A 288358-nucleotide genomic window follows, 5' to 3' on the forward strand; every position below is an offset into this window, starting at 1 on the left:
AGCCTTCCCCCCGCCCCCCACTCAATCGAGTGGGGACGCCCCCTCATAAGGAGGCTTTAGTATTTTGCTTCACAGGTTTCCTGTCCCAAGTCCTCTTTTGGCCCTGGGACTGCCCTCGAGGTCTTCCTCTTGAACCTGATAGTGGAGGCTGTTGTGACTGCCTGGAGGCAGATGTTCCTGGCACTGGAGAAGATGCATCTTTAAAAAGGAAAAACGTTTAAAATTCCTTCTTTACTGGTAAAAGAGAACTTTTCCCATTAAATGAAATTTTTATCATTTTTTTTCCACAAATAGAGCTTTCTTTTGGTGGTATTTAATTCCAGCTGGGAGTTTTATTTTTTGCTAAACAAAAAAAAGATGCAAAAAAAAAAAAAAAAAAAATCATGTTTAATAGTTTGTTATAAAATTTAGCAAATAGGTAATTTTTCCCCTTCATTGAAATGCACTGAGGCGGCGCTGGTGGGCACTGATAGGCACAGTTAAGGTGCCACTAATAGGCACAGATAAGGTGGCACCGATGGGCACAGATAAGGCAGTACTGATGGGCAGATTGGCAAAGATGGGCATGGATGGGTACCACTGATAGATGGGACTGATGGGCGGCACTGCTGGGCACGGATATGTGGCACTGAGGTGCAGCACTGTTTTTGCGGCAGGTTGTAGGCACTGATAGGTGGCACTGTGGGCACTGATGTGTGGCACTGTGTTTCACTGTTTCCCCTACTTAGGTGGCACTGGCAGGGGGCAGGTGGGCACTGATGATCAGGCCGTGATCGGGACTAATGTCCCGATCGTGGCCGCCGGTGATCGGCTTTTTTTTTCAGCGCGAGGAGGAAAAATTGTTGATTACCGGCTCTGTTACGATTACTTGATCAGCTGTCATTGGCTCACAGCTGATCACGTGGTAAGGGGGTCGAGATCGACCCCTTGCTCTGATCTGTGATCAGGCAAGTCTCATAGACTCGCTGATTACAGAGCACGCCGCGCACACCCCTCAGAGGGCGCGCAGGCCGCTCGTGCACGGGACGACGTCAATAGACGTAGTCCTGGCAAAGCAGGTCCGCGCTGTAGCCGTCATTCGGCTATAGCGCGGATCTCTAGAGGTTAAAAAACACTGTACTTTGTTGGGACTCATTAGTGAGTGTTTAACGCACCACAACAGTGCATAGATTTGAATGAGCCCTTAAAGTATATGTAAACGCAATTACTATAATCTCATATTAGCGTTAACATGTTAATGTAATTATACTAAACAAGAAAAATGTATAATACCACTCATGGACATCAAACATGCCAATGTATTTGAAGCCTAAAAAGGAGAAATGTACTGCCTATAATTCATTGTTAATATTAGGATTTGCCATGAAGTTCTATAAATGAATTCATTTGTTTGCACTTACACAGTTCGAGAACTCTACAGTGTAAAGTATTCAAATTTACAGGAAGCACATTATGCTTTAAATAAAATGAGATTCTTAAACAGTCCTTCAGGCGTTTTGTTTTAGAAGTATACGAGAGAAAATAAAATCAAAACAAAGAAAAAACTCTCACGCATTACTCAGTTTTAATTTTCTGTTTTATTATATTTCAGCTGCTAAAGGGCACACTACATCACATGTGCAACAACGTGTATCTCTAAATATTTTTTTTTTGTTTTCATTTCTTAAAAACGGATTGGTCCTAAAAATATAGAAAGAAATAAATTTAAATTCACAGAAAAAACTGTACATATATCAAAAGTCACTATAACACAGTTTGGTTACATATATATATATATAAAAATAACATAGGAGACGGTGAGAGGCATTGGAGATAATTCTAGTGCACACTGAAGCATCTATGAGCTGCGGTACTGGCACAAGACAAGTAGCCATGATACAGGTCACAGATTCTTAGTGCTACCACAGAACTATCCCTAGCTACTCTCATTCAGTGTAGTAAAGACTAAACCTGTGTTTTTCATGTCCTGTCATATGCAGTTTAGGATAATTCTGCAATACATCTACTACTGGTTTAGGATTGATATCTTTCATGGAAGCAACGTATGTCTAGAATTGGAAAGAAAAAGCACATTATAAACAATGCTCATTAGGGTAAGAGACTTTAAACTCACTGCACTGAAACACCCAGGCCTCTGTCTAAAAATGGGATGTCTTTACAGTCCATTTACTATTAAGGAATAACAAATTAGAAACTTGTGTGTCATGGTAAATAATTACATGTAAAAATTGTAATATATACACACACACACACACACACACGTTACAATATTTTTAAAGGAAAAGTTTACTTTCTAACTTAAATCCACTCGCCCACCCCTTCAACCTACGCTAACCAAAAACTTGCCCCATTCAGATGCCTACCTACTTACTGTGACTGTAGCAGCCTACCCTTATTGCCACATCCGACCCAAAATCTTTATTCTGGCAGCACTTTTGCAGTTAGTCCCCGTGGACATGAATTGGGCCATATTGCTATACTAAAGATGCTAGAAGACTAGCTCCATGTAAGTTTATGGGGACTCCTGGTAGAGGCACAGCCAGCCCTGCAGATGAAGAGTAAATATTGGAGAAGGCAACTACTGTCAGATATAGTCAAGTGAGCACCTGAATGGGAGTAACTAGATTAGATTACACTATGGGGCTAGGGTGGGTGGGTTAACCGGTTTTAGTTAAGGGCCAAATACCAGGCGGTATCGGCCGGTTCAATAGAAACCGGTCGGCATTCAGTCCGTGTGTTCGACAGCCGGCCCAACAGAAGCGGACCGAAAAAAAAAAAAGTTTTCTGATCGGCACCCAATCAGTGCCATCAGCCAATGGCTGACAGCGCTGACAGGTAGGTTCTGGTGGGAGGCCACCTCCCTGTCAGAACACAATAGCTCAGTGGGGGGAGATCATTATACCAACATCGGATAGTTCGTACAGCAGCTCCTCCTGAGCTCTTCCGTTTTTTTTTTTTTTTTTTCCATTCAGCTCACTGGGTTGAAAAAATAAATAAATAATAGTTATAATTCACCGCTAGTGGCTACTGGGCTTTAGAAAGTGAACTAGTCCTTTAGAAGCAGTATTAAACCCAAAAAACAAACATTTCATATATTGCAGCTTACCAATTCTTTGATGCAATGGCTGCATTTGTCTTTTTTCCTGCCTATTTTCCTTTATTTTCACCTGGTGAGCTCCCCAGTAAGTTTGTTGTTTTTCAACAGAACAAGCTCTCTTACAGTATGAGGTACAGGGTTGAGACAAACCATTGAACACTGACATGGGTGCTTACAATGATCAGCTTTTATGTAAAGCTTTCATCCCAAAAGGAAAAAAGACACTTCCTGTAACTGCCTATAAAGCTGGAGTTTGGCTTCAATCTGTAAAATGTATGCAAATCTGCTAATACATCCCTCCCCTCAAAGGGACAATGCTGCTGTTCAAAGGTGCCCCTCTGTGCTCCTTTATCTAGACTGGGGGCACTCTAATACAGGAGGTGTTATTGGCCAGATCACCAGGTGAAAACAGCGGGGAATAAAAACCTAAAAAAGAAAAAAAAAAAACAAATGCAGCCACCACATCTAATGACTGGTAAGCTGCAACATATTACATTTTTGGTTTTGGGTTTAATACCACTTTAAAAAAATAAAAAGATAAGCCATTTTAAAACCAGCTACTCAAAACTATAAAAAAATAAAACATAAATAAAAATAATTGACCTTCAGTGAAAACAGCACATCAAAGATGTAGGCAGATTAAGTTATATGCAAATCCTGATTTTCCTGTAGTGAGTTGAGCTTACCCAGCCTCACTCCACTTACCCATTGGTCAATGAAGCTGGCCATGACATTAAAGGATCAGAGAAGCAAAGCTTGTCCCTTATGGTACAGGTCAAGATTTACATAGTATATCCAGAGTTAAACAGCTGAATTTATGATAGTTTTGACATCCGATTTTCACTGAAGGCAGCCTCTGCTTATGCATTTTACCATTTTATGATCAGTTTGAAATGCCCAAGTATGTGACAGGTTTAGCTTAAAGCATCTGTTTAACCGATTTTACACAGGGAAAAATAGCCAGTCAAGGAACATGTAGTATGATCACTTAAGGAATAATTATGTTATACAGAGATAAAAGCATATGGTTAAGTTTCAAAAGGGGCTGCTTATTAAAGACGTCTCCTGCACCACGACCTAATTGCTAAGTTACAAATACCTGTAGGCCTACAAAGTTTTATATATTCCTTAGCTTGATCATACTCCTTGCACCCGAACCAGCTTCTATTCCAAAGTTTGATGCTGGTATTGAAACCAAAATAAAAAAAGCAAACTTTTTTTTTTGGTTTTAGTTTGGATAGCCTAGAGAAGGATTAGAACACCTGGCAGGTTTTAATGCTGTCTGGACCCCCTGTAAGGAAGATTCACCCTCTTTGTCCCGTTTACCATATAAGCAGCGAAATTCCCAAATTTTGGATTGCCCTCAGTACAACAATAGTGGGGATATTTTCAAAAGGGGATGGTAGTTCTGGTGAGAACCAGAAATTCCCTCACTTTGGAGGGATTTTCTCTTACTTCCTGTTATGATTATGAGGCAGGAAGTGAAGGAAAATGTGTCCAATGGAAAACCAATGGCAAAATAAACCTTACAGGAGTGGCAACCTTCCCTTACTCTATCCAAAAAAAAAAAAAAAAATGTATATGTATGTGTATATAAATGTATATGTATATATATATATATACATACACACACACACATACATACACACACACAGATACACACAATTAAAAAGGTTTTACCTTTAGTTCTACTTTAAGGTATAGCAGGAGGCAGGTTAAGCCAAATTCATTGCGTCTCACAAAATACATAATTTAGAAGGGAACTTACAGACATATACTATAGAGGACACTTGATCTACAACATTAAAATCCCAACGCTAAAACTTTCTGTATAGAGATAAATGTGTGTTACCCTCAGATAACCAGATTTATGAATAAAAAAAACATTACCTAATACAACTTGGGTTGTAAAAAGCTTATTTGCTTTAAAACAATGGGCAAGGGTTTTCATTTCATTGTGCCAAACATTAAGAAAATACCCAGAGAAACTAGGCAGATGGTGACCTCAAATATTGCAACAAAAATATAAACAATATAGTGTAACAAAAGTTAACAATAGTAAACAAAAATGATACAGCACTGTCACTTAGATAAAATAAATATTTCTGCATCTTATAAAGTCAATTAAAGAGTCTGATTATCTACTGTTCAATAGTAAAATAAAAAAAGAATAATCAGCTTCCCAAATATAAAAATATTTTTTTTTGTTTTTACTTGCTATGGTGCCAGGTTACTTTAGCGCTTACCTAGTTCTGCCTTGGACTGAAATGTTAATGCGCGTGTTCTGAAATTCCTATGATCTTTTGAGTCCATTATGTCTCTTAAAATGATAAAAATCCAGTGGGTTACTTTGCTATGTATTTACAAAACCGGGGGACATCAGGTCACTGTGTTGTGTGCTAGAACACAGTGCTTATTGCTTTACAATGCAACAGGTTTGCTGCACATCTAATATTGCTTTAAGTAACTGCTCTGCCCCAGTGGAACAAGGACTGGGCTTAGGAAGGCATGCTGTAGCTCTAGTCTACACAGTACAGGGGGAAAACTGACTTCTCTTAACTTTATCCATCAGCAAGGGATGTTCTGTCACAAGGCTTAATACATTGATTTTGGGAACAGTTCTGTCTGTAAAGACAGGCTGACCTCTAAAGTGCAAGAACAGGTACACCAGACTAGTGTGGGCAGTAAAATGAAACTACAGTAGCATCTTTTGAAAGAACTATAGACAGAAGTTTGCCTTTGGCAGAACTAGGACCAAAGCAGAGTAATGGAATGTGCTGGCACCAGTGGTTCCATGATAAGATAAATGGTACTCTAGAATGCACTTCATAGTAAATGACAATGGAGAAATAAAAGGCTTCCAAAATAAAAACACATTTAGGGACTACTAACTCAAAGCACAATGTGCTTCTTTCACATGAGCTCCTTGTATACATTTTGCTGCAATATATATATTATACACAGTGCATGAAAAATGACAGACGTCAATTCCATTAAGAAGGAACATACTAGAAGTAAAGGGAGGACAAATCCCTCCAGTGTACACAAGAACTCTGAGCAGCAGACACAGGGGGAAGTTATGAAAAACAGTCACAAGAAATGGAAACTCTGGCATGATGGTAACCTTTGAATGCTGGAAGCTGCCAGCCAAACTGGAGAATAAGTAGCATTCAACTTGGTCCTGATCACATTCTAAATATATACTTCTTAGGACAAACATCGAGGGCAGGATATTAAATACCAGAAGCAAATGGCCTGTACATCAAGGGCTGTGATAAATACATTTACAATATACATAAAAACAAAAGATGCTGCATCAATTCTCCACCACTTCATCAATAATCAAGTTAAAAATGGTAGAGAGTGTCCTCTGGGAACCCTGTAGTGCTTAAGGCCTATAAAAGTAAGAGGCACAATGCATTACATGGTACCTCTTAGCCTAAAAACAAGGAAAGGGAAGCAAAAGGATAAGGAAGCCAATGGCATGGAGGAGGTAGTGCCAAAGAATGAGGACAAAATAATGGTTTGCACAACAAACAGCGATAACTGAGGAGGCAGCACACTGAACAAGGGGTGACAGCTGACAAGTCCTGCCCAGGACTTAATGGGATGCTGTTTGTCAGGGCTAGTCCCCAGATTACTGGCCATATAACAATACACACCTGTAGAGAAACTGTAGAGCAGATATCTCATCTACGGTCCTACAAATAATGCACAAATTCACTATTGCTATTAAATACATCCTGTTGAATTTGAACAATCATAGCAGGAAGAGTGTGGGCTTAGGTGTGCAAGTGGGAAATGTGACAATTATGTACAAGTGACTAGAATGTAGTTCTTTAAAAACTGAAAATGTGCCCATCTGTATTGTTAAATTATGTATAAATATATGCATTAAAGCACATTATGTTCATGACATATAAAGAATGGAAAACATGCACTTTTCAATTGCATTATGCAAGTTCAGTAGGCATGAAACATGTCTTTATACATGCCAATTGGGACACACTAGGCACATTATCAGAAATGGGTTATGTTTGGTCTGATGCAGAGAAGGTACTGTACAAAGGAATGGCGGTGAAAACGCTGATCTGATTGGCCAGCCATTCTAAGATACAGAGGAGTCTAGTCTGACCTTGCAAAGGTCAAAGGACATAGCTATTAAAGAACAAAAGGGATTCAGACCCGCTGGATAAACTGGATTACACAGAAAGGGGTGCTGGATAATGAGAAGAAACCCCTGTGCTGACAATATTTCCATTCAAAGTGGGGTGCAGGACCTTGAAAGATAACAGACAACAGAAGAGCTGAACCCGTTTTCATTGTTGCAGAGATGCAGGAATAATGTCAACTTAGGAAGCGGGGGAGTGGCCTCAAAGGGAATTGTTTTCACGTTCTTGACTAAACTCCTCCCAGCGGCTTTCGTAGAACTTCTTCAGGACTAAACCAGCCTTCCCTACATCAGACTCATCTTCATTAAACAGTTGGCAGTTGCTGAATACAAGTTCCGCATCTTCTGCAAATTCCGCACAACTGGAATACCTGTCAGACAGAGAAAAGTACAGCTAAGTGCCAATCCAATCGCAGCTAATATTTTAGCAAGGGCAGATAGATCTACAAATGCATAACTCGACAATAGAGAAATTATTTATAAAATGGTATGATGCTATATTAGCTCATTAATCCTCATGGCTGTCACTAACCCTTTATAACTTTTAGAATTCACTGTTGGATTAATCTTACACTTGGGACAGTACAGTAGAAAAGGAGACCCATATTTTAAAAGTCCCAGAAAATAATAAGCATATAAAAAACGTAACCACTAACCATATCTTAAATGTCAACTTTGAATGGACTGGCCAACGTGTATCAAAACAATAAAATGTAATATATAGCCGCTTACCAGCCTTTAGAAGCGGTTTACTTTATTTTTCACCTGGTGATTCTGCCAGTAAAACACTTGTCCTAGGGCAGTGATGGCGAACCTTGGCACCCCAGATGTTTTTGAACTACATTTCCCATGATGCTCAACTACACTGCAGAGTGCATGAGCATTATGGGAAATGTAGTTCAAAAACATCTGGGGTGCCAAGGTTCGCCAGCACTCCCTGACACACTTGATTTATTGGCAGGATTAACAGGTATTGTGCTATACTTGCTGAAAATGTTTTACTCTGTGCAAAAACATTGTCTTTTACTAGAGATACACAAGTCATTTCACACATTAGATACAATCAGTGAATTACAGAATTTCTTTAAATATGCCTAAATATATTAATACAGACTTCCCTATTCTGCAGAGAATTGTACACATAAATTACAATTTTCTAATTAGCTGAATTTCCCAATTCTCCGTAGATTTAGATCGGACTAATCTGTGTTGAATCAGCAGAATGACAAAGATCTGCCCGATACACAGAGATTTGTATGGTCCAGGCACTTATGTGGAGACTATAGGATTCTTTTTATATGGGACAAATCTGCATAAACATATATTAAAAGAAGAGAAAATATATTGCGCTTACAATTACAAAAGCTCCTCAATTCACCCATTCCTGGGAAATTCCCAAAACTGAATTTTATGGCCAGTCCCACAAACTTACCTTCCGTTCAACAACTTGTTCCTCATGGTAGAGAAGTCCATAGGGTTTTTGATGATTTTTCTGTAGCCAGGTACAAGCCGTGGGTTCACAGGCTCCAGAAAGGGCCATGCATCATCATGTGACTCCATCTCCATTAAAATGATTCTGAAACAAAAAAGACATTCAGCATTATTCACCTGTCCACACTCTATTTACCTCAAGGGTTTTCATATACCTATTTGTTTGTGCTGGATAATCCTGTCAGAAATCTAGTGCTGTCCTGAACAATGTTATTTTGAACAAACAATGTCATCAGAAAGTGTGCTAGGACTACAGAGCCCCCTTTCCCCTGGTTTTATAAATATGAGGAGATGGAGAAGTGTTTTGTAGTACTAATATGACTCCTGCCCTAGAGTAACAATGCTGCCTCTAAATAGATGTAGTACAGTCAAGTACTGTCAGCCTAGGACAGGAATCGTGTTACTGGTAGGATCTTTGATGAAAAAAAAAAAAAAAAAAAGCAGCCAAAACATTTAAGGACTGGTAAGCTGCAATCGAATACATTTTTTTTCCTGGGTTTAGATCAAAAGTTTTTTTTTTTTTTTTAATTAAAATGTTCCAATTACTTTGTAAGCGTAAGGAACAAATTAGCACTGTGCATACAGTGAGGGGAAGTATTTGATCTCCTGCTGATTTTGTACGTTTGCCCACTTACAAAGAAATGATCAGTCTATAATTTTAATGGTAGGCTTATGTTAACAGTGAGACAGCAGAACAAAAAAAAAAAAAAAAAAAAAATTCATAAAAAAAACATTCCAAAAAAGTTATAAATTTATTTGCATTTTAATAAGTGAAATAAGTATTTGACCCCTTCACAAAACATAACTTAGTGGCAAAACCCTTCTTGGCAATCACAGAGGTCATATGTTTCTTGTAGTTGGCCACCAGGTTTGCGCACATCTCAGGAGGGATTTTGTCCCACTCCCCTTGGAAGATTCTCTCCATAAGGTGTTGGGGCCGATGTTTGGCAACTCAAACTTTAAGCTCCCTCCACATATATTTTCTATGGGATTAGGGTCTGGAGACTGGCCACTCCAGAACCTTAATGTGCTGCTTCTTGAGTCACTCCACTGTTGCATTGGCTATGTGTTTTGGGTAATTGTCATGCTGAAATACCAATCCATGAACCATTTTCAATGCCCTTGCCGAGGGAAGGAGGTTCTCACCCAAGATTTGATGGCACATGGCCCCGTCCATCGTCCCTTTGATGGAGGGATGTTGTCCTGTCCCCTTAGCAGAAAAACACCCCCAAAGCATAATGTTTCCACCTCCACGATTGGAAGAGGAATGCTGCCTACGATTCCAAGAACACCATCCCCACCATCAAACGCAGCAAGTTGAGAGAGCTCGATTTTGGTCTCATCTGACCACAACACTTTCATCCAGTTCTCCTCTGAATCATTCAGATGTTCATTAGCAAACTTCAGACAGGTCTGTACATGTGCTTTCTTGAGCAGGGGGACCTTGTGGGGTGGGCACTGCAGGATTTCAGCCATTCACAGCATAGTGCGTTTCCAATGGTTTTCTTGTTGACTATGGTCCCAGCTGTCTTGAGATCATTGGACAAGTTTTCCCCATGTAGTTCTGGGCCGATTCCTACCCTTCTCATGATCATTGAAACTGCACGAGGCGAGATCTGCATGGAGCCTCAGAGTGAGATTGACAGTTATTTTGTGTTTTTTTTTCCCCCCATTTGCAAACAATTATTAAATCGCACCAACTGTCCTCACCCTCTCACCAAGCTGCTTGGCGATGGACTTGTAGCCCATTCCAGCCTTGTGAAGGTTTACAATCTTATTCCAGACATCCTTGGACAGCTCTTTGGTCTTGGCCACGGTGGAGAGATTGGAGTTGCTTCTGTGGACAGGTGTCTTTTATACAGGTAAAAAGATGAGATTAGGAGCACCCCCTTTAATTGAGTGCTCCTAATCTCAGCTCGTTACCTGTATAGAAGACACATGGGAGCCAGAACTCTAATTGATAGGGGATTAAATACTTATTTCACTCATTAAAGCAGAGCTCCGCTTAAAAAAATAAAATAAAAAAAAAGTCAGCAGCTACAAATACTGCAGCTGCAGGCTTAATAATCGGACACTTACCTGTCCCAGAGTCCAGTGATGCAGGGGATCGAAGCCCTGCTCATCTCCCCCCTCCACTCGGCGGCACTGGCATTGTAACTGGGCACCCAGCTGTGGCTTCACACCTGGGCACCCACTAAGTATGCGTGTGCAGCGCAATCATCTGGGACCTGTGATGTGTCCCAGATGATTTTCTATGGGGGGGGGGGGGGGGGGGGGGGGAGGGAGGTGATCTCTTCCAGTGCCGAGGGAAGTGGCGTAAGGAGCCGAGGTGAGTAAGGAGGCAGATCACGATGGACCACCTTGCAACAGGTATTGAAGCGAGTTAAAAAAAAATAAAAAAAATAAAAAATTTCCCAAATGTTAATTATCGTTTTTAATGCAGCTGAAAAATTATAAAATAATTTTAGGAGTGGAACGCCACTTTAAAAGGCATATCAATTTATAACTTTTTTGAAATAGGTTTTTTTCAATTTTTCTTTTTTTTTTGCTATTGTGTCTCTCACTGTTAAGATAAACCTACCATTGAAATTATAGTGATCATTTATTTGTAAATGGGATATGTACAAAATCAGCAGGGGATCAAATACTTCTCCCCCCCCCCCCCCCGCTCCTCCTCACTGTAGGAATTTTATGCTTTTAAACCTCTTGTCACAATAATGGCATGTGTACTCAAAACATTTGCTCGGGTCAGAAACTCTTTTACATAGTTAGTAGAAGACACCAGTCCATCCAGTTCAACCTGAGTGAGTGTCTACAATTGTCCCTATCCCTGTACATTGCACACTCACATCGGTCCCTACCCTCAAGGAGCCCACGATCCCCATTCATAAACTAGGGCCAATTTTGGACAGAAGCCAATTAACCTACCTGCACGTCTTTGGAGTGTAGGAGGAAACCCACACAGGCACAGGGAGAACATGCAAACTCCGACCCTTCTTACTGCAAGGAGAGAGTGCTAACCACTACACCACTGTGCCGGCCCTTTTCTCAATATATAAATCACAGAGAAAGAATGGGCAGCTGAAAAGCAGATGGAAGCACCTTGCCATCAGGTTAGAAGGTAGTCAACAGCACCTGTGATAAAATTCTGCACCAAATCAACTGATCTCAATGAAAGCTGCACGCAAGAACAAATGCTGCCTTTGCCTACACAAGTGTTAGGCCACTCATATGCATATTTAAAATGGAGCTATCTAGACTGTTGAACTTGCCAGAAATTTTCATTACGTTCAGTGCGGTTTTACCCAAACATTTTAAAATGTCAAAATGCACATTTGTTTCTTCGCCCAATACAAATGCATTGAAAACATGATGAGCAAATATTATAACAGATAAGCTGCAAAGAAAATAACAGGTCACTTACTCGCAGAAGGTTAAATCAGGACTCTGGCTTCTTGTCCCAATTTTCCGTTTCTTCACAAGGGAGCTCTCAGCTGGGGACTGCGGTGTGGCAGGTGTTTCTCTTCTACGCGATTGCTTTATAGGACTGTCATCTTGATAACGCTGCACACTCTTTTTGATCCGACGTGAAGAACCACTGGGTTTCAGATATTCACTTTCACTTTGCTAAAGAAAGAAGTGCACAGCACATAAGACATCTGGGTTGCTTGATAAAAAAGAACTCCTACCGAGAAACTCTTTAGGCAAAGGCAATGGAAACTGCCTCTGAATAAAAAGGTGAAGTCAGCCCTTATCCGAGTATTCCTTACAGCACATAGCTTAAAAACAACAACTATTCCAGGGAGTCAACCAATTCCATTTCACTAGGGCTGCAACTAACAATTATTTTCATAAATTGGTTAGTTGACCGATTAATCGATTCATCAGACAATAACCTTAATAAAAAGTGTGATGTACAATTTAGTTAATATGTAAAGTTTACAATAAAAGGCAATTTCTTCTTCAATATCTATATGCAGTATTAAATATAAATAACAGACAAAAGAGATATACCATCAACGGACTCCGAGAGCAAATAAAAAAAAAAATTAGACAGTTTTGTTGATTTTTAGACAGAAGTGTAATATATACACTATGTATGACAGACTCCCTTGTCATAGGCAGGTGGCTCGATAAAAGCTACCTTCACCTGCTGTCACTTATGCTGGATGTACAATGTCTTCCTTAAAAAAAAAAAAAATAATAATTTTAAGAATGTTTTCACAGAGCAGCCCTAACTTTCCTTTTCTGGGGTCCTCCTCCTGCCTTCAGAGTGCTCCAATAGTAAGCTGCAAATTATAGTTTAGAGTGGCCCTATAGCAAGGAAGAAAAAAAAAAAAAAAATAAAAAATTCTGCCTTTAGAACTACTGCCTTCCTGCCCAGGAATATATGCCCCATGAGGCATTGCCCCTCACACATACAAGTTCTCAGGCACTGACATGTATAGACATTGTACTGAGCTGTATGTGTGCTGCACTGTATTTCCTGATTTGTAAAAAAATTATTCATTTTTTATGCAGGCCAACTAATTGGCTGGCCGATTATATTGATTATGAAAATAGTTGACAACTATTTGTTTAATTTCACTTTCTCAAACATTTCTGAACTATGCTGCCCAGCAAGTAGCCAAAACACATTTATAGAAGAGCATATATACAGAACAACCAGCATGAAAAATCCTGCCAAAAAAAAAAAAAAAAAAATCAAAAAAAAAAAAAAATCACTTGAACCAGCTGAGCCCCAGATGCTAGAACCACCAGCAGTCCATAACAGCTACATTGCAGCACAAGAGCAGAGCAATAAGAGGAATAGGATTTATGTATTCATTGTAAAATTATTTTGTTGGAGTCCATTGGTAGACACAGGAAGCCTTTAACCTTTGCACTATACTGCTGCCTAAAAGAGAACTGGGGCACTGGTAAAGCAAAATCTGTAGGCCAACCCAGGGTAACCCCCTCCCAGTACCAGCTGCGCCCATGTTGAGGAAAAGCCGTACCAAAAGCATGACCATAAACACTGAGGGGTGGTACCCGTGTCCCTCAATGCACGCCAAGAAATGGATTTTAGTATTTGTATAAAAATCCTGTTTTCTTTCCATTGAGGGACACCAGAAGAAAAAGGATAGATTCACACCAGGTGCTATGGAACTGCATTGTGCGGCTATTCCAGTGCAGTCCCACTGTACCCCCACCACAAGACAAGGCAAAATGCGCTGTGCACAAAAGAAAAACAAAAAAACATACAAACACTGCGTGCAGGCCTTTTATTCCACTGCAGCGCAGCCACTGTATGCCAGCCAACAGATTTTATGAAATGTCACAACGTGTAACAAACCAATAAAGCTACAGAGGCTGGTGTGAATGTACATAAAAGGAGGAAAAGCAGGGCACACCGACCTTGTGCATTACCAATGGTAAATTTTATTAAAAACCATAACTGCAATAATCATACTCAAACGAGTGTGTAAAAGAGGCTTATCAGTAAATGAGACTACATCTCTGAACGCCTGCAACACAGACCGGATACTGGAGGGGTCAGATGGCATCACAAACGGCTAACGTGTTTCAAGGGCATACCCTTTTCCTCAGAGCCAAAGCGGTGAATAACTTGAAAGGTTGGTGCACCCCCCCCCTTTCCTCTTTATGTTTCAGTTCTAAGAATACCCATTGTTCCGAGGAGGGCAGCAAGACTGCAGGCATTGTTTGATTCAGAGGGTTGGCCGCAGCACTTATCCATAGATTAAGCCCCCAAGCGTGGGAGATTGTTATTGTTTTGGTGTGAATGTACCCGAAAGCCGGGAATGCACGATTCCTTTTTGTTCACCGGATGAGCTGAACGAAGAAGAAAAAAAAAAAGAAAAAGGGAACGGATCCCCCCCATCTACACAAGCAAGGTGATTGGAGGATACCTTTCCCTGCTGATGTTGGCACTTAATCCCACAGCTTTCCCATTCTTGTGGAACATCCATTGGGAATGGTTATTAAAAGGTGCTCAAGGACCTAAATTACTGAGGTAGGTTCTGACAAATCGACCTAAAAAGGCCTACTCTCCAAGATAGTTTTCAGAAACGCTGTAAACGATGAGGCAATGCCAGAGGCTTTGGGCTCAAATTTTTACTAGAAGGGAGTCTGAAGAGTGCCCAATGTGGGGGTGGTGCCTGAAGGTCACCTCAATTCTATCGCCACCTCCCATGTGCAGCCCAGATGCAGTACTCCAAAGGCCAGTGTGGTGAAGACGACACTGGAAAGCGGCAGTTTAAATGATGGATGTCGAGACAAGTCTTGATTGAAGGGGGGGGGGGGGGGAAAATAAAGTGCTATTAAAAAATAAATATAAAAATAAATAAAAAAAGTTTGTCCTAACAGAACTGTAGAAAAAAAAAACCCGTCCTTCCCAGGACTTTAAAAAAAAAACAAAAAAAAAAACCTAAACACACCACTTGAGGCATGCTGCTAGTGGAAGGGGTTATCTTGGGCTGACCTCCAGTTCTTTTGTTTGCAAGTGTTTAACCTATTGCCCCACCTATAGGAGAATTAAAAACTTCCTGTGTCCCTCAGTGGACAAGCACAAAAAGCTTTGATATCGCGTACTAAACAAAATATAGTACAGCTTATGTGTAAAATCCTTTTCTTGGAGTACATCATGGGACACAGAGCCTTAAGTAATTACTTAATGGGTTATAGGCCACCTTCAGGTGTTGACACTGGTAAACGCAATCAAGGAAGTTTACTCCCTATATAACCCCCCCTTCCTTCCAGGAGCACATCAGTTTTTGAAGCAAAGCAATGTACTTAAATCCCCCCCCAAAAAAAAAGTGTGGAGGGACCTCTGTGTCCTATGATGTACTCCAAGAAAATGATTTTTATAGGTAAGCAGTAATTAAAAATCCCATTTTCTTTATTGTACATCAGGCCCTGCCCAAGAAGCAGTAGCCAACCTGGTAGAGTGCGCCTTAACTTGAAACGGGGGAAACGTGCCCCTTAAAGCATAAAGTTTGGATTATCACTTGTCAAATCCACTTAGCGACAGTGGATTTCGACACTGCCTGTCCTTTCTTTAGGATCCTCTGGCAGAATAAATAAGACATCAGTCTTACGAATCTGAGCAGTTGCCTTTAACCACTTGCCAACCGCCTCACGACGACATAAGTCGGCAGAATGGCATGGGCGGGCAAAGTAACGTATGGGTATGGCATTGATCCAGGAGCAATCCGTGCCGAGATGGAGGCCACCGATTCATGGCCACCCCCTCGTGATCGCTCCTGGCGAAACTTCCCCTGCTTCTGTAATGTAAACAGAAGCAGGGGAAGTGATATAATCTCTCCTTGTGGAGCCTTTTCATTCCAGCTCCGGAGGAGAGAAGACATCAAGTAAGTTTGCACCAACACTACACTTACAGTAGAACATGCAGGAACACTTTTCTGTTTCAATATGTTTATTGAAATTTGAATAAACAGGAAAAAACATGAGACTACAATCTGCTCCTTGTGCGCCCTCGCAGGGGCTACAAAGCATGTATATGAAACCAAAGGGCCAACCATCACATTATACTTATAATAAACACAATAAAAGGAGGGAAAATGAGTAGGGGGTGGTATCGAGACTGGCTCCGGAACCAGGCAACTCGTTCCCTCGACGTTTCCGGAGGGCAAGCCCTTCTCCCACTACCCCCTTCTACGGGGGGCAGCAGTATTCGTTAACAATAGGAGAGATTACAAAGAAGAGTGAAGAGAGATAGGGAAAAAAAGAAGAAAAGGTAGAGAGAGAAGAGGGGGAAGAAAGGAGTGGGAAAGTTCGGGTGCGGGTGCCTCGCCAAGAGGAGTTCGACCAAGCCCAGGCATGCAGCTTGGAGCGCGGGGAACTCATAGGAGATCCACGGCTCCCAGATTTTTTAGAAATGTAGCATGAGAATCATGAACAATACTGGACATACGTGCAGGAACACTTTTCAACCCCCTGTCACAGTGACACCAATAGCATTCCCCCCCCCCCCCCCCCCCGTTTTACCGATTACTGCATTGTTGTCATTTGTGACTGTTATAAGTGGTAAGGCAGTTAGTGGTAGGGCCCTTTAGGTCTGGGGTACCCCCTAATAAAGGTTTAACCCCAAGATCACCCCCCCCCAGTGTCACTAAGTAATAGTTTTTCTGATCGCTGTATTAGTGTCACCGGTGACGCTAGTTAGGTAGGTAAGTATTTAGGTTCACCGTCAACTTTTTATAGCGTCAGGTACCCCCATATACTAGTAAAGGTTTTAACCCCCGATTGCCCCCTAGTTAACCCTTTCACCAGTCGACCGATATGGGTTTTTCTCTGGCCGATGCCGATATTTAGAAATAATGGTGGCCGATAGCCGATATATGATGCCGATTTTTTTGGGCCGATATGTTAGGCCGATTTTATTTTATTTATTTTTTTCATTTATTTTTTTCCTTTTTTTTTATTTTATTTTTTTAATCCCCCTTGATCTAACACACCTTTCCCACTGGGGCGTTTTTCAGGCACTTTTGGGCTAAAAATAGCACCTGTAAAGTGCCTGCAAAATGGCTCCCCTGCAGTCTGTGTGAAAGACAGAGTGCTTTCACAATGAGGCGATGCGCTGGCAGGATCTTAAAAAAAAAGTCCTGCAAGCAGCACGTGTGGAGTGGTGTATACCGCTCCTCCACCACTCCTGCCCATTGATATGAATGGGCACCACTGCCGAAGCGCATGTAATGCGATTTGGCAGCGGTGCTTCACGGGCGCATTTAACCTCTTCCTTGGGCGCTAGCTGGGTTATATGTGCCCCACTAGCAGCCAAATAGCACCACTAAAACTTGCGTTTTACCATCAACGCCTGCCCGCTCCAGTGTGAAAGCAGTCTTCCTAAGTGATACAGAAAATGTCTTACATTTACACATTTATTAAACAAAACAAACCTCCAATCAGTTTACTTGTATGTATGATTTAGATTTAAAAAAAAAACCTATATATTAAATTAAAACAGGTAGTCAAAACTTTTGGACGAAAAAAAAAAAAAAATGGGCTAACTTTACTGTTTTTATTTTATTTTTTAAATAGTGTATTTTTTCCCCAAAAAAATGCATTTGAAAGACCTCTGTGCAAATGCCGTGTGACATAAAATATTGCAACAACCGCTATTTTATTCCCTAGGATCTCTGCTAAAAAAAATATATATAATTTTTGGGGGGTCTAAGTGATTTTCTGTCAGAACATGCAGGATTTTTACTTGTAAGCAACAAGTGTCAGAAAAGATTTAGTCTTTAAATGGTTAAACTGAGAACTTCTACACACAGAGATGACTTCATTCATTCAGAAGTGTAAACATTGTATCTTTCTGTTCTTATCTTGGCAGCCTGCCCAGAGAGGAGGAAAGAAGTTTCTGATGACTCAGGCAACTTGCACTGACTTCTATTACAGAAGTAATTTCAAAGTACCGCTGTAGTTCTAAATCGGCTTTTTATCAGCACAATCGGCCGATGCCGATTATTTAAAAAACGCCAAATATCGGCCGGCCGATATATTGGTCGACCTCTAATCACTGTATAACTGTTACAGGCGACGCTGGTTAGTTTGTTTTTTATAGTGTCAGGGCACCCTACGTTTATTACCCAATAAAGGTTTAACCCCCTAATCATCCGGCGGGTGATACAAGTTAGGTTTTAGGGTCTGCGTTGCCCCAGTCAGCGTCAGGTTAGTGCCAGTACAACTAACACCCACGAACGCAGCATAACCTCCCTTAGTGGTATAGTATCTGAATAGATTGATATCTGATCAGATCTATACTAGAGTCCCCAAAAACACCTCGTTAGCAGGCTCAGCCCAGATACCTGCTAGCACCTGCATTTTGCCCCTCCGCCCAGCCCACCCAAGTGCAGTATCGATCAATCACTGTCACAAAACACTAAACACACAACTGCAGCGTTCGCAGAGTCAGGCCTGATCCCTGCGATCGCTAACAGTTTTTTTGATAGCGTTTTGATACAGTTGCTAACAGTCAGGAGCTTTTTTTTTTTTTTTTACCTGCGAGTCTCACTAGTGTACCACTAAATAGAGGTCGACCGATATGGGTTTTTCTCTGGCCGATGCCGATATTTAGAAATCATGGCGGCCGATAGCCGATATATGATGCCGATTTTTTTGGGCCGATATGTTAGGCCGATTTTATTTTATTTATTTATTTTTAATCCCCCTTGATCTAACACACCTTTCCCACTGGGGTGTTTTTTAAGGCGCTTTTGGGCTAAAAATAGCGCCTGTAAAGTGCCTGCAAAATGGCTCCCCTGCAGTCTGTGTGAAAGACAGAGTGCTTTCACACTGAGGCGATGCGCTGGCAGGATCTTAAAAAAAAAAGTCCTGCAAGCAGCACGTTTGGAGTGGTGTATACCGCTCCTCCACCACTCCTGCCCATTGATATGAATGGGCACCACTGCCGAAGCGCATGCAATGCGATTTGGCAGCGGTGCTTCATGGGCGCATTTAACCTCTTCCTTGGCCGCTAGCTGGGTTATATGTGCCCCACTAGCAGCCAAATAGCACCGCTAAAATGATGGTAAAGAGCCGCTAAAACTTGCGTTTTACCATCAACGTCTGCCCACTCCAGTGTGAAAGCAGTCTTCATAAGTGATACAGAAAATTTCTTACACTTAAAGCGGAAGTCCACCCTAAAATGGACCTTCCGCTCATCGGAACCCTCCCCCCCTCCGGCGCCACAATTGGCACCTTTCAGGGGGGAGGGGGGTGCAGTTACCTGGATAATCCAGGTAACTGCACCCACTTCCGGGCTAGCTCTCTGCGGAAAGGGGCGTACATTACGCCCCTTTCCGCAAGTGCCCGCCCCCTTCCGCAAGTGCCCCGCTGCCTGCTGGGAAACACACAGATCCCAGAGGCAGCGGGGACCGTCCTCATTGCGCAGCGCGGCTCACGCATGCGCAGTAGGGAACCGGGAAATTAAGCCGAAAGGCTCCACTTCCTGATTGCCATACCCAAGATGGCGGCGGCGGCAGCACTCGAGTGTCGATCTAGAGATCGGCTTCGGGTGCCGACATCGCGGGCGCACTGGACAGGTAAGTGTCATTATTTTAAAAGTCAGCAGCTGCAGTATTTGTAGCTGCTGGCTTTTAAAAAAAAAAAAAAAAAAAAAAAACGCGGAGTCCCGGCGGACTTCCGCTTTAAACATTTATTAAACAAAACAAACCTCCAATCAGTTTACTTGTATGTATGATCTAGATTAAAAAAAAAAAAAAACCTATATATTAAATAAAAACAGGTAGTCAAAACTTTTGGACAAAAAAAAAAAAAAAAAAATGGGCTAACTTTACGGTTTTTATTTTATTTTTATTTTTTAAATGGTGTATTTTTTTCCCAAAAAAATGCATTTGAAAGACCTCTGTGCAAATGCCGTGTGACATAAAATATTGCAACAACCGCTATTTTATTCCCTAGGATCTCTGCTAAAAAAATATATATATTTTTTGGGGGGTCTAAGTGATTTTCTGGCAGAAAATACAGGATTTTTACTTGTAAGCAACAAGTGTCAGAAAAGATTTAGTCTTTAAATGGTTAAACTGAGAACTTCTACACAGAGATGACTTCATTCATTCAGAAGTGTAAACATTGTATCATTTAGTTCTTTTCTTGGCAGTCTGCCCAGAGAGGAGGAAAGTGTTGCTATGACGACTCAGACAACTCACACTGACTTCTTACAGAAGTCATTTCAAAGTCCCGCTGTAGAATCGGCTTTTTATTAACACAATCGGCCGATGCCGATTATTTAAAAAACGGCAAATATCGGCCGGCCGATATATCGGTCGACCTCTACCACTAAATTTAGAGCCCAAAATGGCAAAATTGAAGGTACACTAGCGAAGAGGCCTACACATTTCTGAGCATGACAGATAGTGAAGATGAAGTCACTCATTTGTCAGATTCATGCTCAGAATATGATCCTGTAGACAGCGGCTCCATGACAGATAGCTCTGACGACAGAGTTGTGGTCCCTGCCAAGGTCAGGTGTACCAGACCCCAATCTTCTGTCATTGAGGTGCAAGAACCGCAGGTCCCTAGTATGGAGTAAAGCAGTACTAGTGCTGCTCATCCTTCTGGTGAACTGGCAAGCACCAGCGGCCTAGTTCACCCTGGTCGTAGTCAAACCAGCACTGCAGTATCACGTGGTGACGTGGCGAGTCCCATAAGTGTAGTTCAAGCTGGTGAGGTGGCAAGCATGTGAATAACAAATGAAATTATATATATATATATATATATATATATATATATATATATATATATATATTTGTTGTGTAGTTTGTTGTGCAGGAAGCTCTCTAAGGGCCTGTTTAAATTGGTCCTTTAGGGATTGGCAGATGTCTATTGGAGAGGCTCATTAACGGCACCTGCCAAGGAAAAGGCAGTCTTTAGCAGGGATTCCAACTTTTTATCTGTTGGATTCTTAAGCATCTGTACATTGTCTATAGGACAAGTTAGGCTATTATTCACATTGGAAATCACAGCGTCAATTGCTGGTACTTCCCATCTTTTAGAGAATTTCTCCTCCAGAGGATAGAGAATTGAAAATCTCTTCTGAGGGAGAAAATGCTTATCCGGGTGATCCCATTCACCAAAAATAAGCTGTTCTAGTAGTGCATGTGCAGGAAACACATGAAAAGGATGACAAGGTTTTAAGGAATATACATGCAACAAAATAGTGTTAAACTAAGCTATCCAGAACACACATTAATAGGCTCATACAATAACAATGTAATCAAAAAGTGACAACCGCGACAGTGAAAACATCAGTATTCCAAAAAAAGTAAATATACATATAGGACCTTTGTAAGGTATAACCCATACAAAGCAATATAACCAACAGTCCCAATGATCAGACAGTCCAATCAGATGGTAAATGCCCCGGTAGACAAGAAGATATAATAACACTGGATCTTGAATGGATCTCAAGGAGATAGAAGTTATATAGGAAGATGAAACACTCTTATGTTGGATACAAGTACCATATGGCAATGTATCATACGAGCTTAAAGCGCTCCAAATATTAGCTCAAGGGAGAAACCAAACCAAGTTGGATCCAGGCAGTCAGGACTGAGGGACACCCATCTCAAAGGCGCCAATTAATCCACGCCAGTAATCTTGGCATGGCAGGAATCCAATGTGATGCACCCAAATAGCTCAGTATATATCCAATACAGTATGGAAAAAAAATGGAAAATAATTCCGATGGTGCAGGTCAAAAAAAATAAAAAAATAAAAAGACTAAAAGATTTATTCACATCAAGTAAAAAAAATAAATAAATAAAAAAAAACTGATGTGACAAATATATGTGATCACATAAAAAATATAAAATGGATAAAAGCAAGATAAGCTTAACCGACGCGTTTCGACACAATAGGTCATCGACTGGGGTATATCTCGAGGTTTTAAAGGAACCCAAGGAAGAAGCCAAGCTTTCAGGAGACTCAGTTAGGGGTAGCATGAAAGTAGAACGAACCATCTCCGTAAGAGTTTGTATCAGCAATTTCTTAGATTGAGAGGCTGAAAAAAGGTTCATCCACCGTTGTTTCCTCCACAGAAGAATCATCGGTTTGCTATTCCTCCTGATCAACTGAGGGTAATGCCTCATCCTGCGCCGACTGTTCCCCTGGCAAAGATTCTGAAGTGGGGGGGGGGGGGGGATCTAGCACGCTTCCTATCCATTTGAATGGATGATGCAATTAAGGTCACTAATCTTTTTTCCAGACCCTGCAGGGAGGAGGAAAGGGCATCTTCAGTCATGTATACAGGGGCTGAAATTTGAGAAGCAGCTGCACCATCAATTTGTTCCAATGGCTCACCCTGGCTTGCCATAATTGGTAATTCAGGCGAGGATGACAGCGTGGAAATGCGACTCGGGATCCTAATGCCTGGGGGTGAAACCTTTACTATCTTTTTGGTTTTTGTGGTGTCTTTTTGGGCAGGCATAGTCCCAAGTACAAAAACAGAGGCACTCTACAAATTGTACTTAATTACTGAAAATAGTCATGACTTTTAAAGCCGCTATAAAGTTCAGCCTAGTGCTGGGAAAAAAAAGTGTTGTTCATGTATTAGGAATACAAGTTTTGCAAACCATACACAGCTCCTGTGTCCTTGTGTTGCAGGCTGCTTGTCTCTTCCTCATCAGCCGAGGAGAGACCGTCACACTTGTGATATTTATCTGTTTTAGCCTGCCGTGCGTCCTTGTGGATGTTCACGGCACCGCATTTAGGCCCACCCCTCCGAGAAACTTTTTTGCCCCCATTTCTATTTAAAATGTTCCCGCGCACAGCGTTTTTCGGATTCCAGACCTAACATTGGGGTGGCGGAGGGTAGAGACCCATCCAGCACACAGCCACAGTAAAACATTTAGCGGTATTAGCGCGCGGGGGGGTATTTATTTTATTTTTTTTAACTTGCAAAGTTTCCGTCCACACGCTGCTGCAACCTGACATGGGCTGAGTGAATACAACAGAGCAAGGTATGTGTCTAGACTAGAGCTGCAACTAACGATTAATTTGTCTGTTGACTAATCTATCGATTATTTTTTCGATTAGTCAACGACTATCCGATTATTTTTTTATGAATCTAGTGGGTTTTTTCTGATTAGCTAATTAATCCTTTGGATAACCTTGAGAGTATGGCAGAGTATTGCACTGGCGGGCAGAGTATTGCACTGGCGGGCAGAGTATTGCACTGGCGGGCAGAGTATTGCACTGGCGGGCAGAGTATTGCACTCTATTGGCGGGCAGAGTATTGCACTGCAGCAGAGTATTGCATTGCAGCAGAGTATTGTATTGCACTGGCTGGCAGAGTATCGGGCTGGCAGAGTATTGGGTTGGGTATGGAGGGATGGCTGCTTCCATCTGACCTCTCCCCTCCACTGCACAGATCAGTACAGAGAGGGGAGAGAGAAACCGGCGTCATGTCATGACGCCGGTTTGTTTACAAGCGATCGCTCCGTCGGAGCGATCACATTGTAAACGCCTGGGTGTAGAAAGATGGCCACCGCTTCGAAGCTAGGCCGAAGCCGCGGCCTCTCCTAAGGCCGAGACCGCGGATCGCGGCATGTGCGCTTGGATCACAGATCGGTGACGATCCGTTGCACCCCTAGGGACAGCGGCACGGAGGGGGAGAAGAGATGGTGACGGCGGCACGGAGTGCAGCGGTAGATACTAAGCACTGCCACCACTGTGACGCATCGACGCCCTGCACGCACGTCGACGTATTTTCTTAGTCGACGCGTCGCGGCAGCTCTAGTCTAGACTCCTCTAGTGGAGAATTAAGGCATGACATTTTTTCCCTAGTAGAAGAATGCATAGATGTTTTTAATACCCAAGTTTCTTCCCTTACCTTATCCTCTGCCACAGGATTTGCTGAATTAACAGACAACCTTCACCCATCACGGCAGGCTGCGTTTAGCAAACCTTCAGGACCAGGCCCCTAAAACGGATCACCCCATCAGGACGTTTAGGTAATGTAAGACGACCTAAGCTCTGGGTTCCTGGGGTCCAGCCCTACAGGCAAAACCTTGTGCTTCAGATACGAGGTCCCAGGTACCATCCTTTTAGGGCTTAATGGCACTTTGTATGGATCTGGTCTATGGAGGCCATTTAAATCCAGCATGGATCCCTCCTGGAGCGCCTCAGAGCACATCTTTATTCATGACCAACACCTTAGACACTGGCGAAAAAACCTTATGTGCTCCTGGAAGGAGGAGGGGTTATATAGGGAGTAAACTTCCTTGATTGGTTTTATCAGTGTTAACACCTGAAGGTGGCCTATAACTAATTAAGTAATTACTTAAGGCTCTGTGTCCCATGATGTACGATAAAGAAAAAATGCAGGAGCTAATGGCACTTGATTACCACATAATGAAAGGAATGCCATATTCATATAGATATATAGCCTGCTAAAATGCACATACCTGAGCCACACAGTTGGGACAAAACCAATCTCCTTCTGGAATTTCTGTCATTGGAGGTCGATGGCAGTAAGTGTGACAGCCACGATCACAGCTGTCACAAAGCAACAAACAATCGTCGTTGTCTCCCTTCCGACAATAAATGCAAGTCTAACAATGGAAGACACAATTATCGTTAACCACTTGCCTGCCAGGCCAATTCTGATATTTCTCTCCTACATGTAAAAATCATTTTTTTGCTAGAAAATAACACAGAATCCCCAAATATTATATATTTTTTTTTTTAGCAGAGACTCTAGAGAATAAAGTGGATGCGGTCATTGCACCTTTTTATCTCGCACAGTATTTGAGCTGCAATTTTTCAAACGCTTTAATGAAATAAAAAAAAACAAAACAGTAAAGTTAGCCCAATTTTTTTGCATAAATGTGAAAGATGTTACGCCAAGTAAATAGATAGCCAAGATGCCACGCTTCAAAATTACACGCTCTCGTGGAATGGCGCCAAACTTCGGTACTTAAAATTCCCCATATTTGACGCTCTAAAAATGTTTACAGGTTACATGTTTTGAGTTACAGAGGTGGTCATGGGCTAGAACGATTGCTCTTACATTCGCGGCGATACCTCACATGCGTGGTTTGAATGCAGTTTACATATGTGGGGGCGACTTACATATGCAATCGCTTATGCGAGCGACCATGCGGGGGACAGGGGGCAATTAAAATTTTTTATTGTTAAATTTTACTTTTATTTTTCTAGTTTGATGCTTTCTTTTTTACCTTGATCACTTGTATTTCTATTACAAGGAATGTAAACATCCCCTGGTAGTAGGAATAGTGCGCGAGAGGTCAACTTTACAGTGAGATCTGGGGTCAATAAGTCCCCAGATCTCACCTCTAGGGTGAGAAGCCTGAAATAAGAAAAAAAAAAAAAAACACACGATCATGGCTTCCCAGCTGAGGTGGCGACATTTTTTTCAAATGCAGAGCCTGGGCATGAGGTCATTAAATCGTGCCCCGCCTCCGCAGATCATAGAGACTTCGGGGACCATCTGGTCATCGTCTGGCACTGATCAGTTTCTTCTCCAGTTCGCCGATCGCTGGGGCGAGGCGGGAGAAGCACCCTTCCTGCCACCTGTAAGAGAGCTCAAGTGGCTGAACAGGCGCTAGGATTGTTCTTATGGTGAAGGGAATTGCTGCTCACCGCTCAAAACAGACGACATCATATGACGTTGGGCGGGTGGGAAGCAGTTAAAGTACTTGTCTAAGGATTTGTGTTTCTGTCAATCTGGCCCTGAGATTTAAACGGCTCCATCAAATCACTTCACTGTCTGACAGGGCAGGAGACCCAATTTTTTGATGCAGTTAGGTACACTTATGCCCCGTACACACGAGCGGACTTTTCAACATCCAAAGTCCGAAGGACCGAGTCCGTCAGACTATCCGATCGTGTGTGGGCTGCAACGGACTTTTGATTCGCCAAAGTCTGATGGACTTTAGAAATGAAGCATGCTTCAAATTTTCCCGACGGAACTCCGCCGGACCCGGTCCCCTTCGAAAACTCCGCTCGTGTGTATGCTACTCCGACGGACTAAAACCGACGCTAGGGCAGCTATTGGCTACTGGCTATGAACTTCCTTATTCGAGTCCAGTCGTTCGTCATCACGTTCGAATCCGTCGGAGTTTAGTGTGATTGTGTGTGGCCAAGTCCGTTCGGCCGAAAAGTCTGTCAGAACTCCGTCGGAATTCCAGCAGAACTCCGACGGAACTCCTTTGGAAGTCTGTCGGACTTAAGTCCGCTCGTGTGTACGGGGCATTAGGCCCCTTTCACACTGGGGCAGGTTTTCAGGCCCCTTTCACTCCAGTGTGACTGGCCCCTTTCACTCCAGGGCTTTCACAATGGAGCTGTGCGCTGGCAGGACGGTGAAAAAAGTCCTGCTAGCCATATCTTTGGAGTGAAGGAGCGGTGTATTCACCGCTCCTACCCATTGAAATCAAAGGGGCAGCGCGGCTACAGCGGCGCTTTTAACCCTTTTACGGCCGCTATCTCCCTTATTAGCACATGAGCACTGTGGCAACTGATTGGCTCCTTGTGCTGGTTCTCCCGCTCCCAGTCAGAGCTTTGATGTACAGGACATGGCAAGCAGCAGATATCCAGTGAAAATAAGGTATTTTTTTCCCCTTGTATTTAAAAATAAACTTCTCTTTTAATGAATATAGGACTGCAATAAATGCATATGCAATGTATATTTTGGGTCTGCCTGGATTTCAGCTTTAAAGATATAGGGAGTGAATTCACCAACGTTTACCGCAGGTGATAAGGTCATGTTACTCATTTGCATAAATTACAGGAAGCGGTAAAGTCCAATTCACAAATATTTTTTTTTTTAACAAGTACGTGGTTTTAACTGCAAAATTAAAAATGGGCTGGTAAATATTGTCCAAAAACCATGCAGTAAGCTCCATCTCACAAATGGAACATAAGTGTAGTAATAGTGGAGTAAAAAAAAAAAAAAAAAAAATCATACAATATTTATCATCAGGGTTTTGCTGGCAGTATCACATGCAGCATTTGTCAGAAACCCCCTCCCAATAGCTGGCTGCTATGCAGTGGGCCAGGAAGTCGACAAACACCCTCCACATGCCGGCAATTATGAAAACAAAAATCCAAACAACGCCCCCCCCCCCCCCCCCCAAATCCTGGCCATAAAAAGGGGATGGGGAGGTTGAGCAAGCAGCCCCCCCCCCCAAACCCTACCAGGCCCACATGCCCTTAAAAATGGGGGTGTCAGTGGGTCCAAACCACCTTGCCCCCAGACCCCCCCCCCTATGGGGTATACCCCTACCCATTCACCAAAAAAAGTGTACAAGTGAAGACAGTACAAAAGTTTTTGACAATGGCGGTGCAGGGGGGCAGGCAGAATGTGGGTGCGTTCGTGGCGAGCAGAGCTTTTTTTTCCCCCGGTGGCAGCTACATCGTGATTGACGATGGATCTACATGGGTTGGGGGGGGGGGGGGGGGACATTGTTTTTTTTATTATTTTTTTTAAATAAAGAAATTGTCAAAAACTCACACAGGTCTTTATTTACTTTTACACTTTTTGGGTGCACGGGTACTGTGTACCCCCCCATATTAATTCACATTCCGAGGGGGGTGTCCTTGTTCCGATAAGCCCCCCACAACCACCGCCCACCTGCCCCAAAGCATGCCCCCCGACCTGCATGCTCAGATAAGGGGATGGTATGGATTTTTTGGGTAGCCGCCACACCATTTTTTATTTATTTTTTGGCAAGGGGTTCCCCTTAAGACCCATACCCGCTGACATCTGATGAGTAATTTGTTAAGGAATGCGGCAGCCAGGTTGCCGACCCGCTCCATGCGCTAAAATTACTGCATAAAAGGAATTCGATAATTACCACTCAAATACCACATTCGTTATTTAAATGCAAAATTCTTAGTGAATTGCATTTTCAAAACTGATTTACCACAAGTGCCATTTTACCCCCTTTTTTTGGCCGTTAGTTAACTCTTAGTGAATTTACCCCATAGTTCCAGTTCTACTGGATTAACAAGGTACTTACCACTATACTAACTGATCGTTCCCATGCCAGGGACTTCTCCAGCTGCTGTAGGCACAGATATAGCTGAGCAGAACTTCTGCACCGTTCCACTGTCTGCCGCCACAAACGCAAGCGAGATGTAATGCTGTACTGACTTAAAAAAAAAAAAAAAAAAAAAGAAAAAAAAAAGTTGTTTAAGTTTCTGCTCACATATATTTTACACAAAATCTAAAAAGGTAAGTGTAAGAATTAGGAGTGAAGGGATCATGTCCTTACTTCTCAGTGGTTATCATAGTCTCCGGGTCAGTAGTTACAATCTTCTCATGCTGCACCTCACTCAGTATCCACAGCGGTTCCTTGAGGTATCGCCTTTCCACATTCTGTTCCATATCTAAAAGCCTTAGCACAGCTAAGTCCAATGGATTGTCTGGCTCCCTATGAAACCACACCTCCTCTCTCTTCACTTTGGCCAAGATATCATCTGATGCATCCACCTTGTGCTCAAAATACTTCAGGTCACTTCGGATTGAGTCTAAGCTTGGAGGAGACCAGCCCTAAAAAGAAGGGAATATTTACAGTTTTCCAAAATGTAAATAATATTAAAAAGGTGCAGCCTTAAAGCAAAACAAAATACACACACAGATTTAATGGTTTCAGACATGCCTTGAATGACACCCGTTACAGTTACTAGTGTGCTTATGTTCTCTCTCAACCACACTATCAAATGTCTGGTGTCATAGCTGATCACAAGGGCAGCACCTTGGAAACTGCAGATCAGAGGCTAAGATGGGAGCTTCCTTGGCTGTAAAGAACACGACCATTCTGCCTGGCAGTTTTTCAGGTGGATCTGATCAGATGGTCCATTCACTCCTATGGATGTTTACACTTGTCTACCTCTGATCTGATCCAGTTTACTAAAAACAGAAGGGGAACCCTCATCCTCCGTGTTGTAGTATCGGGTTGAAGGGTACTCAGGTGTAAACAGATAGCAAAATCTGTTTAAACCTGGCCGTCCATAGGGTAGAGCGGGCTCTGTCAGTGTCCGCTCTGCAGAAACTGAGCAGACACTGACCTGTCACCCGCCCACTCTGTTCTCATTAGCAGGGGAAGAGCAGGCAGATCCCCCGTTGATCAAAATGGCATCTGCCCTGTGTGAAAGGGGCCTTATAGTTGTGAAGTCCCTTTCAATTTACTGGGTGACACAGCACCTCTGAAATATATGCCTTGCCTATATAAAGTTGGACTTTGAGAAAAAGCATGACCTCAAGGGTAAATGTACTGTCCATAGGTAGCTGAAGGCTAAGAAAAATAGTTCCTCCCCTATGGGCTAAATGCCAGTATTCACAGACTTATCTCTCTGTAAAACAGTGGAAGACGCCCTGTGTGGAGGGTGTTTTTTGCTGACTGAACGAAAAATAAAAAAAATGAACCGTCTATGAAAACCTAAGTATTAACAAGGAAACCTCACACAACAGAGAAAAGGGGGTGACGGAGAAGTGAATACCCCCCTCCCCCCCCCAAACACACTCAAAGCCACCTTGCACTAAAGATAGAGCAAACATACTAATTAGCAATGTTTGTACTGAGTCAAAAGAAAATTATACATCACAAACAGAAATAGATATTCTGCAGCCAGTTATAATGTAACTTGTTAAAGAAAAAAGGTAATGATAGTTGCAACTAACCCTTAGCTGAAGATCTGATGCCAGGACTCTTCGCTCCAAATCTTCTACCCACTGGAGGACAGATAGATCCGCCTGGAATGACCACTGTTCTACTGACCATTTGTCTAATGTTTCCTGACTTACAGGGTGACCTTCTGCAGGTTTGAACTCAAAGATGGGATCTAAAAAAAGACAGACAAAAATATAGTTTACCAATAAATCACATAATGCAACAATATTAATAAGTGTTTCTAAAACTTTCCAGCCCTTTACATTTATCAATATTTCATGTTAAAACTCTTACCAGAGGCTGCCCGGGCACACATTTCTTTGAGGTGCCCAAGATGCTTTGTGAGGTACTTGTGCAAAGACTTTTCCCGCATGCCACGTGGGTGGAGAGCTTTTATTAAGGCCTCTAGCATAGCTGGGTCTTTTATCCACCACCATTTCTGTTTCTTGTCTATATGTGGAAAAGAAAGACGCAAATAATCAATTCTGATGTGCAAAATAATAACAGAACACAATTGTCGGGGGGACAATGGATTTTTTGGATGAAATGTATAGGGGCCAATGAAAGCCCCTATACATTTAAAATACATATATCATTTATTTATTTTGAAACCCAGATGGCTTAATTCATAGATTAAATTTTAGTCTAGGAATCTCCTCACAGCTTCATTACGAATATTCCAAAAAAGAGGGGAGAAGGAAACGCTTTTGCCGTGAGAGACAGTTTATGGGTGCCAAGGGGACTGGTCCCTCCGCCATAGCTGCATCCGCCATCTTTAAAGTTTCCCACACAGATGTAATAAGGGCGACAACTAGCACCTTCTTGTGCGCCACTGCAGTTGTGGAGGAACAACCTCACTGACGGGACAGGGATTGTGGCCACCAATCCCACAAGGTGGGCCACATCCAATGATGGCAGAGCCAGACATAGAATCAGTCGAGACGGGGGTGGCATGTACTAGCCTATATGCTTAAAACGCCACCTGTGATCTCTGCCTCCTACCACATAGGGGACATCGACCGAGACCCCACACAGGAGGCGCTGACCAAGGCTCCCCACAAGAGGCACCGGCCAAGACTGATGGCCCCCTCCCTCCCCCTCACAGGGGGCATCCACGGAGGGTCCACTTAACCCCCCCAAATGGGGGGGGGTCGCCCTCAGAGCCTCCACAGCGTCATCACTCTGGCAGAAAGCATCAGGTGTGGCCACGCGGACTAGCAGGCCGCAAAAAGCTGCATCCTGAATTTTTGTGGACAGAGTGTCCAAAGCACCTAGGCCCAAGGCCCGAGCCTCACCCAGGGAAGGGGAGGTGGAAGAGAACCCCAGAGGGGCCGACCACCCCCCTTCCCCGTGCGAGGCTCAGACAAGTACCCACACAACCCTAGGGAAGGAGAGGAGGGGGCCCCTTACCGCTCCCAGACAGATCCTTCTCGCCACTGAAGTGGGGGGGCTTTCGGCCATGAGGAACGCTGCGACACAGGCCAAGACCCTGGTCGTATGCGACCTCGCGAGACATTTAACTCGCAGGTCCAGCCCCCTTCCAGTGCGGCTATGACATGGCCGACCTAGAGCGTAGCTGCGGTCTGCACGCGCTCACTGGCCAGCCTGGGGAGACCACTGGATCTGTGTGTCCAGGCTGTCGCCCAGTCCGGCAGTTGATTGTTGATGTCACAGGAAAAAAAAATCCAAGAGAAAAATAAAAAATAAGTTTATCCACTTTCCTACCGTCATATGACGCCCCCGCAGGAACCCTTCGTCCTTCCGGGCGGGTGTCATATGACGTCCTAGGATTCTCTGCATTGTGGAGAGCTAGGGACACGATGCATGTGCCCGGTGGCCTCGATGTCCGGCGGGCACCCGCGATTGGCCGTTACCCGAGCAGGACCATAGATCTGTGTGTGTAAACACACAGATCCATGTCCTGTCAGGTGAGGAGACCGATCCATGATGCCCATTACAGAGGAACACTGATCGGTCTCCTCCCCTTGTGAGTCCCCCTCCCCCTACAGTTAGAATCACTCTTAGGACACAGTCAACCCTTTGATCACCCCCTAGTGGTTAACCCTTTCCCTACCAATGACTTTTATATAGCAATCAATGCATTTTATAGCACTGGCCCCAAAATACTGTCAAAAGTGTCCGATATGTCCGCCGCAATATCGCAGTCACAAGTTAGAAAATAAATAAATACATAAAAAAAAAAAACACAAACAATGCAGATCGCCGCCATTACTAGTAAAATAATAAAAATGCCATAATTCTATCCCCTATTTTGTAGACGCTATAACTTTTGCGCAATCCAATCAATTAGTGGTGCATCGAAATTTCGGCTGCCGAAAATTATCGGACGAAAATGGTGTTTGTCATTCGTTTGTGGTCTGCCCCGGGTGCCGCCCCATTTTGGAAATGTCTCTTTCCTGCTCTCCTTGTGTTAGCAGGGGCACTAGTGTGGGCACACCCATCTAGGGGCGGACCGTCGCCTGCTTCATCAGAGGAATGCCAGCTTCCCTCTATGCACAGAAAAACCCTGTCCTCACCCCGGCTAATCTACCATCGCAGCGTCAGTGTCCAGCTGTGGCTCCTCCCCCCGTGGTTGCATAGCCACGGGACGCTGTAGATGGTGAAGTGGTGGCCTAAAGTACCATGGCGTGATGGCATCCAAGGAGGAGGGAAAAAAAGAACGTGGGCGGGAAGTCGGCGGCAGAGGAGAGGACCAGAGGGGAGCCCGTCACTGAGGAGAGCAAGGAGTTCTACAAACTCCAGATCTGGGACCTCGGGGGCTTCCTGGAGAGGTGATGGTGGAGGAGGCTACAGGTCTCAGCATGCTCTGACTGGAAGAGGAGCAACAAGTTTAAGGTAGCACTACAACTCCCAGCATGCCGTGTAAAAGTAAATGTTTTCATGAAAGTGCATCAAACTCCTGCATACCACCTCACCTTCATAAGACACGCATACTGATCTAATGGTAGCACATCTAAAAACATACATAGAAAATGTGACAGGGAAAAGAACGCACCACACTCATGTGGTTCCAGCTAAAGTCATGTTTGTGCATTTGCAGCACATAAAAATGCAGCACTCCGCTTTATTTATTTTTTTAAACACACATGAAAGCGCTGCAGTGGTATAATCAAAGCTTATTGGGATCCTTCTGACTCTGACCATCTCCTGTACCATGTCCCCAGTCTCTGACCATCTCCTGCATCATATCTGCTAGAGGTACACTGCATGAAAATTTTGCTAATACGATTAGCCATGTGTTATATAAAAACATATACAGTCCTTTTCGGTATCGGTTTTCGGCCTAGTGTATTTTTCATTTTCAGTATCGGTACCAAAAACCCCATTCGGTGCACCCCTACAATCAATATACACTTATTGGGGGGGGAATGATCAAAATTAATTTGGGTACAACATCGCACAATTCACATTCAAAGTGAAAACTGAAAATTGGCCTGGGCAGGAAGGGGGTCAAAAATGCCCTGTATGGAAGTGGTTAGAAAAAAAAAAAAAAACAGAAAAAAAAAAAAGTTGCCAGAACCAGAGATCACAGCAGGGAACTAGGTCCTTACTCCCGACTAGGCAGAAAAAAAAAAAAAAAAAAAAAAACTGAAGGCCTATAGCAGAGAGGAGGGGGGGTGTATATCACCTAGGACTGCCCATAGGCATAGCCAAGCCGTTTTTCTGCCTAGTGACCTACCCTGCAGGGGGCAATATAACCCTATGGTTCTGAATAACGGAGCACCGCATCCGTCAATGAACAAAAGAGAAAGGTAATTTTTAATAGGGTTATGTTACAATATGGCTTGTGTTGCAATTGTATGTGGTATGTTTTATTATATTTGTAAAAAAATTAAAATAAATTGTGAAGTCATGCTTTAAGACAAACTAATTATAATTTCAAGATCTTCACATATGCATCCTGCGAAGAGTTAAAAGGGATGAAACAAGTGATGCGAGGTAAACTCACCCTCTGGAATGGGCCTTTGTATGAGCTGATTGTAGTACTTCTGCTCTATGTCTGAGAAGAGCTTTCTGGATGGCCTTCCTCTACGTCTCCCTTGTGCTGAGCTGTGTAAACTTGCCGCACTATTTCTTAAAGGCTTGTTACATAAATGACAAAGTGCAGAAACAGACGGCAGACAAGTGCCAACACCAGCAGGCTGCTCTTCTGTCAGTTCACTGGCCTGTAGAATATAAACAATGTGTTAAATTTATATGGTTAATGGATATGCTTGGTCCACCCTAAAGTGGACCTTCCGCTCATCGGAACCCTCCCCCCCTCCGGTGCCACAATCGGCACCTTTCAGGGGGGAGGGGGGTGCAGTTACCTGGATAATCCAGGTAACTGCACCCACTTCCGGGATAGCTCTCTGCAGAAAGGGGCGTAACTTACGCCCCTTTCCGCAAGTGCCCGCCCCTTCCGGCAAGTGCCCCGCTGCCTGCTGGGAAACACACAGATCCCAGAGGCAGCGGGGAGCGTCCTTATTGCGCAGCGCGATTCGCACATGCGCAGTAGGGAACCGGGAAATGAAGCCGAAAGGCTCCATTTCCTGATTCCCATACCCAAGATGGCGGCGGCAGGACCCGACAGACGACCTAGAGATCGGCTTCGGGTGCCGACATTGCGGGCGCGCTGGACAGGTAAGTGTCACTATTTTAAAAGTCAGCAGCTGCAGTATTTGTAGCTGCTGGCTTTTTTTTTTTTTTTTTAAAAACGCGGAGTCCCGGTGGACTCCCACTTTAATATTCAGTGGGCTGCAGTTCTTAGAAACTTTTCAACACCATGTAAAAAGAAACCGAAAGGCTCAGTTCCACAAGCAATACATTTCTTATTTACAATAATGATTGTTATTTTCAGCTTGGCCCAAGCTATTACAATCCTTTTGGCATCAACAAAACACATTTAAAAAAATGTAGAGGGCTATAGACACAAAACAAGGTTAAAGCACTACCCCATATAAATAAGATGGATTTAATATGGCAGAGTGCAATGACCACTACCAAACAATCAGCAATGACCAGTCTTAGTCCAGATATATTAAAGACAAGCTCTGATGGCTACTTATTACACATCATTTCTGCAATGAATACTTTATCAATATTCCTGAATGTCATTAATCCCACAAAGCAGAAAAGTACAGAACTCGCAGAGTTCTTTGAATGGATAGTAAATTATATTTGTTACTACCATGGCAAGAAGTAGCTGGTAGTGAAGTAAAAAAAGAAAAGCTGTATAGCCTATAAGCAGTAAGAGAAATTATGTTTTCCGGTTTCCTGGCACTTAGTGGCTATCAAAGTATGTCTGATTAGGGCCTGACTTATATTTGCTATATTTGGGGGGGGGGGGGGGGGACATTTTGGGACTTCTTGCAGTTTAAAAAGAGCCACCAGAAGGACCCAGAATAAATGCTTCTGATACAAGAAGTGCAGAGTACACCATATCTAGAGTGCCCAAGCATGAGTACTGACAGGGAAGCCATGCGTCAGCAAAACCAATAAGCTTTTGGCAGACCAACACGGCTGAAAAGAGAACTTGCAGCCAATTTTACACATGGTTCAGCAAAATACAAGGATACGAGGTGATCACAAGCAGGAGCGGTCAATGTCACTCATTTAAAGGGTAAATCTGACTGCCACAATAAGGAGATTTCTCTCAGTATGCTTAATAGATGCAGACTGAAATTGGTCTGAATGATTCTTCCTTCAGAGAGGGCAGAGAGTCTACATCTAATAACATATGCAGAAGGATCCTGATCTAAAACAAAGATGCCAAGCATGTCTGTATGACTTAGTAGGAATGAAGGGAAAGGAATCTAACGCACATAGGTCAAAGGTAGCCCCTAGCAGACAGCTGAAACAGACCATAAAGGAGCCTCTTCACACAAGAGCCAAATGGAGCTATATCGTATGCCTGTGTAGGGCAGCGTTTACCTGCACAGGTGCTCCGTGTATCTCTGTGCAGGCAGTCACATTGATGCCTATTGGGACACAGTGGCTGCATGGACACAGCTCCTCTGTCCCAATATGACAGGCACATGGGTAAGGGTTTGATGGTTCTAGCTAAAGGACTAAAATGGAGTTCAAAAACACACCAGACTTGCAAAAATGTTGTTAGTTCCTAAATTTCTGTTGTGAGCCATTTAAAGGGGAAGCTTCCTTTAATCAGTTCCTGTAAACCAGTGTTTAACTCCAGTCCTCAAGTACCCCCAACAGGTCATGTTTTCAGGATTTCCCTCAGATGAAACCACTGTGGTAATTACTAAGGTAGTGAAAATGATCAAATTCCCTGTGCAAAATAATGGCGAGCCTGAAAACTGGGCCTCCTTGAGGACTGGAGTTAAGAAACATTGCTGTAAACTATCAGTAAACTATCAGTGAAAGCTATATTTATTCATAAATCTAGTTCTGAAAGAAGAACTAGAGTGGAGAGGTTTGTTGAAGTAACAAAAAGAAGAGATCATACGCTGCTACTTTATTCAGACTCATGTCAGAAGCTCATCACTATTGATCAGGATGAACATGTTACTGTATTATGTAGCAACAAATCAGGTAGTGAATATTCTAGTAAAAAAAAAAAAAAAAAAAAAAAAAAAAACTTTAGATCAAATTTCAAGAGAGATCAAGTGATAGCTCAAGTAAAGTTGACTGTTATTGCCCTCTTTGGGTATAACCGCCATTTACGCTTTTAGAAGATCAAGTGGAAATCTCCCTCCAACAATAGTATTGCCTAAACACATCTGTATCACAAAATGATTGATCTCTTGGGGTAACTTCAACAGTATAAGCAATGACACAACCCCATATCAGCATTGTTAACCGAGCATCTTCAGCCAACATATAGATAACAGCTCTTGTATGGAGTGCTGACCTAGAGAAGCTCATGGTCCTTTGATGTCGAGTCTAAAATCTAGATGTTCCCTTTCACATAGCAAAACTTAAAATAAAAAAAATAAAAAAGTGCGCTTGTAAGACCACTGCGCAAATACAGTGTGACAAAGTATTGCAACAACCGCCATTTTATGCTCTAGGGCAGTGATGGCGAACCTTGGCACCCCAGATGTTTTGGAACTACATTTCCCATGATGCTCAACTACACTGTAGAGTGCTTGAGCATCATGGGAAATGTAGTTCCAAAACATCTGGAGTGCCAAGGTTCGCCATCACTGCTCTAGGGTGTTAGAAAGAAACAATATATAATGTTAAGGGGTTTCAAGCATTTTTTTTTTTGCTAGAAAATTAGATTTTAACCACGTAAGGACCGCCGCATGCCAATGTACGTCATCAGAATGGCATGTACAAGCACGTACATGTACATGCTTGCCTTCCAGCGGGAGGGGGGGTCCAATCGGATCCCCTCCCGCTGGATGCAGCGGTCCGTTTCGCTTCAGGAGCGATCCGGGATGAGGGGATGGCCATTGGTTTCTGGCCACCCCCTCTCGATCGCTCCTGGCGAATGAGAAGCTTCCTCCCGCTGTGTATAGTAAACACAGGCAAGGAGGAAGTGATGTCATTCTCCTCGGGGCGGTCTTTTTGACCGGACTACGAGGAGAACACTGAAAGTAAGTGCACCAAACACTACATTAACATGTAGGCACACAAACCCCCGCGGATCCCCCCCCCCTCCCAGTCACAGTGTCACTGATTGCAGTGATCATTTTTTTACTGATCACTGCATTCAGTGTCAGTTGTGACAGTAAAAAGTGTCAGGGCAGTTAGTGTTAGGTCCAGGGTAGCCCCCTACCACCCCCCAATAAAGGTTTAATCCCCCGATTGCCCCTAGAGTTAACCCTTTCACCCCTTTTGCCAGTGTCACTAAGCAATCATTTTTCTGATCGCTGCATTAGTGTCACTGGTGTCGCTAGGTAGCTAGTTATTTTTTTAGGTTCACCGCCAGGTTTTTATAGCGCTAGATACCCCCATATACTACCCAATAATGGTTTTAACCCCCTGATTGCCCCTAGTTAACCCTTTCACCCCCTTTTGCCAGTGTCACTAAGCGATCATGTTTCTGATCGCTGCATTAGTGTCACTAGTGTCGCTAGGTAGCTAGTTATTTTTTTAGGTTCACCGCCAGGTTTTTATAGCGCTAGGTACCCAGATATACTACCCAATAATGGTTTTAACCCCCTGATTGCCCCTAGTTAACCCTTTCACCAGCGATCACAGTATAAGCGTCACTGGTGACACTGGTTAGCCAGTTATTTAGGTTCCCCGTCAGGTTTTTATATAGCGCCAGGGACCCCCATATACTACCTAATAAAAATTTGAACCCCCTGATTGCCCCTAGTTAACCCTTTCACCAGTGATCACCGTATAAGTGTTACGGGTGACTCTGGTTAGTTAGTTTGCTTTTTATAGCATCAGGGCACCCACCATTACCCAATAAAGGTTTAACCCCCTGATCACCCGGCGGGTGATATCAATTAGGTTTTAGGGTCAGGGTCTGCGTTGCCCCAGGCAGCGCTAGGTTAGTGCCAGTACCGCTAACACCTACGCGCAAAGCATACACCTCCCGTAGTGGTATAGAATCTGAACAGATCAATATCTGGTCTGATCAGATCTATACTAGCGTCCCCAGCAGTTTAGGGTTCCAAAAAAACGCATTGTTAGCAGGATCAGCCCAGATACCTGCTAGCACCTGCGTTTTGCATGTGTGAGCAATATATCATTTAGTGACAACTTTATGCAAAAAAAAATTTTAATATTCCTGCAACTTGTGGCAAAATATAAAATATTTCATGGACTCATCATGCCTCTCAGTAAATAGATTGGGGTGTCTACTTTCCAAAATGGGGTCATTTGGGGGGGGTTTGTGTTATTTTGGCATTTTATGGCCTTCGAAACTGATAGGTAGTGAGGAGTGAAATCAAAAATTTGCACCCTTAGAAATCCTGAAGGCGGTGATTGGTTTTCGGGGTGCCGTACATGGCTAGGCTCCAAAAAAGTCCCACACATGTGGTATCCCCATACTCAGGAGAAGCAGCAGAATATATTTTGGGGTGCAATTCCACATATAACTATGACATGTGTGAGCAATATATCATTTAGTGACAACTTTTTGTAAACTTTTTTTTTTTTTGTGTCATTATTCAATCACTTGGGACAAAAAAAATATATATATTCAATGGGCTCAACATGCCCCTCAGCAATTTCCTTGGGGTGTCTACTTTCCAAAATGGGGTCATTTGGGGGGGGGGGGGTTTGTACTGCCCTGCCATTTTAGCACCTCAAGAAATGATAGGCAGTCATAAATTAAAAGCTGTGTAAATTCCAGAAAATGTACTCTAGTTTGTAGACGCTATAACTTTTGCGCAAACCAATAAATATACGCTTATTGATATTTCTTTTACTAAAGACACGTGGCTGAATACATTTTGCTCTAAATATATGACTAAAATTGAGTTTATTCGATTTTTCTTATAACAAAAAGTAGAAAATATCTTTAATTCTTAAAATTTTGGGCCTTTTTCCATTTATATCGCAAAAAATAAAAAATCGCAGAGGCAATCAAATACCATCAAAAGAAAGCTCTATTTGTGGGAAGAAAAGGACGCAAATTTCGTTTGGGTACAACATTGCATGACCGCGCAATTACCAGTTAAAGCAGTGCAGTGGGAAATTGTAAAAAGACCTCTGGTCCTTAGGCTGAAAATTGGTCCGGGGCTGAAGTGGTTAACTTGTAAACAAATGTAAAAAGAGGATTGGTAAGCTGCAATATATTCGGTTTTTGGGTTTAATATCACTTTAAGCATGCATAAAGTATACATAAGCAACACTACATTAGTGTAGAAGAGAGAATATTACACACAATGACAAACTCACCTGCACTGGTGGTGTAGCTGCAGCATGGGAGGGTAGGGGAAGTAGGTGGTTTGTTTGAGAATTGTTTTTCTGAGAAGAATCAGTGCAATGAGTCCTAGGAAGCAAATTATACAACTTGTTCTCTTTTTCATCTGTGTCTGTGGCTCCAGGACACGGTCCAATTTCAAAAGCAGATGGTGGGTTACTTCGAGGAGGACTGTTCTCAGGTGTCAGTACAGTACTGTTCATGATTGCATTTTGACACTGGCTCAGCCATGAAAGTACAGTTACCTGGCCCATGTCTTGTGGCTGCTCAGAAATAAGGGTGCTTGATTGTAAAAGGCCATTTATGGGGACTTCCTGAGATCCAGTGCACTGACAGAATTTACAATGTTCTGAATCGGCTCTCGGTTTCCTAGGACGACCACGGGAGCGACTAAAAGTAAAGTAACATTTATCTTCTGTTTCTTCGACTACCTCGCTCTTCAAAAAAGCCACTTCTGGTAACTCAGTCTGTGGTGGATCCAGTGTTTGACCTGAAAGTTAACAGTTCCATCAGCCAGGTCTAGACAATTCACTTGACCATGTTAATACATGTGACTTAAAAAAAAAAAAAAATAATTGACTCGCAAATGCATACTGACTTAAGGAGAAGACACCTTTCCTCCGATTGACATCAGTGGTTCCCAACCCTGTCCCCACAACAGGACATCTTTGCAGGTTTTCCTTCATCTTGTATAGGTGTTTTAAATCAGAGCCAATGGTTTGGTATTTTGGACATTAATTTTGTCTAAGAGAAATTCCCAAACCATGTCCTGTTGGGGGTACCTGAGGACAGGGTTGAGAACCACTGATCTACATTGCCTAGGCTGAAATACAACTTTTTATTCCCTTTATTCACAGGTCAGAAAGAGGTCACGTTTAAAGCTAAAATTATGTGATTTGGTAAAGCTTAAATGTAACCATTTCAAAAAAGCCTGAATTTTAATAACATATCAATTTAAAAAGACAGGCTAAAAAAACAAAATATAGAATATGGAATGAAAGCAGTATTAAACCCAAATTATAAATAAATTGTATATATATATATATATATATATATATATATATATATATATATATATATATATATATATATATATATATATATATACACACACACACACACACACACACACACACAGATCAATCAGATGTGGTGGCTGCATTCATTTTTTTAATAAATTTTTTGCCTTTTTTTCCCCCTCTTGTTCTGAGCTGGTGATCTGGCCAATAGCACACACAAGTGTTATGCCGCATACACACGATCGTAATTCCGGACAGAAAAAGACTGATGAGCGCTTTTCATCGGAAAATGCAACCGTGTGTATGCGCCATCGGAATTTAGCTGTCCGAATTTCCGCCAGCCAAAAATTGATAGCATGTTCTCAATTTTCCCGACGGAAAAACTTTCTATTAGAAATTACGATCGCGTTTATGCAATTCTGACATGCCAAAAATCACGCATGCTCAGATTCAACTACGAGACAGAAGCTATTGAACTTCCTTATTCTAGTCCCGTCTTGCGTGCTGTACATCACCGCGTTCGAAACGATCGGAAATTTGGTGTGACCGGGTGTAGGCAAGACAGCTTGAGCGGAATTCCATCGGAATTTCGTCGGGAAAACCATCAGAGCTTTTTCTGACGAGAATTCCATTCGTGTGTACGCGGCATTAGAGTGCCTACACTCTGGAGGGATGGGAGTGTTATGCCTCGTACACACGATTGGATTGTCCGACGGACTTGGAAAGAAGTCTTGACTCACAATTGTCTGCCGGACTCGGCAGTACAGCGGTCAATCTGTGTGCTAGTCCGCTGGACCTTTGAAATGAACGGACTTGCCCACACAAGGAGTAAAGTCCGTTCATTTTGAACGTGGCTCCAGGTAGACGGAACTAGTGAAGGAAGTCAATGTCACCGCCTCCATCGGCGAGATTGACACCTCGCTAGCCCCGTCATCTGGTATGGATTTAAAGGGGAACCCCTATGCCGAAAAACGGCGTGGGGGGTCCCCTCAAAGTCCATAGCAGACCCTTACCCGGGCACGCAGCCCGGCTGGTCAGACAAAAGGGTGGGGATGCGCGAGCCCCCCGCCCCCCCCCCATTTTATTATATCTTTTCATGTGACAACACGTAAGAAATGACACTTTGCTACAATGTAAAGTAGTGAGTGTACAACAGTGTAAATTTTCTTTCCCCTCAAAATAACACAGCCTCTGATGCCATGTGGCATCAGAGGGGCAGGGTCAGCCATTTATGTCACCGGGTGGCCCCGTCCTCAGCTATATAACAGCCATCACCGAGAAGAAGCATACTCGGCAGGAGCCTCTCATGGAGGTGGAGCTGTTGCAGCTTTTTTTTTTCCCCTTTTTTGGCTTGTCGGGCGGCGCGAGATGGATCTACATCGTGGGACATTTTTTATTTTTTTATCTTTTATTAAAGGACTTGTTCCAAAGGGTCTCCTGTCATTTTTACTATTTTTGACACTCTTGTGAAATTGTAGGGGTACAATGTACCCGTTACAATTTCACATGGATGGGGGAGTGGGGTTTGGCCGGGATCTGGGGGTTCCCTTGTCCATGTCCGCAGACCCCCCACAACCAGGGATGGGAGGATGAGACCCTTGTCCCTGTCAACATGGGGACAAGATGTTTTGGGAGGGGCCCCAAAACATCCTCCCCATGTTGTGGGCATGTGGCCTGGTATGGTTCAGGAGGGGGGCGCTCTCTCGCCCCCCCCCCCCTCTTTTCCTGCAGCCTGCCAGGTTGCATGCTCGGATAAGGGTCTAGTATGGATTTTGGGGGGGGGGGGGAGTAGAACGGGATCCTCTGCACCATTTTTTTTTTTAATTTGGTGCACAGTTCCCCTTAATATACATACCAGACCTGAGGGGCCTGGTACAGATTTGGGGGGGGGGGGGTGGGGTGGGGGCACCGCGCAATATTTTTTACATTTTAGGTTCGGGGTTCCCCATAATATTCATACCAGACCCAAAGGGCCTGCCTGGTAAGGGACTGGGGTGGAACCATGCCTTTTTTTTTTTTTTCAAAGAGTTTTATCTATATTGCAGAGACCAGACAATTCATTACAACCGCAAGCAGTTATAAATGACTGGGGTTGTTCGGCTCATCCTTAGTTTAATTATTTTGAGGGAACAGAAAATGTACACTGTTATACACTCACTACTTTACATTGTAGAAAAGTGTCATTTCTTCAGGTGTTGACACTTGAAAAGATATAATAAAATATTTACAAAAACGTGAGGGGTGTACTCACTTTTGTGAGATACTGTATGTGAACAGAGCATTGAAGTTAGTGCTTTGTACAATTTCAAAACAATGACGAGGCATAATAGGTCAGAATGTACCAGGGCTTTCTGAGTAACCTTCCACAAAGATGCCACCTATGTGTGGCAGCATCCAATAGAACCTGCGGTACCGATCCTGCCCCAGGGTTGTGCATCGAAGCCTCTGAGAGCAGCCAATAATTTTCTTTCGCAAAAACATTTGGCGCTGTAAAGAAAAAAAAAAAATTCTAAGTTAAAAAGCGTGAAAAATAACTAGCAGAAAATTGTATCTTCACTTTCTATTATGGTGAATCAACATTACCTTAGTAAGTTTTTCCATTTGCCTTTCAAGATCCAGACTACTTGCATTTGAAGAAACCTCCTCCTGTAATGCAAAGCAAAAATACTGAATATATACAGACTAACTGAACAAATTGTGCTTATAATTCGATCTCTCATTATTTATTCATCAATGCATCAATTTATCATGTAACTGGGCGTGACACTTTTTCAAAAGTGCAAAAAGAAATCTGAAGTGAAAAACACAAAAGGCTACAATTGCAGCGTTCTCCTACAGAAAATGCTAGTTGCCTGGCTGTCACTCAGATTTTAGTGAATTTCATTCACCAACCTGGAACAAGTACTCGAAAAGGAACTTCTGAAATTGCAGATCTAGAAAATCAGGAGGAGGAGATCAGCAATGACAGCCACCATCCTTTATATAGAAAGTTTATTACAAGCACGCATTTCCCATACAGCATACAAAACCCTGTGAATAATAAAAGATGAAAGGAGACAACTGGGGAAATATTTGCCCATTTCTTTTTATGCAGTTACTGGATGCATTTATTAAACCTTATTGCTAAGGACTATTGTTCTAGACTTTCTGCCTTACCCCTTCATCTGCAGAAGTATTCAACAGCCCAGGCTTGTCTTCTGTTAAGTTTTCATTCTCTTCAGCAGTAGTACTACGCCTTTGCCGACTCTCCTCTGTGCTGACAACTTGGTGTTCCTGCGTAACAGTCTTTTTTCCTAATGCAAACTTCAACCTGAAGGCCAGGGAGAGAAAAACAAGAATACCATTTTTAAGGACTCCTCCCTAATAGAAACAAACAATTAGGTTTTCAAACAATGTTTAAAAGAAAAAAAACAAAACAAAAAAAAAAAAAAAACTACAAGATATTTCTAAAGCCCCAGGCAGGCACAGGTAAAGAGGTTTGGGGGGGGGGGGGGGTTGGGGAGCTGGATTGGGGCACTAGTGTCATGACCTTCTCAGCATTCTGCTTCTCCTTCACAGTCCAGTGAATAAGCCAGACATTTTATTAATTTCTATGAACAGTTACCAGAGCACGGATGCATGGAGAATTCAGGAGAGCCTCAATAAGGTGCAGAAAAATGCAGAATGCTGAATTTTCCACACCTCTTCGCTCTATTGTGGTGTCAACAAGGCACATACAAAACAACTGTTTTCATGTTCCCTTGCAGAGACTTGTGTTTTTCAAGTGCAAAACGCAGGTCTTTTTACATAGTTTGATCAAACTCTGATGCCGCGTACACACGACCAGTTTTCCCGTCGGAAAAACTTCAGAAGATTTCCGCTGAAATTGTCGTACGTACACATGATCACACCAAAGCCCGATCGTTAAGAACGTGGTGACGTACAACATGTAGGACAGGACTAGAAAAAGGAAGTTCAACAGCCAGTAGCCAATAGCCTCCGTCTCGTACTTGCTTTAGAGCATGTGTCGTTTTTGGTCCATCGGAACAGCATACAAACCAACACTTTTCTCGATAGGAATTGGTTCAGTCGAAAAGATTTAAAACATGTTCAGTTTCTAGGTCCATCAGAATTTTCATTAAAAAAAGTCTGATGAGGCATACACACGATCGGAACATACAATGAAAAGTTCCTGTTTGACTTTTTCTGTCGGACAATCCACTCGTGTGTACACGGCATAAAGGGCATCATCCACTTGTAGGTGCTGCACATGGGGCTAGGCAATGCTCGGGACTGGATGGACAAAAATACAAATCCTTAGCAGGCGCAACAGTTTCCTTACATGCAAGTTTAGCTTAAAAACACTAACCATTAAGGCATCTCAACAGCAGACAGACCACCCTACATCTAACTTATGGTGTTTATCATTTGTCACAACACCATGTATCACTAGCTCAATTTTAAGGCATATCAAAATAGCTATTGTTATTTTTGCATTGTTCTATTGGTCAAATATTGATAATATTCTCGCTGCCTGCTAACTGTATTTTCAAAATGCTGGAAAACAGCATCCTAAATAAAAGTGTACAAATGATGATGCAAGTTTACCTGCGCAGTTTACCCTCGATTATCCACTTATTTTTTCGGTAGTTTGACATGTTGTCCAGAGTTTTATCGATTTCACTGTAAATTAAGAAAATTGTTTGTTTATTAAGTGCATTTCAACAACATCAAAAAAGGTAGGTTGCAATAGTAGACATAGTATAAAGTGTACAGCGACAGCTCGGCTTTATATTCATCCGACATTTTTCATCATTAATGGGAAGAACATTAAAATGCCGTTTATTACATAGTAGGCAGAGCTCGGGAACTCCAGTACAGCCTCACCTCTATGCATGTCCCTGAAATGATAAAAAGGGGAGCAGGGACAGAGTGAGCAACAGTGGAGTATTCATTGGCCGGTTTGCATGGCGGTGGGGATGCCGACTGGCAAAAAGTAGTAGTGTCTGGGGTGTTTGTGTAGTGTCAAGAGTGCTGGAAGGTAAGAGGTTCAGAGTCAAGAATGCAGTGGTGGGGGCATGGATATGGAAAGCTAGGGCACAGAGAGCCAGGGATACGGAGTTCTCCATAAATCACAAAAGAAAAACCATACTATTTGCAACCTGCAGGAAGGCTTCTCTGAATGACCACCACCTGATATTGTGTAGGCTCCTAGACCACATCACCTGCCTACCTAAGGCAAGTGCAATAGGATTTTGTTAGCATGCGGAGGGAGGCCATAAAAGGGGTTGTAAAGGTAAATGTTTTTTCACTTTAATGCATTCTATGCATTAAGGTGAAAAAACATCTCACACTTCCGGCGCCCCCAGTCCCCCAGTTTTACTTACCTGACACCTCGAAAACCCCGCGCTCGCCCCCACCATCCTCTTCGCTGCTCAGCCTGGCCGCTGATTGGCTGGAGTGGATGAATTGAAAGCAGCGCAGCCATTGGCTCGCGCTGCTGTCAATCACATCCAATGACGCAGCGCATGGGGGGCGGAGCCGTGTGATACAGCGAGTGGCTATAGCCGCCAGTGTCCTATCATATACAGTCCCCCATCGGATAGTGTCCGCTGTGTACTGCGCATGAACGGCGCCTGCCAGGTTCTAGCCCCACCATCCAAGTGGACATAGAGTTGGAATATAAAAGAGCCGAGCGCAGGCCCTCCAATTCTGCCAGCCCTATGTCCGCTTGGATGGTGGGGCTACCACCTCCACTCACGGCGCAGGCGCTGTCCATCTTCGGAGATTTTCCGAAGCTTCTTCTGCTTCGTACTGCGCAAGCGCAGTACGGGGCGGACACTATATGATACCAGGACACTATATGCCAGAACACCGGCTGTATTACGGGAGCGTGCCCGCAGGTGCTTCTCACCATGCGAGGGAGCTTGCTTGAACGTGAGAAGTACCTGCGGGAGGAAGCAGAGACAGCCGCTCGTTTTTCACTCTGTGAAAAACGAGCTGCACAGTGGAGGTAAGTATAACATGTTTGTTATTTTAAAAAAATATAAATTTTTACTTTACAATTCCTTTAAGTTATCTGAAACCATGAAAAGCCTTTATGTCCACTTCAGACCAATGCATTGTATTGTGCATTTTAACGCAAATTACCTCACCATGTGGTAACATACAGCATTCTGTGCTTTGACGGAATCTGCAGTGACCTTCCCACGTACCTGTAATATCAGCATACGGCACAGGAAGTCACCAATAACTTATTTGTACCTCTCTTCAGTAGATCAGAGTGATGTGTATAAGCCACAAAGAATTTATTAGTGACAAGAGACTTCTGTGCCAGTCACTGAGCGGATCTGTGAAGCTTGCTGCAGGTTTGAACAGGTCAGTAGTACTGTCAATAAAATGTCTGCTACTGGAGTAGTGAAGGATTTTTAACATTGCATTGCTACCCTGCATGCGCCAAATATTGCTTACCCCAAAGACACCACCACCACCCATGCGACAGTAGTATAAGCAATTAAATGTAGACCAACACCATCTACAACAACCATACCAAGTGAGAAGTATATCCAGAGTTAATCCTTGCACCAGTGGAATTTGGCCTTCTAATTTCTTGCCCTATCAGCACACTCCACCTCTGCCATCCAGTTTCTGCTGCAGCTCACACAGGCACTGTAATCTGGATGCTTACACTGCCTTGAAAAATTATTCAGACCCCCTTGAAATTGTCATGTTACAAACAAAAACATATGTATTTTATGGCAAAGTGGCACAAAATTGTGAAGGGAAATTATAAATGGTTTTCACAATTTTTTACAAATAAATATGTGAAAAGTGTAGTGTGCGCATTTGTACTCAGCCTCCTGAGTCAATACTTTGTAGAACCACCTTTTTCTGTAATAACAGCTGCAACTTTTTTTGGGGATGTCTCTACCAGCTTTGCACATCTAGAGTGACATTTTTACCCATTCTTTGCAAAATCGCTCAAGCTCTGTCAGCTTGAATAGAGAGCGTCTGAACATCAATTTTCAAGTCTTGCCACAGATTCTCAATTGGATTTAGGTCTGGGCTTTATATGGGCCATTCTAACACATGATTATGTTTGATCTAAAACCATTCCATTGTAGCTCTGGCTGTAGGTTTAGGGTCATTGTCCTGCTGGAAGGTGAACCTCTGCCCAGTCTCAAGTCTTGCAGACCAACAGGTTTCCTTCTAGCACTGCCATATATTTGGCTCCATCCATCTTCCCATCAACTCTGACCCGCATCCCTGTCCCTGCGGAAGAAAAGCATCCCCACATAACGATGCAGCCACCACAGTGGGGATGGTGTATTCAGGGTGATGTGCAGTGTTTTAGTTTTCCGCCACAAATAGCATTTTGCTTTTTAGACCAAAAAGTTTAATTTTGGTCTCATCTGGCCAAAGCACCTTCTTCCACGGGCTTGCTGTGTCCCCCACATAGCTTCTCACAAACTGCAAATTGGACTTCTTATGGCTTTCTTCTTGCCACTCTTCCATAAAGGTCAGATTTGAGTCTTGTGGACAGATTCTCCCATCTGGGCTGTGGATCTCTGCAGCTCCTCTCCAGTTACCATGGGCCTCTTGGATGCTTCTCTCATTAATGATCGCCTTGTCCAGCCTGTCAGTTTAGGTGGATGGCCACGTCTTGGTAGGCTTGCAGTTGTGCCATACTCTTTACATTTTCAGATTATGGATTGAACAGTGCTTCGTGAGAAGATCAAAAGCTTAGGATATTTTTTTTTTTACAACCTAACCCCCTTTTAAAGTTCTCCACAGCTTTATTCCTGACCTGTCTAGTGTGTTCTTTGGCCTTTGTGATGCTGTTTGTTCAACAAAGTTCTAACAAACCTCTGAGGGCTTAACAGAACAGATGTAATTATATTGAGATTAAATTACACACAGGTGGACTCTATTTACCAATTAGGTGACTTATGAAGGCAATTGGATCCACTAGAATTTAGTTAAGAGTCAAGATGCCTGAATACAAATGCAGGACACACTTTTCAGATATTTGGAAAATCATTTATCATTTTCCTTCCACTTCACAATTATGTGTCACTTTGGTTGGTCTATCACATAAAATCCCAACAAAATACAAATACGGTTTTGGCTGTAACATGACAAAATGTGGAAAATTTCAAGGGGTATGAATAGTTTTTCAAGGCGCTGTAAATACCCCATTCCTCCACACAACTTCTGCTGCTGGCCAGGAGTACTGCCTCTTCATGTCAACCCATTCCTGCGCCCCACCACAACGGACCCCCATCCTCTTCCACCTACAACTAGGATGGATTGAACCAGTTTCAGTGTGTTCAATGGTAGGTCATAGAGATGATTGTTATAATAGTAAAGTCAGGGTACGATGAAAACATGGAACATGAAGCAGAATTTCTCCAGCAATGGTATTGCAGCCCTATTTCTTTTTATTTACCCACCCCAAAATTGTTAACATGGCATTATGTATAACATGTCACTATAACAAGTTCACTTTAACAAGTAAAAGCATTAAAATCAAACCAAGTAGTTTACCTGATAATGCGGGTGCTCCCATTGAGCTCATTCATAATAAAAGCAAGCACTGCAGCTTTAATGTGTGGATGATGGGCCTGAAATGGATGTGTGCGAAGACTTTCACACAGCTCAATCTCACCACCATATGCCTCAAGAAAGATACGCAGAACTTCAGAAACATTTTCCCTTGTCAGATTAATTTCAGAAATTTTCTCTCCTAAAATTTTCAGGGACTGAGGGAAAAAAAAAAAAAAATATATCAGTTGGTGATTACACCTCATCCTCATACCCAAACCAAACAAAATAGGAGTAGCTGATATGCACAGATACCTGACAGTATGATGGAAGTCCAGGATCGAATAAAGCTGTCCGCAGCAATTTCACTAGAAGATCCTGCAACACGCCCTGGCTGTCGCCCACATTAAAAAGTCCCTCCTGCAGCGTATACAGGCTTGGTATATCCTTTGCTTCATTTAATCCAAATACTTTTCCATATGCATACAGAAACTCTATGGTCATTATGCAATTAGAGAAGGCACAGCTGGGCAAAACCAATCCTGGGACACAAGGAAAATCTGGCAAAGGCTTACAATAAATAAAAAAAAAAAAAATGTTCTTAGATAACCATTGTATACACCAACAAACTATGTATATTATATTGCAGTGTTAATCTCTAGAGTTTTAAATACCTGATGATCAGGTAAACACATATCTTCTGTTGGTTTCTTCAATTCTTCTAACATAAACTGCTGGCGCTTGCGTTCTTCTAGGCGGCGTTGTTGGGCAAGCTGCTTCCTGTCAGGCTTGTTCGGCTTATGAACAACAGGAGCATTTTTTTCCCTTTGTCTTCTACTTACTCTCCTCTTCTCAGCAAACTGCTCTGCCTCCTTGGCTTTCCTCTCCGCAATCTGCTCAGCTTCCTTTATTCTTTGTTCATTTTCTCGCTCTTCCTTTTCCTTCTCCTTCTTTTCCCTTAACTAACAGAAAAGAAACAAATATACAGACTGTAGTCACCAAGAGATTATATAAACAGAGTGGAATCAAGGGCTTGCATACATCCTCCTCATGCCACTATACTGGGGATCTACAAAATTAAAATTAATACTAAATTAAATTTAGAGTAAGACCCCTTTCACACAGGGACAGATGCGCTCAGAGGAGTCCGCCCGCTCAGCAGGAGATCGCTCTGAGCCGGGCAGATGTCAGCTCCGTCTCTGCTCACTGAGCGGGGAGGGACCTGTCAGAGCCCCGCTGATTTCTATGGGGAGATCGGACAGAATGTCCATTTTAATCAGATCTCATCCAATCCACCAGACGGATGGCTGAATGTATCGCCATACATCTGTCTTGATCGGATGGCAGGCGTCAGTAGACATCTCCGCTAACACCAGCCTGCCCATAGGAGTCAATGGGTGGCCCGCTCTGATCCGTCCTGAAAAAGAAATGGACAGGCAGATCCAAGCGGACTCGTTGCGTGAAAGGGGCCTTAGACAATCCTTCCTCATCACACTTCACAAGGTCAGGTATTCTTTTGTTTTACAACTGAACACCACATTTCCCCAACTCCATTTCTGTGGGAGACTAACCCTGTGTAAGGTAATACATTACTTAAATAGGACTAATAACTGTACTGCTTCACTATAAATGTTCAGATCTGGCCCTTTTGGCCAAGCACTGAATTCTGGGAGGAGGTTGCATGCCGATGGAGGTTCCATCCCAGAAAGCACAGGTGTTGGCAGCTGCAGGGGGTCTTTTAGCGAGTATGCTGTACATACAAGTGACCCCGTTTCCGTTTGCTATAAATGTTTGCTAAGGAAAACAAAGCTGTGGATCATCATTGGTTCTAGTTACTCACTCGAAGTTTCTTTGCGGCCTCTTGTTTAGCTTCCTGATTTCTGGCCTTGAATACAGACAAATATCACATTAAAAACAAGTCACACATAAAACATGTGAAATAACATACATTTAAAAATGTAACCATTTTTTCTTTAAAGCCGAGTTCCAGCTGGACCCATGTAGCTGCTGACTTTTAATAAACACACACTCACCTGTCCCACAGTCCAGCGATGCAGCCACCCAAAGGCTCCATTATATCCTGCATCTGTCCGCAGTGGCGGCATTGCAAGTGTTTGGCACCCAGCTGCGACATCTTGCAGCTTCACAGCTGCGTGCGCACTGCACGTCCCAAATGGCTAGGAAATGTTCTGGGTACTGTGACGTGTCCAAGAAGATTGCAGGTAGGGAGAAGAGTCTCCCCCTAGGCGGCGTGGGCAGAAGTGGGAGCTGGGTACCTGTCAAAACTAGGTACCCTCTCTCCCTTCAAAAAAAATAAAAAATTACATTTGGCATGTCAGGGGGTCAGGATATCTTAAAGCGGAAGTTCCACTTTTGGCGTATGCAAGTTCAAAACCATTTCTTATAGTTTTGCATAGAGTTGGATTAGGACAAGCTTCACAGAGGTAAAGAGCACAGGTTAAACACTTAGAGTCAAAATCATCTTCCCCCCCAGGAATGCCAACAGTGACTGAGCCAGGTGCTCACCAAGGCTGGCATATACTCAGCATCTTGCCAACAATATGAACCATTAACCTATGTACACAATTAGTCTGAAGCTGTAGAATCATTTAGCCAACTGCCCCACACCTTTTCAAAATTTAGATGGTACCCCTCTACTGAGATACGCAAGTTTTGTACAGTGGTAAAGCATTATTTAACACAGAAAATTTAGTTCAACCAAGCAAAATAGGCACCCCTAAGGATAGGCACCACATCCCAAATAATGAAGATATAATAGTGGGAGATTCGGAGGGATTTTAATTTTTTTTAATTTATTTTTTTTATAAAATTTTATTAATTATCCACAGCGTAAAAAATACACAAATAATTCTATTTCAATCAGGATTAAAAAATGTATGCAGAAATCACAGCAATACAATGAATACAATACATTGGTGGTTTAAATAAACAGATATTCTGGATGACAGTATTCTATTGCACATTTTCCCGACATGTTTCGCATGAATGCTTCCTCAGGGGATGTGCCAATATTCAAACAGTAAATTGTCTCCAATCTCCGTTAGTTGGAAACAACATTATTTAACACCTTTAAGGCCATGATGGTAGGGGCCACCGGTTTCTTCCATGACAAAATTACTTTACATGCATAGTACAGGAGCAGGGTAAGTAGTGTACAGATCACCTTTTTAAGGTGCCAACAGGTCTACCAAAGAGACTGCTATAGAACGTACAGGTCGACCGATATATCGGCCGATATTTGGCATTTTTTTTAATTAATTGGCATCGGCGGATTGTGCTGATAAAAAAGTCTATTACATGTTCAGCGCGACATGCAAAAGACTTCTGTAATAGAAGTCAATGTAAGTTGCCTGAAGACATCAGTGAAGGGCTTTCCTCCTCTCTGGGCAGGCTGCCAAGAAAAGATCAAAGAGATACAATGTTTCTTCTTCAATGGACTGAACTCCCTGTGTAGAAGTTCTCAATTGAAACCATTTAAAGACTAAATCTTTTCTGACACTTGTTGCTTACAAGTAAAAATTCAGTATTTTCTGCTAGAAAATCACTCAGAACCCCCAAAAATTATATATTTTTTAGCAGAGACCCTAGGGAATAAAATAGCGGTTGTTGCAATATTTTATGTGACGCGGTATTTGTGCAGAGGTCTTTCAAACGCAATTATTTTGGAAAAAATACACAGATTAATAAAAAATAAAAATAAAACAGTAAAGTTGGCCCTTTTTTTTTTTTTGTCCAAAAGTTTTGAGTACCTGTTTTTGTGTATTTAATATATATAGTTTTTTTTTTTTACTCTAAATTATACATACAAGTGAACTGATTGGAGGTTTGTTTTGTTTAATAAATGGGTAAGAAATTTTCTTCATCACTTATTAAGGCTGCTTTCACACTGGAGCGGGCAGGCATTGACCGTAAAACGCTGCTAGTTTTAGCAGCGATTTACCGTCATCGTAGCCCCGCTATTCGGCTGCTAGCGGGGCAGTGAAACGCTGCTGCAAAATCGCATTGCATGCGCTCCAGCAGTGGTGCCCATTCGTTTCAATGGGAAGGAGTGGTGGAGGAGCAGTTTACACCGCTCCAAAGATGCTGCTTGCAGGATTTTTTTTTTTTTTTTTTTAACGTCCTGCCAGCGCATCTCCTCATTGTGAAACCACTCGGGCTTTCACACAGACTGCAGGGGAGCCGTTTTGAAGGCAATTTACAGGCGCTATTTTTAGCCCAAAATCACCTGAAAAACGCCCCAGTGTGAAAGGTGGCCAACTTAGATTTTATGAGATAAAGGGGGGAAAAAATAAATAAATAAATATCGGCATCCTAATCGGCCATCGGCCGCCGCGATTTCTAAATATATCGGCCAGAGAAAAACCCATATCGGTCGACCTCTAATAGAAGGTCTTATGGTAATAGTCGTAACCGACTTAACAGTCCATAACCTCCACCCAGAACTGTTGAACGGGCATGCAATGCCAGAAAATGTGCAGCAAAAAAAAATAAAAAATAAACCCATCCCAGGGGCATCAAGCCGCCAATAGTTCGAGGGATGTGCTGAAAAAATTCTTGCAAGTTTAGCTGAAGTGTAATAAATTCTATAGAGAAATTTGAATTGTATCGGGTGATCCTGTGCTGACACCAGTCTAGAAAATGTAGAGTTCCATACATCATCCCAGTCATCACTATCAAGCTGCAGGAAGTTTGACAACCATGCAGCAGGACAAAGAGGTCAAAACCTTGGTAGTATAACTCATTAGGGCTTTAGCAAGGTCTATCTCTAAGCAAGGATTCCAGATTGCCAACTCTCACATCTAGGTTGGAAGACTCAAATTGGGTAGAAAAGCTTGTTGGAAATGGAGGTAGCAAAATAAGTGCGAGTTAGGGAGCTGATATTTGCATTTAAGCACCTCAAATGTCAACACCCCATTTCCAATTATCAAGTCAACATAGCGTATATTGAGACACCACTCTGACTTGTTTTTAGCTCTCCCAGTCATTTCCCATGCTCTAAAGATAGATCCCTTAGACCTTGTGAGGAGATAAGGGGCCCTGGTCCCACGGAACACAAAATGTGACAATGTCTCATAGGATCCTATGACTGTGGCCCCCACTGCATCATCAGGCTGTGTCAACCACCTGTGTGCAAAGACTAAGTGCCCTGCTAAGAAACATCTAGCAAAATTGGGTATTGCCAACCCCCCCCCCCCCCCCCCCATCTACAACAAGGTGCTCCCCCACCCAAGTTCATTTTTAACAAATTAATTTTCCATGCAAGATACATGCAAGGCCACCATCAGAGGTTCTAGCAGAAAGGCAAAAAAGCCTGGAGATAGCCCATGTACCCCTGGCTACAGGGAAAAATTCGGAGACCATACCATTAAGCTTGACCGCCGCTAATAGGGTACTATAGAACAATGTAATCTATCTATGAAAGGTGGTAGAGTTGGTGAATGTTTAAAGTGTCACTAAACCACTAAGGCACAGGCCTCAACTTTACTGCAATTGTGAAAGTCGTTCATGACAATTTTATAAAAAAAAAAAAAAAAGGTACAATTGCCCACTGAACAACAGAAAAAAGCCTTAAGTAGTATAAAATCATATCCACCTAAACCAGGGTCTACAAAACAAGTGCTTCTATTCAAACATACGCAAGTCGTAAAAAACTGGTTTTGACAATCTTTAAAGAAGATGTATAAAAAATAAAATAAAAAACAAAAACACACACGCAGGATATATCCTTGCACTAAAAAGACCATCAAAGTCAGGCAATTTTAAAAAAATATGCAAGACATACCTTCCTTCTCATCTTCTTCCTTAGTTTGCTTAGCTGAACTTTTTCTACATCACTAACTATATCTATAGAAAATAATGATCAAAAAAAGTTAAATAAATGCACAGAAATCACAAAATAATTTAAAACAATAAAGTTGATTAAGCATTACACATACAACGAAAACAAAAAGGATTTTATACCTTGATTTTCCAACTTCCTTAAAAGTTTGGCATCAGCTTTGTTAAGCAAATCTATCATTTTTACTTTCGGAGGTCGTCCTCTGCCTCTCTTGACTTTATTCTCCTTGGCTTTAGCTTTTTCTAAATTACGAGGGCGCCCCCTCTTCCCTGTGATGGCCAAAATACGGGAGGGGATTTCTTCAGACTTTAGTAAAATCCACTGCAGGCCCTGGAGAGAAAGATTTAAAAACAGCCCTCAGCAACACTGATCAGCTACAAAGAGAACTGTACAAATATCAGGACTACTCTAGGTTTTCACAACACTCAAGGATAAACAGTAGGGATGAGCCGACCCCCCCAGTTCGGTTAGCAGCAGAACATGCATGGAGGCAAAAAAAAAAAAAAATTGTTTAAACCTGCGAACGTTAAAAAGTCTATGGAACATGAACATGAAAAATCAAAAGTGCTAATTTTAAAGGCTTATATGCAAGTTACTGCCATAAAAAAAATGTTTGGGGACATGTATCAATGCAAAAAAAGTTAAAAAAAATGTTTTTTTTTCGGGAGCAGATATTTTAATAATGCATAAAGTGAAACCATAAACATGAAATATTCCTTTAACTATTGTGCGGGGGGGGGGGGGGGGGGGCGCGTGTTCTTAGTATGCCTGTAAAGTAGCAAAAATGACATTTCTAAAAAGGAAAAAATAAAAAATTTCCTTTAAAACTGCTCAGGGCTGTAATGTATTGTCACGTCCTGGCAATATAGATGAAAATCATTGGACAAAAAAAATAAATAAAATAGCATGGGGCTTCAAGTAAATGCCACCTTGTGTTACAGCCAATCTCCCTTACAATCCACAATGAGGGGAGAATTGCTGCAAGGGAGGCCAGAGTCTACTGGAAGATGTGGTTGGAGCAGATTCACAAGTAATGTTTTCAGTGGAACAATTGGATGGACTAATATATTTTGTGATATCTATATCAGAGAGGTCTAGATAATATCATTGTAAAATATTTCAACTTCGGATGGAGTCTTAAAAACACAAAAATGACTGAATTTAGTACCTATAGTTATTGCTTTTAAAAAAATATTTTTCTTTAGAATAGGAGTGCGTTAGGGAAGCACTAGCTCTGCAAGATTATAAGATCAGAATAAATACCGGTAACTGCATTATTTACCACAACCTGGGGTGCAACCACATTAAAACTAGACTAAGACTAAGCATTAAACTAATATTAGGGCCAAAACAACTAATCGATGAAAATTCGTTGTCAACTATTTTCATAACAGATTAACCACTTGCTTACTGGGCACTTAAACACCCTTCCTGCCCAGACCAATTTTCAGCTTTCGGTGCTCTCACACTTTGAATGACAATTACTCAGTCATGCAACACTGTACCCAAATGAATTTTGTGTCCTTTTTTTCCCACAAATAGAGCTTTCTTTTGGTGGTATTTGATCACCTCTGGGGTTTTTATTTTTTGCGCTATAAATGAAAAAAGACCGAAAATTTTGAAAAAAAACGCATATTTCTTTGTTTCTGTGACAGAATTATGCAAATTATTAATTTTTCTTCATAAATTTTGGCCACAATTTATACTGCTACATATCTTTGGTAAAAATAACCCAAATTAGTGGATATTATTTGGTCTTTGTGAAAGTTAGAGAGTCTACAAGCTGTGGTGCGAATCGCACAAAATTGATCACATCTGATGTACTGGTGACCTATCTCGCTTCTTGTGACCCAAACAAGTCAGGAAAGTACAAATACCCCCCAAATGACCCCTTTTTGGAAAGTAGACATTCCAAGGTATTTAGTAAGAGGCATGGTGAGCTTTTTGATGTTGTCATTTTTTTCCCACAATTCTTTGCAAAATGAAGATTTTTCATTTTCTTTATTTTTCTCCACAAAATTGTCATTGTAATAGGTTATTTCTCTCACGTGGCATGTGTATACCACAAATGACACCCCCCAAAAAATTCTGCTACTCCTCCTGAGTATTACAATACCACATGTGTGGGACTTTTTCGCAGCCTGGCCACATAGAGAGGCCCAACATGCAGGGAGCGCCATCACGTGTTCTAGGAGCATAAATTACACATCTAACTTGTTGACTACTTATTACACTTTTGAAATACCAGGACAATGACACGTGACACTGATGACAGATGGCACTGATACGTGGCAATGATGACACTTATACGTGGCACTGATGACACGTGGCACTGATGACAGATGACACTAATATGTGGCACTGATGACACGTGGCACTAATACGTGGCACTGATGACACGTGGCACTAATACGTGGCACTGATGACACGTGGCACTAATATGTGGCACTGATGACACGTGGCACTAATACGTGGCACTGATGACATGTGGCACTAATACGTGGCACTAATACGTGCCACCGGTGACAGATGGCACTAATACGTGGCACCAATGACACGTGACACTGATGACAGATGGCACTGATAAGTGGCATTGATGACACGTGACACTGACAACAGATGGCACGTGACACTGACAGGTGGCACTGATGACAAATGGCACTGATACGTGGCACTGATGACAGATGGCACTAATACGTGGCACTGATGACAGATGGCACTATGTGGCACTAATAACACGTGGCACTGATGACAGATGCCACTTATACGTGGCACTGATGACAGATGGCACTGGGGACAAATGGCACTGACAACAGGTGGCACTGGGGACAGATAGCACTGCGGGCAGGTGGCACTGGGGTGGGGTGGATTGCACTGGGGTGGATGGCACTGGGGCGGATGGCACTGGGGCGGATGGCACTGGGGCAGGATGGCACTGGGGCAGGATGGCACTGGGGGGGGGGCATGGCACTGGGGGGGGGGTGGCACTGGGGGGGGGGTGGCACTTTTTATTAAACTTTTTTTTTACTTTTTTTTTTTTTTTTTTTCTTTTTTACACTGACGGCTGCTGCAGCCGTTCTTCTCTCCCCTCTCACACGCTGTCTGTGTGAGGAGGGAGAGCGGCGCTGAGAGATGATCTCATATGTTTACATATGAGATCATCTCCCATTGGACACGCCGATCACGCTGTAAACGGCCGCTGTGATTGGCCGTTTACAGCGATCTGTGTTTGCCTGTCCCCGGGGGACACGGCAAACACAGAACTTCCGCGATGCGCGCCCGCGGCGGCGCGCATTGCGGAAGTAAACACCAGGCCGTCCAGGGACGGCCAGGCACGGGAAGCCGCCCGCCCTAAGGCCGGCATTCGGCTATAGGGCGGGCAGGAAGCGGTTAATCAGCCAGCTGATTAGTTGGCCTGCATACAGAATGCATTATTTGTTTACATATCAGGAAATACAGTGCAGCACACATACAGCTCAGTACACCATCCACACATGTCAGCAAGTGCCTGAGAAGTTGTGAATGTGCAAGGAGCAAAGCTTCATGGGACATGTAGTCCTGGGCAGGAAGTTAGTGGTTCTAAAGTCAGAAGTGTTTTTACTTTGGTATAGGGGATCTCTACTATACTATACTTTGCAGCTTGCTATTGGGGCACTCTGAAGGCAGGAGGAGCCATAAGCATCAGTAGGGAACCCGAGAATAGGAGAATCAGTGCTGCTCTGTGCAAAACCATTACACAGAGCAGGCAAGTATAACATGTTTGTTAAAAAATAAATAAAAACACACACTTTAAAGACTGTGCTGGGAAGATCAGCATTTGAACCCAGGGATGGTGGTGGCTGATAGACTGGAGGTAATAGAAGGCATTACAATTACATTTAAAGTAGACTTTTACCAGTATTGTGCATTATATTTAAAATGATTATATCCGGGGGGGGGGGCTTTGTCAGCTGTTAGAAATCTTTTATATTAAAAGTAGTACTATCTCCCTTCCATCCCTAACTCCTAGTTAAAATGATATACAGTGCCTTGCGAAAGTATTCGGCCCCCTTGAACTTTTCAACCTTTTGCCACATTTCAAGCTTCAAACATAAAGATATAAAATTTAAATTTTTTGTGAAGAATCACCAAGTGGGACACAATTGTGAAGTGGAATGAAATCTTTTGGATATTTTAAACTTTTTTAGCAAATAAACTGAAAAGTGGTGCGTGCAAAATTATTCGGCTCCTTTACTTTCAGTGCAACAAACTCACTCCAGAAGTTCAGCGACGATCTCTGAATGATCCAATGTTGTCCTAAATGACTGATGGTGATAAATAGAATCCACCTGTGTGTAATCAAGTCTCTGTATAAATGCACCTGCTCTGTGATAGTCTCAGGGTTCTGTTGAAAGCGAAGAGAGCATCATGAAGACCAAGGAACACACCAGGCAGGTCCGTAATACTGTTGTGGAGAAGTTTAAAGCCGGATTTGGATACAAAAAGATTTCCCAAGCTTTAAACATCCCAAGGAGCACTGTGCAAGCGATCATTTTGAAATGGAAGGAGTATCAGACCACTGCAAATCTACCAAGACCTGGCCGTCCCTCTAAACTTTCAGCTCAGACAAGGAGAAGACTGATCAGAGATGCAGCCAAGAGGCCCATGATCACTCTGGATGAACTGCAGAGAACTACAGCTGAGGTGGGAGAGTCTGTCCATAGGACAACAATCAGTCGTACACTGCACAAATCTGGCCTTTATGGAAGAGTGGCAAGAAGAAAGCCATTTCTCAAAGATATCCATAAAAAGTCTTGTCTAAAGTTTGCCACAAGCCACCTGGGAGACACACCAAACATGTGGAAGAAGGTGCTCTGGTCAGGTGAAACCAAAATCGAACTTTTTGCCACAATGCAAAACGATATGTTTGGCGTAAAAGCAACACAGCTCATCACCCTCAACACACCATCCCCACTGTCAAACATGGTGGTGGCAGTATCATGGTTTGGGCCTGCTTTTCTTCAGCAGGGACGGGGAAGATGGTTAAAATTGAGGGGAAGATGGATGCAGCCAAATACAGGACCATTCTGGACGAAAACCTGTTGGAGTCTGCAAAAGACCTGAAACTGGGACGGAGATTTATCTTCCAACAAGACAATGATCCCAAACATACAGCAAAATCTACAAAGGAATGGTTCACAAATAAACGTATCCAGGTGTTAGAATGGCCAAGTCAAAGTCCAGACCTGAATCCAATCGAGAATCTGTGGAAAGAGCTGAAAACTGCTGTTCACAAACGCTCTCCATCCAACCTCACTGAGCTCGAGCTGTTTTGCAAGGAAGAATGGGCAAGAATTTCAGTCTCTCGATGTGCAAAACTGATAGAGACATACCCCAAGCGACTTGCAGCTGTAATCGCAGCAAAAGGTGGCTCTACAAAGTATTAACGCAAGGGGGCTGAATAATTTTACACGCCTCACTTTTCATTTTTTTATTAGTTAAAAAAAGTTTCAAAAATCCAATAGATTTCGTTCTACTTCACAATTGTGTCCCACTTGTTGGTGATTCTTCACAAAAAATAAAAATTTTATATCTTTATGTTTGAAGCCTGAAATGTGGCAAAAGGTTGAAAAGTTCAAGGGGGCTGAATACTTTTGCAATGCACTGTATGTGTATGTATATATATATTTAGTTTTTTTTAACCCCATTATGACAGGCGATAAAAAAAAAAAAAAAAAAACCCATGCTGGTGCTACTAAACGTCTTAGGCCTGATTCACGCCTATGTGTTTTTTGCAGAAACACATTACAGTTCATTTACCGTGGTTTCCTATGGGACACGTATATATATCTATGCTTTTTTTCAGTTTTCAGCCGCTGTGTATTTGGAAAGGGTCAAGGACTTTTTTCAAACCCAAAACGCTGCTTTTTTTTTGGGTCAATATACTTCAATGGAGGAGTTGCAGAAAATCATGTAGTGCGTTTTTGCAGCAATTTGCGTTTTTTAATCTGCCCAACAAAAAATTGGCCAAAAAATAAAATAAAAAAGCATAAACTATGCAAAAAGCAAATCACAGAAAAATCAAGTGTGCAAAACACACAGTAGAACCGGGTCAAGAGCAAACTGCATAGGTGTGAAACCAAGCCTTATGCTGGCCACACGTATCAATTTTAGGACGAGAATATTCATACGAAAAATATTTGTACATTCGAATGAAAGAATTTCATTTGAAAATTTCACTTGCTTTTAACATTCCGTTTTAAAACAAAGGTCATTTCTGAACAAAAACCACATACACTGTCTGAAAATTCCTTTCACCAAGAAGTTTTCTATTCTGCTCCATTGCATTTTCCCCATCACTGTGGTAGAAAACGAACGTCGATTTGACCCCACTAACGATTAGAAAATCGAACATTTTTAAAAGATTACATTTTTTTTTTTTTGAAGGAAGACATTGTTTTTATATGGCCAGCATATAATATATTACAGTTCTGTCTGAAAATCAGCAAAAACAGTCTCCCCCCCCCCCCCCTTTTTAAATACAATTTTTTAATCTCGTAGTCTAATGATATTTACCAGACTCAACCTCTAATAGTATATACAGAATATCTCTTCTGTCTGTTATTCTCAGAGTGGATTAGAAATTTGATCCCTAACCATATAGTTGGTTATTTTTATTTACCACTGCATAGAGATATTCAAGAATACATTTACTTTTTTTTTTTAATGTTGCATAGTAACTACAATTATACATCACACTTTAAGGTTATTATCTGATTAACTGAAACGATAAATTGACCAACTAATCAATTATGAAAATATTCTTTAGTTGCAGCCCTATTCTGTATATAGATATTCAGCAAAAATAAAAGTTCAAATGCCTTTAAAGATAAAAATTAAATGCATTTCCAGTGGATTTTTTTCTCTGTTCAGCATTCGTCACTCAAAAAAAATAAATAAAAAAATCCTGTTCCTTTAAAGCAGGTTATACAGTACAGTGCTTGTGCTGTGTAATTTGGCCCCCTGTATCACCTGAAATACCAGTCTGATCCTGCCGGGTTCTGGTTTATCATGGCTGCCGAGCCCTGGCACTGTGTTCAGTTTATGTGCCCCTGTTATCCGCCGCTCTACTCTGTCCTCCACCTCCACCCACCCCCTCCCCGCTAGTGAAAGTGCTAGCGCAAACGTTTATTTTAGCAGCAGGAGGGGATGCTTCCTGCTGCTAAAATAAACTTTTACATTTCCATACAATCCTCCGTTTTCTAATGACAGGTGCCCAGTGCGTGCCCTTTACAAAAAATAGCCATCTATACCTTATTTCAGAGTGCCGCTAATGTGGCCAGCTGCCTCTCTCCTCCTGGCTGATGTGAGCTGGGGATTAATGGCCCAACCCACTTTGTCAGATCAAGAGGTGAGAGGTGGTCGGGTTACATGAGCGGTGCTCTGAAAAAGGGTATAGACAGCATTTTTTTTTTTTAACCCCCCCCCCCCCCCTCCATACACACGCCTATCATTAGGAAACACAAAGCACTGTACGAAAAGGATAAAGTAGCTTAACAACCACTTTAAGTGTTTACTTTAAAGCTGAACTCCAGGCAACAGCTAAATGCACAGATGAAACATGCATGGGAGCAGGTTTACCCTACAAAGCTTCTATATTTATTTCCATCCAGTCTTGAGATTTACACAGCTCTGCCATACAGCACAGACTTTCATTTTTCTATGTTGAAGTTAGGTTGGCCGTACACCAGTAGAATTTCGAAAACTTGTTTCCGAAACGTTAGTTTCATTTTCTAATGTTTAGTGAGTTCAATGGTCATTTTCAACCATAGTGACAGGAAAATTCAAAGCAATAGAATCTAAAAATAAAAAAAACAAAAACAAAAAAAAAAAAACACACGAGCAAACAAAATTTGAACTGTAAATGGCGTTTTCATTTGTCAAAAATACAGTACAAAGGGTAATGAAACCGGTTGCATGTGGGATTTTAGTCAAGTAACAGTCTGGTTGTCAAATTAAAGCGGTTTTAAATGTAAGACTATCTTAATGCAGTGCCTGTATTAACCACCTACCTTAGTGGGCATTTTCACCCCCTTCCTGCCCAGGCCAATTTTCAGCATTCAGCGCTGAATTTTGTAAATAAGTAAATTTTTCTCCTTCATTGATGTACGCTGATGTGGCTGCACTGATTGGGGGCTACACTGATTATCAGGACTCCGATGATCAGTGTCCCGATTGCCAGTGCAGATTTGCTGGTTTTTGGCTCTCCTCTCCTCATGCACGGTCAGCGTGAGGGGAGGGTTGCTGATAACTGGCAAATCCTGTTTGCGTCCGCAATCAGCTGTGATTGAACGGCGCTGATTACATGGTAAAGAGCTGCCGTGATTGTTTCCTTACCCTTATCTGTAATCAGCTGCGTATTTTTAATGATTTTTAATAATGATTGTTTTTACATTGCCACTATTGTTGATTGTATCCATTCAATTTTATGACTGATGTTTTAACTTTTTGATGTGATATTTATTGTTGCATCTGTTGTCTCGTTCTGCACATACCAATCAGGTATATACACAATTTGGTGTGATGTCAAGCTTTTACATGTCCCTAATGATTCTGTTTTATTAGTATCGCTTGGTGTAGTACGTGCTCTCCCTCCTTTAGTTATGTACTTTTTAAGTGTCCATATAGTGCCATATGTGTCTATGTAGGCTTTACTGTATGCTCAAATAACTATAAGCCATCACCTATCTTCGGCATCCTTTTAGTGGTACACATCATTTTGCACCATTGCCATCATTTGGTTTACAGGGATAAGCCTTGATTGACCCAGACAGGTCTGTCAAAGAGGGGCTGGAGTACTCCTTCCCCTTCCTTCCCTTGTAAAGGGCTTATTAGGTTTTTGTCTTAATTTGGCCTCTATAGTTAAAGCGCTGCACAAACTGTTGGCGCTATATAAATCCTGTATAATAATAATAGTTCTGTCTACAATAAAATGGCGGTGATGCATCATCGCGGCTTACGTCATCGAGTGGCAGCCAACGCACAGGAAGTGACGTCTTCCTAGTGTCTGGAACGCAAACATTGCAGCGCGTGTGCCAGACACCAGAATAGGCCAGGAGAGACTATTGCCATGGAGAGAAATCCCACACATGGTGGCATGGTGAATCAGCTACCTTGGACTGGTAAGATTGGCCACCTCTGGTGGCGCTGTGTGCCCTGGCGACATTACCTGGGACATCCTTTATGGGAAGTTACAACAGTTTTCAGACCAGCCCTTACGCTTGCACCGCAGTTGGATTATATGACTAATCTGCCTCATGCCTATGGCCTCATTCACACCTGAGTGTTTTGTAGCTTGCAGCCTGAAACTACAAAACGCTAAAGGGAAAAAAAAATTCATTGTTATCAATGGAGATGGTTCACATCTCCATTCCATGTCACCTGAAGCCGAACGCCTGAAGCTCAAACAAGTTCTGGACCCCTTTTTTGTCGCTCGAATCAGGCATATTTGGGCGTTTTTCTTTTTTACATTGGTGACCTTTTTCCCTGCACAAAATTGCGGCAAAACGCCGCCAAAAAAAAAAAAAAAAAAAAACGCTGCAAAATCACAGTTAAAAAATGCTGCAAAATAGCAGTAAAATTGCCTGAAAACGCTATTCTCAGGTGTGAATGGGGCCTAAATTAGGCTCTTATACTGACCAATCTGCCACATCCACTAACTGCATCTGTTTTGTAGTAAGGGAGACGCCATCCCCCCCATTTAGTGGCTGTATTCTCTTGGCCTTAGGCCACCCACAGAGATGGGAGGGTCCTCCTTGCCTGTCTAGGACATCCCTGTTTGATTGATAGAGGATACATTTGTGTGTCTATAAGGACTGCTGAAGGAGACTACACTGCTGGGCTCTGGGGAAGCAGGTTTCACTTTCGAAACACGTCAGCCGGCAGTGGCCCCAGTTATTTCCTCCATGACCTCTGGAGTACATAATTTGCTCTAGACCAATTGCTGCTATTCGATGACCATTTACATTGAAAGATTGCTACAGATATTTGCGAGTACTTTTCTTTTTATTTACTTTTAATAAAAATCCAAAAGATAATGCACAAGGCTAGTGTGGCCTTTTTTTTCCTTTTCTCTTTGATCCAACGCTGTGCCTGTCTGCGGGGGCACTGGTCTGTTCCTCTCCTCACAGGACAGAGGTAGCAGTGTTCCCGCTGTTGTCAATCAAATCTTGTGAGGGAGTGGGGGGCAGGGCCAAGCCATGCCATGTGTGTCTATGGATTCACACAGCCCAGCTCAGGAATAAGCCTGCAGGTGTTGCCCCTTAGCAAGAAGCTTGCTATGGGGGCACACAGAAGAAGAGTAGCTGAGATGTCCGGTAGGGAAAGAGGAGGTTCCAGAGAAGGGGGTTGGGGGCCGCTTTGTGAAATACCATTGCACAGAGTAGGCAAATGTAACATGTTTATTATTATTTTAGGAAAAAAAAAAAAAATTATTTATATATATTTTTTTATATATATTTTAAGCCTTTACAATCACCTAAAAGGATAAGTTCACTTGTTGGAAAAAATTTTTTTTTATAAAATGCTAATTTTTGAGAGTCTCTAAAGCATTGCACCAGCGAGATCAGCAGGCAAGCTACGTGCATTTCTGGCCCCTCCTCCTTCGTCCCACTGCCTTCTGGGACACACACAGGTCCCAGAATACAGTGCGACAATTCAGAAGTCGCAGCGTTAGTCGTGCATGCACAGTAGGAAAGCAGCTGTGAAGCCTTAAGTCTTCACTGCCGGTTTCCCTTACTTACAATGCCGGCAACTGCACTAAAGTTAATTGACGAATCTGAATGGGGGGGCTACATCGCAGGATCCCTGGACAGGCACGTGTCCTTATATTAAAGTGAAAGTAAACCCTCTCCTATACTCAGTGAAGTGAAAAGCCTCAGATGATACTTCAGCTTTCTACATTCTTTAGAAAATGCACATTGTGTTACAAATCTTTCTTCCTGTTTCAGCAGTGGGTGTCAGGTCTGGGCATACATTGTGAGGGAGCCGATTGGAGGAAAAGGCACACACCCACATTCCACATAGGAAGAGAAATGAAGAAACTTGCAGAGCTGCATGCAGTCTGAATAGGCTGCATGCAGTCAGAATAGACTGCTTATCACCAGGTTCATGCCCAGACACAAATTTCCAGCGGCTTTTATTTCCTGTGTCCAGAAATTCTCATGCTGAATAACAGAGGAACGGAGCAGCAGAAAGACATGGAACACAGAGGTTAGGAGAGATATAAGTAAACATTACATATTTATGTGCCCAGGTCAGATTTCATGAATGGGGGTGTATAACCACTTTAAAAGTCAGCAGCTATAGTATTTGTACCTGCTAACATTAAAAAATAAATTTCCAGACTGGAGCTCCTATAACCTCTTCCTGCTCCCCCCCCTCCCCTCATGCTGTCTACCCATCCGAGCTCTATTGTACAGTGAATTGCAAGCACCTACACTGCTAGCCCCTACAGAAAATATACATTAAAATAACGTAGTGCATCAATAAAGAGCTGATTCTGTGTCTGAGGTTCAGCTTTAAAATTAATAGGAGGGGAAATTTATATAGATAGATATACACACACACACATACACTGTACATATTGCAATGTTTACAGTTAGCATTAAAAGGAAACCACCGGTCACTAAAAGGGGTTGATTTACTAAAGGCAAAGAGACTGTGCACTTTGCAAGTGCAGTTGCATTCATTTTGACCAGAGCTTTGTGAATGTAGTGAAAGCTCTGCTGATTTCCATTATCCAAATCATGATTCAGCGCAAATTTGGTCCACAATTAGTATCTTCAAAAAACTATCCTGTGAGAGAAAAAAAACTCACTTCTTGAGTGTGTCGCTCTTCATAGAAGTCTCCAACAGGCATCCGGGGACTGAAACTAAAGTGCTCTCTGCGGACGTAGGGGCCAGCATTCTTAGAGAGATACTGCACAGCAGCAGAATGGAAACACATAGGAAGAAAAACATAGGTAAAAATGCATGATAATGTAATCCAATTCAATAATCTAGTTGCATAAACAGAGAATGACTATATACTGTACACCATAAGTCTGCATTCACACCTGAGCGTAGCATTTTCAGGCAGAAAAATCACAAATTTACCACGATTTTGCGGCGTTTTTTACCACGATTTTGCGATGTTTTTTGCGGCGATTTTGTGCAAGGCAAAAGGTCAGCAAAGTAAAAAGAAAAAACGCCCAAATCTGCCCAATTCAAGCGAAAAAATGGGCCAGAACTTGTTTGAGCTTCAGGCGTTCGGCTTCAGGTGACTTGGAATGGAGATGTGAACCATCTCCATTGAGAATAATGGATTTTTTCCCCTCTAGCGTTTGTAGCTTCAGGCTTCAAGCTACAAAACGCTCAGGTGTGAATGCAGCCTTACATTGCTGAATCTTTGAGACATTTGTGCTCCTATGACTGCCAGATGGTGGCTAAAAAAATATTCAGTTTTATTCTACCCGATACCAGCATAAGCTGTGAGTTTTGGATGCTCAGACTTTCGATTTTGACTCTAGTGCAGTAATGTTAGTGAAATGCTTGTTCTCCACTTCATACATGCACAAAACTTTAACATCTATTTTCACATAGCAATGAACAGGTAAGTAAGCAGCACATGAATGGACCCAATAGGAGGTGCTCACTTAGACTCGATTCACACCTATGCATGTTGCTTTTGAGCGTTTCTGCAGTGCTTTTCAAAAAGCATGAAAAAAAAAAAAAAATTGGTGTGAATGGAGCCTTATGATTAGAAAACAAAGAATCAACCTATTGGTCAAATTTGGAAAACGTGCAATTTGACGATTCTCCTAAAACTGTGCATTGCAGATTTGTTCAAGGGGGAAAAAATAAAAATAAATCATGCAATTCATACAGTATCTCAAAAAAATGAGTACACCCCTCACATTTTTGTAAAGATTTTATTATATCTTTTCGTGTGACAACACTGAAGAAATTAATTTGCTACAATGTAAAGTAGTGAGTGTACAGCTTGTATAACAGTGTAAATTTGCTGTCCCCTCAAAATAAGTCAACACAGCCATTAATGTCCAAACCACTGGCAACAAGAGTGAGTACACCCCCTAAGTGAAAATGTCCAAATTGGGCCCAATTAGCCATTTTCCCTCCCCAGTGTCATGTGACTCGTTAGTGTTACAAGGTCTCAGGGTGTTAAATTTGGTGTCATGGCTCTCACTCTTTTATACTGGTCACTGGAAGTTCAACATGGCACCCCATGGCAAAGAGCTCTGAGGATCTGAAAAGGAAGGGGGGGGGGGGGGGGTTGAGTGCATGTGCTCAGCATCATATCCAGAGGTTATCTTTGGGAAATAGACGTACGAGTGTTGCTAGCATTGCTGCAGAGGTTGAAGGGGTGGGGGGTTCAACCTGTCAGTGCTCAGACCATACACTGCAAGGTCTGCATGGCTGTCGTCCCAGAAAGAAGCCTCTTCTAAAGATGATGCACAAGAAAACCCACAAAACAGTTTGCTGAACACAATCAGACTAAGGACATGGGATACTGGAACAATGTCATGTGGTCTGAGGAGACCAAGATAAATGTATTTGGTTCTGATAGTGTCAAGCGCATGTGGTGGCAACCAAGCAAGGAGTACAAAGACAAGTTTGTCTTGCCTTCAGTCAAGCATGGTGGTGGGAGTGTCATGGTCTGGGGCTGCATGAGTGCTGCAGGCAATGGGGAGCTACAGTTCATCGAGGGAACCATGAATGCCAACATGTACTGTGATATACTGAAGCAGAGCATGATGCCCTCCCTTCGGAGACTGAGCCGCACGGCAATATTCCAACATAACGACCCCAAACACACCTCCAAGATGACCACTGCCTTGCTAAAGTAAATGAGGGTAAAAGGTGATTAACTGGCCAAACAGGTCTCCAGACCTAAACCCTATTGAGAATCTGTGGGGCATCCTCAAACCATAAGGTGGATGAGCGCAAGGTCTCTAACATCCACCAGCTCTGTGATGTCTTCATGGAGGAGTGGAAGAGGACTCCAGTGGCAACCTGTGAAGCTCTGGTGAACTCCATGCCCAAGAGGGTTAAGGCAGTGCTGGAAAATAATGGTGGCCACACAAAACATTGACATTTGGGCCCAATTTAGACATTTTCACTTAGGGGTGTACTCACTTTTGTTGCCAGTGGTTTAGACATTAATGAATGTGTGTTGAGTTATTTTGAGAGGACAACAAATTTACACCGTTAGACAAGCTGTACACTCACTACTTTACATTGTAGCAAAGTGTAATTTCTTTAGTGTTGTCGCATGAAAAGATAATAAAATATTTACAAAAAATGCGAGGGGTGTACTCACTTTTGTGAGATACTGTATATCCCGACTGCCTGGATTCTTTAGAGATCATAATTGTTCATTTTTACTCAAGGTGCATAGATAGCCACAGTCCAGCTATTATACTGTATATTTCCACTGTAAAATGGTTAATATCAAATAACAGAAGAAGATCACACTCACCTTAATGACTTCAGGAAACTGTTTCATTCTTTTACCACAAGGAGCATAATACCAGGTCTCCCCCTGCCAGCGATGGCTACCTTTCCTTATCCGAACTTCACGCTTCCATCTATACAGAGAAAATAGCAGGTTCACCAATTTTGAACAGAGCACAAACTGCACAAAAATATTAAATGCAGCCTGAATACATTATGGCTCCTCACTGAAATGTAATGTCACTAGTTTATATTTGTACTCATGTACAAGTAATGTTCCAAATGCAAGTTAGAGAGAAGCAACTGAAATATTAATTTTCTTAGGTGCTGAAAGAAAACAAAAAAAAAAGTCAATTGATTAACCTACATGGAGACCTTGATTACATCTACCCCACTCCACATAGGCAGAACAACAAATCTACTTTCAGAGATGTGCTGTAACAAGACAAGCTCTCTGCTAATTTATAGCACCCACCCACAACACACATTTCAGGCTGCTTTTATCTCCCGTCTAGGAGAACTTGTCAGAAGTTATACTGATAACCGAGGAACGAAACAGCAGAAAGACACGGGACTTGGAGCTTTTGGTAGAGATAAGTAAACACTTCAGATATACGTATAGGTCAAAATTCATGAATCGGGGTTACATCCAGTTTAAGTATTCTGAACAAACAGCAACTATAAACATTGCATTGAATCTCCAAAGTTCACAACACAGGTATTTAAATCCATTTTTTTTTTTCAGAGTAGAGTTTTTAAACTGATAGAAAAAGAGTTTAGTGTCACGGTTATGAGATTTGAGAATTAAAAGCAGCTAGAAGATGTTGTGATGTTTTGATTTAAAGCACTTTTACTGTCTAAAAAATGTAAATAGTTTAAAGCAGAAGAAAAAAAAAAAAAAAAAAAAACTTTACCCTAAAAGTTCTGGCACTTTTTTTTTTTTTTTTTTTTTTTTTGAGAGGGGAGTATGTAGCGCAAGAAACTAAAAGTCTATTCAATTTCTAAAGCCTTACTTTTTGGAGGTAGGTTTTGGAGTAGGACTGAAGTACAATTTTATTTTTTTTCTCCCCGTTATCTGTGCCCCACTGATGAGATTCTCTCTTATTGCCTGTTATTTAGGCACAAGATAAAATCTCTTCAAAGTGAGAGAAATCCTCTCATAGCTTTGTTCCCGAGTCACATGCATGCTCCCCTCTATTCCTGTTAGAACTTAAAATGTCAGGGTTTTTCTCCTTTTAATCACTTTCAAATAAAAGTGGTCTCTGCAGCGAATTCCACACAAGATCACTTTTAAATCGGTGGCGGGACGAGCCCCCCCCCCCCCCCCTTCCCTCCGGTGCCCTCTGCCACTTACCGGAGCCGTCGGTAGTGATCAAGTCCTGTCTGGTCTCTGGTATGGAGATGAGGGGAACATGGCCCCCACCCATCCCCATACAACTGCAGGGCGGAAGCAACGTCAAAGCGTCACTTCCGCCCATAGATCTTAAGTCTTATTTTTTTTCAAATGACATGCAATTGTTTTTTTTTTTTTTTTTTATTATTGCATTTTAATGTAAATTTGAGAGCTGAGGTCTTTTTGACCCCAGATCTCATATTTAAGAGGTCCTGTCGTGCTTTTTTTTCCCCCCCCATTACAAGGAATGTAAACATCACTTGTAAAATGCGTTCTGTCCCGCCAAGCTCGCGTGCAGAAGCGAACACATACATGAGCAGCGCTCGCATATAAAAACCGTGTTCAAACCACACATGAGGTATGGCCACGATCATTTGAGCAATTATTCTAGCCCTATACCTCCTCTAACTCATAACATGCAACCTGTAGAATTTTTTAAACATCCCCTATGGAGATTTTTAACAGTTAAAAAGTTTGTCGCTATTCTACGAGCATGCTTAATTTTGAAGCGTGACATGTCGGGTATCACTTTACTCTGTGTACCATTATCTTTCACAACAAAAAAAAAAAAATTGGGCTAACTTTACTGTTTTCTTATTTAATTAAAAAAGTGTATTTTCTCAAGTGCACTTGTAAGACCACTGCGCAAATACGGTGCGACAGAAAGTATTGCAACGACCGTCATTTTATTCTCTAGGGCAGTGATGGCGAACCTTGGCACTCCAGATGTTTTGGAACTACATTTCCCATGATGCTCCACTACACTGCAGTGTGCATGAGCATCATGGGAAATGTAGTTCCAAAACATCTGGGGTGCCAAGGTTCGCCATCACTGCTCTAGGGTGTTAGAACCCCCAAACCACTAAATATAAAATATTATATATATATATATATATATATATATATATATATATATATATATATATATATATATATTATTATATTATATACACACACACAAAATAAAACTGTAATAAAATTATATATCAAATTAAGGAACCAGCAGGAAGTTACCCAAGGCAGAAATGGGTGGGGATAAGCTTACATTTTACAGGAAAGTTAAAGATTTGCACAAAACTTCAGAATCATATACCTCTGGATCCACAGATGGTTACTACATATATTTTCCCCAATGGTCAACTTTGCTTATGCGCATGTAACCATATACTACAGATGTATAAAGAATTTTGCAAACAGCTTTTCACACCTTAGAACCTCCTTTCATTGCAAAGCAAAATAATGTATAAAGCTGTAGCCAAAATTTTCACTGAAGATCCATGAATGCATAATCTTAAAAGTCTACTTTAAAATGATAAATTCAGAACTCGTCCATGTGTACAAAGAGCAGGCACATAATGACAAGAAAAACAGAAATGGAAGGTGTGCACACCCTGTGCATTACCAAAGAATTTAATAATAAAAATGTTTTACATAAAAAAAGTGGGTACTCACAAAATACAACTGACAAAAGGCCATAAAAACAAACAATGCATGGACATGCATAGAAGAGGGGGTACAGCTAATGCATTTCAGCAGCGCACCCCCTTCTTCCATAATGACCCTGAATGCATGTAAAAAATAACTTACCCATGTAGCAGAGGATAACCCACTTCTTCTGGTGTGGCAATCCTCCTACGATGTATTCCTGCAGAAAAAAAAAAATAAATAAAAAGGGAAAGAAAAAAAAAAAATGTAGAGCTATTGGTTTTGGAATTACCCCATTACAAAGCTCATTTGTGCATGCCTAGACACTGGAAGGTAAGAATAATCATAAAATCCCATATCTTTTCACCCGCTTGCTAATAAAACTATCACTGTACAAACGATATATGTAAAGTGGGCATAAAGATCAAGGTTTCCCGTTTTGCAAGAACACCCTAATGCCACGTACACACTTTCCAGCAGACTAGGTCTGACGAACTTCCGGCGGAGTTCCAACGGACTTGCCCACACATGACCGGCAGACTAGGTCCACCAGTCTTCCCGACGGACTTTCAACGGAGTTAGGATGGACTTCAAAATGAACGAACTTGCCCACACATGGACTAACGTGATGATTTACGACGGGACTAGAAAAGGAAGTCAATCTTGCCGCTTTTATCGGTGAGATTGACACCTTGCGAGCCCCCGTCGCCTGGTATGGATTTTAAGGGGGGTCCCCCAAGGTCCATACCAGACCCTTATCTGAGCTCTGGGGGTCTCTTCCTACTCCTCCGCTCTCTGGCCTCTTCTCCCACTCTCCTCCACCATCTTCTGCCGCTCTTTTGCTAGCAGTGGCCTGGTCTATTCCGTCGTCTTCTTTCCTCTTCTCTTCTTCCGATGTTGACACGATGCTCTCTCCCACTGTAATGCTGTGTACACGGTGCGCAGCGACTTATATTAGGCATGGGGCGGGGTCACCAGGTGACATCACATCAGTCAACAATAGCTGCTACCACATGATCAATTTTAATATCGTTGGACATATCAGAATTATTATTTTGCTTTTTGTCTAGCACAGAACTGTTAAAGATTAAAGTGAGTGTAAAGCTAGAAGAACAATTACAGCCAGCTCCTCTGTTCTATTCATCTCTCCTATACTGCGTTTTTTTTTTTTCTTAAACAATGCCTGTAAATACCTTATCTTTGATCTTTCATGGCAAACCTCCGGCTCCTCTTATCCTTCGATCTACTGGCTACAGAGGGAGGGGCCGAGTGCCCCTTCTGATGTCACCCAGGGAGGTCACATGACCGCTGTGACAGGCCAGAAGAGATCAAAAGATAAAAAAGGTATTTGCAGGCTTAGTTTTTACAAAAATATTTAGACAGTAGGGGAGATTACAATAGCAGAGGGGCTGACTGTAATTGTTATTTACTTTTACTGCCAGCTACTAATAGCGGCAGGATGGGGGTGTGGGCTTACAGGCAGGCAGGCAGGGGGGGGGGGGGGGGAGGAGGAGAGCAGCGAGATGACGAAGGCACATAACCTGACCACAGTAATCAGGGATCAGCAGCCATGGTTTACTGTGGTCAGCACACAGAGGATGAGAGAGGAACGGGCAGGATAAACCAGGTTTTTTTGTACAGCTTAGAAAGGAGCAGATTAGACAGCAGAAGCAGTTTAATCTGCTAAAATGGAACAGGATCTTGCTTCTTTTTTTCCCCCTTTTTTAGGGTTACAACCACTTTAACTAGGATCAAGTTACAAATACTGGCAACTAGGCAGCCTGGCATCCATTGCAAAATGCTGAAGTAAAGCTGCAGTCATAGTGAAGCAGTTGTTGAATTGTAGCTTCTTTAAGAATTAGAAGTTCTAGTGTTGATACTGCTATGTGGGGCTGTGTCTCCAGTGACTTTCCGTAGTCATTTTAGATTTTTACCTTTCACTTCTCCAGGCTCCAATTCTTCTTCTGCAGGCTCTGCTGCACTGGGCTCTGGGGTTGCTTTTTTTCTATACATCTTAACAGATGAAACATTTTCCAGTATTGACTCTGGTTTTTCATTTTTGCTTGTTTTTGGGCTCTCCATTTCCAACAAATCTGTAAAAATATGACTTTAGTTAGCATTATGTACCAAAAACATATTTCTTACAACTGTATTACAATATTAAGCCAGGTATACAAGGATCAAGTAGAAACTGGCTGAATTTTGACCTATGCGAGGGGCTTTTCCTGTTCAACAGAAGCAGATTGTTAGTTTGGCTTCTGTTGAACAGTCCTGCTGGAAAGCCTGCATTCGTTCAACTGCTGCAACCCTGATCAGTGTATTCTAAAGCTGGCCACAGATGAAGCAGTCAAGATTCAAACCGTGTATGGACAGGCTGATTGCACCAAAATTGAACCATTAACAACTGTGTACAACCAACATGTCAAATTTTTTATGCAATTATAGCCAGCGGCTATAGCTGTTAGCAATAATCACTGTTATCTCGTTCAGCTTGCCGATTTCACAAAAGAAAAAAAAAAAGAAAAATTAAAACAAAAGAAAAATAAAAGGGAAGTGTACCCAGTATATGGATTGGACTGGGTAGTTTGACATACAATGGGTCATTTCTAAAACATTAAATATCTAACAGTTCATAAAACCTTGAAAACTATTTAACTGCTCTTGAGCAGGAAAAAAATAAATAAAAACTGCTTATGAATACCTTCAGTTACACTTTCTCCCAGTTCAGATGGAGTAGATGCTGCATGGTCCGAGTTAGGGCTCTGGTCTTCATCAGTCATTGGTGATTTATTGGCAGTATCTGAATATGATGGGCATTCCAAATCCAGTGTTTCTGACTTTGGGCTCTGGTTAATTTGTTCCATCTTTGTTTCCTGTTCCTTGAAGTCACACGATTGACTACAAGCCAGTTCCATGGGTAACTCTGCAGTAAGAAATAAAATCAAAGATGTAGAAAAATTATTTGACATTTGGATTTCTTTTTAGCTCTCCACCAACAGAATGACTTGAAACCATTGTGAAAAGTGCATAAGCACATGAGAGCTAAATTGATATATACCCCCCAAAAAACAACCCACCATCAGACTAAATCAAAACGTAAATAATTCTACTTTTGAACATGTCGTAATTATCCATTATATCTTGTTTTGGATTAACTTATTACTAACAAATTCTATATAGCATCTTGTCACACACTCTACCATGTGAATGGACACAAAAACAAAGGTTTCTCCCCATTGATAAAACACAGCTAAAAAGTCAAATGGGAAATAAAACAATACATACTATAAAATAAAGCAGTATTAAACCCAAAAGCAAGCATTATTTTGCAATCTACCTATTCTTAGTTGTGATGGCAGTGTTAGTTTTCTTTTTAGCCTCTTTCCCTTATTTTCCCCTGCCGATCCAGCCAGTTTGTCTGATGTTTTTCAAAAGCTCTCCTGCAAATGTAGCAGTTAAAGTTTTGTAGCAAACCATTTAGCACTGACAGGGGGTGCTTACAATGATCAGCTTTTATTTGTAATTCCAAAGGGGGGGGGGTGTGTCCTTGCTATAACTACTTAAGCTGCATTCACACTTCAGCGCTTTGAACTGCAGGCAGATTTGCCGCAATTCCAAAGTTCCCTGGTGTGAATGAGAAATCGCAAAAGGCACATTTGAGATTATTAATTTGAATGCCACCTAAAATCGCGGCATGGTTCTGCCAGGATAAATCACGCTGCAATCGCAGCAAACCACATTGCGTAAAGTTCAAGAGCAATTTGTGAAGCATGTCGCCCAAAACATGTGGTTTGCCACGATTGCAGCACGACAAGCGTGGCAGAAACGCACCGCGATTTTAGGTGCCATGCAAATGAATGGCATCTCAAATGCACCTTTGGCAATTTCTCATTCACACCTGGGCGCTTTGAAATTGCAGGCGGAATCACAGCAAATCAAAACGCTGTGTGAATGCAGCCTTAAACAATGTTAGCTGGAGTTTGGCAAAAATGATGCTCCTTTATCCAGAGTGTAGGCACTCTAATACCGGAGGTGCGTTACTGACCAGATCACCAGCTGAAAACAGTGGGGAAAAAAAAAGCCTAAAAGAAAACGAATGCAGCCACCACATCAAATGACTGGTAAACTGCAATATATACAATTTTTGGTTTTGGGTTTAAATACTGGTTTAAGTAAAGAAAAAAAAAAGCCCATAAAAAATGGCTTAAATACCTTCATCAAGTTCCTTTTCAAAGGTCTCAGGAGTAACAGGATTGAGGTCTTGGGAAGCAAGAAGCTTCGATGGAAGCTGACAGGGGTCATTTACACTGCTGACATTAGAAGGAGAAGGAGAGGGCACACTCAGGCTAGCGTGGTCTGGTTCCACTGCCAAGTCAAAAAGGCTGTGATCAGAGGATGTTTCATCTTAAAAAAAATAAAAAACAAACAAGTGCTGAGTATTAAGAAGAGGAAAAATAGACAATATAATGCACATTAGCTTCTACTCATGAAACAAATCTGGCTGTAAGAAGCAAGCGATCAGCTAATGACTCAATGGATTTATTAACTGTAAATCACAGACATGGAACAGGTTTGCTTGTTCTGATCAGTGACTCCGCATCACAGCCAGATACCCAACATCTCAGGATGTCAGCAATAGCAAACTATACACATGTGCAAAAAAAATAAAAAAATTGATATAAATATATCCCAAATTCCCAATTACCATATGCCACAGCGCACCTAGAAAAGCCTCAAAACTTTGGACTGAACCCCATTGTCATAACCATTAGGCTACTTTCACACTAGGGTGGATTTCAGGTGCTTTAGCGCTAGAAATAGTCTCTGCAAAGTGCCTGAAAACCGTCTCCAATTCATTGCAGTGTGTCTTTTCACACCGGGGCAGTGCGCTTGTGGGACATTCCAAAAAGTTCTGCAAGCAGGGTCTCTGGGGCGGTTTGGGAGCGCTGTATTAACGCTCCCAAAACACCCTGCCCATTGTAATGAATGGGCATCACTTCCAAAGCGCATGAAAAGCTATTTGAAAGCCCTGCAAAACTGCAGTTTTTACCCCTTTTTTGGGTAAAAACGGCCCCGCTAGTGGCAAAAAAGTGCCGCTAAAACCCTGCGGTGCTTTAGCGCTAATTGCCGGCACTACCAGTGTGAAAGTAGTCTAAATAAACACCATGTCTGAATAGGTGTCAACAATGCCTATGAAGAGAAGCACACCATCCCTACTGTAAAGCACGACGTGGATATATCTTTTGAGGGTGTGTGTGAGCCTGTAGCCTTACAAGAAATTGTCAGAATTGATAGTAAGATAAATTCAAAATTTGAGAAAAAGTTGGATTTATTAGCAGGAAAACTAAACATGGGGCACATTGGACTTTCCAATATGACAATGATATGTAATCATAAGACAAGTGGAAAAGAAAAAAAAAATAATAAATAAAACACACCACACACACACACACACACACACACACACGATTCCACCATAGATATACAAATCCTCCTGCTGGGCCATCGTTTTCTGACAGCCACCAGCTTTTAGAATGCCAGAACAGAGGCTGCATCTGTATCTAGTTTGGCCGACAACTTAAAGAGGGATTCCGCCAAAAAAAAAAAACTTAAAAGCCAGCAGCTATAAATACTACAGCTGCTGACTTTTAATAAATGGACACTCACCTGTCCCGGGTTCCAGCGATGCCGGCAGCCGAGGCCGATCGACCGCTCGGGCCTCGGCTGCTGCCGCCGCCATTCTAGGTGAGGGAATCAGGAAGTGAAGCGAATCGGCTTCACTTCCCGGTTCCCTACTGCGCATGCGCGAGCTGCACAATAGGAAATCTCCGCGCTGTCACTGGGACCCGTGTGTGTCCCAGCAGACAGCGCGGCAGAGCAGGAAATGGGGTAGACTCCCGTGGGAGTCTATGCCCGGAAGTGGGTGAAAATACCTGTCTTTGACAGGTATCTCCACCCCCCTCCCCCCTGAAAGGTGTCAATTGTGACACCGGAGGGGGGGGAGGGGGGTTCCGATCAGCGGAGGTTCCACTTTAGGGTGGAATCCCGCTTTAAGCCCCATACACACATCAGATTTTCTGCTGATTTTTGTCTTCAGATTTACCAAAACCATGTAGTGCAAGGGCCTGCCTGATTGCATACACATTGAAACTGCTAAGGTTTGACCTCATATTATATGGTTTTGGTAAATCTGAAGAAAAACAAAACAAAAGAAAAAACAAAATAAAAAACAAACATACCACAGCAGAAGATCTGATAGTGCGTATGGGGCTTAAGATGGGCCACAAATAAAAGGGAATCACCTTAAATACTACAAGCCATCATTGATACTAAATGAGGCAATACACGATAGAGAACAAAAACATGCAAACTTTTAAAAACAGAACCATTACCGTATATACTCGAGTAAAGGCCGACCCGAATATAAGCCGAGGCCCCCAATTTACCCCCAAAAAAACTGGCAAACTTATTGACTCGTGTATAAGCCGAGGGTGAGACATGCCTGTCCATCCCTGTGTGTGTGTCCGTCCATCCCTGTGTGTCCGTCCATCCCTGTGTGTCCGTCCATCCCTGTGTGTCCGTCCATCCATCCCTGTGTGTGTCCATCCATCCATCCATCCCTGTGTGTGTGTGTCTCCATCCATCCATCCCTGTGTGTGTGTGTCTCCATCCATCCATCCATCCATCCCTGTGTGTGTGTGTCTCCATCCATCCATCCATCCCTGTGTGTGTCTCCATCCGTGTGTGTGTGTGTGTGTGTGTGTGTGTGTGTGTGTGTGTGTGTGTCCAGCCTACCTTTGTCCCGAGCCTCCGTCCCGTGCCTTGCCTCCTTGCCTCCGTCCCGTGCCTTGCCTCCTTGCCTCCGTCCCGTGTCGTGCCTTGCCTTGCCCCCGTCCCGTCCCGTGCCGTGCCGTGCCGTCCCGTGCCCTCTTCGTCGGCGGCCATTGTAAAGTTCAAAAGCTGCGCCGCCGCCTTCGCCTGTGATAGGCGGAACACTGAATTTCCCAGCAGCCTGTGTTCCGCCTATCACAGACGTCGTATCATCCTCGTCCGTAGTACGAGGATGATACGATGTCCGTGATAGGCGGAACACAGGCTGCTGGGAAATTCAGTGTTCCGCCTATCACAGGCGAAGGCGGAGCCGGAGGCGCGGCTTTTGAATAGAATGGCCGCTGTCTGTCTGCTCGACACGCTGATCGAGCGGGCAGACAGCGATGACTCGAGTATAAGCCGAGGGGGGCACTTTCAGCCTCAAAAAAGAGGCTGAAAATCTCAGCTTATACTCGAGTATATACGGTATATTATTTCCTTATTTCATTATGGCCTTATTCTGTGTGACCATTAGCTTATTTATCACATTAAGATTGTTCTAAAGGCATTTTTTTTTACCTTAATGCATTTTATGCATTAAAAAGGAAAAAAATAAAAAATAAAATGTTCTGGGTGCAGCTTCCTGAGGCTGCTCTGTGCAAAGCAACTGCACAGAGCAGGCAAGTATAAAATGTTTGTTAATCTAAAAAAAATAAAAATGAGAATTACAATATTTTTGCTAAGAATAAAGAGAACGATTCTCAACGTAACAGCTTTCACTTTACACAAAAAAAAAAATAATTGGGCCAACTTTATAGTTTTTTTTTTCCTTCAATTCATTAAAGTGCATTTTTTACCAAAAAATAGCTTTTAGAAAAACCTCTGCGCAAATATAGTGTAACATAAAATATTGCAACGACATTTTATTCTCTAGGATGTCTGCTAAAAATATATTTCTAAGTCATTTTCTAGCAAAAAAATACTGGTTTTAACTTATGTCAGAAAAAAGGGCTTAGTCTTTAAGTAGTTAAATTGCCCTCATTTACAGACAGAAGCTCATCCCTTTTATCTAAAAGAACCAAATGATACAATGTTTCTTTTTATCTCAGTGCTGTGCAATGTTGTGATAAACAGAAACAGGTACAGGGCCGGATTAAGAGCATCATGTGCTTGGTGCTGAGGATTTTGGTGGGCCTTTTACTGGGCACCCTTCTGCTTTCCAAGAGCCTGTGCTGGCATGCGCCCAAACTCAAAAGTGCGCAGCTGCACAGGCACAACACTAGGGAAGCCTGGCATTTGATTTGCCAAGTTTCTGTAAGGGCCGTGCATTGGCGTGCACTCTGAGCTGAAAGAGTGCAGCTGCGCAGGCACAACACTAGGGAAGCCTGGCATTTGATTTGCAAAGTTTCTGTAAGGGCCGTTCATTGGCGTGCACTCTGAGCTGAAAGAGTGCAGCTGCGCAGGCCTAACACTATGGAAGCCCCAGACTTCTGCAAGAGCCCTGCATTGGCATGCCCCAGGCTTCTGTTAGGACTGCTCATGCAGTGCCCATTATCAATCCCACCACCCTTCCCCGGCGGTGCATGTGGAATGCAGGGCCCGTCAGGGGAGATCTCTTTGCGTTGACCCATTGCTTTCCATGTCCTTTTTGAGTGGCTGGGCCTATATTAAGGTAGGGGCCTGGAGCTGCAGCTCCAATAGCCCCTACGTTAATCCTGCCCTGAACAGGTACATGAGTTGGTTGGAGTGTCCATACCTGTCACTTCTTCCTCAGTGTACTCCCTTACTGTGCCTGTAATACTGACAGGCATATGGCTGAGGAGTTTTGTACTGCAGTGGGCAGATACCATAGCTGCTACTCAGATCAAAAGCATCTTTTGAATCTGTCCACTACTGCGTTTTCTTAATCAAAAAAGTGGACCTAATTAAGACACCCAGTCTTAAATACTGACAGTTTCTTAAAGCAATACAGGCAGTTCACAGATTAGGAATCTATTGCTGCCATATAAGAAAGTTCTTAAAGCCTAACCCAGTATTATGTGTCACTTTAAATAGGTCCAATTGAAATATTTGCTTCACTAACAGATACAGTGGCTGTCACTGCTATATGTAGCCCCAGCTCTGGCAGCAGGATGGGCACTTCTCGACCCACTCCCAGGACAAAATCAAGTTTGGCTGCGTGCTGCTCACGCTCTCACTGCAAAAAAGGAGGAGATCAGAGAACATAGGTTCCCCAAACTCCTCCCAGTCACCACCCTGACATTACTTAATGTCCCAGGCTCCTGGTAGTAGCACAGACCCAGGAACTACCAAACAGGAGAATCCACAAACACAGTAACAGTGAGCAGGTGTCTCTACAGTCTTGTGTGCCATAAGTTTTTTTTTTTTGTTTTGTTTTTTAAACTGAAAGCATTTCATTCTCTAGTCTCAAACACAGTGTCTCTCTTTCATAGAATATGTTTGGAAAGTTTTAAACAATCTACAAATGCAAAATGTGCATTTTAATATGTGGTGTGTGAAATTTAAAAAATGGCTCCCCAAGCGAAAGTGGCAAGCAAATTAAACTTTACAAATTAGACATCTGATTTACACACCAGACTGAACATCAGGAGGTTCCAAAATATCTTCCAGTCCTTCTTTATTCCCCATAGCTTCAGTTGTTTCCAGTTCAATTTCTTGCTGTTCATCCTGGCACTGAGGAGGTGGAGAAGGAGAAGGAGAAGGAGACTGCATACCAAATATTGGCAAAGGGGCTGGTTGGGATGTTGTGGGATAGCAATGTGTTCCATTTGCTGCAGCTGCCACTTTTACATTAATATTACTAAAATTGCACAAGTCTTGACCATTGAAAATAAGAGATGCCTGGCGGCTTGAAGTAGAGCTCTCCCAGGTCTCCTGTGAGTTTCCTTTATTGAGAGGACCATTTGATACTGGCGATGCTGATCCATTCACCTTAGGCAGAGCAGGTCCGTGACAGTCTTTCACAACAGGAGACTTGGGAAATTTCCAGAGGTAGTCAAAGTTACTAGCTGTGGGGTGACTTGTACTACTGGCACCCAAAGCAAATGTCCCATGAGGATTACTGGGTATGGAAGGTGAAATCAGGCCATTCACAGGCATATCACAATTCAAACCTAAAAGTGAAAAGCATACAATAATTTACATATAGCACATAATACAGAAAAAAAAAGTTGTGCAAAACACAAGAAAAACTGTAGAAATGCATCCTTCTAGGAAAAAAGCAATAAAATAGTTAGCCATTAGAAGTGATGCAACCATATTGAGAATTGTGTGATAGGGTACTAAATAGAAAATCTCCCCAGAAAGAAAACAAAATAGTAAATACCTGATAGGAGGTTCCACCATCCTTCATGCCAACCAAAAGTCTAAAGCGGTTGTAAAAATTTGATTTAAAAAACAAAATAAACATGCCTATACAATTACCTGCTCTGTGCAATGGTTATGGACAGAGCAGCCCTGATCCAATTCTTCTAGGGTACCACGCCGGCGCTCCTCCTCTTCATCAGCTGCCCCCTTGGAAGTGGCTTTCCATGGTGGCACCTGTGCAGGTTTTTTCCCGTCCCCTGCTACTATGTCCATTAACCACTTCAGCCCCGGACCAATTAACAGCCTAAGGACCAGAGGTCTTTTTACAATTTCGCACTGCACTGCTTTAACTGGTAATTGTGTGGTCATGCAATGTTGTACCCAAATAAAATTTGCGTCCTTTTCTTCCCACAAATAGAGCTTTCTTTTGGTGGTATTTGATTGCCTCTGCGATTTTTATTTTTTGCGATATAAATGGAAACAGATCGAAAATTTTGAGAAAAAAAAAAAAAGATATTTTCTACTTTTTGTTATAAGAAAAATCGAATAAACTAAATTTTAGTCATACATTTAGGGCAAAATGTATTCAGCCACATGTCTTTAGTAAAAAAAAAATGTCAATAAGCGTATATTTTTTGGTTTTAGCGTCTACAAACTAGAGTACATTTTCTGGAATTTACACAGCTTTTAATTTATGACTGCCCATCTCATTTCTTGAGGTGCTAAAATGGCAGGGCAGTACAAACCCCCCCCAAATGACCCCATTTTGGAAAGTAGACACCCCAAGGAAATTTCTGAGAGGCATGTTGAGCCCATTGAATATTTTTTTTTGTCCCAAGTGATTGAATAATGACACAAAAAAAAAAAGTTTACAAAAAGTTGTCACGAAATGATATATTGCTCACACATGCCATAGTTATATGTGGAATTGCACCCCAAAATATATTCTGCTGCTTCTCCTGAGTACAGGGATACCACATATGTGGGACTTTTTGGGAGTCTAGCCGCGTACGGCACCCCAAAAACCAATCACTGCCTTCAGGGTATCTAAGGGTGCAAATTTTTGATTTCACTCCTCACTACCTATCACAGTTTCAAAGGCCATAAAATTCCAAAATAACACAAAACCCCCCAAAATGACCCCATTTTGGAAAGTAGACACCCCAAGCTATTTACTGAGAGGCATGTTGAGTCCATGAAATATTTTATATTTTGCCACAATTTTTTTTTTTTGCACAAAGTTGTCACTAAATGATATATTGCTCACACATGCTATGGGCATAAGTCAAATTACACCCCAAAATAAATTCTGCTGCTTCTCCCGAGTACGGGGATTTTTGGGAGCCTAGCCATGTACAGGACCCTGAAAACCAAGCACTGCCTTCCGGATTTAAATATAAAACGCTACCAAACAAAATGTTAGCGATCGCAGGGATCAGGCCTGACTCTGCGATCGCTGCAGTTATGCGTTTAGTGTTTTGTAAGTGACAGTGATCGATCGATACTGCACTTGGGTGGGCTGGGCGGAGGGGCAAAACGCAGGTGCTAGCAGGTATCTGGGCTGATCCCGCTAACAATGCGTTTTTTTGGAACCCTAAACTGCTGGGGACGCTAGTATAGATCTGATCAGATCAGAAATTGATCTGTTCAGATTCTATACCACTACGGGAGGTGTATGCTTTGCGCGTGGGTGTTAGCGGTACTGGCACTAACCTAGCGCTGCCTGGGGCGACACAGACCCTGACCCTAAAACCTAATTGATATCACCCACCGGGTGATCAGGGGGGTTAAACCTTTATTGGGTAATAAATGGTGGGTGCCCTGATGCTATAAAAAGCAAACTAACTAACCAGAGTCACCCGTAACACTTATACGGTGATCACTGGTGAAAGGGTTAACTAGGGGCAATCAGGGGGTTCAAATTTTTATTAGCTAGTATATGGGGGTCCCTTGCACTATATAAAAACCTGACGGGGAACCTAAATAACTATCTGGCTAACCAGCGTCACCAGTGACACTTATACGGTGATCGCTGGTGAAAGGGTTAACTAGGGGCAATCAGGGGGTTAAAACCATTAGTGGGTAGTATATCGGGGTACCTAGCGCTATAAAAACCTGGCGGTGAACCTAAAAAAATAATTAACTACCTAGCGACACTAATGCAGTGATCAGAAAAATGATCGCTTAGTGACACTGGCAAAAGGGGGTGAAAGGGTTAACTAGGGGCAATCAGGGGGTTAAAACCGTTATTGGGGGGTGGTAGGGGACTACCCTGGACCTAACACTAACTGCCCTGACACTTTTTAATTTTACAACTGACACTGAATGCAGTGATCAGTAAATAAATGATCACTGCAATCAGTGACACTGTGACTGGGGGGGGGGGGGGTTTGTGTGCCTGTGTGTTAGTTAGTGTCAGTGTAGTGTTTGGTGCAGACTTACTGTGTCCTCTCCTCATAGTCCAGTCAATAAGACTGCCCCGAGGAGAATGACATCACTTCCTCCCTGCCTGTGTATACAATACACAGTGGGAGGAAGCTTCTCATTCGCCAGGAGCGATCGAGAGGGGATGGCCAGAAACCAACGGCCATCCCCTCATCCTGGATCGCTCCTGAAGCGAACCGGACCGCCGCATCCAGCGGGAGGGGGTCCGATCGGTCCCCCCACCCGCTGGAAGGCAAGCACGTACATGTACGTGCTTATGCCTGTACATGCCATTGTGATGACGTACAATGGCATGCGGCGGTCGTTAAGTGGTTAACACAGACAGCGGGACTCAGCTCCACCCCTGCGTCAGAGCTTTTGAACCAATGGCTCCTACTGCTATCGATCTGTCCAATGAGGAGAGTGACAGCAGCTGGAGCTGCTGTGCTCATGTACATCGCTGGATTGGGCTCAGGTAAGACAAAGGGGGACCTGCAGCACAGAAGGTTTTTCACCTTAATGCATCAAGGTGAAAAACCTTAAGGCTTTATAATCACTTTAACAAAAATGTTTGGCTGAATTACATGCATCCAGTGTAGCACAATATTGTTACCATGAAACAAATTTTTATTTTTTTTATCAGAGTGGGTTTTTAGACACTAGAGCTTAGCAGTAGAGGGATGCATGGAGTTGCATTTTATACCTTTTTATTTTAAACCTTTATGATTTAGTTCACATTTACCAAGAACTACTTCTGGATAGCAGCCAGGATGAGGTGGAACCATTAGGAACATGATACGTCACAATGCCATGCTGGACTTCTGATCACCACAACTGAAACCCATAGCATTATTCTTTCAACATTATATATTGAGAGAGCTATTTTATATATAAATGCTTACCTTTAACTTGCTGAGGAAATATTACAAGGGTATTATTTGTGTAAACTGGTTCTACCAACTGAGGCAGCTGTTTGAGTCCTGAGGCGCTAGATAACGGAGGCTGGCCACTACTGGCAAAATGATTGTTTGTCTCCATGTCTGCAACATAAATAAAACAAAAAGTGTCAACAATTTATTATAAGAAGAAAGGCTACAATACTACAACAGATATCCCATCGTGGAGAAATGTTTTATCATAGTAGCCATTGTTAGCCTGGAAACTAAAAATGCTAAGGCCCCCTTCACACTGATCAGTTTTTGTTCAGCATAAAGCCAGCCATAGACGTTTCGAATCTCAGCCGGTTCAGCAAGCACCAGCCGGGATTCCAACCACATATGGCCATGCTGAATGTACCCAAGTCGACCAATCTAGCAGAAGGGATGGAAAAAGGGGCAGTGTTAAAGGAGGAAACAAGCGATTTTCAGTTGTGGGAAAGAAAATTGCTCAGTTTATGGCCGGCTTAACAGCCCTTTTACACTGATGTGCTTGTCATGCATTCCCATTGACTTACAATGGAAGGCGCTTTTGAAAAGCCACAGGAAAGATGCATCATGCAGGACTTTTCAAAGTGCAGTACACCTGCAGTGTGAAGAGTTCCATAGGATTTACCCAACACAATTTCCATGCATTTTTATTCTGCTTTTTAAACACCAAAAGCACATCAAAAAATTGATCAGTATGAAAGGGTTCTAAAAACAGAGCTGCGGAGAGGCCCATGGAAACCACTAGAAATGCAACAATGCCATAAAAAAAAAAAAAAAAAAAACTGCGAGAGTAGTAATATCTTTAATCAGCTACCAGCTGTCAAGCCCAATTTAGAGGAAGTCCAATGCAATGCGCTGTTTTGAAATAGAAATAAAAAAACAAAAAGGAGAAGTAATCTAAAAACATCAATCATTATTTCATAGGTTATATGCCCTCAAAAGGTGAATTCTAGCAGCATAAGGGTTAAATCAAGTTTAAAGCACACCTGTACAGAGACCAATATTGAGGCTACCAATGCTTGTTGAGTTGCCTGGTTCTCTCTGGCTTTCTGAATCATTAATCTGGAACAAGTATGCAATTGTGTCCACAGACACACAGCATGGCTCCATTCCCCACCCCGTTCGCTCCTTACAGGATGCGATTGACAGCAGCAGGAGCCAATGGCTCCCATCGCTGCCTCCATGCTCAGTGAGAAGAGAGCGAGCTACTGTTCTCGGGCACAATGCTGAATCTAGATCAGGCTCAGGTAAGTATAGAGGTGGCTCGGAGGAAAGCTGCATTAATGTAAAAAATATCTTCAACCGTTAAAAACACTTTAATGCAATCCAATATCCAAAATAAATGAATAATCTGGCCAATGGAATCCATTAATGCTCAAAAAACTGACGCTCCTGAACACGTGTGCAATATGTGGCTTTGGGCATGTTTGTTCAGTAGCTTTTCTCTTGGCAGAAGTTCGGGCGTTCAGAGGGCTAAACGCAAGCCCAGTGTGTATGAGGCCTTAAAGTGATAGAAAACATGGAATTCTGCTTTAAACGGTTGCTGATTTCTGTCGTGTTTACAAAGTTAAACCTTCTATTCCAAACTCACGTAAACACAAGGAGGTCTTGACCTTGTGAAATACAGATCCCACAAAAACTTGCACGCAGGCAGTTGATGGCATGAACAACTATTATCCTTTATTTACATAATGCTGCCTTACCATACAGAACACAGAATAACACGGCATTATTACACAATGGAGTGTTCCATCTATATTTCTATCTCTGTAACAAAAACACACACGCTACTCATACCTTTTATGCTTTTGGACTTTGGGGAGGATGAAAAGTATTCAGATTGTTCCTACGCATGAAACATTTGTATATAGTTACAATCAAAACACAATCCCCAGAATTCATATAATGTGTTAGATACTCGTTAGGAATCTGTCTTGCGGCGGTAATGTGACAAAGGGTGGAAATTGTGACAGATATATGTATGTGTTGGCAAGGTGTATGAGTGTCGCCACTATGACAGAACTGTCGCAAGCATCTCTCTTATGAAGTGGAGAAACTTTACAGCTATTTGGAGGAGTTGGTAGAGTAATAAAAATGTATCAATGCACAGTAATTACACTTGTCAAAGTTAACCACTTCAGCCCCAGAAGGATTTACCCCTTTCCTGACTAGGCCATTTTTTGCGATACAGCACTGCGTCACTTTAACTGGCAATTGCGAGGTCATGCGACGCTGTACCCAAACAAAATTGATGTCCTTTTTTCCCTACAAATAGAGCTTTCTTTTGGTGGTAAAAACCTCTGCGGTTTTTACTTTTTGCGATATATAAAAATAAAAAAGAAGAACAAAAACAAATATTTTTTACTTTTTGCTATAATAAATAGCCCCATATTAAAAAAAATAAAAAATCCGCAGTTTAGGCCGATAAGTAATCTACATATTTTCAAAAAAAAAAAAAAGAATAAAACCACAAGAAGTGTATATTGTTTGGTTTGCGCAAAAGTTTTAGCGTCTACAAAATAGCGGATAGATTTATGGCATTTTTATTGGGACTGTGACGGACAAATCGGACACTTTTTTTGGACCACTGACATTTATACAGTGATCAGAGCTAAAAATAGCCACCGATTACTGTATAAAGGTCGTTGGCAGGGAAGGGGTTAACACTAGGATGTGATCAAGGGGTTAGCTGTGTTCCCTCAGTTCTAACTGTGGCACATGTGTACATGTGCACGTGTTCCCTCAGTACTGTGGCACATGCCCCCTATACCCCTTAAAGCGTACAGCTACAGCGATTCACATAGGGGAGACATTCTGCCAACGTCAGAGGGCAGCGGGCAGTCGGCAAGCGGTTAAAATGGTTGTAAAGGCAAAATATTTTTTTTTACCTTTAGGCTTCTTGCACACTGCAGCTTGAAAAAGCTCAGTACAGCTTTTTTTTTGCCAAGCTAAAATACAGCCCGTTTATTGTAATGTGCCTATGCATACAAGTACATAAGTGCAGCGCATTCTTCAGTAAACAAAAAAATATATAATAATTTACACCTCATGTGCACAAATTCCCATTACATACTGTGCACTCCTGTGACCCGTTTTAAGCCAGCTGTCGACTGACATCACAGAGCCGATCCAGGCTCAAGAAAGATCCTAATCGCATCCGGCTCAGCCTCTCAGCCACTCCCATCCCCTTCACTCCAGTGAGTGCAGGGGCGCAGAGCAGAGAGCCGGTGACTGACACTCACAGCTCTCTGCTCAGAGAGCTCTGAAAACCGAGCGATCAGCGGTGTTTGATCGCTCGGTTCTCAGCCTTAGAGTTGGCAGGGGACAGATGCATCCCAGGTATAAATCCCCAAAAAAATGTTTCCGTGCTTCTCTTTTAATGTATTCTCTGTATTAAAGTGAAAAATCATTCTGTCATCAGGACTCCCCCCTGGTCTTACAGCCTGGAGGGAGCCCGTGGGAGCAGACTATTAGGTAAAAGTACTTTTTGCTTCCTCCTAGACATAAATAAGCATTTAACCTTTGCCAGGAGTTTCAGCTTTAAAGCAGACTTCCACCCGCTTATCTGCCGCCTTCTCTCCCCCCCCTCCTCCAGTGGGGAGGGTACCCATTTTATAAAAAGGTACCCGTCCCCACTTCCAAGAGATCTTGTTGCTGCAAGATCACAGAGAAGCTCAACCCCCTCCTCCTTCCCCTGCTGCCAGCATTTCAGAAAGCGCAGCTGTGAAGCCAGAATGGTTTCCATGTCAGTTTCCCTTACCACGAATGGCGCCTGCAGAACCTGAGAGCATCGTCTGGGGTGCTGACATCTCTGGATTCCAGGACAGGTAAGTGTCCAATTATTAAAAGTCAGCAGCTGCAGTATGCAGTTTTTTTTTTTTTTTTTTTTTACAGTAAAAAATGTAAGTTACACCAAAGCACATAAACACCCCTCCCCCCCAAAAAACAAACAAAAAAAAAAAAAGGGTTTGAGGCCCTACACATAATATCCCATAGTCTACAAACTATGGGATATTTTTTATTGAATTCATTTTTTTCCTTTTTTTTTCCTAGTAATGGCTGCAATCAGCGACTTATAGCAGGACTGCGACATTGCGGCAGACAAAGCAGACACTAAGTGACACTTTTTGGGGACCAGTGACACCAATACAGTGATCAGTGTCACTGTACTAATGACACTGGCAGAGAAGGAGTTAACATCAGAGGCAAGCAAAGGGATAAATGTGTCCCTAAGGAGTGATTTCCAACTGTGTGAGGTGCTTGTACTGTGGGAAGACAGAGATCCATGTTCCTGCTTAGCAGAAGCACAGGATCTTCGTTTTCCCTTCTGACAGAATGGTGATCTGCCTCCTGACCCAATGATTGGCTTCCGCTGTGTCCAATCACAGTGGGAGCTGGATGCTGGCGGCGCGACTGCAAACCCAAAAGTGGAGACGACGTACAGGTACACGAGTTTGCCTGTAGGAGGTCAGCAAGTGGTTAAAGTGGAAATTTGGGTACTAAATAAAAATGGGTGAACATGCAAGATTTTTAATGCAGAAGAGACATGCTTCGTCGCTCCTGCATTAAAATTACCTACCTATCCTCCCCTGTGCAGCGAGTTGCGCACACACAGCTCACTGTAGAAATTCAGCAATGTCTAAATCAATGGAACCCCAATGCATGCACTGTAGTGACAACATCCTACACATACTAGGGCCAAATTAGGCATCCTCACCCAGCCAATGAAAATGCCCGGCATTTGATATCCAGAAGCTGGCCGCTGATATCTTTGAGCGGCTGGCTTCTGGGTATCAAAGAGGTCATCGGCAGGCAGGGAGCTCCAGAACGCATCACTAGAGCCAAGATGAGTATAGTTCATCTTTAAGCTGGCCATACATAGCTGTTTTTTTTCCGTTCAGTTGTCAGGCCAATTAAAAAAAAAATAATAAAAAAAAAAAAAAAACACTGAACAGATTCCCCCATCCACAATGAAAGTAGCTATTGTATTTTAACTGCAGGGACTCATCTGCTGTCAGATTACACTGATCAGTGCTGCAGCCGATTGGCCACAGTGCTGATCGCACAAAACTTTCTCAAACCCGTTCAAGAAAAGTCAAATATTAGATTTAAATCCATCTATAGCGAACTATATTGGTTGGATAACCAGGGGGAAAAAAAAAAAAAAAGGAAAGAAAGCCTAAAGAAGGCTCAAATCCCAAGCGCGGCACTACCTGCATGTTCTCCCTTTGCGGCTTTCCTCTGGATATTCAGATTTCCTCCCAAACTCCAAAGACATGGATGGTGGGTTAACTCTTTTACACAACAGTATATATGTGGCCTTTCAGCAGATGGGCCTTAAAGTGGTTGTAAACCCTTACAGACCACTTTTACCTACAGGTAAGCTTAGATTAAGGCTTACCTGTAGGTGCAAGAAATATCTCCTAAACCTACATGGTTTAGGAGATATTTGCAAAACGGCGCGCAGGCACACCGAGTGTGCCGTTTCTAAAGGAGAGTGTGCTGTTAGTGGTGGCTCCCCTGTGCATGCGCGGGAGTGACGTCATCGTGGCTCCGGACAGTCGCAGTGCCAGAGCCTCGATACCCGGAAGTCATTCCCGGGAGATAAGGCGGCAACAGAGGAGGGTAACGAGGACCGCTGCGGGGGCTTCGATCTCAGGTAAGTAATTTATAATAGCTCACTATGCCTTTGTCTTGCAGAGTGTTTATTTTTTCCCCAGAGAGTTTACTCTTTAATGCCGAGCAGCCGCATATATGTGGCCCTGCTGAGAGCACGCTCCCTGCACGGTAGCCAGGGAGGGATCGTAAGCTCCCGATGCATACCTGTGATCAAGAACTTTCCAATTACATGACCCGAATACCCACCTCAGCCTCCCAGCTTTTGGAACACTTAAAAAGCTGGGAGAAAGTTGTCAGAAAGGGGTTGAAGTAGTATGGCTAAAGCTTTATAGGCCCTACTTCTCCTGTGGCTCACAGGAGTGCAGTTCATTCTGTGACCCAGTTTCAGCCAACTGCCGGCTGACATAACTCAGGCTCTGGATCAATCCTGACTTTACACAGGATCCACCCAGATGCCTGGAATGCCAACTGGCTCAGCCTCTCAGTGAGCCGCTGGGAGACAAAGCTAGCTTTTTCGCCTCCTCCACAGCGCTCCAGTGAGTGCTGGAAGGGCAGAGCAGAGAGCAGGGACTGACAGTCATGGCCCTTTGCTCAAAGCGAAGTAGACAACTGAGTGATCAGCAGTGTTTGGTAGCTCAGTTCTCAGTCAGAGTCAGCGGGGGTTAGATGCAGCATTGGACCAATGTTGCATACACCTAGGCGAGTATAAGACCCCTTTCACACAGACATTTTTCAGGCACTAAAGGGCTAAAAATAGCTCCCAAAAACGCCTCCCCTGCTACCCCAATGTGAAAGCCTAAGTGCTTTCACGCTGGGGCGCTGCGCTGGCAGGATGTTAAAAAAAAAAAGTCCTGCAAGCAGCATCTTTGGGGCGGTTGTTGAAGCGATGTATACACTGCCCCTGCCCACTGAAATGAATGGGTCACCACTGCCGAAGTGCCAGCAAAGAACCTCGGTGCTACACTAGCGCTATTGACCCTTTCTTTGGCCACTAGCGGGGGGCTAAAAGCACCGCTAAAACTACGGTAAAATGCCACTAAAACTAGTGGCGCTTTACCCTAACACAGCCGCACTGTTAATGTGAAAGGGCTTTAAATTAGAGCTGCACTATTCTGGCTAAAATGAGAATTACAATTTTTTTGCTTAGAAGATAGATCACGATTCTCGCAGTGTAACATCATATTAAAACAAAAAACAAACAAAAAAAAAAAAAAGTGGGCTAACTTTACTGTTTCGCTTTTTTTTTTTCATTGAAGTGTATTTTTTCCCAAAAAATTGCATTTGAAAGACTGCTGGGCAAATACGGCGCAACATAAAATATTGCAGCAATTGCCATTTTATTCCCTAGGGTCTCTACTAAAATATATATGTTTGGGGGGTTCATAAGTAACTTTCCAGCAACAAAATATTGATTTTATCTTAAGAAATAAGTATCAGAAAAAGATTTAGACTTTAAGTGGTTAAACTTCCTGCATTTACACACAGAAGTTTGATCTAAGTGGGAAAAGTTAGTTACAATGTTTCATGTTGTTAAAAACTTGGCAGACTGGCCAGATATTTTCTTTTGACAGCTGAGTGAGCAGATAATGGCCCATACACATGAACTGAATATATAGTACGACTTTTTTCACTTAATAGTCGCAAGTAGAAATTGAATAGGTAAATAAAGTCACGAAAATTCTCATACAACAGACAAAAAAAAAATTGGAAGTGATGTCATGTGTAAAAATCGTATGAGAAAAATTTTCGTGCATGTCCAATCGAATAATATCGGATGAACGGTCTTGATCAGCTGCCGAAAGTAGCGTACACACAATCCGAAAATCGGACGATTTTTCCTTGGACGTCAGTTTTCGTACGATATTCGGATCGTGTATACGGGCCATAAGTCTCTCAACTTGTTATACAGAAGTCGTTTTGCAAGTCGCCGCTGATCGTGTGCAGGTCGCGGCGCTGCAAGTTGTGCCGCCCGCTGTGTGAACCGAGCCTTACTGACTCCTGCCTAATTTGGCCCTAGTATGTGTAGGTATGCATGCATGAATGTGAGTAAAGCCACGTGCACAGGATCAGATTTTTGGCAGGGAATTGTTTGATGACAGACTGTTTTCCTAAAATCTGACCCTTTAGTACGCTCCATCAGACAACTGTTGTCCAGCTTTCCGCCAACAAATGTTAGATGACAGGCTAGTAAATTGTTGTCGGAAAATGGTCTGTTGTAAAATTTTCCTATTGTGTGTACACAAGTTTGTCACACAAAAGTCCAAACACGCATGCTCGGAATCAATGCTCACCAAACACGACATTAGCAGAAGGTGCCCAAAGGAAGGCGCTCAAGACCCGAAATTCCACATAGTACGTGACTACAGTCGTGTTTGTTGCCTGACAATTGTGTACCGTTTGTATGCAAGACAAGTTCCTGGTACACGCCCTTCGGACAAAAAAGTCTGACACTTTGTTGGCCAACAATCCGATCATGTGTATGAGGCTTTAGGCAAGCCATAAACAGTGCAAAATGTCTTTCCTGCAACCAGTTTTTTTTTTTATACTACTAATGGCGATCAGTGACTTATAGCAGGACACGACATGGCGGCGGACAAATTAGACACTAAGTGACACTTTTTGGGGACCAGTGACATCAATACAGTGCTAAAAAAAAAAAAAAAAGCACACTGTCAGCGAAGGGGCGATCAAAGCGTTAGGCTTCATGTACACTGCTGCTGGTAAACAGACCTTAAGGCCGCGTACACACGCGCGGACTGTTCGCCCAACCTTGTTCGGCAAACAGTTTCGGCAAACAGTCCGCTCAAAATTTGCATGAGCGGACTTGCCCACACACGAGCGGACTGTTTCAACGAACTGTTTGCCAAACAGTCCGCTCAACTTTTGAAATGAACGGACTCGCCCACGTAAGGCGGAGGCAAATCCGCCCATTTCGAGCGCGTGTACAGGTAGGCGGGGCCCGCGAAGGAGACGTCGCGGGCTCCGCCGCCTGGAATGGGCTCAAAGGGGAACCCCGACGCCGAAAAAAAATCGGCGTGGGGGTTCCCCCAAAGTCCACACCAGACCCTTGTCCGAGCACGCTACCCGGCCGGCCAGGAAAGGGGGGCGAGCGAGCGCGCCCCCCCTCCTGAGCCGTACCAGGCCGCGTGCCCTCAATATGGGGGGTGCCTTGGGGAAGGGGGGCCGCGCGGCCCCCCCACCCCAAAGCACCTTGTCCCCATGTTGATGAGGACAAGGGCCTCTTCCCGACAACCCTGGCCGTTGGTTGTCGGGGTCTGCGGGCGGGGGGCTTATCGGAATCCGGGAGCCCCCTTTAAGAAGGGGGCCCCCGGATACCGGCCCCCCACCCTATGTGAAGGAGTATGGGGTACAATGTACCCCTACCCATTCACCTGTGAAATAAAGTACAAAAAAAAACACAACACAGGGAAAAAATATTTTATTGCACAGCTCCGGGGGTCTTCCGTCTTCGGGGGTCTTCTCGCCGGACTCCTCCGCTATCTGTGTGTAGCTCTTTTACTAGCGGAGGAGTCCGGCTTTCTTCCTCCCCGCCGCCGGCCTCTTCTCCCGACTTCGGGGGTCTTGTCCCCCTCTTCGGTTCTTCTGCCGGGCCACCGCGCCTTCTTGTAGCTCTTTTACAGGCGGTGGCCCGGTCTTCTGTCGCCGCTGTCGTCGTCGCCGCCGCCTTCCGGTCTTGTTCTTCTTCTTCTTCTTCTTCTTCTTCTCCTGGAGATGTTGACTCGACGAGCTCTCCGGCCGGAATGCCAGGGACACGCTCCGCTGCCACTTATATAGTGACAATGGGGCGGTGTCACATGGTATATGTCACATGGGTTGGTCACATGGTGACCCCGCCCCCTTACGATGTCATAGTCCCCATGTGACATCAACTCATGTGACCAACCCATGTGACATATACCATGTGACCCCGCCCCATTGTCACTATATAAGTGACCGCACAGCGCGGCTCTGGCATTCCGGCCGGAGAGAGCGTCGTGTCAACATCTCCTGGAGAAGAACAAGAAGAAGAACAAGAAGAAGAACAAGAACGGAAGGCGGCGACAGCGACAGCGGCGACAGAAGACCGGGCCACCGCCTGTAAAAGAGCTACAAGAAGGCGCGGTGGCCCGGCAGAAGAACCGAAGGCGGCGACAGAAGAACGGAAGGCAGCGGCGACAGAAGACCGGGCCACCACCTGCAAAAGAGCTACAAGAAGGCGCGGTGGCCCGGCAGAAGAACCGAAGAGGGGGACAAGACCCCCGAAGTCGGGAGAAGAGGCCGGCGGCGGGGAGGAAGAAAGCCGGACTCCTCCGCTAGTAAAAGAGCTACACACAGATAGCGGAGGAGTCCGGCGAGAAGACCCCCGAAGACGGAAGACCCCCGGAGCTGTGCAATAAAATATTTTTTCCCTGTGTTGTGTTTTTTTTTGTACTTTATTTCACAGGTGAATGGGTAGGGGTACATTGTACCCCATACTCATTCACATAGGGTGGGGGGCCGGTATCCGGGGGCCCCCTTCTTAAAGGGGGCTCCCGGATTCCGATAAGCCCCCCCGCCCGCAGACCCCGACAACCAACGGCCAGGGTTGTCGGGAAGAGGCCCTTGTCCTCATCAACATGGGGACAAGGTGCTTTGGGGTGGGGGGGCCGCGCGGCCCCCCCTTCCCCAAGGCACCCCCCATGTTGAGGGCACGCGGCCTGGTACGGCTCAGGAGGGGGGGCGCGCTCGCTCGCCCCCCTTTCCTGGCCGGCCGGGTAGCGTGCTCGGACAAGGGTCTGGTGTGGACTTTGGGGGAACCCCCACGCCGATTTTTTCCGGCGTTGGGGTTCCCCTTTAAGCCCATTCCAGGCGGCGGAGCCCGCGACGTCTCCTTCGCGGGCCCCGCCTACCTGTACACGCGCTCGAAATGGGCGGACTTTCCGAGCGGGAACAGTTTGCTCATTTCGAAAGTAGCCTACACACGGGCGGACTGTTCGCTCAAACACAGTTTCAGCGGACAGTTTTTCGGAATTTCCGAAAGACTTTGTCCGTCCAACTGTCCGCTGAAACTGTCCGCTGAAAGCCCACACACGGGCGGACTGTCCGCCCAAACACTGTTCAGCGGACAAGGTTGGGCGAACAGTCCGCCCGTGTGTACGCGGCCTTAGAAGCGGGTTTTTTCAGCTGCCCCTGAACGCTCCTCTATGTTATCTTATTACATGTACACAGGGTTGGTGATAGTCATTTCTAGGCAGTTGAGTTTAGAGGCCTTTTTTTGGAATGCAAAAAATGGGTTCAGATGGATGTTCAGAGGCATTTGAAATGCCAAATGCCTGTAACTGATACTAAACGGGGTAATTCTCGTTTAGCAGCGTTTCGTTTTCAGAAAAAATAAAAAATGTTTTTTTTTTTTTTTTTTTACAAACACTTCTAGACACAAAACGCGGATAAATGCGGCATGTAAACGCATCTAAATAGCCGGTTTCTAGCCATCGAGTTAAATCATTCAGGAGAGGTTAAACAATGTTCTGTTTACATGAAGCCCAAAATGTTTCCCTAAGGCCCCATTCACACCTGAGCTTCAAGCTACAAAACGCTCAGGTGTGAATGGGGCCTAAGGAGTGCTAACGGTGTGGGGTGCTTGTACTGTGGGAAGTACAAGTCATACTTCATACTCCCATCACACACATTCCTGGATGAGCTCTCAATGTTGGGTGCTGCAGCAATAACCAGCTGAATGCTGGTTCAAGTCACAATGAAGATATTTGCCAGTAGGGATGAGCTCAGGTGTGTTCGCATGGACCACGTACAGAGCCCGCCAGGAAGTCAGCGCTGCGCTAATCACTGGCAGTGAGACATTTCCCGATCTCTGCAGCCGCACATCGGGGGCAATGTCTCACTAGCCTGTGATTAGCGCAGCGCCACGCCAACTTCCTGGCGGGCTCTGCACCTGGTCCATGCGAACACGCCTGAGCTCATCCCTATTTGCCAGCATACCATGGAACGACATAAATAGCATCCAAATGGATAATTTATTGCGTGATCACAACACAAGGAGAGTGCAAAGTTTCGGAGTCACGCAGGACCCCCTTCGTCAGGCATGTGATGGGAAGGGGTCCTGCGTGACTCCCAAACATTGCACTCTCCTTGTGTTGTGATCACGCAATAAATTATCCGTTTGGACGCTATTTACGTCGTTCCATGGTGTGCTCCTAGAAGAGATCTTCATTGTGGGAAGTACAAGCACCCCCCACTGCCCAAGAACAGTTGCAATCGCAGCCGGTCCCTGCTGAACCGGCTACGATTTGAACAGTGTATGACCAGCCATAAGGATCTTAGATTGTAAGCTCCTTGAGCGCAGGGATTGATGTGAATGTATGACATATATGTAAAGTGCTGCCTAAATTGGCAGTGCTATATAAATACCTGTAATAAAAGAAAACGAATGCAGCCATCACATCTAAGAATTGATAAGCTGCAATAATAAATCTTTGCTTTTGAGCTCAATACCACTTTAAGTATACATTTAAAGAAATACTGAAGCTGGCAAGTGTGACCACTGGCAATGTTAGCAGAAAGTTTGCGTGATGGACAAAGCCCTGCCGAAGCCCTGGCAGGGGAAAGTACAGCTTTGTGGAACAATGGAGGAGGTTGCGGGGCTCTGCTCCATTTGCTGGTGAAGTGTGATGGTGTGATTCATCCACATTAGAGAAAGTATTCAATCATAAAATGGTGAAGATGGGGGTTGGGGGGGGGTGATTGCTCCATCCAGGTCCATGATGTTTACACACAATGCACAGCCAGCATCCTGCACACGGCTGGATGAGTAGAAGTTTTCCCATGTTGGTGGTGGGTGAGGAGGATGAGGACTGGTATTAGAGGAGGAATGGGGACAATACAGGAAGAGGCTGGATGGAGGAGCACAGCTCTCCTCCAATTAATGAGTGTGATTCGGATTATTAACAAGGAGGCCATTTCATGTGAGCCTGGGCCTGTCTCCTCACAGGATCCTTCCCCTCACCTCATACACTCCCATATATTATCACCCCCACAACTTAATTGAGAGTGCAGGGTGACGGACCCCCGGCCGTGTCCCCCCCCCACCTCTGACTCGAGCCCCGCACAGCCGCCGCCCGGACTGTCTTGTACTCACCTGGGCCGGAGCTGAAGGTAGGTTGGGGAGCGGAGCGGGCCTGTTCTCACATGGTGTCCCCGGCCTGGCCTGAGCAGGACGAGGCCGCGGCTCCTAGGCTGAGCGTGTGAGTGAACGAGCCAGGCAGGAAGTACGGAGGAGGCCGCCGGGTCCTAGAGGCAGCACCGCCCGCCTAACTTCTCCCCCGCTGTCCCACACACGGCGGGCGCTGCTGGAGACAGAAGAGGTGCGCTGGAGAGGGTTCCTATGGAGACCAATCAGAATTCCTCTTCAATAGGCTCTAAAAGAAAATCAAATGTCACACCTGATTGGTCGTTGTTGGTCACAACTCCGTTTCTGTGCCCGGTTTGTGTTCATTTGTAACGCAGAAGCCCCTCTGTGGTGGTAGTGTGCGATATTACTGAAGAGAGAGGGGTGGGGGGACATAGGGATACATGGAGGAGTGTGTGTCATAGAGGGCTTCATCCTGCAGGAAGGGGGTATATTTTGCCACTGGATATCGAGCCATCAGTTTACACAGCACTTCACCTACAGTGCCTTGAAAAAGCATTCATACCCCTTGAAATTTTCACATGTTGTCATGTTACAACCAAAAACGTATTTTATTTGGATTTTACGTGATAGACCGACAGAAAGTGGCACATAATTGTGAAGTAAAATGAAAATGATAAATGTTTTTTACATTTTTTTACAAATAAATGTGTGAAAAGTGTGGCGTGCATTTGTATTCAGCCCCCTTTACTACGTTCCCCCTAAATAACCTAACCTAACTAATCCTAGAGGAACCAGTTGCCTTCAGAAGTCTCCTAATTAGTAAATATAATCCACCTGTGTGTAATGTAAACTCAGTATTATTACATCCATTCTGTGAAGCCCTCAGAGGTTAGTTAGAGAACAAACACCACCATGAAGGCCAAGGAACACACCAGACAGGTCAGGGATAAAGTTGTGGAGAAGTCTGAAGTGGGGTTAGGTTATAAAAAAAATCCCAAAGCTTAAACATCTCATGACAGAGGCGGCTCTTTAATTAGGCAAATTAGGCGATTGCCTTAGGCCTCGCCCTCAGAAGGGCCTCGCGGGCCGCGGGCGCCTAATTTGCCTGACAGGAAACAGTGTGCGGACTCGGGAGTGGAACGCTCAGTGTGTGTTGCCGGGTGGGCGAGCGGGCGGGTGCTACACATAGACGCCGCGCCGCCTGTCTGAGCTGATGAGCCTCTACCGCCGCCGCCGCGGACGAGTTAGATGACATCAATCATCTCGGCTCAGTCAGGCTGCATCCAAAACACAGCTCCACCGCTGCGGCGCTGTCCTAGCCTTTTCCCAGTCGGCGGCCCCAGTGCATGGCGGGAGTTGTAGTTCTACACAGCACAGACAACAGACTTGGGCCTCTGGTGCCCGTGCTGTGCAGAGACTACAACTCCCAGATTGCACTGCATGAGGCCAGGGAGCGCAAAGACAACATCACCTGTCGCCGGCTTCGTTCTTATGCTGCCTTTAGTAGTGTAGAAGACTGAGGAGCAGGTACAGTACATGCATCATCATGCTGTCAGCTGTCTGTACATAATACATTACCCGGTCTTGCTATGGTCTCATGGCCAGTACCCTGACTGTCACAGTCTCATGGTCTGTCTCTGTCTCACAGTCTACCCCTAGTACCCTGTCTGTCTCACTGTCTACCCCCAGTACCCTGTCTGTCTCACTGTCTACCCCCAGTACCCTGTCTGTCTCACTGTCTACCCCTAGTACCCTGTCTGTCTCACTGTCTACCCCCAGTACCCTGTCTGTCTCACTGTCTACCCCCAGTACCCTGTCTGTCTCACTGTCTACCCCCAGTACCCTGTCTGTCTCACTGTCTACCCCCAGTACCCTGTCTGTCTCACTGTCTACCCCCAGTACCCTGTCTGTCTCACTGTCTACCCCCAGTACCCTGTCTGTCTCACTGTCTGCCCCCAGTACCCTGTCTGTCTCACTGTCTACCCCTAGTACCCTGTCTGTCTCACTGTCTACCCCTAGTACCCTGTCTGTCTCACTGTCTACCCCCAGTACCCTGTCTGTCTCACTGTCTGCCCCCAGTACCCTGTCTGTCTCACTGTCTACCCCCAGTAGCCTGTCTGTCTCACTGTCTGCCCCCAGTACCCTGTCTGTCTCACTGTCTACCCCCAGTACCCTGTCTGTCTCACTGTCTGCCCCCAGTACCCTGTCTGTCTCACTGTCTACCCCCAGTACCCTGTCTGTCTCACTGTCTGCCCCCAGTACCCTGTCTGTCTCACTGTCTGCCCCCAGTACCCTGTCTGTCTCACTGTCTGCCCCCAGTACCCTGTCTGTCTCACTGTCTGCCCCCAGTACCCTGTCTGTCTCACTGTCTGCCCCCAGTACCCTGTCTGTCTCACTGTCTGCCCCCAGTACCCTGTCTGTCTCACTGTCTGCCCCCAGTACCCTGTCTGTCTCACTGTCTGCCCCCAGTACCCTGTCTGTCTCACTGTCTGCCCCCAGTACCCTGTCTGTCTCACTGTCTGCCCCCAGTACCCTGTCTGTCTCACTGTCTGCCCCCAGTACCCTGTCTGTCTCACTGTCTGTCCCCAGTACCCTGTCTGTCTCACTGTCTGTCCCCAGTACCCTGTCTGTCTCACTGTCTGCCCCCAGTACCCTGTCTGTCTCACTGTCTGCCCCCAGTACCCTGTCTGTCTCACTGTCTGCCCCCAGTACCCTGTCTGTCTCACTGTCTGCCCCCAGTACCCTGTCTGTCTCACTGTCTGTCCCCAGTACCCTGTCTGTCTCACTGTCTGCCCCCAGTACCCTGTCTGTCTCACTGTCTGCCCCCAGTACCCTGTCTGTCTCACTGTCTGCCCCCAGTACCCTGTCTGTCTCACTGTCTACCCCCAGTACCCTGTCTGTCTCACTGTCTACCCCCAGTACCCTGTCTGTCTCACTGTCTACCCCCAGTACCCTGTCTGTCTCACTGTCTACCCCCAGTAGCCTGTCTGTCTCACTGTCTGCCCCCAGTACCCTGTCTGTCTCACTGTCTACCCCCAGTACCCTGTCTGTCTCACTGTCTGCCCCCAGTACCCTGTCTGTCTCACTGTCTGCCCCCAGTACCCTGTCTGTCTCACTGTCTGCCCCCAGTACCCTGTCTGTCTCACTGTCTGCCCCCAGTACCCTGTCTGTCTCACTGTCTGCCCCCAGTACCCTGTCTGTCTCACTGTCTGCCCCCAGTACCCTGTCTGTCTCACTGTCTGCCCCCAGTACCCTGTCTGTCTCACTGTCTGCCCCCAGTACCCTGTCTGTCTCACTGTCTGCCCCCAGTACCCTGTCTGTCTCACTGTCTGTCCCCAGTACCCTGTCTGTCTCACTGTCTGTCCCCAGTACCATGTCTGTCTCACTGTCTGTCCCCAGTACCCTGTCTGTCTCACTGTCTGTCCCCAGTACCCTGTCTGTCTCACTGTCTGTCCCCAGTACCCTGTCTGTCTCACTGTATGTCCCCAGTACCCTATCTGTCTCACTGTCTGTCCCCAGTACCCTGTCTGTCTCACTGTCTGTCCCCAGTACCCTGTCTGTCTCACTGTCTGTCCCCAGTACCCTGTCTGTCTCACTGTCTGTCCCCAGTACCCTGTCTGTCTCACTGTCTGTCCCCAGTACCCTGTCTGTCTCACTGTCTGTCCCCAGTACCCTTTCTGTCTCACTGTCTGTCCCCAGTACCCTGTCTGTCTCACTGTCTGTCCCCAGTACCCTGTCTGTCTCACTGTCTGTCCCCAGTACCCTGTCTGTCCCCAGTATCCTGTCTCTCTCACTGTCTGTCCCCAGTACCCTGTCTGTCTCTCACTGTCTGTCCCCAGTACCCTGTCTGTCTCTCACTGTCTGTCCCCAGTACCCTTTCTGTCTCTCACGGTCTGTCCCCAGTACCCTGTCTGTCTCACGGTCTGTCCCCAGTACCCTGTCTGTCTCTCACGGTCTGTCCCCAGTACCCTGTCTGTCTCTCACGGTCTGTCCCCAGTACCCTGTCTGTCTCTCACGGTCTGTCCCCAGTACCCTGTCTGTCTCTCACGGTCTGTCCCCAGTACCCTATCTGTCTCTCGGTCTGTCCCCAGTACCCTGTCTGTCTCTCCGTCTGTCCTCAGTACCCTGTCTGTCTCTCACGGTCTGTCCCAGTACCCTGTCTGTCTCTCACGCTCTATCCCCAGTACCCTGTCTGTCTCATGGTCTGTCCCCAGTACCCTGTTTGTCTCACGGTCTGTCCCCAGTACCCTGTCTGTCTCTCGGTCTGTCCCCAGTACCCTGTCTGTCTCTCACGGTCTGTCCCCAGTACCCTGTCTGTCTCTCACGGTCTGTCGCCAGTACCCTGTCTGTCTCTCACGGTCTGTCCCCAGTACCCTGTCTGTCTCTCACGGTCTGTCCCCAGTACCCTGTCTGTCTCTCACGGTCTGTCCCCAGTACCCTGTCTGTCTCTCACGGTCTGTCCCCAGTACCCTGTCTGTCTCTCACGGTCTGTCCCCAGTACCCTGTCTGTCTCTCACGGTCTGTCCCCAGTACCCTATCTGTCTCTCGGTCTGTCCCCAGTACCCTGTCTGTCTCTCCGTCTGTCCTCAGTACCCTGTCTGTCTCTCACGGTCTGTCCCAGTACCCTGTCTGTCTCTCACGCTCTATCCCCAGTACCCTGTCTGTCTCACGGTCTGTCCCCAGTACCCTGTTTGTCTCACGGTCTGTCCCCAGTACCCTGTCTGTCTCACGGTCTGTCCCCAGTACCCTGTCTGTCTCTCGGTCTGTCCCCAGTACCCTGTCTGTCTCTCACGGTCTGTCCCCAGTACCCTGTCTGTCTCTCACGGTCTGTCCCCAGTACCCTGTCTGTCTCTCACGGTCTGTCCCCAGTACCCTGTCTGTCTCTCACGGTCTGTCCCCAGTACCCTGTCTGTCTCTCACGGTCTGTCCCCAGTACCCTGTCTGTCTCTCACGGTCTGTCCCCAGTACCCTGTCTGTCTCTCACGGTCTGTCCCCAGTACCCTGTCTGTCCCCAGTATCCTGTCTCTCTCACTGTCTGTCCCCAGTACCCTGTCTGTCTCTCACGGTCTGTCCTCAGTACCCTGTCTGTCTCTCACGGTCTGTCCTCAGTACCCTGTCTGTCTCTCACGGTCTGTCCTCAGTACCCTGTCTGTCTCTCACGGTCTGTCCTCAGTACCCTGTCTGTCTCTCACGGTCTGTCCCCAGTACCCTGTCTGTCTCTCACGGTCTGTCCCCAGTACCCTGTCTGTCTCTCACGGTCTGTCCCCAGTACCCTGTCTGTCTGTCATGGTCTCATGGTCTGTACCTTGTCTCAGTGCTGTGTCTTGGCCTAGGCTGACAAGGCCCAGGCCTAGGGCAGCACTTTGCAGGGGCACCAAAATAGCCACCCCGCACAGTGGCGGCTGCATTTGATGAGGCACAGTGGCAGCTGCCTTTGATGGGGCACAGTGGCAGCTGCCTTTGATGGGGCACAGTGGCAGCTGCATTTGATGGGCACGGTGGCTGCATTTGATGGTACAGTGAGGCTGCAATTTATTTATTTTTTTTCTTTAAAAAAAAAAAATTTTGAGCACCAGCCGCTACTGGGTGGGATCATCATTGTGCCGCTTCTCCTTACTCACACAGTCTCTGACCATCTCCTGTGCACAGTCTCTGTAGATCAAACAGAAGCATCTTCCTTGGCTGTAAAGGATAGGAGAGTTAAATTCCACTTTAAGGCTGTCAGCAGATTGGCCTCTACAAACTGTAGAGTGAATGGGGCCTCATGCCTAAGTTTTGCCTAAGGCCTCACAAAGTCTAGAGCCGCCTCTGTCTCATGAAGCACTGTTCAATCCATCATCCGAAAATAGAGTATGACACAACTGCAAACATACCAAGACATGGTCGTCCACCTAAACTGACAGACCAGGCAAGGAGAGCATTGATCAGAGAAGCAGCCAAAAGGCCCATGATAACTCTGGAGGAGCTGCTGAGATCCACAGCTCTTATGAGAGAATCTGTCCACAAGACAACTATTAGTAATGCACTCCACAAATCTGGCCTTTATGGAAGAGTGGCAAGAAGAAAGCCATTGTCGAAAGAAAGCCATAAGAAGTCCTTTTTGCAGTTTGCGAGAAACCATGTGGGGGACACAGCAAACATGTGGAAGGAGGTGTTCTGGTCAGATGAGACCAAAATTGAACTTTTTAGCCTAAAAGCAAAACGGTATGTGTGGTGGAAAACGAACACTGCACATCACCCTGAACACACCATCCCAACCCTGAAACATGGTGGTGGCAGCATCATGTTATGGGGATGCTTTTCATCAGCAGGGACAGGGAAGCTGGTCAGAGTTGATGGAAGATGGATGGAGCCAAATACAGGGCAATCTTAGAAGAAAACCTGTTATGCACACAGTCGGACATTCCGATGACAAAATCCGTCAGATTTTTTCAGACGGATTTTGGCCCAAACTTGTTTGGCATACACACGGTCGCACAAAGTTGTCAGAAAATCTGATCGTTTAGAAGGAGGTGACGTACAACACCTATGACAGGAATATAAAGAGGCCAGTAGCCAATAGCTTTGGTCTCGTAATTTATTCTGAGCATGCATGGCACTTTGTGCGTCGGAATTGCCTAAACACGATCGGAATTTAAACAATCAGATTTTGTTGTCGGAAAATTATAGATCCAGATCTCAAACTTTGTGTGAAGAAAAAGAAAAAGTCCGATGGAGCCCACACACAATGGGAATTTCCGACAACACAATCCGATCGCACATTTTTAGTCGGAAAGTCCGAGCATGTGTGCGCAGCATAAGAGGCTGCAAAAGACTTGAGACTGGGTGCAGGTTCACCTTCCAGCAGGACAATGAGCCTAAACATCCAGCCAGAGCTGCAATGGAATGGTTTATATATAATATATATATATATATATATATATATATACACACACACACACATATATATACATATGTTATATATATATATATATTATACCGATTATTAGTTAGTTTTAAGCAAATCTGTCATTGTCATCTAAAAAAAAAAAAAAAAAGAAGAGTACCTATGGGCCATACTGTAGCAGCCAGTAGCACACTGTCGGCTGCAGTCTTCTAGCTTCCTTCCAGCTAGCCAGGCGGGCGGCAGCAGCTCCTCGCTCCTCTAGGTCACATCTCCCTGCGCTCCTGAGTCCTCCCACCGCCTCCGGCTGTGAGTGATGTCACGCCGCTGGCAGGGACTAGTCTACGAGACTTCTCCGTAGGGCGGAGTAATACAGCACTTGAAGCCAGCGTAGGGAAGGGAGGATGCAGGAGAGGCGGAGCGCACTCGGCAAGGCACACACTGTCAGTGCTGCTGGGTGCTGAGTGACTGTCTGTGAGGGCGGCGGCCATGGCAGAACTTTACCTGCCGACTGCGCCCCCCCTCTTCTAACAAATGGTACTGCCCAGGGCACGTGTCCCTTCCGCCCCTGCCTTGTATCGGCCCTGCATGTGATTGCCTGATTAAAATTTGTGATACCAAGCAGTTAAACAGGTGTACCTAATAAAGTGGCCAGTGAGTGTATATAGCGCTGTCAATTTACGCAGCACTTCACACACACACACATATATATATATATATATATATATATATATATATATATTAGTACATTTCCTGCCCTCAAGGAGCATACAATCTTTTTTTTTTTGCCTACAGTACTTGGTATTCCCAGGCAGAACCCCATCCAAGTACTAACTAGACTTGACCCTACTTAGCTTCCAAGATCAAACATGTTCAGGGTGATGTGACTGTAGGCAATTCCAATCTAAGGTCCCTAACTCACATTCATACATAAATAGACATACCGTATATACTCGAGTATAGGCCGACCCGAATATAAGCCGAGGCCCCCAATTTACCCCCAAAAAAACTGGCAAACTTATTGACTCGTGTATAAGCCGAGGGTGAGACATGCCTGTCCATCCCTGTGTGTGTGTCCGTCCATCCCTGTGTGTCCGTCCATCCCTGTGTGTCCGTCCATCCATCCCTGTGTGTGTGTGTGTCCATCCATCCATCCATCCCTGTGTGTGTGTGTCTCCATCCATCCATCCATCCCTGTGTGTGTGTGTCTCCATCCATCCATCCCTGTGTGTGTGTGTCTCCATCCATCCATCCATCCCTGTGTGTGTGTGTCCATGTGTGTGTGTGTGTGTGTGTGTGTGTGTGTGTCCAGCCTACCTGTGTCCCGAGCCCGTGCCTTGCCTCCTTGCCTCCGTCCCGTGCCGTGCCTTGCCTCCTTGCCTCCGTCCCGTGCCGTGCCTTGCCTCCGTCCCGTGTCGTGCCTTGCCTCCGTCCCGTCCCGTGTCGTGCCTTGCCTCCGTCCCGTGCCTTGCCAGGATCGCCGCTCTTCGTCGGCGCCTCGGCGGCCATTCTATCCTTCAAACGCCGCGCCTCCGCCTCCGCCTTCGCCTGTGATAGGCGGAACACTGAATTTCCCAGCAGCCTGTGTTCCGCCTATCACGGACATCGTCTCATCCTCGTCCGTAGTACGAGGATGAGACGATGTCCGTGATAGGCGGAACACAGGCTGCTGGGAAATTCAGTGTTCCGCCTATCACAGGCGAAGGCGGAGGCGGAGGCGCGGCGTTTGAAGGATAGAATGTCCGCTGTCTGTCTGCTCGACACGCTGATCGAGCAGGCAGACAGCGATGACTCGAGTATAAGCCGAGGGGGGCACTTTCAGCCTCAAAAAAGAGGCTGAAAATCTCGGCTTATACTCGAGTATATACGGTACTAAGGCCAATTTAGATAGGAGCCAATTCACTTAACCAGTATGTCTTTTTTGAGTGGGAGGAAACCCACACAGGCACAGGGAGAACATGCAAACTCTAGGCAGGTAATGTGGTTGGGATTCAAACCAGCAACCCTAGTGCTGCCAGGCAGAAGTGTTAACCACTTAGCCATGATATAGGTTATTGCAAACCCTATCTACACCAATCAGCCATATCTTTATGACCACCCTCCTCATATTGAGTAAGTATCCCTTTTGCTGTCAAAACAGCCCTGACTCATCAAGGTATGAATGACCACTACACTAGACCTCTGGAGATATGCTGTGGTATCTGGCACGAAGCCGTCAGTAGCAGATCCTTTAAAAAGGAAGTAAACAGTGTGAGTTTGGTCAATATTTACAGTACCTATAGGTAAGCCTTATTATAGGCTTACCTATAGGTACAAACAGTCCAGGGAAGTTTACTTCCTCTTTAAAGCATTTTTAAAGGCAAACATTTTTTTTTAAAATAACAAACATGTCATACTTACCTGCTCTCTGTAATGATTTTGCACAGGACAGCCCTGATCCTCCTCTTCTTGGATCCCCCGACAGTGCCCCTGTCCCCTCCCCCTTCTGAGTGCCCTCACAGAAGGCTGCTTGTTTTGGGGGCTCTCGTGCATGCTGGCCTCTGAGCTGCCTCTGTGTGTCTATGAGACACATAAAGCGCTGTACAGCCCTGCCCCCCCCCCCTCACTGGCTTTGATTGACAGCAGTGGGAGCCAATGGCTCGCAATGCTGTGTCCTAGCCAGTGAAGAGGGAGAGACCCGGGAGAGCTTCTTCTCTTGTGCACATCACTGGATCAGGCTCAGGTTAGTATAAGGGGGAGCTGCATACTCAAGGTTTTTGACCTTCATGTTTTTAGCCTTTAGAATCACTTTAAAGCTGGGTACACACTATAAGAAAGTCGATTTCAACTTTCCAAACCAAAATTTCCAAAGGGACAAACGCCAAAAACATTTTGCATATGTGAACATAACTAACGATTTTTGTTTAATGTGTACTCTTTTCATACAGTTTTCATAGGAGAATAATCAGATATGAAAGACTGCACATGATCAGAAACAATAAACAACAAAAAAAAGCTTTTGTCGTACAAAAATTTTTCTATATTAGTTCCATTCTCTGTTTCGACCTGCTGTGAAACATTTAGGAAAAGTTGACAATCTTTTTCCTGATTTTATTATAGTGTGTCCTTAAGTCCTGTAAGTTGAGGTTACCGGACTTGTTTTTCCAGCACTTCCCACAGATGCTCGATTGGATTGAAATCTGGAGAATTCAGAGGCCATATCAACATCTCAAACCATTCTTCAAACTATTTTTGCAGTGTGGCAGGGTATATTATCCTGCTGAAAGAAGCCACTGCCATCAGGGAATACCATTTCCATGAAGAGATATACTTCATCAGCAACAATGTTTAGGAAGGTGGTACATGTTAACTAACAGCCACATGAATGGCAGGACCCAAAGTTTCCCTGCAGAGAATTGGCTTCTTCTCATACTGCATCCTGGTACCATCTCTCCCCAGGTAAGCAACACACACACACCTGGCTATCCACATGATGTACAGTATGAGAAAATGTAATTCATCAGACCAGGCCACCTACTTCCATTGTTCCGTTGGTCCAGTTCTGATGCTCACATGCCCATTGTAGGTGTTTTTGGCTGTGGACTCTGGTCAGCATGGGCACCATGTTGGCAGGTAGGCATCCCCATACAATGCAAAGTGGTAGGTCCATTTTTTCTGCTTTCAAAAAATCAACATGAGGGACAACATGTTTACTAGCTGCCTAATATATTTCAACAGCAAGCATAAGGATTTGAGCCAAATTGTAATGGCTAGACAATGGGTCAGAGCATCTCCAATGCTGCAGCTATTGTGGGATGTTGACAGTCTGCAGTGGTCAAACTCAAGACCTATCAAAAGTGGTCCACGGAATGAAAACTGGAGAATCAGTAACAGGGTCATGGGCAGCCAAAGCTCATTCATGCACGTGGAGAGCAAAGGCTGGCCTGAGTAGTCTGATCCAATAGAAGAACTACTGTAGCTCAAATTGCTGATGAATTAATGGTGGTTCCAATAGAAAGGTGTCAGAACACATAGTGCATCGCAGTTTGTTGTGTATAAGGCTGCAGAGTGGTTAGGATGCCCATGCTGACCCTCGTCTACAGCCAAATTCCCTTACAATGGGCATATGAGCATCAGAACTGGAACACAGAGTAAAGAAAGAAGGTGGCCTGGTCTATGAATTTAAGAATGGTTTGAGGAACACAACGAGTCTGAGATGTTGACTTGGCTTCCAAATTCTCCAGATTATAATGCAATTGAACATCTGCGAGATGTGCTGACAAAAAAAAAGTCTGATCCATGGAGGCCCCACCTTGTAACCTACAGTACTTAAAGGATCTTCTATTAATGACTTGGTGCCAGATACCACAGCATAGCTTAAGAGGTCTAGTGGAGCCCATGCCTCAATGGGTTATGGAGGGTAGTCATAATTTTATGGCTGATTGGGGTAAAGTGCAAAACAATTAGATAAGGGGGTCTATCTTGCAGAAAGGGGGCATATGACAACCATGCGGCTTATTGAAAACCCTATCTATAGCACTCGTTTGCTGGGGCAGTCACCACATCATTCATTTGTGCCTGAGTCTTCACTCCGTCACTTTTAGCTATAGATTTTCATTTGTGTGGTGGGTGTGGGAAGATTCTACCACATAATCCTTATCTAGAATGTTTAATTTGTGTCTGAGAGTTAATTTACAAAGTGTCGAATTTTAAAGCAGCCTTTAAAGAGGAAGTAAACCCTGATGGGTTTACTTCTTCTTTGATTCCCTGCAAAGGTAAAGCATAGTGGACTACTATGCATCGCATAGTAGTCCATTATGTGTCACTTACCTGACACAGGAGCCAGCGAAGTCACCGCTGTCCCCTGTAGTTCCAAGCGTCCATCCTGTAGTTCCGAGCGTCGTTCTTGGTGGGTCTCGCTGCTCCGGCGCTGTGATTCGCCGGAGCAGCGATGACGTCACTCCCGCGCATGGGCACAGGAGCCGACACTCGCGGCATATCGCCGCGATCTGCGGCTTACCCAGTGCGCCTGCGCGCCGCTGTCTACGGCTAATGCGCCGTAGACAGCTGTGGCTGTCTTCAGGTAAATATCTCCTAAACCGTATAGGTTTAGGAGATATTTCTTGGACCTACAGGTAAGCCTTAATCTAGGCTTACCTGTAGGTCAAAGTGGTTTGTAAGGGTTTACAACCACTTTAACACACACTAGTGTTAATGAGCATTTTTGATGTGTTACTCATATGTTCAAGTTGTGTCAGGTGATGCTTCTCTAACATCCTGTGAGATTTTATTTTCCAATGTTTTTTTACAAGTCTAATATGGGAAATTATCACTTTGCAACTACTGTATGCCTTGTTAAATGCACTGTAAATGCCATAGGCACATTTACAGTGTGTTTTGGGCACGTTTCAATAAAAAGGAATGGAGGCAGTTGCAGAGTGTCAGTGCCTGCTGATCTCTGCAGGCAGTGTTATTTTTGCCTTGCCACAGCACAAGACATAGCTAACACTGCATGTGTACACCTCCATTCATTTCTTATTTTAACAATTTAGTAGTAAAAATACAACCCAACTGCCTTTTTTCAACAGCTATGTAAAAGAGCCCTTAGAGTCACCATATCACAAATGAAGAGAGGTGCATCACTCCTACTTATAACCCTCTTATTACCGCATCACTCTTATCTATAACTTTGTCATCTGTGGGAGATGGGGGTCATAACATCACCCCTATTTGTAACTCACTTCATTTGTTTCTGAGGGGGTTACCAGATCATTCTTATCTATAACTTTCTTCTTCTGTGCTTGGAGGAGTTACCACAACACTCCTATCTAAGTATCTATATTTCTCTAAATTTATGTTTGGCAAGTTTAACCACATCCCTCTTATTCCTAATTCTGTTTGGGTTGGGGGGCTCATTATAGCACTTATGTACACCTTTTTTGGTCTGTGGGGTTTACCACTGCACTCTTTTTTATAACTTTCTTTTCTCTTTTTTTGGGGCTTCATTGATTATTTGAAAATGCTGTTATATTGGCAAATAGTGTTGAAACAAGTGCTGAAGCCCCAATGTATTTAAAGAAAAAGTCTGGGGTTTCAGAAAACAAACCTACATACTAGAGCTGCACGATTCCGGCTAAAACGAGAATAACGATTTTTTTGCTTAGAAGATAGATCACGATTCTCTCACGATTCTCACGGCGTATCATCTTTCACATGAAAACAAAAAAAATTGTGCTAACTTTACTGGTTTTTTATTTTTTATTTATTGAAGTGTATTTTTTTCCCCAAAAATTACATTTGAAAGACTGCTGGGCAAATACAGTGTGACATACAATATTGCAGCAATTGCCATTTTATTCCATAGGGTCTCTGATTTTATATATATATATATATATATATATATATATATATATATATATATATATATATATACAGTGCCTTGCGAAAGTATTCGGCCCCCTTGAACTTTTCAACCTTTTGCCACATTTCAGGCTTCAAGCATAAAGATATAAAATTTAAATTTTTTGTGAAGAATCACCAACAAGTGGGACACAATTGTGAAGTGGAACGAAATCTATTGGATAATTTAAACTTTTTTAGCAAATAAAAAACTGAAAAGTGGTGCGTGCAAAATTATTCGGCCCCTTTACTTTCAGTGCAGCAAACTCACTCCAGAAGTTCAGCAAGGATCTCTGAATGATCCAATGTTGTCCTAAATGACTGATGGTGGTAAATAGAATCCACCTGTGTGTAATCAAGTCTCTGTATAAATGCACCTGCTCTGTGATAGTCTCAGGGTTCTGTTGAAAGCGCAGAGAGCATCATGAAGACCAAGGAACACACGAGGCAGGTCCGTAATACTGTTGTGGAGAAGTTTAAAGCCGGATTTGGATACCTGTTGGAGTCTGCAAAAGACCTGAAACTGGGACGGAGATTTATCTTCCAACAAGACAATGATCCCAAACATACAGCAAAATCTAAGGAATGGTTCACAAATAAACGTATCCAGGTGTTAGAATGGCCAAGTCAAAGTCCAGACCTGAATCCAATCGAGAATCTTTGGAAAGAGCTGAAAACTGCTGTTCACAAACACTCTCCATCCAATCTCACTGAGCTTGAGCTGTTTTGCAAGGAAGAATGGGCAAGAATTTCAGTCTCTCGATGTGCAAAACTGATAGAGACATACCCCAAGCGACTTGCAGCTGTAATCGCAGCAAAAGGTGGCTCTACAAAGTATTAATGCAAGGGGGCTGAATAATTTTGCACGCCCCACTTTTCATTTTTTTATTAGTTAAAAAAGTTTCAAAAATCCAATAGATTTTGTTCCACTTCACAATTGTGTCCCACTTGTTGGTGATTCTTCACAAAAAATAAAAATGTTATATCTTTATGTTTGAAGCCTGAAATGTGGCAAAAGGTTGAAAAGTTCAAGGGGGGTGAATACTTTCGCAAGGCACTGTGTATAGATATATATATATATAATGTTTGGGGGTTCCAAGGAATTTTCTAGCAATAAATATTGATTTTAACTTAAGAAAGAAGTTTGACTTTAAGTGTTTGTGGTTGAAAACTTGGCAGACTGCCCAGATTATTTGTTTACACGAGAAGTTCTTTCCCTTTGATCTAAGAAGTAAGCGTTAGTTACAATGTTTCAAGTTCTACACTTCGCAGATTGCCCAGGATGCTTTCTTTTGACAGCTGAGTGAGCAGATAATCTCTCCACTTGTTTATATGAAAGAATCACCTCCTCTCAGTGGAAGAGTAAGGGGGGTGTATCGAGATGACGTTTTTTTAATGATTAATCGCGCAGCTCTAATACATACCCACCTCAATGCTGCAGTATCAGTCTGATGTTGCAACTGCTCAGTTCTCGGGCTTCCCTGAGCATAGGGCAGTGACTGTCAATCACTGCTCTCCACTCTGACCCTCTAGTACTCACTGGAGTGCCAGGCTGTGCAGGGGGTAGGAGCAACTGGTTCAGCCTCTCAGTGGCGCACTGAGAGGCTGAGCCAGCTGCTGATCAGGTATCTGAGTGGATCCTGACAATATGGCTTGATTCTTGCAGAACCTGGAGTGGCTCTGTGACATCAGCTAACAATGGGGTTTAGCCTGCTGTCGGCTGATTCTGAATTACAGGAGAGCAAAAGTAAGGAACACAGCTGTACAGGATAAGGCCTCAGTAAGGTGCCACATCTGCACGTGCAGGATTGCTGTCTCTTATGGCAACAGTCTTTAACAGTTCCTAACTCATATCGTTACAGTTCTCTTTGCTTCACTACAACTTCTACTTGTACTTCTTCAGCCCCTTGAGCTCCTGGTCTCTCACTGGACCCTCACTGGACCCTCTGATTCACTGACTCTGAATCCCTGGAGCTCCTCAAATCTTTGCAGGGGTATCTCCCTCAAGCGTCACCCATGCTTCCCCGCTGGGTCCCTAGTTTGGCACTCCAGATACTTCTGAAGCTTCACCCCTGCTAACCAGCTCGGTCCCTGGCTTGACTCACAAGGCTGCTATGCAAGCGTCACTCTGTTAGTTGGGTCCCGGACTTGATCACATCCTGAAGTTTCCCGATTCACCACCGCGCCCGTGCGGTGATAATGCTGCTCCGGTACTTGCTTCAGTTACTCACTGTGATCCCTGGTAAAAGTGATTGGTCCCTTAACATTGATAGATTGCCTTCTACCTTTGACCGTGACAGGTTCTCCGGCCAGCAGAACCATCACTTCTGGTTGGACTGTAAGCTGCAATCCCAACCCTGCGCTGCCCTCTTACTTCTAGATAGGCCCTCACACAGCCTGGCAGCGAAATGCCCCGGGGATAGGCCCAATCTCCAGCCCAGCAGCACGGGGTGTACGACCCACGTCCACCCAGACAGCCGTCCAGGTGGCACAGAACATAGATCACCTGACCTCACCTGAATATATAGGCTCTCCCAAAAGGCCAAGGGATTCAAGAAAACCCCTGTCCATTGGCTGAGATACCCCATATACCCATAACCCGACATTGGATTACCCTTCTCGTATGTAGTACCACCAAGTACCCAGCCACCTAGCGGTAGAAGAGAAAAGTGCAACCAGGCCAAACTTAGGGAGAAATCAATCTCTAGCAATTAACCAGAGTAACTTTGTAAAAAGTACATTTGTGAGGAGCTCCCTGACTAAACCCCAGGGCGTTACATTATATAGCACTTAGTAGAATATATAATTCAGAAGATGTATTCTAAAATAACAACATACAGTATAATTGTGTTCATCACATAGTGCTCTATGTTTACTGAGGTACATTCAAAATCTCTAATATTGCCCCTGTATAGTAGTATAAACCACTCAGTGTGGTAGCATAAACACTCTAGTGGTGATGCAGTATCAGAAAGTACTTTAGTTACCAGTGAGCACTATGTGAGAGATATATCTTAGGATACACTTTACACAGAATTCTCACAACATTCATACATATCTATTCAGCAGAGTAAAAAAGGGGCAATGGCAAAGGAAAGATAGTCAGAGATTGTCAGCATAATGGGACAGTAGAGTCATTCACCTACATATTTAGCTAAATAAATAAATAATTATTTGAAATGCCTAATTTCATACATTTCCTGTAACATACATATATACTGTGTATGCTATAGGGTTGCTCTGAGTGATTTATGTTGTTACAAGATGTCACAGCAATGTCAAAGGTTATAAAACTGGCATACATTATACACTTTTCCTTTAGCTTTATAATCAGGCAGGCACCTGCACTATACAGTGAGGGAAAAGGTTATTTGACTCCCTGCTGATTTTGTACGTTTGCCCACTCACAAAGAAATGATCAGTCTATAATTTTAATAGTAGGTTTATTTTAACAGTGAGAGACAGAATAACAACAATAAAATTAAGAAAAAAGCATTTAAAAAAAGTTATAAATTAATTTGCATTTTAATGAGTGAAATAAGTATTTGATCCGCTATCAATCAGAAAGATTTCTGTCTCCCAGGTGTCTTTTATACAGGTAACAAGCTGAGATTAGGTGCACCCTCTTAAAGGGAGTGCTCCTAATCTCAGCTTGTTACGTGTATAAAAGACACCTGTCCCCAGAAGCAATCATTCAGATTCCAATCTCTCCACCATGGCCAAGACCAAAGAGCTGTCCGAGCTGTTGGGGGTGTTTGCTAAGGGGAAAGGACATCTTCACTGCATCAAAGGGATGATGGACGGGGCCATGCACCTTGGGTAAGAACCTCCTTCCTTCAATAAGCGTGAAGGCGGATCCTTGGATTGTACTTCTCCACGGAACAAAGAGTAACGAAAAACAATATCAAGAAACTATTATCCCACACCTCCTTAACGCAGCAAAGAAATTGATCCCTAAAAAGTGGCAGGAGGTGGAAAGTCCAACGATGTGGGAGTGGGTAGATGCAGTTGAAGAGGTATATAAGATGGAAAAGTTGAGTAGTGGAGAAGATAATAAAAGAGAAGCAGTAATAAAAAAATGGGAATGTTGGAAAGATTTTAAGAAGAACTGGAGTTACGCAGAATATTTAAGACCATAGTAGACCAATATGGGAGGAGGATAGGAGGAGACGGGAAAACGCTGACATTTAGCTGGGGAAAGGAGGGGGGGGGATGGGTAATGGGAAGGGAAATAATAAAGAGGTGTACGATGAATAAAAGATATGAATTTAATAAGGAAAAAAAAAAAGAACCTCCTTCCTTCAGCCAGGGCATTGAAAACAGGTCGTGGATGGGTATTCCAGGATGACAATGACCCAAAACACACGGCCAAGGCAACAAAGGAGTGACTCAAGAAGAAACACATTAAGGTCCTGGAGTGGCCCATAAAAAATATGTGGAGGGAGCTGAAGGTTCGAGTCAGCCTTGAAACCTTAATGACTTGGAGAGGATCTTCCAAGGGGAGTGGGACAAAATCCCTCCTGAGATGTGTGCAAACATGGTGGGCAACTACGAGAAACATCTGACCTCTGTGATTGCCAACAAGGGTTTTGCCACCAAGTACTAAGTTATGTTTTGCAAAGGGGTCAAATACTTATTTCACTCATTAAAATGCAAACTATTTTTTTCTGGATATTTTTGTTGTTATTCTATCTCTCACTGCTAAAATAAACAGGTAGGTATAACATGTTTATTAATTTAAAGGGAAAAAAAATCAAACCTTTAAAGAGTAGCTTCACTTTTGTTGAGAAAAAAAACATTCCCCTCTGAGTGATCTATGTACATTGCAAAGATTGTAACAAACTTTCCTGGTGTCTCCATGGCAGACCCCTGGTCTGCCTCCTGGATTCTGCCTTTGCCTTATGGACTTTCTACCATTGCTTCTGGACCTTCCAACGGGGCATCACCTTTTAGCTCTGCTCAAGCTACCTGCTGATCTACTAGCAAGTGACTGTCCTACTGGTAGCTTGTGCCTCTTGGTGCAACCACCCTCTGTGCCACCATCAGGGGTGGTCTTCGCCAAGTCGCAACAGCGACCACTCTCGGCATCTTGGCCTTGGTGACTACATTTATATGATAGTACGATCCAGCCATGATAGAGGCCAACAGAGCGGGTTCTCCATTGGAAGTCCTGTGCCAGCAAGTCTCGGCACTCACAGAAGCAGTACAGAAACTACAGGATGGCTATGCACAGATCGACAGCAGGCTTCAGCAACTGGCCACAGCTCCGGCACCCACAAATCCTATGCAAGCCTCCGCCAGTGGTGCCTCCACACCTCAAGTCCAGCCTCCACCCACTATGATGATTGTGGTACCCGAACCAGGAGTACCCACGCCTGAGTGATTTTCTGGCGACCGAAAGAAATTCAGAGCCTTTAAAAATGCATGTTCCTTGTACTTGGCCTTGCAACCCAGGACCTTTTCTTCGGAGATCGTCAAGGTTGGGTTTATTATTTCTCTTTTGGCTAAGGAACCCCAGGCCTGGGCTCATAGCCTTATGGAACAGAGAAGTCACTTGTTAAACTCCATGAACACCTTCTTTGAGGCCATGGGATAATTATATGATGACGCTCAGCGTACTTCCACGGCTGAGGCTACCCTGCATGCCCTCTGACAGGGGAGGAGACCGGTGGAGGATTACACTGTTGAGTTTCGCAAGTGGTCAGCTGACACCGGCTGGAACGAGGTGGCCTTGCGCTATCAATACCGGTTAGGGCTTTCTGAGAACCTAAAGGACAAGTTGGCCTGAGTAGAGACTCCTGCCTCCCTGGAGGAATTAATCCAGCTGGCCACAAAACTGGACAGGCGGATGCGTGAGCGGCACTCCGAATGCCTCCAGGCCCCTCGGCCTAGTTGGATGCTTCCTAAGGCCACTGTCCCGTATCCGCCCATCCCAGTTCCTTCAGGTCCCTCGGCTTCAGAGGGGGAGCCCATGCAGCTGGGTTTGGTCTGTCCTCGTCTCACCCCAGAAGAGTGACAATGGAGACTCCAAGCCAATCTATGCTTATACTGTGGGGGGCTTGGACATTTCATTCGCAGCTGCCCCGTGAGACCCTGTATGTTGCCCCCACGGTGTATAATGAACTACCGGAATAATGGTCCTGCTCAAACTTGTGTGACTCTCTCTGTTTCCCTACAGCTGGTGGAAGAGAAGATCCCACTCCCAGCCGTGATTGACTTGGGGGCTTGTAGTTACTTTTTGGACATCTCCCTTGCACAGCAACTACTCATTCCATGTCAGAATAAAGGAACACACCTTCTAGTCCATTTAGCAGATGGATCTCTGCCACACTCAGGTCCAGTAACACAGGAGACACTACCCCTACTTACTATTACAGACTCCGGTCATAGAGAACTCCTACGCTTTCATCTAATATCATCTCCCATGTTCCCTATCATCCTGGGTCTTCCCTGGTTGCAGGCTCACGATCCCCAGATCAGTTGGAACAAGAAGGAAGTGTCCTTTACATCCACCTATTGTATGCAGCACTGTTTTGATTCCGTTCCAGCTCCTTGTATGACCATGGCCCCCGCCACTAATCACCTTCAGCACATTCCTCAGGCCTATTCCGAGTTTAAGGACGTCTTCGATAAAAAGAAAACTGACCGTCTACCACCACACCGACCATATGACTGCCCCATTGAACTGCTCCCCGGCTCTGAGATGCCTTTTGGACGAATATTCCCCTTATCAGAGACTGAACTAAAGGCTCTCAAAGCCTACATTGGCCAAAAATCTTGAAAAGGGGTTCATTCGCCCATCTTCTTCGCCAGCGTTTTCATAGTGGGAAAAAAGGTCCCTTAGGCCATGTGTTGACTACAGGGAACTTAATAAAGTCACAATCAGAAACCACTATCCACTTCCACTCATGCCTGAGTTATTCCAGCGCTTCCGATCTGCCAAAATATTTTCCATATTGGACTTGCGGGGGGGCCTACAATCTCATTAGTATCCATGCTTGGGGTTTAATGGAAGACAGCCTTCAGATCGAGATTTGGCCACTATGAATATGTTGTTATGCCATTTAGCCTGTGCAATGCCCCGGCCACATTTCAGCATTTAGTAAATGATATCTTCAGAAACTATCTTGATGATTTTATAGTGGTATATTTGGATGATATCCTTATTTTATCTGCTTCTATTGAACTCCACAGGGTCCACGTGCGGAAAGTCCTCACCATCCTCCGACAACATTGGCTGTACCTTAAGGCAGAGAAATGTGAATTTGAAATAACTACCGTTCAGTTCTTAGGATTTGTCATTTCTACCGAAGGCATCTCCATGGACCCCCAAAAGATCAAGGCAATCTTGGAATGGCCTGCTCCAAGCCATGCAAAGATTTATAGGCTTCGCTAATTTCTATCGCAGATTCATCGCCGGGTTCTCTTCAATAGTCACCCCCATTACTCACCTAACCCACCAAGACACCCGATTTCAGTGGTCTCAAGAAGCCCAAGAAGCCTTTACCAAACTAAAGACTTTGTTCACCTCAGCTCCTATTTTACGGCATCCCGATCCAGTACTACCCTTTGTACTGGAAGTAGATGCCTCCGAGACAGCCACAGGAGCCATCCTCTCACAATGACAAGGGCCTAAAGCTTTGTTACACCCAGTGGCTTTCGCATCTCGGAAGCTGAGCCCACCGGAGAGGAATTATGACGTAGGTGACCGAGAACTATTGGCCATCAAGTTCGCTCTGGAGGAGTGGAGATACCTATTAGAAGGAGCCACTCATCCCATCACAATATTCACAGATAACAAGAATCTTGAATAACTGCGGACTGCCAAGCGCTTAAGACCCCGTCAAGCCCGTTGGGCGCTATTCTTTTTAAGATTTCAGTTCCATATCTCGTACCGGCCCGTATCCAAGAACAACAAAGCGGATGCGCTCTCGCGCATGTTCCCTGAGTCCTCCCAGGTAACAGAGCCTAGTACGATCTTGTCGCCTCAAAACTTCCTTCTACTTATACAGCCTACTTAATTACGGCCATCAAAACGGCTTCAGTCCATTGCAATGACCCAGTCCTATCTACCTTGGAAAAACGTGACAATCTGTTTTGGGCCCAAAACAAGGTCTTCGTTCCCCTTGAGATTAGGACTCAAGTTCTAAGGACTTGTCATGATCACAAATTGGCCGGCCACTTTGGGATACAGAAAACAGCGGAACTGATCTCTCGTTCTTTCTGGTGGCCAGGTTGGAGACAGGACTGCCAGACTTACATAGCCTCTTGTGTACTGTGCCAGCGTAACAAGGGTCCCAAGGCCAAGCCCTGGGGCCTGTTCAGGCCCTTGCCCATTGCTGACCGGTCTTGGACAGATGTGTCAATGGATTTTATTGTGTAGCTACCGCCCTCGGAAGGATTCACCACAATCCTGGTAGTAGTCGACCGTCTTTCAAAGATGGCCCATTTCCTACCTATGGTCTGTACCCCCTCTGCTATGGAAACTGCCAATCTCTTTATTAAGGAGGTTGTCAGGCTCCATGGGGTTCCCAGCAGTATCACTTCAGATAAAGGTCCTCAGTTCAGTTCAGTTCTCTAGATTCTGGAGAGAACTCTGCAAGAGACTGGAAATCAAGATCTGTTTGTCATCGGCATATCATCCCCAAAGTAACGGGCAAACTGAACGGACAAACCAAACCCTTAAGCAGTATCTTCGCTGCTTCTGTTCAGGATCTCAAAATGATTGGTCTGCCCTGTTGCCATATGCAGAATTCACCTACAACAATTCAATACATACAACTACCAACCAGACTCCCCTTTGGATCAACTGTGGGTTTCACCCTTCTTTCCTCCCCAACTCCATCCCAGAATCTACTGTTCCTGCGGTCCAAGATTGGATAACCTCCATCCAATCTAATTTCCAAAGGATCCAGGAGACCATACAGAAGGCCCAGGACGATTACAAGAAATACCATGATAGGGGATGGAAGGAGAACCCTACCTTTAAAATTGGCGAGAAAGTCTGGCTATCTGCTGCTAATCTTAAACTTCCTTGTCCCACACGCAAGCTGGGTCCCAGATTTATAGGACCATTCAAAATCAAGAGATTAATAAATCCTGTAGCCTTTGAACTAGCTCTCCCTGGATCGTACAGGATATACCCTGTTTTCCATGCCTCCCTTTTGAAGCCATTGGTCCCTAGTCCTTTTCCTGGAAGAGAAGTGCCTCCTCCTCCACCCATCAAGATCGATGGAGAAGATGAGTTCCAAGTGGAAGCTTTACTAGGATGCAGGAAAGTCGGCAGGCAAATACAATACCTGGTAAAATGGAAGGGGTATCCTTCAGAAGATAACTCCTGGGAACCATCCAAGAATCTTCATGCTTCCAGATTAATGAAGACATTCCATCAGCAACATCCGGAATTGATGGCTAGCTTGGATGCCCGGAGGCCGCCCCTCGGGGGGGGGGGGGCACTGTCATAAGATGCACACTGGTAAGGCACTCTGGCGCACATTTGTGCGCAATAGGAATGCGCTAAAGCGCACGAGCACACGCACAGAGGGTGTGACCCCTCGCTGACCTATAAAGGAAGTGAGATCATCCAAACACACTGCTGGTTCGTCTTCAGCTTCCTGTGATTCCCACGTCTGCTCTTGTGATCTGTATTACCCGTTGTGACCCGGATTGCCTCATCGACCTGATCTTCTCCTGATCCGACCTCTGGCTTGACCTTGGACTCCCGCTTTCTGAACGTGTTTGACCCTCAGCCTGCATCTGGACTTACCTGCTATCTCCTGTGATCGACCCCTGGCTTGTCTTTGGATTACCCTTCTGTCTCAGCGTTCCTGGTACTTGTTGTCTTCTGATCTGGACTGTGTTTGACCCCTGGCCTGCCTCCTGGATTCTGCCTTTGCCTTACGGACTTTCTACCATTGCTTCTGGACCTTCCCACGGGGCATCACCTTTCAGCTCTGCTCAAGCTACCTGCTGATCTACTATCAAGTGACTGTCCTACTGGTAGCTTGTGCCTCTTGGTGCAACCACCCTCTGTGCCACCTTCAGGGGTGGTCTGCGCCGAGTCGCAATAGCGACCGCTCTCAGCATCTTGGCCTCGGTGAGTACATTTATATGATAGGCTGCTAAAAGAGCTGTTAAGGTGGGGAGCCCCTTCTGAAGGTCTTTTGGGGTGGCAGCTGTCTCCTGTCCTGAAACATTAGTTCTGCTTATTGGTTTTGGTTAGTACTATGCTGTGGGGCAGGTAAGGCAACTTTCTTCTCCTTTCTTAAATTTACTGCTGCCATATTTTGCTTTTATAGGTTCCTAAAAAACAAAACTCCTTTTTTTTGGTCTTTTTTTCTCTATCCTGCATGGCTTTCTTTAGGGTCCAGTGTGTGACACCATCTCATCTCATACTGGAGGCTGTGTATTAAGACCATTATTAGGAGGGGGCTCTTAAAAATTGGATAGGTTCCCCAGTTTCAGCCGTTTAACATTCAGCTGGATGTGAGTCCCAGCTGGAACATAAGACTTTAGCCTGTGAAAGGCAAAGTTGAGACAGACTAGCGTGACTGGTGTCCCTCATGCGGTAGCAAGCGCATGAGCACGAGCAAGCACGCCGCCGACTTCTCCCTTTGTCTGGTCGCAGTGTTTCTGGAAATCATGGGCGGGCCTGGATCGGCGCAGTCTGCCTTACGGCGCATGCACAGGACCCTGACTCCCCGGGCGCCATTTTGCTTGAGGGAAAGACCTTACCATTTTTCCCTCACTGCAAATATTGAAGGGAGTGGGGGCGTAGGTGGGATCTGTGCCTTTCCCTCCTCCCCTTGTCCTACTTTAGAATGGAGGGAAGTTAGTGGAGCACTCTGCATTCGATCTAGCAGGGCCTTTCTCTTAGTGCTCCTGGTTCCATAAAAAAAAGAGAAGTTCTTTCTAGTGAGTAGCTTCTTTGTTGTAAAAATGTTTTTTTTTTAAACGGGGGGGGGGGGGGGGGGAGAGAAAGCAGTATAAGGTTTATTATTATAGTTTTCTGAAGCTTTAGATTTGTGTATGTTTCAAAGGGGAAGGATTTTTTCTTACCTTTCCTTTTCTGTTATTTTCTCTCTTGTAGTCCGTTTCCACTTTTTGCCGCTGCCTACCCCACGGTAATGAGTCAGCCACCTTTTGATTAAGACCCTCACTTTCTTAGGGAAGGACATACATATTCTCATGTTCCTGAAAGAAAAAAAAAATTTGGGGGATTTTTTTTGGGGGGGGGGGAATTAAAAGAGTGCCTTACGCTGTTATGTTTGTTTCAGCCCTATGCGCCAATACAAGTCTAACAAGACTTCTGGTCGCTGCAGCTGTCATTCCCAGCCAAGCTCCAAACACAGACTGATTCTGGTGAAAGGTCCACACCGTTCATCAAATTCTCCCAGATGGTAAAGGTCTGAGAGGTGTTGAGCTTGCGGGACTTCCCTATAACAGATATGCTGGTCTGCAAGGACTGTCTCAAAGCCATGTCACTGATGCCCAAGTGACATGTTTAATCAAGAAAGTCATCGGGGACTAGGTGGCATTTATGTCAGTCGCAAACACCATAGGGATCTGGACTGAGGACACTTAGGTGCCCATTCGGCAAGTTGTACCAAAGGAGGGTATCATAGAGACACTGGGGGAGCTCAAGGGCCTATGGCTGAAGCCTTGGGCTGTTTATGCATCCTCTAAACGCAAAGGTCCCTGTCATGAGAAGGTCTTAATTTAGAAGGCATGCTCTCAGGTGACTCGAGGGAAGTCAGAGTTTTCTTCAAGACGGGGGAGGGCAGATGTTCGAGTTTTTCCTCCAAAATTAATTTCTCCAGGAACAGGAATGTCTCACGGTTCTGGCAGAACAGATGTCCTAAAAAGATTTTGAGAAACACTCAAGCCACTGTTTTGAAATCTAGTAAGCAATGGAATCTCCCCAATCCCCAGAATGGGGCAAAACCGTTTTGATGCAGGGCTACCTCAAGCATTTCCGGTCAGGGCCAGGTTGAGTCAATTTCTGGAGTCTGGTTCAGATTCATGAATGGTATCCACCATCCATTTTGGGCATTTCTGGACTTCTCAGTCCATCCCCTTGGTTTCCTGGGCAAAGTTCCTGTCTCCCTGCAAGGGCAGGAGACTCAAAGGGCTCTATTTAACGCTTCTGGTTGTTTTCCCCAAAAGAATGGGGAATGAAGTCCAGGAGTGGATTTGAATCCTCTATTTCTCTTCATTCACTTAAATATACCAAGTGCAGCCGTGAGTTTTGCATGATCCCAGTAGAGCCTCAAGATGCTTTTTTCCAAGGGTGATGGTTGGTCTCCTACATCTCCAGTACCAGTGTCTCCTCTTCAACCTCTGCATCTGCCAGTGGGGGCCTTCAAGTCTTCGCTGAACACTGATTGTCTTCTTCGGGTGCCATTAGGCCTACTGAGCCTATCGTGTTCTCCTTGAAGAAGGGCCAATTCTAGGTCTCTCTTCAACCTTGATCCTATTTTCAATGCTTGTAGTACTCCATAAACACTTTAGTTTGGACATGCCAAAAAAAGGATGATAATCTAATCCAGGGTACAAAGATGCAGACCCCTGTATAGGGTTCTCAGGCCTAGCACCTCTCAGGGGGAGAGGTATGGTCTTGGTTGGCATCTTATTGCTTCCTCAACCTGCAGCAGCCTCTGCTTCACAAGAGAAGTCCTGCTCTCCTCCCTTCCAGAATTTGGGTGGCTAGTAAATGGGGAAAAGAGAGTCTTCTCATCCCATCCCACTCATTCATTTATTTAAATGTTCTGCTCATAGCCTCTTCCAGAACAGTGTGGCTGCCCACCCAGAGGGGAGCAACTATTTTTCTGAAGATTTGTTGCGTCAGCTCGCTCTCTCACCTCTTGACGTCAGGCTGTTTAAGTTGATTCGGGACCATGTCATTCTGTATCCCGATGCTGCCTTGGGCTTATTGGCTCCTGAACGTTTTGTTTGCAAGGAGGCTCCTTGTGACAGTGGAAGAGACGATAATAGGAAGATGGGATTTTCCAACTACGAGAATAGCCTCGGACACCCGGAGGATTTTGGGTGGCCTATGTAGCCCTAGTGGATTCGTCTACAACAGAGGCTGGTCCTTTTTTTGCTTGAATGACAGGGCAACAGTGCCATATATCCAATAACAGGGTACTCACTAATTCCCTTTATTGAGTTTAGTGGGGGAACCTGCTGGTATTAGGGGCCGTTTACCTTCTAGATCAGCAATACGAGGAGGCAGTTCATCTGTCCTGGAATCGGCAAAGGCAGCAGCGAGCCGTCTCTTTTCCCCTCTATATTCAGCTGGGTCATGATCCTCCAGGGTCCTCCGGAAGTTGTTCTCTTTGCCTCATCGATGGAGACCAAGTTACCAAATTTACTTTTTCGCCTGCCTCACCCTCAAGTGAATACGGGAGATACCCTCTCGAGTCCTTGGCGGTGCAGATCAGCCTTTGGCTTTTCTCCAAACCTATATTCTCGAGGTTATTTCCTCAAATTGTGGCAGGAGTCGGTCAAAGTGGTGGCAATACTCCCCTTCAGGCCAAGGAGGCCACGGTTCCCTCCAGCCATTGTATCTCGGGGCCTGTCGCCTCGTCAAGATTCTGATTCTACATCCATCTTCTCCCTCGAGAGGTTTGTTCACTCAGCACCTCACAAATTGAGCCAGCATGGTTGGATACTAAGAGGGAGAAATTTTCAAAGCCCAAAGTAATGTCAACACTTGTGGAGGCCAGAAAACTGTCCACGAATTCTGGGTACACAAAAGTCGGGAATGGATTCAAATTGTTTGCAACTTACAGGTGTTCAGATCTCATGGTCCCTTCTTCCTCACTTCTCGTAATTTTTTGTACATCCAGGCCATATCCTCATCTCAGACCAAGTTCTCTGGAGGCTCAGGTAGCAGCTATTTCTATAGCGACGCAAGAGAGATGGGGGAGAAGTCTTGCCTTTCATCCAAATTCTTTGAAGTAGTTAAGAAAATTCGACTTTCTGTGAAGATTTATTTTCCTTCTTGGGATCTGCCCTTTGTCTTGGGCTGTTGGATGGCTCAGCCTTGCGCCGCAACAGAATTCTCCCATCAATGGAACCTGGTGCACAAGACTACGTTTCAGTTGCGGTAACTTCTGAAAGGAAGACTTTGGAAGTACAAGCCTTTAGAGGCAGAAGATGTACACATATCCTTTTCTGGTTAAGAGTGGTATCGCAGACAGTGCAAGATTTTGTCCCCAAGGTACCTTCCCGGGCTACTCTTTTGGTCACAGCCCATTGATCTTGATGTTACACGTTCCCATCTATGTGTCTTTGAAATTCAGCGACTTAGAAAAGGTGCCTACACTTCTTTTGATGAGGCTTTCGAGTCACGCCAATGGAGATGCGGCCCAAGAGGGTGTTTCCTGCATGTTACATAAATACCCTTTATGGGTCATCAGGATACATTCGGGGCTTTGCCTGCTAAGGGAGAAGTGTCCCAATTTAAGCCAATGCTTGATGGCGGCCAAACCAGAGGGACTAAATGGTAAAAACCCATAGATTAAATTCTCATACACCTGTAAGAAAATCATCTTTCCTGAATGGTGCTCATTGTCTCCTTGATATCGTCCGGCTACCAGGAAAAGTTGACACGCATGGCCTAGCAATATAAGCAAGTGGATTTACAGTAAATTCACAGTAAGAGAGACAAGAAGGTAGGTCTCTTGGAAGCTTGGGTCCTACTTACCCTTCCAGTTCCACGATCAGGATCTGTGCAAAGTTTGGACATTTCCAGAGTCCTAAGATGTTGCCTACAGCCTACAGCACCCTCTGCTGCATCAAGCATTTTGTTCATACCCCCTTGAGATGAGAGCAGAAGGAAGGAAACAGCCTCAAGAGCGATTGCTTCCTGCATTTTTAAGCTGGTTCAAGGGCGTATAGGGCTAGAGGGTTGGATCCTCCGGCGGTTAGAACCCACTCATCAAGGGCAGCTTCTTCGTCCTGGGCGACAACGTCTCTCTGGAAACAATGGGCTAGTAAAAGAGCGGTAAATAGCGGCGGCTCGGCAGAAGAACCCAAGACAAGACCCCTGAAGAGCGGGACAAGACCCCGAAGTCGAAAGAAGACCCCCGGACAGCGGCAACGACGAAGAAGAAAGCCGGGCTCCTCCGCTAGTAAAAGAGCTAGCAGAAGATAGCGGAGTCCGGCGAGAAGACCCCCCCCAAGACGGAAGAAGAGAAGACCGCTGGAGCTGTCCAATAAATTAATTTAAAAACTTGTGTTGTGTTTTTTTATTTTATACCCCATACTCATTCACATAGGGTGGGGGGCCAGTATCTGGGGGCCACCTTATTAAAGGGGGCTCCCGCATTCCAATAAGCCCCCCGCCCGCAGACCCTGACAACCAACGGCCAGGGTTGTCGGGAAGAGGCCCTTGTCCTCATCAACATGGGGACAAGGTGCTTTGGGGTGGGGGGACCGTAGGGCCCCCCCTCCCCCAAAGCACCCCCCATGTTGAGGGCATGCGGCCTGGTACGGCTCAGGAGGGGGGGGCGCTCTATCGTCCCCACCCCCTTTCCTGACTGGCCAGGCTGCGTGCTCAGATAAGGGTCTGATATGGACTTTGAGGGGACCCCATGCCATTTTTTCGGCGTAGGGCTTCCCCTTTAAGTCCATACCAGGTGATGGGGCTAGCTACGTGTCAATCTTGCCGATGGAGACGGCGACATTGACTTCCTTCGCTAGTCCCGTCTACCTGGAGCCACGTTCAAAATGAACAGACTTTTCTCCGTTTGTGGGCAAGTCCGTTCATTTCAAAAGTCCGGCGGACTAGCACACAGATGTGCGGATTGTCCGCCGGACTGCCGACTCCAGCGAACAATTTTGAGTCAAAACTTCTTTCTAAGTCCGCCGGACTTTTGGGGAAAAAAAGTCTGCAGGAGCCCACACACTGGCGGATTGTCCGGCGGCCTCTGGTCCGCCGGATATTCCGATTGTGTGTACGGGGCATTAGTGCTCTTAGTTGAGACATGTACACACTATAGAGAGATATGTTTTGTTTTTATTTCATGCCTGAGGTGTTTACAACCACTTTAAGTTTTATTTATAAATGTTCTGTCATTACAAAATGCTAAAATACTTTTAATTAGACTGGAGTTATTCTTTAAAGAGACCCTGTCATCATCTTAAAACATTGCAGGTAACCTGCACGGCCACCTGTCAGCTTCTATATGATTTGTATGGGTTTGCTGGTCGCAGCTGATTATGTCCATCTCAGAGTTCACATCTGAAACCAAAGATGGACCAAATATATATTGCCAACAAGACTAATGCCCTGTACACACGGTCGGACTTTCCAGCGGAAAAGGTCAGATCGGATTATGTTGTCGGAAAATCCGATCGTGTGTGGGCTCTATCGGACTTTTATACCGACAGAACAAGTTTGAGAGCTGGATCTAAAATTTTCTGACAACAAAATGCGTTCAGACTTTTTCAGACCATTTGTAGAGAATTCTGACGGACAAAGTGCCACGCATGCTCAGATTAAACTACGAGACCAAAGCTATTGACTACTAGCCTCTACGTCGACCCGTTGTACGCAACAAACGTCACCTTGTTCCGAACGATTGGAGTTACCGTCAACTTTGTCCGACCGTGTGTATGCAACACAAGTTTCGGACAAAATCCGTCGGAAAAAATCTGACGGATTTTGTGGTCGGAATGTCCGACCGTGTGTACAGGGCATTAAATTATTTGGGCAATGCCAAACAAGCACAAGTATGAGCTAATATAAAGTCCCTGATTTGTTCTGCTATCAACCTCCTGTAGTCTTTTGCACATCAGCTCTCAGGCTGATAGAGGGAGCGGAAGCACTTCCAGACAATTCTTCAAACCTATTGAGAGATCGCAACAATGAGAATGAAAATAAAACTCTACACAGGAGCTAACTTGACTCTCCTCATGGTGGGTGGGTGACATTCTAGATATCCACCCCCAAGTCCTAAAACAGTTCTTTGAGATGTTTGGTGAAACTACTTACTGTAGTAGATCTTCAATATTTGCAGCTTTACCAAAAAGAGAATTTATCATATAAATCACCAGAGCAAAAAGATCTACCTCCTGCCCAAGCGGACAATATTTGTTTCCGTTGAGTCCAGGCTCTATCAATTGCCTCTACAACCAAACCTTAGTTTTTCTACCATGTGCTACTTTGCCAAATGGATCATAAAGACATTTCAAAGCATTCCTAAAAATCCATATGGTTAACACCAAGGAGTCTGTTTATAAATGTTTTCACACACGATCCATCCAACTTTCACCCGGGATTAACACAATTAAATCAGACTTTAAAAATGTGTGAATTTAGGGTGAAAATTGTGAGAAAACATTTATAAATAGACCCCATGATTCTTCTCCAGACAAGACCTCACTGTCTTTGTCTTTTAATCTTTCTCTGGATAATTATAATAGTATTTTATGCACACTTGTGTACCTACATGTTTCCACCATCATCCCACCCTCACGTTCTTTCTCCTACTAGCCCTTTCTTTTACAGAATAGGCAGCGATATCCAATAAACTTCATCAGGGGAACCCGCTCTGTAAGAATACAAATTAAAGGTACTGTAAACTGAAGGAGTTCTGGAGGTGGAAGTGACAGAGCATGACAAGAGGGGCCCACATATTATTTATGTTTAAAAGTATGAGTTGATAGTTAAAATATGCAACAAATAGGATCTACCTTAAAGCACATAAAATCACACATTATTTTTACTTGTGTCATATTTGCTTTGTGTTCTTATTTCTTCAGTTATGATGAAGCTGAATTCCAGGCACAAAATATTTCATTTAATCATATTCCACAATAGTCTTAAAGGATATAACTCCACTCTGTGTGCACCAAATGCTTTTGCAAACCTAGATATTACGCTGTAAAAGTAGCAGTGAGATCATCATTGTGCTGTACATACCCTGTGCAGAGAGCAGAGATATGGGAGGGACCCAGGAGCTCCGCCCACAACAGCAGTGGTCTCCAAACTGTGGGCCTTTGCTTGCCTTTATCCGGCCCTTGGGGCATTATTCCTCCCACTGTCACCCAGGATGGGGCACTCTTCCTCCCACTGACAGCAGCAATGGGGCACTATCTCCCCCCCCCCCACGGACAAAAGGGATGGGGCACTATTCCACTGACACCAACTATGGAACACTATTCCTTCTACTGATAGGAATCACTATTACTACCACTGACACTAATGCTACTATTTTTCCCACTGATATAAGGCACTATTCTTCACACTGACACCAATGATGGGGCACTGTTCCTCCCACTGACAGCAATGATGGGGCATTATTCCTGACACTGACACCAACGATTTGGCACTTTTTTCCCACTGACACCAATGATGGGGCACTATTCCTCCCTAATACCAATGATGGAGCATCCACTGACCCCAGAGCGTTATCTTCTTTCACTGGGAAAAGTATGCCCCCTTCTAAAGTCTGAAGGACAGCAAACTGACCCATAGTTTGGAAAGATTGGAGACCCCTGCACTACAGGCTAGATGCAGAAAATGACAGGAAGGGATGTAGACAAAACCAAACACTCTGCACAAGGAGCGAGAGCAGCATTGACTGGTCTTTATAACAGAAAGCTACTGCACAGAGGCAAAGTTTTACACTGAATTACTGCATGTCAGGGCTGGGCTCAGCCGTTCCTTTCTCTGAGCTGGCAGCTCAGCTGTCGGCTAATTGCCAGCTCCTATCTATCCAGAGTGACTCACCTGTTGATGATATCCTACTCGTCAGTCCTGCCTACTTAAGCCGTCCAGCCCATATGAACTCTGCCTTTGCCTTGGTCAACATCACAGCATTCCTGTTAAAGACTGGCTTGGCTGACATTACTTCTGGCTCCAGATCCTGCTTACTGTTCCACTTTGATCTCTGGCTTCCTGACCTTCTGGCTTATCCGACTATCCGTTCCAGTTACTGAACTTTGGCTATGTTTTGACTATGTTTCTTCGATTTACTTTTATTATTAAACAAGTGTGATTTAACTGTACTGCTTGTCAGGGCTGGCTTAGCTCTTCCTTCTCTGGGCTGCCTGCTCAGCTGTCGGCTAATTCCCAGTTCTCATCTCTCTCCACAGTTACCCAGCTGTTCCTGATCCTGCTAGTCTGACCTGCCTACTTAAAGCTGTCCAGCTCACTTCATCTCTGCCTTTGCCTTGGTCACATCACAAGAAACCATCTCCTGCGGTTCTATTTAAAGACTGGCTTGCTGGCATCCCTTCTGGCTCCTTATCCTGCTTGCTGTTGCTCCGCTTGGATCCCTGACTTCTGGCCTGGCTGATTACACGATCTGGTTACTGGACTCTGGCTATGCTTTGACTATGCTTACTCTATTTACCTTTTTATTTTTTATTAATAAACAAGTGTGATTTAATTATACATTTGTCTCAGTCGGGTTCATAATTTCTGACAGTAGGCGAAGGCCATGAATTCAGAAGATACAAGATCACCGCATGGATCAGTTTGCCTTGGGGTTACAAACGCTCGAGTCGCACGGTCACTGTGGCTGCTCCAGTACAATCTGATTCGCAGGCCGTCCCTGCTGCTGCGCCGGTCTCTGTGCAGGCACCCGCCCCGAGTATTACCTCTATAAGAGGCATGTCTGGTTCCGCTCTGCTTCCCCAGCGATTTAGGGGCGATCCAGTTCAATACAGAGGGTTTTTCAACCAGGTTGAGATTTACTTTGAAATGCTGCCCCAGGTGTTTCCCATGCACAGAAACAAAGTAGGTTTCCTGATATCTTTCCTTTCAGAGAGCGCCTTGGCCTGGGGCAAACCCTCTATGGGAGATGCAAAAACCTGTTGTCTTGAGGTACCCTGACTTTGTGGCCTCCTTTAAAAGGGTATTTGACGTTCCCGCACGCTCCGCTTCTGCTGCCAATTGCCTCATGTCCATCAAATAGAGTACGAGAACTGTTGCCGACTACGCCATTGAAATCCGTACTCTGGCAGCAGAGGTTGCTTGGAACAATGAGGCCCTCGTTGCTGCTTTTTCTCATGGTCTCTCGGATTCCATGAAGGATGCAATAGGAGCCCGAGATATACCCACTGAGCTGGAGAGCTTGATCTCGTTTGCCATCCTCATTCATTCCAGACTCGGAGAAAGATCTTCTTTGAAAGAGCGCTTGCGGAAGCCTCCTATACGTTTACCTATGAGCTTTGCAGTCCCACCCGTGCCTCCCTCACCTCCCATGCCACCCGATACTGAGTCGGTCAGTGAAGATGAACGCATGCACTTGGGCTTCACACGTCTCTGTGAGGATGAGAAGATGAGCCCATGCACTTGGGCTTCACACGTCTCTCTATGGATGAGAGAGCCTTTAGGAGGAGGGAGAGATTGTGCCTTTATTGTGGCCAGGCAGGTCACTTTTTGAAGTCTTGTCCTGCCCGTCCCAGGAACGCCCAAACCTTGAGACCCTGTCATGGACAGACCTTAGGTGGCGTTGTTTCATCCCCAGCTATCCAGAACAATAAGCCCCTGGTTTCGGTCACCCTTTCCTGGGCTGAGTCGTCTATCGAGATACAGACTCTGGGGCTGCAGGCCTGTTCATTGATTCTGCCTTTGTATAGCAGCATTCGATTCCGCTGCAGCTGCGTGACATTCCACTTGCCATTGAGGCTCTTGATGGGAGACCTCTACAGCCTGCCCATGTGACTCATGAGAAGGTTCCGTTGTGCATGGCCATAGGGGCTCTTCACCATGAGATAATCCAATTCCAAGTTATTTCCTCACCCAGGTTTCTGCTGGTGATTGGTTATCCTTGGTTACAGAGGCACAACCCATCTTTTGATTGGCTCCATGCTGAGGTTCTCTCCTGGTCACCACAATGCAGTGAGACATGCTTCCTGAAAGTATCCAAGGTCCTGTGCACCTCTTCAATCTCCTCCCTGACGGAGGAGTACCGTGATTTTAGCGATGTCTTTGACAAAGGTCAAGCCGGTGAGCCGGTGCAGTGAGACATGCTTCCTGAAGGTATCCAAGGTCCCGTTCACCTCTTCACTCTCCTCCCTGCCGGAGGAGTACCGCGATTTTAGCGATGTCTTTGACAAAGGTCAAGCTGGTGAGCCGGTGCAGTGAGACATGCTTCCTGAAGGTATCCAAGGTCCTGTGCACCTCTTCAATCTCCTCCCTGCCGGAAGAGTACCGCGATTTTAGCGATGTCTTTGACAAAGGTCAAGCCGGTAGTTTGCCTCCACACCGGTCTTATGATTGCGCAAATTGACCTTCAACCTGGTGCCATACCCCCTTGTGGCCGGGTTTATCCTTTGTCGGTCTTGGAGGATAAGGCCACGGAGGAGTATGTTGCTGATGCACTTTCTCGAGGTTTCACCCGCAAATCCTCGTCTCCTGTTGGTGCTGGTTTCTTCTTTGTGAATAAGAAGAGCGGTGAACTGAGACCTTGCATTGATTATAGGGGCTCAATCGTGTCACGATTAAGAATGCCTACCCGATTCCGTTGATTACAGAGTTATTTGACCGCCTCAATGGAGCAACGGTTTTCACGAAGCTTGATTTGAGAGGGGCATACAATCTCGTGCGGATTAAGGAGGGCGAAGAGTGGAAAACTGCATTTAATACCAGAACAGGCCAATATGAGTACCTGGTAATGCCTTTTGGCCTTTGTAACGCCCCGGCAGTTTTCCAGGAATTTATTAACGATGTCCTCTGAGAATTGTTGCAGTTATGTGTGGTGGTTTATCTTGATGATATCCTCATAATTTCCAAATCCCTGGAGAGCCACCACACAGATGTCTGTCGTGTGCTTCAGAAACTAAGAGAGAACAATCTCTATTGTGAACTGGAGAAGTGCGAGTTCCATCATGAACAGGTTATATTCCTGGGCTATGTCATTTCCACTGCTGTTTTTTTGATGGACCCAGAGAAACTTTCGGCAGTCCTACAGTGGCCTCGACCGGTGGGTTTACGTCCTCTGCAGCGTTTCCAGGGCTTTGTCAACTACTATCGGAAGTTTATTTCGCAACTTCTTGTCTCTGGTCAAGCCCCTGACTGATATGACCAGAAAGGATGGTAACCCACAGAGTTGGTCTCCGGAGTCCATTAAGGCCTTTGAGACTCTCAAGGCTGCCTTTGTTTCTGCTCCTGTGTTGGCACATCCTGACCATACGTTGCCTTTTATCCTAGAAGTTGATGCTTCTGAGACTGGAGTTAGCGCCCTTCTGTCTCAACGTCCTAACTCTGAGAGAGAGCTATGCATCCATGTGGCTACTTTTCCAAGATATTGTCACCTGCTGAGTGCAATTACGAGATTGATGACAGAGAGATGTTGGCGATCATTTTAGCCCTGAAAGAATGGAGACATCTCCTTGAAGGTACCACTGTGCCCATTCTCATTCTTACTGACCATAAGAATCTCACATTCTTGTCTGAGGCCAAGCGCCTCTCTCCCAGAAGGGCGCAGTGGGCTCTTTTCTTGTCGAGTTTTAATTACATTGTCTCATTCTTACCCGGTACTAAGAATGTAAGGGCTTTGTCACGACAATTTTCGTCTACTTCCAAGATGGAGTTGGTTCCGGTTCCTGGGATTCCTCCTGATCGTATTCTGGCTACAGTTCACACCAGTTTCACTTCTCCTTTGGGTGACAAAATTCTTGCCGCTCAGGTCCATGCTCCTCCTGAGAAACCTTGTGACCCTTGCTTTGTCCCAGAGAGTCTCTGTACTGCCGTGCTCCAGACTTACCATTGTCCCAAGGCTGCTGGCCACCCTGGGAAGAATCAACTCTTTTGGGCCATTTTCCAACAATTCTAATGCCCTAGTCTACGTGCTGATGTAACCGCCTTTATAGCTACCTGTTCAGAGTGTGCTCAGATTAAGACTCTATGACACATTATGGGCCTCCTACAACCCATACCCAATGAAGAGAGGCCCTGGACCCACCTGTCTATGGATTTCATTGTGGAGTTACCCAACTCCCAGGGCAACACAGTTATCCTTATGGTGGTTGACTGGTTGACTCGAAAATGTCTCATTGTATTCCACTTAGGAAGTTGCCCACTTCTAAGGAACTGGCTTCCATTTTTTCTTAGGAGATCTTATGCCTTCATGGGCTATCCAAGGTGATTGTCTCGGACGGGGTAGTCAGTTTTGTAACGGTTCTGGCGAGCCTTTGGTGCTCAGTTGGGAATTCAGCTTGCTTTCTGTTCCATGTATCACCCGCAGTCTAATGGGGCTGCAGAACGGGCCATTCAGTCCTTGGAGCAATTCCTATGTTGCTATATTTCTGACCATCATAACAACTGGTCAGACCTCTTACCATGGGTGGAGTTTGCTCACAATAGTGCCTTGAATTCTGCCGCTTGTCCCCGTTTATGGCGAACTATGGTTTCCAACCTTTCATGTTGCCTGACTCATTTGTTCCCCAGAGTATTCCTGTGTTAGAGGAGCATCTCCGTGGTCTTCGTTCCACTTGGGCACAAGTCCAGGAGACTTTGGGACATGCTAATGATAGGTACAGACTCCATGCTGACCGCAGACGCCTGCCTGCGCCTTCCTACCAGGCTGGGGACAGGGTCTGGAAGAGTATTGCAGTAAGTGTGGCGCTGTTCCTATGACCAATGATGCCGTGTTATGGGGACAGGGTCTGGCTGTCATCTCGCAACCTCCAACTTCGTGTTTCCTCTCTGAAGTTCGCACCTCGGTTTATTGGGCCTTTCTGTATTCTTTGCAGGATTAACCCAGTGGCTTACGTATTAGACCTTCCTTCTAATATTCATATCTCTAATATATTTAATGTCTCCTTATTAAAACCTTTGGTCTGCAACCGCTTTACCACCTCGGTGCCACATCCGCACCCTGTACAGGTTGAGAACCATGAGGACAATGAAGTACAGTTCATTGTTGACTCCCTTAGGTTCCATGGGCGCATACAGTACCTGATGCATTGGAAAGGGTATGGTCCGGAGGAACACTCTTGGGTCTCATCCTCAGACATACATGCCCCTGGCCTCTTCCATGATTTCCATAGATGTTTTCCCCTCAAGCCTGGTGGTCCTCCGAGGGGGAGGGGTCATTGAGGAGGGGGTACTGTCAGGGCTGGGCTCAGTCCTTCCTTTCTCTGAGCTGGCCGTTCAGCTTTTGACTAATTGCCAGCTCCTATCTCTCCACACTGACTCACCTGTTGATGATATCCTGCTCGTCAGTCCTGCCTACTTAAGCTGTCCAGCCCAGAGGATCTCTGCCTTCGCCTTGGTCAACATCACAGAGACTCCTGTGTTCCTGTAAAAAAACTTGCGTGGCTGACATTCCTTCTGGCACCAGATCCTGCTTGCTGTTCCACTACGCTGATCTCTGGCTTCCTGACTTTCTGGCTTGTCTGACTATCCGTTCCGGTTACCGAACTTTAGCTATGTTTTGACTACATTTGTTCTATTTACTTTTATTATTAAACAAGTGTGATTTAACTGAACTTCTGTCTCGGTCTGATTCATGGTTTCTGAAATGTCACAGATCTGGAATAAATACACAAAGCATCCAAGATTCAAATAAAAATACCCATGACTTGCATTTATATAATGGTTGATTTTCCAATTTAAAGCTGAGCTTTAAATTACCTGTTCAGTTTAGCATTTTTGCATGTGTGATTTGTCAATACATGGAACCCCTATACTAACAGACCAAACTGCATAGCCTACCATGCAAGATTTCCAACCGTCCATAAATTTACAGACAGTTTATAAAAACTGGCCAATTTTTACACTGTCTGTAAATGTCCACTACAGACGGTGGCTGCCCATAAAAAAATGGCCACTGGCCAGCTTTGGAAATGTGCTTGTACAGTTCTAAAGCCGAGTAGGCTCAGGGGGATGTTATGGAGCCTGCTTGGTGACCTTTACAAATTGGAGTAGGAGGGGGGCCGAGATTGGGAGTGCCAACCAGGATGGGGGAGGACTGTCTGACTGAAGTGGAGTCCAGAATAGAGAGGGATAAGCAGAGGACGACTGTCACTCAGACCGTGGTCTGATTGAGCCTCAAAGGCAGGAGCTGGAGCACCAGGACAGGGAGGAGTCCAGCTGGAGGATGAAGAAGCAGAGGAGGTCCATGGCCTGCCATCTGACTGAACCTGCCCTCAGTGCTTCCACTGCCCTACACCTGAGCAATCCCACAGAGGAGGCAGGTCAGTGACAGCTCCAGCCACCCAATCAACACAAAGTCTGTGTGTGTGTGTGGGGGGGGGGTCCCTGATGTAAGAGGTGACTTGGAGTGAATACACTACGGTAAGGGGGACACTGATATAAAGGTTCCCCTTATATCAGTAACTCCCCCCAGCCAGAGTGGAATCACTCTGCAGAAGGTGGTCTGTGACCATCAGAGTTCTCCCCACATAAGATTTCCCGGCGTTCCCCCTTAAATCAGTTCCCATTACATCAGAGTCTTCAGTATTCTCTCTAACAGTGTAAGGGGGAACTCTGCAGATCATGACATAAATTTGGAACTCTGATGTAAAGGGCAACACTGCAGAGTGCAGACCATGATGTAAGTGGGAACTCTGGTGTAAAGGGGAAAACTGCGGACTATGATGTTAGTGGGAATGCTGCAGACTCTGATGTAAGGGGAGGGACTCTGTTGACCAGAGACCACCTTACATCAGAGTTCACCTTTACACCTGAGTCCGCAGCATTGCCCTTTATGTCATGGTCCGCAGCATTCCTCTTTACACTAGAGTTCCCCTTAACATCAAAGTCCACAGTTTTCCCTTTTACATTAGGCTCTGCGGAGTTCACCGTTGCACTGTAAAGATGAACCCTGCAGTCTCTGATGTAAGGGGGAACTGTGCTATGTTATATTACTCTGACCCTCATGTAAAAGGAGAAATATGTTTTCTGCCTTTTGTTATACCTTTAGGCCCCTTTCACACATGTGGACAGCATATCTGTATTTCATCCATCCGTTTGCGGATGAAATACGGACATACATGCATCCCTATGGGATAGCGGGTGTCTGCAGATGAACATCCGCAGACACCCGCTATTGTCCACCTCCGCTATGGTCCGATTCTGCAGACGGAGGAAAATCCTATTTTTTATTACTGATCCGCCCCGTGTGAAAGGGGCCTAATAAATTGCGAGTAGCACTAGCTACATGTTTGTAGCTTAAATATTGATATTTGTCAACAGACATAGTTTAACAGCAGTGGAGTATTATTAGCCAGCATAGAAAAGAAATGAGAATTTGAGAGAATAAAAAACACTTTTTTCTAAAGCATGATATCCAACCTCACTTGGAATCCACTGTTAGGCCGCGTACACACGGGCGGACTGTTCGCCCAACTTTGTCCGCTGAACAGTGTTTGGGCGGACAGTCCGCTCGTGTGTGGGCTTTCAGCGGACAGTTTCAGCGGACAGTTGGACGGACAAGGTTTTTCGGAATTTCCGAAAAACTGTCCGCTGAAACCTTGTTTCAGCGAACAGCCCGCTCGTGTGTAGGCTTGTTCGTCAAACAAAGTTGCGCGCATGCTCAGAAAGGATTTTCACGCCGAAAGCTATAATGCAGTGTATAGGACGTCGTATTTTTCGTCCCGTCGTATGTGCTGTTCACGTCATCGCGCACGGTTTCAGCAAACTGTTCGTTCGTCGTGTGTGGGCATGTCCGTCCATGCTAATTTTGAGCGGACTGTTTGCTGAAACTGTTGGACGGACAAAGTTGGGCGAACAGTCCGCGCGTGTGTACGCGGCCTTACGGTTCATATTAAAAGATACTGACAAAGACTGCTTATATGTAGTAAAAGACTGTCAAAGACTGGTCACATGTTGCAAAAGGCTTTCAAAACTGCTAGCATGTAATGCCGTGTACACACAAGCGGAATTTCCGACAGAAAAAGTCAGACCGGAGCTTTTCATCGTATATTCCGATCGTATGCCCCATCTGACCTTTTGCATTGCGCGCGTTAACTTTATATACACTGCGCATGAGTGAAACTCCGCCCCCGTCGCACGCCCCTGACGTTCTTTCTAGAATATTCACCGCCCCTTCTCTTCCGTTTGCAGTAGGAGCAACATGGTGGAGACAGAGCAGGTGTACGAGAAGAGCAGTAACTAGGAGGAGGAAAGCCCAGAGTCCGAAACTTCCCGATCCCGGAGGTGAAGATTTAAGGCTTCAAATATGTCCTTTCTTGAGATGGTGGAGATGGTGGACATCTTGAGGATGAATGACTATGATGGCAAGAATGGACCGTACACCAACCCGAATGTGAAAAAGGACAAAATCATTGACGAAAGTTGTGAAGAGTCTGCACACAAATTTTGGGGTACGACGATCAAAGGAGCAAATAAGGAAACGCTGGCCAGACTTGAAACTGAGGGACCAGGATCAGTATAGAAGGATCAAGAAAGTTCTTCTAAAAAGTAAGTAGCTGTCGTGTGTTCCGATTATTATTATTATTACTTGAATGCTGCGCCATGTTATTTTCATTACTGTTGCACATTAATCAGTCGTAGGAAACATTGTTTGCTCATTAAATACGATGTTTTGGGTAGAAACAAGTTAAATACATTTGGTCATGCCTATTTGTCTAAAAATAAGTTTGGGACATTGATGTCTAGATGTGTTTGTAACTAGAATGAAATACAAGCTTGATTCAGTGTAATATAAGGAGAGGACACTCAGCAGCTGTTTACACATCTGGACTCAAGAGCACTGGGACACAAGAATAAACTTTTGGAGGTGTCCCACACAGGTGCTCCAGTGGATACTTGGGGTGTCTCCATCTGTGAAAATTGACAGAAAAGGGTAAGTATTCCAGCATGGGTAAGGTAAAAAATCAGGTCTTCAGCTTGGAACTCTGCCCAAAACAGACAATTGTACCCCACTTCCCAGCAATGTTTCATATTCCTATTTCTGGACTCAAATATCTGTGTGTTAAGTATACCTTTTGTTTCATTCTCATAGGGGAGAAAAGACTCAGAGGACACCAGGAACCCCCCACATGAGAAAGAAGGGAAACTCAGAAAAAAAACCCACCCAGAGGATCTGGAGGAAGGAGAGGTGGAGGAAGTCGGTGAGATTGTCACCACAACAGGTGAGTGTCTGACACCCCAGCTTCAGGTATTACTATATGTATGCTTGCATATTTCTAAATACATGTTTTTACTCAAATTGAAAGGTGATGTGCTGGTTGTTGAAGAGCAAGCTGAACATTTCACAAGTGCAAGTGCACAAAGGCTAATCAACGACATCAAGGTGAGGAATAGGGAAATTGACAGCATAAGGAAGAAACTCAATGTTATGGAACAACAAATGAAGAACATGATTGATGTGTTGGGTAGAGTCTGAATTTCTTCCAAATTACACCATTTTCACTGTTTGTGGACTTTCCTATAATACTTGTTTTTTAAGTAATGTTTCTGTTTACAGTGACAATGGGGCTTATTTACTAAAGGAAAATCCACTTGGCACTAAAAGTGCACTAGGAGAACCTAGGAGACAGCCAAAAACAAACACAAGCAAAAAAGAAAATTCAAGATTTTATCAGATCTTTTTTTTTTTGTAAAAAAATATTTACACATTGTCTGGCATATCAATGGCCCCCCTACCCGTAAAATAATTTACATATTTCTGCCGAACTTCACGGGCACTTTGGGGTGCCAAGCCAGGACAGCCAGTATCCAGGCCCGTCAAGCGATTCTCTTGAAGTCCTGCCTCAGGCCCAACTGAGGCAATATAATTTTGTGCGTTTTTCCTTAAAAAAATTGTGCAATATGCAGCAGAATAATATGATGTGGATGATTTTGTAGTCCGCCATATGGATTGCTGTCAGAAACAGGCAGAACCGGCTGGCCATTATTCCAAAGCTATTCTCAAGGACTCTTCTCGCTCTGGCCAGTCGGTAGTAAAAAACCCTCCTCTCCGGGGTGAGGGTCCTTTGGGGAAATGGCCTCATCGGGTGCTTGCCTAGACCGAATGCTTCATCAGCAATAAAGACGAACGGGAGTCCTTCCACGTTGTCTGTATCAGGTGGCAATACCAGGCCACCAGTCTGGAGACGTTGGTAAAACTCTGTCTGGGCAAAGACTTCTCCATCCGACATCTGGCCATTGTTCCCCACGACCACATAGAAGAACTCATATTGTGCCGACACTACCGCCATTAATACTATACTATTAAACCCCTTATAGTTATAATAGTAAGACCCTGAATGAGGTGGTGGCACGATGTGGACATGCTTCCCATCTATAGTCCCTCCACAGTTGGGAAAGTCCCAACGGTCGGCAAAATTGGATGCCACAGTCTGCCATTCCTTTGGCGTAGAAGGAAACAGTGGAGTCAAAACAGAAAAAAAAAGATAAGTACTTTTGCACATAACATTGCCAGCAGATTAGGCACAAACATTCTTGGCCGACATCAGTATAACATTTATTTTAAGACAAAAATCTAAGGTCCACTTATCAGATTCCTCACAGCCTCTGATGGCCCATTGTAAAATTTTTAGGGGGGGGGGGGGTTCGAGCTGAGTTTGGGACCCAAAAAAAAGCCTCTGGCTGAATTTAAGGACACATATAACATTTGTACACATTTTAGGGGGTGTTTTGGGTAAAGCACTACAATGGAGCTGACAAAATACATTGTTAAGGGACTAGGCTATAGGTGTATATGGGCCCAGGATAGCATGCTGGGGAAGTTAGTGAAGGCAAATATGCATGTAGGCCAAAAAAGGAGCATTAAAAGCTTACAGCATGCATGAGGATAAAGGGGACATTCACAGCATATTCCAATCATGGTAATTAGGGAACAATGAAATAAATACAATACATTAGCAAACATTAAATACATATAATGTGATTTTAAAGAGAAAGAGAAACTTACCCTAATATAGTCCTTCTGCAGGGCCTGAATGATGGCAGAACAGGTCTCTGGAATAATGATCCCCAGAGCCTGGGGGGAGATGCCTGTAGAGAACTTGAGGTCCTGTAGACTTCTCCCAGTCGCCAAATACCACAAGGTGCCGATGAGCAGAGGCATATGAGAGAATTGGTCATGCTGGAGTAACCAATTCTTGGTCCATGAACTCCTCCTCACCCTCTTCATGGATTGGGCTTGGGTCAAAGTATGAACCCTAACACCAAGCCCCCACACAGCACGAACTGTACGACGAGGATGTAACCGCAACATGGTTTCAAAACAGTCCGCTGGTCAGCATGAACTTAACAGAACGCACTGAAGAACAGCAAGGCCTGTGAAGAGCGAGCTGAAAATCAGCAATGAGCGGACAAGAACGCACTGAAAAACAGATACGAACTGACTGCGCGCACCGAAGAACAGATACAAACCCACAAGCACAAACTGAACAGCAGTTCAAACGATCTGAAAAGTGCAAATCGTGTCTAACCAAACTTCTACTAACAAAACCTTCAGAGTTTATTCCAACGGGAAAACCGGTCGCGTGTACACAGCATTACAAAATACTTTCAGAGACTGCATGCATGTAACAAAAGACTGTTAAAGTCTCCCCACCTGTTACATAAGACTTTGCTGTAACAATAAGCTGATTGCTCACATCTAGCAAAAACTTTCATAGACCACATTTATGTTAATAAAGAATGTCAGATTGTTGCAGAAACCATCCACGTTAAACTAATTTACCTGGGTCAATATTCTAATTAGCACATTTTGTAATCTCAAATGAAAATAAAAGCATTATCACACATACAGTAACTAGCAATTTGAAACACTAGCAGCTCCGATATTTCTATTCTGAGGAGTTTCCTTTATGTAAATGTTGTCTTCATTTAAAAAAAATGTATAGGGTGCTAATATCTACAGTATTGCTGAGTGTGACGCCATTGGAATATTTTCCATTGTTTTTATCCTTGTGACACCAAGACAAGCAATGATGGGACTGGGGTCACCAGGACAGGAAGACAGCAAAAAAAAAAAAATCATGACTGAGGTTCTAATCTTTCCCACTCCACGAAAAAAGTGTATCTCCCTGTCACTGGGACATTAAGGGGAAATTTCCCTTTACAAGATATCTTATAGCTTTTCAGTCTTTAAGTTGTTGCATATGGGGCTTTATAGCCACAGACCGAATAGGGTGCCCATGCCGACCTGTGTCCACAGCCAAAGGCACCTGCAATGTGCATGTGAGCATCAGAACTGGAACACAGAGCAGTGTAAGAAGGTGGCCTGGTCTGGTCAATTGTGTATTCTTTTACATCCAGTGGATATCCAGGTGTGTGTGCATTGCTTACCTGGGGAAGAGATGGCACCAAGATGCTCTATGGGAAAAGGGCAAGCTGGTGGAGTGTGATGCTTCGGGAAATGTTTTGATTGTAAACCTTGGGTCCTGCCATTAATGTAGATGTTTCTTTGGAGTCCATGCCTCTACATGTCAGGGCTGTTTTGGCCGCAAAAGGGGTGCCTACTCAATACCAGGCGAGTGGTCATAATGTTATGGCTAATCGGTGTGAATACAGTATATAGAGACCGTGCCTTGAAAAAGTATTCACACACCATGAAATTTTCCACACTTTGTCACGTTACAACCAAAAACGTAAAAAAAAAAAATTTTGTGGATTTTTTGTGGTAGACCAACACAAAGTGGCACATAATTGTAAAGTGGGAGGAGAATGATAAATGGTTTTCAAGTTTTTTTTACAACTAAATATGTGAAAAGTCCACCTAAACTGACAGACCGGGCAAGGAGAGTATTAATCAGAGAAGAAGCCAAGCGGCCCATTGTAACTCTGGAGGAGTTGCAGAGATCCATAGCTCAGGTGAGAGAATCTGTCCAAAGGACAACTATTAGTCATGCACTCCACAAATCTTGCCTTTATGGAAGAATGGCAAGAAGAAATCCATTGTTGAAAGAAAGCCACAAGAAGTTCCATTTGCAGTTTGCGTGAAGCCATGTGGGGGACAAACCAAACATGTTGAAGAAGTTGCTCTGGTCAGATGAGACCAAATTGAACTTTTTGGCCTAAAACCAAATGCTATGTGTGGCAGAAAACTTACACTGCACATCACCCTGAACACACCAATCCACTGTGAAACATGGTGGTGGCAGCATTATGTTGTGGGGATGCTTTTCTTCAGCAGGGACAGGGAAGCTGGTCAGAGTTAATGAGAAGATGGATGGAGCCAAATACAGGGCAACCTTAGAAGAAAACCTGTTAAAGATGGATGGAGGCAAATACAGGGCAACCTTAGAAGAAAACCTGTTAGGGTCTGCAAAAGACTTGAGACTGGGGTGGAGGTTCACCTTCCAGCAGGACAACGACTTTAAAGATACAACCAGAACTACAATGGAATGGTGTAGATCAAAACATATTCATGTGTTAGAATGGAACAGTCAAATTCCAGACCTTAATCCAATAGAGAATCTGTGGCAAGACTTGAAAATTGTTGTTCACAGGTGCTCTCCATCCAATCTGACAGCATGCTATTTAGAATTCTGTGTAACAGATAAATGTCAGTTTGCATTTTCACATACACAAGTTTATCTGTTGTATCTACCCTGCTAAAGCTAGGTTTTAATTCTAGAATTGAGGCAATGTATATTGAAAAAAGAAAAATCGGGTCTGCACATAACTGCATTTTTGTAAATTACAAGAGAACAGACATATTTTTAAACATAGGAATATGCCATTCCTAATATGGGGCACTGAGAAAGGGAAAATAAAAATGAAAACTTCATCAGTTACAGAGCGCCATTGTTCTTACTACTATACCTGTGTTCCCCAAAGGGTAGAATGTGTAGCACTGCTGATATTCAATACTACTCAGTGAACCTCAGAAAATATGGGCAAGATTACCATCTGCGAGTTTAGCTGTCAGCGACAGGTATTAGAATAAAGATGAAATCAACATATTCAGTCAGGAAGTTTATGCTTATATAGATCAGTTGATGTTTTATTACAAATTTTTGAGAAGGTTTGTAGGCATTGCTAATAGCGCCAAAGCGTACATTGAATGATTTTCAACATTTTTTAACTGCTATTATTTTACTGTAATGCCGCGTACACACGATCGGAAATTCAGCCAGCAAAAGACTTATGAGAGCTTTTCATCAGAAACCGTGTGTAGGCTCCATCGGACTTTCCCTGGCAGAATTTCAGCCAGCAAAAGATTGAGAGCATGTTCTCAATTTTTCAGATGGAAAAAGTTTCTATCGGAAATTCCGATCATCTGTGGCAATTCTGACATGCAAAATTCTGACGCATGCTCGGAAAAAATTTGATCCATGCTCGAAAGCATTGAACTTAATTTTCGCAGCTGGTCGTAGTGTTGTATGTCACCGCGTTCTTGACGGTCAGAATTTGGTGTGACCATGTGTAGGCAACTCAAGCTTGAGTGGAATTCCGTCTGAATACCGTCTGAAAAAACATCCAAGGCTGAGAATTCCAATCGTGTGTACGTGGCATAAGAATATAAATTGTAGTGACAGCAACTATTTTGTGTTAATTTTTCTGCATGTAATAAATGTCTACTACATGCAGTAAAAGTTACTTGTGCCAAAAGCATCCACTTTGCAGGAGCCATAAAATTATGTACCATTGCTTATATAGGCTCTAATAGTCATTTGGAGATCACACTTTCCTTAATGGGACAATTCAAAGCACTCACCCCTGCCAGGCAGCAAAGGAGCCTTATGAAACCTGCTTCCACCAATAAACAAAAAATTTAGCTCTTAGTTGCATATTCAGCACGGAAAGCCTATATGGAAAGCATACAACACCTCTCTTACTAATTAGAAATTACCAAGCTGCTAATGACATGTGTTACACACCAGAGATCTCAACTGTCCTTTACTGTTCTGGGCCATGACTTGGGTATGCTGAATCTTAAAGGTGGGTTAGGGTAACTTCTAAGCTACTTGCATACTCTCAGTTTTGTCATTCTTACATGTGTAAAAGTGTTGTATTCTCATGGTGTCACACCACTCGCATGGTGTCACACTTCAGAGGCACCTCAAAAGAAGTGGGTTGCTACCATCTATGTAACGAATGCAAAGCATTCTCTGAATGGCACTCAGGCTGTACAGCTGACTTCCTATGTTCAGAATGCAGCAGGCCAGCCAGCTGGCACAGGATCTAGAAGCAAGTGGAGATCACTGGAGTAGCAGTGTCTACTTCAGTGATTTCCAGCTTCCATAGGCATGGGCCAGGTATGCTATACAGGTGGTCCCTGGGTTACAAACAGGATAGGGTCTGTAGGTTTGTTCTTAAGTTGAATCTGTTTGTAAGTTGGAACAGGTACATTTTTTTAGGTATATAATTTCAAAAGGTGTAGGTGTGGCACTGTTCTCTTATTTTACAGTATATGTGATCCCAATTCCCTTGATAGTCACTGCTTCAGATATATAAACAAACTTGAGGGCAATATTACAGTGGGATCGTCCGGACTGTGCTCGAGGACCCAGAAGCTGGCATCATTCTGGACAGGGCACACAGAGCCTTAGGATCCAGACCCACCGACCCAGGCAGACTGTGGGATGTGATCTGCAGATTGCACCGCTATTCCCAAAAGGAGGACATCCCAAGACGTGCCTGGGAACACAGGGATGTGGAGGTGGGTGGATCACAGGTCAGAATCCTGCAAGACCTGTCCGGATCAACTATGCGACGTAGAGCCATGCTGCGTCCTCTTCTGGATCTGGCCAAACAAAACGGCTTCTCCTACCACTGGGGATACCCCCTCTCAGAGACTCTGGGGCCTTCACACTCCAGACCACCGCAGACCTACCAGCATGCTTCCGCTTTCTGCACGCGGAGCCAATTCCAGTGCCTGACTGGCTACAGATACTCCCATGCCAGATGGGCAGATCAGGCACTTCAATAGTCCGCGGTCCCCTACCACCTCGCCAGCAACAAGGCAGACGGAGGCAACGGTCCATGTCCGGGGGAGCAGCACGTGAGTAGGCCCTGGGCCACCCATCCCTGACAATCAACCCCCCCATATACCTACCTTAGTGGAATACCCCGGATTGATCAACCAAAGTCCCCTGAAACTTTGCTCCCACACGTCCATCCCCCCATCTCTTATAGCCTGATATCCTCGCGGGGATACCTCTCACGGTGGACTCTCGGCCCCCCAGCACCGCCCGTGGGCAACACTTATCTACTCTCCCCATAGGGAGTCCCCTGGAGCCAATAACCAGACTTGCGGTCTGGACTTCCCACGGCAGTCTATTCATACCCATCTATTGACACCTTCTTGCTTGGAAAGATGGCCTGTTTCTCTCTTGAACTACCCTAGGGACACAGGGCGCCCCTGGATTGGCCCTTATACGTCACCCACCTCACCAAAATGCCGAGACCTCACTGAACAGAGAACTGCAACACACCACTGCTGCATTGTGGCAAGGCATAAACTGTGAGCAAAGAGAACGAGTTACCCCATTGTGCGGGAGGTGGGGAGATTTTCAGCAAATGCTTGTCCTTCGGGGGGGCGAGATAATGGGGCACTCCGGTGGACTTGACCCGGACGGAGGGACTCCTTCATCGTTTTTTTACCCCCACTGTTGTTTCCACCTTGGGAGGGGTGTTGTGTGGCTGGGGGAGTTGGGGGGGCCACACACATCCATGCACCAGTACGCCACCTCCTGGGGGGCCGTTTCGGTGCTGCCCTTACAAGGGGGAACGACAGGTCCGAACAGGACCTCCTGGGGTTACACTTGTCTACTAACTGCTGTTTTGCGGTAGCCAATGGGGGACGATGGGTGCTATGACCCTTAGATCCAGGGATGGGGATTGCATCCCACTTGGGCGTACCTAGCTGCTCCCTACTCATAATCATAACTGTTACTGATAATCGCACTGTTATTCTGCACTGCACTGCTATTTTGCTGTTCCGGTTCTGTTAATTGTTGTAAGACTACTAAATTTGATATAGTCCACCTATCTCACCATGCCGTTACCTGTTTGACATACATACACAGATTGCTGGGGGTGGGTGGGGAGGACCGGGGGTTCACCTCTGGGCTCTGTCTACCCGCTTCGCCACCTAGGTACGTGCTCCAAATTAGGGGATATCCTCGGGGAGCGCTTTAGCCAATAGGGCTACACTAGCTACCTTCCTATTGCGGCACTCTCTTGTGGCAGCTTCCTAACCCTCGATCTTTCTTTCCGGAGCTTACTCCTTCTAACCTTTCCTTACCCTCTGTCACCTTCTCCCTAATCCCCCCCCCCCCCCACCCTCTTCCACACAAATCCTCCTAGCCCTCCGGGCTTAGCCCTCGCATATGGATGTCCTCAACATAATATCCCTTAATGCAAAGGGCTTAAATACTCCCGAAAAAATGACGGATGCTACTTCACGATATGCGCCGAGCCAGGGCAGACGTGGTCCTATGGCAGGAGACACACTTTAAAGAGAATAAACTCCCGGTACTTAAGAATAGACACTACCCCCTGGCCTAACATTCCAATTACACTGAAGCCAAAACTAGAGGGGTATCTATCCTCATCTTCACTAGAGCGCCCTGGACGCTCATCGACTCTCAGACAGATAAAGGGGGCCGCTTTCTATACCTAAAAGGGAGGATCGGGGACAGAAAGGTGACCCTGGCAAACCTATATGCCCCAAATGAATGCCAAGACGTATTCCTAAAGAGGAGGCTAAACCATCTCATGCGTTTCTCAGAGGGACAGCTGATCATAGGGGGAGACCTGAACATACCACTGATCCCAACAGAGGACACCTCCTCTGGCACGTCCTCTATTACACGGGATACACGCAAACGCATTAGCTTAGCATTGCATTCTGCACAACTGATAGACGCCTGGCGCCTTTTTCATCCGGGAGAGCGTAACTATACCTTCTTCTCCAAACCACACCAGACTTACTCACGCATTGACTATTTCCTAATACCCAACGGACAACTACATGCAATCCAGGAAACCACCATCGGGTCAATTACATGGTCAGACCATGCCCCGATCAGTATGCGTTATACCCTCAGATACGCAAATGAGACATCGGCCACAGTGGAGACTTAATGAAAGCCTAATACAGAACCCCGAAGTCCCGGCTGACGTAGTCAAGGAACTGGGACACTACTTTGACACCAACACTACCCATGACAGTGACGCAGGGGTGGTGTGGGAAACCCACAAAGCCGTGATCAGAGAGGTTCTCATCAAGCACAGCTCCAGATTGAAACAGGAACGGGTTGCACAATTAGATGCACTTCTCACCAAACTCCAAGCCTCGGAGTTAGCCCATAAATTGTCCCCGACCAGGCAGCTTGGGATCGAGCTTAACACGGTTCGCTCACAAGTTACCGACCTCCTTCAATTTAAGGCCAAGGCTGCGCTGCAATTCTGCCCGTAAGAAATGTTATGAATCGGGCAACAAATGCGGGAGACTCTTATGCCCCATACACACTATCAGTTTTTCTGCTGAGTTTTTCCTTCAGGTTTACCAAAAACATCTAGTACAAGGGCCTGCCTGATTGCATACAAATTGAAACTCCTAAGGTTTGACCTCATATTATATGGTTTTGGTAAATCTGAAGGAAAAACTGATAGTGTGTATGGGGCTTTAGCTCAAACACTGAGAAAACAACGAGTAGCATCCTACATCCCACAAGTTAGGACCGCCTCAGGACAGCTGAGGTTCTTGCCCCAACAAATCGCACAGGAGTTTAAAACCTACTAAAGCTCCCTGTACAACCTGGCTACAGCGTCACCCACACCCGCCACTATGACAGAGTGTCTGGACCATTCCTAAATGCCCTCACTGCCACAGGAGACTACGGAATTCCTAGAGGAACCCATCACACTACCTGAGCTTCAACTGGCATTGAAAAACGCTAAATTAGGCAAAGCCCTGGGCCCAGGCGGCCTCACCGTCTCCTACTATAAGACCCTACTCCCAACTCTGGGCCAACACCTAGTGTTACTATACAATGAACTAGGAGCAGGGAAAGCTTTCCATCACACTACATTGCAAGCGCAAATCTTGGTCATTCCTAAAGAGGGCAAAGATCCGGCTCTGTGCGGAATGTGTGAATTTCCCTCTTAAACACTGACCTTAAAATTTTTACCAAAATTCTGGCCTCCCGACTACAACAACACTTACCTCAACTCATCCACCTGGACCAAGTGGGATTCATCTCAACCAGGGAGGCTAGAGACAACACCATCAAAGTCCTCAACTTACTACATATAGCGGTCCATAGCAAAAAGCCACGCATTTTCCTGGGAACAGATGCCGAGAAGGCATTTGACTGGGTAAATTGGACGTTCGTGTTCGAGATGCTGAGACATATAGGACTGGGAAGTAGGATGCTGAGCTGGGTGCGCGGCCTATAAGATGCCGTCGGCCAGGGTGATGGCGAATGGCATACTCTCAGAAACATTCCTGATCACAAACGGGACCAGGCAAGGCTGCCCCCTCTCGCCCTTACTGTTCACCCTGACTCTGGAACCTTTCCTGTGTCACGTCTGGCTAAACCCAGACATCACCGCAATAGGAGTTAACGAGACGTGGGACAAGGTGTCCGCATATGCGGACGACCTCATGTTCTCCCTCTAGAACCCCTCGACCTCCCTTCCGCATCTTATATGGAAATTCGACATTTACGGTCAGCTCTCTAATTTGAAGATCAACTTTACGAAATCAGAGGCTATGGGCATAGGGGTCCAGACACCTCAGCTTAAGCGACTGAAAGACAGCTTTAACTTAAAATGGACTCATTCTGCCCTGAAGTACCTAGGCACTTACATACCCGCCTCATCATCCCAACTGTTTAAGCTCAACTTCCCCCCCTGTTGAAAGCAGTCCATAAACTGCTCAACGAATGGGGGAACAGCCTCCACTCGTGGCTAGGCCGCTGCAACATCCTCAAAATGTCTATACTCCCCAAATTCCTCTACCTCCTCCAGGCCCTGCCAATTCATATACCCAGTAATTGTTTTAAACAAGTTCACTCCATGTTTTCTAGGTTCTTCTGGGCAGGGAAACACCCACTAAATAGGAAGTCTAAATAGGAAATTGCTTTCCCTACCAAAAATGCATAGGGGCCTGGCAATGGCAGAAGTCCGCACATACTACCACGCAGCTCACCTCAGCAGATTGCTGGACTGGTGCAGGCATAAGGACACCAAATTATAGACACAATTGGAACAAGACCAAAGCGTCATACCCCTCCACAGGGTCCCTTGGTGTTACAATGCTCTACCACCTAAGCTCAAACGCCACCCCCTGATAGGCAACACAGCTAATGTTTGCTCACAACTAATGTCGAAAACAGTCATCACAAGCCGTAACTCCCCTTTAAGACCTATCATCGGACACCCTTATTTTGAGCCAGGTTTACAGGACAAGAAATTCCTTGATCTTCTAGTGGCGGGATTTTTTCAAGCATCACACTTTAGCGCCGCGGGGAGGTGGAGGACGTACACGGAACTATCGGACCCTAATGGCCCATACCATTTAGACTTCATGAGGGCCCTACAACTTAGCCACTTTCTAAGTGGTCTCCCGCCCCCCCAGTGACTCACAACAACCCCTCACAACCCTGGAGGAGCTCTACATGGAGACTGAGGTGCTCGCTCACACACTCTCCCTGACATATACCATCCTGATGGAGCCACCGAGGGACTACCAACCCCAATCCCTTACCAAGTGGGAAGGGGACCTCAACTGCCACTTTACTGACAGTAAAAGACAACACATTCTCAAATTCACTCACCAATTTTCCATATGCACCAGGACCCAGGAAACAAATTATAAGATTCTTACCCGCTGGTATAGGACCCCTGCCCTATTACATAAACTGCTGGCGGTGTCAAACAGAGGAGGGCACCCTCCTACATATTTTCTGGTCATGTCCCTGTCTACGGAACATCTGGGGAGAAGTCCGACGTATTTCACAAACTTTCACAGACCAGACGGTACCTGACGAACCGGCCTACTTTCTTTTACACACGACAGACACACCAGCACGAGTATACAAAAAATCAGTGGTTCGGCATCTTCTAGATACAGCCAAAGCCTGCATTCCACTCAACTGTAAATCCTCACACCCACCGACCATCGCACAATGGTTGCGAAAAGTAGACAAAATTAGCCGAATGGAAGATTTGATCCTCACTAACCAGCACAGACAGGAGGCGTATACCAAGACGTGGCAGCGACTAGCGTGACTAGCAACCTGCCTAACCAACCCACCCTACCCCACTACTGCTCCAACTCCTGACTCCATATTGCTCGAGAGGAGCGACACCGCCCAGATAGGATAAACACCCAGATACATGTTCGATTACACCCCGCACATCACCTCCCCCCTTATTAACCCCCTGTGGCCCTACCCCATACCCTTCTCGCTTTCCCATTTTCAGGGACTCTGCCCTGTCCTTTCACCCATTACGGTACTATACCACTTCCTGTTCTCTTACTACTTTTTAAAAAGAAAAAGGAAAACGAGAAGGGAGGCTGAGTTCACAAGACTGGGGAGGCCCACCGCCCCCCACTTCCCAGCCACGCCGAGGTACATCTAAAGCAGACGAAACTGCTAAGGTCCCGATTGTAACATACACCCATGTAGTAACCTACACATGGAAACCGTCTTAGTAATCCATGTGGGCGGGAATTTCACCTGTATGGAGGTAGTTCTGAATGTAACACTGTTTATGCATTATTTCTGTTGTTGAGGTCCTTGTGGACCGCTCTTCCTGTCTTAAATAAAAAATGTAATACATTTAAAAAAAAAAAAAGATGATAGAGGCCTGTAATTGTCATCATAGGTATACCTCAACTATGAGAGACAAAATGTGGAAACAAATCCAGACAATCACATTGTCTGATTTTTGAAAGAATTTATTTGCAAATTATAGTGGAAAATAGGTATTTGGTCAATATCAAAAGTTCATCTCAATACTTTGTTATATATCCTTTGTTAGCAATGACAGAGGTCAAATGTTTTCTGTAAGTCTTCACAAGGTTGTCACACACTGTTGCTGGTATGTTGGCCCATTCCTCCATGCAGTTCTCCTCTAGAGCAGTGATGTTTTGGGGTTGTCGCTGGGCAACACGGACTTTCAACTCCCTCCAAATGTTTTCTATGGGGTTGAGATCTGGAGACTGGCTAGGCCACTCCAGGACCTTGAAATGCTTCTTACGAAGCCACTCCTTCGTTGCTCGGTGGTGTGTTTGGGATCATTGTCAAGCTGAAAGACCCAGCCATGTTTCATCTTCAATGCCCTTGCTGATGGGAAGAGGTTTGCACTCAAAATCTCACGATACATGACCCCATTCATTCTTTCATGTACACGGATCAGTCGTCCTGTTCCCTTTGCAGAGAAACAGCCCCAAAGCATGATGTTGCCACCCCCATGCTTCACAGTAGGTATGGTGTTCTTTGGTTGCAACTCAGAATTCTCTCTCCTCCAACAAGAAGTTGAATGCACGTTCTCAACATCATATCCAGAGGTTGTCTTTGGGAAATAGAGGTATGATGAGTGCTGCCAGCATTGCTGCAGAGGTTGAAGGGGTGGGGTCAGCCTGTCAGTGCTCAGACCATGTGCCACACACTGCATCAAATTGGTCTGAATGGCTTTTGTCCCAGAAGGAAGCCTCTTCTAAAGATGATGCACAAGAAAGCCCGCAAACAGTTTGCTGAAGACAAGCAGACTAAGGACATGGATTACTGGAACCATGTCCTGTTGTCTGATGAAACCAAGATAAACTTATTTGGTTCAGATGGTCGCAACCAGGAGAGCAAATGTGTGTCTTGACTACAGTCAAGCATGGTGGTGGGAGTGTCATGGTCTGGGGCTGCATGAGTGCTGCTGGCACTGGGGAGCTACAGTTCATTGAGGGAACCATGAATGCCAACATGTACTGTGACATACTGAGGCACAGCATGGCTGCCTCTGTCCCCCTACCCCCTTCGGATACTGGGCCTCAGGGCAGTATTCCAACATGATAAGGACCCCAAACACACCTTCAAGACGACCACTGCCTTGCTAACAAGCTGAGGGTAAAGGTGATGGACTGGCCAAGCAGGTCTCCAGACCTAAACTCTATTGAGCATCTGTGGGGCATCCTCAAACAGAAGGTGGAGGAGCGCAAGCCTCTAACATCCACCAGCTCCATGATGTCATCATGGAGGCGTGGAAAAGAACTCCAGTTGCAACCTATGAAGCTCTAGTGAACTCCATGCCCAAGGGAGTTAAGGTCTTTGCTGGAAAATAATGGTGGCCACACAAAATATTGACACTTTGGGCCCAATTTGGACATTTTCACTTAGGGGTGTACTCACTTTTGTTGCCAGCGGTTTGGACATTAATGGCTGTGTTGCGTTATTTTGAGGGGACAGTAAATTTATACTGTTATAGCTGTACACTCAGTATTTTACATTGTACCAAAGTGTAATTTCTTCAGTGTTGTCACATGAAAAAGATATAAATAAATATTTCCAAAATGTGAGGGGTGTACTCACTTTTGTGAGATACTGTATATATATATATATATATATATATATATATATATATATATATATTTGCAATGTTTGCAATGTTTTTGTATATTTATACACACGTTTTACCTTTCATTTCTATTTTGGGTTGATTCACAAGATGAGGGTTTACATGTACTTTTGTAGCACCCTTTACCTTAGGTAGGTTGCTAGAGGTAGTTGTTTTATTTTTTTTGTTACAGCCAGTGTAGGTAAATTTAGGCAGGCGTAGCTGAAAACTAGGTGTGTCTGTTTGTGATCTGGGGGCTGGAAGTGGTTTGACAGTAGCAGCAGGTGACTGACATGTGGCTTCATCTCTCTGGGACCTCTCTCTGGTTTCTGGAAGGTTCTGGAAAATAGGTGGGGAGAGAGGATTGGAGTGACATGGAGTGTATCTGGGAGCCCTGACCAATCCCCAACTAGGACTGGTAAGGGGGCAGGCCTCCTATATATACCCAGTGTCAGCCTGCTGGGGGGAGGAGTTGTTGGGTGGAAGAACTGATTGATGGAGTGTTAGGCTGTCCTGGCCTTTGAGGGAGCCCCCCTTCTGGGGGGGGGGGGGGGGTGTCCTTGGGCCTCAGGAGCTGGGAAAGAACCTCTCTTTACAACCCAAACAAGGGGTCTCCTGAACAGGAGCGGGAGAAAGGCAGCGGAGAACATTGACAGACAAGTCATAAGTCATCAGGAGGGATCCATCTGGGGTCGGTGAGTGACAGGCACAGTCAGAAAATCTGGGAGAGACATGCCAGGAGTGGATATAGAGCCAGAAGGAGAGACTGATGTCACTGCGTTTAGAGACAAGTTGCTGCAGCCAGGAGGATTGTCAGAGCTTGCACAGGACTGACTGGGACCAGTAGTCCACCAAATTACAGGAAAATACTCTTTTCATTGCTATTGGTTGCTACACCAAAATGCAGACCCCTGCCAGCAAATGGTGAATCTTGAACTGTTAGGGCTTATTCAGGGTGGGGCCTAACCATGTGCTAGCGGTGTTAGGAATCAAGCATTGCAGTAGAGAAAGCAACGTTCATAAGTAATGTGCTGGAGGAGTATGGAGCGTTAGAGACTGCAAATACAGATTCCAACCACCTTTTTCACCTGTTTGAATTCATTTATCTGGGCATTTCATGTTCCCTTTACCCCATCCAAGTTAAATCCCCCAATAAACAACAAAAACAAGCTGATGGACTGTTCATTGTCTAGTAAAGTGTGACTGGAAGTGAATGCCTGGTTGAGCAGGGTGACAGGTAGAACTACTACACTCAGCGACCCCATGGGGGCACCGCTACATTCGGAGGTCCCACAGAGATCCACCTTGTCATGGGAAATCTGCTGGTCGTTGCCCCTAGCAACGGAAGATAGGGGAACTCAGTTTGGTCTGCCATCATCAAGGATTACACCCGGGGAAAAGACTTGTGTGTTTGCCAACATTTCATTGTTTAACAAGTGCCATTGTCCATAGCAACAAACAAGGACTGTTCTTTAGTTACTGTCCCTGCTACCCAGTTACCCCAATCAGTGCTGGGATGGGCACTTGTACCAATCCTGCAATTCAGTGTCTGTTTTATCATGTGCCGTCACCCGTGGCAACCACGGCGGGTGATCGCGCTCATGGATTACAAATATGTCCAGCGATGAGCACGGCATGGACATTCCACACTGGATTACAGGAATCTTGAATCTTTGCTCCAATCTCCTGCTTAAAGACAGTAAAGTGTGCCTGAGAATGTCTACTTTTGCCCTGGGTGATAGGAAGCAATCTGAGGGTGCCTGTGGGCGAGACTATGTCAAGTCAGCTTTTTACAAGGAGGCATTGGCTGTCATCTTTATTGTTGCCACAGGCAACCACTGGATAATTCATCTGCTGTCTATGTTTGGGCATGGTGGGCACTGAGTGACATGTCTGGGCAAATCCTGCTAGCATCAGCATGTCTGCAAACTTCAGTTCATTAAACAAGGGGTTACAGTAGCGTGCACAAGGAGGAGCCTGCTTATAAGTTCTACAGGTGCCTGGCCATCAAAGAGCTGGAGGGCGGAGCCACATCCTGGAGGAAACCAACAAATTCCTGCTAGCAGCAGACACAAGGCAGGGCAGCAAGATGGCGGAGGGTAGTTGGCTGATACCCTGTCTGAGGAGCAGGAAAGAACTTGCCCTCGCCGGGGGACTCGCCCTCGGGGTGATAGAGGGAGCAGAGCGGCTCTGTTTGCTCTGCTTTGATTGCCGGAATCTGTCGCTGCCTGGGCCCAGTGTGGTCATTGTGGGGGGCCACTTACCCAGTTGGGTTCTGTCCAGCAAGAACCCAGGTATTACACAGTAGACCTGCGTTCAGGACTTTGCAGTCTGCAGTTGCGGAGGTACCAGAGGGCCAGGGAGGGCCCAGAATCACCCTTAAAAGGTGGGGCAGAGTTGTGGCCTGGTGACTCCCCTGTGAAAATGAGAGACATCTGCGGAGGAGAGACTGCTGAGACATGTGGCCTGGCAACTGTGTGTACTGTGGTGCAGGAACCAGATGATATCCCTGAGGAGCCAGCCAGCCATAAGTCCCTAGTTGTACCCGTCCAGAAGGAGCCAATGCCAGAGGTAAGCAAGGGTCAGGTCATAGATTGGGGTTCACCCAGAATGCAAGCGGAGTCTGGGTCCCTAGAACGATTGACAGAGTGGTCATCCCCTGTGAGAGTTCAGAGGAGGAGTGGGAGTCCGGGGAATCCCAAGTCCTTGAGCTAGGAGATGGACCAGCACCAGTGGTGTGACCTAAGCAAGCTGCAGGAACCCTGATGGAGAGCAGGCAGTCTTCAGGAACCCAGGCTTACCACAACCTAGACCATGGAACCACCCTCTCATTGCCAGTGGGTCAGCCGGGCCCTTACTGCCTGTGTCACACTTGGAAAGGGAAACCAAAAAGAGTTGCGTAGGTTCTCCTGGTTTCAGCGGATGGTACAGAAGAGAGTGGCCTTGGAGTGGGGCCTGGACTTATGTCTCCTCTCAGATCATGGAGGACATCGAGAGCTCCCAGGGCAGATGGGAGGATGACTTGGTCTGGGGGTATCTAGGTGTCCCCAAGCCGTCACAGGTGCCAGGTGGTGCAGCCTGGGCGGTAGTGCCATGGTACTACGCCTAAAATTCAGGTAACTGAACTGTGGGAGAGGCAGTCTGTGCGCTTTCTTCCTTATTTCCCTGACTTGCAGCAACAGACTATGCCTGCCAGTCTGTGTGCCTGATAGAGGGACTGTCTGTTCATGGACACTTTGGGTGTACCTGTTCCTGCTCACCTCTTTTGGAGCCTGGCCCCTCCCATCAGGAGCAGAAGAAGGATTGTTCATCGTTAAAATATATATATATTTTGTTGTTGTTCTGTTTGTTAGGTTATAGTTCCCTTCTGACAGGACAAAGCAAGCAAAAAAAATGCCTTGAAAAAGTATTCACACCCCTTTAAATTTTCCACATTTTGATATGTTACAACCAAAAACATAAATGTATTTATGTGATAGACCAACAAAGTGGTACATAATTGTAAAGTGGAAAGAAAATGATAAATAGTTTTCCAAATTTTTTACAAATATATGAAAAGTGTGGCATGCATTTGTATTCGCCTCCCTTTACTCTGATACCCCTAACTAATATTTAGTGAGACCAAATGCCTTCAGAAGTCATCTAATTAGTACATAGAGTACACCTGTGTGTAATTTAATCTCAGTATAAATATAGTTGTTCTGTGAAGCCCTCAGAGGTTTGTTAGAGAACCTTCGTGAACAAACAGCATCACGAGGGCCAAGGAGCACACCAAGTTTAAAGCAGGGTTAGGATATAAAAAAATATCCTAAGTGTTAAAAAAATATCCCAAGCATGAACATCTCACAGAGCACTGTTCAATCCATTATATGAAAATTTAAAGAGTATAGCGCAAATGCAAACCTACCAAGACATCTAAACTGACAGGCCGGGCAAGGAGAGCATTAATCAGAGAAGCAGCCAAGAGGCCTATAGTAACTCTGAAGGAGCTGCAGAGATCCACACCTCAGGTGGGACAATCTGTCCACAGGACAACTCTTAGTGGTGCATGCCACAAATCTAACCTTATCGGAAAAGTGGCAAGAAGAAAGCCATTGTTGAAAGAAAGCCATAAGTAGTCCCATTTGCAGTTTGCGATAAGCCATGTGGGGGACACAGCAAACATGTGGAAGAAGGTGATCTGGTCAGATGAGACCAAAATTTTACTTTTTGACCTAAAAGCAAAATGTTATGTGTGGCGGAAAACTAACCCTGCACATCACCCTGAAACCACCATCCCCACCGCGAACCTTGGTGGTGGCAGCATCATGTTGTGGGGATACTTTTCTTCAGCAGGGTCAAGGAAGCTGGTCAGAGTTGATGGAAAGATGGATGGAGCTAAATAAAGGGAAATCTTAGAAGAAAACCTGTTGGAGTCTGCAAAAGACTTGAGACTGGGGTGGAGGTTCAGCTTCCAGCAGGACAACGACCCCAAACATACATAAATACCTTTCTGGTCTGAAGGAACCCCTGATAGTAATCAGTACAGTAAAATCATAATTTGTTCTGGAAACATGCTTGTAATCCAAAGCACTTGTATATCAAAAAGCGAATTTCCCCCATAAGAAATAATGGAAACTCAGATGATTCATTCCACGACCATTTATTCATAAGTCCTTCAGTTTATAGTCTATATAAAAAGATTATAGCAATGTGATAGGTTGTGTAACCATAAAATGTCCATCCACAAATGGCAGCCTCCACAAGGGGATTAGAAGCAAAATACAGCAGGAGCTACAGTGTATAAAAGAGAAGAGGCGCCTCGAAGTGTAGCAATATGGTTACACTTAATGAAGGTAATACATTTAGCAACTCAATCAACATGGTTGATGATTAAAAGAGGCACATCCAAGTATGCAAGCATACGGGGTAAAGCTGTCCACATAGACTGTCCACTGCAAGCAGGCTATCACTGCTGTCAGTCTGCAATCGTAACCGGGAAGACTAACCTGCAGTAGAGCGATTTGAATGCGAGGCACACAGCGTGGAAGGGATGACGTCATTGGCAGGGTGGCGGGCGGTCTATTTGGACAGAATTACCCTGGATGCCTGCATACTTAGATGTGCCTGTTTTAATCCTCAACATGTGACTTGCTAAATGTTGTACCTTCATTAACCACTTCCCGACCGGCGCATGACAATGTACGTCGGCAGAATGGCAGGCAAATTGGCGTACAGGTACGTCCATTTGTATTTGCCGCCCTGCCATTGCACGCGCGCATGCCGATGGGGACCCCCGTGAGTTCGGGACTCGATTGCCGCGGGGATACCCACAATGTTGGGAGGCTGAACGGGGAGATGCCGATGTAAACAGCATCTCCCCATTCTGCCTAGCAACAAGTGACACTGATCTCTGCTCCATGTGATTGGAGCAGAGATCAGTGTTCACTAACACACAGCCTAGCCCCCCACAGTTAGTAACATGCCCCTAAGACACACTTAACCCCTACACTGTCACCCCCTGGTTAACCCCTTCACTGCCAGTGATTTACACAAGAATCACTGCATTTGTATAGCACTGATTGCTGTATAAATGACATTGGTCCCAAAAATGTGTCAAAAATGTCTGATGTGTCCGCCATAATGTCGCAGTCACAATAAAAAATTATTAATAAAAATGCCATAAAACTATCCCCTATTTTGAAAACGCTATAAATTTTGCACAAACCAATCAATAATTGCTTATTACAATTTTTTTTACCAAAAATATGTAGAAGAATACGTATCGGCCTAAGCTAAGGAAAAAAAAAGGTTTTTATATATATTTTTGGGGGATATTTATGATAGCAAAAAGTAATAAATAATTTTTTTTGTTCAAAATTGTCGCTCCATTTTTGTTTATAGTGCAAAAAATAAAAACCGCAGGGGTGATCAAATACCACCAAAAGAAAGCTCTATTTGTGGGAAAAAAAGGACGTCAATTTTGTTTGGGAGCCACATCACATGACCGCGCAATTGTCAGTTAAAGCATCGCAGTGCCAAATCGTAAAAAGTGGTCTGGTCTTAAGCCAGCAAAATGGTCCGGTCTGAAAGTGGTTAAATGTAACAATATTGCTACACTTTGAGGAGCCTCTGTTCTGTTTTATACTCAGTTGTGACATGACGCTACTTGTATATCAAGACATCACTTGTATATCAAGTCAAAATTTTGTTAAAAATGTTGCTTGTCTTGCAAAACGCGCTCAAACCAATGTTTTAGCCCTTGTACACACTGTCGGACATTCTGACAACAAAATCCATTGGATTTTGTTTGATGGATTTTGTCCGAAACTTGTGTTGCATACACACGGTCGGACAAAGTTGTCGGATCGTACGTAACGTAATGACGTTATTTCTTTAGGACGGGACTACGTTCAGGCTAGTAGCCAATAGCTTTGGTCTAGGAATTTGATCTGAGCATGCGTGGCACTTTGTCCGATCGGAATTCTCTACACACAAACGGACAAATTCCGATCGGATCATGTTGTCGGAAAGTTTTATAGCCCAGCTCTAAAATTTTGACCGTCGGATATTCCAACAGAAACAGTCCGATGGAGCCCTCACACAGTCGGATTATCCGACAACACGGTCCGATTAGACTTTTTCAGTTGGAATGTCCGACCGTGTGTACAAGGGCTAAGTGTATATCTAGAGTTCATGGTATAATAACGTGATGGTCAGTGGAAAGAATGCTCCACACATCTGTAGTCATTTGGAAGGAAGTTCTCATTGCTCAAGGAGCCCCCAGCAACCTATGAAGGGACCCTAGGGTTTCCACAGAACCCTAGTTGAGAAAGGATGCTGTAAAGAGAATATTTCTAGAGATGTTCAGTAGAAAGGTAGAATTTCTTTCAGCGTTTGTAAAGGTATAATGTTGCTACCTTCTCTCTCCACTTGGATGAACTCTGTCTTGCTTCCACATGATGCTCTGCCAGTGCTCACCTTCTGCCAGGAGCTTCAGTCACCCACTGAGTTTATCAGGTGCAGCACACAACAGATGGGACGCCTGATCTGCGCCTCTGTGGAGAAGAATCACCTACATACAATCACATAATGCCATCCATCTAAGAACAAGCAGACACACAGCTCCCATCCGCCCCTCATCTCTGGTCACGAATCAGTCTGTGCTCCTTCCTTCCAGTCCCCTCTCTCCCTCCCTTTTGGAAATCTCACAAGCTCAGGCAAAAACTAAAATTGGCTAAACCTGTTTTCATTCACAAGCTGCCAGTGTTTTCTTATTTTATTTTTAAACCTACATAATAAACCTCACAAAAGTCAAAGCTCTGTATAGTGGGCTTGGCCCATCCTACAACCTCGGGGCTCCAGCACCCTCTTACAAGCCCTGATTAATGCAGGAAGCTGAAGATCTGACATCTTTATTTATTCTACAGCACAATATGACTGCACTGTATATTCTGTAATAAGAGGGGAGGGGAAGTGTGTGCGTGCTAATTTAGCAGCTGGGAACAGAAGAGGCAAGACACCCTTGAGTCGGCCTCAGCTCTTCTCCCAATGAATATCTTACATCTCTGATCTGCCCTGTCCGTAGACGTTGAATTGTCCAAATGTGGAAGTGATTTAAAATTTTTATAAGGGTCCTTAATATCCTGCAACTTCCTTAAGATGAGGCTATTGAAAGATAGGAAATTAAGATAATAAATACATTGAACTAGATCATGGACAAGAATATTGTTTGTAAATGCACAACTCAGATCGTCTATTGATTGATTATTATTATAATACAAGATTTTAATAGCAGTTTACGCAGCACTTTACAACATAAGGGCAGACAGTACAATTGCAACACAGTTTAATACGGTAAGATTCAGAGAGCCCGATTGATCCTTCTATCTTAGTTATAGGATAGGTAGAAGTTGGATAACAATAGGATACCGCCTAAAGATTCTATTACCTTTTATTATTGATCACCAATCAACCCCATCAATAATACTTACTGGATATATCAGAGGTTAACTCTAAGCTTCAGTATTAGGAATGGGAGAGCAGGATTGGTTAACGTTAACGATGATGCTAACCTAACTTCCTAACAACCAGTTTTGTGGGTCAGGAAAGCTTGCTAATCTCGCCAGGCTGCACGTGCCCATCTGTATGCAGGACAGGCAGGGAGGAGAGTAGGCATCAGACAGGAGATTTTAGAAAGTGATTCTAGATTGTGAGAGAAGGCCTGTGCGACCCAGCAGGCACCAGCTGCTGTCGGCAGCTGCAGGAAACGAAACTGGGGCTGCCTGCAAAGTGTTATATGAGAACAATCAGGACGGGGTGCAGTTTGTAGGGCAGGGAGCTTTCTGGGGGGCAGGTCACTCACCTGGATATTCTGTTCTGAAGCTCAAGTGCAGCGAGGAGTTAAAGAAGGGGTGTAGCTCGGGTTCTCCCTCCACCCTCTCTCTGTATGTGTGTGTCTCTTGCTGGAAGCAGGTGGCTGATATTGCTTTGCTGCTGATGTCACTGTATTCACTGCCCATCATTTCCATCCAGCAGCTAGATTAACATGAATTATTTAAAGAAACAGGATCCGTTTTCATCAATGAGGAGGTGGGAGGCACAATGTGATTAAAAATGACAAATAGTACTGGGGACTGCAAGGAGGGCTGTTCAGAGCATTTAATTTGTCCTGAAAAAATAAATTATCAGGGATATGGAAACTACAGGGAAAGTCGCTGTATGCAGAAAGGAAACAAATATTATATACAGAAAGTGCTTATTTCTATAATAGTAAATAAACATTACATTTACAGTACTGATGAGAGAAATATTCAGTGTGTATGTATTTATTTAGTGTACAAGTGATTGTAAAGGATTGTTTTTAATTTTTTTTAAAAATAACAAGCATGTCATACTTACCTCTATTGTGCAGCTCGTTTTGCACAGAGCGGCCCCGAACATCCACTTTTGGGGTCCCCTGGCGGCTCTCATGGCTCCTCCCCACATCAGATAACCCCCAGGAGAAGCGTTCTCCTGGGGGGGGGGGGGTTACCTTGTGGGCGCTCTCCCGAGTCCAGCATTTGTGTCCACAGATACGAATGCTGGACTCGGCTCCGCCCCTGACACCTGCATCATTGGATTTGATTGACAGCAGTGGGAGCCAATGGCTGCGCTGCTATCAGTCTATCCAATCAAGAGCCGGGACCCCGTGCACAGAGGGATAGCGTGTCCTTGAGAAATAGATGAAGGGGCTCAGGTAAGTAAAATGGGGGGGCAGGTGACTGCCAGGTGTTTTTTCACCTTAATGCATAGGATGCATTAAGGTGAAAAAACACAAAGGTTTACAACCCCTTTAAGGTGCCAGTACCATTTCCTTTGTTTTGGATTGCAGCAGAAGTTCAGAAAGCACTGCTGTTATGTCTGCTTTTTTTTTTGCGGAAAGGTAATTTTACATTATGGAACCGCTCTGCAACTGCTTGCAGTTGCGGCACAGCCCTGCTTGATCTCAATGGGGCGGTGCTGCCTGTCAAACTCTGCAGCGCAAGCTAAAATCCCCACGGCCACGAAGCAAAGCATCACAATCGCAGTATGTGTACAGCCCTCTTGGGCTGCAGTGTAAAGGCCCGTACGCACGATACGTAAAATTTTGTCCGCCAAACAATTCGCCGATTTTCAGATCGTTAGTACGGTCCTTTTGACAGCCGATTATGTTTTTTTCGTCCGACAAAAGCTGGATATGCAGACTATAAAGTTTTCATTGGATGTCAACACAAGTCTGATTTTTGTATAATTAGTACGGTTTTCGTACGAAAAAAAATCACAAGAGCAAGACTAGGCATGCTCAGAAACAAAATAATACATACAAAACTATTCAACACATCACATCACTTCTGACGTTGTATTCTGTCATATGAGAATTTTCATATGGTGAGTAACCTATTCACTTTCAACATGAGAAGACTAGCATGCAACAAAAAAACGGAGAAACAGTCATCCAAAAATCTGATTGTGTTTATGAGACTTTAGGCTGTTGATGACCATTCAGGGAGAGGTAAAACGACAGCTCAGTCACCTATTCTTACCACTTCCCAGATGCCAGTGTGAAAGAGCCCTTAAAGAGACACTAATCAATATCCGTATTCTATGGAAAAAAAAATCCATACACATCCACTATTTACTGGCCCATTAATCTCTTTTTTCATGAAGTTGTTTTTCACTGTGTTTTTCTGCCTCCTTGAACTTTTCCTTTTCACCCTCACTTCCATTTGTTTTGAATGAGTGCTGCACATTAACCACTTACAGACCGGACCATTTTGCTGGCTTAAGACCAGACCACTTTTTGCGATTCGGCACTGCGTCGCTTTAACTGACAATTGCGCGGTCGTGCGACGTGGCTCCCAAACAAAATTAACGTCCCTTTTTTCCCACAAATAGAGCTTTCTTTTGGTGGTATTTGATCACCCCTGCGGTTTTTATTTTTTGCGCTATAAACAAAAATAGAGCAACAATTTTGAAAAAAACGCATTATTTTTTACTTTTTGTTATAATAAATATCCCCCAAAAATATATAAAAAAATATTTTTTCCCTCAGTTTAGGCCGATACGTATTCTTCTACATATTTTTGGTAAAAAAATCGCAATAAGTGATTATTGATTGGTTTGCGCAAAAGTTATAGCGTTTACAAAATAGAGGATAGTTTTATGGCATTTTTATTAATCATTTTTTTTTACTAGTAATGGCGGCGATCAGCAATTTTTATTGTGACTGCGACATTATGGCGGACACATCGGACATTTTCTGACACATTTTTGGGACCATTGTCATTTATACAGCAATCACTGCTATACAAATGCAGTGATTCCTGTGTAAATGACACTGGCAGCGAAGGGGTTAACCAGTGGCTGGCAGTGTGTTACTAACTGTGGGGGGCTGGGCTTTCTTTTAGTAAACACTGATCTCTGCTACAATCACATGGAGCAGAGATCAGCGTCACTTGTTGCTAGGCAGAACGGGGAGATGCTGTTTACAACGGCATCTCTCCGTTCAGCCGCCCCGTGAGACGATCGCGGGTATGCCCGCGGCGATCAAGTCTGCGGGACCTGCGACCGGACTCACGGGGCCCCAACTGGCACGCGAGCGCGCCACTGGCGGCGCGCTGGCAATGGCAGGGCGGCATTAAAGATTGGACGCAACTGTATGCCAATATGCCTGTCCGTGCCATTCTGCCGACGTACATCGGTGTGCGCTGTTCGGGAAGTGGTTTATTATGGTCATGTGTTCTGTTCTATGCACACTACAAATCCCATGGTCATATTCTCTAGTCCATCCATGAAAAAGGAGATTACTGGGCCATTAAATAGTGGATGTGTATGATGATGGCTGTATTCCTACATACAGTGGGATCATGGTGAATGAATGTAGCCACTCTCTAAAGCTGGGTACACACTATGGTTTTTTTTTATGTGCAACCACGCAAAACTGTCATCTCCTATCGGAGCCGCTTTACTAATCATTCAACTTTAGTCCAGCGATCTCTTGCTGAGCTGTTGTGTTCTGTCAGGGGGACCCCCCACCAGAATACTCTGATCAGCCCTCTCTGGCTAAGATCGCTGATTGGGAGTCGGTCGGATGCTGGTTCTACAGCATGCATGTCCGACAGAAGCCGGCCAGACCGACATACACACAGGCTAATTTTTTTTTTTAACCGCCCGTTGTCTCCCGCCTGTGTGTACGGGAAATAACAGGAAGTTGGATCACAAAACAAAAGGAATTTGCAGATTTGGAGGAGGCCAAGAGCAATAGAAGGTACTGTTTGAGTTAATACATACTTAAATAGAATATATTTTTAAACTAGTTTAGTTTCACTTTAAATGAGGAGAATACAGTCTTTGTACAGATAAACATTAATCAACAGCTCACTGGTATGGTCAGTATTAATTCTGTGACATTACCAGCAGAGCAGGACCCACAAGGTAAGTTCTGATCCCTCTAAAAGATATCCCAGTAAAAGAGCTCCAGCTGAGTACTTAAAATGTATCTCTAGGCCAGTGTTGGTCGACTTGAAAATAATAGAGGGCCACAAGTGCGGCCCAACGCTTCAGGGGCCGCACAAGACAACAGCATAATAAACAGCATGTTTTTGTGTTTCAAGGTTTATTGTGTCATTAGGCACCCCACTTAAAACGAATGGGCTGTAAGACATCTTAATGCTCAAAACTTTATAACCTGCTACATTTTTTACTGAAGAGAACGGTGGAGTCAACGTTGCATTCCAGTATAACCCCCAGCATTTGTCGGTGACCACAATATTAAAGTGGTTGTAAACCCTTACAAACCACTTTGACCTACAGGTAAGCCTAGATTAAGGCTTACCTGTAGGTCCAAGAAATATCTATATTTACAAAAAGACAGCCACCGCTGTCTACAGCGCATGCGCACTGGGCAGGCCGCAGATCGCGGCGATATGCCACTCGTGTCGGCTCCCGTGCGCATGTGCGGGAGTGACATCATTACGGCTCCGGCGAATGACAGCGCCGGAGCAGCGAGATCCGGAAGTCGCTCCGGGATACATGGCAGCGGTGGAGAGGAAGACGGAGGACCGCTTCGGGGGCTTCGTTCTCAGGTAAGTTATTCATAATGTGCTAGTATGCTATGCATACTAGCTCATTATGCCTTTGCCTTACAGGGTGTGTTTTTTTTTTATATATTGCCTTTACTTCCTCTTTAACATTCAGCATTTGTCAGTGACCACAATAATACCCCCCTACATTGGTGTCAGTGACCACAATATTAACCCTCGCCATTGGTGTCAGTGACTGCAATAAAAATAATGATGTCAGTGTTGGTGTCATTGACTGCAATAATAACCCCCAGAATTGGTGTCAATGACCACAATAATAACCCCTAGCATTGGTGTCAGTGACCAAAATATTACCCCCCCCCAGCATTGGTGACAGTGACCACAATAAAGAACCACAGCATTGGTGCCATTGGTGGTTGACCCCCTCCCCCCCCCCCCCTGCACTAGTGCTTAGTAGCAGTGCTATTAACCCACCACATTGGTACTTAGTAGTGGTGCTTTTTTTATCTCTCCCCCCCCCCCCCCCCCTCCACAGTGAAATTTTGGATGACGTGGCAGGTTTTTATTGGTCTCTGTCTACCCTTTGGGGAGATTCATAACTTTGTTTGTTATTATGTTGTTATGTCACTGAAACGGAAAGTGAGGGGAATTCTAATGGGGACACCTGCTTGAGAGACAGCTGTTTAAGAGAAGAATTTCCGGTCACTTCTGCATCTAGGGCTGATTATTGCTGGTAATCGTGCATGAGCAATGCAATTGGCTGTGAGTATCTGCAGGAGGTGTCAGCCTCCCATTGCTTTCAGAGGGGCTTCCCACAGGCAACTAATACCATGGAGACCTCTCTGAGTCTCTGGAAATTGCAAGCAGCACCATTCACAAATGTGGATAGGGTCATATAGGCCATGTAAATGCCCACAGGCCATTGTAGCACTGCAAGGCGGCAAGTAGTTGATAGCAGGGTAAATATTTATGGGTCCTAATCAGGGGACTCAGGGGACTCAAACCTGAGAACAGGTAGTATTAACTGCTGTCTTTCTGACTCCGCTCATGTAATGTAATACAGTTAATACAGTTGGAATACAGAATTGTATTTTGTACAGCAACTACTGTACATCAGTATTTAGTAGATATATATTCTTCAACCAGTAGATGGCAGTGTTTATAAGTTTGTAGCTGAATCTATGGTATGCTCTGTGTCTTTTCCCTGAATAGAGTTCCTGTTTTCTGTCTGCATTTAAGCAGCAAAGCCCATGTAGACTGTGCAATGTCTGTTCTGTGGGGCTATATATAGAATTTCTAACAGGCTGGGCCCAGGCATAGCTCAAAGAAAAGCTGAGAACCCGTTATAGCCCAGTAATAGCCAGTTACAGCAAAAAGTGCAAGATACAGCAACAGAAAGGAGACTGCAACAGAATAAAAGGAAATGGCCAGTAACTCAGCTACAACAAAGCTTTAATTAGCAAATTTGACAAATCACACTTATCAGTCTTGAAACTCAAGATGAAAATGCTGCTAATAAGAGAAGGTACATGGAAATGTATAAATTAAGTCAGGACAGAACACCCTTCCGATGAGTGTATAGAGAAAGACCAAAAAGCTCAGAGCACAATCTCTCTTAGCCAGTGGCAGCTGCCCCCTAGTCCATGCACCCAGTCTCTAATCTATATGCAGGGTGCTAGACACATGGATGTCAATGTTTTTTTTTTTTTAAGCATATGATTAGAGCCTGAGGCTCCAATTGGCTTCAAAAAAGGGTAAGGGTATGCGCTATTGTCTTTCTGCTTCTCCTCCCACCCAATCAGAATAATAAGACCCAAACGATTGGCCGAGAGTAGAAGCGACCCTATTGGTCACTGAGGAGGAGATGCAGGTGGGAATGCCACCAAGGAGGAGACGCAGGGGGAAGCAGATGAAGCTGCCCACGACCTAGAATGGGGTAAGTGCAGGGCTGGAGGGCGGGAGGCATGGTGGGTTTCACTGAAGAATGGACTGAATGGGGGAGTGGCAGATGGTTTGGGAACACACTCTTAGTATAGATGATCATATGTAAGTATGAAACTGCTAAAGAAATGTGGGAAGGATAACAAAAAGTGCATGAAAGAGCTAATCTCGGCAATCAACTGTATTTGATTAGAAAGCTATACCAAACTATGCTGATGAAAGGCCAGGATATGTAGGATTACATAAGGCACACCTTGAAAATGGTTGAACGCCTGAGAGGAATAGAAGATGAAATAAAAGATTTTCATGTTGCAGCACTGTCAGGAAAGGTTCCATCCGCTGGTAATATCTATCATTTGGCATCAGGCCCGGACTGGCCATAGGGCAGACCGGGCGTTTGCCCGGTGGGCCGTGGGTCTCCAGGCCGCCTGTCTGTCTGTGGCATGCAGGGCTGGCCGCCGCCGTGGGTGCTGAAAGGCAGGGCCGGCCGCTAATGTTCTGTGCTGCATGCAGGGACATGCAGGACCGGCCGCAGGTGGTGGGAGGAGTAGGCATTCTCCGCCTACTAAGCCCATCCATGGCAACCCAGGCCGCCTCTTCACGCATGTGCCGGGCAGCCGACGGGCACCTGGCAACCAGGACGCAAGGAGAGGAGAAAGGACGGAGATGCAGAGAGGCCGCTCTGCCTCTCCGTGTGTCTATATGTGACAAGGGGGAGGCGAGCTGTGTGATGTCAGCGTATCCCCCCTGCTCGCCCCCCCTCTCCTGTCAGCAGAGCACAGCTCTAATCTCATTTGGCTGCTCGACTTGTTGCTGATTTGTTTCTGTACCCATTGGCCACAGTGGAGGGCCAATCAGAAGAGGTTAGCCATGCATCATGGGACATGTAGTACTGAAGGAGGTAAGCCTCATTGTTATACACAGGCAGCAGACTTCAGCCCCCAGCATGCACTCTGCTGGGGGAAAGAGAGCCTGGAACCCAGGAAGAAGCTGAGTGGACTACTAAGAGAAAAAGAGAGGACTGTGCCGGGGGAAGCCAGAGAGAGAGCCATGCTGTATCCACACCACCACCATGCTGTACCCACACTTCCAGAGAGAGAGAGCCATGCTGTACCCGCACCACCAGAGAGAGCCACACTGTACCCGCACCACCAGAGAGAGCCACACTGTACCCGCACCACCAGAGAGCCACGCTGTACCCACACCACCATAGAGCCACGCTGTACCCGCACCACCAGAGAGCCACGCTGTACCCGCACCACCAGAGAGAGCCACACTGTACCCGCACCACCAGAGAGAGCCACACTGTACCCGCACCACCAGAGAGAGCCACACTGTACCCGCACCACCAGAGAGAGCCACACTGTACCCGCACCACCATAGAGAGCCACACTGTACCCGCACCACCATAGAGAGCCACACTGTACCCGCACCACCATAGAGAGCCACGCTGTACCCGCACCACCAGAGAGCCACACTGTACCCACACCACCAGAGAGCCACACTGTACCCGCACCACCAGAGAGAGCCACACTGTACCCGCACCACCAGAGAGAGCACAACTGTACCCGCACCACCAGAGAGCCACGCTGTATCCGCACCACCAGAGAGCCACGCTGTATCCGCACCACCAGAGAGCCACACTGTACCTGCACCACCAGAGAGCCACACTGTACCTGCACCACCAGAGAACCACACTGTATCTGCACCACCAGAAGGAGAGCCATGCTGTACCTGCACCACCAGAGAGAGCCACACTGTACCCGCACCACCAGAGAGAGCCACACTGTACCCGGACCACCAGAGAGAGAGCCACGCTCTACCCGCACCACCAGAGAGAGAGCCATGCTGTACCTGCACCACCAGAGAGAGCCACACTGTACCCGCACCACCAGAGAGAGCCACGCTCTACCCGCACCACCAGAGAGAGAGCCACGCTGTACCTGCACCACCAGAGAGAGAGCCACGCTATACCCGCACCACCAGAGAGACCCACACTGTACCCGCACCACCAGAGAGAGCACAACTGTACCCACACCACCAGAGAGCCACGCTGTATCCGCACCACCAGAGAGCCACGCTGTATCCGCACCACCAGAGAGCCACACTGTACCTGCACCACCAGAGAGCCACACTGTACCTGCACCACCAGAGAACCACACTGTACCTGCACCACCAGAAGGAGAGCCACGCTGTACCGGCACCACCAGAGAGAGCCACACTGTACCCGCACCACCAGAGAGAGCCACACTGTACCTGGACCACCAGAGAGAGAGCCACGCTCTACCCGCACCACCAGAGAGAGAGCCATGCTGTACCTGCACCACCAGAGAGAGCCACACTGTACCCGCACCACCAGAGAGAGCCACGCTCTACCCGCACCACCAGAGAGAGAGCCACGCTGTACCTGCACCGCCAGAGAGAGAGCCACGCTATACCCGCACCACCAGAGAGACCCACACTGTACCTGCACCATCAGAGAGAGCCACGCTGTACCTGCACCACCAGAGAGAGAGACACACTGTATCCGCACCACCAGAGAGAGCCACGCTGTATCCGCACCACCAGAGAGAGCCACACTGTATCCGCACCACCAGAGAGAGCCACGCTGTATCCGCACCACCAGAGAGAGCCACGCTGTACTGGCACCACCAGTGAGAGCCACGCTGTACCGGCACCACCAGTAAGAGCCAAGCTGTATCGGCACCACCAGTAAGAGCCACGCTGTACCGGCACCACCAGTGAGAGCCACGCTGTACCGGCACCACAAGAGAGCCATGCTGTACCCACACCACCAGAGAGAGCTATGCTGTACCCACACCACCAGAGAGAGCCATGCTGTACCCACACCACCAGAGAGAGAGCCACGCTGTACCCGCACCACCAGAGAGCCATGCTCTCCAGCACCACCAGAGAAAGAGTGTCATGCTGTCCAGCACCACCAGAGAGAAAGGTTAGTGTCACTGGGTAGTGTGGGCACAATAGGAGACAGACAGTACAAGCATTGTATGGCCACAATAGGATTGGGACATCGTAATATAAAAGGGGACGGCACTGTAATCATTGCAATGCCCCTTTGCAGTGCAGTCCCCTTTATATCACAGTGTTCCTGCACATTACAGGTGGAGGAACGATACCAGCCACCCCACTAATGTCTACTGACGACCACCCCCCCCCCCCCACCCAGTCCCTCTGGAAAAGTTGGCTGCTCAATGTAAAATGCCCGGGCCTATTTTTTGTCCCAGACCGGGCCTGTTGAGCATGCAGTACTGAGGTCCACCAGCAGTTATCTCCTGGCAGTTTGGAACTGTCAGAAGAGTTTTTCCCTGCTGGTGTTATGTCATCTTTGTGCCGCAGTACTGACCCCTGCCGTGCAGTCTGATCCGTCCATTTTCACCCTGTCCTGTGTTCCTTACCCCATCTGCTGATCTCCCGTTGATGACCCTGGCCTGGCTTACGGCTGTGATTCTGGAACTGCCCTTTGTTTATCTGCTAAACCTCTGTGCATAACCCTGGCCTGGCTATTGTTTATGATCCTGGTATTTCCCATTTATTGTACATACCGTATTTGCCGGCGTATAAGACGACCTTTTACACTTAAAAAAACTGAGCAAAAAGGAGGGGTCGTCTTATACGCCGGGTCCGCTGCTGGGATGCCTTCTGGCTGTCCGGTAATACTGTATGTAGCTTCGGCTACATACAGTATATACCACTGAACCAATCCCAGTGAGCGATGTATTCAAATGAATACAGAGCCTGCTCGGATTGGAGCAGCAATCTCTGCCAATCCGAGCAGGCTACACACAGTAGCCTGCTCCGATTGGCTTTGAGAGTGAGGCGCGGGCTGATGATGTAACAGCCTCCGCCAATCCCAGCAGGCTTTGTATTCATTAATAGAATACATTGCTCGCCGTGATTGGCTCCAGCACCAGAAGGAAGAAGGAAATGGCTCCAGCAAGAACGAAGAAGAAGAGGGATATGAAGCGTCGGAAGCCTCGGAATCGGGGGTCGTCTTAAACGGTGAGTACGGGCAAAACATTTTAACTGTGCAGGTTTTTAGGGGGTCGTCTTATATGCCGGGTCGTTTAAACGCCGGCAAATACGGTATCTGTCTGTTGTTATTTGTGGGTCTCTGTCTGTTAGTTGTTTTATTGCACTGTCTATTGGAGGTGGTTGTATTAATCTTATTCACTTAGCTTAATAAACGTTTATATTCACTTACATGGATTTTGGTTCTCTCTGTGCAGTCCACACAGTCTGGTCTTACCAATTTATGACAAGCACTATTACTAAGTGGCTTCCCAAAAAGTTATAAAACACTTGTCACGGCACTTGATGCAAGTCCAAATGATGAACTGACATTGGAATGTGTTACGTGCAAGCTTGTGGGTGAATATAAGTGTAACAAACAAATGGCCCCTGCCCCCACCTAAAACTGGCCTTTACAGCAAAGCACTGTATAAATGACAATGGTCCCAAAAATGTGTCAAAAATGTCCGATGGGTCCCCCACAATGTCGCAGTCACAATAAAAATCGCTGATCGCCACCATTACTAGTAAAAAAAAAATAATAAAAAATTATTAATAAAAATGCTATAAAACTATCCCTATTTTGTAAACGCTATAACTTTTGCGCAAACCAATCAATAATCGCTTATTGCGATTTTTTTTACCAAAAATATGTAGAAGAATACGTATCGGCCTAAACTGAGTGAAAAAAATGTTTTTTTATATATTTTTGGGGGATATTTATTATAACAAAAAGTAAAAAATAATGAGTTTTTTTCAAAATTGTCGCTCTATTTTTGTTTATAGCGCAAAAAATTAAAACCGCAGGGGTGATCAAATACCACCAAAAGAAAGCTCTATTTGTGGGAAAAAAGGACATCAATTTTGTTTGGGAGCCACGTCGCACGACCACGCAATTGTCAGTTAAATCGACGCAGTGCCGAATCGCAAAAAGTGGTCTGGTCTTTGACCAGCAAATTGGTCCGGTCTGAAAGTGGTTAAAGGAATTTTTCATTTTTATTATTTCACTTTAAGCATCCCTAAAATCACTGCTCCTGTAAAAACTATCTTTAAAAAAAAAAAAACAACTATTTTGCATTAATACATGTCCCCCAGGTAAGTATCGATCATCTTAGTCTTAAAATGACCCTTAATCCCCGGTAACCCCAGTGCGACTTGTCATGCAATTTAATTGTTTCCTATTGTCCACAATGGAATCAGTCAAATTGGTGCTACTCCAACTCCATTGGCATCACACCAATTTTTAAAGTAGTTCCTGCAGTACTTTTTGCAAGTTCAGGTGCAACTTGCATAGACATCGGTGCATGAAGTCAGACCGTGTGTCTGTCAAATCACAGCTGAAATTGCATGGTTTAAAGACTTATCAGTGTTTGTGTGACTGTTGGGGGTCCATTAATTAGGTCATATGGGGAAGGTACACCTGCAAATGTTCACTTGGTAAAGGAATAATATATATCAATGCGATATAAAGAATAAAATAATTGAATAAACAAACATCAAATGATTACATTACTAATCAATGTGTTTTTTTTCTGACAGAAGACACCAATGCCTTCTCCCTTTTCTACAATTAAAGGTATATTATACAGTTTCTAATGCCTTTTGAAACCTTTAGGCCCCTTTCACACTGTGTTGGTTTTCAGGCGCTACAGCACTAAAAATAGCACCTGTATAGCGCCTGAAAAAAACGGCAACCCTTTCACTGCAGTGTGAAAGCCCTCCAGCTATACTACCAGCAAAGTGCCGCTGTAGCGCCGCTTTGCGGCCGGTTTTAATCCTTTTTGTTAAAACCACCCCGCTAGAGGCCGAATACCGCCGCTAAAACGTTGGTAAAGCAGCACTAAAAATAGCACGCCGCTCCTGCCCCAGTGTGAAAGGGGCCATACAGTATTTGTCATCAAAACAGAGTGCTAACTTGATAATCTTTCCACTTTTTTCTGTTTCCCTGGCATTCTTGTATTGATCTCCAATTAGACAACTACAGATGATTTTTATTTTTATTTTTCTACTTTTATGTTCTCTCCATCCAACTCAAGGTTTTTTCAGTGAAATGGTTAATATCACTCCCTCACTTGACTGTGAAGACAGCCTAGTCATTTAACGCAACAATTTCAAGTAACATGATTGGCCAGGAGGTGTCACATGAGACTATACCCATTTTATTTAGTAGTGTGCAGCGGTGTATAAGCTAAGAAAGTGTGACTGCAGGTCTCAGCAAAATGTCAGTGCTGTCTTATGTGCTAATCCTCCTAGGGTATAGATACAGAGTGGCTTTAGGTGCCAAAGAATGTAAATGAATTAGGATCAAGCAGCCTAAGCCCACGTACACACGGTCGGAGATTTTGGCAACCAAATCTGTCGGATTTTGCCCGTCGGATTTAGTCTGACGGATTGTGTCCGAAACTGTTGCATACACACGGTCGGGCCAAGTTGTCTGATTTCGCGGTTGCCAAGAACGCGGTGACGTAAGCCATGTACGGCGGGACTAGAAAAAGGAAGTTCAGCACCACGTCCGGCACCCTTTGGGCTCCTTCTGCTGATCTCCTGTTTTAGTAGAAGTTTGGTGAGAGACCAATAGCGCTTTTCAGATTAGTGATTCAGATCGCTACCGCTCTTCAGTTTGTGCTTGTCTTTGCGTATCTGATAATCAGTGCGTGCAGTCATTAAGTATTTGCTTCTCATTGTGGACTATATCTTGGTATAGTACGCTTTGAAAGGCATTTTTTATTGTCTGCTTGCTTCTGCTATTCAGGTCATCCTTTCAGGCCTTGCTGTTTATCGGTGCTTTCTGGTGTCCGTTCTGACCAGCCGACCGTTTTCCAAACATGTTTTGTCTAGGTACTCATCGTACAGTTTGTGCTGTGCAGGGGTTCTTACTTTGACTTTGACACAAGCCCAGTCCATGAACAGGGAGGGGAGGCGTTTGTGGACCAAGAATTGGTTGCGCCAGCGTCACCAGTTCTCCCACATGCCTTTGCTCCGTGAGATCCGCGAGAATAATCCTGATCATTTCTGGATTATTCTCAGGATGACGGACCCCGTTTTTTTTTTTACACTGAGGGGGGGGGGGGGGGGCGGCGCCCCGGGCGCCCCCTATGTGTCAACATGTACTATCTCCCATCATGGGGGATCAATGTACATGCTTTGGGGCTGCAACCCCTTCATCTCAGACACTTTCCACAAAACATGTACATTGATCCCCCATGATGGGAGATAGCGCATGTTTACACACTCTGTGCATCTTCCAAATTTTTAATTATGCAAAATACAACATTTTTATGTTAAAAAGCAAAAATAAAACCCTATCTAGTTTTTTCGTTTTCACACTCTCCCCAAAACATCAATGATGTTCTTCATTTTATTTTTAACATCATTGATGTTTTGTTGTACAATTTCCAAATCCCTATTGCACCCCATTATCTCCCCGATCAAGATCTGGGCACTTTCACTGGTAAAACGGGATTCTTCCTCCACATCACCTAGAAAAAAAAAAACACACCATGTAATCCAAATATGGTGATATACATTGATGAGCTTACCGGAAGCTGTGTTCTCCGACATTCACCTGTTGTGGTGACAATTTGTCCAACCTCCACGATCTCTCCTTCCTCCTCCTCCTCCTGCTCCTGCTCCTCTGTTTCTTCTTTTGGAAGTTGACCTTCTTTGGGAGGGGTGTGGTCCCTGGTGTCCTCATACTTGCCGAGTCTTTTCTCCCCTATGAGAATGTAAACAAAGATTAATTAGCACACAGAGGGCAGAAATAGGAATCTGAAACATTGCTTGGAAGTGTGGTACAATTGCGTTTTTGGGCCGAGTTACAAGGTGAGAACATTATTGGGGACACTTTGTTAAGCTGGAATACTTCCCTGCAGAACGATGTTTCATACGAACGAACGAAACCATGACCTTGAAAGTGGCCATTTAAAAATGCACAACATGAAATCAAAGCACATGGAGCAGTATGCAAGCAAGAATAATCATATGAACACACGACAACTACTTACTTTTTTTAAGAACACGCTTGATCCTTAGGTACTGCTCGTGCTCCCTCAGTTTCAGGTCTGACCAGCGTTTTCTCAGTTGATCCTTGGATCGGCGTACCCCAAAATTCTTCAGAAGACTCTTCACAACTTTATTCATGATCTTGGCCTTTCTGATATTTGGGTTTGGGTAAGGTCCATACTTCCCATCATAGTTGGTCCTGTTCAATATGTCGACCATCTCCAACATCTCTCCAAAAGACATATTTCAGGCCTTAAATCTTGTCTTCCTGGATCGGGACGTTTCAGGCTCCGGGCTTTCCTCACCCTCCTCCTCGTTAGTGGAACTATTAGTGCGCACCTGCGTTCTCTCCGCCATGTGCTCTCCCCACTGCGTGGGAAGCGAAGGGGCGGGGAATAGTCTGGAAAGACCGTCAGGGGCGGGCGGAGTTTCACGCATGTGCACTGTATATAAAACGCCACACATGTGTATCGTCCGTACGATCTGGGAGGAGAGTGTGAGTCACGGACGCGGCGAACGTGGAAACGAAGGTAACATTTTTAACTTTGTGCTTCACTAGACTAGACTGCTCATATCTAGGTCGATGTTGGGACAAGATTAGGAGGGATTTTAATTGCATTATTAGTATTTGAGGGTTTGTCTTGTGTTGTGTCTTGCAGACAAAATGAACCCATTCAACAATGCCAACTTTATGGGGCTATTCCTCGAGCTCTACATGGAGATGCCCTGCCTGTGGCAGTTCCACAAGTTTTATAATGACAGATCAAAGAGGAATGCAGCACTGGAGAAACTGCTTGCTTTGGTGCAGATCAGGGTCCCCACGGCAGACATGACATATCTGAATCGCAAAATTGTGGCCATGAAGCTTACATATTTCAGGGAGAGAAAGAAGCACCTGGAGTCCTTGAGAGCAGGAGATCCAGATGCTGTTTATTACCCCAGGATGGTGCACTTTGACAGTCTGCATTTTCTGGTAGACCAAGGGGTACCCAGGCCACCACTCAGGCCACCACTCTCCAGGCTTCCTCCAAGGCATCCTTCACCCCCAGCTGAGGCTTCTGATGACCAACCTGGGCCTTCCAGGCAGCACCATGTAGTGGGGCCCAGCTTGAGACAGGTATTGCATTGTTGAACATATTTCTTGTGTTACATTTACCGTAATGATGTTAACTAGATGTTCTTATTGATCAGTAAGTTGAGATTTCTCCAAGTGGTTTACATCTCAATAGACAGTAGTGACCAAAAATGATTGGGACGGGTAAGAAAAATGCTGGTGTCAGAATGATAGTCTTTTCTATTTGGTAACATTCAAATAGCAAAAGCCAGGTGCACAAAATGTTGTGATTGATGATCAAAAAACTAAAACTATGTCCCCTTTTCATACACAGGAAGACCTCAGTCAGGGGGAGGCTGTGGCAAGTGGCAGCCAGGAGGTCCACCAAAGCCCTCCTTCTCCTGCCCAGCTACAGGAGCCCAGCCACAGCCTGGAAGGATGCCTGGTGGGAAGTCACAAAGGAAGACCAGAGAGTGATGGCCTGGGTTGAGTCTGGTGTGCCAGAAGATGCAGCCTCTTGAAGATCACCATCCTGGGGACAGAAATGGCATCTGAATTTCCTGCTCTCTAGGACTTCAGGAGCAGACTTCTCTCCCTGAGATATCTACTCCTCAGGCCACCAATTTTTTTATATCTCATTTAGTCATGTCTGCCCTGGGGGCCAAAGGCTGCACCAAAGTTAAGAAGTTTCTCCAGTGCTGCGTTCCTAGTTTTATTTTCGAGCAAACAAAATAAATTTTATTTTTGTTTGATGAAATACTTGTGTAATGTGTTTTCCTTCAAAAAGTACAGTTTATTTGTGAGCAGGCAGGTACATTTCCAAAATATAAAGTGAACTAAAGAACAAGGGGTACCAACACTAAACAACCTCCTGGAAGATTAAAAAAGAAAAAGAAAATCTAAAAAAGAAAATAATGTTGTTGTAAGTTTACACCCAAAAATAAAAATTAAAAAATAAGGAGAAATGAGCAGTGTCTTTAAAGGAGATTTTTAGGGAATCCCCCCCCCCCCAAAAAAAACATCCAAAAAATAAAAAAACAAATCAAACATTGTGTAGATGTGACGCAAATTAAAATTGTATTGTTGAAATGGTTAAAAAAGAGTAATGAAATCCGTTCGGGAGAAGTGTGTGTGACTATGAGCATCAAAAGAAGTTGGTTCTTGCAGCATTGTAAAGAACAAGAGAATGCGCTTGATGAATGATTTTTTAACATTTCAGCGTGACGAATGTGCTATATCGCTTACGAGCAGTAGTTTTACCTGAACGAGCGCTTCCGTGTCGGAATTTGAATGTGAGCATGCGTGGCACTTGGTCCGATGAAAATGCTCTACACATGATCGGATTAGGTCCGACCGGCCCAGTTGGTCGGGAAATATTTCCAACATGTTGGAAAATTGGGTCGGACGGAGATTCGGACGGAATCAGTCCGATGCATACCACACACAGTCAGATTATCTGACGACACGGTCCGATAAGACGCATTCCGACAGATTCTCCGACCGTGTGTACAGGGCATAAGGCTGGCCATACATTATACAATTCTCTTGTACAATTCTCCTTTTGGTTTACCAAAACCATATAATATGCGGTCAAACCTAAACACTTTCAATTTGTATGCAATCAGGCAGGCCCTTGCGCTACATAGTTGAAGGTAAATCTAAAGCAAATTGAACAAAGAAACTGTATAATGTATGGCCAGCCTTAAAGCGGAAGTAAACTCTCCCACTCTGATGCTTCTTTTCATTTAGTCCATTATAATAAGTCATTATCAGACTATAGCCACTGTAATCCAGCCTAAATCGCATATTACTTACTGTTTAAAGAAACTTTAAAAAACTTGTTTCCAGGGGTTAGGTAGCACCATCTTAAGTATTGTTTTCTGAGTCCACAGTGGAGTGTACTTCCGCCCTTACATTGAGCACTTCCTGTACTGTTAACCAAGCCTCCTTCTCAATCCAACGTTTCTATGGCAACCCTGTTTCCCTGTTCATAGCTTACTTGTTTATTTCATAGTATTTATTTGTGCTGATGTCTAATGTGTCCCTTTGTGAGACTTATCAGCTTCAGCTGATAAGACTGCAGTAATGGCCACGTTTAGACTGTATGTCATGTCACATGGTCACATGGTGTGTAGGAGGAAGCTCTGAGTTATTAGCAGAGTTCAGTGCTGTGCCCTAGGAAGTCCTGATAACAGATAGATAAGACATAGAGAGTGTGCCTTAAATCAGGGGAGATCTGGGCATGCTCAGTGACTTAATTCTACAGAACAACAAGGATTACAACAATACTAAGCAAGTAAGGAGATATCTACAAGCAGTGATCATTAGGGTTTTTTATGCTGGTTTACATGGGACAAAGTTGTGGGGAGGGTTTACAACCACTTTAAGGCCCGTACGAAAAATACCGGTTTCAAATGGTTCGTATAATAATTTGATTGTTAGTACACAGCTTTCGCCAGTAATCTTCCGAAGGGACAAACATGAAAATTTTTCTCCTACGATACCAGATTTTAGTTTAATCAGTACAGTTTTTGTCAGAAAATACAATACAAATACAATACATTACATCACTTCTGAATATTTATATTGTCGTATGAGAATTTTCGTACTTTAGTAACCTCTTCTTTTCACCAGGCTTTAAACTTCTCGTTCTTGGGCAGATATCTGCAGGTCATTAGGGTAACCCATGCTCCTCACCCTATCCAAGCTCATTGTTCCAATAAAAAAAAAACAATAACAACCCCTAGACTGTTCATGAGCCAGTAGAAGAATGAAGAAAATGCTGAGTGCCTGGCTGTGTGTGCACTAAGGGGAATAATAGGACCAAAATTCACCAGCAGCTCTATAGGGGTGTGCTCTACAGTAGACATTGAATATCTTCTTCTGATCCTAACTGGGGAAAAATGCTTAGTGTATGTGTTATGTTACTGTAAATATATGTTTTTAATTTAAGCCCTGTACTCTAGTATATGAAAAACAAAGTGATTAGTACCCATATAAAATGTCTGGCGGACATTATCTAAACAGTTCACCATATACAAGTACCGTATTTATCGGCGTATAACACACACTTTTTTCCCCTTAAAATCAGGGGAAAATCACGGGTGCGTGTTATACGCCGACCCCCCGCAATTTCCGCACAATTTTTGGGCTCTGGGCAGCTTTCAGCCGCCCTCTGCCCTTCTCGCGGCTTTCGGCCGCCTTCGGCCCTTCTCGGCTGCCGAAAGCCGCCGAGTACGACCAAAGCCGAGGCGGCCGAAAGCCGCCGAGTACGGCCGAAAGCCGCCAAGTACGGCCGAAGCCGAGACGGCCGAAAGCCGATGAGAACTTCCGGCCGTCGCCGAGATACACAGGACATCTCTGTGGCGTCATTTTTAAAAACAAAAGTTGACTAACTGAGGGAACAACGATGCACAAGGCTGCAATGACGGACAAACTGCATGACAGACAGGCTGCTTGACAAGGCTGCATGACGGACAGGCTGCAATGACAAGGCTGCAATGATGGACAGGCTGCATGACAAGGTTGCAATGATGGACAGGCTGCATGACAAGGCTGCAAATGACACTGACAAGGCTTCAGATGGCCACTGATAAGGCTGCATTGATGGGCATTTAAATGTAAGTTTTTTTTCCTTAAATTTCCCTCCTAAAAGTTTTTTTCCTTAAAATTCCCTCCTAAACTTGGGGTGTGTGTTATACGCCGATAAATACGGTACTTAGAGCTTTTCTATTTTGATATGAGACAAAATGAACTCTATATATTAAAAAGTGCAATGACATTATCCAGTTCAGCTGTAAAGGCACTGCCTGCTGCACCAAGTGCACAATTCAGGTGCCACCTACTCTCAAAACAAGTGGGAAATCAATTGGTGGGCACATACGCTTTTCCCAGTAGCGGTTGAAAGCATGCTTTATTGTAGATCCCAGAATAGTAAAAACATTACTGCTCAATCATTTCACCCATGCTTGGTGTTAAGCATAATATATTTTCCTTTCAAAATACACACTACTTACATAAACTACTGATTGATATTGCAAATATATGTAAGAATTAATATTATTTTTGGAGGAAAACTTTATGCAGGCCTGCTTTTATTACAACAAATTACAAAGCAGAATTATGATAGTAATACATAGTTTATACAAAGTAACTCCTGGCAACCCTCTCCCACATACTTTTTTTAAATTTAAATATATTGGAGTAGATGTCTATGGGAATAATATATTTATTTTATTCATTTATATGGTACCAACATATTCTGAAATGATTTAAAGGGGTTGTAAACCCTTGTGTTTTTCACCTTAATGCATCCTATGCTTTAAGGTGAAAAAACACCTGGCAGTGACCGGCCCCCAAGCCCCCCCCCCCCTATTTTACTTACCTGAGCCTTGGAATTTCCCTCGGCAGAGACGTGCTCTTCCTCTGCCCGGGGTTCTCGGCTCTTGAATGGATAGATTGATAGCAGCGCAGCTATTGGCTCCCACTGCTGTCGATGGCACCGGGGGACGGGGTCGAGTCCGGCATTCGTGTCTATGGACGCAAATGCTGGACGCGGGAACGTGCCTGCAAGGTAACCCCCAGGGAGATAGCTTCTCCTAAGGAGTTACCTGATGCGAGGAGGAGCCATGAGAGCCACCGAGGGACCCCAGGAGAGGATGATCGGGGCCACTCTGTGCAAAACAAGCTGCACAGTGAAGGTAAGTATGACATGTTTGGTATTAAAAAAAAATAAAAGGCAAAGGTTTACAATCACTTTAACACTAAACCACTCGCATCATTCCCTACCTGCCAAAAGAGTCTAAACATGCTAAGGCCAGCTTGGTTTAAAACCATTTAAACTTTCTATGATGTTTCAAGAACACACAGTCCAAGCACCAACCCTGGTAGTAACTGATGCTGCGTACACACGACTGGTTTTCCCAGTCGGAATAAACGCTGAAGGTTTTTCCGATGGAGTTCTGACGGAGTTCCGCTGAAACTGCCTTGCGTACACACAATCACACCAAAGTCTGATCGTCAAGAACGGGGTGACATTCAGCATGTACAATGGGACTACAAAAAGGAAGTTCAATACGCAGTGCACCACCCTTTGGGCTCCTTCTGCTAATCTCGTATTAGTAGAAGTTTTGGTGAGAGACGATTCATGCTTTTCAGACTCCAGCTTTTTTTAGATCGTTTTACTGCTGTTCAGTTCGTGCTTGTGGGTTTGTATCTGGTTTTCAGTGTGTGTAGTCAGTTTGTATCTGTTTTTCAGTGTGTTCTTGTCCGCTCGTTGCTGCTTTTCAGCTCGCTCTTCAGAAGGCCTTGCTGTTTTTCAGTTCGTTCTGATCAGCTCACTGTTTTGAAACCATGGTGCGGGGGGTACGTACTCGTCATAGAGTTCGTGCTGTGTGGGGGCTTGGTGTTGGGGTTCATACTTTGACCCAAGCCCAGTCCATGAACAGGGCGAGGAGGAGTTCATGGACCAAGAATTGGTTACTACAGCGTGACCAATTCTCGCACATGCCTTTGCTTCGTGAGAGCCAGGAGAATAATCCTTATGATTTCGGGAATTATCTTAGGATGACAGACCCCATTTTTCACTGTCTGTTGGCTTTGCTGACCCCTTATATCAGCAGGCAGGATACCTGCATGAGGCAAGCCATCACTTCGGAGCAGAGGCTAGTCGCCACCTTGCTGTACTTGGCGACTGGGAGAAGCCTGCTGGACCTCAAGTTCTCAACAGGCATCTCCCCCCAGGCTCTGGGGATCATTATTCCAGAGACCTGTTCTGCCATCATTCAGGTCCTGCAGAAGGACTATATTGAGGTATTTTTTTCTCCTTTGACACCACATTATATGTATTTAATGTTTGCTAATGTATTGTATTTATTTCATCATTCCCTAATTACCTTGATTGGAATATGCTGTGAATGTCCCCTTTATCCTCATGCATGCTGGAAGCTTTTAATGCTCCTTTTTTGGCCTACATTCATATTTGCCTTCACTACCCCCCCCCCCCCCCCCCCCCCAGCATGCTATCCTGGGCTCATATACATCTATAGTCTAGTCCCCTAACAATGTATATTGTCAGCTCCATTGTACTGCTTTCCCCAAAACACCCCCTAAAATGTGTCCAAATGTTATGTGTGTCTTTAAATTCATTTATAACCCTTGCTCACCCCCTAAAATGTGTCCAAATGTTATTTGTGTCCTTAAATTCATTTATAACCCCCCACCCCCTAAAATGTATACAAATGGTATGTGTGTCCTTAACCACTTTCAGACTGGACCATTTTGCTGGTAAATGACCAGAGGTCTTTTTACACTTTGGCACTGCGCTGCTTTAACTGGTAATTGCGCGGTCATGCAATATTGTACCCAAACAAAATTTGCGTCCTTTTCTTCCCACAAATAGAGCTTTCTTTTGATGGTATTTGATTGCCTCTGCGATTTTTATTTTTTGCGATATAAACGTAAAAAGACCGCAAATTTTGAAAAAAAATGATATTTTCTACTTTTTGTTATTAGAAAAATCCAATAAACTCAATTTTAGTCATACATTTAGGCCAAAATGTATTCAGCCACATGTCTTTGGTAAAAAAAAAGTCAATAATTGTATATTTATTGGTTTGCGCAAAAGTTGTCACATCTACAAACTAAGGTACGTTTTCTGGAATTTACGCAGCTTTTAGTTTACGACTGCCTATCTCATTTCTTGAGGTGCTAAAATGGCAGGGCAGTACAAAACCCCCCCAAATGACCCCATTTTGGAAAGTAGACCCCCTAAGGAAATTGATAAGAGGCATGTTGAGCCCATTGAATATTTTATTTTTTTGCCTCAAGCGATTGAATAATGACAAAAAAAAAATTTTTTTTTTTTTTTTACACAAAGTTGTCACTAAATGATATATTGCTCACACATGCTATGGGCGTATGTGAAATGACACCCCAAAATAAATTCTGCTGCTTCTCCTGAGTACGGGGATACCACATATGTGGGACTTTTTGGGAGCCTAGCCGCGTACGGGGCCCCGAAAACCAAGCACCGCCTTCAGGCTTTCTAAGGGCGTAAATTTTTGAGTTCACTTCTCACTACCTATTACAGTTTTGAAGGCCATAAAATGCCAAGATGGCACAAAACCCCCACAAATGACCCCATTTTAGAAAGTAGACACCCCAAGCTATTTGCTGAGAGGCATGTTGAGTTCATGGAATATTTTATATTTTGCCACAAGTTGCGGGAAAATTACAAACTTTTTTTTTTTTTTTTTTTTTTTCACAAAGTTGTCACTAAATGATATATTGCTCACACATGCCATGGGCATATGTGAAATGACACCCCAAAATAAATTCTGCTGCTTCTCCTGAGTACGGGGATACCACATATGTGGGACTTTTTGGGAGCCTAGCCGCGTACGGGGCCCCGAAAACCAAGCACCGCCTTCAGGCTTTCTAAGGGCGTAAATATTTGACTTCACTCCTCACTACCTATTACAGTTTTGAAGGCCATAAAATGCCAAGATGGCACAAAAACCCCACAAATGACCCCATTTTAGAAAGTAGACACCCCAAGCTATTTGCTGAGAGGCATGTTGAGTCCATGGAATATTTTATATTTTGCCACAAGTTGCGGGAAAATTACAAACTTTTTTTTTTTTTTTTTTTTTTTCACAAAGTTGTCACTAAATGATATATTGCTCACGCATGCCATGGGCATATGTGAAATGACACCCCAAAATAAATTCTGCTGCTTCTCCTGAGTACGGGGATACCACATATGTGGGACTTTTTGGGAGCCTAGCCGCGTACGGGGCCCCGAAAACCAAGCACCGCCTTCAGGCTTTCTAAGGGCGTTACAGTTTTGAAGGCCATAAAATGCCAAGATGGCACAAACCCCCCCCAAATGACCCCATTTTGGAAAGTAGACACCCCTAAATTTAGGGGTACACTAGTGAGACTAGGTAATAAATGGCGGGTGCCCTGAAACTATAAAAAAATAACTAACCAACCAGCGTCACCTGTAACAGTTATATGGTGATCACTGGTGAAAGGGTTAACTAGGGGGCAATCAGGGGGCTTTATGCGGTAGTATATGGGGGTCCCTGGCGCTATAAAAAGCTGCGGCGAACCTAAATACCTACTTGCCTAACTAGCGTCACCTGTGACACTAATACAGCGATCAGAAAAACGATCGCTTATTAGGCTGGGTTCACACTGGAGCGATGCGGGAACGCCACGAATGCGCGGCGGGTTCCCGCATCGCATGCCTCCCGGCGGCAGTTCACACTGCCCTATGCGAACTGCTGGGAGTGTCAGTGAAATGTTACTGACACCCCCAGATCAGTTCGCATATCGCAGTGCGATCTGCAAACTCGGATCGCATGGTGTGAACACCCATGCGATCCGATTCTGCTGCGGGCCAAAAAAAGGGTCCCGTGCGAATTTGCGGCGGGTGCGGCGGGTGTGGCGGGTGCGGCGAATGGCTGAACTCGAATCGCACAGAGATCGGATGTGATTTGCACTGCAGTGCGAATCACATCCGTTCTCAAACCGCTGCAATCTGAACCCAGCCTTAGTGACACTGGCGACGGGGGGTGATCACGGGGTTAAACCTTTATTGGGGGGGTTAGGGGGGTACCTTAGAACTAAAGGGGGCTAACCCTAACTGCCCTAACAGTTATTAGTCACAAATGACACCCGCCGGGTGATCAGGGGGTTAAACCTTTATTAGGTAATAAATGGCGGGTGCCCTGAAACTATAAAAAAATAACTAACCAACCAGCGTCACCTGTAACAGTTATATGGTGATCACTGGTGAAAGGGTTAACTAGGGGGCAATCAGGGGGCTTTATGCGGTAGTATATGGGGGTCCCTGGCGCTATAAAAAGCTGCGGCGAACCTAAATACCTACCTGCCTAACTAGCGTCACCTGGGACACTAATACGGCGATCAGAAAAATGATCGCTTATTAGGCTGGGTTCACACTGGAGCGATGCGGAAACGCCGCGAATCCGCGGCGGGTTCCCGCATCGCATGCCTCCCGGCGGCAGTTCACACTGCCCTATGCGAACTGCTGGGAGTGTCAGTGAAATGTTACTGACACCCCCAGATCAGTTCGCATATCGCAGTGCGATCTGCAAACTCGGATCGCATGGTGTGAACACCCATGCGATCCGATTCTGCTGCGGGCCAAAAAAAGGGTCCCGTGCGAATTTGCGGCGGGTGCGGCGGGTGTGGCGGGTGCGGCGGGTGCGGCGAATGGCTGAACTCGAATCGCACAGAGATCGGATGTGATTTGCACTGCAGTGCGGTGCGAATCACATTCGTTCTCATAAACCGCTGCAATGTGAACCCAGCCTTAGTGACACTGGCGACGGGGGGTGATCACGGGGTTAAACCTTTATTGGGGGGGTTAGGGGGGTACATTAGAACTAAAGGGGGCTAACTCTAACTGCCCTAACAGTTATTACAGTCACAAATGACACCAATGCAAAAAAAAAAAAAAAAAAAAAAAAAATGACATTGGTGTCACTGTGACTGGGGGGCAGGGGTAATTGGGGGGGTGATCGGGGGGTAAAGGGGGGGTGTGAGTGTGCCTGGCATGTTCTACTGTGTGTGGGATGTGTTGGTGCAACTCACTGATCCGCTCTCCTCCGTGTCGGAACGAAAAATACCGACACGGAGGAGAGAATACATCACTTCCTCTCCTGTGTTTACATTACAGGAGAGGAAGTGATGTCACCGGGGATTTCTATTCGTCGGGAGCGATCGCGAGGGGGTGGCCATGAATGAATGGCCGTCCCCTCGTCCGGGATCGCTCCCGAACGAAAACCGACCGCCGCAGGCACCGGGCGGGGGCCCGATCGGGCCCCCGACCCGCGGGAGGCAAATCACGTACATGTACGTGCTTATGCCTGCCCGTGCCATTCTGCCGACGTACATCGGCGTTAGGCGGTCGGCAAGTGGTTAAATTCAGGCAGAGTGCTGGAGGCTTTTTTTTTGGCTCCCAAAGTCACCTCAAACCCTCCCCCCATACAATTTTATCAATGGACCATCAGAGGGGGTGAGGAATCTGATAAGTGGGCCTTATATTTTTGTCTTTAAACACTCCTTAAAATAAATGTTATACTGATGTTGTGCAAGAATGTTTTTTGTGTAATCTGCTTGAAATGTTATGTGCAAAAGTACTTTTATTTGTATATTTTTTTTCTTGTTTGACTCCACAGTTTCCTTCAACACCACAGGAATGGCAGACCGTGGCCTCCCATTTTGCTGACCGTTGGGACTTTTCCAACTGTGGAGGGGCTATAGATAGGAAGCATGTCCACATTGTGCCACCACCCCATTCGAGGTCTTACTATTATAACTATAAGGGGTTTAATAGTGTAGTGTTAATGGAGGTGGTGTCGGCACACTATGAGTTCCTCTATGTGGATGTGGGGAAGAATGGCTGGATGGAGGAGTCTTTACCCAGACGGAGTTTTACCAGCGTCTTCAGACTGGTGGCATGGCATTGCCACATGATGCAGATATCGTCTTTATTGCAGATGAAGCCTTTGGTCTGAGCGAGCATCTGATGGAGCCATTCCCCAAAGGACCCTCACCTCGGAGAGGAGGGTTTTTAACTACCGGCTGGCCAGAGCGAGAAGATTAGTTGAGAATACCTTTGGGATAATGGCCAGCCGGTTCTGCCTGTTTCTGACAGCAATCCATATGCCGGACTACAAAATCAACCATATCATCCTATGTTGCTGTATACTGCACAATTATTTAAGAAACAATTCACAGAATTATATAGCCTCAGTTGGGCCTGAGGCCAGACTTATTAGAGAGAATTCCCTGATGGGCCTGGATACTGGCCATACTGGCTTGGCCCCCCAAAGCGCCTGTGAAGTTAGGGAGAAATATGTTAATTATTTTACGGGTAGGTGGGCCATTGTAATGCCAGACAATGTCTAATTTTTATTTTAAAAAAAATGATCAGATAAAATCTTGAAATTTCTTTATTGCTTTTCTTTTTGGCTGTCTCCTAGGTTTTCAAGCCGACGGATCGAAGTGGATATATTTCTACTGATAGCTGCCATTATGGTCCATGGCTCGATTCTCCCCTGCAGTCGGTTGTTGCGAATTCGAAGAAACTGTACTGATTTTATTAAATAAGCATTTTTTCTAAAACGTAGTTTTGTCGAAAAAGGCTACCCACCGTCAATTATTGAGGAAGAGATAAGATTGCCTTACTTGATCGACATACACTGACTGCAGAACAGCCCAAACGAGCCACTGACAATAAGTTTAAATGGCCCCTTGTTACGCAATTTTCAGTTCAACATAAACAAGTTAAGAACATTCTCAGCCACTATTGGAAGGTTCTAAAAAACTATCCATTACTGGGTCCATTATTACCTGCTAAGGCAGGGGTTATTTTTAGGGGAGCTCTGTCTCTATAGAGTCGGATCTCTCATAATGTAATCGACCTCCCAACAAAACCCATCTTTTTTCCAGAATCTAAAGGATATTATCCCTGCAGGAAATGTAATGTCTGCACGCATAATATCTGTGGATGGAAAAAATCGGAATCTTTTAAATCTACTGTCACTTTCACTGCCTACCGAATGAAATTTTTCATCACATGTGCTACACTGTACATAGTTTATTTGAACATGTGTCCTTGTCAAAAGCAATATGTGGGGCGCACAATCAGATCTTTTTCAACAAGAGTGAACGAACACATTGCGGCCATAAAACAGAGTCTCACCAACCACAGGCATTATCCACACTTTCAAAACCCTAGAGGCACTAAATTTCAGATAATCGACAAGCTTGTCCCACATTGAAGGGGAGGGTCTCGTATCAGAGGGGTCTCTAAACTCGAGACCTTCTGGATATATCAACTCAAATGTTACTCCCCCCACGGGTTGAATATTGAGTGGGATATAAATGCGTTCATCAATCAATCTTAATATAATGTCTATCTGTTGGTTCTGATAACAACATGGGGTCTCTCATTATATTTATGTAATTTTTTTTCACATTTGTGCACATATGTTTACATGATCGTTTTTTCCTGTGCATATAGTAACACACTTTCATGCAGACATATCAGTGTAATGTTCTCTTACATTTGCTGCACATTTTTTTACACAATAGTTTTTTTTGTGCACACAGCATCACATGTTCATGCAAGCTGGAAGAGGCCCTCTAGAGGGGATACTGCCACTATGATATCATGACTTATTATTGTGCTATTATGGGGGGTATGCCTTCTGCATTTGTTAGGACACTTGCCAGTCAGGAATTTATTTATCCCCTTTGCCCATGGGTTATTGACAGGACTCTTCATGTCAAGACTGGGTTGGATTTATTTGCCTCCCCACACTTGTTACATTCCAGCATATATGTACAGTAATCCTTTTCGATGGTTTAGTTTTTAACAGTCACTGTCAGTTAGTTTCACTTTCAACAGCTACTGTTAGTTTTTGCTGTTTTTTGTCAATTTGTCTTTTTAACATTTGATGGGCTGTAACGGTTTTACATATATAATGTTATATTTGGCTATCATTTGGCGTATTTTACTCCATTCACTGTGTGATATACATTTGTTTTCCCATATCTTTGCCTCATATAATTCCCTTTGGAATTATGTTGTCATCGTCAGCCCATGGTCACAAACATAGAGTTAAAATTCCCCATGCTTGTTGCCCAATCAATCGTATAGACCTCTTCCCAGTGTTGGTATCACTGTGAGGTTTGGAGCGCATCACCAGTGCGCGATGACGGCCCTCTTCATTAGAAGATGGGAGGGGTGGCTACTCCATCTCAGCCAATAGTCTTTTTTTCCGTAGGGGAAACTAAAATGAGGCTGGGAGCGCAAACAACTGGTGCGCAATGAAGTCAGCGGCGACAGCGTGATCATGTGACTACGGATGGATGGCGTTTTACACACCTATTAGCTCATATGGGCGAATCACACAGTGAGGAGGAGCTGACATTCAATAGTAACTCGGGATTGGATATCAGAGTTCTTGGATGTCAGCAGCACACAGCTGATCTGTTTTTAAATAATTTTAACATTGCTATATTAGCATGGTAGCAAACAATGGGTCATATGCCCCAGTAGATGGACTATTGTTCCGAAACATGTCGGGTTTCTACCTCATTGTGCTTTCAATACCACACCATATACATATATTTTTTTATGTGATTACTTTATACATCCATCATGATTGGTGATTGTATATTTTTATTCATTTTTTAAATAAATCAACAAGTATCTTTTTCACCTGGATTCATTCACTGGAGGCTTTTTTTCTTCCATTTTTTTCCTATGATCTAATATTCTGATTTGATGCTATTGGGAGTATTGCGGACCTTTCCAGCTGGTGATCGATTCCCCCCATAGGTACGTTTACCTGTTGGAGTTTTTTCGAGCCAGTCATCCATCGTTTACTGCCTGCGATGCGGTCAAGGTACATCATTATACCATCATCGTTTCCTAGGAAAAACCCGCTAGATTGGATGGTCTAAATGCTCGTTTGACTCACCACTACATTGCGTGTGTGTCCACCATTTGTGGTAAGCGTACCCAATCTTCTCGTTGTCATTTATACACGGTTGCAAATGGTATATGGAATAATCTATCCATCCTGGTTACCATTTTTGAAGAAGCATCACTCCTATTTTTTCTTCAAAGGACATTATAGAGTATTCAAGAGAGGATTTTTCATTTTGTTTCTTATAAACTACTTTGGTTTGATTTTTTTAAGAATTTTCCTACTTGGTTACATTATAGAAGTATTCACTGTATATTGAAATACTTTGTTGTACTTATGTACTTTGTTGTTTTTTTTTAATTAACCTGCATAACACTCATCCCTGGGGGGTCGCTCCAGAGATTTCTCATAGAAGCACTTGTATATTTGTCGCACAGTTGACACAATTTTTTTTGCACATTTTTATGCTGTTGGTTTTTGATGAATCAACAGTCATTGGTTTTACACTCTTTTATAAGGGTTGTTTCACCCATTTATTTTTCTATAAGCGCTGCATTTCATTTTTTTCACAATTTACTAGTAGCGCAACTTTTTTACATATATTTGTCTCCTAGTGTACTTGTAGTGCCAAGTGGATTTTCCTTTAGTAAATAAGCCCTATTGTCACTGTAAACACAAAATTACTTACAAAACTGGCATTGAGCATTGAAAGAAGAAGCCACACATTGTTTTTTCTCAAAATTTTTACTCTGTGCACAATCACACGTTTATAGGTCATGCCCAGTGGCAGCCAGGAGGAGGCTGGGCCCAGTAGGAGCCTCACCCAATCCCAGGTGCCTCCCCTCTGCCCAGGCATGTACTGGCCATCGGGACTACCGGGAGATTCCCGGTGGGCCGATGGCTCAGTGGGCCGGTCTGGTGCAGTCCTGGAGCCGCTCCTCTCTGACAGTGAGTGATTTCGATTTCACTCCTGTCAGGAGGAGCAGTCTCCGAGATATGCTGGAGAGAGCATTAGCCTTTCTGCTCCCTCCAGCCTGCAGGGGGAGATAGACACGGTCAGCAGACTTTCCTTCCTCTCTCCCCTATCGCTTGTTATCACATGACTGGAGAGAGGAAGAAGAGAGGCTGCCTTTAGAACCGTGAGTACATGTGGGAGGGGGACACTCTGATGTAAGGAGCTGGTGGTGGGACTCTGATGTAAGGAGCTGGTGGTGGGACTCTGATGTAAGGAACTGGTGGTGGGACTCTGATGTAAGGAACTGGTGGTGGGACTCTGATGTAAGGAGCTGGTGGTGGGACTCTGATGTAAGGAACTGGTGGTGGGACTCTGATGTAAGTAACTGGTGGTGGGACTCTGATGTAAGGAACTTGTGGTGGGACTCTGATGTAAGGAACTGGTGGTGGGACTCTGATGTAAGGAACTGGTGGTGGGACTCTGATGTAAGGAACTGGTGGTGGGACTCTGATGTAAGGAACTGGTGGTGGGACTCTGATGTAAGGAACTGGTGGTGGGACTCTGATGTAAGGAACTTGTGGTGGGACTCTGATGTAAGGAGCTTGTGGTGGGACTCTGATGTAAGGAACTGGTGGTGGGACTCTGATGTAAGGAACTGGTGGTGGGACTCTGATGTAAGGAGCTGGTGGTGGGACTCTGATGTAAGGAGCTGGTGGTGGGACTCTGATGTAAGGAGCTGGTGGTGGGACTCTGATGTAAGGAGCTGGTGGTGGGACTCTGATGTAAGGAGCTGGTGGTGGGACTCTGATGTAAGGAGCTGGTGGTGGGACTCTGATGTAAGGAGCTGGTGGTGGGACTCTGATGTAAGGGGGCTGCTGGTGAGAATCTGATGTAAGGGGGCTGCTGGTGAGAATCTGATGTAAGGGGGTGCTGATGGGACACTCAAAACGTAAGTGGGCCGGTCTGGATGACGTCCAGGGCCGAATTTCTGTCCCAGTCCAGCCCTGCCTCTGCCTTACCACCAAAAGGCCCAGGAAGGGGACAATGATGGACGAGGCAGCATCGAGCCTCATTAGGGAAGCCATCAATTTCCTCAGGTGCCCCCCGAACACTGAAGAGGCCTATGGCTGCTATCTAGCCACCAGGTTGCTGGAATGGGGAGGGTCAACGCCTCCTCTGTGAGGGAATTTTTTATGATGCCCTTCAGAAGGGGTTGAGGGGCCAGCTGACTGAAAACAGCCACATATATGAGCAAGCCTATCCTCCTCCTGCCACAAGTCCACCACCAGAGTCACAGCCTCCAAGGAAGGCTGCAGGGAAGGCTGCGGGGAAGAGAAGAAAGTGATGGCCTGGGTTCAGTCTGGTCTGACAGAAGACGCAGGCTGTTGTATTATATTAAAGCCTGAGGACAGATATCTCATCTACTGCTGGTCCTGATCTCTGGGATTCCTGGATCAGATTGTGCTCCCTATTATATGGACTCCTCAAGCTTAAAATTTTCTTTTCCACAGACTTGATGTGTGCCATGGGGGCCAAAGGGCTTTGCAAATTCCAAAGTTTCTTCAGCGTTGACTTCTTCTCATTTTGTTACCCAGAATAAATGGATATTTTATTTTCACAAAATACTTTCCTATGTGTTTTTATTCAAAAAGGACAGTTTGTTTGTAAGTAGACAGGTACATTTAAAAAACACATGTCAAATTAACAAGGGACACCAACCTCATTGAGGTTAATAAAAAGTACAAGATAATAATGTTATTTTGGTAACTTGACACTCAAAAAATCTAATTATATGGCGATCACTAGAAAATAATTTTTAAGTAATCGTAAAATAAATCTTGATGAAATATAAAATGATAAGATGAGTAAAAAAAAAAAATGTAAACATTTTTATGGAGATCGGGCTTTTAAAAAATAAAATATTATTCATGAGATGAGGAAATATTTCAAACATGTTCTATTTGTAGGTCTGTCAGAATTTATGGAAAAAAAAAGTCTGATGAGGCATACACGCGATCGGAATATACAATGAAAAGCTTCGGTTCAACCTTTTCTGTTTGACATTCCGCTTGTGTGTACGTGTGAGTGTTTCAAGAGAGTACTAACACCATACCACCCAAGTCTTTATGCATTTTTAGTTGTTATAATACCATAAACTGGTATTAGACAAAGTCTGTTTCAATTTTGTTTGAAACACCATACATCTTTTACATATATAAAGCGGTTCTGCACCTAAAAAAAAAATATTAAAAGCCAGCAGCTACTAATATTGCAGCTGCTGACTTTTAATAAATGGACACTTACCTGTCCCAGGGTCCAGCGATGTCGGCGGGAGATTTCCTCTGTCAGGGAATCGGGAAGTGAAGCGTTGCGGCTTCACTACCCGGTTCCCTACTGCGCATGCGCGAGTCGCGCTGCGCATCTCTTCTGGTCCCCGCTGTGTCCTAGGAACTGTGTGTTTCCCAGAACACAACGGGGGGGGGGGCATCTGCGGGGGTCTGCGGCAGTCTGTCCTGGAAGTGGGTGCAGATACCTGGATTATCCAGGTAACTGCACCCCCTCCCCCCTGAAAGGTGCCGATTGTGGCACCGGAGGGGGGGAGGGATCAGATTAGCGGAACTTCCCCTTTAGGGTGGAGAACCGCTTTAACCATACAACACTTTTAATCCTAGGACAGGCAAGAGTTGCAAGATGAGTACATTAAAATATATCTGTATAGCTAGAATTATCATTACTTAAAGTTTTTCTTGAAGTTTAATGTAAAGTCGCTTTAAACTATGAAGCCTTTCAGAATCTGAACTGTATTATCAGACTAAATCCAATTATTTTTACTTAAAATTTCTTATAAAAAAAAAAATAGCAGGAGACATATCACAGGCCACATAGTTACACATATTATGATATACAGTTGTACCAGTTTTAAAATAATCCAGACAAGTTGTGTAGTTATAGTTTGGGGTAGTTGCCCATTCGGGATGGTTTCTGATGTGGTGCCACCTGTAATGGTCTCTTCCATTTCTATTTTTTTCTTTTTATTGGACACTCTAGGGAGGCACATCTAGGGCTGTTATGTGCAAGGTCTGTTTACTATTTCTTTGACCATTGACTATTGGGATAGAAAAAATTGCTGTGTATAAATTATTATCCACTAGATGGCAGCCTACTCCTTTTTATTTTTAATAAAAGTGTTTTTTTTCCCCCCTAGTTATAATACCTTTGTAAATATATAAGTTCTGTTAGTACACATGTGTCTGCTATTGTATTTTAAACTTTTATTGAACACGTGATTATGATTATTACACCTGATAGAGTTACCTTTGATGATAACCTTTCTTCCAATCTGTCTAAAAGTTTTTAAAGAGCTCCCTAATGTTTTTAATAATTTTTGCCCACCAACTTGGATAAACTGCATCAGCCAGTAAGGTTTGAGATTGATGAGTAGTAGTCTTTGGGCAAGCAGGGGTTATATATGCAGAGAAGGAACTAAGTGTGGTGCAATGCTATTCATTTTGAATGCCACCCAGATGGTGAATCTCAATGCATGTGCATTTTTGCACACTAAAACATGCAAACCATATGCCTATTGTGGTGTGCAGCATTGTAAAAATAGTGCATGTTTGTTAAGCATGTATTGGGTGTGTTGGTAGCTCTTTCATAATAAATAACTGGGCTGCTGTAGCACAACAGGTTAACATGCAAAATACTGCATTTTAATACGCACTCAGTAATGCAATGCAACAGTCTGAATGGGCATTAACCACTACAATACAGGGCACTTTCACCCCCTTCCTTCCCAGCCCAATTTTTAGCTTTCATCGCTCTAGCGCTTTCAATGACAATTGCGCGGTCATGCTACACTGTACCCAAATGAAATTGTTATCATTTTGTTCGCACAAATAGAACTTTATTTTGGTGTTATTTATTCACGACTCCGTTTTTTATTTTTTGCGATATAAGCGCAAAAAAAGCGGAAATTTGGAAAAAAAACAATATTTTCTTTTTTCTATTTGAAAAGAAATCCAATAAAATCAAATTTTGTCATAAATTTAAGCCAAAATGTAATCTGCTACATGTTTTTGGTAAAAAAAATTCCGTTAAGTGTATAATAATTGGTTTGTGTGATTAGGGACATATGTACGCAAATGATCATGTACATATGTGTGCAGGTGATCACGTACATATGTGTGCAGATAATCATTGGGACATGTGATTTTAGTGGGACATATGTGGGGGACATGTTTTTATTATTAGGGACATGTGTTTTTATTATTTGGGGACATGTATGTTTTGGGGACATGTATGTTTTGGGGACATATGTGGGGACTGTGTTTGTACTGTGTGGTGTGTTGTGTGTTGACACTAGACTGGTGATCAGTGAGTAAAAAGCTGTAAAAAACAGCTCATACTCACTGATCATCAGCCGGCTGCAGCGTTCTGCTCTCCTCTCCTCAGCGATGACTTCCGTGTGAGGAGAGGAGAGCCGATTGCCTAGCAACCGGCTGTTTGTTTACATCACATGACGGCCGTGATTGGACACGGCCGTCATGTGATCAGGAGGGCCAATCACAGAGCCCTCCTGCCGATCTGAGATGTGCCGTGTCCGGGTGACACGAGCACATCGGGATCGCGCCGCTGCGCGGGCACACGCGCGCGCGATCCCACTACTTCTGAAGGACGTTCCTGAACGTCCTATCAGGAGTAGACGGCTCCCACCCAGCCGGGTGGTTAAACACTGTTTTAAGCTTGGTGAAGGACTACTGAAGTATGGTACTGGCTTGTATAAAATAAAAAATACAGACAGCAGTCCAACTAACATCTACTGTACATTCAATACCCCCTGGGCATGGACTATGCATATGTTGGTATGGAATGAGCCTCCCAAAAGAGAAGATTTTGTATATTTAAGTTTTGGATAGTTAGGTGTAAGAGGGAAAGTTACCAAACCATCTATCTTCAGCTTGCTCAGTTAAGGTTTGAAAATGAAAGATAGAAGCTGTTGGTTAGCATGCATAGAGGAGTAACAACAGGGATATGTGGCACCCTTCCAGTCCTCATCCCTAGATTGACCTCCTCCTTTAGCCCCCATTCACACCGGAGCAGCTTTGAAATCGCACTAGACCAGCTACTTCCACCCCCCCCCCCCCCCAAAATAATAATACTATGACTTGTTTTCTTGTCATTAATCCTCTTGCGACTCTTTATATGCTATTTTAATTTTTCCTTTTCCCCCCTCTCCCCCCCTTCCCCTCCTCCTTCCCCCTTGTTTATGAGCAATCTGATGGTGAAATATACAGTGTAAGAGATAGGGCTCACCTTACCCACCTGTAAGTACAAAGAAAGAAACTAGGTCGTTATTCAACCTATGATGCAGACCAATGTGTCTCGTGACATAGGTAATAATTTTACCAGACCCAGAGTAATAGACATGTTCTCTGATTCTCTGGCCAAATTCTTGGATGGTCTTGCCAATATAAAAGGCATGGTATTTACATGTCATTAAATAAATGACACCTTGAGTAGAACAATCAGCGTAGCATTGGGATTGATGCCATTGTCCATTGGGTAGTCGGGTGCCCCTGCCCTCCGTAACCCAAGGACAATGGCTACATCTCCCACATCGGTAAGTTCCCCAGGTAGATCTAGGGGAACGGTCCGATGTATTCGAATAATGACAAGATGTTAAGGTATCTCGTAAGGAATTTGTTCATCTAAACACTAGTTCAGGGGTTGGACGTACATATTTGGAGAGTGTGTGCTCTTCAGCCAAAAGCTGCCAGTGGCGAGAAATAGATGCCCGTAGGCATGACTCATGAGCAGAAAAATATGTAAAAAAATGTAATCATGTGGACAGAAGTCTTAGAAGAGGATTTATACAAAAGATCAAGCCTGGTTCTTAGTCTGGCTTTGTTGAACCCCTTCCTTAGGAGTGATCTGGAATAGCTTCTGGCTAATAGTCAGTTTTTTAGCAGATCAGCTTGGTTGAAAAAAATCATCATCTATCAAGCATTTTCTACGTAAACGTAGATATTGAGCATAGGGTATGCTACGGATGAGAGGGGCCGGGTGTAAACCGGTGGCATGTAAAATTGTATTGCCAGAGCTGGGTTTGCGATACAGATCAGTCACTGAATCATTATTATCATTGATCATGATAGCAAGATTAAGAAAAGTGATTTGACTTTAGCTAAAGCTGTGGGTGAATTTCAGATTGAATTAGTTAATATTCAAAACATCCAAAAAGGATAATAATTCATCCTTGGATCCTGTCCAAATAATAAGCAAGTCATCAATATAACAAAACCAACAGATTACCTTAGTTAGCCACCGGTCAAATTGCTCATCAGTGAAGATCCATCTCTCCCAACCTCCCAAATAAAGATTTGCATAAGACGGGGCACAGGAAGTGCCCATTGCAAATCCTTGTCTTTGTAAATACATCTGATCCATAAAGGTGGAATGATTACGATTTAAAATAAATCTAAGCAGATCCAAAACAAAACGGTTTTGCGGCCAGGTGGTCCTGTCCTACTCCATAAGGAAGGACCCGAGCACCCGGATGCCCCACTCATGTGGGATACTGGAGTACAAAGCCTTTATATCTACTGCCACAAGCAGATCATCCAGGGGAGCATGGGTCCCCTCTATTTGTTGCACGAGATCAGAGGCATCCCCGATATAAGAGGGGAGGCAGGTCACATGAGGCATTAACACAGAATCAATATATCTGATGGCTTTTTCTGTAAGCGATTCATTCCTGGAGATGATGGGTCTACCCAGGGAGGTAGGAAAGATCTTTATGCACTTTAGGGCGTGCATAGAATGTTACCAGACGTGTACACTTAGGATTAAGATAACCAAGGGTTTTTAGATTGATCAAATCCTCCAGGTAGGCCTCCATACATAATGATTATAATTCATTCACATATAAGGTCATTCCCTATACGACAATACCAGTCACTGTTCCTAAGGATGTTAAAGCACATCCTCTGATATTGAGGGTGGGACATGGTGACAATGTTCCCACCCTTATCAGAGGGCTTGGTTACAATGTCATTACAAGATTGAAGTGACTTCAAGGCTTCTGATTGTTCCGAAGTCAAATTCGTCTCAGGTCTGGACCATTGTCAGGATTTCAAATCCCTGATAGTGAGTTTAAGGAATGCCCATACATTAGGGCAGGTGAATAAGTCTGGAAAGTGACAGGACTTTGGTTTTTATACATTTGCGTATGTGAGTCTCTACTGTATCATGAAAGTCCAAAGTTGCCTCAAATTTGCTGCCTCTTGTTTCTTAAAATAATTGTTTTTATATCACAGCCCGCTGATCACACCAATGTTCCGTAAGCTGTAGTTTTGATAACTACGAGTTACAGCACATAAATTGTTAGCCCCACTCCTTAACCCCCAATGGTTGTCTTGCCCATACCCCCATTTTTATCTCTTGAATTATTTTTCACATTATGGGCGTGAGTGGGGCCTCATGTCTAAGTTTTGCCTAAGGCCTCACAAAGCCTAGAGCCACCTCTGAGAGTATGAGTTTGTCCCCTCCAGGGTCAACCTACAAGAGCAACGAGTGTCCTCAGCTCTGCAAAGTGACCAAAACCCACAAAGAGGGTCAGAAATTCATACTCCTCAAGAGTGGATTAAACTTCAGTGGAAAGACCCTGACATTGGTCAGCTCATGAAATATTGGGACAGGAATAGAAAACCAGACTACAGGGAGCGAATAATGCTCTCACCAACCTTGTGTCAGCTTCTTAAGCAGTTGAATAAGTTGGAAAGATATAATGGACTCTTGTACCGAAAGACATGCATACCAGGGGAACCACAGATTATATGTCAACTGATCATCCCTCAATCTGAGGCCTTAGAGGTCTGTCAGGTCTTTCACAGTACTGGAGGTCACTTTTTTTAATATAATCTTTATATATACATATATATATATATATATATATATATATATACCGTATTTATCGGCGTATAACACGCACTTTTTCCCCCCTAAAATCAGGGGGAAATTGGGGGTGCATGTTATACGACGATCCCCCGCTGTTTCTAACCCTTTCTGCTGTTCTCTGCGGCTTCCGGGTATTTTCGTCCCCACTTGGTCGTTCTCGGCTATCTTCGGCCGTTCTCGGCTATTTTTAGCTGTTCTTGGCTATTTTCGCCCGCACTCGGCCGAGTGTGGCCGAAAATAGCCGAGAACGGCCGAGTGCGGCCCAAAATACCCAAAAGCCGGCGAGAACTACCGAAGGCTGCAAATGACTGACAAGGCTGCAATGCAGGGCTGCAAATGACACTGACAAGGCTGCATTGATGGGCATTTAAATGTAAGTTTTTTTTCCTTAAACTTCCCTCCTAAAAGTTTTTTTCTTTTAAATTCCCTCCTACTTGGGGTGCGTGTTATACGCTAATAAATACGGTATATATTACCAGGAAAAATACAAACAAGTAACAATAACAAAAACATAAAGGCAAAAAAGGAATAGAGAGTTCAAGGAAACTGCAGTACCAAGCTATTTACTCGTGTGCCTTCATAATCCGCAAATTCTTGGACCCTGCAGGCCGTCCAACATATACAGAGCGGGGGACAAACATCTTAGTCACTTAAGCATAGGAACCTATGAATCATTTCACCATTAATCTGTCTCCAGCTCTGCTATTGGGTCATCTTGTCTTGGCTTGTCCGGGTCATCTAATGGTGGGCGGAGAGCCCTGTGAGCGCGGTCTATCTCTATGTAGTCAGTAGTAGTTATGTGCAGACTCAGCTGAGTCAAAGAGGAGGTTGTAGCCAGATGGCATGCATTTTCGTGTGGTTCATTCAGAAGACAGACGTAGAATAGAGGTAGTAGAAAAAAAAAAGGGGAGCTAGAGTGCACTCATCACATTTATACACTGTGTACAGCTGAGCGGCTAAGCTAAGAGGGCTATGCCAGCCCTGACAGTACCCCCCCCCCCCTCAATGACCCCTCTCCCTCGGAGGGCCACTGGGCCTGAGGGGAAACCGTCTATAGAACTCACGAAGGAAGAAAGGGGCATGTACGTCAGAGGATGAAACCCAGGAGCGTTCCTCCGGACAGTACCCTTTCCAATGCACCAGGTACTGTATGCACCCACGGAACCTACGGGAGTCAACAATGGATTGTACCTCATACTCCTCATGGTTCTCAACCTGAATAGGGTGAGGACATGGCACAGAGGTGGTAAATCGGTTACAGACCAACGGTTTTTCAATAAGGAGACATGAAACACATTTGGGATGCGCATACTAAGAGGAAGGTCCAACGCGTAAGCTACTGGGTTAATCCTGCGAAGGATACGGGAAAGGCCCAATAAACCAAGGTGCAAACTTCAGTGAGGGAACACGAAGCCGGAAGTTGCGAGATGACAGCCAGACCCTGTCCCCAACCTGGTAGGAAGGTGCAGGCAAGCGCCTGCGGTCAGCATGGAATCTGTACCTATCATTAGCATGACGCAATGCCTCCTGGACTTGTACCCAAGTATAATGAAGACCACGGAGATGCTTCTCCAATGCAGGAATACTCTGCGGAACAAACAAGTCAGGCAACATGGAAGGTTGGAAACCCTAATTCGCCATAAATGGAGACAATCGGGAGGCAGAATTCAAGGCACTGTTGTGAGCAAACTCTGCCCAAGGTAATAGGTCAGACCAGTTGTTATGATGGTCAGAAATATAGCAACGTAGGATTTGCTCCATGGACTGATTGGCTAGTGACTGCGGGTGATACGCAGAAGAAAACGCAAGCTGGATTACCAACTGTGCACAAAAGGCTCGCCAGAACCGGGAGACAAACTGACTGCCCCTATCCAAGACAATCACCTTGGGTAGCCCATGTAAGCGAAAGATCTCCCGAGCAAAAATGGAAGCCAGTTCCTTAGAGGTGGGCAACTTCTTAAGTGGAATACATGGTAAGTTTGGAGCACTGCAGTACGGAGACTCTCTGGGACAAAACAGCGGTCACAAGGTTTATCAGGAGGAGCAAGAATTTTGTCACCCAAAGGAGAAGTAAGACTGGTGCGAACCGTAGCCAAGATACGATCAGGAGGAATCATAGGAACCGGAACCGACTCCGACTTGGAAGTGGAGAAAATTGTCGTGACAAGGCATCAGCCCTTACATTTTTAGTACCGGGTAAGAATGAGACAATGTAATTAAAGCTTGACAAGAAAAGAGCCCATCGCGCCCTTCTGGGAGAGAGTCGCTTAGCCTCAGACAAGAATGTAAGATTCTTATGGTCAGTAAGAATAAGAATGGGCACAGTGGCACCTTCAAGGAGATGTCTCCATTCTTTCAGGGCTAAAATGATTGCCAACAGCTCTCTGTCACCAATCTCATAATTGCACTCAGCAGGTGACAGTTTCTTGGAAAAGTAGCCACACGGATGCATAGCGCTCTCAAAGTTAGGACGTTGCGACAGAAGGGCGCCAACTCCAGTCTCAGAAGCATCAACTTCTAGGATAAAAGGCAATGTAGGATCAGGATGTGCCAACACAGGAGCAGAAACAAAGGCAGCCTTGAGAGTCTCAAAGGCCTTAATGGACTCCGGAGACCAACTCTGTGGGTTACCGTCCTTTCTGGTCATATCAGTCAGGGGCTTGACCAGAGACGAGAAGTTACAAATAAACTTCCGATAGTAGTTGGCAAAGTCCAGGAAATGCTGCAGAGGACGTAAACCCACGGGTCGAGGCCACTGTAGGACTGCCGACAGTTTCTCTGGGTTCATCAAAAAACCAGCAGTAGACATGACATAGCCCAGGAATGTAACCTGTTCACGATGGAACTCGCACTTCTCCAGTTTACAATAGAGATTGTTCTCTCTTAGTTTCTGAAGTACACAACAGACATCTGTGTGGTGGCTCTCCAGGGACTTGGAAAATATGAGGATATCATCGAGATAAACCACCACACTCAATTGCAACAAATCTCGGAGGATTTAAAACTGCTGGGGCGTTACAAAGGCCAAAAGGCATTACCAGGTATTCATAGTGGCCTATTCTGGTATTAAACGCAGTTTTCCACTCGTTGCCCTCCTTAATGCGCACGAGATTGTATGCCCCTCTCAGGTCAAGCTTTGTGAAAACCGTTGCTCCCTTGAGGCGGTCAAATAACTCTGTAATCAATGGAATCGGGTAGGCATTCTTAATCGTGACACGATTGAGACCCCTATAATCTATACAAGGTCTCAGTTCACCGCACTTCTTTTTCACAAAGAAGAAACCAGCACCAGCAGGAGACGAGGACTTGTGGGTGAAACCTCGAGAAAGTGCATCAGCAACATACTCCTCCATGGCCTTATCCTCCAAGACCGAAAAAAGGGTAAACCCGGCCACAAGGAGGTATGGCACTAGGTTGAAGGTCAATTGCGCAATCATGAGGCCGGTGCGGAGGCAAACTACCAGCTTGACCTTTATCAAAGACATCGCCAAAATCACGGTACTCCTCCGGCAGGGAGGGGAGTGAAGCGGTGCATAGGACCTTGGATACCTTCAGAAAGCATGTCTCACTGCATTGTGGTGACCAGGAGAGAACCTCAGCATGGAACCAATCAAAAGAGGGGTTGTGCCTCTGTAACCAAGGATAACCAATAACCAGCGGAAATCTGGGTGAGGAAATAACATGGAATTGGATTATCTCATGGTGAAGCGCCCCTACGGCCATGGACAATGGAACCGTCTCATGAGTCACATGGGCAGGCTGTAAAGGTCTCCCTTCAAGAGTCTCAATGGCAAGTGGAGTGTCACTTAGCTGCAGTGAAATCGAGTGCTGCGAAACAAATGCAGCATCAATGAACAGGCCTGCAGCCCCAGAGTCGATTAGAGCCTGTATCTTGATGGACGACTCAGCCCAAGAAAGGGTGACCAAAACCAGGGGCTTATCTTTCTGGATAACTGGGGACGAAACAACAGGACCTCAAAGTTCAGGCATTCCCTGGATGGGTAGGACAAGACTTCAAAAAGTGACCTGCCTGGCCACAATAAAGGCACAATCTCTCCCTCCTCCTAAAGGCTCTCTCATCTGCAGAGAGACGCGTGAAGCCCAGGTGCATGGGTTCATCTTCATTGGCCAACTCGGTACCAGGAGGCATGGGAGGTGAGGGAGGCATGGGTGGGACTACAAAGCTCGGAGGCAAACGTACAGGAGACTTCCGCAAGCACTCCTTAAGAGAAAGTCTTTCTCTGAGTCTGAAGTCAATGAGGATGGCAAACGAGATCAAGCTCTCCAGCTCAATGGGTATATCTCGGGCTGCTATCTCCTCCTTGATGGAATCCGAGAGAGCATTAGAAAAAGCCACCACGAGGGCCTCATTGTTCCAAGCAACCTCTGCTGCCAGAGTACGGAATTCAATGGCGTAGTCGGCAACAGTTCTCATACTCTGTTTGATGGACATGAGGCACTTGGCAGCAGAAGTGGAGCGTGCGGGAACGTAAAAAACCCTTTTAAAGGTGGCCACAAACTGAGGGTAATGCAAGACAACAGGTTTTTGCGTCTCCCATAGAGGGTTAGCCCAGACCAAGGCTCTCTCAGAAAGCAAAGATATCATGAAACCTACTTTGCTTCTGTCCGTGGAAAACGCCTGGGGCAGCATTTCGAAGTATATCTCAACCTGATTGAGAAACCCTCTGCATTGAACTGGATCGCCCCCAAATCGATGGGGAAGCGGAGCTCTCAGAAAGCAAAGATATCATGAAACCTACTTTGCTTCTGTCCGTGGAAAACACCTGGGGCAGCATTTCGAAGTATATCTCAACCTGATTGAGAAACCCTCTGCATTGAACTGGATCGCCCCCAAATCGATGGGGAAGTGGAGCGGAAGCAGACATACCTCTTATAGAGGTAATACTCGAGGTGGGTGCCTGCACAGAGACTGGCGCAGCAGCAGGGACAGCCTGCGACTCAGGTTGTACCGGAGCAGCCACCGTAGGGGATTCCAGGTGAGCCGTGCAATTCAGGAGTGTTTGTAACGCCAAGGCAAACTGATCCATGCGGTGATCTTGCTCATCCAATCTGGAAAAAATATTACCAACAAGTGGATTGACTGTATCTTCTGAATTCATGGCCTTCACGTACTGTCAGGGACCATGAAACAGACAGAGACAGAAGTACAATCAAATCACACTTGTTTATTAATAAAAATAAAAAGGTAAATAGAGAAAAGCGTAGTCAGCCAGTCCAAAGTTCATTAACCAGATCGGGAAATCAGCCAGGCCAGAAAACAGGGATCCAAGGAGAGCAACTGCAAGCAGGATAAGAAGCCAGGGAGGATGTCAGCAAGCCAGTCTTGAAACAAACAGCAGGAGATGGTTCCTTGTGATGTGCCCAACATGAAGGCAAAGCAAAAGTGAGATGGAAGGCTTTAAATAGGCAGGTCAGACGAGCATCATCGGGAACAGCTGGTAACTGTGGAAAGAAGAGAGCTGGCAATTAGCCGACAGCTGAGCGGCCAGCCCAGAAGAGGAAGGGCTAAGCCAGCCCTGACAGTTTCTCTATCCCAACTATTTAGATCAGATTTTATTGAAGACAATAGTTAAGTGTAATTACCATCATACAACTGAGAGCAGAGAGGGGTGAGATATATCCCAAGGTATTTCATGTAATTGTCGCACCAGGTGAAGGAGAAAGAGGATTGCAACCGTGTACGCAAGCTCAGAGAAATGTTTAGGGGCAGAATCTCTGATTTAGTGTAGTTAATTTTGAAGTTAGCTATAGAGCTGAAGGTCTGTAACTCCTCCATGATGTTGGGGAGGGAGATCAATGGGTCAGTTACATAAAACAGGACCATGTCTGCGTATGCGGGAAGTTTATGTTCCTATGGTCCCACCTTAAAACCTCTAATGTTAGGGTTAGCGCGAATCCTGTGGAGTAGTGGTTCCAGGGTGAGGGCAAAGATGAGGGGGGACAATGGGCACCCTGTCTGGTCCCATTCCTGATAGCAAAGGTGTCAGAAAGGACACCATTCACTTTGACTCGGGCCTCTGGGTGGCTATACAGCGATTGTACCCAGGCCATCATATTAGGGCCCAGTCCTAGTTTAGTCAATATAGCTCAGAGGTATGTCCAGCCCACCCTGTTAAACGCCTTCTCCGTGTCAGTGGAGAGCAGAGGACAGGGTGGGTGGCCGGTCTGCGTCTGTGCCCAGTGGATTAACTGTATGGCCCGGTTGGAATTGTCTCTCACTTCCCTACCAGTGATAAATCCAGTTCGGTCTGGGTGTTTGATGGACAGCATCAGGGGCTGTAACTGGTTTGCTGGAATCTTCGCTAAGATTTTGATATCTGTATTCAGGAGTGAGATTGGTCTATAATTACTAGGGACCATGTCATCCTTACCATCTTTGGGTAGTACTGGAATGTGGGCCAGCAGGCCTTCTTTATGCATGACAGTGCCCGAAGCCAGTGCATTAAAATAAGTGCACATATGGCCAGAAAGGAGTGGAAGGAAGGTGTTATAATATGCGTTTTTGTAGCCGTCGGGCCTGGGCTTTTTCCTTTCGGGAGATCTTTGACCACCTTTTCTAGTTCTGACTGATTAATGGGTGTCTCCAGACTCTCGCTGGTTTGGGCAGTAAGTTGGGGGGCTTGTGCCTCTATCAAGTATTCCAGAATGTGGTCTTGTCTCTGATTCTCTGTCAGGTTGGGTAGTATAATGGGGAGTTGATATAGCTGGGCATAATATTCTCTAAAGGCCGCTATCTTTGACGAATGGACTATGGGGGAACCCACCCTGGATTGAAGTTTATGTATATGGCCAGGAGCTTGCTGTCGCCTTAGGGCTCTGGCTAGCAGTCGTCCACATTTGTTCCCGTACTCGTAAAATTTGTGTCATATATGTCGTAGGCGGGCACGGATCCGAGTTTCCAGCATAGAAATGAGCTCCACGCGAAGGGTTAGGAGCTCTGCCGTCAATTCAGGAGTCTGTTGTGTTCTGTTTGTGTTTAAGTTCTGCTAAGTGGATTTTCTTCAGAAGGGATTGAAGCTCTCCCTTCCATGCTTTCTTTAGTCTCACGCCCTGGAATATGAGTTCCCCCCTGACCACTGCCTTGTGTCCCTCCCAAATGGATGCCACCCCCACTTCTGCCATTGAATTTTCAATGAAATATTGGGAGATAGACTTCACCACACTTTTGGATGCTATGGCATCATCTAGGATATTCTCATTCAGGCGCCAGGTCCATGACCTGGCGTCAGAAGCTGGTGGGTGTATAGATAAGGATATTGGGGCATGGTCAGATATAGTGATAGAGCCTATTGATGCACTAGTCAGAGTTTCTAAGGAAAATTGGTCCATGAGCAACATGTCTATGCGGGTGTACACGGCATGAGTTGCCGAATAGTAGCTGAAATCTTTGCCGGTTGGGTGGAGCAATCTCCAACAATCGACAAGATGATGGGCCTGTAGGGATTTCCTAAAATGTTTGAGGAAGACAAAAGAATGGGTGGAACATCCTGTGGAGGTGTCCATCTTAGGATCTGGGCTGATGTTAAAATGTCCCCCCATGATCAGTTGGCCCTCTCTGAAATGGGAGAGGGAGTCCAACACAGAATCAATGAAAATGAGTTGGTGTGAGTTTGGAGCATACACAGTTGCAAAAGTAAACTTACGGCCCTGGATAGTGCTCTTGATAAACACGTACCTGCCATTGGTATCAGTCAACTGGTCTGTCAGGACAAATGGGCAGTGTTTGTGTATGGCTATAGCCACTCCGCTTGATTTAGCCCTGGAGGAGTTGCAGAAATACCATTGGGAGTACAGGTGAGTGGGTAAGCGGGGGACCGAGTTAGTGCAAAGGGTGTTTCCTGCAATAACAAAATCTGTGCCCCCATGCGTTTGGTCTCGAGCCACAACTTACTGCGCTTATTAGGCAATCCCAGCCCTCGGACGTTGTACGAAACCACTTTCAAGGAAGCCATAAGGTGATGAGATCTTTGGGGGGGTTCCCATCCCCAGTCAACAGGGAGAGTAGGCCTGTAGAGAGCTGAGTCATGAGTCATTGAGTGCTGATAAGATAAGAAACAAACATTAAAGCGGAGGTCCACCCTAAAATGGACCTCCGCTCATCGGAATCCCCCCCCCTCCGGCGCCACAATCGGCACCTTTCAGGGGGGAGGGGGGTGCAGTTACCTGGATAATCCAGGTAACTGCACCCACTTCCGGGCTAGCTCTCTGCGGAACGGGGCGTACGTTACGCCCCCGTTCCGCAAGCGCCTGCCCCCTTCAGCAAGTGCCCCGCTGCCTGCTGGGAAACACACAGCTCCCAGAGGCAGCGGGGACCGTCCGGATTGCGCCGCGCGGCTCGCGCATGCGCAGTAGGGATCCGGGAAATGAAGCCGAAAGGCTCCATTTCCTGATTCCCATACCCAAGATGGCGGCGGGACCCGGCAGCCGAGCGAGCGATCGGCTTCGGGTGCCGACATCGCGGGCGCGCTGGACAGGTAAGTGTCACTATTTAAAAGTCAGCAGCTGCAGTATTTAAAAAAGCTGCTGGCTTTAAAAAAAAAGCTGCTGGCTTTAAAAAAAAAGCTGCTGGCTTTAAAAAAAAAAAAAAAAAAACGCGGAGTCCCGGTGGACTCCCGCTTTAAAACCTGAAAAACATCAAAACATATAACCTGAACAGTAGGAGAGACGCCTTAAAGGCTCTCCAAGAAAATCAACCATTGCCGGTCAGGCATCTCCACCCTCCCCGCCGACCAGCATGGGGTCCCAAATATGGGACAAAACTCCTAAGAGTTGACCTATGTGGGGGAAGTGGTATAACACTAAGTGCAAGCCGGCCAAAGAGAACCAGTCCCATAAAACATGAAGAGAATAGTCACATTAGAGACGTGCCAGCTTTATACGTTGTTACTGCAGCAGCAGTATATAAAGTGAGAGCGTCCCAAGGAGGGTGTGGGGGGGGGGTCCTGTAAACAAAAATGGACATTATGTCCTTAATTTGCATGAGCCCTTCAGGGTCTCCTTTGGGAGGGGGTATGGGGAGATGATGGTCTTCTCCAGCTCTGCGCCTGTTCCGTCCCCTGTGGCGGGAGGTGCGTCAGGGTTGCGGGCAAGTAGGCAGCGGTATCTCCGGGGCGGACCTCCAATCTGGGATGTCGATGGCGGGTAGGCCCAGCTGTTGCAGGAACTTCAGCAGTTCATCTTTAGAGCGCAAAACAACTTGTCGGCCATCTTTAGTTACCGACAGGTGAAACAGGAAGCCCCACCTGTAAATCAGCTTTGCATCTTGTAGTGCTTCAAGCAGTGGTTTAAGGGCCCAGCGTTGCATCAAGGTGCGCCTAGAAAGATCCGTAAAAAAGGACAGCTTAGCTCCATTGAAGTCCACATGACGGATCCCTCTGACGTGGGACATTATGCTTTCTTTTAAGGAGTATAATGTCTCTTGGCTTGTCCGGGTCATCTGATGGTGGGCGGAGAGCCCTGTGAGCATGGTCTATCTCTATGTAGTCAGGTGCAGCATGGCCGAGAATCTGTTTAAATAGACCTTGCAGGGAGGGTATTATGTCCCTGGGGCCAATAGCTTCAGGCATACCTCTGATGCGAATATTAACTCTGCGACTTCTGTTTTCATAGTCATCCATCTGATTGATCAAAGAGTTAATCTTGTAGTCCTGTGTTTTACAATGTTCATGGAGAGCTTGCAAGGCAGGGGTAATCACTTCCCATTGAGCCTCCAGGTCTTCCACTCTACCCCCAATGTGTGCTGTGTCAGCCTGTAGTGCCTCAATGTCTTGCCTGAAGGCCTTCTCCACCCTGTTAGCAAACAGTTCCAGGTCAGCTTTTATGGGGAAGGCAAGAATATGAGCTCGTAAGCCTGTGTCCCCCATCACATCTCCCACCGCTGCAGGCGGTGTAGGGCAGACTGAGCTGGCAGAGGAGGTGGGGGGAGAAGTGAGGGAGATAGCAGCAGTGGAGAGGGAATAGGGGAGGCTGCGCGTGCTGTCTTATATTTACCGGCCGGCGCCATCTTGGATGTCCCTGGAGCGGACCGGCGAAAAAACGGCGTGGGGGTCCCCCCAAAGTCCATAGCAGACCCTTATCCCAGAACGCAGCCTAGCCAGTCAGGAAAGGGGGTGGGAACGAGCAAGCGCCCCCCCCCCTCCTGAACCATACCAGGCCATGTGTCCTCAACATGGAGGAAGAAGAAGAATAAGAAGAAGCCAACGCTAGTAAAAGAGCTGTAAGAAGATAGCGGAGGCCCAGCAGAAGAAGCAAAGAGCGGGACAAGACCCCCGATGAAGGAGAAAGCTGGGCTCCTCCGCTAGTAAAAGAGCATAAGATAGCAGAGGAGCCTGGCAAGAAGACCCCCGGAGCTTTCTAATAAAGTACTTTAAAAACCTGTGTTGTGTTTTTTTATTAACACCTTTTTCCCCAGGTGAATGGGTAAATTTACATCGTACCCCATACTCATTCACATAGGGTAGGGGGCCAGAACATCGGGACAAGGTGCTTTGGGGTGGGGAGGCCACAGCACCCCCCCATATTGAGGGCACGTGGCCTGGTACGGTTCAGGAGGGAGGCACTTGCTTGTCCCCACCCCCTTTCCTGACCGGCCGGGCCACATGCTCGGATAAGGGTCTGCTAGGGACTTTGGAGGGACCCCCACACCGTTTTTTCGGCGTAGGGGTTCCCCTTTAAATCCATACCAGGCAACAGAGCTCGCGAGATGTCAATCTCGCCAATGGAGGCAGTGACATTCACTTCCTTCGCTAGTCCCGTCTATAGAATATTTAAAAAAAAGTCACAGTTACTTTGCTGAGTACCTAATTAGTTTTCAAATGTAGTAACCGAGTTACTAACGCTTTTACTTTTTGGGAGAAGTAATTTGTAACTTAACTAATTACTTTTTTAAAGTAAGACGACCAACACTGGTGGTATCTACCCCATCTGTCACCTGTAGAGAAGTTATCCTCAGCTGGAAGAGCTACAGATAATCAGGCTTCTTCCACACCTGTTGAAGCGGAGCTTCTTGTGAATGAAGTGTCGCCTGTTGGTTCTGATGCAGAGGAGGAACGGTGCCCTTTGTCCCCAGAGGGAGATGGACAGTTGCACGTTTCGGAGCCTCGCTTACCCAGGCGCATTACCAGGGGACTGAAATCTGTCAAGTACAGGCGGTCCCCTAGTACAAACATCCAAATTACAAACGACTTCTAGTTACAAACAGAGGGAGACAACAGGAAGTTAGAGGAAATCTACTCTTAGGCTGGATTCATACCTATGCATGTTTAGTGCTTTTTGCATTTTGCAGATTTGTACAACAGAACGTGTTCCATAGGAAACCATGTTAGATGGACTGTAGCGCAAACCTTCAAAATGCAAAAAGCACTAAAAATGCATAGGTGTGAATCCAGCCTTAGGAAGGGAAATTCACTCCTGTAAGCTTTATCACCAAGGCTTGTTTCCACAACAAGCCAAGATTTTCAAAAAACAATTGTCATTGGGACAGAAAGTGAGGTGAAATCTTCTGAACAGGGGCACAGACAGAAAAACAAGTGTTACAGGGGTTTTAACCCTTACCTATGCTATCCAAAAAGCTTAAAAACTGTTTTTAACTGCTGCAGCTACACTTAAAAAATGTACCTGTTCCGATTTGCAAACAGATTCAACTTGAGAACTAACCTACAGATCCTATCTTGTTTGTAACCCCGGAGACCGCCTGTATTCTGATTATGTGACTTGAACTGTTATGACTGTTTGTCTGCTTGTTACACTATTTCTCTATTTAATTGCTTTTATCTAGGTGAATGCCAAGGACTGCATTCTTTAAGCAGGGAGAAAATGTAGGTAGTCACCTCAACTGTGACAGGACAGTCTTGCTGGCTGAGAGGGGAAGTGGGACTACAATTGTATCATACTTACTTTCCCATGCAGAAATGTCATATTATATTCAGAATGTGTTTGTGTTTTCCTGCTATTTTGTGAAATCCTGTTGAGGCTGGAGACACTTGTCTCCAGCAGCCATCTTGGAGAAGCCTCATGTTCTGATTGGTACCAAGTTCTCTGGAGATTTTGTCCACCATTTTCTGTTAGCTTCCATATAAAAGAGGGCCCAGACACCATTTAGAGAGACATGTGTGTGGAATGAGTGAGGGAAAGGTGCACAGCTTGTGAGGGGAAAGCTAGGCCTTATTTAGGGAGAGTGGTCCAGCCTGCAGGGACAGAACAGGGATCCTCAGGAGTCCTGCCTATCAGCACTCCTGCTGTGCTTGTGATGGAAGATCATCTGAGACAGTGTAACTTCCTGTTAAATCATCTCTGCTGCATCTGTGGAACCTGCTTATGGACACCAGCCTTTGGCAAGTAATCAAAATGGGGCTTGTATACCACTGATGTTCCTGAAGAGAGGAATAATAACTACAGTGCTAGTTTAAGGAGCTGCATTCTGTATCTTTGGTGAATGGACTACATAGTTGCCAACATTGTAAAAAAAAAAACTTCGGGACACTTTTTTGGTAGTAGGCGGAGTTCTGTTATTAGGGGGTGGGGCATGCGGTTATAGGTGTGGCATAGAAAAAAGGATAAAATGCAGCTTACATGGGGCATGGCTTAATGGGGTGTGGTTAGTGTCTGAGATGAATGCGGGATGGAGAAGGAAAGGGAAAGGGGGGGGGGGTGGAGGGACAGCAGCCCTCCAATCCTACACCACAATAGCAATGTGTTTTCCAGAGTTTGACAATCAGCAGATAAAGATACTCCAAATACCTGGTGTTAGCGCTTCAATCATCCCGGCGCCATAATTGTTATGGTGTCAGGATGATTGAAGCGCATTATTTCTATTATTACATTGTAATATGAAATTAAATCATTCAACTCACCATAATGCAGAATCGGTGGGAGCCCTGAGCGCGTCACTAGCCACGTTGCCTGCCACCAGATGCCATCAGATGCCCCATCAGAGCAGCCTTCCTCACATCTGGTGTCCATCATAGCAGCCTTCCTCACATCTGGTGTCCATCAGAGCAGCCTTCCTCACATCTGGACATCCAGACTCTGACTGCGCCCCTCTGACATCCAGACTCTGACTGCGCCCCTCTGACATCCAGACTCTGACTGCGCCCCTCTGACATCCAGACTCTGACTGCGCCCCTCTGACATCCAGACTCTGACTGCGCCCCTCTGACATCCAGACTCACTGGCGTCCCCTCTGACATCCAGACTCACTGGCGCCCCCTCTGACATCCCATCCCATCCACGGACTGGCCCCCTCTGACATGACATCCCATCCACAGACTGGCCCCCTCTGACATGACATCCCATCCACGGACTGGCCCCCTCTGACATGACATCCCATCCACGGACTGGCCCCCTCTGACATGACATCCCATCCATGGACTGGCCCCTTCTGACATGACATCCCATCCATGGACTGGCCCCCTCTGACATGACATCCCATCCATGGACTGGCCCCCTCTGACATGACATCCCATCCATGGACTGGCCCCCTCTGACATGACATCCCATCCACTGACTGGCCCCCTCTGACATCCCATCCAGACTGGCCCCCTCTGACATGACATCCCATCCACAGACTGGCCCCCTCTGACATGATATCCCATCCACGGATTGGCCCCCTCTGACATCCCATCCAGACTGGCCCCCTCTGACATGACATCCCATCCACAGACTGGCCCCCCTCTGACATGACATCCCATCCACAGACTGGCCCCCCTCTGACATGACATCCCATCCACAGACTGGCCCCCCTCTGACATGACATCCCATCCACAGACTGGCCCCCCTCTGACATGACATCCCATCCACAGACTGGCCCCCCTCTGACATGACATCCCATCCACAGACTGGCCCCCCTCTGACATGACATCCCATCCACAGACTGGCCCCCCTCTGACATGACATCCCATCCACAGACTGCCCCCCCCTGACATGACATCCCATCCACAGACTGCCCCCCCTCTGACATGACATCCCATCCACAGACTCTATTGAAGACCAGCTTCTGGTCTTCTTAAAAATGGCGGCCGGCGGAGACATTGTCTCCACTGGCCACCGACCTCTAGCGGCCAGCGGCAAAAAACGGGAAATTCAATTTCCCGGGACAAACCGAATTTCCTGGGACATTTCCCGGGACAAAATTAATTTGGGACAAATGTCCTAATCCCGGGAATGTCCCGGGAAATTCGGGACAGTTGCCAACTATGGGACTTTGAATCTCTACCTTATATGTCCAACAAGAGAACGGTTTACTCCACTTTTGTAAATATAATTTTCCACTGCTGCTTATCCGGCAATTAAAGTTACTTCATTTACAATACTACGCAGTGTGTTTTCCTCTATAATACAGCCACGCTAATTCCCCCCGCTTACAAACAGTTATTTTAAAAAATGGACAAGTGCGGTAACTTAGCCCTATTATTAAATACATGAAATGTATATACTGTAGCTGCTGCTTAGTACAAAATTCATACCTAGCTACAAGTTTGCTTCTACACAGAGGGCTGTATTTCCAAGTATTGTGGGGACATAAGCAGCGGCTATGACAGTGATGTCCCACCTCCCCCCATTTCCTTGCCCAGGGTGAATACAAGGTGTTCTGTGAATGGAGAATGGAAGATATGCTGGGGATACATTGGGGCTGATCTGCGGTATGAAGGTGCTGAAATTGGGACTCAATGAAGATCTGAAGGTGTAGGAACTAGCGCTGATCTGGGGTGCAAAAATTGGGAATGATTTTAATTGTGAAGTTGCAGAAAATGGGACTGATCTGAAGTGTGAAGGTGCAGAAACTTGGTTTGATGTGAGGTGTGAAGGTGCAAAACTGGGTCTGATTTGAGATCTGAAGGTGCAGAAATTGGACCTGATCTGAAATCTGAAGGTGCAAAAATTGGGCCTGATCTGAGGTGTGAAGGTGCAGAAATTGGGCCTGATTTGAGATCTGCAGGTGCACGCACTGGACTTGTTCTGAGATCTCAAGGTGCAGAAAGTGGGCCTTATTTGAAATCTGAAGGTACAGAAGCTGGGCCATCTGAGATTTGAAGGTGAATGTATTGGGCCTGAGATCTGAAGGTGCAGAAATTGGACCTGATGTGAGATCTAAAGATGCAGGAATTGGCCCATCTGATCTGAAAGTGTATGCATTGGACCTGATCAGAGATTTATAGGTGTAAAAAAAATTGGACTCATTCTGAAGTGTGAAGGTGCAAAAATTGGGCCTGATTTGAGATTTAAACTGAAGAAACTGGCTCATTTGAGACCTGAGGGTGCGGAAACTGGGCCTAAAACTGAAGTGTGAAGGTGCAGAAATTGGGCCTGATCTAAAGTTTGAAAGTGCATGCCTACAGATCTGGTATGAGATCTCAAGGTGCAGAAATTGAATCTGATCTGAGATCTAAGGGTGCAGAAATTGGGCCTGATCAGAGGTGTGAAGGTGCAGAAATTGGGCTTTGTCTGAGGTGTGAAGATGCACACATTGGGGCTCATATGAGATCTGAGGGTGCCTAAATTGGGCCTAATCTGAAGCGTGAAGGTGTAAAATATTTTTGGGCTTGTGTGGCTGCCCAAGCTAGGGGAAAAGGGTTAATACTGCTTTGCATTCCCCGCTCACGTTCGCAAGTTTTTTGGGGTCTGGCCTCCTGTCCTGTAACATAAAAGGCAGAAATTCAGGTCCCAAGTGAGCATGGGGTAGTAGGCTAAAGAGCAGGAACCTTGCGGGACTTACTGAGACCTGTAGTTTGTTTATGTGCAGAGCACCGACCTCTCAGAATACACCCAAGCCATGGACTTCTTCAGTAGAGTCCTGCCAGTTATGGACTTCTTCAGTAGATTTGTGCCGGTTATGGACTTCACCCTTAAGAACATTACCTATGAAAGTATGCTGGGGCAACCGCTGCTAGGGTTAGTAAGTGAAAGGACGCTTTGCCATGTTATGCATGTCATGCTAAACGTTCAGTAAAAGTCGTTTTTTTTCTGCACAAAGCATGGTTTGAAGTTACTCAAGTGGTGCATGTCTGGTTTTGGTGCTTATTTAGGCGTCTGAGTCTACACTACAACCACACACTAGGGGTTCTTGCAACACTCCAACAACAAAAGATTAATCTGCAACAAGGAGAGAAGAGAGTTATCACGAGTAACAGCAAGAAGAACTGCGTCGACATGGTACCTGGTTGGGTAAAGGGTCCTCCGGCAGCGAGGGGTCCGGTGTTAAACCTGCCTTATAAGCTGTCTCTGTTGGTTACCGGGAGTGCTACGGAGGTTTATATCCTTACCACTAGGTATGGAGAGGCAAGGGTTAAGTGGAGCACGCATGAAGTCTGTGTCTATGTGAACTGCGGGACCTTATTCTGTTACTGGGAGTGAGGTAACAGAGGTATGCTGACTGGTGGAGTGGGCATAGGCTCTGCATATCCCTTCTAATGCAACAGACAGTGGTGGAACTATTAGGTTCGCAGCAGTCGCATTTGCGACTGGGCCCTGCCGTTCTGCCACTGTGGGGGGGGGGGCAAGACCCGGCTATCTCCCTGCACCTCTGGCTGTCCATTTAGAATGCGGTGGGGGGAGGTAGGAGGCAACGAATCGGCAGCTCTATGTTGCCCAGGATCTCCCTGGGGCTAGTAGTTCTCTTTCCCAGTGTATACAGTGGAGAAGGCAGGGGCCTCTGACCCGGGCATGTATCAGTTTCACTCTTCAGAGGGAGTTGCTCTGCTTGGACACTCTTGCTGATACATGCCGGGTCAAAGGCCCCTCTCCTCTCCATTATGTACACTCGGGGAAGAGAACTACAAGCCCCAGGGAGATCCCACCACCTATGGACACCATAGAGCTGCCGATCACCGCCTCCTTCCTCCCCCCAGGTGGGGGGTACGGAGATGTGCTGGGGGTTGGAGGTGCACAGCGGAGACCAGTCGGGTACAGGGGAACCTCTGGGAGGGCGGGACAGCGGCAGCTGTCTGGGGACCCTGATGTAAGGGGTGCTTTCTGGGGACGCTAATGTAAGGGGGGGCTCTCTGGGGACGCTAATGTAAGGGGGGGCTCTCTGGGGACCCTGATGTAAGGGGGCTCTCTGGTGGCCCTGATGTAAGGGGGGCTCTCTGGCGACCCTGATGTAAGGGGGGTCTCTGTGGACCCTGATGTAAGGGGGGCCTCTGGGGACACTGATGTAATGGGGGGCTTTCTGGGGACACTGATGTAAGAGAGGGGGGCCTCTGGGGACATTAATGTAAGGAGGGGGCCCTCTGGGGACACTGATGTAAGGGGGGGCTCTCTGGGGACACTGATGGAAGGTGGTGCTCTCTGGGGACCCTGATGTAAGAGGGGGGGCCTTCTGGGGAGACTAATGTAAGGAGGGGGGCCCTCTGGGGACACTGATGTAAGGGGGGCTCTCTGGGGACACTGATGTAAGGGGGGTTCTCTGGGGACACTGATGTAAGAGGGGCCCCCCCGGAGACACTAATGTAAAGGGAGGCCCTCTGGGAACACTAATGTAAGGAGGGGCCCTCTGGGGACACTGATGTAAGGAGGCTTCTCTGGGGCCAACGTTGTAAGGGGGGCTCTTAAAGCTACCCCAATTGCTGGTGTTCTTCTGATCCTATACCACAAGCAGCTGCAGTATTTACAGTTGGTGTACTGTGTACTCTGCACAGTGTGCACATAAAGCTACCCCAGTTGTTGGTCTTCTTCTGATCCTATATCACGGGCAGGCAGCTGCAGTAATTACAGTTGGTATGCTGTATACTCTGCACAGTGTGCACCTAAAGCTACCCCAATTGCTGGTGTTCTTCTGATCCTATACCATAGACAGGCAGCTGCTGTAATTACAGTTGGTGTAATGTGTACTCTGCACAGTGTGCACTTAAAGCTACCCCAGTTGCTGGTGTTCTTCTGATCCTATACCACAGACAGTCAGGCAGCTGCAGTAATTACAGTTGGTGTGCAGTGTACTTTAGGTACAGTGTGCACCTAAAGCTACCCTAATTGCTGGTGTTCTTCTGATCCTATACCGCAGGCAGTTGCAGTAATTACAGTTGGTGTACTGTGTACTCTGCACAGCGTGCACTTAAAGCTACCCCAATTGCTGGTGTTTTTCTGATCCTATACCACAGGCAGCTGCAGTAATTACAGTTGGTGTACTGAGAACTCTGCACTGTGTGCACATAAAGCTACCCCAATTGCTTGTGTTCTTCTGATCCTATACCACAGGCAGCTGCAGTAATAACAGTAGGTGTACTGTGTACTCTGCACAGTGTGCACTTAAAGCTACCTCAATTGCTGGTGTTCTTCTGATCCTATATCACAGACAGGCAGCTGCAGTATTTACAGTTGGTGTACTGTGTCCTCTGCACATAAAGCTACCTGAAGACAATTGCTGGTGTTCTCATACTAATAATACTACAAGCAGGCAGTTGATTCTGCTAGCTGCAGTATAATCAGTATACACGTCCCAGCTTTGTGCAGCTACATCTCCCTGCAGGCCACTAGTATGTCTGAAAGGTCAATAAGGAGAGGCAGACAGTCACGAGCCAATAAAAGAGAGCAAGCAGGCTCTGTGTCTAGAGGCAACAGTGCTGGTCGTGGACACGGTGCATCCTCATCAGCATGTGGCCATGTGACACGCTTGTCCTTTTTTTTTTTTTCGGCAGCTAGCCGTGTTGAGCCACCACATGCCGAATACTTGGTAGAGTGGATGACCAAGCCGTCCTCATCCTCTCTCACCCAGGCTCAGGGTACTTTGGCAAAGCAGCTGCCTACGCAGGCTCTTCCCTTCGCTCAATGGCATCAGTCACTCCTTCCCTAGCCCCACCATGTCCTCCTGAGGAGTCCCCCAAACTGTTTGACCACAGTGTTGGGTACATGCTCCAGGAGGATGCCCAGCGTTTTGATGGCTCTGATGATGATACCCAGCTAGAGGAAGACAGTAACGTGAGCCCAGAGAGAGGGGGTGCCCAAGAAGGACAGCAATCTGGCAGTCATGTTCCCCCAGCTGCAGCATACTGCCAGGTTTGCTCCAGTGATGAGGAGGGGATGATGAGGTCACTGACTCCACATGGGTGCCTGATAGGAGGAGGAGGAGGAGGAAGCACATCTCCAACGAGGCAAAATGCCCTCCAGGGGCCAGTTTAAGGGCAGCACACCAACTGCATCACACCACAGAGCTCCGCATATGTAGGGCGCTGCCTCTGTGCTTTATTCCAAAAGTTCTTTGGTGTGGGCCTTTTTTTGAGACAAGTGCATCAGATCGCACTGCTGCTATTTGCAACATATGTCTCAAGCGTATCTTGCGTGGCCAAAACATCAGCCGCTTGGGCACCACATGCTTGACCAGACATATGTCGACCTGCCATGCAGTTCGTTGGCAAGCGTACCTAAAAGACCCACACCAAAGAACAAAGCGGACCTCTCCTTGCTCCTCATCAGCTGGGATCTCCAACCCCACTATACCTTCAGTCCTCTCTGAAACCTGCACTGAGAGGAATGAAGGTGTAGAATTAGGTGTGTCACAGCCAAGTACTTGCGGGCAATCTGCTATTGGTACACCAACGTCAGATTGTACCAGGCAAATTTCCCTGCCCCAGCTGCTGCACCGTCGAAAGAAGTTCACTCCCAGCCATACACATGCCCAGAGGTTGAATGCTAGCTTGGCTAAATTGCTAGCACTTCAACTGCTGCCTTTTCAGTTGGTAGACTCTGCCCCCTTCCATGAGTTTGTGGAATGTGCGGAATCACGGCAGGCGATTCCGGCTCTCTACCGGCATGTGGAAGGCAATGTCTTGGCCTCGCTGGAAAGGGTGGTCAGCGGTAAGATGCATATTACCGCTGACTCATGGTCCAGCGGGCATGGACTATCTTTCACGGAGCATTGGGTGACTCTGCTGGTAGCTGGGAAGGATGCAGGACAAGGTGCAGTAGTGTTTGAGGTTGTTCCGCCACCACGCCTCCAAAATGCTACTACTGGTGATTCTGACACACCTCTCTCCTCCACCCCTGCTCTTCTTCTTTCTCCATGGCTTCTTCCTGTGCATTGTGCTCGGAACCAGTGGTGCTCCTTGGGCGTTCAAGGGGCTTTGCAATTATGCAGGCAAAAAGATGCCATGCGGTGCTTGTGCTGGTGTGCTTGGGGGACAGGAGCCACACTGGGGCAGAGATTCTGTCACCTCTGCAGGGGCAGGCTGAAAGGTGGTTGACACCACGCAGCATAAGCCAGGAATGGTGGTTTGCAACAATGACACCAACATCCTCTCCGTCCTCTGACAGGGACAATTGACCCATGTGCCCTGTTTGGCTCACGTCCTTAACTTGGTAGTGCTGCGGTTCTTGGGCAGGTACCTGGGCTTACAGGATGTCCTGAGGCAGACCAGGAAAGTCTGTGTGCATTTACGCCGGTCATATAATGCCAGTGCTTGGCGGGTTGACCTCCAAAAGGAATTTAAGCTGCCCAAAAACCGCCTAATCTGTGACATGCCCACCAGGTGGATCTCAACGTTGGCCATGCTGCAGCGGCTGCCCACACAGCAGAGGGCCATCAATGAGTACCTGTGTGACTATGGCACCAGGACAGGATCAGGGGAGCTTGGTTTTTTTTTTCCCACAGCAGTGGGCCATGATCAGGGATGCATGAACTGTCCTGTCAACATTTGAGGAGGCCACGAGGATGGTGAGCAGTGACAGTGCATGCATCAATGACACTGTCCCTCTTTTCCACCTGTTGTAGCACAAGCTGCGTGGAATAATAGACAGGGCACTTGAGGCAGAAGAGAGGCAGGAAGAGGAGGACTTCCTTACCTCTCAAGGCCTCCTTTATCCAGTGTTCCTGCTGGCCCGCCGATCACACAGGAAGAGGACGAGGAGGAGGATTGTGTCAGCATGGAGGTGGAGCCTGGCACTCAACATCAGCAGCAGTCTTTAAGGGATCATTTACAGTCCCAAGAAACACATGGACTTGTACTTGGCTGGGAGGAGGTGGCTGCAGATCATGTCATCCTTAGTGACCCAGAGGACTCCGGACCAAATGCGTCAACTAACCTACGCTGCATGGTCTCCCTGATCCTGCAAAGCCTGCGGAAGGATCCTCGTAATCGTCAGGTCAAGGAGGGGGATCATTACTGGCTGGCAACCCTCCTTGATTCACGTTACAAGGGTAAGGTTGCGGACCTTATCTTGCCGTCATAGAGGATGAAACATCTTCAGGAGGCCTTGCAGAAAGGTCTGTACAACGCGTTCCCAGAGACTGGGAGGTTACAAATTCCTGTTCCTGGACAACGTGTTTCTGAGGCTTCGGTCAGTCAAAGAAGGAGCAGTAGAGAAGGTGGTCGTCTGACCGATGTGTTCAAACAATTCCAGCAACCATTGCCAGCGTCTGTTTTACATGGTGCAGGAATACCTAGGGGCAAGATCAGACTTGGACACCTTTCCCATTGAAAATCTTCTGGATTACTGGGTTTTGAGGATAGATCAGTGGCCAGAGCTTGCACAGTATAGAATTGAGCTACTGGCCTGTCCTGTATGCAACGTTCTTTCAGAACGCACATTCGCTGCTGCTGGAGGCTTTGTAACCAATCACAGGGTGCGCCTGTCCACTGACTCGGTTGATCGACTAACCTTCATAAAAATCAATCAGTCTTGGATCGCCACCAGCTACCAAGCACCTGATGCTTATGTAACTGAATAATTCTTTTGGAAATGTCAGATCCCTTCAAGACTGCCTATGCTGATGCTGAGTGACTATCCTGTTATGCTGAGTGACTATCCTCTTCCTCCTCAATGATCATGCTGATAGCTTGTAAGAACATTTTTGGTTCTGGGCACCGCCACCACTGTAATTACTGCAGCTGCCTGTGGTATAGGATAGGCCCAATTTTTCAGCCCCTATTTAACAGGGGTGTGTAATTACAATTTTTTGATGCAATACTTTGCAGCAGAGCTCATTACTGCTCTCCAATTACAGTATCTGTGAGGGGTTACAGTGTTGTGGCACCAGCACCAGTGCATAAGGCCCAATTTTTCAGCCCGTTTAACAGTGGCATATAATTACAATTTTTGATGCAATGCTTTGCAGCAGGGCTCATTTCTGTGCTCCAACTAGAGTTTCTGTGAGGTGTTGTGGCACCAGTGCCTAAGGCCCAATTTTTCTTCCCCTGTTCAACAGGTGCATGTAATTACAGTTCCTGATATAATATTTCACAGCAGGGCCCGTTCCAGCGCTCACCAAGAGTAACTGTGAGGACTTACAGTGTTGTGGCACCAGCACCACCAAAGGCCCAATTTTTCTACCACTGTTCAACAATGGCATGTAATTACAATTCTTGATATAATAGTTCTCAGCAGGGTGTTCCAGCGCTCACCAAGAGTAACTGTGAGGGCTTACAGTGTTGTGGCAACACCAACAACTTAGGCCCAAATTTCTGCAGAGCATATATGGCAGGCCCCTACTTTCAAACATCCAACTTACAAATGACTCCTACTTGCAAATAGAAGGAGACAACAGGAAGTGAGATGAAATCTACCCCTAGGAATTGAAATTCTCTCCTGTAAGATTAGTTATGGGAAAAATGTGTCTCCTCTCCACTGATGCTTTGTCACCAATCCTTGTTTCACTAAAACCCCAAATTCTCTAAAAACATTTGTCATTGGGACAGAAAGTCAGGTGAAATCTTCTGAAAAGGTGCACAGACAGTAAAAATAGGATTTTTAAAAAAGCTTACCTGTAAAATCCTTTTCTTTGATGTACATCAGGGGACACAGAGCCATAGTAATAATCGTAGGAATAGTTATATCGGCATATCAGGTACTGGACACTGGCACGCCCTTAAGGCGTGAACTTCCCCCATATAACCCCTCCCATTACTGGGAGTCCTCAGTTTTGTAGCCAAGCAATCAAAGTGTATAAGAAGAAGGGAGAGACCTCTGTGTCCCCTGATGTACATCAAAGAAAAGGATTTTACAGGTAAGCTGTTTTAAAAATCCTATTTTCTTTTCTTACATCAGGGGATACAGAGCCATAATAATAACTATGTAGGATGTCCCATAGCAATGGCAAATGAAGGGGGGAGACAGAATCAAAGAAACAGGAGGCCAGAGGACTCATACTGCAGCCTGCAGTGTATGCTGTGCCCAAAGGCAATCTCCTCATGACCTTTAATATCGATTTGAAAAAAAAATCGGATAAACGTCTGAACCAAAGACCAATGTTGCGGTCTTACAGATCTGAGCCATAGAGGCCTGATGATGCACCACCCAAGCAGCACTAATGCCCTGGATGAATGTGCTCTTAATATGAGAAGGAAGAATTTTCTTCTGTAAGCTGAAGCTTGATCAATAACTTGACAAATCCTTTTGAAGCTGCCTGTCCATATCTTGGGCCCTCTGGCAGTACAAACAAAACCTGTGTTTTGCGAACCTGAGCGGTCACCCTTAAATAGATTCTGACCACTCTTACTACATCAAGAGACTGTAGTGCTTTCTCTTCCCCAGATTAAGGCTTCTGGGGAGAAAGAAGCAAGAGCAATATCTTGGTTTAAATGAAAACCTGTTACCACTTTTGGTAAGAATTCAGGATGAGGACATCAAACCACCTCGTCCTTCTGCATGATGAAAAATGGCTCTTACAAAACAGAGCCGTTAGTTCCAATACTCTTCTAGCAGAAGAAATGCCAAGCAAAAAAGATTATCTTTCTTGTCAAAGAACCAAGAGAATTTCTCGTAATGTTCAAAAGGCTGATTTAACAAAGCCGACAAGACCAATTTTAAAGCCTAAGGATTTAGAGGTGCCTTGATAGGGGGTATAAACCATGTTACCCCCTGAATAAGCTACGCACCAAGAGTGGCAAGCAAGAGGCTGTAGGAAAAGACATCGACACGGCCTGGATCTGGCTCTTGATAAATGTCAAGGCCAGCTTCATTTCAGATCCCATATGCAGGAATCCTGCCTATTGACATACTTCCTGGGGTGCCAACCCCTGAATCCATACCAAGAAACCTATGCCTTCCAGATTCTATAGTAAGTGATTCTGGAAGACGGCTTCCTGGCATTAGTCAAAGTAGACACTACTGAAGGAGATCACCCACAATCTTTTATAGAGTGGGATTCAACAGTCAAACCTGTTAAACTCCTTGTCCGTAAAGTAGGATGAAATACCGTACCCTGTGCAAGAAGGTCTGTCTATAATGGCAGAGTCCAAAGGACTTCAACTGCCCTCTTTATGATCTTGATAAATTAAGATCTTCTGGGACCCGCTGGGGCCGCCAGAATCACCTCCTTCTGTTCCTGATTAATCCTGTGGAGAAGGCGCGGAAGTAGCAGAGCTGGAGGAAATGCATAGATCTGTGAGAACTGATCCCCTGGAAGACTTAAGCCGCGTACACACGTGGTGGACTGTCTGGCCAACTTAGTCCGTCAGACAATCCGACGGACAGTCCGTCATACTTTCGAATGAACGGACTTGCCCACACACGGCACTTTTTGAGCGGACTAATACGGCGGAATAAGTCCGCCATACTATCCGCCCTACTTTTGAAATGAACGGACTCGCCCACACACACGGAGGAAAGTCCGCTCATTTCGAGCGCGTCTCCAGGTAGGCGGGGCCCGCGAAGGAGACGTCGCTGACCCCGCCGCCTGGTATGGACTTAAAGGGGAACCCCAACGCCGAAAAAAATCGGCGTGGGGGTCCAAAAGGGGTAAAGCTCTCTTTACCAATAAAGGAGGTTCAAACAGTTCTCCTTTAATCATGCAGCCTCTCCTAATGCCTGGGGTATCTGCCTTTAAGTGGGCTCAACAGGGGCAGCACCAGGATCTTGGGGCAGAGAGCCCATGAAGCAGAATGCTAAGGCCTTCTCACGAAGGAGCACGCTCACTTGTTTGAGTGAGGGGAAAGGTCCTGCGATTCTCCGGGCCACCGCCTGTAAAAGAGCTATAAGAAGGCGCGGTGGCCCGGCAGAAGAACCGAAGAGGGGGACACGACCCCCGAAGTCGGGAGAAGAGGCCGGTGGTGAGGAAGAAAGCCGGACTCCTCCGCTAGCAAAAGAGCTACAAGAATATAGCGGAGGAATCCGGCGAGAAGACCCCCGAAGACGGAAGACCCCCGGAGCTGTGCAATAAAATATTTTAACCCTGTGTTGTGTTTTTTTTGTACTTTTTTTCACAGGTGAATGGGTAGGGGTACATTGTACCCCATACTCATTCACATAGGGTGGGGGGCCGGTATCCGGGGGCCTCCTTATTAAAGGGGGCTCCCGGATTCTGATAAGCCCCCCGCCCGCAGACCCCGACAACCAACGGCCAGGGTTGTCGGGAAGAGGCCCTTGTCCTCATCAACATGGGGACAAGGGGCTTTGGGGTGGGGGGGCCGCGCGGCCCCCCCTTCCCCAAGGCACCCCCCATGTTGAGGGCACGCGGCCTGGTACGGCTCAGGAGGGGGGGCGCTCGCTCGCCCCCCTTTCCTGGCCGGCCGGGTAGCGTGCTCGGACAAGGGTCTGTTGTGGACTTGGGGGGGACCCCCACGCCGATTTTTTCGGCGTTGGGGTTCCCCTTTAAGTCCATACCAGGCGGTGGGGCCAGCGACGTCTCCGTCGCGGGCCCCGCCTACCTGGATACCTGCTCGAAATGAGCAGACTTTTCTCCGGGCGGGAAAAGTCCGCTCATTTCAAAAGTACGGCGAACTGGCACACACACGGGCGGATTGTCCGCCGAAATGCGAGTCCAGCGGACAGTATTTCCAACATTCCGAAATACTTAGTCCGCCAGACTGCACGCTGAAAAAGTCAGCTGAAGCCCACACACGAGCGGACTGTCCGATGAAATGTGTTTCGGCGGACTAAGTAGGCCAGACAGTCCGCCCGTGTGTATGCGGCTTTACGCGTCTGTTCTACCTGCTAGCGGACCCCTTGTTTGACATAAAGTTGTCGACCTTATTAATGAATCTGGACGCGAATAGGTCCATGCCCGGGGTACCCCATCTGACATATTGCTAGGAAGATGTCGGGGTGAAGAGATCATTCTCCCAGAAATAATTGTTGGCATCTCAAGTAGTACGCCTGAAATATTAAGGAAGCAAGGAGTGTTGTGTTCAGCCAAAGCTAGAACATTATTCACCTCTTTTTGGGCTGCACGACTTCTCATGCCTCCCCTGGTGATCGATGTAAGCCACTGCTGTGGCTCTGTCAGACCGAATCCTGTCAGGACAGTCCCGTAATCTGACCACCAACATTCTATGGCCAGAGGTACTGCCTGAAACTTCCAACAAAGTTGATAGGCAAGGTCCTCTAACCTGGACCATCTCCCCTGGACAGAATCTTCTTCCAGGGCTGCTCCCCAGCCTAGAAGGCTCACATCTGTTGTTAACACCTTGCAAAGTAGATTTTCCCTCCTGTTGGATAACAACCACCAATTTAGGCTCTGACCTATGTCAGGAGCCAAGTGTATTGGACACAAACAAGGCCTGAATCCTCTTTATTCCAGACCAACAGGATGGTGTCTTGAAGCAGTCTTTGAATAAAACTGCGTGTAAGGGACGACCTTGAAGGAGGCCACCATTTCCCCTAAAAATCTCCTGCAGCCAAAATGAAGAAATTTTCCTTTCCTGATAAGTTGAACTAGTCCTACAATGGAACTGATTTACGTCTGGGGTAAGAATACCTTCTTCTGTATAGTATCTATAACCAGCCCCTAAGTAACCTCCTTGATGGTTTTAAGGAGAATCTTCCAAGGCTGAGAATCCAACCTAAAGATTTCAGCTATCTACAGCTAAGATCAGACTCTGGTTTTAGACCTGAGACTGAATGATCTATTCAAAGTAGATCTTCTAATAGGCTAGGACCACTATGCCTTGAGCCTTTAACCTGGCTAAAGGAGATGCCAGAATCTTTCAGAACACTCGTAGTGCTGTGGCTAAGCCGAATTGCAGTGCCACGATAGATAAAAATAATTTTATATTTCAAACCGCAGAGATTTCTCGTAAGTGGGAAACTTTGGCATATGGAGATATGCAACTCCCCTCCTTGCAGGATGGACACAGCCGATCGAATTATGAAAGCATCGGATGTTTAAGTGCCGATTCAGATCTCCAAGATCTAGATTGGGTCTTACCTCTCTACTTGGCTCTGGGACCTTAAAAGGTTAGAGCCAAAAAAACCCTGTTCCAAGGGAATCTTTGATATCACCGACTGGGATAATCCAGAGACCAGAAAGAGACACTTCTCTACTTTCTCTTTTTTTTCTCTGGAACCTTAGGAGCATTCTTTGAGGAGACGGACACTCTTGCATAAAGACTGCTGCCTCAGCAGCCCCAAGGACCCCACAGGCAGCACCCAAACAGGACCCGAATCCCGGACCCTCAGATCAAAAGCCGACTGGACCATCTGAGCTCTTGAAACTCTAGATGTAACCTAGAGAAAAAAAATCGCAGAAATCACTCTGCTCTTAACATTGTTCCTGCCAGACTTTGAGAATCGCAGGACCTTTCCCCTCACTCAAACAAGTGAGCGTGCTCCTTCGTGAGAAGGCCTTAGCATTCTGCTTCATGGGCTCTCTGCCCCAAGATCCTGGTGCTGCCCCTGTTGAGCCCACTTAAAGGCAGATACCCCAGGCATTAGGAGAGGCTGCATGATTAAAGGAGAACTGTTTGAACCTCCTTTATTGGTAAAGAGAGCTTTACCCCTTTTGGATGTACTTATCCACTCTAAATAGTCGTACCCCAGGAAGGGACACAGACTGGCTAAGGGTTTTCACCTGGTGCTTCGGCTGATCAATATCTCAGCCATGGACCTCTGCAAAAATGCACTAGTCCAAGTATAAGCCATAGGGCTTAAACGATCAAGACCTTCATAGCATCTGTGAGACACAGTGCGTCAAATACACCAGCCCCTTACTGGGCCTGCTGATCAGGCAGAACTTTCAGGTATCTCATACCTGTTCCTTAACCCCTTGGAGTCCACATTCCAATGCATTGTAGTGACTCAAAATGTGCTCCACCACAATAGTGGAGCAGATGTTAAAGGGTTAATGGACTGAGCTACTCCAACTGCAGCCAGAACTGCAAAAAGTCATCTTGTCTTTAAAAGGAAAATCCAACCTTAACTTGCTGGATCCTTTAACATCTGTGCATTCCACTGGACATGTGAGACTCTGCTCATTGAGGTGATTGCAGCATTAATAGCTGGAACTCCCCATTTCTTTCACAGAAATGTTCCCATTCAGAATAAATAAGCTATGTATTGTAGCATTGGGGTGTTTAGCTCAATTGGTAGATGCATTTTTTAGTTCACATCAGGCAGGCGTTTATGATTAACGTTTATTATAAGAAAACAAAATATTAGTCCATCCAGAAATCCCACGCAGGGGTCCAATCTTAAATTAAATACACACAATCCAAATGAAAATGCTAGCCCACCTGGCTACTCTTCAGCAGTAGTGCTGCTATAGGTACTTGCTCCGTCCACCAAACTGCTTGGACGCACACAGTCTTAGGCTCCTTGGATGCACACAGATTCAAGCCCTTTAACACACAGCTTTGGACTCCTTGGACGCACACAGCTTCAACCCTTCAACGCACACAGCTTTGGGCTCTTTGGATGCACACAGCTTCAAGCTACTCCACTCCACCATCCCTCACCACTCTACTCCCAACATCCTTTCATTATATGGCCTGTCTGCAGCTGGGCACACACCCTGCTCGTTATCATCCAGACCTGGACACAGGGTTGGAGATCCCTTTTTCCTCCAATTTTATAGGGACAGAGCCTCGCTCTGTCGCAGTATGAATAGGAAAAAACATCCCCAGGTGGGGGAGGTTCAAATGAACTCTATTAGAGGTAGATACCTCAAGAGCCTGTGGCAGGCAATAAAAGGGTTAAGTAAGGAAGTAGACAAACACCTGACTTGTGTGGCTACTCCCTCCTTGTTAGGATCTCCCTCCCTGCTATGATCCTCTGAAGAGTAAAAATAAGTATCTTCCAATATTTGGGAAGATCTACCTGATCCCCAGCCTCCTGCACCTCAACAAAAGGGCCCAAAGGACTAGATGGGAATCTGCTGTTTAGTCCTACTATGGAGAGACATGTAGCAATAATCTTTTAAATGGTAGAAGAAAAACCTGTTTGTGTGAAATACGCAGGGACAGAAGTGTTCTACCCTTGACGGCTTCATCTGACTGGCCGTATGTTTCTCTTTTTACCTCCCGGGGAGGAAGACATTCTTTTGGAGGGTTTTTAGATTGTATACCATTAACCCCTTAGAACCCTCAGAGAGGTTCCTGGTCCCTTTGTCACTCATAGCTTACAGTACAAAGCAGAGGCAGTACCAGCAAAGAATGTTTCACTTGCTAGGCTATAGTACAGTACAATAACTGTTATTAATCCTAGCTATACAGTACAATGTTGCCAAAAGGAAAATGCCTGTGTCATCAAACCTGACCAGCAACCACTCTGTCTCTCCACCACCAGGCAGTAGCTTCTCTTGCAGAGCTCTAACTAGAGATGGACGAACTTCCAACGGGATGTATCACAAACGCGAACGCGGCCGAAAGTTCGCGAACCGTGAAGTTCACGGCGGGCCCCATTGACTTCAATGGCAGGCGGACTTAAAAAACCTACAGGTCATATTTCCAGCCACAAAATAATTACTAGCTGTGCACACATAGTCCCAACACATGGTCACTGACATAACACATGTATGAAGTGAATCTGGGATCGACAACTACAAGCATTCTTTTTTTTATATGTGAAATTTTGACAATTCAGGACTCAGGAGCGCATGAAGGCAATGGAGGAGAGGAAAGGTCAGGGTAGGCTATGACAAGGGTGCAGGAGATGATCACCAGCACCGTGCTAGAGTGCACTGACACCAGCACCGTGCTAGAGTGCACTGACACCAGCACCGTGCTAGGGTGCACTGACACCAGCACCGTTGTAGAGTGCACTGACACCAGCACCGTGCTAGGGTGCACTGACACCAGCACCGTGCTAGGGTGCACTGACACCAGCACCGTGCTAGGGTGCACTGACACCAGCACCGTGCTAGGGTGCACTGACACCAGCACCGTGATATAGAGCACTGACACCAGCACTGTGATATAGAGCACTGACACTGGCACTGAGCAATAGGACAGTAATCTGCAGCAGTGCACCACAACCCTATATATTGTACACCTATACCAGTCCTTACAAGGACCTTTGTGGACCAAGTAGCTAATGATTTGCAGACTGTACCTCAGTCCCTACACTGACAAAGGACTGCTGCTAAAAAGGGCAGCAGTCAAGTATAATATTCTTTCTATATTTGCAAGAAACTATATTATACGTGTACAACCCTATATACTGTACACCTATACCAGTCCTTAAAAGGACCTTTGTGGACCTAATAGTAATAGCTAGTGATTAAACTGACTGTCCCTGCTGCACACAGCGTCCTGTCCCTCCCTGCACTGACAAAAGACAGGCTGCTGCAATCACCAGCACAGCAGTGCACTCAACCCTATATACTGTACTACACCTATACCATACCAGTCCTTAAAAGGACTTGTGTGGACCTAATAGCTAGCGATTTGTTTCACTACAGTCTCTCCCTGCTCCACACAGCATCCTGTCCCTACACTGAAATAAGACAGAATGTAAAATGGCCGCTAGATCAGGTCTATTCATAAGGTAGGGGGAATGTCCAATTGTCCATGTGCTGAAATGTCTCAATTGGCTGTCCTGTACCCCATAATGGATGTGTCATCATGGGTCAAAATTCTTTCACACTGTAAACACATATGTCCGCCAGGCGAACAGCGGCAATAGTCGGCCGATCGGGCAAATTGCGAACATGCAAAATTCGCCATGAAACGACCATAGCTCTAACTACTTCCTACATGTGTGGCCGGAGTCTGACGCCGTTTAGCCATGCCCCTGCGTGAAAATGCCCCCCCTTCCTGTTTCAAACAGGGAAGTGAATCTCCCGCATGAGCACCTGCATCATGGCGGGCGACGGGTAAATCCTCCTCTCGGCGAGCGCTCTGCGACTTGCCCAAAACATTTTTTTTTCCTTTTTTTCTTTTTAAAGAAAAAGAGGCAGCTGGCTGGCATTTAAATAGATCAATCTGGGGGCCCAGGGAGTGATCAGAACCCCCCTTCATACCTGAGGGTCTGAGCTGGCTTGAACGAAGAGGAGAGTGGAGCTTCTGCTGTTTCCAGCGTCAGAATGGTGAGTGCTCACTACAGCCTCCAGTGGTGACACAGACATGACAACACAATACATGGAAGGAGAGATTACCTCACCTACCTTTCCTCGCAGCAGGGTTTTTCAGAGATAAAAAAAAACAATCTTCGCCCTTCACGGTAGGCTCCGAGACCTTGAAAGGAAACCTTCAGGAACAGGGGTACACTCGGGTAATCCCACAATCCTGGACCTGCGAGTAAACTTTTATTGGCCTTACTACCAAAAAGTACTAGATGCCAGGGCCCAGCTTTAAAAGCATTCGCAAGCAAAACCTTGTGTCTTCGGATGACGAGGCCTGGGTATCGTTTATTTAGTCCATTACGGAGACATCAGAAGGGATCCGGTCAGGATAGTTGGCTCTCATCAAAGGATTACTGCCCGTGGAGCTCAGTACACACATCCTTACACCTGCCCAACACCTTAGACGCTGGCGAAAAAACTGAGGACTCCCAGTAATGGGAGGGGTTATATGGGGAAAGTTCACGCCTTAAGGGCGTGCCAGTGTCCAGCACCTGATATGCCGATATAACCCACATAGTTATTACTATGGCTCTGTGTCCCCCGATGTAAGAAAAGAAACAAATGTTACAGGGGTGATAACCCTTCCCTATGTTTTCCAAAAAGCTTAAAAATTGATTTTTTGGCTGGAACTACACTTTAACCGGTTCCCGACCAGCGCCCACCGATGTACATCGGCAGAATGGCACGGGCAGGCATATTGGCGTACAGGTACATCCAATCTTCAATGTCGCCCTGCCTTCGCGAGCTCACCGTGCTCGCGTGCCGGTCAGGATCCCCGTGAGTCCGGTCGCGGGTCCCGCGGATTCGATCGCTGTGGGCATACCCGCGATCGTCTCACGGGGTGGCTGAATGGAGGAAATGCCGTTGTAAACAGCATTTCCCCATTCTGCCTAGCAACTAGTGATGCTGATCTCTGCTCCATGTGATTGGAGCAGAGATCACTGTTCACTAATTGAAAGCCCAACCCTCAACAGTTAGTAACACACCCCTAGAAACGCTTAACTCCTACACTGCCACCCCTGGTTAACCCCTTCACTGCCAGTGTCATTTACACAGGAATCACTGCATTTATATAGCAGTGATTGCTGTATAAATGTGAATGGTCCCAAAAATGTGTTAAAAATGTCCGATGTGTCCGCCATAATGTCGCAGTCACAATAAAAATCGCTGATTCCCGCCATTACTAGTAAAAAAAAAAATTATTAATAAAAATGCCATAAAACTATCCCTATTTTGTAAAACGCTATAACTTTTGCACAAACCAATCAATAATCGCTTATTGTGATTTTTTTACCAAAAATATGTAGAAGAATACATAGCGGCCTAAACTGGGGGAAAAAAATTTTTTATATATATTTTTGGGGGATATTTATTATAACAAAAAGTAAAAAATAATGAGTTTTTTTTCCAAATTGTCACTCTATTTTTGTTTATAGCGCAAAAAATAAAAACCGCAGGGGTGATCAAATACCACCAAAAGAAAGCTCTATTTGTGGGAAAAAAAGGGCGTCAATTTTGTTTGGGAGCCACGTCGCACGACCGCGCAATTGTCAGTTAAAGCGACGCAGTGCCGAATCGCAAAAAGTGGTCTGGTCTTTGACCAGCAAAATGGTCCGGTCTGTAAGTGGTTAAAAATGTACCAGTTCAAAATTACAAACAGATTCTACTTAACAACAAACCTACAGTCCCTGTCTTGTTTGCACCACCTGTATAGAGGGGTCAGAGTATATAGGGCCTGGGGGCCCCACACATTTCCTTTTTTTTATTTGGGTGCGGGGTTCCCCTTTATATCCATACAAGACCCAAAGGGCCTGGTAATGGACTGGGGGGGGGTTACCCATGCCGTTTGTCTCACTTATTTTCAGCCATATTACCGGGACCAGACATTACATTAAAGCCGTAAGCAGTTTTAAGTGACTTTTATTCCTTTAAAAATGTCATTCTGTGCAGGGACTGTTCTAAGCACGGGAAACACACGCCACTTTACAGCCATACTATAGACACCCCTCAGGTATGATATTTAAAGGAATATTTCACTTTTTTTTCACTTTAAGCATCATTAAAATCAGTGCTCCCGAAAAACAGCTGTTTTTAAAACTTTTTTTTGCATTGATACATGTCCCCTGGGGCAGGACCTGGGTCCCCAAACCCTTTTTAGGACAATAACTTGCATATTAGCCTTTAAAATTAAACGTTCGAGTCCCATAGACTTTAACGGGGGTCTAACGCTTGCGCAAATTTTCAGTCCGTTCGCAGGTTCTGGTGCGAACCGAATCGAGGGGTGTTCGGCTCATCCCTGGTGGCCACCATTATTTTCCAGAACTGCTTTAACCCATTTGGACATGGAGTTCATCAGAGCTTCACAGGTTGCCACTGAAGTCCTCTTCCACTCCTCCATGACGACATCACAGAGCTGGTGGATGTTAGAGACCTTGAGCTCCTCCACCTTCCATTTGAGGATGCCCCCAGATGCTCAATAAGGCTTAGGTCTGGAGACATGCTTGGTCAGTCCATAACCTTTACCCTCAGCTTCTTTAGCAAGGCAGTGATCATCTTGGAGGTGTGTTTGGGGTCATTATCATGCTGGAATATTTCCCTGTGGCCCAGTCTCCAAAGGAGGGGGATCATGCTCTGCTTCAGTATATCACAGTACATGTTGGAATTCATGGTTCCCTCAATGAACTGTAACACACCAGTGCCGGCAGCACTCAATCTGGTTGATGGGACACATGCTTGACACCATCTGAACCAAATAAGTTTTTGTTGGTCTCATCAGACCACAGGACATGGATCCAGTAATCCTTGTCCTTAGTCTGCTTGTATTCAGCAAATTGTTTGCGGGCTTTCTTGTGCATCATCTTTAGAAGAGGCATCCTTCTGGGACGACAGCCATGCAGACCAATTTGATGCAGTGTGCGGCGTATGGTTAGAGCACTGACAGGCTGACCCCCCACCCCTTCAACCTCTGCACCAATGCTGGCAGCACTCATAAATCTTTTTCCCAAAGACAACCTCTGGATATGCGCTGAGCACACGTACTCAACTTCTTTGGTCGACAATGACCATGACCTGTTCTGAATGGAACCTGTCCTGTTAAACTGCTATATGGTCTTGGCCACCGTGCTGCAGCTCAGTTTCAGGGTCTTGGCAGTCTTCTTATAGCCTAGGCCATCTTTATGTAGAACAATTTTTTTTTTTCAGATCTTCAGAGAATTCTTTAGCATGAGGTGCCATGTTGAACTTCTAGTGACCAGTATGAGAGTGAGAGCGATAATACCAAATTTAACACACCTGCTCCCCATTCACACCTGAGACCTTGTAACACTAACAAGTCACATGACTCTGGGGAGGGAAAATAGCTAATTAAGCCCAATTTGGACATTTTGACTTAGGAGTGTACTCACTTTTGTTGCCAGCGGTTTAGACATTAATGGCTGTGTGAGTTATTTTGAGGGGACAGCAAATTAACACTGTTATACAAGCTGTACACTCACTACTTCACATTGTAGCAAAGTGTAATTTCTTCAGTGTTGTCACATGAAAAGATATAATAAAATATTTACAAAAATGTGGGGGGTGTACTCACTTTGGTGACATACTGTAAGTGACCAAACAAAAGTCAAATAATATTATAGAAAGTGATAATTTCTTCCGCTGACATGCGGGGAGATGTGAAGTGTTTCTTTGCTTCAAACAACCTCTATATGCATAGTGCTCCCTCCACCACATGCAATGCTCGCTCACCTCCTTACAAGTCCCTGCTAGGGGTCAAACATGCCTTGCACTCTGCAACTCTCCCTTCAGCAAATCCTCACTGGTCCTCGGTAATCTCTGTTTGACTCTCAAGAAACAAGTAATGATCTATATCGGATAAGGGTTCCTTCCACTGTACAACTTAGACTTCAATCCACTGTAATCCACATTAGCTGCGGGTAGTTTCAAAAATAAATGGAAAAAAACTGAAAGTGCCTCCAATAGTGCAGTATCCGAGGGATTAAAAATGAACCTCTCCACCCCAGCTAATATACAACTCACATTTATTAAAAAGTTTTAAAAGCATAAATAATACATCGGAACGGTCTCACTCAGTTGTGAAAAGATTCCACTGCCAGGCTCCAACTCTACTAGTTTCACCACCTCACACGTGGCTTCATCTAGAATGGAAACTTGTCTGTTCCTATGTTCTGGTGCGAACCAAAATGGGGGTGTTCGGCTCATCTCTAATCAGCACCGTTTTCAGTCAAACAGGATCTTTTATGTCTTTTTTTTTATAATTTAAATTTTATTAATTTTTACATTTTAAAACAGACAGGGAGAATAAAAGATAGCAAATAACAGCTGTCCTATACAATACAAATCGTAACTATTTATCTTACTTAATTACTTTCATTGTTTATCTTAACTTCTCTCCCCTCCTCTATCCCTTATATACCCTATCCCCCCGCCCTACCTTCCCAATATCTGTTGGCCCACCATCTCCTATTTATTCTGCTAATGCCTGGATGTAATTTTCAGTCTTTTTGAATGTTCTCCAATTTTTCCATGTTGCCCAGTACCTGTTCATTTGGTTATTCTCCATTTTGATTAAATATTCCATGTTATTAATGTATTCAATTCTCTGATAGGAGGTTTTTTAGCTTGTAACCAATTTTTAGCAGAGCTTTTGCCGCTTTAAGCAAAAAGGGTACCAGCGTTTTGTTTTGTTTTGTTCTAATTTTCATATGTTGGTTACCACTTTTTACTTCTACTCTGTAGAACAAACATTTCCACGGGCAACATGGTATTTTTTCCCCTGTTATTTTTTCTATGTAGGCTAAGATCTTATACCAATATTGCTTTATCTCTGGGCATTCCCACCATATGTGGAATGCTGTTCCGGGTAATTTACATTCCCTCCAGCACTGCATGGATCTAGAGGGGTCTATTCTGTGCAGTCTATCCGGAGTCAGATGCCATCTCATCATACACTTGTAATTAGCTTCCCTAGACGTTGTATCTGACACCTGCCTATATACTGCCTTCACCATCTGCCTCTCATCTATTTTAATACCCATATCCTGTTCCCATTTTGCTATAGCTGGTATGCCATCTCATACCTCAATTTCCAAAAGGAATTCGTATACTCTTGACATGTAGTGTTTTACTTTAGAATTACAAAGCTTTTCTATGGATGTTAAAGTATTCTCATCCCTTTTGGGTTTTGGAATTGAATTAACAAAATGTTGAATCTGTAAATACTCCCACTCTTTTAGATTTTGCCAACAATGCTTCTTAATTATATCTTGTTTTGACATCAGGTCACCTCCAGAAGTGATATCTTTTAGTTGTGTATTTTTCATTTGTTTACCTAGTTGTGTACCCTTTCCTGGGATAAAAAAATCTGTGCCCTCTAGTGGAATTAATGGAGAATTATATACCCATTTATTTCTCCGGTGTAGTGCGTCCCATATTTTAAGTGTCGTTAACGTGATTTCATGAGCCTTATTACTACCTATTCTAAATTTTGGCGGAATCCAAATACTTTTTTGTAATTGTGTGCCTATAAGTGATTCTTCCATTTTTACCCACCTCTTTTCAATATCTACATTAGCCCATTCCACCATTCTCGCCAAAGTGATTGCACTATAGTATCTATAAATATATGGCAATGCCATCCCTCCGCTTTTTTTTTCCTAATTAATATATTATAATTTCCTCGGTTTTTTATTTTGCCATATAAATTAAAAAAAAAGTGTTTTTATTATTTAAAAAAAAACTGTTTGGAATATTAATTGGAAGCATTTGGAGTTTATAGGTGATTTTTGGTAAAACCACCATTTTCAAAATTTTAATTCTACCCATCCATGAGATTGTTCCTTTTTTTATGTTCCTTAACACTGTTTTGATTTTGTTTACTAATGGGATATAATTCGCTTGATATAGGTCCTGGGCCGTCTTTGTTATTTTTATACCTAAGTATGTTATTTCTTTTTTTTCCCATGTAAAGGGATATTCTTGTTGTAATAACTTCTCTTCCTTATTGTCTAAGCCTATATTCAATATAACTGTTTTTATAGGATTTATTTTAAAATTTGAGAGAGCACCGTATTCTTTTATTTCTTTTATTAAGCTAGGTAAGGACAGTCGCGGTTTAGTTATATATAGGAGTATGTCATCCGCATATGCCGCCACTTTATGATCTTCTCCCCCCAACTTGACCCCACCTATATTTACATTATTTTGAATCTTTGCCAAAAATGGTTCCAGGGAGATCACATATAGCAGGGGCGAAAGTGGGCAACCCTGCCTTGTCCCGTTTAACATTTCAAAAGCGGATGACATACTCCCATTTACCCCCACTCTAGCTGTTGGTTGTGTATATAAGTTATTTATCCACTTCAGCATCTTTGGGCCTAGGCCTATATTCCGGAGAGTTTCTATTATAAAGCACCAATCTATTCTATCGAATGCCTTTTCGGCATTGATAGAGATTAATACCATTGGGGGTTTATTTTCCCTATCTTTACCTATAAGAAGCAACGTCCTCAAACTATTATCTCATCCCTCCCTGCCTGGGATGAACCCTACCTGGTCCCTGTTAATTAATTCCGGCATCAGATTTTTTATTCTTGTTGCTAGTACCTTCGCATATAGCTTTGTGTCAGTGTTCAACAGAGCTATAGGCCAGTAATTGGAGCAGATGGATTTATCCTTGCCTGGTTTTGGTATTACTGTTATATTTGCCAATAGAGACTCTTTCCTCATAACCTCATCTTCACCCAGACTATTCCAATATTTACATAGTTCAGAGACCAATTGCTGTTTAAATTTCTTATAATACCTAATTGTAAAGCCATCCGGGCCTGGACTTTTCCCATTCGGTGTTTCCTTTATTGCTTTATATATTTCTTCTGGCCTAATTGGTTCCTCTAAACTTTTAGCCATTTCTTCTGTTATTTTAGGTAAATCTGTTTCACTTAGATATTCCTGAATTTTAGCTTTCCTAATCCCCTTTTGTGCTCCTGTCTCGGTACTTCTTATTGAGTATAAGGCTTTATAGTATGTTTTAAAGGCCTTTGCTATCTCCGATGTTCTGAATTTAAATTCCCCGTGCTCGTCTTTGATCTTTTCAATATCGTTTAAGGCTTTTTTTTCCCGTGCTATTCTTGCCAAGTGTTTCCCCGTCTTGTTCCCCCACAGGTATCTTTCCTTAGCTACGTTTTTATACACATTTCTTCGTTTTTGTTCTATCAAGTCATTTAATTGTGTACGTTTTTGAATGATCTCCTTATGTATTTTTATCTAGATATCTCTTATGTTTTTGTTCTAACTCGTAAAGTTCTTTTTTTTAAATTATCATATCTTACTTCGCTTTCTTTTTTTTTTACCGGAGCCTATACAAATTAATTTCCCTCGTATTAGGGCTTTATGTGCTTCTCATAAAGTTGCTTTGGAGACTTCTGTTGTGTCATTTATTTTAAAATATTGTTCTAGCTCTATTTTTATACTACTCTCAATTTCCTCGTTCTCAATCAGAGCTTCATTGAGTCTCCAGGTCCCTTTTCTAGGCTCTTTTTCACACTGCCTAATTTTAGCTATCACCGGAGCATGGTCCGATAGAGTAATGTTACCTATCTGAACTTTTACTACATTTTCCAGTATTTCGTGATCTAAAAGTATGTAGTCCAGTCTTGCGTACGTATCGTGAACCAAAGAGTAATATGTATAATCCTTTTCTCCCGGATTACATGATCTCCATGTATCCACAAGCTGTTGTGTGTGTAATTTTCTTTTTAATATTCTGTGTTGTTTGATTTCCTGGGAGGGAACAACTGACGTACTGTCCATTTCAGGATTCATAGTAAAGTTCAAATCCCCCGCTAAAATCACATGGCCTTGTTTATATTTCTCTATGGTATTCAAAATCCCATTTAGGTATTTTTTTGAGCCCTTATTGGGGCAGTAGATGTTAACTAGTGTATATTTTTTCCTTCATATGTTAACTTTTAAAAATAAGAACCTCCCCTCCGGGTCCACTTTCATCTCTTCTAAATTCCACCTAACATTATTTGCGATCCCAATAGCTACCCCCCTAGATCCCTTAATCGGGGAATCGGCGTAATACCAGGTTGGATACTTTCCTGTATCTATCCAGATATTGGTGTCCAGGGATAGGTGTGTCTCCTGTAAAAAAAACAATATCAGCAAAATAGCCCTCCAACTCTTTAAAAATATTATACCTTTTCCTTGGAGAATTCATTTCTCTCACATTATATGTTACTATCTTAAGCTCTGCCATCCGACACATCTATGATCTTTCCTATTTCCCTTAATGGGTTCAGGCCAACAAATTTTCCCTCCCTACTTTGCCTCCCCCCTCCTTGCCCCATCGTTTGATGGAATTTTGACCCCATGGTCTGGGACGACTTATCAGGAACCTCCTTGTTCGTTCTGTCCCTATGTCCTAGGGTGGAGTTCTGTTCGGCCGTGTCACCATCCATCTCGCCTATTACTTGCGAGACGATTGCCCAACATGCCCAGAGGATCTTGTCCCCCCCCCCACGACCGCCCCGTCCCCTCCCCGTCCTTCCCCCCCCCCCCTATAGGGGGAGGACGAGAGGGGAGACGACCCAGGGGATTAAAGAAGAGGAGAAAAAAAAAAGAAAAAAACTGAAACACAATCCAGCCTTCCGGCCGCAATCACTTATCCCTCTCCCCTCTCTCATTACAGGAGAGGGGGGGCACCTCTTCCCCCGGCCGTCTCCCCCCCCCCCCTCCCGCCCCCACACTACGCTCAAATCCTTGGGACTGGAATATCGAGTTTTTTTACAAAATTCTGTTATATCTTCAATATGTCTCAGTCTCCCAGTCTGTCCATTCTTTCTGCCTATTAGGCATGCAGGAAACCCCCAGTTATATTGCACCCCATTCTCAGTCAAAGCTACTAATAGCGGTTTTAGTGCTCTTCTTCTCCTCAAGGTATCTGGGGATAAATCCTGGAATATCTGTATGTCTTTTCCTTCATATACTATTGGTGCTTTTGCTCTTATATTTCTCCATATTTGATATTTGTCTTCTTCATTTTAGAAACGCACTATTATATCCCGTGGTGTGTCCCGCGACAGTTCCTTGGGTTTCCTTAAACGATGTACCCTTTTGATGTTTATTGGATTTGTTATATCTTTATTCATCAATGGGTTACATATCTTTTTTTATTATTTCTGTTAGATCTTCTTGCTGCAAAGTATCCGGGACACCTCGTATTCTTATATTTTTTCTTCTATCCCTATTTTCTTGGTCCTCTACTTTATATGCTTGCTCTTGTTGGACTTTTTTTTAGGGAGACTATTTCAGCTTTAGTTCCAGTATATGGGCGAGATTCTTGTGTACTCTTTCCATTTCCTTTTTCATAGAATTTTCCAAAGCTGTAAACATAGAAATTATTTCTTTTTTGTAGGCAAGGATAAGGGGTTTTCAAACTGAGTCGGATGAGTCTGTATAACTTCTATTTCATACTCTGGTTCTACTAATTGGTCTATCTCAACCTCCGGCGATAACTCTTGGTCCTGTAAAGAATTATTTTGAACTTGTTGCCTTCTTTTTTCTTTATCCCTCTTTTCCTTTTCCTTTTTGTCTTTATTTTCTACTTGGGAACTTCTTGTTTGTGGTTGCTTCTCTAATTGTTGTTTCTCTGTACCCCCCGTTTGGGTAACAAATTTATTCATAGGGCCAGGACTAGCGACCAGGCTCCGCCGGGGTGATTTAGGGATTGCTCCTGTCTTTGATGTCTTTCCCTTCATTGTCCAAGTATCCTTACTCAATCCGAAAAATGTCACTGTTATGTCGCTGTAATATCTCTATTGTTTCTGTTCTCCTTTTTTATTATAGTTTCTATTTATTGTATCTAATTTCAGCCCCAAACTCTTTTCCCATTTATCAGGGGGGGGCAATTTTACGCTACAGTAATGAAAAGGCGTGTTCCAAATTCCTGTTGTCTGACCTTTCTATAGCTTATTTGTATGTATATCTGTACTTCCCCTTCTTATTATAAAAGTCAATACACAGGGTCTGTATAGAAGGGCAGAGCAGACAAGAACCAAACCTTACAAACCACCTTATTCTTTGCGTTACATTTAGTCCCATTTGAAAGCGTTCCCGTATTGACCAAGTTGTTACATACACAAGCGGAGAAAGTATATTGAGAACAAACAAAAATGTCTATTGAAAAACACCAAATTAAAGTTACTTTAAACACTCAGAGTCTCTCTTCCTTCTTATACTGGCATTGAGCAAGTAGTGCATTTATTATTTTCCGTTAGGATGCTACGAGGTATTAACAGCAAGGTATTAGCAGCACTAGCCTCTGCATTTTTTCAGCTTCATCTTCCTCCTGTCTAAAACTTAGGACTTCTGGCGACCATTTTTCGACTTATCAAAAGGATTTTCCAGTATTTTCAGTACCTTATAATATAAACCAACATACCGCTTTTTCAAGCTCTCTCTCTGGGGTCTCGCTCTCTGGAGATCTTCCACTGTTTCTATTTCAGCTTAATACCTCCTCATGGGGCTTTGGCATCTTCATCTGAGCGCTCTGTATCTCCTGGGCTATACTCTTAATTGCGCAGTTCCCGTCTTTCGCTACCGGAGGACGCCTGGAGCCGCTGTTCTTCTCCGTAGATCCGAGGATCAACGAACTCACTTGGGATACCGCTCGGGATACCGCCCCCCTCGCAGGGGCAGCACATGAGGCTCGTCTCTGCTCCGTCAGTGTATTTCTCCGGTGGCGATTCCGACAGCCGCACGGAGCCTCTGCGTGGCATTCAGGAGGCAACAGAGGTAAGGGGCACCGTGAGAAGGCATTGTAGATGGGCAGCGTAGGGAGAGCGGGGAGAGCGGGGAGAGGCTACAGTGAGGACGCCGAAGCCACTGTCAGGCTAGGTGTTGCTGCTGCATCACAGCTGTGCGGGGAGAACCGATCCACACCCGTGCCTGCTAGGTGTGGACACACTCCCGAACGAGACTCCTCCCCCTCATCAGGTGAGCTTAAAAAGGCAGGATCTTTCATGTCAACGTCAATGGCAGCACCCCAATCCAGTGAGACTCTTTTAATACCATGGCTATTGAATCAACTGGACTAGAAGTGCTAGGATTCTTATCCGAGGTGATTCAGATCTTGGTGAAGACCAGAGACCATGAACGCTACATTTGAGGATACTGTATGAAGGAAGTTTGTTCTGTTTGCTCAACAAAGTTTTCTCTCCTGTGTCCCCAGGTCTAGCCAATATCCTGAACATTTTTACAATTAGCTCTGCCTTTATCCTCTTTTTCAGGCTGCAGATGGATGGAAGAGCCATTGAACAGATAGAAAATGGAGGAGAGCTGTGTCAATGTTAAAACTATTAATAAAAACAATAATGAAAACAAAAATAAAAACAATAGTCCATATAATCCAGTTTCACCACAGTGACTCCACACACTAAGATAAAGTGCCGACCACCGTATAAAAGGCCTGCTTACCAAATAGCAAGTAAAAATGGCGTTTAATTGTACCCGGCCACAACCTTTCACTTATGGTGACGATAGCTGGACACACAGAGGACCCGGAACATGTAACTGACAGCCCCCTAATCGTCTCACAGATTTGTAGCCCTAATTGAGGTAGACTCAGAATGGGCTTAGAGAAAAGGAAAGACTGACCATAGCGTGATACAGCTTTAACATTTAATAGTAAAAAGTTTGATAATGCACTTACATAAAACACAGTAGAAATTGCATAAAACAAGCGCCCGTCCTCCTTTCGAACAGCGTGGTGACGTCATGCAGGCCGAAATCCATATACAACCAAGGAAATTCTTGTTCCCTTCATGCCACTTAGGCTTGGCTCTGAAAGCACTAGTACTGGTATCCTTTGCTTCAAGAACTTTATTTCCATTGTGCCCACACGTAGAATGATGCCAAACTTCGTTTTTTTTTTACAGGTTGGTCATTTAGAGTTAGAGGTCTTGGGCTAGAATTATTGCTCTCTCTCTTTCCGTTTCCAGAGATACCTCACGAGTGGTTTGAATGCTGTTTACATGTGTGGGCATGACCTACTTATGCAGTCGATTCTGCAAACAAGCACGTTTTATTTATTTTTTAATTATTTTACGTTTCTATTTTGACACTTTCCTTTTACTTTTTTTGATCACTTTTATATAATCTTTTATATAAACATTCCTTGGAATAAGGCATGACAGGTCCTCTTTACAACGGGATCTGAGGTCTATAATTCCCTAGATCTCACCTCTAGGATGGAAATACTAAAACCAAACCCCCCCCCCCACGATCTTGGCTTTCCAGTTGAGGCAACAGCAGTGTTTACAATTGCCGAGGCCAGGCGTGACGTCATAAAATAGAAACTGCATGGGACCATCTGGCCCACAGTATTCTCTATGGTGAACGTCCACCTCTTGCCGAATTCCTTCTCTGGGACGCCAATCACACAGGCGAACCAATAGAAGCAGAGGGCAGCATGAGGCGGATGTCCCCTTCCACTGCCTGTAAAAATAATCAAGTGGCTGAACACCTGCTGATTGTTTTTATGGTGCAGGGAATTGCCTGCTGTAAGATGATATCTGAATGATGCCTGTAACTACTATAATGTTTGGGTGTTGAGTAATTTTCTGCAAAAAAAAAAACTGAGTTAAACTTACCGGGGACGGTATTTCTAAGAGCCTTTCAGGACAACCCCGGAGAGAGTGTAGCTCCACCTTCTTCTCAGGAAACACATTCCCACTTTAAAAACACCTCCTCTTCCCCCATGGCTTCAGTTATTGTGGCCTTCCGACACTGGAAAACAAAGCACAGAAAGCACAACACTATGGTAAAACTTAATACATTTACTAAGCATAACCTAGGGAGGGAAATAACGGTTGTCCTGAAAGGCTCTTAGAAATACCGTCACCGGTAAGTCTAACTCAGTTTTTCTCAAATCGCCTTTCAGGACAACCCCGGCGAGGATAACCGAGAAACTTACCCTAGGGTGGGACTACTGCCTGCAGTACCTTCCTGCCGAAGGCCTGATCTGCCGCAGACAGTAGATCTAACCAGTAGTGCCGGAGAAATGTCGAATAACTGGACCAAGTGGCAGCTTTGCAGATTTGTTCAGGCGTTGCACCGGCCCTTTCAGCCCAGGAAACTGTCGTGGATCTAGTAGAGTGCGTGACAATACCTGAGGGAGGTATTTCTCCTTTTGCTTTATAAGCTTCTTGTCATGGTTATGCAGTGATCTTCCTGTGTTTGCTTACCTCCCCTCATGTGTTCAGACTAAGAGGCCAGCCACTTCCACCTGGTGGTTTTATAACCTCTCCTCTAAGCATGGCTCCACCCCAGGCCCTATCAGGGAGCCCTATATTAACCTGCGCACTGCAGGCCATCAGTGCTGATCAACCATTGTGTATTCCTTTGTGTGTTAGCTTCCTGTTACCTGCCGTGTGCTCTTCTACTGTTTTCCGTTACCGACTTTGGCGTGTCTTTGACTATCCCTGTTTGCCTGTGATCCTGACCTTTTGGCGTGTCCCCGACTATTCTTGTCTGCTTGTGGCCCCGACCTTGGCTTTGTCCCTCACCATCCCTCTCCTGTTGCCTACTGTGGGTGTGAGCTGGGGGACCCTGGGGGTCGTGACCTGGAGCCAGTTGCAGCCAAGTCCATCCTCACCACTCGAGGCTCTGGTGAACACCTGCTGGCTCTTAGACTCCGCGCCCCAGGGAATCTTACGCTCTAACCCCAGTGGGATCTGTCCCCCGTCTGCAGCAGTCAGCCGTTAGGTCCACAACCTTGCGGTGCACTCCTGATCACTACAGGGTGCATCTGTCACCTCGCCTCAAGGTGAGCTGACAGTTTGATCAGCCATGGACCCGGCTGACGTGCCGCTTCCTGCAGATGATCCATTGCAGAGCTTAGTTCGCAGACTTGAGACCCAAGAATCGCATCAGACCCAGGTGATGCAATTCCTCCAGGATTTGGCATCGCGTGTTGAACAGGTTCAGGCCTCATTAGGACCCCCGGTTCAACAACCTCAACCGCTATCTGCCACTGCACCTATCGCATCAGTCGCAGCCACACATTCATTACAACTACCAGCTCCGGCCCGTTTCCCTGGGGACTCTAAGGCTTGCAGGGGGTTCCTTAGCCAGTGCACAATTAATTTTGAACTTCAGCCCCAAAACTTCCTGTCCAATCGGGCAAAAGTCGCATATATCATATCCCTCCTGTCCGGCGAGGCGTTAGCTTGGGCCGCCCCTCTGTGGGAACTGAATGATCCAGTGGTTTCTAGCCTGTCTGATTTCTTGAAACTTTTTCGGAATATCTTCGAGGAACCGGGTCGTGTCTCCTCAGCGGCTCCGTCAAGAGTCCACGTATGTGGGACAGTATGCTCTTAAGTTCCGTATCCTCACAGCTGAATTGAGCTCGAATAATGAGGCCCTAGTTGCAACCTTTTTACATGTCCTCTCTGATAGAGTGAAGGATGAATTAGCAGGAAGAACCCTTCCTGCTGATCTGGACAGTGTCATCACCTTGTGTAACCAGATCGATATTCGCTTTCAGGAGAGGGCCCTAGAAAAAAGACGCCAGCACTCCCCGTTCCTTAGGCAGCCTGAGCCCCCAGTCCCTTCTCTTCGATCTGAGGAACACCCCCTGCCTACTGGGGAACCTATGCAGTTGGCGTGGACTAAATTATCTTCCGAAGAACGTGCTAGGCGCAGAACTCTGGGCCTATCCCTCTATTGTGGGGCCAAAGGTCATTTCCTTGACACTTGTTCTCTTCGTCCGGAAAAACGCTCAGGGCTAATACATCTGGAAGGTGGAGTATTAGACCCTGAAATAACACCTTCACCTTCTCGTCTTCTCGTTTCTGTGTTGCTTCATGTCGGTGCTTCCTCTCGTTCGGTCTCAGCACATCTGGATTCCGGAGCCGCTGCCAATTTCATGGATTGGGAAACTGCATCCTCAATGAGACTTACCCTTTTGCCCCTTACAACGCCATTGGTGGTCTTGGCGATTGATGGCACGGTTCTCCCAGGGGGCCCTATCTGCTTTCAGACACTTCCTGTTAAGATGTCAGTAGGGAACCTCCACCAGGAGTGGATAGCCTTTCTTGTCTTACCTAAGGCTTCATCTCCTATCATATTAGGTCTTCCTTGGTTACGGCTCCATTCTCCACACGTTGACTGGTCTGCTGGACAGATCCTGGCTTGGGGTTCCTCCTGTTCCTCTTCCTGCCTACTCAAGGGTACCCCAAAGGAGAAACTTCCTGTTACCACCATCCCAGTATCTTCTGCTCTTCCCGCTGTATATAGCGATCTCTGGGATGCGTCCTGCAATAGTCGGACTGATGCACTCTCTAGGTCATGTGGTACTCTGGATGAGGGGCCCACCTATGAACCTGAGTCGATCATTCACTCCAGTTCGCATAACCATTTACCTTTGTCTGTCCCTAATCTCCCTTGGACGCACAGCCAGGCTAACTTGTCTGCAAGTTCCACAGTTGCTATGCCCTGTGATGCGATTGAGATGGTTGCTACACCTGACAATACTATTCAGTCGACCTCTGCACCAGTTATGCCAATCCAGCCCATGCCCAATGAGCTTCCTGCTTCTTGTTCAGTACCTTCGGTGACCTGGCCTCACCCTACTGCTACTATGTCCGTTCAAACCCGTTTAAGAGGCTCAATCCATCCTTTGGATAGAATTCCTCATTCGGCCAGGAGGGGTTTTCAATCTTTTTCTCAGGGTTCTCTGCATTCTGTTTGTGTTGCAGCTATCCAGCTTGACTCTTGTGACATGTCGCTTTCTCACCAACCTGACCTCAGGGATCCACTGACCTCTGCCCAGTCTGGTGGTCCTGTTATGGATGCCCAGGTCATCTTTAAGGTTGTGGGGGACCCTGCTCAGACTCCTGATCTTCTCATGCCCTTACCCATTCCTAAAAAGCCTTTAGTCCTCAAGTCCTCTCCCTACCTCTGTTTCGGTCTCTGAGGATAATCTAAAATACGAGGTTAGTCAAGTTTTGGATTCCCGGCTCCGTAAAGGCATTCTTCAGTACCTCGTACTTTGGAAAGGGTTGGGCCTTGAGGAGAGGTCTTGGATCACTGCATCTGAGGTCTTTGCTCCCTGTCTGTTAAGGAGGTTCCATCTGGAGTTTCCCTTTAAGCCTGGACCCAGGCGGGGGAGGGGGAGGCCTCGTAAGAGGGAGGGTTCTGTCATGGTTATACAGTGATCTTCCTGTGTTTGCTTACCTCCCCTCATGTGTTCAGACTAAGAGGCCAGCCACTTCCACCTGGTGGTTTTTATAACCCCTCCTCTAAGCATGGCTCCACCCCAGGCCCTATCAGGGAGCCCTATATTAACCTGTGCACTGCAGGCCATCAGTGCTGATCAACCATTGTGTATTCCTTTGTGTGTTAGCTTCCTGTTACCTGCCGTGTGCTCTTCTACTGTTTTCCGTTACCGACTTTGGCGTGTCTTTGACTATCCCTGTTTGCCTGTGATCCTGACCTTTTGGCGTGTCCCCGACTATTCTTGTCTGCTTGTGGCCCCGACCTTGGCTTTGTCCCTCACCATCCCTATCCTCCTGTTGCCCACTGTGGGTGTGAGCTGGGGGACCCTGGGGGTGGCGACCTGGAGCCAGTTGCAGCCAAGTCCATCCTCACCACTCGAGACTCTGGTGAACACCTGCTGGCTCTTAGTCTCTGCGCCCCAGGGAATCTTACGCTCTAACCCCAGTGCGATCTGTCCCCCGTCTGCAGCAGTCAGCCGTAGGGTCCACAACCTTGCGGTCCACTCCTGATCCCTACGGGGTGCATCTGTCACCTCACCTCAAGGTGACCTGACACTTCTGCTATAGCCAGCTTAAGCCACCTACCCAGCGTACTCTTAGAAGCTTTCTCCCCCTTGCGTGATCCTGAAAATATCACAAAAAGGGCGTTTGATCTTCTAAAGTCTTTAGTCATCTTCAGAAACTGAAGTAAGCATCTTCTCACATCCAATGTGTGGAAAACTTCCTCTCCTGCATTAGCTGGGGTTGCAGAGAATGTAGGTAACACTATCTCCTGCGATCGATGAAAATCTGAGGATACTTTCGGTAGGAATGCTGGATCCGTCCTCAGCACTACTCTGTCTGGATAGACTCTAAGGAAGGGTTCCGTAATAGCTAAGCTTGCAGCTCGCTGATCCTTCTGGCCGAGGTGATGGCCACTAAAAAGATTGTTTTCAGAACTACCTTCTGTAAAGAGGCTTCTTGTAAGGGTTCAAACGGTGCTCCCGAGAGACCCTGCAAAACTGTTGACAAATCCCAACTAGGAAAGTCTTTGAGGGCTACCGGTCTACTTCAAACGAGAGCCCTAAAAAAAATCTAGAAATTAAAGTCTCTTTTGATAAAGTCTTTTCAAAGAAAACTGATAAGGCTGCCACCTGAGTCTTCAGGGTGCTGGCTGCTAGACCCTTCTCCATTCCTTCATGGAGAAACTCCAAGACGGACACCGTGCTCTTGACCTTGAGCTCTCTGGAACTACACCAGGAGTTGAACTTCTTACAGACCTTCATGTAAATTGCCTGGGTGACTGCTTTCCTGCTAGATAGCAGGGTCTTTACTACTTTATCTCAGAGCCCTTTTCGCTTTTAAGAGGTCCTCCTCAGAAACCAGGCGGTTAGCTGTAGAAGTTCCACCTCTGGATGATTTACTGTCCCCTGGGATAACAGATCTTTTCTGGGTGGTAACCTCCATCGAGGCTAGGTTTCGAAGTCCCGCGAACCAAGGTCTTTTTGGCCAAAAAGGAGTGACTACTATTGAGTCCGTCCTTTCTTCTCTGAATTTCCTCAGAACTAGTGGAATTAGAGGAAAGGGGGGAAAGGCGTAGCAGCTGGTAGTGCCAGGAGTGAGCAAATGCATCCAGTTCTACTGCGTTCTGCTGGCTGGCAAAAAGCTCTATCTGTGGAACCCCCCAGGCCTCGGAAATCATCAGGAACACCTCCTGATTCAGGCTCCATTCTGCCTCTAACAATTTCCGTCTGCTTAGGAGATCCGCAAACAAGTTCTGAGAGCCCTTCAGATGCACCGCCGATAGTGAGGCCGTGTTCTGCTCTGCCCAGGCTAACAACAAATTGGCCAACTCCACCAGGCTCCTGCTCCTGGTTCCGTTTCATTATGTAGGTAACCGCTGTTGTGTTGTCTGACAACACCTGGACATGGTGACCTCTCACAACCTGCTGAAAAGCCACTAAACCCAGAAAGATCACCTTCAACTCCCTCCAGTTGGACAATCTTTGGGCTTCCTGCTTGGACCAGACCCCCTAAAATGTTTGACCATCCAGGTGGGCCCCCCAGCCACTTGCGTCTGTTGTCAGACGCTTGTCCATGGGAAAAGTCCACACCAGAACCGCTGAGAGGTTTGCTTGGTCTCTCCACCACCAAAGAGCCCTTTTTGTCCTTGACGAGATCCTTAACTGTTTCTCCAGAGGATCCTGATAGGACCAGTTTGACAGAATCTCCCTCTGAAGGGGTCTGGAATGGAACCTGGCCCATTGAATAGCCAGGATTTCTGCTGTAAGCAGACCCAGGACTGCCATAGCCGTCCTGACCGAGACTGCCTGGTTGCTCTGTATCTGTCTTACTGCTAGCTGCAACTTTTCCTGTTTCTCCAGTGGCAGGAACACCTTCTGGAGAACCGAGTTTATCGTATACCCCAAAAATTTCATCTATTGTGAGGGGATCCTGTTTGACTTCTCCAGATTTAGAAGCCATCCCAGGCCCTCGAGGTGAGACTGGGACGTCTGAAGATTGACCAGGATGTGCTCCCTGGAATCCGCAAAAAGCAAAAGTTCGCCAAGATAAGGGAAGACTGAGATCCCCTTTAACTTCAGGGGCTCCAGAGCCTCTGCCATAATCTTTGTAAAGACCCTGGGAGAGGACGAAAGTCCGAATGGCAGAGCCCTGAATTGGAGGTGCCACACGAACTCTCCAAATTTAACGCCCGGCGTAGGAACTGCTGTGACGCCTGATGAATGGGTATATGAAGGTAGGCATCCCTTAGATCCAGGGATGCCAGGAAACAGTTTGGGGTCAACAGTTTCGTGATGGAAAAAATTGTATCCATCCTGAAATGTTTGTACCATATATACCTGTTCAGGACTTTCAAGTTCAGGTTTAGACGGTACATTCCTGAGGGTTTCCTCACTAGAAAGATATGGGAGTAAAAACCCCTGCCCTGCTGGTTTACTGGGACTTGAATTAGAACCTCTTGCTGTATCAGCTCCTGTAATAAAGCTTCATTGCAGAGGCCTTCTCTTGGTCCCTCTGCAACGCTGTTGCATAGAACCTGCTTGGGGGTGGTTCTGAAAACTCTAACCTGTACCCCTGATCGACTATGCTTTTCACAAACAAGTTTGGAGACAACCTGTCCCACTGTTCGCGAAAAGCTGACAGTCCCCCCCCCCCCCACTGGGGAGAGATTGTCACTTGCTCTTGGAGGTCTGCTCTGGGGGAGATCTAAAAGAGGACTCCACCCCTGCCTCTGCCCTTCTGTGAACCCCATCTGCTCTTGCGATCCTGGTCTTTTTTATGGGACTGTTAAAGAGCATGAAAATTATTTTTGGTAACCTGCTTCTTCTTGGCTGGAAAGGCCTTCTTTTTATCAGCCGTCCTATCCAGCACCGACTGTAGATCGGGGCCGAAGAGCAAGTCACCTGAGAAGGGCAGACCACACAATTTGACCTTAGAGGCCATGTTTCCAGACCATGTCTTCAGCCAAACTGCTCTCCTGGCTGAATTCACAAGAGCCGAAGACCTGGCAGCCAGCTTGACCGACTCTGCTGATGCATCTGCCATATATTTGACTGCATTCAAAATGAGTGGAAAGGACTCTAAGAGATCCTTGTGGGGCGTCCCCGCTTCAATATGGCTCTTCAGTTTCTCCACCCAACATTCCAGGTTCCTGGCCACTACCGTAGCAGCCATAGCTGGCTTCAGACTGACGCTGCATCCCAGGCCTTTTTAAGGATGGAATCAGCTTTCTTGTCCATTGGGTCCTTTAGGATCCCCATATCCTCAAAGGCTAGATCCGTTCGTCTAGACACCTGTGAGAAAGCTGCATCGACTCTGGGTTTTTTGTTCCACACCTCAGAGTCTTTATCCTCAAAGGGAAACCTTCTCTTGAGAGCCTTAGAGAAAAAAGGGGCTTTTTCTGGGTCCTTCCACTCTTTTCTCACCGTATCTGAGAGGACCCTGTGGACTGGAAAAACTCTCCGTTTTGTTTCGTCCAACCCCTGGTACATTTTATCATGAACTGACAGTTGTACTTTCTCCTCCTGAATTTCTAGAGTTGTGTAGATTGCTCTAAGGATGTCATCTACCTCCTCTAGCGATAGCTTGTATCGAGAGCCCCTGCTATCTTCTTCCTCTTCCTCCTCTTCAGAATCTCTGATGGAGATAAGAGTACTACCCCCTTCATCTCCAGAGTCCTCAGTCTCCACCTGTCTGGACGACAATGCCCTGGGGCTAGGTGGCAAGTTCTGAGGCTCGGTCTGTCCGGAAGGGTCTTGTACCAGGATGGACCTGACTGAACTCAAAGAGCTTGTCAGTTCTTTAACCGAGGAAAACAAGTCCTCATACTGCTGGGATGTTTCCTCTTCCACCAACTCCCTGATACAAGCTCTGCACATTGCCTTCTGCCACGATTATCTGAGGGGGTTCTTGCAAGAAGGACATTTCCTCTGGCTTGGTTTAGCTTTTCCTAGTGACTTTTCCTGAAACGACATGCAGGTTCAACTCACTAAATTTTTTAACTACCAGCTGCTAACACCAAGCCAGTGCAGAGACCCATCACCAAACAGACCACTAGTGAGACCCCAGAACTAAGCTGCAAGGGTCAGAGCGAAGTCACCTCCGACCTGCAGCGACAGGCCCCCAAGATGGGGGAGACAAAACACAAGCATAACCCAATAGTAAAGCAGAGGGTGCCGCTGCACCTTACATACCTGGGCTGGACCGGTGCTAGGGGCGCCTGCCTCCGCCATAGCTGGCTTACACTCCTCCATTCCACCGAGTGAGACAGCTTCTTCCAAACAGTTCTGCCATTCATTTGAATCTTCCTGGCCGCCGCGTCATCAGGGCTGGCCGGAAGCGGAAACACTCGGTCACCTGACCCGCCCCATGGTCGCGGCGTTCCAGGTGCTTGAACCATGGCACCACGCCCCCTCAGAGCGCCCGCGTGTCACCGTAAAGGACGCTGTCGCCGCCCGGGACCCGGCGCCGAAAACTGAGCCATGCCGCTGCCCCGCAGCGACCTCCGCCAGCAACAGAGCCCTCCCTGCGCTTGTCCAGAGGACACCGGGCACACGACGCCGGCACTCCGATGGTCCTCGCTCCCGTGAGATGGCGAGACCAGGAGCTCAAGGAGACCTCTCCCGCTGGAGATGCTGCTGGGGGCCAAAAATAGACAAACAACCTTAAGGTAAGCCTTTACTCCCCTGAAGAGAGTGTAGCTTTCCCCTGGTTCAGGCACATGCTTCCCCCATGGAGGAAACACAATAACAGAAGCCATGGGGGACAAGGAGGTGTTTTTAAAGTGGGCATGTGTTTCCTGAGAAGAAGGTGGAGCTACACTCTCTCCGGGGTTGTCCTGAAAGGCGATTTGAGAAAATATTTACATGTAGGGCAGGGCGTGCCAGAATAGGCCCAGTATGGAAGTGGTTAACTACTTTAACCCCTTCCTGAAAGGACATTTTTTGCAATACGACATTGTGTTACTTTGACAATTGCACGATCATGTGACAATGTACCCAAATAAAATAAACAAGTGATCATACCACCGAAAAACTGGTGAAAAATATTTTATAAGTTTATGTGCTATAAAGAGACAATTTTTGTAAAAAGTAAAAAAAAAACCTCTATAAATGAGACTGGCAGGGAAGGGGTTATCAGGGGCAAAGGTTAAGTGTGTTCCTAGGGTGTGCTCTGTGTGAGAACACCCTAGGAACTCTGTGATGATTGCAGTGGAGTCGCAAAAGGATTAGCTCTCTTTTCCCAGGCTTGTTATTTTTTTTTTTCACTTATCTTAGTAGCATATGCCATTTTTTTCCCTCTGATATCTTCCCTATCCCCTTCTCTTTCCTTTAAAAAAAAAAAAAAGTTTTTTGTTTTTACTCTGGTCTGCTTTGCTGGCTGCTGTCTTATGTTTTATTTCACTCCCTGGCCTTTGGTCCTGGTACAGGCTGGGGGGCTACAGGTGTCTTGTCTTCCTTATTGGAGTAAAGCCTGGCGGGCAGCTGTCCTGCGTCCTCACCACTGTACTGCGGTTGGGGACGAAGGGGAGATCTGCCTATCTATTTTCTAGGCATTCGGTACCTTCTCTTCTGCGCATGCACAGCCGCTTAGCGATGCGGTGGCCATCTTGGTTTCTAGAAAAAGGGCCAGTTTTGCCCTTGCTCCCAAAAAAAAATTTAAATACATTTAATTCTCAGTGGTGGTTCATGGGATTAGCCCTCCCACCTTGAAGGTATTTAAGGTCAGCTGCAGGGTTAGCCATCAGTCTCCTTGCCTGTGCCCCGCTAGGTTTCTCTGATGCTGCTCTGTGGTAAGTACCTTTTACAAAACTTAAATAAATTATATATATATATATTGTGTTCTTTAAAAAAAACAAAAAAAAAAAACCCCTTTCCATTTTCCCTTTCTTGCTATATTTCCATAGCTGATCCTTATGCCCAACTCTGCAACGAGCCATTCATCTCAGAACAAAGATCCTCACACTTCCATTAGGTGAGACCAACTATACGCGAGTATAAAAAAAAAATAATAATAAAAAAGTGCACTCGCTGGCCTGACATGAATCTCTTAAATCGTAGCCCTGTCCACTCCAAGAGGCCCAGAAAATCCTCTGACGACAGCCCAGACCGTAGGCCTTATTCTTCACGCCGCCGGTCCCGCTCCTCTGGTCGCAGATCCCATTTTTCAAGACATCAAGATCCAGAAGACGAGATCAGTCCACCTCTCCTAGGACCCATACAAAAGAAAGTTGGACCTGTGGGGCTACTTCGCTGCCGAACAAAGTGGTCTGTAAAAACTGTTTTACAGACTATGCGTCCAGCAGCAAGCTAGAAAGTCAGCAGGTTGTGGACCTGCTCAAAAGAACAATGAAGGACTCCTTCTCTGAGCTTGCAGCTTTGGCTTCTGCTCAGCCAGGCCCGCAGATGTCCCAGTTTCAGGATACAGAACCTAATCTTGCCGGTCCTTCTGCAATCAGTACTCCTCTACCTCCGTCAGGCCGACAGGCGAGAGATTCTCCACCTGAGGACTTTTCAGGGGACTCTTCAGAAGAGTCAGATCCTTATGGCTTCACTCTTTCCTTGGTGAAACCATTCATCCAGGCAGCCAGATCTGCGATAGCCTGAGAGGATGCAGAAAAACCTCCCCAGGAATCTAAAAGCTACTTCCCGTTCCTCAAAAGGAAGCAGGTTTTCTTACCGTTGATGGGTGAAATTAGTCATCCTTCTTGAACAGAAAGACAAAGACCCTTTGCAGGCTTCTGCTCCACCCTATTTCTGGTCCCAAAGGGAACAGGTGAGTGGAGGCCTGTGATAGATCTAAAAAGGCTCAAGATGGAGTCTCTGCAGACAATTATCCAGGCAGTTCAGCTATCAGATTGGATGATCTCAGTAGATCTGCAAGATGCGTATCTACACATCCCAATTCTACCTGCCTTTCAAAAATATCTAAGATTTGCAGTAGGACAGATCCACCTGCAGGTTCAAGCCCTGCCCTTCGGTCTCTGCACCTCTCTCAGGGTGGGTATTCACCAAGATTCTAATATCCGCTCTGGTTCCCCTGCGGGAGAGGGGCTTGAGGATACACCACTACTTAGATGACATCCTCAACCTAGCAAACAGCCCAGAATCACCAAGGCATTCTTCTCCAGTCTCTAAAGGAGCTGGGGTGGCTGATAAACTCTGAAAAAAAGTCAGCTTGCACCTACACAGCAGATGATCTATCAGGGGGCAATGTTCGACACCCAGGAGGGGACAGTATCATTACCTTCTCCGAAGATGAGGATCATCATCCAAAGAATGGTGAAGGTCATCCAAAACCTGTATCTGACAGCTTCTTAGTGTTTTTCCCTGATAGAGTGGAGCTTCGCCCCCTTCAGGGGTTCACACATAAGGTCGCTTCTCCAATCCTTTTCATTGTACCATTCAGTAAATTCAGGGGCAAAGAACTCTGGCATCTTGGGTTGTAAAATGAATCCAGAAAGCTTACAGGGTGAAGAATATGGAGCCTCAATCCTGAGTGAATGCTCATTCTACAAGGGCAGTCTCAACTTCCTAGACAAGGGCTAATGTTTCTGGAGACGGTATGCAGGGCCACTGCCTGGTCTCACAATACTTTCCTCAGACATTAAGCAATGTCCCTTTCTAATTAAACGTTTATTGTTAAGCATTATCCCACCCGTGTCAGCTAGTTATTTATCACCAGTATGCTGCCATGGAGGCACCAGGAAAACTGTATCATACTTACCATAATTTTCCTTTCCTGGTGCCTATCCATGGCAGCATACGCTCCCATACTCAGTATTCTATATTACGGAGAATGTTGGGGGAGGGACTTTGCCTTTAATTTATGCTATTCACTAGTCCTGAGGAAGGAGTCGACGCAAAGCTCTATCACCAGTATGCTGCCATGGATAGGCACTAGGAAAGGAAAATTGAGGAAAGTAGGATACAATTTTCTGGGGTTTTTTTACACCGTATTTGCGCAGCAGTCTTACAAGTGCACTTTAGGAAACTCACTATTCACTATTTTGAAAAAAAATAAAACAGTAAAATTAGCCCAATTTCTTTTTATATTGTGAAAGATAATGTTACGCTGAGTAAATTTATATCCAACATGTCACACTTCAAAATTGCACCCGCTAGTGGAATGGCAACAAACTTTTACCCTTAAAAATCTCCATAGGCGATGTTTTAAAAAACAAAACAAAAAAACCCCCCACACTATATTTTACCTTTTATTTTTAGTTTAAAAAAAAAAAGTTGCTTTTATTCCTATTACAAGGCACGTAAACACCCCTTGTAATAGAAAAAAAAAAAGCATGACAGGTCCCATTAAATATGAGATCTGGGGTCAAAAAGTCCTCAGATCTAACCTCCATGCAAGACATAACAATCAAGGTACTAGAGTGATTGCCTCTGTCGATATTGAGAAGGCTTTTGACTCAATTGAGTGGCCTTTCCTGTGGGAGGTTCTGCGGAGAATGGGATTTCCCATGGTATTCATTCACTGGTTACAGACCATTTATCGTTTGCCTACAGCCGCCATCCGCAGGGGGGGAGGGTGGTGCGGGGTTGTCTACTCCTGGAAAGTTAAAAAACAGGAGACAAACGACAGGGCTGCCCTCTCTCTCCGGCACTTTTTGCGGAGGTGCTACGTGTCTCGCCACACATTAAAGGTCTATAGCTGAGCTGGCTGGAGGAGAGGGTGGCCTTGTATGCAGATGACCTCCTCCTCTTCCTGAATGATGCTGGCCCCTCCTTGCAGGGGGCTGTCAGTCCTGGAAGAATTCTCAGTGGTAACGGGGCTCAAGGTTAATTGGGCAAAGTCACAGCTGCTGGCTATCGATGCTGACGCTAAGAGGCCTCAGCTACAATGGGTGGACAAGTTCACCTACTTAAGGGGTGTGTATTTCAGGGAACGACTGACTTCATTCCAATGAACTTGCTCCCAGTAATCAACTCAGTTAAAGTCAAGCTGAAAGCGTGCGAGAACCTCCCTCTGTCCCTACTGGGTCGCGTTAAGGCTGCTTTCACACTGGGGCGGTATTCAGGCGCTACAGCGCTAAAAATAGCGCCTGAAAAAAACCGGCCCCTTTAACTCCAGTGTGATAGCCGGAGGGCTTTCACACTGGAGCGATGTGCTGGCAGGACGGTGAAAAAAAGTCCCGCTAGCCGCATCTTTGGAGCGGTGAAGGAGTGGTGTATTCACCGCTCCTACCCATTGAAATCAATGGGACACCGCGGCAATACCGCCGGCAAAGTGCCGCTGCAGCGGCGCTTTGCGGGTTTAACCCTTTTTCGGCCGCTAGCGGGGGTTAAAACCACCCCGCTAGCGCCCGCAAACCACCGTTAAAAATAGCGGCACTTTACCGCCGACGCCGCTCCCGCTGCAGTGTGAAAGCAGCCTTAGCATGTAAATTTGGGAAGGACTTTCATCTTGAGATTGTTTCGTAATTCCCCTCAATGGACCCCAAAGTCATTATTTTCCCAACTAAACAAAGTTTTTTTTCCTCCTTTCTTTGGGGTCCACGTCCCCGCTTTAAGTCAACTACTCTAATGCACCCCTGTTTGAAAGGGGGGGGGGGCTTAGCATTCCCAGACTGTCATAAATACTTCATTGCGGGTCAATTGGTCACTGCATTTTGGCGTCTTGTTCCAGATAGATTCAACTCTGCTTGGGCCACTGAGGCTGCGGTCCCTAAAGGCCCGGAGGAAAGGTCTGACCTGTGAAAAGTATCCTCAAACGCTCCGGAACAATCCCTACCTACAGCACTTTCTCAAAATCCCAGACCCTGTGGTATGGGCTAAGTACCATCTCAAGGCTCTCTCAGACATCACGATATTCTCCTTTGATCACCTAATGTCTCATCACAATGCCCCGCTCTCGCACAAATTCAGATATCTACAGTTGTCCCACGCTTTCAGGACTCGGTTCCCTCCAGGTGAGGGGCAGATGGTGTAGTCTGACCTTGAGTGGATTTTGCGATTTGATTGTACCTATATGCACATCTCCGGGTCTCTTCTCCTGGGCTGTCCAGGAGGCTCCAACAGCAATGGGGCCAGGATGTTCCTGAGATAGACTTGGGAGGACGTGCGGGAGTTCACATTTAAAATACTGGTTTCCTTGAGAGACTGCCTCATTCAATACAAGATCTTCCATAGGGCGTATCTTACTCCCGCTCAGATGCACAAGATTAGGTCTTCTCTCTCCCCCCGGAATGCTGGCATTGTGACCATGCTCTCGGGGACTATAACATCTTTTGGTCCTGCCTGGCAATTGCAGGTTTCTGGTCACAAATTCTTTCAGAGGTGAATGATCTGCTAAGTATCTCTATTGCTCCTTCCCCAAAAATATACCTGCTGGGGCTGGTGGAGGACCTACTGCCCAGAGTGGCTGAGAGAACCCTGTTGGGTCTCCTGCTGTTCTATGCTAGGAAATGCATTGTCCTATGCTGGAAGAAAGACTCCTTCCTCTATAGGCTCATGGAAATCACTTGTTAACAATGCGATACCCCTTTACAGGGACAAATACACAGAGGCCATCTGAAAAGACATGACAGAGTCTGGAGTAAGTGGTTAGTGCAACCCTCCACTGCTGCAAAAAAAATTAAGTAACCTTTGAGATGTTGGCCATTCTTAGCGTCCTAATAGACCAACCCGCGTTCATGGGAGAATCTAGGCGGGCTAGCTTATTGTTAGTCCCCCCCCCATGGAGCAAGAGCTTTGACAATCTATTGTTAGATTAGATATGACTACTGTAGAATGATGTTTTGATATTATAATACTGTGTGACCCCCTGCGTGGGTCCCTTCCCTGTTAATGACCAGATGCTGGCTGAGCTGTTGTGCGTCTGTATCGTTCAGGAAATAAAAAAAGTTTTTCAAAGTCCTCAGATCTCATATTTACACTAAAATGCAATAAAAAAAATAGATAAAGTGGCCCTTTAAGAGCTGTGGGTGGAATTTACATTTCTTCTGTCCAGCGAAAGTATGGAGACGGGTGGGGGCCCATTTTCCCCTCACTCATCTCCATACCAAGCAGGAGACAAGATGCGATCGCCTCCGTCGACTACTCTGGCAAGCGGCGGAGGGCACCAGATCGCAGTGGAAGAGGTGCCCCTCGCGCCACCAATAAGTGATCTTGCGCACTTTTATCTTGTAGTAGACTGTCCACTGAAGGGGGGGGATACCAGGGTTATTGCAGCTTGGCTACTATAAAGATATCCTCCAGAAAGCAGCTGTAAAACCGCAGCGGGTGGTAGTTAAAGGGCTGCTCTGACAGTTTATGTACATGGGCAGTCCTTAAGGAGATTCACCCTCAGTTTGTCCCATCAAAAGTGAAAAAAAAAATCCCAGCTTTTGGGTTGTCTCTAGAAAAGTAAGATTTTTGCATCTCAGGGACAGAGGAGGAGGGAAACACCCCACACACAAACACTATTATACACTTCTATAAAACAATAAGTGTGTTAAACACATTTCTGATTTTTACAGAGATGTTTTATTGGAAACTTTAAATACATTTTGCCAACATGGTCCAGTACAGACATGGACATAAAGAATTACGCAGGGTGGTGTGGATGAGTGCTTTAAAGTAAAATGCAAGTCTTTTATGAGTGCTCTTCTGCAAGTTTTTCAGCCTTAGTTACTGCTTCTTCAATAGGGCCGACCATGTAAAAAGCCTGTTCTGGGAGATGATCATATTCTCCTGTCAAAAGGAAAAAAAAAAAAAAAAAAAAAAAAAAAAAAAAAGAAGGATTAGAGGAGAGGGAAAAAAGCCCCCCCAAACAAGACTTGATTGGAGCAAGGTATAACGGATGTATCAAATATTTACAAGACCATGGGAGGAATTATTATTTAAAAAAAAAAACAAAAAAAAAAAAACGCACAACTTTAGAATCTGATGAGAGTTGCTGGCACCCAACAAAATTCCCATATACATGAGCAAACCTAAAGAAATTGTGCCACACGGCTTAATGTACAAAAAAAAAAAAAAAAAAATATCTTACCGTTATATACCAGACAGCAGGGTATTGGAGACAGAGCAACACTTGACATGAACATCAACCTCCATGATAAAAGGAAAGGCCTGATTCAGGCAAATAAATGCCAGACTCTAGCTAGGGCTACTAGCAGGCAAGGGTGCAACTTTATACGAAGCCTTTTAGTTTTCACTTGCCATTTTGCTGCAAGCTTTGACTAACAAAAAATTACATTCAGAAGTCCTTTTACTCAATGCTACTTATACAATACCTTGTAAGATTTGCTGGAAACCCTTGATTGTATCCTTCAGTGGAACCAGTTTACCAAGATGTCCTGTAAAGACTTCAGCAACCTGGAAAGGCTGAGACAGGAAACGCTGAATCTTACGTGCTCTGGCCACAGTCAGTTTGTCTTCTTCTGACAATTCATCCATACCCAAGATGGCAATGATATCTTGCAAAGACTTGTAATCCTGCAGAGAAAAAATAAAATAAAAACCGAAGAAACTGGACCAAGCAAACACGCACCCTGCCTCTTTCCCCTACTACAACAACTTACCTGCAAGATCTTCTGTACTCCACGAGCAACATCATAATGCTCATGTCCAACAATATTGGGATCCATAATACGAGAAGTGGAATCCAAGGGATCTACCGCTGGATAGATTCCCAGCTCAGCAATAGCACGTGACAGTACAGTTGTGGCATCCAAGTGAGCAAAGGTGGTAGCAGGTGCAGGATCGGTCAAATCATCAGCAGGCACATAGATAGCCTAAGGGGGGGGATGGGGGGGGCAGGGTCAGAGGAGAAGAGACCATTAAGATATACATACATATAGATTTATAAAAAAAATTAAAAAAAAAAAGTTTTGCCCATATCAGAATAAAGAAATGGCTTCAGCAAGCTCAGAAGAACGAAAGTCTTAAGTCATTCATCACAACAGGCAAATCAGTTCATCTTAACATCTCTGTACGCTAGCTTTAGATTTAAGGGGGTGGGTGGGCTGTCCCTGGAGCCCACCTCATTCAGTGAACGGCGTGGGTGGGAGGCAGAGAAGCCGCCCCCCATCCCCCCACAGTGCAAGCGAAGGAATAAAAAATTAAAGGGGGGGGGGGGGGGGAAGAGGTGAGGAGTAGAATTAGGATAGAGTGGGGAAAAAAAAAAAAAAAAGGGGGGGGAAAAGAGAACAAAGAGAAATCTACCATAAGGGGGCTTTAATACTGTACAAATGGACAGGACTAAAATGTCTGTGGGTTAGGGGCAGAAATTACTTGTCTGCCAACAACCCATGCTATGAAAATTTTACTGTTGGGGTCCCCACAATTTAGGAAATGAAGGGGTCACGGCACTAGAAGGTCAATAACCACTGGTCTATATAAAAATGTATACACAAACCTGCACAGAAGTAATAGATCCTTTCTTTGTGGTTGTGATTCTTTCCTGCATGGTACCCATATCAGTAGCCAAGGTTGGTTGGTAACCGACAGCAGAGGGAATACGACCCAGCAAGGCAGACACCTGCAAAAAGTTTGAAATCAGGGTAATACAAAGTTTAATACAAATTTATATTGCACCGAACGTAGCGATTCTTAGACATCACCTCTGAGCCAGCCTGGGTAAACCTGAAAATGTTGTCAATGAAAAGTAGCACATCTTGTCCCTCTTGATCTCTGAAATATTCAGCAACAGTAAGTCCAGTCAAGGCTACACGAGCTCTAGCACCTGGTGGTTCATTCATCTGTCCATACACAAGGGCTACCTGTAAACAGGAAACAGCTGAATTTAGAATATCAATGTTCCACAAGCCACCACACACAGTTTAAACTCCTAGAAACAAGCAGTGCTTCTACGAAGTCTACGATGCATGACACATAGGTTAACATGCAGGGGCGTTTAGAAGGCAGGCAAACACCTTGTGTGCATCAGGTCTAAACAAGTTTGGCTATATATTGAAGATGAAAATGGTCTGGTACTACATGGAAATTTACGTGCCAAGCAACTTTAGAAGACTTGGCACGAGTTATGCATTCCTTATTAGTGTTATTGTTAAAAAGTTACTGCGGTTTACCCATATTACCCCAAAGCACAACTTCCAGTATCTACATACAAGGCCACCAATAAAAGCATTACCAACAGGTAGGCCCGGCTGACAGCTTCAAGTCTCATTTATTCTTCCCTGGTCCCTCAGATGTTTTAATAAGTTTTCTGAGCCCCAGGAGTTCATTAAGAGGGGCCCAGGAGGCTGCAGCACAAGGACTGTCCGTCTAAATTGCCACACAGGAGTAATACCAGCCGGAGCTGCATTTGCAATAGAATTAAAGCTCCGAAGGCTGTGTTATCCCATCTTTGACTCCAACCCATCTCTCAATAGAACACAGCATTAGAAGTCAGGTTGCCATGCTCAGTTTGGCACGTATTGCTAGGTTTCTCAAGTGCATGTGACCAGCACAAGGCCAATCAGCACCATCTAGACAGGATCAGGGAGAATGAAGACTCCTACAAACTGATGAGAAAGGTATTTAGCAGTTTATAGTTACTAAAATAAAATTGTATTTCCATGTACTGCGGGAGATCAGATATAGTAAATTGAGGCTCCTGGGTTTAATAACCCCAAGCTTTATTCACATTGGCACAAGACGTAAAAATCATTTTTCAAGTAAGGCAACTGCCACACGTTTCCATGACGCATTTAGCAGTTTGGCTTTCAGCTGTAAGACAGGGAAGTGTCATATGGAAGAGCCTTTAAGCAGAACCTATGCAAGGTTTTTAAAACAGGGAGAAAAAAAAATATATATATACCTTTGATGTGGTGTCCTTCAAGTTGATGACACCAGACTCAATCATTTCATGGTACAGATCATTTCCTTCACGGGTGCGTTCTCCCACACCAGCAAACACGGAATATCCACCATGAGCTTTGGCTACATTGTTGATCAGCTCCATAATCAGTACAGTTTTGCCCACACCAGCACCACCGAATAGACCTGAAGTGACCCAAAAATAAAGTTAGACATTCCTTACAACACAATGTCATTTCTGGCAATTAGAGTAGTTTCCTCATCAGATTTGATCAGTTACTTCAGATAATCTCAGAAGAACGAAAGTCAAGTTAGAATCATCATGAAACAGGAAACTTTCAAATTGCTAATAAATCTTTTAGATGCGAACAGTTCAACTAGTCTCCCCATATAAAAAAACATTTTACAGGGCCATTACATTTTAAATACAGGCTCCCTGTAGCATTATGCCAGAGCGCTTCACTGCTGCGCTGTCACCACTCCCCCTGGTACAGGGTGCTTTATCGTTGCCCAGTCTCTCTTCTGGGTTCCATTTCTTTGGCTGCAATGACTCCCGAGTATGGGAGCCACATCATAGCAAGAGTGCTGCAAGTGTGTTCTCAGCTACACATGCATAGTTGAGATCATTACCACCGATAGGCTAGTAGAGGCATTTATGACAGAAAAGACCACTTATAACAAACATACATATTTTTTTCCCAGAATATAAAATGGACTTCAGTAGCCCCAAAAAAAAAAAAAAAATAGAAATAAAAAAAAAAATAATAATTAGGCGAGATAGCTAGCCACACGTATTTTTTCTATTGGAAAATAAGGATATAACACTAGATATATTTAGTGTCAATTTAAGGTTTGTACAACCCCCACCCCCCAGGCATCTTTAACAAGTAGAGGTTTTGGGTACTAAAGTCATTATGTAACACAATCTTGGGCTTAATAGCGCTTTAGTGAAGATTAATGTACATCAAAACTACAAATAAAATGACCATTAGACATACCAATTTTTCCTCCTTTAGCATATGGAGCCAAAAGGTCTACCACTTTAATGCCAGTAACCAAGATCTCTTGCTCAACACTCATTTCTACAAATTCAGGAGCTTCAGCATGGATAGCAGCAAACCTAAAAGTCAAAGTTTAGGACAAGGCAAATAGTCTATTAAAATGCTGTTAAAACCCCCACCACACTATCCAGGTAATTTTCTCCACTTAAAAGTAACTTCCAAAATTTTTTTTATTTATGTTAGCAACTTCATTGAAGGACATGGGAGAATGCCATTCCCCTTTATAAAATAAAGCACTATACAACACCTTAAATAATGGGCAGACAATACATTCAAGGAGTTTACTAGGGTTTTAGAATGTTGAATTCGTTTAATTTTGTAGGCTGTTTGAAAGGGTTAATGTTAAGAAAAACCACATAGGACTCACTGTTTTGTTGTAATAGGGCCTCTTTCATCAATAGGTTCACCAATGACATTCATAATTCTTCCAAGAGTCTCAGGCCCCACAGGAATTCTAATTGGTGTGCCAGCATCAAGAACCCTTTGCCCTCTGACCAAACCTTCAGTACCATCCATAGCAATGGTACGAACAGTGTTCTCACCTGAAGGCAGAATAGAACACTAGGTAAGACTCTAGGTCAGAAAAGCATTACTATGATGTTACTGCATACATTCCACTCAGATCAGTAAGTTGCTTCAGGAGGCTCAGAAGAACGAAAGTCATAACTTTGAATCATCAACGAAGGAATTTGATTTTTTTTTTTAATGAAAGGCTCTTCACAAGTTGCAAGTCAAGCACAGGACAATAATTAAACACTGCATAATTACCCAAGTGTTGAGCCACTTCCAGAACCAGCCTGGTGTCTCTGCCCTGGACCTCCAGCGCATTTAGAATAGGTGGAAGGTCTTCATCAAACTGGACATCAACGACAGCTCCAATGACAGCCACAATGCGGCCTGATGCAACACCAGGTTTAGCTGCTGGAGAAGTCTGTGCTGCATAGTCTCGCCCTAAAGAGAAAGAAAACAGGTTACATACAAAACCTCCACCATACATAAACAGTTTTTAGGACCACCATTAGACAGCATTTAAGAGGGCCCATTTACAAAAGTTTTTGAACAACGTTCAGTCGCCTCCATTTTTCCATAAGTGCAATGACAGACAGCAAGTCATGTTCACACCAGAATGTGGTGTTGCATTACAGCGCTTTGCCATATTACGCAACAGGAGTTCATAACATCGAACCTCACTGGATGGCCTTGGATGCAACAGTGCTGCTGTGCAGTGACTGTACACTGCACATGAAGTTCACTAAAGTGGGGTATCACAGTAGCTAAGTGGTTAGCACCTCTGCCTTGCAGCTCTAGGGTGAGTTTGAATCCAAAACCACAGCACTACCTGCCTGAAGGTTGCATATTCTCCCTATGTGGGTTTCCTCCAGGTACTCCAGTTTTGTCCCACACTCCAAATACATGCTAGTACCGTATTTTCCGGCGTATAAGATGACCTTTTACATGAAAAAAAAAAAAAAAAAAAAAAAAAAAAAATAAATCGGCCAAAAAGCAGGGGTCGTCTTATACGCCGGGTCAGCCCCTCGGATGCCGGCTGGGTGTTCGGTAATACTGTATGTAGCTTCGGCTATATACCGCTGAGCCAATCCTGGTGAGCGATGTATTCAAATTAATACAAAGCCTGCTCAGATTGGAGTAACGACCTCTGCCAATCCGAGCAGGCTACTCTGTAGCCTGCTCTGATTGGCTTGGAGAGTCAGAGCAGCGCGGGCTGATGATGTTACAGCCTCTGCCAATCCAAGCAGGCTTTGTATTCATTAATAGAATACATCGCTTGCCGTGATTGGCTCCAGCAAATGCAGGAAGGAGGAAGAAATATGACACCTCGGAAGCCGGGTCATCTTATACGGTAAGTACAGTTTTAAAAGCATTTTTGTCCTGTAATATTAGGGGGTCGTCTTATATACTGGCAAATACGGTAGGTTAATTGGCTCCACTCTAAATTGATCCTAGTATAATTTTAAGTTAGGGACTTTAGACTGTAAGCTCCTTGAGGGCAGGGATTGATGTTAATGTAACATGTGTAAAAGCGCTGCATAAATTGATGGTGCTAAAAAGTCAAAGTTGAAATAAAAGTGTAAGAAGCTCAGGCGAAAGTTGTGTAAAAATGTATATAGATTTAAATCATTTTAGTTCAGTGGCATGGAGTCCGTAACCTTGCTGTTTGTACCTCTGCTAGAGACAACCCTGTGTCTGGTGATCAATGTCACTAGGGTCGGTGTTCTATGCCCCCCATTGGATAGTGCCTAGGCTGAAGGGCACACTACCCAACAGCACAAAAGCCGATTTTAACATCGGCTGTTATGCACCTGCGGTACCTCGCAGTCACAATAACCAACAGAATTCTCTTTTTCTGTCACATTGTGCCCCTTGCTCCGGAGCATGGGTACAGGTCCACGATGGCCATTTTTATTTTCTACCCACAAGAAATGTAAAAATCCACCCATTATAAAACGTTTTGCAACACTGGCCAGCTAATTCTACCCACAATGTGTAGAAATCCACCCATCATGCACACAATCTGACAGAAAATAAAAATGGTCAGCTATTGTGTGCCCGCGCCCTCTCAACAGCTGAAATAAAAGTCAGCTGTTAAGTACATGCATTGAGCATGGGCACATTTGACAGAACACTGGAAGCAAGCCAAAATAAAACGTGTCCCGGGGACAATAGTCAGGGGTTTCTTGTCAGGTAAGGATGTATGTACATATGCATGTTTGATCTAGAGATTATAGGGGTTATTTACAAAAGGAAAATCCACTTTACACTGCAAGTGCATTTGGAAGTAAAGTTGCTGTAGCTCCAAGGGGGACGTGCAAGGAAAATAAAACAGCATTTTACCTTGCACGATTGGATGATAAAGATAAAATCAGCAGAGCTTCCCCTCATATTTACAGCAACTGCACTTCCAAGGGCACTTTCAGTGCAAAGTGGATTTGCCTTTGGTAAATAACCCCCTATATCTCTATCACACCACAAAGCTTTTACAGTCACTGATCCAGAAAGCTTGACTAATAATTATTTAGGGCATAATCTAGCATGCAGCCATGTAAATGGAGAGGAGATCAGTGGAAGATGACAGGACAAAGGTTTCCCAGCTTAACCTTCAAGCCCTGGGCCTCGTACCCGGAAATCCATGGCACCATAGGAGGAGGCACGGCATGCACAATGACGCCGGATAGGAAAGCTATGCAGAAATCGTAGTAGGCCATGGCTGGAGGGCAGGCGGCTCCGCTGTACTGAGCGCAGACAGTACACGTGAAGGCCGCACACAAGGTCAGGTATGAGGGAGGTCACGCAGGCCTAACCCGTCATGTACACGTCCAGCAGGCCGCCGCTTGCACCCTCCCATAACCAGTGAAGCTTCCCTCCCCTCGCTATAGCTCGGCGTGTCATTGAGAGAGCGCGGCGTGTCTCCGGCCCATCCCGCACCACACAGGCCCGGCCCGCCATTCAATGACACGCCTAGGTCATCGCGTAACGCGGCGCTCCGGATTACTTACGGGAGTGCAGAGCCGCAGGAGCGCTTCTTAGCAGGCCCTGGAGAGCGCTGGCGGCCGGCTTGAATGCCTTTAGGGCCCCGGCGGAGCAGCGTCCTACAGCTCCTAACATGGCGGCGTCAGAAGCGGAGAGCAGCAGCAGAGAAGGAGCACTCGGCAGGTCTAGCTCCGGGGGCGGGCACAAGAAGGGAAGCCGACGACACGTCACGGGGAGGGCTCTGTCGCGGTTTGACGAAACTGGTGTCACTATAGTACATTCTTTATTCCTATTGGATAATACAGGCGTTGTGGGTTCGTCAGGCTCAACGGGGAGGGGTGTGGCAGCAAGCAGGATGTCAATCACTAATGGGGCGTGGTTTGAGTGGCGGCGTGACCTGCGCGGTCATGTCCTTCAGTGTCTTTGAGGGAAGAATAGTGGCGGAACACATGGAGGAGTCTATAGGTCAATGTGAAGGTGTGCGCGGAACTGGTCAGCAGGGCTCTGACATGTGTAATCATCACTGTCCTGAAAGGAGGCCTTGTGTGGTTTCCTTTCTATCTGCACTGCATTATGGGAAAAACAGACAGGCCCTGTCAGAGAATATGTGTGTTGATGGTGGCTGCCTGTGACATGGCTGTACTCCTAGCCCAGAGGCGGCTCTAGACTTTGTGAGGCCTTAGGCAAAACTTAGGCGTGAGGCCCCACTCACTCTACTGTTTGTAGAGGCCAATCTGCTGACAGCCTTAAAGTGAAATTATCCTATCCTTTGCAGCCAAGGAATATGCTTCTGTTTGATCTGCAAATACCATGGTGCTGCTCCAACAAATACCTGTCAATTCTGAACAGGTGTCTGTTTAGGGTGCCTGCAGGAAAACGGCCTGATGTAAGGGTGTCCTCTTAGCAAAGACTTATGACAGGGTCCTTTCTCAGGCACTTACTGAAAGTCAACCAAAACAAAAAAACACAAACACTTTGTTTCAAAATACAACAATATTAATACAATACCACAATATATGTGCTAACTATAGTTGAGGCTTATACACAAACCCCCTGGGAGGTTTTAACAGTAGTAAACTTTTTTAAGGTCAGAGACTTTGCAGACAATGATACAGGAGGTGGTCAGAGACTGTGCAGGCAATGATACAGGAGATGGTTTTATTATGGTAATGACAAGCAAACTCTTACCTGGCTAACACGGTAACAAACGTTGGTGCCACAGACGGGGTGCTGACAGACAATCACACCACAAAGATACAGGAGATGGTCAGACTGTGCAGAAAATGATACAGGAGACGGTCAGAGACTGTGCACAGGAGACGGTCAGAGACTGTGCAGACAATGATACAGTGGACAGTCAGAGACTGTGCAGACAATGATACAGGAGACGGTCAGAGACTGTGCAGACAATGATACAGGAGACGGTCAGAGACTGTGCAGACAATGATACAGGAGACAGTCAGAGACTGTGCAGACAATGATACAGGAGACGGTCAGAGACTGTGCAGACAATGATACAGGAGACGGTCAGAGACTGTGCAGACAATGATACAGGAGATGGTCAGAGACTGTGCACAGGAGACGGTCAGACACTGTGCAGACAATGATACAGGAGACAGTCAGACATTGTGCAGACCGTAATACAGGAGATGGTCAGAGACTGTGCAGACAATGATACAGGAGATGGTCAGAGACCATGCAGACAATGATACAGGAGACGGTCAGACACTGTGCAGACAGTGATACAGGAGACGGTCAGACACTGTGCAGACAGTGATACAGGAGATGGTCAGAGACTGTGCAGACAATGATACAGGAGATGGTCAGACACTGTGCAGACAATGATACAGGAGATGGTCAGAGACTGTGCACATGAGATGGTCAGAGACTGTGCAGACAATGATACAGGAGACGGTCAGACACTGTGCAGACAATGATACAGGAGACGGTCAGAGACTGTGCACATGAAATGGTCAGAGACTGTGCAGACAATGATACAGGAGATGGTCAGACACTGTGCAGACAATGATACAGGAGACAGTCAGACACTGTGCAGACTGTAATACAGGAGATGGTCAGAGACTGTGCACAGGAGATGGTCAGAGACCGTGCAGACAATGATACAAGAGACAGTCAGACACTGTGCAGACAGTGATACAGGAGATGGTCAGAGACTGTGCAGACAATGATACAGGAGATGGTCAGAGACTGTGCAGACAATGATACATGAGACGGTCAGACACTGTGCAGACAATGATACAGGAGATGGTCAGAGACTGTGCACATGAGATGGTCAGAGACTGTGCAGACAATGATACAGGAGATGGTCAGACACTGTGCAGACAATGATACAGGAGACGGTCAGAGACTGTGTGCAGACAAGGATACAGGAGACGGTCAGACTGTGTGAGTAAGGAGAAGTGACACAATGATGATCCCACCCAGTAGTGGCTGATGCTCAAAATTTTTGGGAAAAAAATGAAAAAACAAACAAATTGCAGCCTCACTGTACCATCAAATGCAGCCACTGTGCCCATCAAATGCAGCCTCACTGTGCCCCATCAAATGCAGCTTCACTGTGCCCCTTCAAATGTTGCCACTGTGCGGGGCGGATATTTTGGTGCCCCTGCAAAATGCCTTGTCGGCCTAGGCCAAGACACAGCATTGATGACAGGGTACTGGGGACAGACTGTGAGAGACAGACAGGGTACTGGGGACAGACCGTGAGAGACAGACAGGGTACTGGGGACAGACCGTGAGAGACAGACAGGGTACTGGGGGCAGACCGCGAGAGACAGGGTACTGGGGGCAGACCCCGAGAGACAGACAGGGTACTGGGGGCAGATCGTGAGAGACAGACAGGGTACTGGGGACAGACCGTGAGAGACAGACAGGGTACTGGGGGCAGACCATGTGAGACAGACAGGGTACTGGGGGCAGACCGTGAGAGACAGACAGGGTACTGGGGACAGACCGTGAGAGACAGACAGGGTACTGGGGACAGACCGTGAGAGACAGACAGGGTACTGGGGGCAGACCGTGAAAGACAGACAGGGTACTGGGGGAAGACAGTGAGACAGACAGGGTACTGGGGGCAGACAGTGAGACAGACAGGGTACTGGGGGCAGACCGTGAGACAGACAGGGTACTGGGGGCAGACCATGAAACAGACAGGGTACTGGGGGCAGACCGTGAGACAGACAGGGTACTGGGGGCAGACTGTGAGACAGAGACAGACCATGAGACAGAGACAGACCATGAGACTGTGGCAGTCAGTGTACTGGCCATGAGACCATTGAAAGACCGGGTAATGTATTATGTACAGACAGCATGATGATGTATGTACTGTACCTACTCCTCAGTCTTCTACACTACTAAAGGCAGCATGAGAACGAAGCCCGCGACAGGTGATGTTGTCTTTGCGCTCCCTGGCCTCATGCAGTGCAATCTGGGAATTGGAGTCTCTGCACAGCACAGGCACCAGAGGCCCAAGTCTGTTGTCTGTGCTGTGCTGTGAAGAACTACAACTCCCGCCATGCATTGGGGCCGCCGACTGGGGGAAAGGGGAAAGGCTAGGACAGCGCCGCAGTGGTGGAGCCTGTTATTGGATGCAGCCTGACTGAGCTGAGATGATTGATGTCATCTAACTCGTCCACCGCGGCGGAGGCTCATAAGCTCAGACAGGCGGCGTGGCGCGGCACCGGCATCTATGTGCGGCACCTGCCTGCTCGCTCACCCCGCAACACACACTGACCGTTCCACTCCCGAGTCCGCACACTGTCTTCTGTCAGGCAAATTAGGCGAGGCCCTTCTGAGGGCGAGGCCTAAGGCAACCGCCTAATTTGCCTAATTAAAGAGCCGCCTCTGTCCTAGCCTTTACCCTAGGTTCACATGGCTGCAGGTTTGCGGCCCATGTTTTTGTGGGCATGGCATCATATCCATTTGAATGGACTGCTCTGCTTGTAGTTTCTGCAAACAAATAGCTGCTTGAGCCTTTTTAAAAGTGTGGGAAATCGCAGGGTGCTTCTGCATGCTGAGGGTTGAGGTGTGTGGGGGTGTCATTGAAAAAAGTATAGCTAACACTCGTTTGGCTGTACGTCTCCAGTGGATCACAGGCGTGCAGTTACTTCTGCCCTCCTGTGACCTGTTTTTAGCAGACAGCGGGCCGAAGCCCACCATCGGCTGACGTCACAGAGCCGGGCCAGGTTTGGGAAAGATCGTGACCATATGGTCAGGATCTTGCCACATGCCTGGACAGACACTCAGCTAAGCCTCTTAGAGAGCCTAAGCCAGCTGCTCCCGCCCCCTCCACAGCCCTGCACTCCGATGAGTGCTGGAGGGACAGAGAGCCAATGACTGACAGTCACCGGCTCTCTGTTCAGGGAACTTTGAGAACCAAACGATCAGCTGGGGGGGGACAGATGTTGCATCCACCTAGGTAAGTATTAAAAAAAATCTTATACTTCTCTTTTAAGAATGAATCTCTAAAGAGCAGTACATTTTGGCAGCGGGTTTGGGAACAGCTTTGATTCCTACACTTGCACAGTGTGAGCCTCAGAGGGATTCTAATAACTTTGCTCACCTCCTCACAGTTGTGTCCTTTTTCCTTAAACACTCTTTTCTTCCCCACCTCTTCTCCACCCCACAGATTAAATATATCACTCTAATTTCTGCCCTTTCCTTTAGACCGCTCATCATCTCTCATCTGCAGTCCCAGTGTGAAAGCCTGAGTGCAGTGTGCTTGCAGGATGTTAAAAAAAATTGTGTATACTCCACTGCTTCTGCCCATTGGAAAGCATGGGCAGTGCTGCCGGCAAAGGTGCTTTTAACCCCTTCTAGTGGGTTAAAAGCTCCCCGCCCGAATAGCGCAGCAATAACAGCATTAAAGCGTCACTGAAACGACAGTGCCTTGCGAAAGTATTCGGCCCCCTTGAAATTTTCAACCTTTTGCCACATTTCAGGCTTCAAACAAAGATATAACATTTTTATTTTTTGTGAAGAATCACCAACAAGTGGGACACAATTGTGAAGTGGAACGAAATCTATTGGATTTTTGAAACTTTTTTAACTAATAAAAAAATGAAAAGTGGGGCGTGCAAAATTATTCGGCCCCCTTGCATTAATACTTTGTAGAGCCACCTTTTGCTGCGATTACAGCTGCAAGTCGCTTGGGGTATGTCTCTATCAGTTTTGCACATCGAGAGACTGAAATTCTTGCCCATTCTTCCTTGCAAAACAGCTCAAGCTCAGTGGGGTTGGATGGAGAGCGTTTGTGAACAGCAGTTTTCAACTCTTTCCACAGATTCTCGATTGGATTCTGGTCTGGACTTTGACTTGGCCATTTTAACACCTGGATACGTTTATTTGTGAACCATTCTTTTGTAGATTTTGCTGTATGTTTGGGATCATTGTCTTGTTGGAAGATAAATCTCCGTCCCAGTTTCAGGTCTTTTGCAGACTCCAACAGGTTTTCATCCAGAATGGTCCTGTATTTGGCTGCATCCATCTTCCCCTCAATTTTAACCATCTTCCCTGTCCCTGCTGAAGAAAAGCAGGCCCAAACCATGATGCTGCTACCACCATGTTTGACAGTGGGGATGGTGTGTTGAGGGTGATGAGCTGTGTTGCTTTTACGCCAAACATATCGTTTTGCATTCTGGGCAAAAAGTTCGATTTTGGTTTCATCTGACCAGAGCACCTTCTTCCACATGTTTGGTGTGTCTCCCAGGTGGCAAACTTTAGACAAGACTTTTTATGGATATCTTTGAGAAATGGCTTTCTTCTTGCCACTCTTCCATAAAGGCCAGATTTGTGCAGTGTACGACTGATTGTTGTCCTATGGACAGACTCTCCCACCTCAGCTGTAGTTCTCTGCAGTTCATCCAGAGTGATCATGGGCCTCTTGGCTGCATTTCTGATCAGTCTTCTCCTTGTCTGAGCTGAAAGTTTAGAGGGACTGCCAGGTCTGGTAGATTTGCAGTGGTCTGATACTCCTTCCATTTCAAAATGATTGCTTGCACAGTGCTCCTTGGGATGTTTAAAGCTTGGGAAATCTTTTTGTATCCAAATCCGGCTTTAAACTTCTCCACAACAGTATTACGGACCTGCCTGGTGTGTTCCTTGGTCTTCATGATGCTCTCTGCGCTTTCAACAGAACCCTGAGACTATCACAGAGCAGGTGCATTTATACAGAGACTTGATTACACACAGGTGGATTCTATTTATCACCATCAGTCATTTAGGACAACATTGGATCATTCAGAGATCCTCGCTGAACTTCTGGAGTGAGTTTGCTGCACTGAAAGTAAAGGGGCCGAATAATTTTGCACGCACCACTTTTCAGTTTTTTATTTGCTAAAAAAGTTTAAAATATCCAATAGATTTCGTTCCACTTCACAATTGTGTCCCACTTGTTGGTGATTCTTCACAAAAAATTTAAATTTTATATCTTTATGTTTGAAGCCTGAAATATGGCAAAAGGTTGAAAAGTTCAAGGGGGCTGAATACTTTCGCAAGGCACTGTAGCGGCACTTTACTGCTACTGCCCCCACCACCTAAGTGTGAAAGGGCTGTTATACTGTACTCATCAACTCCTGTTCGTTCTAAACCCACGTACTAATAACCACTTGCTCTCTGCCTAACTTGAAAAATACATCATTACTTTGATGCTAAATACTGGGTTATGGCTGCAGCTAGATGCCATAACTCCAGTATAATTTTTTTCCCTCAGGTGCTGGACTTTCTCATAAAAGGGGCGGAATCTCCACTGGCTCATATTCAGAAGCGGCGGGAGGGGGTCTCTCCTCCCTCCCGATGCTTTTCCAATAGCTCGTCGACCAATATCCTGCGCTCATGGCAACTAGGCATAATGATGAGCAAAGAAAAGATGGCCTCCACCCATCTCTATGCCCTAGGAGGACCGGAGCGACATCATTTTTTTTAACGTGTTCCTTTCCCTGCATGCTCGCGCGCAGTGGTGAACGCATACATAGGTCATGCCCACATATGTAAGCGGTGTTTGCACCATACGTGAGGTATCGCCGTGAATGTCTGAGCAAGAGCAATAATTCCAACACTAGACCTCCTCTGTAACTCCAGACTGGTAACCTGTAAATTTTTGAAGTGTTACCTATGGAGATTTCGCTCGTTACCCTAAAAAAAAATAAACAAAAAAAAAATCCAGATCCTGTTTCCTTAAAGAATGTTATGCAGCACAGTGCTTGTGCTGTGTCAATTGGCCCCCTGTGTCATATAAAATATCTGGCTGGTTCTGCCCTCCCCCCTGTAAACTGACTATGGTTTATCATGGCTGCTGAGCCCTGACACCGGGGTCAGTTTACGTGTCTCAGTTATCCGCAGCCCTGCTCTATCCTCCCCCCACCCCCTGCCTGTCTGCTCGTGACAGTGCTCACCCCCTCCCCACCTGCTGCCTTTATAATTGTTATATGGTTATACAATGCCCTCAGTTTACTAACAATATGTACCCATGTCTGTGCTATATGAAAAAAATGCAGGATTCCTACTTTAATTTACAGCGCCTCCTGGCACGCACATGACTCCTCTGCTCTCCCCTCTTCTCCTCCCCGGCTGATGTCAATGAGAGTTCCTGGCCTCTCCTGCTGTAGATCTCAGCCCAGGAGAGGAGAGAGCCAAGCAGTCACGTGAGCGCTTGGAGGTGCTGTAAAATAAGGTAGAAATCTGTATTTTTTTCATATAGCAAACACACTAGGGCATATATTGTTATTAACCATTTCAGCCCCAGAGGATTTGGCTGCTCAATGACCAGATCACTTTTTGCGGTTTGGCACTGCGTCGCTTTAACTGACAATTGCGCCGGTCATCCGACGTTGTACCCAAACAAAACTGACGTCCTTTTTTCCCACAAATAGAGCTTTTTTTCCTACAAACGGGGAAGTGCTTTGGTTACAAACGCATCTCTCCGTTCTTCCTCTCCGTGACAAGATCGCGAGCACCTGGCGGACATTGAGTCCGTGGGACCTGCGGTCATGATCACTGAGGTCACAGTGGGCAATCGTGACATAGCGCCTTAAAGGGGACGTACCTGTATGCCCTTTTGCCTACCAGTGCCATTCTGCCAATGTAAACCGGTGTGCACTGGGCAGCAAGTGGTTAAACAGAGGGGATTGTATAAACATAAACAAGTGGCTTAACAACCACTTTTAAGTACCATAGTTTGGAGCCGTTCCACGAGAATGCACAATTTTTAAAGCATGATATGTTAGATATCTACTCGGTGTAACATCATCTTTCATATTACGCACCCATGCCAGCAGGTGCCTTCAGGGGCCAGCACAGAGGCGGTGGAGACAACGAGGTGCAGGCACCAGAAACGAGTAGATGGGTGACAGTCAGGAAGGATAGAGGGGGAAGTGCCAGGGAGGCTGATCCTGGGCTGGAGCATTCCAATAAGTACGCCCCATTGAGTGACATTGGGGAAACCGGCCAGGGACAAGCACTGCTGGAGCTGAGAGACTCTCCTAGCTGCCAGGGGAAGAACTCCAGTGAGAGTGGGGTTGAAGCAAAGGGAAAGGATAGACAGATTCTGGTGGTAGGGGATTCAATTTTTAGAAGGACAGAGAGGGCAATCTGTCACAGAGACCTGAAGTGCAGAACTGTATGCTGTCTACCAGGCGCTCGGATTCGGCACATCACGGATCTGGTGGACAGATTGCTGGGAGGGGCTGGGGAAGTCCCGGCTGTCATGTTGGCACTAATGACAAACTCTGAGGCAGATGGAGTGTCCTAAAGGACGATTTTAGGGACTTAGGAGCTAAATTGAGGAAAAGGACCTCTAAGGTAGTTTTTTCAGGAATACTACCGGTTGATCGAACCACAACAGAAAGGCAGAGGGAGATTAGGGAAGTGAACTAGTGGCTGAGAAGCTGGTGTAATAAGGAGGGGTTTGGATTCCTGGAGAACTGGGCCGACTTCTCAGTCAGTCACCAGTTCTATAGAAAGAGGGTGCAGATCTGCTGGGAGTGAAGATGGCCGAAAAGTTAGAGGGTCCAGAGGTAAAGATAGTCAGTGCGGAACATATTCCAAAGAGTTTTATTGGGGGCATTAGTGGTAGGTTGACTAAAGCACATAAACCCAAGGTAAGTATAGTAACAAGTCCTATTTGCAACCTCAGAACACCCAATAAGGAGAGAGTATGCAAGTCTAAACTACGTGGCATGTTTACCAATGCCAGGAGCCAGGCGGACAAGATGGGTGAACTAGAGATACTGTTGAACGCGGCGGGGGCGTGGTCGGATGTGGGAGTGAGTGAGTGAGAGAGTGTGAACGCTGGACGCCCGCTCCTAGCCTCCCCTTGCTCTCCCTCCATGCAAGTGAATCTCCCCGCTGGTGGAGGTGGCGTTTAGCCTGGGTTCCTACCTGGACTCTGTGCGTGGCGTGGCGGCCCCGGTCGCCTTGCTCCGGAGCTCGTCGGGCACTGCCGGGCGGTGCTTGGCGGTGGGTCTCGCGGGAGCTCGTGCCGGCGTGGCTCCAGCGTCATCAGAGGCGTGCCATCGGGAGCGAGCCGAGCCGAGGGAGCCTGCGGGAGCCCGAAGGAACTCTTCCAGCTGACCCGGGACGCGCTGAGAGCAGTGACAGTAGCCTGCATTAAGAAGACCCAGGCGGCGGCCCGCAGCAATCCACGATGAAGAAGCCTATGGCATCTACCTAGGCTAACGGTAAAGCGGTAGCGAGCGGTGGGGTGAGAGGCAAGCAAGGAGGAGGGTGCAGTATCTGGGAATGCCCATACGAACATTCAAATACATTTGCCTAGTTTTACTACACACTAAGCCTGCTTGCTGGATGATATAGGCTCCCAAGCTCTTGGAGCCTCCGGGACTTACTGAAACGGCTGTCTCCCCTTCCTTTTTTTTTTGCTGTTTCTATAGCGTGATGAACCCTGTTAAACTACCTATGCAAATTCAATATAGCGCTTAGAAGCAGGCAAACTGCTGGGGGAATAGTCTCTTGAGTCCATGCTCAGCCTGCACGGTTACCTTGCTGCCCCCTTGGCTTGGGGCCACCGCACCATTTCTTTTGCTCCACCGTATGGACTTGTATCACGCTGCTAAAACTAAGTTTCTTGGGGGGCGACTTTATCGCAATTTCTCAACATCACTATTATTGGCCGCTTTTCTACCATGCTTAGTAAGCGGGCCAACGAGGATGGGATGATTGGTGAGGGGAACCAAAAAACCCGGGGTGCTAAAGAGAAAGCAAATCAGGCATCGGCTACTGCGGTAGCAAAACTGGAACGCTTTGCCCATGCAACTTCCCCTACCAGAAAAGGGCCCCCTCAGCCAGCAGGGCAAACAAAGACACAGGGGGGTACTACGGAAAGGAGAAGTATCACTCAACTAGCATCTAATCCAGGTCGATCACCTAGTGGCAGCAAGATGCATGATGCAGTTACAGCAGCAAGCAAGATAGCACACAATATAGTAGCTCCGGTGGAATCCCCTCCATTAGAGGGTGATGAACCCACACTGCGCGATATATTGAAGGCAGTTAATGAATGCAAAGCGTCTATAGGCGGCCTCGATAACCAGCTAGCCAGTATTAAAACTGAACTGCACTCTATGGGCCAACTACTGAGTAACACAGTAGCAAGAACTACGATCCTGGAAGGGAGATTAAGCACGATCGAGGATGACTTTTCTCCACTACAGCAAAAAATAAATGTGCTATTGAAACAATCAGCCATACAGTCAGCAAAACTAGATGCCCTGGAAAATAGCAACCGTAGGAATAATATTCGCCTGATTGGCCTCCCAGAGGGAAGCAAGGGGTCTAACCCCATAGATTTTCTGGAAAATTGGTTCAGGGAACTTATGGGTAACACCCCCTTTACCACTCTCTTTGCTATTGAAAGGGCCCATAGAGTCCCCGCAGGCCCGCATCTATCAGAGGGCCGCACCAGGCCTCTGATATTGAGACTCGTGAATTATAATGATCGCACCATTTTGCTACGCAGGACCAGGGAGCTGAACGATGTTTTTTACAAAGGATCCAGGGTCTCATTCTACCCAGACTTCTCGCCAGATCTACAGAAACGGAGAGCTGAGTTTATCCCCATCAAGCGAACCCTCCGTCAATATAAGTTAAATTATGCACTGTTGTATCCTGCCCGGTTACGAATAACCGCTTTGGGCTCAACTTCTTTCTTTGACACCCCAGGAGAAGTGGAAAGGTGGCTGGAGGAACATAAAAGTGATTTTTAGCCATTCTGCAACCACTAGGACTGGCTAACAGGGCTGGCTCCCTGGGAGCCTTTTTTTTTTTTTTTTTTTTTTTTCTCTTCCTCCTCTTTTTTTTTTTTTTTTTTTTTTTTTTTTGGTATAAAACCTGCACGAGCAACAATTCTAGAGATGTAGAATACTTATTATGTTAGCTAGATCTAGTTTGAGGTATGGGATTATAATGTCTTTTAGCACTAATTCGCACTTTTTAGAAAGGAGGGGTGAGTAAGGGTGTTAGCATAAATGTTGGTATAAATCGCACAATACAATGCAAATATTACTATATACTTCACATAAGTCTTGGAGGGGGCGTCATTGAACACCCCCCCCCCTGTTTTTTTTTGGGATGCAAGAGCGCACTGTCTAATTCTATATAATATCTGCACTTGAAATAACTTTGTTGAGCAGTATGGGGGAATTTTTATTATGATAGTATGTGGTATGTTCTATAAGATCACTGATTAGCATGGGGGGGTGAGAAAGGGAGATGGCAGGTATGTTGCAACATAGTGTAAACACTATTAGTAACGCTTAATGGTTAAGCATCGAGGATGTTTCATCGAATATGTCCTGCCACTTCCCCTTCCCCCCCCCTTCTTTTTTTTTTTTTTTTTTTCCCTTTCCTTTTCTTTTCTTTTTTTTTTTTTTTTTTTTTTTTTTGCTAGCTTGCGCCTAGGTTGCATTGGTAGCGGGGTACTGAGTGGGGTCGAGGTGAGACACTCCGGGGAGCCTAGGGCTCCCTGGGTTACTTGGGAGAGCGGGGGGAACGGAGTCGGGTGTCCAGGGTCCTGGGGAGCATGGAAAGTCGAGCCACAATAGTGTCCCCCAGGGGATACCCTGATGGGTGGGTGGGGGGGTGGGAGGAGGAGGGGGGGGGGAGGAGTTGCTCAGAAAGCTGGGGGGGGGTGGGGGGATGGGAGGGGGGGGAGAATGGGTGGGTAGTAGGGTTAAGGGGATCACCTCGAGCGCGTATAGCCGATACAACGGAATTGGGGGGGGGGGAGGGACAGTGGGCCCGTCGTGGGAGGGCGGGCCTCCTCCTCTCCCTCCCCCCTGTCCCGTCCGGTTTGAGTACTAACAGCATCTATGGGTAGTGTACACATCTTATCATGGAATGTGAGGGGGCTGGGAGACCCAAAAAAGAGGGCAGCAGTTTTTCTGGAAACAGGAAGGGGAGGTCCCGGCTTGCTTTTCCTTCAAGAGACACATCTAACCCCCAGTACAGCCCCATTGTTAAGGAACCGGAGGTTCTCGGCATACTACCACTCTTTTCATACAACATATTCTAGAGGGGTGAGTGTTCTTGTTAAAAGAGGCACGGACTTTCTGTGCAAAGAGTCCTCTATCGACAAAGAGGGAAGATTTGTTTTTTTGTTTGGTCTCCTGTCCGGGCGCCAATGCATCTTAGCTAATATCTATATACCCCCTCCCTTTAAACTGGAAGTAATGGTTAAATTGACGACGTTCTGTCTAGATAAACCAGTTGTCCCATGTATAGTAGTAGGCGACTTTAACGAAACGCTGAACCCGCATATGGATAGATTTCCTGCTCCATTGGTGACCAAAATGGGGCGCTTGCAGGGCTTCATCTCCGAAATAGGTTTAAATGACTTATGGCGAACACGTCACCCTCAAGTAAGACAGTATTCTTGCTTCTCCAGCACTTATTGCACACTATCAAGAATTGATATGGTACTGGGCAATAAAGCAGCCGCGGAGGTGGTCCAGGAGATAGAATACGGAGTAAGGGGGGTGTCTGACCACTCCCCCCTGTCCATGATACTGTCTCTAGGTATTAGACCAGGTCCAAGAGAGTGGAGGATTAACCCGGGCTGGCTGGTATTAATGGGTCCCCCAAGCTCCCACCAGGATAAGTTAGGGGAATTTCTTCAAATAAACAGGGGCTCTGCCCCTCCGGGTACGGTCTGGGACTCCTTAAAAGCCTACATTAGGGGCACATTAATACAACAAGTGGCAACCATTAAGAGGAAAGCTCGAGACCAGGACTTAGCAATGAGAAATAAGGTCGCCCAGGCAGAACAAGCATACATAGCAGCACCATCGACCGCAAGCCAGCGGGAATGGCTGGACAGCCAACAAGTCTATAAAATAGCCCTCCTAAAAAAAGCAGAGAACAGGCGGATTTTTCAGCGCCAGCATTACTTTGGCGAAGGAGAGAGAGTAGGTAGAACCCTTTCTCTCCTGGTTCAAACTAACAGTGCGCCAACAGCAGCCCAGGTAATCAAGTCTCCTACAGGCGTTCTTGTCTCCAGCCCTTCCGCAATTATGAGGGTATTCCATGACTACTATAGAAATTTATATAAATCTGTCATCCAGGGACAAGGTAATTCGGCGACTGATTTTTTACTTCGGACAGCAATACCAACTTTATCAACGGATGATAAATTATCCCTTGAGTTACCACTTACGCTGGAAGAATTAAGGAATGCAGTAGCCGCAATGCCTAATGATAAATCCCCAGGGCCAGATGGCCTTCCAGTAGAAATCTATAAACGCTATGGGGAGGTCCTATTGCCGGAACTCCTCGTGATATTGAATCACGCATTGGAGATAGGGGAACTCCCCGACTCGATGCGTGAGGCTAATATTACTCTAATCTTGAAGGAGGGAAAGGACTCCCAGGAAGTTTCATCATATCGGCCGATATCCCTGCTATGTACGGATATTAAAATACTAGCCAAAGTACTAGCAATCCGGTTAAACACATACATTCACAAACTCATACACCCAGATCAGTCGGGTTTTATCCCGGGTAGGGCGACCAGCACTAATATTAGAAGAGTCTTCCTTAATGTCCAATTACCTAGAGATAATGAGGGGGTGGGGGCCATCCTAGCACTCGATGCCACCAAGGCCTTCGACAGCTTGGAATGGGGCTATCTGTGGAGGGTCCTAGAGAGGTTTGGATTTGGCCCCTTATTTACCCAGTGGATAAAATTAATGTATAACAAACCTAGGGCCAAAATCAAGTTGGGTACTGAAACCTCTGAATCATTCCAACTGGAAAGAGGTACAAGGCAGGGGTGCCCGCTCTCCCCCCTCCTTTTTGTATTGGCCATGGAGCCCCTTGCGGCCCTGGTAAGATCTTGCCCGGACATACAGGGATTTCGGCGGGGTAGTTCCGAGGAAAAAATTGCCCTGTTCGCGGATGACCTCCTATTTTTTATCGGCGATGTGGATTCTACCCTGAATAGAGTGATCCATCTGATGGGCGAGTTCGGTCAACAATCGGGCTTAGAGATCAATTGGGGCAAATCAGCTCTTCTACCACTGCTCCGGCATGGGGAACACGCGGCCCCCTCAACGATAACAGGCCTGGAGTTGGTGACTAAGCTGAAGTACCTGGGCATCTGGATATCAGGGGACGTAAGTCAATATGCCAACGAGAATCTGGCACCATTATTGACGAAAATGAAGACGAAACTTAATAGTTGGTGTGGCCTCCCTCTCTCGGTGGCGGGCCGCTGCAGCCTAGTAAAAATGATTTGGCAACCCCAAATACTTTACATTCTACACAACTCTCCAATTTGGATCAACCAGAAATGGTTCCAAATCATGGACTCGCTCATTCGGCAATTAATTTGGAAAAAGGGGCATGCTCGGATAGGCTTGCATACGCTGCAGCTGCCCGTCGCGGAGGGAGGGTTGGCCATACCACACTTGGGTGCATACTTCCTGGCCGCCCAACTCCAGCACTTAACAGGGGCAGGACTTCAAGAGGGGGGGTCTATAGGTCATAAGTTGATGATGATGGGAGCACCTCATAAACTGGTCCCCGAAGCCCTGGAGGCTAATGCCCTTTTTTATAGCTGCCCTACTAATACTCTAATGAGGAAGGTATGGCAGCAAGCAAAGCGCAAGTTAGGATATGCGGGAATAACTACCTATACTCCTCTATGGTGTAATCGTCATCTGTCTGAACTAAATAAGGTCGACAAAGCTCCGGAATGGGATAGCCAGGGGATTAATAGAATAGTACATCTTTATGAGGGGAACGTAATGAAACCTTTTGAAGCTATCAGCCAGGAATTCAATGTCCCTAATAGGTCATTTTACAAATATCTGCAACTGAGACATGCAATCCAGGCCCAATATGGGTCACTCACTATCGAGCGAACTGAAATACCCCTGCTCCAGGCCCTTATAGATCATGGGCACGCAAAAGGCCAGATTTTGTGCCTATATATGAAGCTTAGAGGCAGTTTCCTGAAAGGTGAAGGCCCAGCCAAGAGTAGACAGGGTTGGATAGGGGATCTCGGCCCGATATCTCGGGAACAGTGGGCTAAAACGCTTGAACAGGGGCATTTGGCCTCTATATCTCCATCGCAGCGCGTGTCCCATCTGTTCCTCATATATCGGGCATATTACACCCCCCAGAAGTTATGGAAAATGGGGAGGAAACCTAGGGATGAATGTCCTAGATGTGGGGCACCGGGGGATCTCTTCCACATGGTGTGGAAATGCCCAAAGCTATATAGTTATTGGTTAGAAATAGTCATTAAAATAAATAGAGCCTTTAAGACCACCCTGAAACCTGAGGCCAGGGCCTGTTTACTGGGGATATTTGATGGGGTTAATATTCCTCTGCCAATCAAGCCATCTGTCCTGCAGTGCCTATATCAAGCTAGGCGACTGATAGCAATTAATTGGCAAGCTAGGAACCCCCCGGATACTGGACAATGGGTCAACGCAATTAACTCTCTAATATGGTGCGAGAGAGCAATGCTTATAAAGCTAAATAATTTAAGAAAATTTGAGATATTATGGCATCCTTGGCTGACTGATATGGGATTCCCCCTGGAGTGAGGTCAATATATGGATGGCCTAGTACCCGCCCGGATTCTCCTCCCCTCCTCCTTATGCGGAGCCCCCTCCTTTTTTTTTTTTTTTTTTTTTCTTCTGGCCCGTACGGAGGTGGCTGTCTGGCTGTGACTGGGACGGTTGTTGCCGGCATTGCGCGCTCGAGGTGGGGTGGGTGGTAGGGAGGTTTGGGGGGGTAGGGGGGGGGAAGTGCATCAAGGGGTGGCACCGATGAGTAGGCGCTACATAACAGTTTCAGCGCACTAACCTGCCTGGTACGTTATTGGTATCTTCTTTTTCCTTCTCTATACAGTATAATATGGTTAGTTACGTGTGGAAAATTTTCAATAAAACAGCAAATTGATCGCAGCAGGGTAAGAAAGGGGGATAGAGAAGGAGGGGGTAGGTTGGCGCTGGGCGGGGGGAGGGAGGCCTCGCCCCCCACCCCATAACACTACTCCTGGATGGAGTGTCTGGGTGTGGGGACGACGCCCCCTCCCCCCCCTTTTTCTTTCTTTGTCAACAATATATCTAACATTTAGGTTTAAGTGTGATTTATGCTATGTCACCGCCATTACTCAATCATATTTTGTCTTATGTCTTGGAATGTATTAGGCTACGCCTCCCCGGTCTTGTAAATTATTTTTTTTGTATCGGTGAAAATATCAATAAAAATTAATAAATTTAAAAAAAAAAAGAGATACTGTTGAACGAGGAGGATTTCCATTTTGTGGGAATTTCAGAGACCCGGTTCAACAGCTCTCATGATTGGCTGGCAATCATTCAAGGGTATTCCCTTTCTTGCAGAGATATTGAGGGTAAAAGGGGAGGGGTGTGCCTATAGATCAAGAATAATGTACAAGTGAATGTGAGATGATATCAATAAGGGAGCTAGGGAGGAGGTGGAATCCTTATGGGTAGAGCTCCAAAGGTATGAAGCTAAGGGGAAAATAATACTGGGAGTATGCTATAGGCTCCCTAACCTGAGGGAGGAGGGGGAGAGACGGATTTGGATTAGCAGTAAGGATGGGAAGTGTTATCATACTGGGGGAATTTAATTATCCAGACATAGACTGGGGGGAGTGAACCACACATTCGTCTAAGGCTCGCCAGTTCCTAAATGTCTTGCAGGACAATTTTATGGGTCAGATGATAGACGCACCAACTAGAACAAGGCGTTACTAGATCTGTTGATTACCAACAATACAGACCTTATCACGGATGTGGAAATACAGGGCAAGTTAGGAAACAGCGATCACAGGTCAATTGGCTTCAGTATAAATCACACAAATAGGAAACATAAGGGGAATACTAAGACACTGAATTTCAAAAGAGCCAACTTCCCTAAACTATGAACCTTGCTAGAAGATATAAATTGGGATAAAACCTTAGAAACAAAGAACAGGGAGAAGAGATTGGTTTGCTTTAAGAGCATATTAAATAAGGGCATTAGCCAGTGCATCCTTTTGGGAAATAAATTTAAAAGAGCCACCAAAAGTCCTGGATGGTTTAATTCTAATGTAAAAATGCATATAAAAGCAAAGGAGAAGGCCTTTAAAAAATACAAGGCTGAGGAATCATCATCAGCATTCAAACTTTACAAAGAATGCAACAAGATATGTAAGGCTGCAATTAGAGTGGCTAAGATAGAACACAAAAGACACATAGCAGAGGAGAGCAAAAAAAAACCTCAAAAAATTATGTAACCACTTCAATACCGGGCACTTATACACCTTCCCGCCCAGACGAATTTTGAGCTTTCAGCTCTGTCGCACTTTGAATGACAATTGTGCGGTCATGCTACACCGTACCAAAGCTACATTTTTATCATCCATCAGAGACTCTTTACCGAGATCGTAGTTGCGGTGTGTCAGACTGACACACCGCAACAACGATCGCCGCGATGTGCGCCCCTGGGGGCACGCAGCTGCTTAATATCCTGATCACGTCATATGACGCCCGGTCAGAATATTAAAACCACTTTGCCACTGTCATTTTGCTATACGGCGGGCGGCAAGTAGTTAAATATATAAACAGTAAAAAAGGGAGGACAGACCATATTGGCCCCATGAAGAATGAGGAAGGACATCTGGTTACAAAGGATGGGGAGGATGGCGAAGGTATTGAATTTATTCTCTGCAGTCTTCACGAGGGAATCAGGGGGCTTCAGTAACCAAAACTGCAGTGTTTGTCCTCATCACACATCACAGGAAGCGCCCTCATGGCTAACGGAGGACACAATTAGAAATAGACTTAGGAAACTTAACATTAATAAATCATCGGGACCAGATGGCTTGCACCCGTGGATACTTAGGGAACTCAGTGAAGTAATTGCCAGACCATTGTTCCTCATTTTTATTGTCAGTCTACTGACTGGAATGGTACCAGCTAATTGGAGATTTTATAGAACCAATATTTAACCACTTCAATACAGGACATTTATACACCTTCCTTCCCAGACCAATTTTTAGCTTTCAGTGCTCTCACATTTTGAATGCCAATTACTCAGTCATGCAACACTCTACCCAAAAAAAAATATTTTTTTTCATACAAATAGAGCTTTCTTTTGGTGGTATTTAATCACCACTGGGTTATTTATTTATTTATTGCTAAATAAGTAAAAAGCAAAAATTTTGAAATTTTTTTTTTCTCAAGTCATCTTCCAGGACGGCACACCTGAGAGATGAGAGGCTCCTCCCTACAGGAAACACAATCAATCGACAGCTGTTTTAAGTCTCCACCCTTCCCCTTGATCCTCAGTTTTTGATTGTGTTTCTCCCTACACAGCGAAACTGTTTGTTGTTTTCCAAATGACCCGAAGCCTGGGGCTGGTGGTCTCCCCCTGGGAGCCGGATCACAAGCTTAGGAAGCCTCTGGGTCTGGTAGGATATTCTTGTCCTTCCTGGGGGGTTCCCCTATCTTTTCCTCGGGGGGGTAGCAGAAATTGGAATAGCCCCCCTGAGAGCTGAAGGACCCTGGGTACAGTGGTGTACCCAGAACTTCAGGGGCCATTATCCTGTCTCCCCTCCTTACCTGTCCAGGTGGCTATTCAGACGGGGGTGCTGGCCATTGGTTCTGTCCAGGGGAATCGTGTCCCTGACTCCTGGGCCCCCGGTAGCTCGTGTGGGCTGCCGGAGAGGGCGTGGCAACAAGCACCCGCGTCAAACTTCAGGAAAATGCCGGCAGCGTTCTTACCCAGGAGGGATGGCTGAGAGTCAGCAGGAGCAGGTGCCCACATCCTCCTTTCGCTAGAGCAAGGAGGCACCAGTTCATTACGGTGGATGTCTGCCTTAACCACCTCAGATGGGAATGAGGAACGGAAGGCCTTGCCCCCCATGTATATATACTGACTGGTACAGTGCAGGACACAGCCTAACCTTGCACCTCCCTATGGGGACAGCAGTTGGAGGGGGGCACTTTGGAGGCTATCTTCCTTGCGTGTGGACCATAAGGATGGAAAAGCAAGCCCGCTGGCTGTGGAAAAAGGGGAAGACGACAACGGTGAGTACTTTCCTTTGCCTTGGGAATTTAGCTGCAAAATCCCCAATTCCAGCCAGAGGGTTTCTGGGCATTTGAGATAATCTCCCCTGGGGTCTGGATTCAAATAGCCCTGAAGCTTCTGCTAAAAACACCAGCCGCAGCTCCCTCTTACATCAGAGATGCTGTATGGCGGACAGGTGGTGCAGAGGAACAAGTGTGTCTAAACCACCTCAGATGGGAAAGAGGTAGGTGGGCCATTGCTCCCCTTCCCTGTGTATATACTGACTGGTGCAGTGCAGAACCTGGGGTCGGGATACAAATAGCCCAGACTCCACTGCTAAAACCACCAGCCACAGCTCCCTCTTACAGCAGAGACACTGTAGTTATCGCAGCAGTAGGTTGCCAGCCTCTCCCTACATGCCCAGTTGTGGTACATTAGTAGGGATGAATATAGCATACAGAGGGGACCTGGTAGATACAAAGTTACTTACAGGCCAGGTATACCACTGTACAAGTTATTATTTGGGCAGTGGTTGGTGGATTCATAAGCTCATCAGCAGGTGCACTAGGTTACTGGCCCTATTAGCCCAGCTGCTAGGAATCTGAAGTTGCTTCAAGATGCTTAAAAGCTGACCTAACTTTCAAGGATGGGCAGGGACCAAGCTTCTGTGTGGCACAGAAGGGGTTCCCTTGTGACAGATACTCCTTTTGGAAGTTGCTTGCTATAGGTAACTTTCATAAGCTCCAACCTCCCACTCCACCTTTACACTGTGGTTGTATTATAGTGTAGGAGGTAAGAAAAACCTTTTTTGTTGGTTTGGGCTACAATCCACTCAGTGGAAGATCTAAAGGCGATTCACCATAGATCGCTTCCTACATCCTTTTAATTGAGGATTTTCTGTGCAAACCTATGCAAGAGCTACATAATTGCTTGTTTGAAGCCTGCAAGTAGCTATTTACCCCAGGCTAAATTGGTAACCACCTCTTCTAGAGGCTGTCTTAAATTGGTCTCTAGGGGCTGGGCTCATTGAGACTTTAGTTGCTAATCAGCCCCACCTGGGTATGTGCTGGCT

General features: G+C 45.3%; 2 protein-coding genes and 3 non-coding genes across 6 annotated transcripts; all 5 read right to left on the reverse strand.

Annotated features, from left to right (window-relative positions):
* Window positions 1-1558: 1558 nt before the first annotated feature.
* BAZ2A (bromodomain adjacent to zinc finger domain 2A) lies at window positions 1559-162929 on the reverse strand. 2 transcript variants are annotated; one of them, XM_077483474.1, is made up of 29 exons: window positions 162793-162929; window positions 85965-86102; window positions 81906-82445; window positions 76714-76905; window positions 75203-75424; window positions 74436-74594; window positions 72664-72721; window positions 69709-69817; window positions 67048-67149; window positions 55313-55520; window positions 55134-55195; window positions 51171-51215; window positions 50005-50292; window positions 49646-49900; window positions 49334-49548; window positions 45395-45469; window positions 43964-44117; window positions 43391-43453; window positions 43150-43294; window positions 39764-40278; window positions 33909-34125; window positions 30233-30388; window positions 29950-30110; window positions 28541-28818; window positions 28286-28418; window positions 24710-24856; window positions 12184-12386; window positions 8701-8844; window positions 1559-7639 (listed from the first exon to the last, which is right to left on the reverse strand). In XM_077483474.1, the coding sequence occupies exons 2-29, from the start codon at window positions 86098-86100 to the stop codon at window positions 7471-7473; spliced, it is 5151 nt and encodes a 1716-aa protein (XP_077339600.1). In that variant the 5' UTR covers window positions 86101-86102; window positions 162793-162929; the 3' UTR covers window positions 1559-7470. The 2 variants fall into 2 exon arrangements, with proteins under 2 accessions (XP_077339600.1, XP_077339599.1); XM_077483473.1 differs by lacking the exon at window positions 162793-162929 and adding an exon at window positions 98740-99202.
* A 96948-nt stretch (window positions 162930-259877) lies between these two features.
* ATP5F1B (ATP synthase F1 subunit beta) lies at window positions 259878-267923 on the reverse strand. Its single transcript, XM_077483475.1, has 10 exons — window positions 267756-267923; window positions 265009-265191; window positions 264608-264782; window positions 264178-264299; window positions 263181-263365; window positions 261982-262140; window positions 261777-261899; window positions 260941-261153; window positions 260653-260854; window positions 259878-260107 (listed from the first exon to the last, which is right to left on the reverse strand). Exons 1-10 carry the CDS (start codon window positions 267862-267864, stop codon window positions 260010-260012), a joined length of 1569 nt encoding a protein of 522 aa, XP_077339601.1. The 5' UTR covers window positions 267865-267923; the 3' UTR covers window positions 259878-260009.
* On the reverse strand, window positions 261254-261325 carry LOC143986262 (small nucleolar RNA SNORD59). Its single transcript, XR_013276471.1, has one exon. It is a non-coding gene; the product is annotated as a small nucleolar RNA SNORD59 (small nucleolar RNA).
* LOC143986264 (small nucleolar RNA SNORD59) lies at window positions 263437-263511 on the reverse strand. The gene has a single exon (XR_013276473.1). It is a non-coding gene; the product is annotated as a small nucleolar RNA SNORD59 (small nucleolar RNA).
* Window positions 264854-264926, reverse strand: LOC143986263 (small nucleolar RNA SNORD59). Its single transcript, XR_013276472.1, has one exon. It is a non-coding gene; the product is annotated as a small nucleolar RNA SNORD59 (small nucleolar RNA).
* Window positions 267924-288358: the final 20435 nt, after the last annotated feature.

The sequence above is a fragment of the Lithobates pipiens genome, unplaced genomic scaffold (assembly GCF_037356315.1).
Source record: "Lithobates pipiens isolate NorthernLeopardFrog02 unplaced genomic scaffold, aLitPip1_a1.2 Scaffold_16, whole genome shotgun sequence".
Taxonomy (NCBI): Eukaryota; Metazoa; Chordata; class Amphibia; order Anura; family Ranidae; genus Lithobates; species Lithobates pipiens.

Excerpts from the sequence above, each read along its gene's own strand:
- BAZ2A (XM_077483474.1), bottom strand. The coding sequence starts at position 86,100 with ATGGAGACAAACAATCATTTTGCCAGTAGTGGCCAGCCTCCGTTATCT. Across the intron at positions 51,216-55,133 it reads GGAAGAAGATGAGAAGGAAG|GCCAGAAATCAGGAAGCTAA; the intron begins GTATGTCTTGCA and ends TCTGTATTCAAG. Across the intron at positions 12,387-24,709 it reads GTCCCAACTGTGTGGCTCAG|CAAAGTGAAAGTGAATATCT; the intron begins GTATGTGCATTT and ends TTCTTTCTTTAG.
- ATP5F1B (XM_077483475.1), bottom strand. The coding sequence starts at position 267,864 with ATGTTAGGAGCTGTAGGACGCTGCTCCGCCGGGGCCCTAAAGGCATTC. Across the intron at positions 264,300-264,607 it reads GGCCCTATTACAACAAAACA|GTTTGCTGCTATCCATGCTG; the intron begins GTGAGTCCTATG and ends TTTGACTTTTAG. Across the intron at positions 263,366-264,177 it reads TGCTAAAGGAGGAAAAATTG|GTCTATTCGGTGGTGCTGGT; the intron begins GTATGTCTAATG and ends GGGTCACTTCAG.